The sequence below is a fragment of the Eleutherodactylus coqui genome, chromosome 6 (assembly GCF_035609145.1).
Source record: "Eleutherodactylus coqui strain aEleCoq1 chromosome 6, aEleCoq1.hap1, whole genome shotgun sequence".
Taxonomy (NCBI): domain Eukaryota; kingdom Metazoa; phylum Chordata; class Amphibia; order Anura; family Eleutherodactylidae; genus Eleutherodactylus; species Eleutherodactylus coqui.
Window position 1 is genome coordinate 47,246,403 of NC_089842.1, and position 288,358 is coordinate 47,534,760.

The 288,358-nt window shown below is 45.9% G+C and overlaps 7 protein-coding genes and 3 non-coding genes across 12 annotated transcripts in view; 6 read left to right on the forward strand and 4 right to left on the reverse strand.

The window, feature by feature from the left end:
• The first annotated feature begins 38,708 nt into the window (after positions 1–38,708).
• Positions 38,709–83,613, forward strand: RIMKLA (ribosomal modification protein rimK like family member A). The gene is made up of 5 exons (XM_066609331.1): positions 38,709–38,871; positions 70,074–70,304; positions 73,323–73,409; positions 79,359–79,562; positions 83,165–83,613. The coding sequence occupies exons 1-5, from the start codon at positions 38,709–38,711 to the stop codon at positions 83,611–83,613; spliced, it is 1,134 nt and encodes a 377-aa protein (XP_066465428.1).
• Positions 83,614–98,529: 14,916 nt separating this feature from the next.
• On the reverse strand, positions 98,530–111,679 carry ZMYND12 (zinc finger MYND-type containing 12). The gene is made up of 8 exons (XM_066606732.1): positions 111,363–111,679; positions 108,349–108,490; positions 106,800–106,971; positions 105,084–105,253; positions 103,314–103,436; positions 101,683–101,791; positions 100,799–100,944; positions 98,530–99,803 (listed from the first exon to the last, which is right to left on the reverse strand). Exons 1-8 carry the CDS (start codon positions 111,470–111,472, stop codon positions 99,663–99,665), a joined length of 1,113 nt encoding a protein of 370 aa, XP_066462829.1. The 5' UTR covers positions 111,473–111,679; the 3' UTR covers positions 98,530–99,662.
• Positions 111,680–111,827: 148 nt separating this feature from the next.
• PPCS (phosphopantothenoylcysteine synthetase) lies at positions 111,828–120,906 on the forward strand. Its single transcript, XM_066606733.1, has 3 exons — positions 111,828–112,402; positions 115,014–115,117; positions 117,430–120,906. Exons 1-3 carry the CDS (start codon positions 111,883–111,885, stop codon positions 117,757–117,759), a joined length of 954 nt encoding a protein of 317 aa, XP_066462830.1. The 5' UTR covers positions 111,828–111,882; the 3' UTR covers positions 117,760–120,906.
• A 726-nt stretch (positions 120,907–121,632) lies between these two features.
• Positions 121,633–141,566, reverse strand: UTP3 (UTP3 small subunit processome component). Its single transcript, XM_066606731.1, has 16 exons — positions 141,440–141,566; positions 139,868–139,949; positions 138,191–138,247; positions 137,511–137,567; positions 135,419–135,551; positions 134,129–134,203; positions 133,910–134,034; positions 131,992–132,138; positions 131,513–131,584; positions 129,507–129,547; positions 127,921–128,017; positions 127,693–127,833; positions 125,917–126,041; positions 125,783–125,840; positions 123,967–124,074; positions 121,633–121,905 (listed from the first exon to the last, which is right to left on the reverse strand). The coding sequence occupies exons 1-16, from the start codon at positions 141,454–141,456 to the stop codon at positions 121,813–121,815; spliced, it is 1,428 nt and encodes a 475-aa protein (XP_066462828.1). The 5' UTR covers positions 141,457–141,566; the 3' UTR covers positions 121,633–121,812.
• Positions 137,193–137,322, reverse strand: LOC136572120 (small nucleolar RNA SNORA15). Its single transcript, XR_010785775.1, has one exon. It is a non-coding gene; the product is annotated as a small nucleolar RNA SNORA15 (small nucleolar RNA).
• A 248-nt stretch (positions 141,567–141,814) lies between the features above and the next one.
• On the forward strand, positions 141,815–203,432 carry CCDC30 (coiled-coil domain containing 30). 3 transcript variants are annotated; one of them, XM_066606734.1, is made up of 26 exons: positions 141,815–141,970; positions 143,503–143,736; positions 152,005–152,187; positions 152,764–152,884; positions 154,746–154,930; positions 156,587–156,676; positions 160,167–160,250; positions 162,826–162,979; positions 165,786–165,857; positions 168,118–168,233; positions 168,445–168,524; positions 171,637–171,829; positions 173,797–173,916; positions 179,567–179,695; positions 180,839–180,975; positions 187,959–188,190; positions 188,591–188,767; positions 189,927–190,136; positions 191,059–191,216; positions 193,466–193,631; positions 195,395–195,516; positions 195,755–195,896; positions 196,758–196,894; positions 198,412–198,526; positions 200,742–200,803; positions 202,929–203,432. In XM_066606734.1, the coding sequence occupies exons 2-26, from the start codon at positions 143,728–143,730 to the stop codon at positions 203,140–203,142; spliced, it is 3,408 nt and encodes a 1,135-aa protein (XP_066462831.1). In that variant the 5' UTR covers positions 141,815–141,970; positions 143,503–143,727; the 3' UTR covers positions 203,143–203,432. The 3 variants fall into 3 exon arrangements, with proteins under 3 accessions (XP_066462831.1, XP_066462832.1, XP_066462833.1); XM_066606735.1 differs by having other exon boundaries at positions 143,634–143,736; XM_066606736.1 differs by lacking the exon at positions 160,167–160,250.
• Positions 147,622–147,694, forward strand: TRNAF-GAA (transfer RNA phenylalanine (anticodon GAA)). Its single transcript has one exon. It is a non-coding gene; the product is annotated as a tRNA-Phe (tRNA).
• A 9,591-nt stretch (positions 203,433–213,023) lies between the features above and the next one.
• Positions 213,024–213,105, reverse strand: TRNAL-UAG (transfer RNA leucine (anticodon UAG)). The gene has a single exon. It is a non-coding gene; the product is annotated as a tRNA-Leu (tRNA).
• Positions 213,106–224,362: 11,257 nt separating this feature from the next.
• Positions 224,363–264,362, forward strand: PPIH (peptidylprolyl isomerase H). Its single transcript, XM_066606737.1, has 10 exons — positions 224,363–224,486; positions 227,074–227,138; positions 230,740–230,763; positions 232,289–232,333; positions 233,608–233,650; positions 239,385–239,477; positions 248,479–248,566; positions 251,115–251,155; positions 262,903–262,977; positions 264,072–264,362. The coding sequence occupies exons 1-9, from the start codon at positions 224,421–224,423 to the stop codon at positions 262,969–262,971; spliced, it is 534 nt and encodes a 177-aa protein (XP_066462834.1). The 5' UTR covers positions 224,363–224,420; the 3' UTR covers positions 262,972–262,977; positions 264,072–264,362.
• A 19,166-nt stretch (positions 264,363–283,528) lies between these two features.
• The window catches only part of YBX1 (Y-box binding protein 1), a 6,323-nt gene continuing 1,493 nt past the window's right edge, over positions 283,529–288,358 (forward strand). The window contains exons 1-6 of the mRNA XM_066606738.1: positions 283,529–283,812; positions 284,411–284,474; positions 285,398–285,431; positions 287,099–287,188; positions 287,645–287,950; positions 288,046–288,125. Of these exons, the coding sequence (XP_066462835.1) occupies positions 283,710–283,812; positions 284,411–284,474; positions 285,398–285,431; positions 287,099–287,188; positions 287,645–287,950; positions 288,046–288,125 (677 nt within the window). The 5' untranslated portion in view covers positions 283,529–283,709. The remainder of the gene's footprint in view (positions 283,813–284,410; positions 284,475–285,397; positions 285,432–287,098; positions 287,189–287,644; positions 287,951–288,045; positions 288,126–288,358) is intronic.

Below are 288,358 nucleotides of genomic sequence, written 5' to 3' on the forward strand. Positions count from 1 at the left end.
GCAGCGAAGGTAGTCACCCGTAAAAGGGTATTCTAGCAATGTACATATTTGTCAGTTTTCCCAAGCTCTAGTATGGCAATGCAGCAGTGACTGGAACTGGAGCAAAAGGCATCCTGCGTTCTCGGTATCAGAGGGCGTTGCAGCCGATGGGTGAAGACTGAAAAAAGTCGTCACATCACCAGAATACTAACCTTACAGCAGTACTCACACAGTATATGGCCCAGCGATGGACTGCTCTAGTGCACTGCAGCCCCCCCGCTCTCGCTGCGGCCATGCACGACAGCGAATGGGCAGGTGGGGGCGTCACCAGCTCGCTCGCTCGCGCAAAAGGGATCGGGCTGTTTAACAAGCGCCGTGCATGAATGATGAAGGGCATGTGACCGCTGAAGAAGCCTCAGGAACCAGATGCCATGCTGGACTGGAGGGGCTATTTAATGGATTAGTACAGTTTAGGATTTTTAGGGGGTTCTTTTTTTATTTTTTTTTAGTTTGTAATTTTTTGAAGACTTAAAAAAAAAAAAACCTTCAAGAACAAACCCCTCACATTTCAATCAATCAATATGATAATTGGTTAGAGTTAACACTAGATTAAATAATTTGGGGTCTCGTTTATTAGGCCCAATCACAGCACAGCTTTGAATCTATAGTATAAGACAAGCTGTGCTGCGATTGGTTGCTATGGGCAACGAAGACAGATTGGATTATGATGGATGAGGCCCAGAATTCTTTGGGTTTTTCTTTTGTTTAGTGTGAATTGAAATCCATCATTCCTCATCATTTTATCACAATGAGCGAACGCGGGCGGTGGGAACACAACGAGCCTGTATGGCGGGAGGCCTCACCGTGTGCGCGACGTCACAGATGTGTAGCTCCGTTCATGTAAACCCATCTGGACAGGAAGTAAGCCAGCTGAAAGAAGAAAGACAAAATGTCAGTGTGAACGAATTATGGTTTTTTTGCACATTTATCGGCGTATTTTACAGTACCTTCTGCACTGAAATGACTGTGGAATCGCGAAAATAGAGTGAATTCGCAGGACGCACGGGCATTTACACATGAAATCAATGGCGGATTATGTGGGGGGTCACAGTACGCAGGGAGCATGCACAGTACGCTGCATATTTACACGACCATACGTCCGTATGAATGCGCCCTTACAGCATGGCGGTTCAAGCACTCCCAGACGGAGTTTTACCTTTGCCAATACAACATGGAGAACCCCGACCAGTTACAGAAATCATAAAAAGCAATGTAAAGAAATGTGAAAAACAAGCGTACGCGCATGTCACTTATGAATGTCCGCGGAATTTCCGTGATGGCTCTCTGAACGGGATAAAGCAGCAAACTGGACTAGATTCACAAAAATCTCATCCGCACGCTGCAGCCAAGCCGTGCTGAAATGGACATGCCATCTCTTCTCTCTACCTCAGCCGTATAAGAAATAGCAACCAATCACAGCGCAGCTTTCATGTTACCTCAGTAGTATAAGAAATAGAAACCAATCACAGCACAGCTTTCATGTTACCTCAGTAGTATAAGAAATAGCAACCAATCACAGCGCAGCTTTCATGTTACCTCAGTAGTATAAGAAATAGAAACCAATCACAGCACAGCTTTCATGTTACCTCAGCAGTATAGGAAATAGAAACCAATCACAGCGCAGCTTTCATGTTACCTCAGCCGTATAAGAAATAGCAACCAATCACAGCGCAGCTTTCATGTTACCTCAGCCGTATAAGAAATAGCAACCAATCACAGCACAGCTTTCGTGTTACCTCAGTAGTATAAGAAATAGAAACCAATCACAGCGCAGCTTTCATGTTACCTCAGCCGTATAAGAAATAGCAACTAGTGATGAGCGAGCATTGCCCTTAGCGAGTACCTGCTCGCCCAAGAGAAAAGGTTCGGCTGTCGGCGGCGAGGGAGAGCAGGGAGGAACGGAGGGGAGATCTCCCCCCCCCCCCCCCCCTCCACTCTCCCTGCTCACTGTGGCAACTCACCTGTCACCCCCGCAGGCAGCCGAACCTTTTCTCTCGAGCAGGCAGGTACTCGCTAAGGGCAATGCTCGCTTATCACTAATAGCAACCAATAACAGCGCAACTTTCATGTTACCTCAGGCGTATAAAAAAATAGCAGCCAATCACAGCGCAGCTTTCATTTTACATCAGTTGTGTAAGAAATAGTAGCCAATCACAGCGCACCTTTCATTTTACCTCCGTTGTGTAAGAAATAGCAGCCAATCACAGCGCAGCTTTCATGTTACCTCAGCAGTATAAGAAATAGTAACCAATCACAGCACAGCTTTTATTTTACCTCAGCGGTATACAAAAATAGCAGCCGATCACAGCACAGCTTACATTTTACCTCAGCAGCATAAGAAATGGCAACCAATCACAGCCCAGCTTTCATTCTACCTCATCAGTATAAGAAATAGCAACCAATCACAGCGCAGCTTCCATTTTGCCTCAGCAGTATAAGAAATTAAAGCTGCGCTGCGATTGTTTGCTATGGGCAACAAAAACCAGATTTTCGTTGAGACGGCTTTCATAAGAGGGTGGTCCTTAGTTAAGGTGATAGATTATAACTCTACGGTTTGGGTGGGGACCAATAGCAGAATTATTTTATGTCCGTTTCGCCAGTTCTCTCTAAATAAAGCTTAATGGCTGTATAATGTAAAACACGTACACTTGGCAGGGCTGAGCGCGTACGTTTATGGGGAATTTGTAAGAAAAGCAGTCACCTAAAAACAAGCGGCGCCAACAACCAGCCGAGGACTCGCTCACACCAGCGCTATAGGGGCTTCCGGTTTTCTTTGCTCAGGCTGCCGGAAAACAGCAACCTGGTCAAACAACAATAGGATGAAACCAAATGGACTCCATTGACTCTAATGGGGTCCTTAAGATTCTGACCGGCTATCTGTCCTTTTACCAGATTTCGCAGGCCGCTATTTTGTGCGGCGCTATTTTATCCTGTATTTTCCAGCAGAAATCAGCGACAGAGGATCTGATGACCCTCTGGGCGGGTACGGACGAGCGCTAAGCGCCATTCACACTGGCGTTACAAGCCCCCGTCCATCAAGGCCTCCACAACCTGATGACAGGACCGGCACAATATGTCCCCCTGATGGAAACCCAACAAATTGACACACGACAACATGGCTTCCATTACACACTAATGTAAACCGAGCCGACAAGCGCCAGCCCAATACTTTGATACTTGGATCACCTTGCCATCATGGCTGCCATTTTTTTATTAGGGATCCCCCCGACTTATAAGGAGCCCATCAGGTTTCCATTTTCTTGTAAACAGTCTTATAAAGAAGTACACGGTGGGCCGCGGAAAAGTACGCCGGCAACAAACTCTTATGAAAATGGTGTAAAAGAAAATTTTTTGTTGTCCATAGCAACCAATCACCACGTGGCTTTCACTTTACCGCAGTGGTATAAGAAATGAAAGCTGCGCTGCGATTGGTTGCTATGGGCAACAGACACCTTTCTTTAAGACAGTTGTCATAAGAGTGTGTTGCCGGGCTACTTTCTCCGTAGAACTCAACCACAAGAAGTAACATTTAGAAGGTGACGAATCACCGTAATATTCTGACTCAACTACGATAATCTGATTACACAATGGAGGTGCTAAAATTATCATCCGGGGGGTTTTCCAGATTAGAGTCTGCCTCCCCGAACGCCCACTGCTGGCAAGGAGAATGAATCATTCTGACGCTTTTCTTTCATACCTGGGTAATTTTATTTTCATTTTTTTCTCAATTCATGTTGCTTTTGGAAACGCCACCATGCTTGATTCACCCCCATCTGTCAACCATCCGCAGGCGGCGAAAAAGACTTAGGCCTCCTTCCCACGAACGGATTTCCGCCGCGTAATTCGTGGCGGAAATCCGTTGCGTTGCCCGCAGCTATTAGGTTCTATTGAACCTAATAGCTCAGTGCTCACGGCGCGGAAGTCCACCGCGGAATTCCGCACCGTGATTTCACCCGTCCTCACCCGCGGCATGCTCTATTTGCCACGCGGCCGGCTTCCATTGCAGTCAATGGAGATAGCGTGAAAACGCTTCCCCGCCCACCGCTGCCGCAATGGACGTGTCGCATGACGCGGCAGAGGTGGGCGGGGAAGCATCATGCGGGAGCGCGAACGCCAGATCCGCAGATAAGTATAGGGTCTCCTGGGGGGGGCGCTGTGACGGGCTCTGCCGCAGAATTTCGCGGCGGAGCCCTTCACGCTCATGTGCAGCCGGCCTTAGGGTGCGTTCAAACAAGAGAAGGCAAATGATATAATGGTTCGGTCTAAACGTGAATCAACGAACGAACAGTCGACAGCCGTTCATTTTTCGTTCGTCGCTCATTTTATGCAGGCATAGAAATCGCTGCCTCGTTCGCTTATCGTTCGGTCTAAACCGCGCTCGTTTGGGCTCCCTTATTCACCTATACAGCGAATGTGAAAGACAGAACGATTCCGGTCATGCGTCTGCGACGTCTTGCGGGTCTCTAAACTAACATTATAAGGCCGGTGGCACATGACCGCATTAGAATCCGCAATAGTCACCTGTGCGGATGATCCCATCCATTCAAAGAATCGAACATCCGCATGTCAGCAAACAGCGATTTCGCGAGTGGAAATAAAAATCGCAGCGTGTTCTATTTTTGTACGGATTCCGCATGGACCGCTTCTATTAGGCCATGGGCGGATCGCATTCCGCAGCGGGAGCCCTGTGGAAACCATTTGCGGGGATGTACACTTCACCTCCCAGCCTTTTCCCCAGCTCCGATTGATTTTAACGTTCAAGTACGCAATGCATCCGCAATTGAATTGCGGATGCATTGCGGATCGTCCGCTGCCATTGACTTCTATTGAGCCCACCCGCACAGTATCCGCACTGAAATGGAGCATGCTGCATTTTTTTTCCGCAGCGGGAGGTCCGCAATTCAAATCTGCATGCTTAAATACAGTTGTGGATGCCAATACTTCCCTATCAGCACTTTGACTTACGCATCTCGTGCGCAGATTCACAATTCAAATCTGCCTGTGGACATGAGCCCTTAAAGGCAATTCAAGTTGCCCGACCCGCGGCCCATCCGCAATTCACATTGCAGGTAGGTTGCGGTTACCCGCATCATCCGTCTGGCGACGGCGTGGGAAAAGGAAACAAAAAGCTTTGCTGAGCATGACCGACAGCGAGCGTCCGCAGTCATCCGCAATGCACAAGAAATAAAGTAAGTAGGGTTGCCGTCCGCGGTCAAAGACAGATTCCACTGCGGGCTCCTGCATGCAGAATCCGACCCGATCGTGTGCTGCCGGCCTTAGCAAATCACAGAAAGAAGACAAATTCTGATGCAAAGGGCATGTACGTACCACTGCAATATGGCACCCACAGTGAGATAGTGCCGCCATAGCCCCAGACTACGGTGCCGCAGGCCGTCCATATACCCTGTGTGCACTATATTAGGCGATCGGCACCTGAAGAAATATGGCAAAACGTTCTTACAGATTCAGTATGAATGCAAAGAAAAACTAACCCCAGAAGTGGCATCCATGTTTCATCAGCTGTGATCCCCAGCCCCCCCAGGCGCAGACCACATCCAGCTCAGTGCAGTTATATAAATAGGCGCCTGCATTATTAATCAGCACATCTCGGCCGCTCGTACCTGGGACCTTTAAAATAAGCTGACACCAAGATTCTTGAAAATATTGACTTTCCCCGTGACTCACCATCTCGGCTCTCTGCGATGAGTCACGGCCTGTTTTCACAGTAGCAAGGAAGAGGCAATTGTCAGGCCGACAAGCCGGAGAATCCCAGGTAAGTGCGCGCCGGCCACTTAACCAGTTTTACAGGTGCCGGCTTTATATAGTGTATGACCATATATACCGCCAGATCATGATACATATAACCGCTCTCTCTGTAAATAACAGTCAGCTGTAATCACCGGAAGGAATCAGCATTCCGATTCCTCTCATTCGGGGAAATTGCAAAGTACAATCACTCAGCAATCTGCAGTACTTCCAATGATATGAACGGTGGGGCAGAGCGTGTGAGCGACTTCTGTACCATTCATGTAGGGACCTTTGAGACTCCTGTTCTCAGGACCAGTGGGGGTCCCAGTGATCAGACGCCAACAATCATATAGTTGCTCACTACCCAGTTGATAGGGCATAACTTTATAACTTGGCCCAATCATTTTAAAGGGGTTGTCCAATTGTAATCTATTGATGGCTTATTCTCAGGATATATCATCAACAGTAGATTGGCTAGAGTCTGCTCACCACCAAGATGTTCGCTGTGCACCAGTATTTGTATACTGAGTCGATTTCAACAGCAGGCAGACAGCTCCGTTCCCACTGCAGTGGCCACTCTTGGTACTGCAGGCAGTGAAAAAGATAACAAGCATGGCCACTGCAGTGGGAATGGAGCTGTCTGCTTCCTGCAGAGATCAGATGATGTGCCAAATGGCAAACACCTGCCAATCTACTTAGGCTAGACCAACAATAGTTTACAACTGGACAACCTCTTTAACCCAACTCCTAGTAGCTCTACCCATCTGCTGACTGATGAAACGGCACATCTCCTTATTGTTTATTAGGCACAACCATTACAAAAAGTATGGAGATGTGCCTGGTAAACAATAAGCAGATGTGGTAGTTGATCAGCAAGGGTGCTGGCATCACTGATCTTATATTCCTCACCTATCCTGAAATGGAAGGACCATCAATATCGTAGTTCTTGAAAACCCCTTGTATTATGACGATCTCACATTCCGAAAAATCCAATGCGTCGTTGCTACAGAAAAGCACATTATGAGGGGCGATGCTAAGCCGTCTGCTTGGCATTACATGGCTTCACATTTGGACAAGACATCTGACATATGGGAACCCCCGGTCAGGACACATGCTCCTGCTACATAAATAGGAGCATTCAGGCTGTTTGGAAGCCGGGAGGGAGTTGCCTGACTGACAGCATGCAGAAAGCAGAAGGGAAGCCCTGTGTCCACACACTGCTTCTGCATTCCTCGCCAACCCTTGTGTCGCAATAAACACTTCTACAGAACAAGCCCATCACAATAAAAAGCTCCAGGACATCGTAAAAGTTGCATCCAGGATTTGTAGAAGGGAGCGGTAGCTCAATACCGAAGATGACCGGGTGGCCGACCTCCAATAGACCGTTTCCTTACAACTTTTCAGGAATCCTTGACGATGACTTCCAAACCTCCAATGCATCACCACAATACATATATAGCTTGGCATGAACAGAATGCAAGATTTACAGTGAAAACTGACTGTGCAAAAGACCATACAGCAGGAGGGAGAAAAGAAGAAACTACAATGCTCAAAAAAACTAAAGGAAAAGTTTGTTTTTTTAGCATAATCCTCCCATGCTGGGGAATGTTGCAGGCAGCATAACGTTCACTATGTCATCTCCTTCACGCCTGTCGCATGCGCTGAGTGCAAACCTAATCTCATCTACGAGGAAACAGGGGGCGCCGATGGCAGAGGTGTCAGTTTCGGTGTTCTCTGGTGAAGGCTGCACGGTGCTGGGCTGTGACCACGGGTCCCACTATAGGTCGTCAGACCCACGTGCCATCCCATGGAGTCGGTTTGATAGTTCGGAAATGCAGATCGGTAGCGCAACGGAGGTTATTTTGTTGGGCTCTGGCAGCGCTCCTCCTGGTGCTGATGAGGGGTTGATGCCCTTCTTTGGTCCTGTCCAGATCACCTTGTCTAACAGCCCACGTCCAGGTATCTGCTGTGGGCTCTTGAGACTGTGCTGGGAGATGCAACATTTCTTCTTGGGATGTTATGTAAGGATGTGCCATCCTGGAGGAGCAGGACTATCTGTGCCACCTGATTGGGCTGCAGGTACGCCTCATGTACCAGTAGTGAGAAGGACACCCGCAAAACAGAAAACTGGAGAAGAATCAGTCAGGAAGGAGAGAGGAACTGTCTGAGGGCCACCACCTTCAAAACTGTTGCCTTTTTGGGGTGTCTTGTTGTTGCCTCTCCAACGCACCTGTTGTCACTTCTAGTTGCACCAAAGCAGGTGAAGTTGATTCAGAATCTCTTATGCTAAGGGCGCTATGACACGAACTGGCAGCCGCTAGCGCCTATGTTTTCCCGACAATTGCTGGGTTGCACCTGTAAGCACAATTGCCGCCCCGGCAATTGTCGGGAATGGTGTAGTAGCACACTAGGGCTCATTCACACAGGGGTAGCTCCAGACTACAGGCATATTACAGACCTCATTGATCTGCATTGGGGTATTCAGATAAGCATGCTTTTCAGTACCCCTTTCGAGAAGGGGGGGAGAAGTATCTGTAATTGCACCTCTTAAAAACTAGTTGAAAGGCTGGAATGAGCTGCAGCCCTGCAATTGAATCAGAGTCACCAGTGGAGGGCAGTTCTCTAAGTTAGCTGGAGTCAGATCCTCACCAACCACTGAAGGAAGCTCCGAGGCCGGACCCTCACTGACCCCTCATAAGATGATAATCTCTTTTTAAGGGACAGTTTCCCCTTAACGAACTATTGAAATTAGACATCAATGATAATTGCATGATCGTAGAACATGTACGCACCCTTGCTTTATTGATTTCTCTCGCTCGGTCCTCCCCTGATACTATGTGCTGCGGCATAAGAGCACAAATTCGCCTAAGGGGTCATTCACACCGGTGTGCAGTTTTGCTCCATAAGATACCATCGTTTTCACGCTTTTTTTTGCTGCGCATGTGCGGGTTTTTTTTTATGTCCGTATTGCATTTTGTATGCAATCCGTTTTTCACGTGCGCCAAAAAAAAAAAAATGCAAAGAAAACCAAGTGGTCAGTTTTGAAACAAAACATAGAAAACAGGGTGCGCAAAAGAAAAAACAAAAACAACGCAGTGACCACGGGTGTTAATGCAAGTTCGCTTAGTCTTTGTTATGTGCGGTAGATTTTAATCGCGATTGTTGTCCATGAATACGAACCAAAACAGCGCAGACTTGAGACCCCGGGGGTCGGACCACCACTAAACGTACTTTTATAACTAGGCGCTAGGACGACCACAGACTGCGCGATTGGGGGTCATTCGTGGACGTACGGAGGGCACGGATCCAAGAACAGCTGGCCAATCCAGTCTCCGCTCAGAGAGGCGCGCCCAAATGTGGGGTCAAGTTCCCCTGCGGTCGGCGATCTCCGAGGATGCGGAAGGACTACTTGTTCCCCGTCTTCTGCACTACAGATATGACCGCTCTTTGTCCTGCGCCTGACGAATCCGAGCGGACACCGCAAACCTGCTGTCAGTCACCGTGAGACACTCTCATATCAGCCGGCGCGGCGAGACGCTCCGCACATCTATTTTTTAAAGCACTTATTCCCTTTAGTTTCTACCTGAACAGTTTTTCTCAAGCCGAGCGGAGTGATGGCTGAAAGGCGGAGGAGACAGAAAGGTGGTGAACCAGCAAAAATTACGCTGCGCAATTCAATAAACCGCGTACAGAGCTCAGGCAACCAGGAGAGACACTTCCCTCATGGTCAGACGTTAAGGTTGCAGGAGGGTGGAGAATCGTGAGCTGAAACCCCCCTGCGGGTACAGGAGAGGCTCCTCCTCCTATCTGACGGCCCGCTGTTACGTGAATTAGGCCTTATTCACACGGCCGTCTGAAGCATTCCATTTTCATGTACTCATTCAAACGATTTTATAGAGGGATCGCCGTGCTTTCTTTTATGCCACCATGAAGGCAAGCGTATTCGCAGCACGGGCGTTGCGTATTTGTGCGTTTACTGCGTATTTTGCTGTGTGAACTTTTTTCTTTTCCTGCACAAATATGCAGGAAAATAGAGCGTGCTTTCTTGCGCGACCAAATTTCACACGCAAAATATGTGCACGAACCCACTGAAGTCACGAGGTCCTATTTTCTGCGTACCCAAATTTTCAGATCTTTTGTGAGCGCTCGAAGGCCGGATTCATACGGGCACGCGCCATACACAGAGAATACAGTTATTCACATTTCTGTATTTTACGTGCTTTTTTCGGTTGCGCAAAAAAACCCCAAGAGAACATACTCTATTTTTCTGCGCATGAACGGAGACGTCAATAGGGGGGTGCGCAAATTTGCTCAAGACACCCAATGAGGTGCATGAAACACTGCGTAACTGCATTTATTTGTCGCACGCAAATAAATATGCCCTGCGGGCAGAAAAGGTACGGTGAGATACGCCGACGTGCGCGCAAATAGCTCACGTTCATTGTGCAAATACGTTGCGTTAAGGAGCGTGTGAAGCGGCGCATGATTGGCCACCATATGGATCCGCTGGGTTTCCCCCATAGTAAGGCTGCCATTAGAGGCATGAGCTTGCCGACAAGACCAGCAATGGTGCGGCTATAGGCGGCAGTGGCTGGGTGGAGTCTTAGGCGTACGCGGTTTTAGTTATGTGGGAACGCGGCTTTAAACGCTGATTCCAGGACAACGCCGGACCGTTTATACCAGAAACCGCGATCAGTCACATGGCGGATACCAACGCTTCTCACCACACCGACTTATACGGATCCGCCACATTCCACCAAACAGTAAAAAAAAAAATTTGTGACAGATTTTATGACAGGGGCTCCTGATGGCGCCTCCGACACGGATGTGAATAGAATGCGAGATCATCGCACTGTTGGAAGAACCCCAATTAAAAAAGGGCGGTCCAAAACAGAACTGCTGCAAAAGTACGTTACCGCTATTTTTTCATTGCCATCATGGTGCAGAACAACATAAAAACACAAAAAACGGAGTGCAGATAGAAACCAACAGCAGCTGAAGGAATCCAGTTCCATCCGGATTCCAGAATTGTACCAGAATAAAAAGCGCACAGCACGCCGCGCCATTTTGTTCTGCTAGGTATGATTGCAACCACGATAGAAGGAAAGTGCGCACAGAGCCGTACGGTCCGGCATCCGTCAGTAGTTACTGCTGCGAGTCAGTGCAAGGCATCTGTCAGCGCTGGTAATACAGGGGGACAGCAGCAGGGACATCCGTCTCCTCTACCGGCGTCTGAAGGACTCATCTGTCACGGACGGACGCCGCGCCAGAAACTCAGGCGGACATCGCACATTTTATACACACAACGTGCAGAAAGGGAGAAATGGATAGAAAGACAGAAAGCGTTGGCAGTACGAGCCCTGCGGACGAGATCTTAACACGTCACCCGCACATGGCTGGAAATCCGTACAGAATCCGCGGTAGAAATGATACGCGGTGCGAAAGCTGAAATTCGTAGTATGTCAATTGTTTCATAGCTAATTAACCTCTTTCGATGAACAGGGTGAATGCCATGTAGAAGGCCGCCTTCAAACGGGCAGATTTGCGCATACAAAATTTGTGCACGCGACACGCAGTGTAAAGAATCTACTGATTTCATCAGGTTCGTTCCAATTCCTTCTTTCGTGTGCGCATTTTGGTCACGCGAAAAAACAAACATGCTCTATTTTTTGCGCATGTGCGTGGAAAACAATCATGGCTCATTCCGCAAATCCGCAGCGCTCAGTAACGTGCAAATACGGATATAAGTATGAAGAAGTGTACAACAAAATTCAAAAGTGTGCAGGTATAGAAAAAGCAGCTAGAGATGAGCAAGCATACTCGCTAAGGGCAACTGCTCGAGCGAGTATTGTCCTTAGCGAGTACCTGCCCGCTCGAGAGAAAAGGTTCGGCTGCTGGTGCGGGGGAACCGGTGAGTTGCGGCAGTGAGCGGGGGGAGAGAGAGATCTCCCCTTCATTCCTCCCCGCTCTCCACCGCCGCTCCCTGCCCGCCGCCAGCGGCCGAACCTTTTCTCTCGAGCGGGCAGGTACTCGCTAAGGGCAATGCTCGCTCGAGCAGTTTCCCTTAGTGAGTATGCTCGCTCATCACTAAAAGCAGCAGATATCTCACCATTAGCTCCTGCAGCAGGCTCATCTGTGTATCTCTCCCTTCCTCTCTGCACACAGTGAATTCGTGCGTCCGGCTTCCATTGTAGTCAATAGATCCCAGCAGTCACGCTATACTTCCACTGTAGCAGAGCGGAAATATAGCGTGAATACGCTTCCCCTCCCACTGCGTCATATGACGCTGCCGGCGTGTCTTGCCGGACTCGCAAAGCGGATCCGGAGGCAAGTATGGAGTCTTTGGGGGGGCGCCGTGATGGACTCCACTGCGGTATTCCGCTGGCAGAGTCAGTCACGGCCGTGGGCATGAGACCCTAGAAGTTTTCAGCACAAAAAAAAACTAGTTAAAAAAAAAACTTTATTTTAGGCAAATACAGGAAATAGTAGTTCTTACAGGATGGCCAGTTTGCTAATTAGCAATAAGTTGTTTGAAAAGTTAGTGTCCATTTAATGACCGCGATGGGTCCAATCCAGGAAAACCTTTTACGGGATGCTGAGCCATGAATAGGCCCTTGTCTTGTAACGTTTAAAACTTGAAGTTTGGAAAAAAAGCTACAAAAACATCAAAAATAAAAGCGCCGTGTGCAGACCTTTCAATAAGGTTTTCAAAGACTTCAAACAACCGATTGCAAAAACAACAAAAAATCTTGATGTTAAAAGTGACAACTGAAAACGCGCCATGCTGTGTGTCAGGCCGGGCGCACACGGCACATCCGGACTCTGGCTGCGGAATCCGTCCCTGACCGCGGTGGTGTCCCTGCGTACCGGTCTTCTTCTTCAATGGCATCCGAGCAGACTTGCCTTCTTCCGGCTTTCCTCTACTGCTGATGGTTCGCACGACTCGCCGTCGGACATGCGCAGTACAGATTACATTTTTTTTTTTAAACTCCTGTTTTTCCCACAGACTCTGCGGCGCGTACGGAATGACAATTGCGGTCGGGCCGCAGGTCGGACAGCTTCCACTGACTTCGTGGAGCATGCTGTGATTTATCATTTGTGAGCAGAAATCTCAATCGATTTCCGCTCGCTGCTATGAAAAATCTCTTTATGGAGGGTTTATTGCTGCGGAACCCGGAGGCGGACCCCACAATGGATTCCGCAGCAAAAACCCGCCCATGTGCAGGCGGCCGAAATCAACCGAATGAGCCGGTCCGCCAGACCTGGAGACGCTTGCAGAGTTGGCTCTCCATTCTGGTTCACAGGAAGCGTCCCAAGGCCTGCGCCTTCCTCTATAATATCCATGTTCCCTGATACCGATTCCCCGAAAATAAGCCCTAGTTACACTACATTAAAAGATAAATCAATACATTAGCTAGCCGGCTCGGTCCAGGTCCCTCCCGATGCTCTCTAGAGGTTCAGCGCGGTTCCCGCAGTCCTTAGCCACCTCCAGGAAGCGATGGCTGTGATTGGTTCTTCTACCGCGGCTCAGCCAATCAATGCAGCACTGGATGAACCAATGCGATGGCTGTGCCGCGGCTCAGCCAATTCATAAATCCCGCCTCTACAACGAAATGGATGTGGATTGGTTCTTCTACTGCTGCTCAGCCAATAAACATCCATCACTTCCTGTAGGCGGCATTTATGAATCCCGTAACCAGGAAATAATGTTGTATGAGCGGCTGAGGACAGCGGGAACCGCGCCGAACCTATAGAGAGCAGCGAGAGGGACCTGGACTGAGCCTGCTAGGTAAGTATAATAAGACGCCCCCCGAAAATAAGACCTAGTGCCTCTTTTGGGGCAAAATTTAATATAAGACAAGGTCTTATTATCGGGTAAACATGGTAGGCCACACGGATAGCGATATAAAATGGGTGTAGCAACACAGGCCCCCCCGTGCTTGGCAGAGCGGTCACATAACTTCTGCCGAGCTCACAGTTTGAAGGAGGATGGCGGTCTTCACCCTTCAGATGCTGGAAATGTGCCGATGTCGGGATGAAGGCTCGGGCTGCAGTGAAGCACATCTGCCTCGGCGCCTGTCAGTAAGGGTTAGCCTCATGGCCAGCCGCGTTACAGATTCACTCCTATCTGCAGAGCTGCAGGCGACGTCTCGGCACGTTCACGGCTGCTTCATGTCTATGTGCAGTACTTGGAGGGACACCACGCTCTGTAGCTTCACGTTATTTATATGGCACCAACATATTCAGTGGCAACGTACGCAACGATGCTCAATCACATTAAATGGCATTTTATGGCATATACATGAATCCTACAGGTCACAGAAGTCCCACGGAGGGAGATCCAGCAGCCGGGACTCGGTGGGGTCAATGTAGGGGAAACCCTATGAACAGCCATGGTCTTTAAAACAGGCTCTTACATCACCGTTACTGCTGGCGATAGCGGGGTACAAGCGCTCGCACGTTGCCGTCAGCCACACTAAAATGATGACCTACCCTCAGGATGGTCATCAATAGATGATTAGTGGGGGTCCGCCGCTCAGGATCCCAGACAACCAGCTGATCCCCCCCAGCCAGGCTTTCTGTCATTGTGGACAGTGCTGGAAGCAGATAGCACTGTCAACATTGCAGTGGCTTGGTTTGGTATTGCAGGCACAACTCCCATTGAATTCAAAGAGGACTGTGCCAAACTGGGCTGCTGCAACAAAGACAGAGCCATCTGCTTCCAGCGCGCCCGCAATTGGCAGGAATGTCAAGCGGCGGATCCCCATCGATGACTTACCTCTACGACAGCAGCTCTCCCACCCACACAAGTGGTTTTCGCACACGGGAGGACGCAATGACCTGCATACTTGTTGAGCGCCAACAATACGCTATCTTGGTGCACATAATTTGCGGCACGCCGCGTTATTGATTGCGAGCGCATTTCCCTCGTTGTGTGCGAGAGGCACATTTGAAAGTCATGTAAAGATTAGTACTTCATATTGTGCGTGCAAAGCCCGTGTGCGTAATACGCCCGTGTGAGAGCGCTAAACGTCCCAGACGACGGCTGTAAATGGCGGTTACCAAATAGGAAGTCCAATACTACACAATACAGCAATGAAAGAAAACAAAATCTGTGCGTCTGCGCTTATAAGCGAATCCGCAATAGTAAAGACAAGCAGAATTGCGCAGTTTTCAAATACACTGGCAATCACACGGCGTTCAGCTGCATGATATTGGGAAACCGCGACAATCTACGCGCCCGTGCGTTATGGCTGCATCGCGGACACATTTTAGCCCCAATGTGTGGATGCGGCTACTGTGAGGGGTCTGACTTTACAAGAGCCCAAGTAGTGCAATACATGAGTGTAGCGACATCTGGATACGGAGTACGCACCCCTTCATTGCAATGGGTGATGTGCAGTAAAAAGCACCGCAACGCACAAAAATTTGCACTAAAATTTCCGCCCGGAATGTCGCCGCGGCAAATCCGTCTGCGGCCACTAATCCTGGGATTAGTAAGCCATGTGGATGAGATTTCTCAGAAATCTCGTCCACATGGGACGGCAAATCCGTCGCGGCATAGCGCAGCATGTCCCTTCCTTTTTTTTTTCCCGCTGTGGCTGCACTCTCCTCTATAGGAGCGCCGGCCGCAACAAAACCAGCGGCAAAGTGCTGCAGGTTTTGAAGCAGCGCTTTACTGGCGGAAATCTGACATATTGCGCAGCGGCTAACCTGTTCCGCCGGTAATACACTGTGTGTGAACCCAGCCGTAAGGACTCATTAATAGAGAATGCATTTATGGCGCGCAATACGAGCGAATAGGACACACCTTTTTCCATGGGTTCAATACAGCTGCGCATTTTTTATGTTTTTTTTTAAAACAATGGGTTCTATTTTCTACGTTTTGCAGCCCTAAATAAAACTCTCAATTAACCAGAATTAGCGCCGTCTCCCTCGCAGCCCGTCTTTAGCTTCGCCGTATAAACACTTTTCATTCACGTCCGCCCACCACATCGGCGAGGCGAATTCTCAATACTCGTCATCTCTGTCAGAAACTTTTTCATCCATCAGAAACTGAAAGTCGTCGTCCTCCTCGTGTCGGGAGGGAGTTTTTTTGTGTAAAATAGAAGTGACACTTCCTGTAAACCCGACTCCTGTATGTGACGATCCTGTACGTGACGCCACGGATCACACCTCTTACTCTGAATCATGGCCAATGGCAGAGATAACGCACCACTCAGATGGGACGAACCTGTAATAACCCATACAGGTGCGGTAAGAGGGGAAGGCCTCACAGGTGTATGTTTCTGTACGTATGACATACGTAAAACACTTAGTACATATGAAACACGCATGTACACGCATATTTGCAGCGTATGTTAAACCTCATATGTTATATTGGTACAGAATATGCGACAAAATAAATCACGCTGCCTTTTTTTTTTTTTCGATGCACGTAATAAAAACCGCAGGTGGGAGTGGCCTAAGAGAAATCAACGAGCCTTTAGCACCACATATTACATGCATGAAACATACGTGCGTGATTTGCAGGCGACAATCGCTTGTGTGAGTGAGCTCTCAATGACGGGATAACATCGGTGAACCTGCCATCAGCGTCCGCGGCAAAAAGCACGCATCGAAAGGCATGTGCGTTCTATTTTTTGTTCACACTCAAGGAAATTAATTGCATATTCCGCAAGCGGAAAAAATAAATAAATCGCAGCATGCTCTATATGGCTACGGACGGCCTTCATTAAAGTCAACGCAGGCCATCCGATCCGCAACCCATAAGCAATGAACATTGTGAACAGGCCAGGGGTACCCCGCATCATTGCTTACGATGGGACGGGAAGTTCAAGTATTCAAAAACAAAAACATTGTACTGCGCATGACCAACGGCGAGCAACTGCCAATTATCTCTGGGATGACCTGCCGGGCATCTGTGCCCAATAGATCGTTCCGTGTAAAAGGGCCCTGACCTCTAATTTGGCCAAGGATAGATTTATAAGGCTACTTTCACGCCGCAGGTTTTCCACAACAGATTATTTTATGGGGATTTGCTTCAAAATCCACAATGGAATTGTACAACAAACAGGTTTACACGATCTAGAGGCTCATTTACAGCAGATGTGGAGGATACCATACAGAACCCATATGCCTCCATTCCCACCCGTATCACATCTTGTATCCAAGCTAGAGGCAGAACAGGGTACTAGAGCCTCCATGCCCGCATGTATCACATCTTGTATCCAAGCTAGAGGCAGAACAGGGTACTAGAGCCTTCATGTCCGCCCGTATCACATCTTGTATCCAAGCTAGAGGTGGTACAACAGGGTACTAGAGCCTTGATGCCTGCCTGTATCACATCTTGTATCCAAGCTGGAGGTGGTACAACAGGGTACTAGAGCCTTGATGCCTGCCTGTATCACATCTTGTATCCAAGCTAGAGGCAGAACAACAGGGTACTAGAGCCTTCATGTCCGCCCGTATCACATCTTGTATCCAAGCTAGAGGCGGTACAACAGGGTACTGGAGCCTCCATGCCCACCCGTATCACATCTTGTATCCAAGCTAGAGGCGGTACAACAGGGTATTAGGGCCTCCATGTCCATCCGTATCACATCTTGTATCCAAGCTAGAGGCGATACAACAGGGTACTAGAGCCTCCATGTCCACCTGTATCACATCTTGTATCCAAGCTAGAGGCGATACAACAGGGTACTAGAGCCTCCATGTCCACCTGTATCACATCTTGTATCCAAGCTAGAGGTAGTACAACAGGGTACTAGAGCCTCCATGCCTGCCTGTATCACATCTTGTATCTAAGCTAGAGGCGGTACAGCAGGGTACTAGAGCCTCCCTACAAGGGGTCAGTTCTCCACAACATATTCTCCTTTTGCTCTGACATTGTGATCATCTTCTTATATAGACCCCACAATCACACAGAGAACGTTTCCTTCGCCTCTGACAGCTGCCTGCTACAATGCTGGTTTAGGAGCGACGCAGTCATTCACGGCCATAACCGGCATATTGCCTTTACAGGAGGACCGAGTGGTGCCAACGTACAAGATCATTGGCCAGCAGTGTAACAGTCTGTTAGTGGGGTCACCCTGGTATCGGAGAGCTGCAGCGCCGTGTGATCTAAGCGCTACTTAAAGGGGGATTCCAGTGATTCAGAGTGAAAGTCGTACACTTCATCAGGCGATAACATGACACTTAGTAATATAATAACGGCACAGATACGGCTTTACCGGCGGGCTCCCCCTCAGTCCTCCATTGGTGTCCAGTGGTCACGATCTGTACGCCGCACAGTTCTACAGTCAGGCATATGAAGTCCCTTCCAGTTCTGTAGCAGCGACACAGTTTGTACACTCATCAGTAGCTGCAGCGCGGCATTGTGGGAGATGTAGTCTTTGCACTCTCTAATGTAGAAATCTGCAGATGACTGGCAGGCAGCGATGGCGCAGGTGGGCAAAAACAACGAAAATTGTCAATAAATGGAAACGTTAAGAGAAATTTTGAAAATTCTGCTCGTTCCCCGGAATCCCCCTTTAAGGCTATATTTAACCTATTTCTGAAAAGTGAATCCACTCCTTAAATCCGCCGGTCACCCCCCCCCCCCCCATGTAAGATGCCGAACTGCCCAACACTACCGATGGATCAGATCCCTGCCGTTAATAGATATGGATGCCCATTTTTTGTGGAAACAGATAGATATTGGAAGCCCTGGCACCGCACTCTAATGACAGACGTTTAACCCCCACGGCATACAAGCTTACGTCCTGGCAGGCTGGTAGTTAACACAGGGATCAGTGAGAATGGCCTAGGATCGCTATTGTGAGCAGTAATACACTGCAATAAAAAGGACTGCAGTGCATTATTATAGCAATCAGAACTTTTCTGGTTCCCTACAGGGACATAAAAAAAACAAAACGAAAAACTGTAAAAACCTTTTTTTTTGCACACTTTTTATTTTAAAAAAAACCAAAAAATCTCACATATTTGGCATCATCGTATTCATAACGGCTCGCACAGTAAACTGAATACACCATTTGTCCTGCATAGCAAAGGCAGTAAGTAAAAAGAGAAGAAATAAATACTTATTTTGTTCATTTTAACTCAAAAATTTTTTTAAAAAAGTGAGCAAAAAAGCCGTATTTACCCCAAGATGGTATCAATAAAAACTACAGCTCGCCAAGCAAAAAGCGAGGGGGGGTTAAATGTGTATCTGTCTTTGTAGCCCATAGTAACCAATCACAGCGCAGCTTTCATTTTCCCTCAGCAGTATAAGACACAAAAGCTTTGCTGTGATTGGTTGCTATGGGCAACACAGACAGATTCCACTTTCGGCAGCTCTCATTAGACAGCGGTGCCGGGATACTTCCCAGGGTGCAGCCTGTATAAGTTTTTTGTATGTTTCGCTCTTGTACCTCATCCAATAACGGACAAACACTACATGGAAAGTGCAATGATGGCACCGTCATCCGGTACTACATTTCTCTGCGGATGGATACTCTTTCTCGATAGCCGTACGCCGGCCGTATAGTACAATTTCCCATCCCCGTAGTCACATGACCAGCGTTCCTCCACTAATCACTGGTCCTCTTACAAGGCCCGATTGTCGGGTGATTGAGCATTTGCTGGTATGCTCAGACCCCAGAATCAGTACAAGGACCTTCACCACGGGCGGACCCTTCCGCAGGATGTGGTACAATTTGCCATCCTGTGGAAAATTCCAGACTAGGACACTTGTCCTTTCTCATCATAATCGACCGGGAGATAAAATGGGGAAATTTATTGTAAAATTAGATTGGGTCCTCCCAAAACAATTTTTAGCCAAAATCGCCGATTGTCGATAAACGTGTGCGCGCATCTCTTTGTCAATGCATGTGGCTCAGTTAGCACGGTCACCTCGCAGTGCTGGGATCCTTGATTCAAACCCCATCCAGGACAAACCCAATCCAGATGTTGCCCTTGGACAGAAATGAACCCACAGTTCCAGCAGTGCTAACACCTGAGCCACCACACTTGTCCTCTCACCTTCCAGAACAAGAAAAAAAGAAAAACATGAAAACAGCAAGAATAAACACAGACAACATAAAAACCCCATCCAGATGTTGCACTTGGTCAGATTTGAACCTAGAACATCACCACTGTAAGGCAGCAGTGCTAATAACTGAGCCACCACACTTGTCCTTTCTGTTCCTTACAATGCTGGAGTTCTAGATTACTGTTCTTCTCTTGAGCAGAAAGGGCCGCTGTGGTGGCCCCTTGTTGTCAGCACTGCCGCCTTGCAGTGCTGGAGTCCTGGACTCAGTTTTGTCCAACAGTAACATCTGGATGGTGCTTTTGTCCTTTTTTTCTTCTTCTTTCTTTCTTGTTCTTTTGCTTTTCTTGAAGGTGATAGAACTAGTGTGGTGGCTCGGGTGTTAGCACTGCTACCTTGCAGTGCTGGAGTTCCATGTTCAATTCTGTACAAGAGCAACATCTGGAGGGAGTTTTCATGTTCTTTTAGTTTTTTATTCTTGTTCGGCCTTTCTTAAAGAGGAGAGAACAAGTGTGGTGGCTCAGGTGTTAGCACTGCTGCCTTGCAGTGCTGGAGTTCCAGTTTCAAATCTGACCAAGGACAATATTAGGATGGGGGTTTTCAAAATCCATGCAGATGTAATGTCAACCTAGGCTGCCGACAGTGCTAACCACTGAGCCACGTTCATTGAGAAACCACCAAAACCATGTGTGGGTGGATAAATTAGTGCGCCAGAATTTTGCTAGCATTGATTTTAAGCAGTCCGCACTCTTTTTTTTTTTTTAACAGGTTGGGCATTCCTGACCATCGATTTTAATAGGCTCATTCACAAGCACGTATTTTGCAGGCGTAATTGCGTTGCGCCAAAAATAAAAAAATACACACATGTCCCATTTTCCGGCGCAACTGTGCAGGAAAAGGATAAAACTTGAACTCATTCAACTAATTCACCATTCCAACGGAGGAGAGCATCGGTGCGGGTTGTTTTTGTGCGTGCCATTACACACAACTTGTATGCGCAAAAAAAAACCTCCTGATGTGCAAAAAGGTAGCACAAATGCGCAGGTAAATACGCGTACGCTTGTGCGCCGCACGGCCGACATGCAAGTTCTGATGCAGAATTAAAAATGGTTTCATTCTGCCAGCAAATTCAGATCAAAATCGGCATTTAGCCGCCTGGATTTCCGTGAAGGTAACTTCCGTACGAACGGTTTGCGTACTTGTGAAAGGTCCCCAAGATGGAGGAGGCATAACAGAATTAACGAGGGTCTCAAGAATTATAGAAAAGTCCGCCCCACCCCTCACCCTGAAATCCAAGGACCGCGGCTGCTATTGTAGCGCAAATGACTAGCGTTGGGCTGCGGCATCGGTCACAGCTTGTGGGACAAAAGTGTCGCCGTTTCCCAAAAAAATGGAACCCCATTTCTACTCCAGGACAACTTTAAGAAACGACAGATCTGGTCACCTCCTTATAGTCGTCTGTACGGCAGAAGTCACTCTCAGCCCAGCAGCAAGTTTACAGGAGCTGCTAGTTAAAGGGGCGTGCCGAGTTATAAAGGTACCCACAGGATAGGGGTTTATGATCGCTGGGGGTCCATCCGGTAGAGGCCCCCACCGATCCCGAGGACAGATGTCCGGTCGATCCTCAAATGAACAGATTAGAGGTCGCGCAGGCGCCGCTGCTCCGGTCACTTCAATGACAGCGACAGTCATTACAGAGTTCAAGTTCTTCGGCAATCTCCAGCGCCATCATTGAAGTGACTGGAGCAGCGGCGCCTGCGGGACCTCCACTCCGTTCACTCGGGGACCGACCAGATCCCCATTTTCGGGATTAGTGAGGGGACTGATCATAGAGTTCTCTCCTCTCCTGTGGACGTGGGATAACTTTTTAACTTAGCACAACTCTTTAAAGGGGATTTAAGGGACACTTACAAAAAAAAAAAAACTAAAATAAGTATAATGGGGTAAAGCAATGAAAAAATTATTACTCGCCTATCCTGGGGGCCCCAGAAAACGTGCGAGCGGTCATGTGCCGCACACTTGATCGCTCAGCTCCAGCCTGTGATTGGCTGTGCAGTCACGCGCACAATGAACGGCATATGACCGCCCTCTGCTTCCTCCCGGTGGCAGGCATCGAGGCTGCAGCGGCAGATGGGAAGCCGCTGGGAGAGGAGAGGATTCACATTTTTTTAGCATTTTAAGCCTGCGCATTTTTTTTTACGTTTTATCGGAAAATCCCTTTAAGGCCGGGTTCACACGGGGCAGAAATTCCACATGCATTTTTAAAACTGCGACTAAGCAGCGAAGTGGACGAGATTTGCAAAAATCTTGGTCACACGCTGCGCCAAGCCAGGTGGAAACTGAGAAGCGTTGCGGAATTTACGCGATATGTCAATTTTGGCGCCGTTTCTGCTGCGGGCCGCCTTCTAAGGGGCGTGAGGTTTGAAGAAGCCTTTCAGCCTGTATTCCGCTGTGGGAACCTTGTGGAATTTCTGTGCGCCTCCCGCTGCTGACATTCCGCGAGATTTCCGTCCCGTGTGACGCCAGCTGAAGTCTTCCTTCACGCGGTGCTTGCTGGAGAGATATATATCTGTGTAACGAGCTTTTATCCTAAAACATTAATGAAGGCCATTAACGCGGTGTGAACGGATTCCAAGCGATGACGTAAAGCGGCTCTAAATCTTCACGCGATCGATCCCTTCCGGGCTGCGGAGACGCTCCATCCGCACATGAAAGGGTTAACCTGTATATTAGCGAGTGCTTGACACGGCAGGAATCCGAAACTTATGGCAATCATCTCCCTAAAAGCACTCTCTGCGAAGATCAAACGGCGGCGAAAGTCATTTCCATAGCAGCAGGCGCATATCAGGCAGATAGTGCCAATCCTGCCTCGGGCGGCTTCCTGGATGCCAACTCCAGCCGCACAGCCCTACGTGATATCAGACCCTTCGCAGAAAGGGCGCAGGGGTCCTGAGAGCGTGCCCGGCAGTAGAGGAAGTGCGCCAATTCCAGAACCCGAGGGGGGAGTATAGAATACGCCCCAGAAAACAGCTTAGTCTGAACCAGAGGAGACTACATTGGCGACAAGAACCAGTCAGTGTACGTAAATGGCGGCGGGCCGGCTACGCCTCCTCTGTTAATTCGAGGCCCTTTATAGTCGTCATACGAGCGCGACGCTGCTTATAATCACCGGAATCAATAAAGCCGGACTGATGGGTCACCGTATTCTGCAACGACTCACGCTTGTTAGAAGGGTCTCCCAGCAACAAGCCGATCACAGATTCTGTTGGAGCCACCAGTGATCAGCTGTATTCCTACAGCTCCTCCGCAGGGAGGACGAAGCATTACACAGTGTCCATTGAAATCACTAGGCTGTGAGTACAATACACAAGTCCCGGGTCCTCCAGACTCCTCGTTGCTGCTCTCTCACTGGCCACAGTTACCTTTACACGGGCCAATAGTCACCCGAATAATAGCTCAAGTTAATGATTTCAGATGACCGTCGGCCTGTGTACACTCGCCCACTCCGCCTCCATTTACTTGAACGACTATCGCTCCTGCGTAAAGCTGGTATGGCCCAACAGTCATACTAGGTAAAGCCATAGGCGAGGGTCATAAAGGGGTTGTTCAGGGTTAAAAAACCATAGCTGCTTCCTTGCACACACAGCGCCACCCTTATACGTGGGTTATGTGTGGTATTGCAGCTCAGCTGTATTGAAGTGAGTGAGAACTGAGATGTAATACCAGACACAACCCACAGACAAGGGGACAAGAAAGTAGCCCTGTTTTTCTAACCCTGGACAACCCCTTTAAATAGCGGAATGCCATCCCCTAACTCCGTCCCTATAAAGAAGCCGTTCAACTGAATGTTCCCAGCAACATAGAAGAACAAGATTTACCGGAGAACACAAAACGGGCTGAAAAAAACATACCGTGTAATGTATTAGGAAACGTTTAAAAGAGTCTAAGTGGGGTGAAACAGAAAATAAAAGATAAAAAAAAAAAATCATCAATTTTTTTGGGAGGGGGGGGGGTGTTTTTCTAGCACTAGCAGCCTATCTTTACTCTGTGGATGATTACTGACTACAGATGAGCGAACCTACTCGTTTCGAGTAATTACTCGATCGAGCACCGCGATTTTCGAGTACTTCAGTACTCGGGTGCAAAGATTCGGGGGGCGCCGGGGGGCGGCGTGACGGAGCGGGGGATAGCAGCGGGGAACAGGGGGGAGCCCTCTCTCCTTCTCCCCCCCCCCACTCCCCGCTGAAACCCCCCACTCACCCACGGGGCCCCCCGAATCTTTTCGCCCAAGTACGGAAGTACTCGAAAATCGCGGCGCTCGGGCGAAAAAGGGGCGTGGCCGAGTGGCCAACTCTTTTTTTTTCTTTTAGATGGAATGGCCAAAAAAAAAGAAAAAACACACAAAAAAAAAAAATTGGAAAATTTCTAATAACTAAAAAAACCTTATTAATATTAATTTGCTTTTTTCCCCCTTTTTAGCCCCATAGGGAGGGGTTACATTGACCAATAAGAAGTTCTAATGAGCTTATGACATGGCAGAAGTTTTCTAGAATTAATTGCGTTTATTCGATCAATTTGCCATTTTACTGACGCACCATACAGATTTTAACCATTGAACCTATTGGAAGCGCTCAGGTACCGCAGATAGGAGGCGCTGTAAGCCAAGCCGTACCGCAGATAGGAGGCGCTGTAAGCCAAGCCGTACCGCAGATAGGAGGCGCTGTAAGCCAAGCCGTACCGCAGATAGGAGGCGCTGTAAGCCAAGCCGTACCGCAGATAGGAGGCGCTGTAAGCCAAGCCGTACCGCAGATAGGAGGCGCTGTAAGCCAAGCCGTACCGCAGATAGGAGGCGCTGTAAGCCAAGCCGTACCGCAGATAGGAGGCGCTGTAAGCCAAGCCGTACCGCAGATAGGAGGCGCTGTAAGCCAAGCCGTACCGCAGATAGGAGGCGCTGTAAGCCAAGCCGTACCGCAACCAGAATCACAAGAATAAGAGTGCAACATCAGTCCATGCATCCCGGGCCGATATCGTAGTCGCGCGTTCGAACTGCAGCCTGACGGCGCCACAGAATATCTATAAACCAATTGGCTATAAAAAGGAATCCATAACCCCAAGCAGATCTGAGCGGGTGAGAACTGAGATCACATGACCACCAGAGGGGGAGGGGATTGGGAGATTCAGAGAGAAAGAAATAACTAAGCCAGGTAACACCGGCTGACATGTGTATATATCAGGTTTCCCTTAAAATAAGACATAGCTTGATTTTTCAGGCTTTTTGAGTATGCTTGAAATATAAGCCCTGCTCCAAAATTAAGACCTAGTTACAGTTAATAAGAAAAAGCTATTTAAATAGTGTCCAGGCAGTTATGTGTGTAAAAAAGTTAAATTTCTGGAGCAAAAATTAATACAAGACACTGTCTTATTTTTGTGGAAACAGGGGTATATACACACACACATATATATATATACACACACACATATACACATACATACATACATACATACAGGGATATAGCTACATATTGAATGGATTAAAAAACAAAAACTGGCCTGTCCCTTTAAATGTGTATAAAAAGTTCTTAAACTCTTTTTGTTTTTGAAAAGCAAGCCAACATTTTCCATTCACTGACAGCAGGCGGAGCTAGAAAAAGGTGAATGATTGAAAGTATAATAAAATACTGCAGACATTCAAGTTGCCACATGAGACGCCCCCTGTAGGCCAGAGCCGAGACGCACAACACAGAGCAACACCGGCGCCTCTATAGGATCATCAATACAAAAAGTTATATAGTCTGTCTAGATGTAACGTGTAGATGTACCCGCGGATGAGGAGAGAAACCGCCCACTGCGCTACGCCGTTTCCATAACTCCCGCCCACTTTCGAGGACCTCATATAGCCGTGCCAAGGGGCAGATTTCAGGACAGGCGCAGGTTTCAGAGGGACGGAACTGAAAACACCCCTTTAAGCTTAAAGGGAACCTACGGCGCTGTTGCTGTAGGCGGCTGGGATGTCATTTTTATACTCGCCCGCTCGTGAAGATCGCGCAGCGCACGCAGATATTACTTTTCCCGGAGTCCGACGAACGCGCTCTGCCATGGACCTGGATGATTTTTTCCGCGTCCCGTTCTCCTATCGCTGTGGGGGTCCCGTCTTCCCCCGTAGTGACGCCAGCATGAAGGGAGCGCGGCCGAGCACGTACGGTCAGCCTCCAGTCATTTCAGTGGTTCTAATGGAAATACCCGAGTGGTACAACTGGAAGACGGGCAAATAGAAAACATCACCACCTCATTCACACGGGCGGACGCAATTTCAGTCTGTGAAGTACGCAGCATTTTTACAGTGTGTGTATATATATATATATATTTATGCAGATTTGGTGCATTTGCTCTTTTTTGCTGCATGCAAATAAAAAAAAAAATACAAAAAGCCCCAATTGACGCCATTATTTATTCACCCGCCATCTCCTGCCAACGTGCTTAAAATCGCAGTAAATACGTTTCCAACTGCGCATTTGCTGCATTTTTACGTGATCCCACAGGCAATTTCAGTAAGTGACGCGGACCGAAATAGGACGGTTTTTCGTGTGCGTAAAAAAGAAGCGCAGGTCCGAGCCCCCCAACGCCGGTCTATGAGGCCGGTGCTGTCCGAAGTCTGATCGTAAAAATACGTGTGCAATACGGACCGAACATACGCCCGTGTGAAGGAGCCCTGAGGGGGCGCTCAGCGGATCTGCTGGCGCCTTCAGGATTTGTTGTGGCAGATCCGCAGCGGATTTCACTCAAACTTATATTCAACTGAAGGGGTGAAATCCGCGGGAAATCTGCGACAAAATCCGCATCAAATGGGACAAATTCGGGTGCAGATTTTTCCTCTCCAAGTTTGAAGGACCCCGAGACAGGATTAGTGATACCGGGTCACTGGGGTCCGACTACTGAGACCCCCAGAACGTACGGTAGGTCTATGGAGGTAGCTGAACACAGCTCTAAGCCATTTCCTCTAGTCGCATGGAAGTGAATGGACTGGTGGTCACACATGTACTCCCCCGCTCCATTAACTTGGGGGACACCGCTCCCATGATCCCACCGGCGGACCCCCAGTGATCAGACATTTTTCACCCATCCTGGGGGGGAGGGGGCATTGATAAAGGATTTTGGTGGATATATATTTTCCACCACTGTGTATATTACTTGCCCTGCTCTCCAGTGACAGATTGTGTTACAGTCCAGGGCTGAATTCACAACTCTGCAGGCTTCAGAGCTGAAATCTCCCAGCATTCCTCACTGTTTCGGTTGCCTTTTGTAACACTGTAGGATAATTTGCTGTAGGACAAGCTAAACGTTCCACAGGCACAGAGGCGCCCGCCGAGGGCTCGTTCACCGGCATTTAGGCTTCCCGGCGCTCTGTTCCGTTTTTGGAGCAAAGAGACAAAATGAAAAGGTTAATTTCATTTGTTTTTGGTTTTTTTTAACCCCTAAGGGACACGGCCTATTTTGGGCATGAGGACTTTTCAAAAGCCATAAGCGTGATTTTGCTGTCTGAAGCTTTCCATAGCGTTGCTATAGAAAGCACCGGCCCTGTGTCTACGTACAGAGAATCATTGTGATTCTCCACTCGCGGCCGCCAATTCACAGCATGCTGCGAATTGCCACGATTCTCCGCAGTTGGCCTATCTGTCAGATAGGCTGACCGGCAGAGATTTGTCAGCCGGCTTCTGCTCCCGGGCAGCGGCGATTCACCGCAGGACTTCGCAACGCCCGTGGACAGGGGGCCTAACAGTTTTTCCTTGCTGACACGGCCGTATGTGGGCTTGCTTTTTGCGAGGCAAACTGTAGTTTTTATTACCATTTTTCGGTGCATATAACGTTTTGTAAAATTTTTAGTGATTTTTTTTTTTTTTTTTTTTTGAAGGGCAGAAAAAAAAAACAAAAACAGCAATTCTGCCATCTTTTGGGTTTGTTTTTTTTCGCAGCGTTAGGCCCCCTGCACACGGGCGGAAATTCCGCTGCAGGATTTCCCGCAGAATTTCTGCCCGTGAAAGCTGCCATAGGATTGCGTTAGAAAACACCATCCTAGGCAGACGGCTGCGATTTGTCTGCGCGAAGTCACGCGCTGAAAACAAACCGCGGCATGCTCTATTTGCGAGCCTCGCACAGAAATGTCGCTCACCGTGCGCCGGCTCCGGTCTGCGCATCGCGGGCTGCCCGGCGGCCAACACATGAAAGATCCAGAGCCATGGGAGCAAGTTAGTGCCGCGCTGCTCTCTGCAGGGGCGCGGGTCGGGTCCCGCTGTGAGAATTCTGCAGGCGGCCTTAATAATACAGCATGAATGCCCTGATCGTTTTTTCCTGCGGGTTGGGGCGGTTATGGCGATACAAAAACTATATTTTTTTAGGTTTTCCCACTTTTACACAATAAAACCCCTTCTTTTTAAAAAATAAAATTTCCATTGCTGCATTTAACCCTTTCCAATCCACTGTCTGACCTCTAAAGACATTATGATTTAAGGCTGTACAGCTCCGATGTTGGAAGACGTCTATCGGGGTTCTCTTACTGTATATTGCCAGCCTCTCTGCTGTCGGAGCCTATCCAACGTGTCACCTCATGCAGTACTGGCTTTAGCCAGCAGATAGCGCCATTGTATAACAGCAGAAAAAGAGTAAGCCCCCTAGGAAAACCATATACAAATTGGATTGGAAAGGGTTAAAGTCGCATAACTTATTATTCTCCGCGGACGGCGCTCTGGGGGGGCTGCAGCTTTTATTGATACCATTTTTGGGGTTCACGCGGCTTCTTTGAACGCTGTAATTGCGTTTGTTTAGGAGGTGAAATTAAGCATTTTGACTCCGTTTTTTTTTACAGTTTCTGCTGTGCAGGATAAAAAGTGCGTTTGATTCATCGTACGGGTCGTTACGGATACGGCCATACCAAATACCTGCGGCTTTTATTTATTTTTTACACAATAAGGGGAAAGTGCGCAAGAGATTTTTTTTAAACTATTTTACATTTTTCTAACATTTTTTATGTCCCTGTAGGGGACTTGAACTGGGAAAGCTCTGATCACTATGATGATACACTGCAGTACTTCTATACAGTAGCAGATGACAGGCCTTGGCAACCCATCGGCCCTCCAGCATACGGGGGGGACGCTCCCTCTGTGAACCCTTCATCATCTGCGTTCTACCTCTACCCCAGCCTGTAAGGGATGACAGCGGAGCCCGGTGTTCTCACGGATCCCCGCTGTTGCAGCAGGAGGCTGACTCTCAGTGACAGCTGGCTCTCGCAGCGGCATGGCACAGGCTTTTGAGCCCGTGCAATCCTTAGGATGTAAGTTTACGTCCCGTTACACTAAGCACCTTGCACACGGGACGTAAACTTCCATCCTGCGGTGTTAAGGAGTTCACAAGCCCCTGACATCAATGCGGGGAAAGAAAAACTGTTTCATTCTGTCTCTCCACTCCATAACGAAAGAGAAAGACGAAGTGTGACCGCTGGTGTGAGCAAGCCTGAAGCTGTCAGGGTCGTGTCTGACGACATCAATCACCGAGCGCAGCTCCGGAGGATAATACAGCAAGTAATTCAGGATCAGTACTGAAAATATAAAACATATTAAAGGGGTCGTCCGGGACTTCACCATATGACCTATCCTCAGGATACGGCATCAGTAGTTGAATGACCGGGTTTGCCGCTCTGGATCCTGGCCAATCAGCTGATACTGGGCGAGCTGACAGCGCTGTCCGTACTGCAGTGGACCAGTCTGGTACTGCAGGCGCTGTTGGACTCAATGGAAACAGCACCTGTGCTACCAACCCAGGTGGCTGCATTACTGGCAGCGCTATCCGCCTCCGCACGCTGCGACAGCCCGATATCAGCTGTGCGGTGGGAACTGTTGGCGACACATCCTGCAGGAACGTGTATTGGAGAACTTCGCGCTCGTTCACATCAGCGTTGGTTTGGGGGCTCCATTTTCCCGCTCCGGCAGCAGAAAAAAAAAAAGGCGTCCCCTGGGGTCCTGTTTTATACAATAGACGTTCCAAATGGAGACGCCGCTGTGAAGGAGCCCTTAGCGAATTGGTTGCGTTCACACGTCAGCAAGTTCATGCAAACTTTGTCGCAGATCTGCCACAGATTTCACCCCATTCATTTTACTTCATCCGCAGCAGATCAGCGAGGTGTGAACGCACCGTGACGGGAATCGGTGCCGCTCCGCGCCAGCCTGCCACTGAGGGGGTCAAACCTGCTGCAGAACCGCATCAAAATCCGGGCGGATTTACACTACAATCTGCCGCACCAAATTCCGCTACATGTGAACGCACCGCAAAACTACTTCCCCTCCGTGTTTTTCCCTGCACCGTCGTCTCAGGACTCCATCACACAGCGCCATTGATACATAACACCGCCATTCGCCATGTGCGCTCTTTCCTAAACACAGCGGCAACAACCCTTGTCATACGGACACCAAAGCGGCGCCCCACGACTGCGAACAGTTCAGTTCGGGAATTCCCGCACTTGTGACGCAACCCCAAAACGGAATCCCGCGGCGTTGCGATAGCCTTAAAAGACGAAGGGGCCACCAGGATGGTCGAACGCGTTGCCAACCGAGTTCCACGTGACATGGCAGGGAAAAAAAACACCGTCAACCGTGATTTTTGCCCGCGGTGGTTTGGCGGATGCAACCAGTGATCCTTTCGCCTCACGTGACCCTTTTGCAGCCATGAAAGGGTTAATAAATAACCGCTTTGATTTCGCGGCCCCCCCAGTACCCCACAAACGGTCGACGACTTCTAATGACGAGGGTGACCACAGACCACGACATCTGATGCGCCAACGGGCTCGTAAACCGCCAATAAGACGCTGGCGACCCGATGCGCCCCGCAGACGGCGGTCACCAAAAATCGCACATGACCGCGAATCCCAGAATCCGAAGAAACCATAACGGTACGACTAATGTGCCGGCGGCAGCCCCAATGTCACCCGGGGACAGAAGGGTTAACAGGTGGCGGTCCTTGTGCCCGGCTGTGCAGGGGAGGCGGTGGGCCGTGACCAGGGGCCTGCCAGCACCGGACAGGGTGACACAGGGGCCCCCGGGCCACCAGCTGCAGGATCTCCCCATACACAGGCCCCCGCTGGACGAGCCAGTCCTCGGCCCCAGCGAGGCGCTATTTCCCCCCCAGAGCAGTGAGCACTACCGCCCCCTGAGCTGCTGTCTGCGAGGCTTCCTGCTGACACCCGGGCCCCGGACTCATCCCCCCGGCCTCCAGCCGCCCAGCCTCGGGCTGCCCGCCCCGGTTCTATAGTCACAGAAGCGGCTTCTGACCTGATCTGCTGCTCCGTGCGGTCCCGACGTGTCGGCCAGGAGAGGAACAAATGCAGGGGAGCGGAGAAACTACAACTCCCGGCCTGCCTTGCGAGAAGGTGACGGACGGGAGGGAAAAAAAATTCAAGCGTTCACAGCTTTATTGATGAGAACAATAACAGACGATTTTTTTTTTTTTTTTTTTTGACAGTGGAGATGCTGTGCAGGGATGGCGGCGGGGCTGCTGCTTCCACAAGAGTTTCCGTTCGTGTCCGGAGAATTAGATTGTTTTAATTGTTTATTTTTATTGGTTACAATAAAGCAAAGCAAATAAGATTAAAATACAGTACAGATGTGAGTGATTTCAAGAAAACACAACGACACGGTGCGCTCACACAAGCGTATTCGCGGAATGAACGATGCTTTTTTTTAATTTTTTTTGACAGCACCTATTTTACTGTGATTTTTACACCCGCAATGCATGGCAATTTGTGTGCGGCGAGCAAAGACGCGCTAATTGAAATGGCTAATCAGCTTAATTAGTTTCATATGTGTTCTATTTCCTGAGCAATTCCGCAGCGTATCACACATTGCCGAGCTTATTGCGCGCATTTGTGCATTCCCATTGACCGCATGGGCGCAAAAAATTATGTGAGACTTGGGTGTTGCGAGATGCACGAATATAAACTCCATTCCTTTGAATGGAGTCATACACACGGGCGATTTTTCCCCACATCGCACTGTAATGCAGGAAACAAATGGCGACTTGCCCTATTTTTGCGTGTTTTCGCATTACATCGCCCATGGTTTTCAATGGGCCCGGCCCCAGCAGCGCACCACAAGCCCGCTGCACACGATATGTGGGTGAAAGCGACGGATGAGAGAAACTCTGCGATCCTCCAGCACAGCGGTCAGCCGCAGCAATGGATCGCTTCCTTCGCCGAAGTGACGCAAGACGGTTCCCGAAACAAAAACACCTCACATCCGCAGGGAAATCGCATGCCGGCGAGCATGAAAGCGGGATGAGATGCACGACCGGATATTGTGCTCATCCACGTGAAATTAGCCTTAGGCCTTATTCACTCAACTATATATATGCACTTCTTTAAGCGGCTTCCAAAAATCGCGACCACGTGAAGCGTTCACTCCCAACATAGTCATTCAGATGAGACGGTTTTGGCTGCGTAAAAAAAATAAAATAAAAAAATCGTGCCAGCGAAAACAGCAACCGTCCAGACAAAGCCGTAACACACAAACTTCTCCACACCTACAGACTCACTGGACTTCAAACAAAGGCCATCATTCACACGTGTCCTCCCACCAACTGGCCAAGGGGAATGAACAGGGCGAGGCGCGCGAACCTGCCCACCAACGGACAAAGGGGGAATGAACAGGGCGAGGCGCGCGAACCTGCCCACCAACGGACAAAGGGGGAATGAACAGGGCGAGGCGCGCGAACCTGCCCACCAACGGACAAAGGGGGAATGAACAGGGCGAGGCGCGCGAACCTGCCCACCAACGGACAAAGGGGGAATGAACAGGGCGAGGCGCGCGAACCTGCCCACCAACGGACAAAGGGGGAATGAACAGGGCGAGGCGAGCGAACCTGCCCACCAACAGACAAAGGGGAACGAACAGGGCAAGGTGCGCGAACCTGCCCACCAACGGACAAAGGGGGAATGAACAGGGCGAGGCGCCCGAACCTGCCCACCAACGGACGTGTGGCCCAGACATAGGACAAAGTTCAGACACGGAACATCAGACAAAAAACAAAGAAAACTACAGGCATGCAGCCCAGACACAACATGAACAAAGATCTGCACAGCAGCGCCCCACACCCAGGACTAGCTTGGACATGTATAATGACCATCACCTGCTAGTAAGAGGAGCTGGTATTTATGTGCACTGACCGGTGGTGATTGGCTCTCTGGAGAAATCTATGCAATCAGCCAGCCAAATCAACCACACCTGCAGTAGTGTGCGCCTGGCAGTCCATAGAACTACAAGTTCCAGGAGCACAACATGACAATGCCATAAATACACCCTCAGAACGAAGGACATAAATACATAAATACAGCCTTAGGGTGCATTCAGACGACCGTATATCGGCTCGGTTTTCACGCCGAGCCGATATACGTCGTCCTCATCTGCAGGGGGGGGGGGGAGGATGGAAGAGCCAGGAGCAGGAACTGAGCTCCCATCCCCTCTCTGCCTCCTCTCCACCCCTCTCCGCCCCTCTGCACTATTTGCAATGAAAGGAGGCGGGGGCAGGGGCTAAGGTTCTATAATTAGCCCCGTCCCTGTCCTGCCTCTCCTCATTGCAAATAGTGCAGAGGGGCAGAGAGGGGGCGGGAGCTCAGAGCACTGCTCCTGGCTCTTCCATCCTCCCCCCCCTGCAGAGAGAGACGACGTATATCGGCTCGGCGTGAAAACCCAGCCGATATACGTTCGTCTGAATCCAGCCTTTGGGTGCATTCACACGAGTGCATATACGGCGTGTTTTTGCGCCCAATCGTATATATGTGACCATCTGAGGCGTTGGTTTCCAATGTATTCGTTTGCACGGGCGATTTTACGGTGAGTAAAAACAGCAAACCGCAGAAAACAGAACATACGCGACCGAAATACGCGCCAACACATATTCAATGGCCGAAAGATAGTTTGAAAAGTAGGAACAAACGATAATACGCTTTCTAGCTCTGGTCATGATCGACGAAAAACGTTCTTTCCGGCGATTATACGCTGCGGACGTCCGAACGTAAATACGCCTACGCTCATGTGAATGCACCCTTAGGGTGGATTCAGACAAATGTATATCGGCTTGGTTTTCATGCCGAGCCGATGTACAGTGTCCTCATCGGCGGGGGGGGAGGATGGAAGAGCCAGGAGCAGGAACTGAGCTCCCGCCCCCTCTCTGCCTCCTCTCCACCTCCTCTCCGCCCCTCTGCACTATTTGCAATGAAAGGAGGAGGGATGGGGTGGGGCTAAGGTCCAATAATTAGCCCCGCCCCGTCCCACCTCTCCCCATTGCAAATAGTGCAGAGGGGCGGAGAGGAGGCAGAGAGGGGGCGGGAGCTCAGAGCACTGCTCCTGGCTCTTCCATCCTCCCCCCCCCCCCTGCAGAGAGAGACTATGTATATCGGCTCGGCCTGAAAACCCAGCTGATAAACGTTCGTCTGAATCCAGCCTTAGCTCAACTCTGGTATAGCGTTAAATAATCCAGTTGCCATATATTTTACTCAAATACCAGCTCTACAGAGATAGTGATTACAGTGCAGTTACTTCCAGTGATCACCGATTGTTGTCTTTGTTTGTAGTAGCCCCCACACTACCATAGTAAAGTATTGACTCCCTGTGATCATGTTGCTGGAGGCCAGTGAGCTGACAGAGGTGGTCTTCATTCTGTCAAACATCTTAGATGCCGCGGTTACTATTGAACGCAGCATTAAAGGAGTTAATCGGAAATCAACTTTATTGTTTTCCGATAAGTGCCTGAGGCTTTTGGCAACGGCCTCAGCAGCGACAATGCTGTGCACGTAGTTCTGCATTCTTCTTCTGAAGTGACATAAGGTGGGGGAGCACCAGAAGTCTCTTGAACAGCTACCATAAAATATACTGTGATCGTTAAGGGGTTAATCCTTTGGAAGAAAACAATGAAGGTTCCAACGGAATGACTGCAAGGAGAGCTCTTGAAAACCATGAAGAACTGAGATGAACAGTCCAATGGGCGGTCCTATCAGTGGTTGATAGCTATGTGTGATTCCCTGTACATACAGGGGTAGCTGTCAATCACTGATAGGACCGCCCATTGGACTGTTCAGCTCAGATGAGCAGAGATATAAATGAATAAAATGCAGGTTATACTGAATCTTTCCCCATAAAATTATATACCGTGTTTTCCCGAAAATAAGACCCTGTCTTATATTAACTTTTGCCCTAAAAGAGGCACAGGGTCTTATTTTCCAGGGATGTCTTATACTTGCCTAGCTAGCACCGTTCGGCACTCTTGCTTTGGTCCGCAGCAGCCTACAGAACATCACTTCCTGATAATGGAGTTCGAAAACTCGCCTCCAGGGAGTGCTGGCTCTCATTGGTTCTCGAGTGCCGCAGCTCAGCCAATTGAATGGCTGTGATTGGTTTATCGAGCATTGCATTGATTGTCTCAGCCGTGGTGCTCGATAACCAATCAGAGCCATCGCTTCCTGGTGGTGGGGTTACGAACTCCGTTACCAGGAAGCGATGTTCTGTCAGTTGCTGAGGACTGAAGCAAGAGTGCCGGAGCCGAGCGGGAGGGACCTGGATAGACCTGCTAGGTAAGTATTGCTTTTTTTAATGTTGTGTGACTAGGGCTTATTTTTGGGGTAGAGAATATTTTCAGAGAAGGTCCTACTTTCAGGGAAATACGGTATCAGTCTGCTCAGCTCCTGCTGCTTTGTAACATGCAGTTTAGACACTCTGTTGCAGCTGATGGATTCCCATTAAGGGTAAGTTCAGATGACTGAATCCAAGTCATTAAGATCAGGTGAGGATTTCAATTGAGATCCACGTCAAAACTTTGCGCGCTTCATTATATATTCTGATGCAGATTTGCATTACAGCTCCGGAGGATCAGTTAATCTGCGGCTGGGAACCCAACACAGATTCTGCGTCAAGATGTTAAAATTCCCCCCATTTTCCTGTGGCGCAGTGGCGTTTCTGCACACAGAAAATTCCATGCAGTATAAACTATAGTGCAGATAGGGGATTACTTTATGATCACTGGGGATCCGAGCGCTGGGACCCCCCCAAATTCCGAGAACAGGGTCCTCGAATGAATGGAACGGAGATCATGCAGGCGCGCCGCTGCTCCAGTCACTTCAATGACAGCACTGGACATTACAGAATTCAAGTGCTTCCGCAATATACGGCGCTGTCACTGAAGTGAATGGAGGAGCTGAGCTGTCACTGAAGTGAATGGAGGAGCTGAGCTGTCACTGAAGTGAATGGAGGAGCTGAGCTGTCACTGAAGTGAATGGAGAAGCTGAGCTGTCACTGAAGTGAATGGAGAAGCTGAGCTGTCACTGAAGTGAATGGAGGAGCTGAGCTGTCACTGAAGTGAATGGAGGAGCTGAGCTGTCACTGAAGTGAATGGAGGAGCTGAGCTGTCACTGAAGTGAATGGAGAAGCTGAGCTGTCACTGAAGTGAATGGAGGAGCAGTACGCCTGCACAACCTCTGCTCCATTCCCTCAGGGACCAATGAGACCCCTGTTCTCCGCATCAGTGAGGGTCCCAAAAGTCAAGGATAAGGCATAACTTTCTAACTTGGCACAGCCCCTTTAAATGGATAGGACTCGACACAGAATCTGCCTGAAATTGATACAGATTTTGCGTAAAAACCACAATACGTGAACAAGGACTGAAAGCTCAACAAGGGCGATGAGACCAACCCAAGGATTATACATAAAGTATGGTCATTCAAGCAACCTAGGTGCAATTCTCCGGCCAATCAACTGCTGAAGATCCAGGGGCCCCATCAATAGAAGAATAAGTGCAAACATAAGTAGTAACCAAATACACAGGAACCAATTCTACAAAGTGCAAGCCAGCAGATCACCGAGGCACAGCGCACTGCGGGCGCAGCATCCTGTCCTGATTTACCCTTAAAGGGCATCTTCAGATAAAATCTGAGGGTTTCATCTGAGATCCACATCAGAAATGCGCACATTTAATTATCAAACCTGGGTGGGCCATCAGTATCTGATTAGTGGGGTCCAATGCTCGGGGCGATCTGCTTTTGGAAAGGGCCAACGCTGCCTACATCTGAGCATGGACCTTACATCCCCTGACTTCTAAGCATAAACTGGTTTGCACTCAGGGGCGTAACTATAGAGGGTGCGGGGGATGCGGTTGCACCCGGGCCCAGGAGCCTTAGGGGGCCCATAAGGCCTCTCTTCTCCATATAGAGAGCCCAGCACTATGAGTAAAGCCTTATAGTTGGGGGCCCTGTTACAAGTTTTGCATTGGGGCCCAGAAGCTTCAAGTTAGGTCTCTGTGCAGCATGGTTTAGGTATGGGTACGGGTACAGATACAGATAGAGGGGGGCCCCAGCTCACGTTTTGCATCAGGGCCCCTGAGCCTTTAGTTACGCCCCTGCTCAGAACGCCATATTATTTAGGGCTTCGACAGACAAAAGTTTGCGCTATGGTCGCCGCAACAGAGCGTATGTGTGCGTGAACAGGGTCCGGAAATGGCAATCATTTTAATCTGCTGTAGACTTCTATAGCAGCTTTCTATGTAAAACGCCAAAAAAGGGCAGGTCCTATGTTTTCTGGAACGCACGCGAGAAAAACGCTCATGAGAATGAACCCATTGAAGTCAATGGGTTCTGTTTGTCACGTTTTCTGGGCGGGGTTTTCACACGCTCAATACGCAGTGAATAGAACACTGATTTCAATGGGTTCGCTTACATTTCAGGATTATGTGAGCACAAAAAAAAATGCTGCATGTTCTACTTTTATACACCTTGCGCACTAAGGGTCCCCATAGAAGTCTATGGAGGGGGTGCGCAAATGTGGGAAATACACTACACAATTCTGCAGAAACTCGTTCGCCTCAATAGCCATTTAGATAGGGGTGTGGTTGTGCCCTGCACGCAAAAAAAAAACATGCCCATGGGGTGCAAAAAGTATTGAAAATACGCCAATACACGCACACAAAAAAATCGTTCCTTCCACAAAAACGCATCACTGAGTTGCGCACCATCGAGTGAAGGCGCCCTGAGACAAGATTTATGTTTTTAGCCTCTGGATGTAGCCAACAATATTGCCATTCACTGACATCAAGCAGAGATGGCGACACATCCGAAACTATCCTATTTTTTTCTATCTCAAACCCCAAGCACTGTAGATGCAATTCTCTAGCAAATCAACACCAAGGGCCCCAAAGTGTCTTCGTCCAAGGGCCCCTCTGCAGTCACTAGAGAGTGCGAGCCAGCAGATCCGGCAGGACGCGGCGCATTGCGGGCGCAGCAGCCTGCCCTACTACCTGCCGGCAAGTAAGGGGTCACTTCTGCTACCCAGCGAGTAGTCCCTCGCATCCGAGCGCTCTGATTCGTCAGCCCTGCAGTCTCAAGACTGAATCCCGCCACCTGATTGGCCGGCGCCTTCCCCTGGCTGCTCATAGGTCATAGCATCCTCCTGCTCGTCGGGGCTGTAAGCTCTCCTTGTACCGGGATTCCTCGGGAGAGCTGCAGGTAATGGAGGCTGCGCTGCCCGGCCATCCATGAAGTGCAAATAAGCAGACTGACACATAATAAGAGCAAGCAAATAAAAGCCACCAATGTGCCAGGAGGGCTGACAGCAATGGGATCTGCCATGGATTTATGCAGGGTCCGCCCATATTGATTGCATCAAGGGGTTTGCCCACTGCATGGTGAAGTGTGGCAGAGGCTTACACTGCCCCCCTTCTATAGGTGTATATATGGTGCATGGCTGCTGTATACAGTGCCTGCACTTAGCTGCTTGCACACAGGCCTCGCTGCTGCTGCTGGAGGAAGGCAGTGCTGACCTTGCTAGATCCTGGGCACACATTCTTGCTTTTGTCTTTGGCTGCCTTCACCATGTGCTCTCAGCTGTGGCTCCTGACTGACAGGAATATCCTGGAGGACTATCCTCAGATGCACATCCTGGAAGCCATGAAGCAGCGCTGCACGGAACAGGAGCTGGACTTCACTTTGGTCTTAATGGATCAGATTGCCCTTACTGTCATTGATGGCAAGCTGGGTAAGAGCTCTGGAGTTTTATCTAGTGGGAGGGTGGGGGGCATCGCATACAGGAGACCAAGTCTCCCTGGAAGTCAGCTGACTACAACTTGAATGCATCTTCTGAAACTCATTGCCTTTTAATTATAGAGGACTTCTGCTTTCTAAGTTTTTTCCATTAGCTTGCTTGCACTGGTGATTGTCCCTCACCGCCAGTCCTTCAGGCCAGGCACTTGACTTGGAGTGTATCGTTTTTCATCTACAGAGATATTGTTACTTGTTGTTTCCAGTTTATTGAAATGCTACACTAATAGTCATAAGGGAGTAAAGGATGCTTGCACACCGGCGTTAGGGTCAGTTCGGGGTTTACGGCTCTCTGCTCCGGTTTTGGAGGAGAAAAGGGCTGCTTTAAGAACTGCGGCGGGGGGATCCGTTTTCCTGCTCCATTTTGGAACACGAAGGGGGATCCCCTGAATGAATGATAGGACCGAACAGCCCCCAATGATTATCGTGGGGTCTGTTCGGTGTCCGCTCAGCTGCCCGGCATTTTACCGGATGCGGTGCAGTTTCTTCCGGTATGTCGTGCCGGATCGGCGATAGAGGAGGTTGCAGCGCAAATGTGAACTCGGCCAAACTGATATGAAATGGAAAAAACGGATCCGTTTTGTTTCCCCATTGATTTCCATGGAGTTTTTTCCTCTGGAAATAGAGCAGAGAGACAGAAGCCCTGAACTGCCCCTGAGGCTTCCTACACACGGGCAGGTGCGATATCAGGCAATGAAACTTGACTCAACATCGCGCTCATGAACGTGTGAGGTACCCGCGGATGCGAGGCGTTTTTCTGACAGCCGCGTTGGAAAATCAGCAATTGTTTGTAATGGGAAACCTGACATCGCACTCACATGCATATCGCACGCTGTCCAGTGTGTTTTACGGTCCCATTGAAAAGAATGGGCGATGATTACGAGGAACGCGAAAAGTTAGAACATGCCACTAAAAATTCGCTCATGTATATGACTCCATTCAAAAGAACGGAGATAATATTCGTGCGAGATCCGTACATCTCGCAATGCACAAATCTTGCACGATTTTCACGCAGATGTGAAAGCAGCCCAACTTTTGCTGGCGGGGTAAGTGGCCAAGTGCTGGTTGCAGGGAGTAAGAGGAGGTCCAACAAATTACTCTGCCTTGCCCTGGAATTGGGTCTGCTGCCCCCGCAAAGAAAGTCTAGAGAAAATGCCAAACAAATTCATGTAGGTTATTTTTTGCTTTTTTCTGTTCTTGCCCCCTGCCCCGACATATATAAGTGTATAGATGCTATACAGGCCACGCTTATGGTTCTAGAGCCTGCGTGTAAGGGCTTCAACGGATGAACGTGGTTCGTGAAACTCACGCCCGCAAAATGTGATGAAGTGAACAAGCAAGAGGAGTTGGGAAAGGGGGAAGATTACTCACCCAATCACGCTCCCCTTTCCTTTTCCGCACGCTGGGCTGCAAACCAATCACAAGCATAGCAGCAACAGCGTGAGCTTGTTGCCGGACTTGTGGACTGCCTGCTGTTACTGTGGGAACTTGCAACTCAGTTACCTCCAGCGGCCTCCATTCAGTCTCCTTCTCACTGTGGGGGGAGTTAGTAACCCTGCAGTGAAGAGGTCAGGGGACACAGGACTTCTGATCCTAGGATCAGTGGGGGTCTCTGCAGTCAGACCCCCACCAATCAGCAAGTTATTTCCTATCCCGACCATTTTTTTCCATGTGGCAGCAATAGCTTTTCTCTGTATAGCTGGAGACTCGGAGCTACCTGGAACCTTAAAGAGTCACTGCACTTTTAAAAAACTTCTGACATGTCAAAAGTTCTGATCACTGGGGTCCGGGTGCCGAGACCCCATTGATCACTGAAATGAAGGAGCTGCAGCGCTCACCTAAGTTCTGTGCGCTTTTGGCTGTTACCATTCTTTGTTGGCTCTGCTCAGCGGTGAAGTCGAATGCGTAGTGGTCTATAGATATCCATGCGTCCATCTTCAGCTGCCAAGAAGATCCAGCAGGGAATGATGACAGCCAAAAGCACACAATACTCGAGTGAGCGCTGCAGCCCCTTCGCTTTAGCAATCAGTTGGGGTCTCAGCACCCGGACCCCCACTGGTCAAAACTTTTCATGTCACTCTAATTTGTCAAAAAGTTTTTTAAAAGTGCAGTACCTCTTTAAAAACTTTCCGTTCTTTTTTTAAAACATGCCAGGTTCTTTTTTTTAAACCCCTTTAATTTGGGGTTTTTTGTGATTCAAGGACATTTTAATGGCGTGAAATGGGGGTCTTGCTTCTATAGAGGGGTGGAGTCTATCTGTAAAAATTTGGGACTGTCAGTGATTTTTGGCTAAGCTGTCCAGAAAAAATTAAAGAGTTGACAACTCTGTTAGGCAAATCCTTATCTGTATTTGCCCAATCCATACTAATACTATAAATTCTCTAGGGGGTTCTCTAAGGGAGCACGACAAGATAGATTTATTTGGTGATGTGCAGACGCACCTCCGCGCCAGCACCGTGTGGCGAGGCGGAGAGGAAGGGGGTGCACATCATAAGCTATTCCTACACAAATGGGCAGACATGTCAGGGCACCCCGTCGTTCCCACACGTATGCGATTAATAAGTGCGGCAGAGTGGAGGGTAAGGTGGGGCACATCATAAGCTAGGCCTCCCCAAACAGGCAGACACATGTGGGCAGACATCGATGCCGGACGTATGCGATTATTAAGCTAGCAGGGATACCCGTGTTGCCCAGGATTATAACTTGAACCAAAGACACATTAACATGGATGGAGATTTTAAAGAAAATCTGTGTTGCCCATAGCAACCCATCACAGCGCAGCTTTCATATTACCTCAGCAGTATTTACATTTCAATATACAGCAAAACACAAATAAGTAAAAAAAATACAAATTCCATGCGGACGCAGTTGCAGGTAACAAGCCCGCAGAGATTAAAGGGAATACATAGGGAGTTTAGGGTTTGTTCCCACTAGTGTTAACCCCCGTTTATGTTTCTCTGTTCCGTTTTTGAAACAAAGAAACCTAAATTCCTAATGGGGGTTAATACTGGTGGGAACAGGGCCTCTTTCACGCGGTGAGCTAGGGGCGCAAAAATCATGCGCTTAATAAACACGCGGCTGTTAGAACCAATGGTTTGCAATGGAACGTTCAGATGAAGGAATCTGAGCGTTCCCATAGGAAACTGCTGGGTCTAATAGCTGCGTCTTTTTTCAGTGCGTGATTTTTGCGCGCCTAGCTGTGTGAATGAGCCCAAAGGCTAACTTGACACTGGTGGGTGCGATATGGGGCCGTGAATATCGCATCCATATTGCGCTCCCCACCATGTGAAAACAGCCATGACTGCGGGGATAAAGGGAATCCCCTGCTGTGGCTGTCTCACAACGCACAAATCCCACGTGATTTTCATGCGAGTGTGAAGGCAGCCTTATTTGATGCAGTAGATGTAACATGTTATTTATAAATATTATTTATTATATATTTTATTTATTATATTGTAGCAGATTGGTCAGTTTTACTATAAACTTGCTGGGGTACGGCTGGCTGCACACGGATTCCGGCTGCAGGATCCCACAGTGTCCGGCTGGGGACCCCACGTACCTGTCAGTTGTCTTCGTGTGCAGGCGGTCTCCTGTGTAGCCGTCGCGTCGGCGTACATGCGCAGTACAAATATACCAACGCTGTGGCTAGGCGATGAGACGGATCGCGACTATTCTGTAATGCTCATTGCGGAAGGGCCGCGGGGCAGACGGCTTCCATTGACTTCAATGGAAGCTGTCCTTGCGGAGTCCCCACAGAATCGCAGCATGGTGCGATGTCTTCTCCACAAGCGAAAAATTGCTATCGATTTCCGCTCATGCAGATGAAATTGCGTTTTGCCATTGCATGCTATGGGCGGTATTTGTTGTGGAACCTGGTGGCGGACGCCCGCTCCGGACTCCACAATGCAAATCCGCCCGTGTGCAGCCGGCCTAAAAGGAAAGCTTCTGTTAAAGCAAGATCTATTGCGTCTCGCAATGCACAAAACTCGCACAATTGTGTCGTCTGTGCGAATGCGCCCTAAGTCGGACTATCAGTCCAAGCGAGAAATCGCTGGTGTGAATTAGCCCATTTAAATGAATCTCGGAATCAGACAGAACTCGCACAGGAAAATCGCCCACGTAAGTACATGCTGAAGTATTCTCACTCTCATCAACGGGCAAGGTAACATTATAAGGCTGCCTTCACAGTGGCGATACAAATCGCGCAATTTTCACATGATGCGAGAGTGAGTGGAAACGCAGAATTCTGACACCAATGATTTTCAATGGTTTCCTTCACATTTGCAATTTTCACTCATGCGCAAGAGAAAAAAAATTGCGGCATGCTCTATCTTTCTACGATTTTTAATCTCCCATGTTTCCCTATGGATCCTCCTTTTTATTGCATCGCAAAGCACAAACTCGCGATTTTCGCGCGATGCGGTTTTAACATTAGAAAGTCGTATCGGCAAATGAACAAAGGGCTTAAAAAAAAAAAATCACACTCAAAAATCGCAAGCGACAGCGATGTTTTTGCGAGAAAAAGCAGCACTGACACTCAAAAAATCGCAGTAACAAAGACACGATTTTTTTGCGGCAATATCGCCCTCTCCCATGAGACTAGCCTAACTCAGCCCCCTCCCTATACCTGCAGTATGACCTTTGCACACATTACAGAGCATGCCCACAACACATTCCCATTGAGGTCGATAGGTCCTTTTCAGTCATAGGGGTGGCGTCGCACCAGCCTCTCCCTGTTTGTATATAAGGAGAAGTTTAAAGAGGCGGTGCTGCCACCATGACACGGGGGTCCATTTGGAATGAATCTTCAAAGTATGTCTCTCCTGGACACAACCGGAGTAGGTGAGTGTAGGACAGCTTGTAAGTTTGTGCCCGGGGATGGGGTTGTCCAGAGATGGCACAACTCAGACAACCCCTTTAAGAAACACTCTGCACTAAGCTCCTCCCTGATCCTGAGTATTGTGCCCTCGGTCGGCAAATGACAATGCCTTGTAGGCAAAAAAAGTACAGTAAAGTACGCTGATGTGGGCGCTAAAAAGCATAGTTCCTCCTGCAAAAAACCCTACACTCATGCACGTGCAAATGCGCATACGCCGGCGTGAAGCCAGCCTAAAACTGAGCAATTCATAATATCAAGTGCAGTGTCACGAGAAAACAGGCTGGGAGAACCCCGCGCTCTTGGCATTCCAGAACCTCAGGTTTTCCTTCTAGAACCCTTCACCTCGCACAATGCAGCCCAATCCGCCGCTGTGGGATTCCACACCAAAATCTGAATTTTGATGCAAAATTGCAGGCAGGTTTTAAACCATTTTCAAGTCTGCATCATCATTCGCAGGCAGCCTGTGGACTTTGGTGCAGAATTTGCCGCGGCTTGCGGTGCGTCATGTGGCCTATTCCGTCCCGCATGAAAGGAGGTCCGTTAATATACTGATGTTTGTATTCAGATAGAGGCACAATTGATAGTTATTTCAAAATATCTGCAGAACGGTGTTATTATATTACCATCATCATCATTATTGTTACATTTCAGTGCATTTAGAGTTTTAGAGGGTTTTGTAAGGCCAATGTGGCTTTATAGTCAGCCGCTTTTAGATTACCTTTATTATGCCAAATTAGCTTAATAGGGAGAAGGTCACCTCATTAATGGTGCCCTGCCCATACCACAAACACACACTCCTTGCTACTAGCTACAACCCCGAGTCACTTTTCCAGGTCTATCTGCAGGATCGGGCGAGAAGGAAAAATGGTTGAAGCAATCCAAAAGTGATACCTGAAGGTAGGAAGGCAGGGGGATTTAATGACCCCATGAGAGGTGCTGCCGACTTGGTCGGATGCCTCACCCTGATTAGGTGGGTGTGGAATATTACCTGAGACACCTCAACAGCATCAGCACTGCATTCGGTGCCTGTTTTACTACCTACTGCAACATTGGGCCATGCAGCAACTGCAGATCTTGCTGTCTGTATCTCAGCACTGCTGATGAAGAGGCTCTCTGGCTCAAAACGCGTATTCTACATAATAAAAAGTATTGATCTGCACTGACTTGCCTAAAGTGCATTCATTGCAACGCTTGCCATGCACCAGGCTCTTCTTTCACAGTTATCTGCAAGATAGGTCATCAATAGTAGATCTGCAGGAGTCTGCCCCCCCCCCCATCATCTTCCTGCTGACCAGCTGCTTGCCTGGCCATTACACTCAATACATTGAGTTGATTTCAGCAGGAAGCAGACAGCTCCATTCCCACTGCCTTGGCCAGGCTTGATTCCTATTGAAGTAAATGACCTGCAATACCAAGCCTGACCACTGCAGTGTGAACGGAGCTGTCTGCCTCCTGCAGAAATTAGCTCAGTGTATTCAGTGCACCAGCCAGGCGAATAGCTAATCAATGGGGATCCCGTGCGGCGGACCTCTACTCTCAATCTACTATTGATGGCTTGTATTAACCCTTTGCAATCCAATATTGGATTCAGGATTTCCTAGGGGGGGGTTCTCTTTCTGCCATTATACAATGGTGCCATCTGCTGGCTAGAGCCAGTACTGCGGTATGGGACATGCTGGAGAGGCCGCTGACAACAGAGCGGCCAGTAATATACAGTAAGAATACCCTGCCGGACGTCTTCCGACATTGGAGCTGTACAGCCTTCAATCAGAATGTCTTCAGACGTCAGACAGTGGATTGGAAAGGGTTAATAATAGGCCATCAATAGTTTACAACCGCTATCACTGAAGGCCATCAATGGGAAATCAAAGAAAATACAATGAATTTAAAAGGGTATATCCACCTTCAAACATCATTTTGCATCATCATACAAAGTTCAGTAACTTTGGAAATACACTATATTACTTGTCTTATCCGGGTCGTGAGCTACAGCCGGAGCTGCATTCACAATTCTGCTTGTCGGCATTGCAAACAGGTGAAAAGAGGCTTGTCAGACGCACCTTTAAAATGGTTTTCCAGGACTTTCACACAGCCGAGAAAATATTGCACGAATATGAACCCTATTCTTTTAAATGGAGTCGTATACTCTTGATGCTCCTCTCCGTCCTCGTGTATAGGGAGCCGGCCGTCAGTCTTGGTGACGCAGGTCCGGAGAGCTCTGTGCGGCCCGTCTCTTTGACTCGAGAGCTCCGTTCCAACTCAACTGAAACACATTTTTTTTTTCGATTGTAGTTTTATTGAATACATTGAAAGGAAAAGAGAACAATGTAGAAGAGAAGTAACAAAAGCCGATGCGTTATGTGTGTCTGTATCAGGAAGAGCGTATATAATGAAGCACAAGTTCTATCGGACTATTCATGCCATCGAAAACATAACCTTCGTTCATAGCACAGCAGCAGCCCAGGATAAAAAATACATGGTGCGAGTGGGCACCCCTGTCGTGCGGTCCTGCTGTCCTGCGGTCCTGCTGTTCTGCGGTCCTGCTGTCCTGCTGTCCTGCGGTCCTGCTGTCCTGCGGTCCTGCTGTCCTGCGGTCCTGCTGTCCGTGCTTCGCGCAGCGTTGTTTTGGAAAGAAGCAGCTGTTTCACCTGCAAAACCACTGGCCCAATTATAATGGCACCGCACATTTGTGGGTGAAACGGCTGCTCTCCTGCAAATGATACGCCACTGAACAATCAATTTAAAAACTGCAACAGCCGTACGACCATGTTTTTTTTTTTACCATGTTGGGACTGTGTCAGTGCCGTACCGCGTCGCCCTACCCAGAATTATAGGCTATCATTGCTTCATCACTTGTGACTGGCAAGGGTTCAAAGGCGGTCAACCGAATTAAGGTGCTTCATTGCATACACTGGCACAGTGCCGTTCATACAGATGTGGTTGTGCTGGGTATTGCAGCTCAGTCCCATTCAATCTGCATTAGCAGGCACAAAGGCTTCAAACAAGCGTATGCGAAAAAACGCTCACCGAAGCACAACATATTTGCGCATTGAAAAGTTCATTCGCACACAAGTCTGTGTAAATTACTTTTGCACACACAGGGACAGTTTTTACGCTACCATGACACCCCTCTTCCGTGGATTAAAGAGCCTAATGAGGTCCAGATGTGGGGTTTTTTTACGGTTTAGGACAGTTTTTACACATCCCCTTGCGTATTTGTGCACCTTCCATAGACTTCTATGGGGCCTTTGCTGTGCAAAACTCCGAAAGATAGAGCATGCCCTATTTTTATCCGCAAAACGGGTACAAATCCATTGAAATCGATTCTCTGCGCATACGGTTGCGTGAATAAGCCCCGAATTAGCAAACGAGCAAAAATGAACAATAATCTCCAGTGTAAATCGCTTGCTTTCCGTTCATTATTCATTTTATGCAGGCATGAAAATCATCGTTAGCTCGTTCACTAATCGCCCGGTTTAAATACAGATCGCTCAGCCATTCTCATTCACTTATACAGTGAATGAGAATGACTGGCCGATTTCTCGTTTGAACTAGCCAACAATGTATCTGCTGTATAAACAGGCCGCATGAGCGAATGAGCGAACTATGACATCATCCGCTGGATTTAACGATAATCGGCTTTTCTAAACGGACCCTTAGCCAATGTGTATTCGCAAACAATAAAGGGGTGAGGCTGGTTCTATGAAGCTGACATCCCTTTCAGAGAAAATCTGGCACATAATTACTGGAATATATTAATTTAATTAATGTTAATTGCCAATTAACTAATATTCGTCATCGACACCGATGCGTCACGCCTGTTGAACTATATTGGTTTATTCACATTTCTTTTTTTATAGGACCTGCTCTATTTTTGTCCGCATTTGTGCACCATGGGTCCCTATGGAAGTCTATGGGAGGTGCGCAGAACACTGTGCAATTCCGTAAAAAAAAAAGACCTGTTCATGGTGCACATACATTATACTGAGGCGTGCACAAAAGCGCACATGCCCACCTGAAAAAGCCCTGAATGAGTGTTTTTAGCGCTTGTGTCGGCATATTTCACCATAATCTTTACGCCTGCAGGGCATGTTTATTTGCGTACGGCAGACAAACACGCCCCGATTTAAGTGGCTATTTAGTCTAGAGTGTTAAGGCAACAGAAATGCAGTCCTAAGCTCTTGCTCACAACCTGAAGGTTGTGAGTTCAATCCCCACTTGGTTCAGGTAGCTGGCTCACGGTTGACTCATCCTTCCGAGGTCGGTAAAATAAGTACCCAGCTTGATGGGGGGGGGGGTAATAAATAAATTACCTGAAAGCGCTGCGGAATATGTTGGCGCTATACAAATAACAAGATGTATTTATTTTCAATTAGGTCTTTTTCCGCAGCGTATTACGCATCTCCTTGAATGAGGGTTTCCATAGACTGCTTAGAGGGGTTATCCAGGTTGTAGACATTAATCGCTGGCGGTCCGCCGATCATGTCAGTGGGACTGTAATGCTCAGAATGGCTGCTACAGTAGGGACAGCATCCGAGCGGACCCCACTGACCCCGAGGATAGGCCATACATTTCTAAAACTTGGATAACCCCTTTCAAGATGATTTGCAGCTTAAATTCAATTTCTGAAAGGTTAATTCAACTGAGACGGCCAAGAAGGCTGCAATTCCTGTTGTCACTTTTGCAAAAAATGATCACCTCGAGAAAATAGAAAAATGACAATATAATTCATAGTCGTTCAATGTCATTCTATAGTTCTGCAGAATGAAATTAGTAGCTTTGCAGACGCTCCCCTCCAAGACTGTGTGTGATGAGGCGCTTGTGTAGAGATATGCAGCGGCTGCAGTCCTGGCCTATGGTTAGATGGCACAATCTGGGGAATTCTCCCCCCCCCCCCCCCCCCCCCCCGATCATAAGAAAAAAGTGATATATATTGCACTAATAGGCAGTCTGCTTGTGTAAAAAGCAGCAAGATAGCAGTGTACCCACACCAGAACAGTACTATGTGAATAAATACTGTACCAGAAGCAAGCTGAGTACATAAATACAGCACCAAGTCCAAACTCATATCATAAATATAGCAGCAGAACCAAGCTCATAACTAGAGATGAGCGAACGTGTTCGGCTCCGCCCCTTTTCGCCCGAGCACCGAACTTTGCGAGCAATTCCGTGCTCGGGCGAAAAAAGTTCGGGGGTCGCCGTGGCAGCGCGGGGGGGTGCGGCGGGGAGTGGGGGGGAGAGGGAGAGAGAGAGGGCTCCCCCCTGTTCCCCGCTGCTGCCGCCCGCGCCGCCGCGCCTCTCCCCGCCCCCCGGCGCCGGCCGAATCTTTACGCGCGGACACTGAAGTCCTCGGTAAAGCCGGTGTCTGGGTGCGTAAGTGTTCGTTTAGAACACGTTCGCTCATCTCTACTCATAACATAACTATAGCAGCACTCAGTAAATAAATACAGCATGAAGACAGCTCATGACATAACTACAGCAGCAGAACCAAGCTCATAACATAACTACAGCAGCAGAACCAAGCTCATAACAAAACTACAGCAGCAGAACCAAGCTCATAACTACAACAGCAGACCCCTTTTAGGATGTTCTGGACAACCCCTTTTAGGATGTTCTGGACAACCCCTTTTAGGATGTTCTGGACAACCCCTTTTAGTATGTTCTACACAACCCCTTTTAGTATGTTCTACACAACCCCTTTTAGTATGTTCTACACAACCCCTTTTAGTATGTTCTACACAACCCCTTTTAGTATGTTCTACACAACCCCTTTTAGTATGTTCTGCACAACCCCTTTTAGGATGTTCTGGACAACCCCTTTTAGGATGTTCTGCACAACCCCTTTTAGTATATTCTGGACAACCCCTTTTAGGATGTTCTGGACAACCCCTTTTAGTATGTTCTGCACCCTTTTAGGATGTTCTGCACAACCCCTTTTAGGATGTTCTGGACAACCCCTTTTAGTATGTTCTGCACAACCCCTTTTAGTATGTTCTGCACAACCCCTTTTAGTATGTTCTGCACAACCCCTTTTAGTATGTTCTGGACAACCCCTTTTAGTATGTTCTGCACCCTTTTAGGATGTTCTGCACCCTTTTAGGATGTTCTGGACAACCCCTTTTAGGATGTTCTGGACAACCCCTTTTAGGATGTTCTGGACAACCCCTTTTAGGATGTTCTGCACAACCCCTTTTAGGATGTTCTGCACAACCCCTTTTAGGATGTTCTGCACAACCCCTTTTAGGATGTTCTGCACAAGCCCTTTTAGGATGTTCTGCACAAGCCCTTTTAGGATGTTCTGCACAAGCCCTTTTAGGATGTTCTGCACAAGCCCTTTTAGGATGTTCTGCACAAGCCCTTTTAGGATGTTCTGCACAAGCCCTTTTAGGATGTTCTGCACAAGCCCTTTTAGGATGTTCTGCACAAGCCCTTTTAGGATGTTCTGCACAACCCCTTTTAGTATGTTCTACACAACCCCTTTTAGTATGTTCTACACAACCCCTTTTAGTATGTTCTACACAACCCCTTTTAGTATGTTCTGCACAACCCCTTTTAGTATGTTCTGCACAACCCCTTTTAGGATGTTCTGCACAACCCCTTTTAGGATGTTCTGCACAACCCCTTTTAGGATGTTCTGCACAACCCCTTTTAGGATGTTCTGCACAACCCCTTTTAGGATGTTCTGCACAACCCCTTTTAGTATATTCTGGACAACCCCTTTTAGGATGTTCTGGACAACCCCTTTAAGTATGTTCTGCACCCTTTTAGGATGTTCTGGACAACCCCTTTTAGGATGTTCTGCACAACCCCTTTTAGTATATTCTGGACAACCCCTTTTAGGATGTTCTGGACAACCCCTTTAAGTATGTTCTGCACCCTTTTAGGATGTTCTGCACAACCCCTTTTAGGATGTTCTGCACAACCCCTTTTAGTATATTCTGGACAACCCCTTTTAGGATGTTCTGGACAACCCCTTTAAGTATGTTCTGCACCCTTTTAGGATGTTCTGGACAACCCCTTTTAGGATGTTCTGGACAACCCCTTTTAGGATGTTCTGGACAACCCCTTTTAGGAAGTTCTGGACAACCCCTTTTAGGAAGTTCTGGACAACCCCTTTTAGTATGTTCTGCACCCTTTTAGGATGTTCTGGACAACCCCTTTTAGGATGTTCTGCACAACCCCTTTTAGGATGTTCTGGACAACCCCTTTTAGGATGTTCTGGACAACCCCTTTTAGGATGTTCTGCACAACCCCTTTTAGGATGTTCTGCACAACCCCTTTTAGGATGTTCTGCACAACCCCTTTTAGGATGTTCTGCACAACCCCTTTTAGGATGTTCTGCACAAGCCCTTTTAGGATGTTCTGCACAACCCCTTTTAGGATGTTCTGCACAAGCCCTTTTAGGATGTTCTGCACAAGCCCTTTTAGGATGTTCTGCACAAGCCCTTTTAGGATGTTCTGCACAAGCCCTTTTAGGATGTTCTGCACAAGCCCTTTTAGGATGTTCTGGACAAGCCCTTTTAGGATGTTCTGGACAAGCCCTTTTAGGATGTTCTGGACAAGCCCTTTTAGGATGTTCTGGACAAGCCCTTTTAGGATGTTCTGGACAAGCCCTTTTAGGATGTTCTGGACAAGCCCTTTTAGGATGTTCTGGACAAGCCCTTTTAGGATGTTCTGGACAAGCCCTTTTAGGATGTTCTGGACAAGCCCTTTTAGGATGTTCTGGACAAGCCCTTTTAGGATGTTCTGGACAAGCCCTTTTAGGATGTTCTGGACAAGCCCTTTTAGGATGTTCTGGACAAGCCCTTTTAGGATGTTCTGGACAAGCCCTTTTAGGATGTTCTGGACAAGCCCTTTTAGGATGTTCTGGACAAGCCCTTTTAGGATGTTCTGGACAAGCCCTTTTAGGATGTTCTGGACAAGCCCTTTTAGGATGTTCTGGACAAGCCCTTTTAGGATGTTCTGGACAACCCCTTTTAGGATGTTCTGCACAACCCCTTTTAGGATGTTCTGCACAACCCCTTTTAGGATGTTCTGCACAACCCCTTTTAGGATGTTCTGCACAACCCCTTTTAGGATGTTCTGCACAACCCCTTTTAGGATGTTCTGCACAACCCCTTTTAGGATGTTCTGCACAACCCCTTTTAGGATGTTCTGCACAACCCCTTTTAGGATGTTCTGCACAACCCCTTTTAGGATGTTCTGCACAACCCCTTTTAGGATGTTCTGGACAAGCCCTTTTAGGATGTTCTGGACAAGCCCTTTTAGGATGTTCTGGACAAGCCCTTTTAGGATGTTCTGCACAACCCCTTTTAGGATGTTCTGCACAACCCCTTTTAGGATGTTCTGCACAACCCCTTTTAGGATGTTCTGCACAACCCCTTTTAGGATGTTCTGCACAACCCCTTTTAGGATGTTCTGCACAACCCCTTTTAGTACCAAGGTTTTTGGTTTGATCTTTTCATTGTCCAATTCCAAGAGCCATAACTTTTCAGTTGCTGTACAAGGACTTGTATTTTTTTGTAGGACTATATGTGTTTTGCCGGGGACTCAAACAGCTGCACCGTGTGAACAGTGAGGAGTTCTAAAAGTACGATAAGTATTTTATTATACATTGCCCGAGTCACCATGATCACATTTCACATTGAGACCTCCAGAACTAATGGAGCTCGTTGCTGCAACAATCCATTCTGGTTAATAGAGAAGAGGCCCTGAGTGATGACCCTCTGATAAAGCATATGGACAGGGGTTGCCAACCCCTTTTAGTAAGCGTATTCTCTAGAGTACAAGTTAGATGCTTAGCCAGCACCCTGTGCAGAATTATTTTGTCAACCCCTTATCAAAAGCAAAAAAATTATGTATACTATATACAGTATTGCCTGTCTGTACTTCTGTTGTGCAGAACAGTTCAGTGAATAACTACGGTACGAAAACTAACTCATGGAGTTCATAAATACGGCACCAGAACCAAGCTCAGTATATAAATACACCACAGAAGCCAAGCTTAGTACATAAATGCAGCACTGAAACCAAGCCGAGTGCATAAATACAGCACCAGAACCAAGCTCGGAACATAAATAAAGAAACAGAACCAAGCTTATAACAAGTAGCTGAACTAAATGATTGCGTAGATGGGGTGCTAATAGGCTGACATCAGAGGGTATGAAACAGAACAAGGTAGAGGATGATTCATGTAGTTCTACAAGAGGCTCCTTCAAAGCGGAATATCTTATGGCTGGGCAGACCTGAGGAGGGGGCCATCAACCCAGCCTACATCCACCTAGTGCCCCCCTTCCCCTGAGCTGGTTGTCGCCACCCTGTGGTCACATGTAACTAAGGCCAGCTATAATCATATAGAGCCTTGAGAATAGCCATAAGAGGAGCAGAGGTAGGAGTCGTTCCTTAAACACCTCAGTTTTGCATTGATTTTCTGCAAAACATGTCGGAAAATGTAATTTGACTGCACTGTGCAAATAAATCCGTGCTTTTATTACGCTACTCACTCCATAATAAATGCTGAAATCAGGATAGAGACTCCAACCAGCTGGTACTTAGCGGAAACCATCTACATACTTGCTTAGAAATGTACTGAAGCAATTAACATAGTGAATTAAAGATGTTCAATGTGAGATGTTTCAGAATACATTTATTCTTCTGGCAGTGCTGCGGAGCTGCAGCACCAGGCGGCCTGGCTGGGTCTTATATTTCCCTGATTGGTATTACACTTGCTTGACATTGAGCTAGTGATATATCTCGTGGCGTTCAAAGAGCAAATAAAATGTTTTTGATGCTAATATATATCACAAATCGGACAGCAAAAGCATCAACCAAACAGAGCTCTATAATATTGTATAATGAGCATATCTAATAAGTCCAAAAATATCAGGAACCGAGAAGGAGTTGTTGGAATCGAATGAAACTTCCTCTGTGTGATTGTAACGCTGATATAAGGGAGTGATTACAATATCAGAGCGAAAGGGTCATTTATTGTGGAGAACTGAATACTTGAAGAGAGGCTCTAGTACCCTGTTGTATCGTCTCTAGCATGAATACAAGATGTGATACGGGCAGGCATGGAGGCTCTAGTACCCTGTTGTACCGCCTCTAGCTTGGATACAAGATGTGATACATGTGGGCATGGAGGCTCTAGTACCCTGTTGTATCGTCTCTAGCTTGGATACAAGATGTGATATGGGCAGGCATGGAGGTTCTAGTACCCTGTTGTACTGCCTCTAGCTTGAATACAAGATGTGATACAGGCAGGCATGGAGGCTCTAGTACCCTATTGTACCGCCTCCAGCTTGGATACAAGATGTGATACGGGCAGGCATGCAGGCTCTAGTACCCTATTGTACCGCCTCCAGCTTGGATACAAGATGTGATACAGGCAGGCATGGAGGCTCTAGTACCCTGTTGTACCGCCTCTAGCTTGGATACAAGATGTGATACAGGCAGGCATGGAGGCTCTAGTACCCTGTTGTACCGCCTCTAGCTTGGATGCAGGATGTGATACGGTGGGCATCGAGGCTCTATTACCCTGTTGTACCACCTCTAGCTTGGACACAAGATGTGGTACTGGTCGGCATGGAGGCTCTAGTACCCTGTTGTACCGCCTCTAGCTTGGATACAAGATGTGATACAGGTGGGCATGGAGGCTCTAGTACTCTGTTGTACCGCCTCTAGCTTGGATACAAGATGTGGTACTGGTCGGCATGGAGGCTCTAGTACCCTGTTGTACCGCCTCTAGCTTGGATACAAGATGTGATACAGGCGGGCATAGAGGCTCTAGTACCCTGTTGTACCGCCTCTAGCTTGGATACAAGATGTGATACAGGCGGGCATAGAGGCTCTAGTACCCTGTTGTACCACCTCTAGCTTGAATACAAGATGTGATACAGGCAACAATGTGGTTGCAGGACATCCTGACCATATCACTAATCTGTCATTATCCCTCATACCACAACTAGGGGTGACTGACTGTCATCTGTGATAGCCCCCCAGACCATCACACCAGCAGGGTGCAGTGTGCTGCTCCACAGCAAAGTCAGGATTGAGGTGCTCACCTCTAGGAACACAGCAGTCATCTGTCCCCAAACTGAACCTGGATTTGTCGCTGAAGACAACCCGACTCCACTCCGTAGCTGTCCAATTGCGTTCTTCATGACACCACTGCCAACAAAGGCAATGGTGGCTGGGTGTCAAAGGTAGTATACATAATGGGCACTATCATACCAAATGTCGTTCAGCCAAGTGCCTGGGAATAGTTCGGACAGACACATGGGTATAATCATGGCGCCACCTGTTTCTGGATGGCAGACAATGAAACAGTTGGAGCTGCTTGTGCTTGTAGGATGGTCAGAACCTCCTCTTTACTGGTGGTCTGTCGGGGGAGTCCTGAGCCTGGTCACCTTGTGTGCCCTCACGCATACACTGGTCCCAACACTTCCTAACAGTCTGGTCGGAACGGCTGGTAGGGGACAATTCATCGATACAACCATCCAGCTTCTCCCATCCCAATAATGCGCCCCTCTCAGGCTCTGGTAATGAGGTGACATCTCTTCTCTGTGTCGTAGAGGCGTCTAGTGGTCAACAAGCTCTACAGAAGTGGAAGAAGAGGTCACTGCACACAAGGAGTCTCTAAGAGCCTTTTATAGGGCAAGGGTTGAACCACTTCTAGGTTCTCAGGTGACAAGACCATTCATCTAATCACCACAATTATTCTAAGGCCTAGTGCCTACGGCCGTGACGGGCTTCGCAAGTAGAATTCCATAGCGGAGCCCGTCACGCCCCCCCCCCCCCAGAGACATCATACTTACCTCCGGATCCGCCGCCCGACGTCCCACATGACGCTTTGGCGCGCATGCGCAATAGACCATGGCTGGCGGTAGGTGAGGAAGCGTTTTCACGCTATCTTACGCTGTGCTACAGTGGAAGATAGCATGACGGACAGCTTCCTTTGACTGCAATGGAAGCCGTCCGCGCATACGCCTGCGGCAAATAGAACATGCCGCGGGTGAGGACGTGTGATTTCACGGTGTGGAATTCCGCGGTGGAATTCTGCACCGTGAGCATTGCGCGTAATACGCGGCAGAAATGCGCCCGTGGGAATTGGCCCTAATCATTGTGGTTGTAACTGCATGCCAAGTTTTGCAGCAAAAGGACAACTTCCAGAGGCAAAGTACTCCTACAAAGTATATATAAATAGAGAAAAAGTGAAAGAAAAAAAACATACAATTTTACAAGTTCTAGGACTCACAGGAGCGTATTATGCATTATTATGTTATACGCATAATACGCTGTGCATAAATCCCATAGACTTGTGTGGGGGACATGAAACACGTGTATTTTCTGCGCAGCGGAAAAAAATAGTACATGTCCCGTTTTGGGGCGATTTACACGCATAAGTCAACCATTCAAGTCTGTGGGGTGCGTAAATTCCACGGATCAATCCATAGTATAAATGCTGAGTATTCCGTGCGATGTTTTTTCAATACGCTCGTGTGGGTGAGACCTTAGGCCTCTCACACAGGCGCTTTTTACTGCGAATAACACGGCATTTTGAACACCGCGTTAATCACGGTAGAACGCTCCCATTGAAATCAATGGGACCTTACAGACATGCGCTCGATTGCGGCGATGGACGGCGCTTTCCAGCGTCGCAATTTTCCAGCAGAGTCTGTTCTATGTTTTGCATTTAGTGCGCCTCATCAAAGCTGTATATGTAAAGAAGAGGGACTAAACGAGCGCTGTTTAAACGGAACGATGAGCGAATGAGCCAACAATGGTCTTTATTCCTGTAGAAACTGAACAACGAATGAGAAGCAAACGATTCTTGTTCGTCATTCAGTTTAAACCCAACAATTAGTGTTCACTTTTACTTATTTGAACATTTTTGGGTTTTTTAATGCTAATCGTTCAGTCTAAACGCAGCACAACTCTCCCTCCTATTAGCAGCTCTGCCAGTGCGTCTAATGAGGATTTTTCTGATTTTTTTTCTATTGACCGCTAACAGAATTGTGAATGCAGCTCTGGAGTATAATTCAGGCTGTAACTCAGGATCAGTACAGGTAATATAATATATATATATATATATATATATATATATATATATATATATATATATATAAATAATAGTTTTATGCAAAGTTTTAGACCCAATGCACACGGACGTATTTGCATTGCGGAATCCGGAGGCGGCATCCGTCTCCAGATTCTGCAGCGAATACTGCCCATAGATGTACCATGCAAAAGCGCTTTTGCATGTCCATGAGCGGAAATCAATAGCGATTGTCCACTCGGAAGGAAAAATCACAGCATGTCCTATTTTAGTGCGATTCCCACGCAGACGGCTTCCATTGAAGTCAATGGAAACCATCCGATCCACGGCCTGTCCGCAGCTGTCACTGCATCATCATCTAGAAACTACATGGCGTCATCTGTACTGCACGTGTGCCAGCCGGACCACCCAGCACATCCGCATTACAGATGAAGACACTGTGGACAGGTGTGCAGTGGGTCCGCAGGGGGCATCGGTTCGGATTCTGCTGCGGAACCCGACCCGGCCGTGTGCAGGCGGCCTTAGTCAGGTGTGGAAAATTGCAGAGTAGGAATGCTTTCAAAAATATTGTGACCGCCTTTGCCTTCTAAACAGCATCAATTCTGGGTACACTTGCACACCGTTTTTGAATGAACTCAGCAGGGAAGTTGTTCCAAACATCTTGGAGAACTAACTAGAGATCTTCTGTGGATGTCGGCTCGCTCAGATACTTCTGTGTGTCCCTTTAATCCCAGACAGACTGGACGATGTTTTTGTGCATAGTTTAGTCGCTTGGCCTTGTTTCTGTGTCAAAAAGGCCATTTCCAGACCGGCTTCTCCGAACAGTTGACGGGTGTACCCAGGTCTAACTTGTTTCTGCCAGTTTTGAGCTGATGGCACTGCTGCTTATCTTCTGATTGGAATAAGCATGGAGTGTCTTTCATCTGCTGCACTAGGTTTCCTTGGCCGACCGCTGTGTCTTCAGTTTTCAACATTCACTGTTTCTTTGCGCTTCTTCAAAAAAGCTTGAACAGCACACCTTGAAACCCAAGTCTGCTTTAAAATTTTTAGCCAGGGAAGACCTTGCTGATGCAGTATAACTACCTTGTATCTTGTTGCTGTGCTCAGTCTTGCCATTGTGTATGACCTGCGACTGTCTTCCACAACCTCACCTTTGTAGCAGAGCTTGGCTGCTCCTCACCCAGTTTTAAGCCTCCTAAACAGCTGTTTCTGCCTTAGGTAATGACTGTGTTTTAACCTACATATAAAAATGATGATCATAAACACCTGTTTGGTTTAATGGGTTGATCATGCATATCACTGCAAGTATACAAACTCCCTGATTTTGTGCAAGTGTATCTAGAAGAATTGATGCTGTTGTGAAGGTAAATTAAGGTCACACCAAGTATTGCTTTGATTTAGGCTGGCTGCTCACAGGCGAGTCGGATCCTGCATGTGGAATCTGACTCCGTGCCTAGCCAGCATCTGCGCGTACCTGCTTTTCTTGTTCTCTTCTGTACTGCGGATGGTGCGCACGGCGAGCTGTCGGACATGCGCGGTCCAGATTTGTTTTCTTAAAACCTCTGCTTTTCCCGCATCATCGCTTAGCGATGAAGCAGAATCCGCGACTGTTCCCCAAAACCATTGTGGAAGAGCCACAGATTGAATGGCTTCCATTGACTTCAATGGAAATCGTACAGGCAGAATCCACGCAAAAATAGAACATGCTGCAATGTTTCCTCCGCGAGCAGAAAATCGCAATTGATTTTCGCTAATGTGGAGGTAAAAGCGTTTTTCAATAGCATGTTTATGGGTAGTTTTTGCTGCCGAATCCAAAGGCGGACGCAATGCAGATTTGCCCGTGTGCAGCCGGCCTATGATGTCTCTTTTGTTCATTTACTTTGCATTTTGTTAATTGACAAAAAATAAACTATTAACACTTCTACCGTGTTTCCCCAAAAATAAGACAGTGACTTATATTAATTTTTGTTCAAAAAGGTTTAACTTTTTTACATGTATAGCTGCCTGGATACTATTTAAATTGACCTTTTTAATTAGCAGGGCTTAATTTTGGAGTAGGGCTTATATTTCAAGCATCCTCAAAAAGCCTGAAAAAATGATTTTGCATCCTCAAAAATTCTGGAAAATTATGCTATTTCTTATTTTCAGGGAAACAGGGTATTTGTTGAAAATATTCTTCCTTTAATATCAAGTAGAAAAAGGAGTTTTATTAATACAAATACTTGCAAAATATACTATTTTAAAAACATTTAAACGTCCCCCAAAAACGGGATTATTATACATACTAGAGCCATGCACATAGTAAAAAACGACCCTAAGGGTGCGGGCAGACGAGCGCATAAACGGCGCGTTTTTGCGACCAAACGTATATACGTGACCATCTGAGGCAATGGTTTCGAATGTATTCGTTCACATGGGCGATTTTACGGCGCGTAAAAACGGCAATTCGAAAAAAACCGGAACATATGTGACCGAAATACGCGCCAACGCATATTCGATCGCCGAAAAGACCGTTTGCAAAGTAGGAACAGACGAAAATACGCTTTCTAGCTCTGGTCGTGATCGGTGAAAAACGATCGCTCGGGCGATTATACGTTGCGCTCGTGCGAACATAAATACGCCTACGCTCGTCTGCCTGCACCCTAAAGAGCAGCCCCTGATTCAGAAGACAGCCTGTTGTAATTTGTCACACAACAAAGATTCCAAAAAAGTCAACCAAATTAAGGCTGGGCTCACATGAGCAAGTTGGATTCCGCGTGCGGGAGGCCTGCAGCGGATTCTGACTATGAGCCCGGCCGGTGACCCTGCGTAAATCACCTAATTGTACTGCAGATGACCGCGGAGGCACGCAGGCAGTTATGCGCAGTACAGTTTTCGGTATTTCTTGTTTGTTTTTCCAGCCCCATTGCTGAGCGATGACGTGGGTACCCGCAGCCCATTCGTAATGTTAATTGCATAGGGCTGTGGGTCGGACACCTACATTGACTTCAGTGAAGGCCATCCACACGGATTTCAAAGCAAAATACAGCATGCTGCGATTTTTCTCTGAAAAAGGAAAATTTAAAAATGTATGCCTTTCACTGCCCGCGTTTTACCTGCGCGGATGCCGATCACGGAATCCAAAATTCTAATCCGCTCGTGTGAGCCTTGCCTAAGGCTCTATTTTACCGTGGAATGCTCCGTTAATGTCAATGGAAGCATCCGACCCGCAGCCCATACGCAATTAACATTGGGCTGCGGGTACCTTCGTCATCGCTGAGCGACGGCATGGGAAATATGAACAAAAAAATCTGTACTGCACATGACCGCCTGCAAACCTCTGCAGTACAGCTAAGTGAGGTACACAGGGTCACTGGCCGGGCTTACGGCTGGAATCCACTGTGGGCCTACCATATGCGGAATCCGACCCACTTGTGTGAGGCCGGCTATAACAGTAACAGTTAAGGCCCTTTTAAACAAAATGATGATTGCTCAAAATTCGCTGAAAAGCCATTTTTTGAGCGAGAAGTGTGTGTAAATGTGTGCCCATCATACACTTAGGCCACCTGCACACTGGCGGAAATCCCGCGGCAGGATTTCCCCCACTGAAAGCCTGCATAGGAGTGCATTACAATACGCACTCCTATGCAGACGGCCGTGGTTTGGCCGCGCGAAATCTCGTGCGGCAAACAAGCCGCGGCGTGTCCTATTTCTGTGCGGGGCTTGCAGAGCCTCGCACAGAAACGTCACTCACTCGGCCGCCGGCTCCGGTCTGCGCATGCGCCGGCTTCCCGGCAGCCGGCACATGAAAGAGCCGGGGCCGCCGGGCGCAGGTGAGTACGCGCTCGTCCCTGCAGGCGCTCGGGTCGGATCGCGCGGCGAGAATCCTCGCCGCCGGATCCGACCCGCTCGTCTGCAGGCGGCCTTACTGTGCACTTTTCGTCCATGGCTGAGTTTATCTGGGCTTAAAATCCATCGTCCCTGATAAGACGGACCGCTCGCTGAGTTCTCCGTGGGCAGCGCTGAGTTCTAAGCGGGCAGCGCTGATAACATTCTTTCAGCAGCTGTCCCGCTGGAGAATAATAGCGATGTATTTAGAGAACAGACCGCCCGCTGTTCTCTGAATACATGCAAATGAAGCTAGTTAGCTACTAATGGGATGATTATCTCTTTAGTGGCTAATGCAAAGTGATCGCTCAAAACTGTCACTTTCTGACGAATTTTCATCTGTGTGTAAATGGACCTTTAGACCCTATAACCTGCCAATAATGTGCAATATTCAAGATAAGACTAATCATGCAGAAAGGGTTAAATAAACACCAACCATTTTCATACACTGCAGGTTGGACAAATAAATGGTAATTACCACAGTGAACAGCTCTGAGACCAGCGGTCTGATAGCCGAGGCATGAAGAGGATTCCTGCAGAAGTACTGTTAATGACCCACAGGCATACGAATCAAGTAGGCTGCACCATAATGCCCTGATGCCCAGCGCATTTCACCACCATACAGCGGCTTCCTCAAGAGCTAATGATCATGGTTCTACTATGTATATTAATTCCAGTTTTGGGGGATTTATAACCCTTTCCAATCCACTGACTGACGTCTAAAGACATTATGATTTAAGGCTGTATAGCTCTGATGTTGGAAGACGTCCGTCGGGGTTCCCTTACTGTATATTGCCAGCCTCTCTGCTGTCGGAGCCTATCCAACGTGTCACCTCATGCAGTACTGGCTTTAGCCAGCAGATAGCGCCGTTTTATAACGGCAGAAAAAGAGTAAGCCCCCTAGGAAAATCTGGATACAAATTGGATTGGAAAGGGTTAAATGTAATTTAAATAATATGTTTTACAAGTATTTGTATTAATAAATCCTTTTTCCCCTAGATATCATTTATTCATGTGATTTAGTTGCTGGTTGTTATTGTGTTTGGAACGTCTCAAATAACTCCAGATCAATGAAATGTAAAACATTAAATCCGGTGGAATCCAGAAGACGGGTGTCAAGATACTCTCTCGATAGTATAGGGTGCCCTCCCGGGTTCAGACCAGAGATATCGCCACTCTGTTGGAGATGTGGGGGAGCTCAGGGCACTTTACTACATATATTCTGGGAATGCCCAATGCTAGGCGCCTGGGCTTTGGTTTGGCGCATGAGGTCTAAATTCACGCTCTGCCTAAGTCCGGGCTCACACAAGTGAAAGTGTAATGCGTATTACACAAAGTAAGTTGCAGGTAATTAAATCAATATGCGAGCGCAAAAAAGAATAAAACATGTTCTATTTTTCCACGTATTATTATTCTCTATGGGTGGCGTATATATGCACCGCTGCAAAGCGACAGCGGGGGAAATTTAAGCAAAGGAAAACTGTGCATGACAGCATGTGTGAGATACGCCATCATACACGGCGATAGGCCAGCTCCACAGCAGTAAACCCTGTATGATTCACACAGGGTTTTATGCATACGGCCGTGTGAGCCCAGCCTAAGTCTGCTGCACTTTTCCTGCTACATCTCAGTGACATCCCACTATCTACTTACAAACGTAACATCTGGCTAACATGTCTCTCGCTTGTATTCCCAAATTGGGGAGACCATCTCCGCCCTTGACAGTCTTGATGTGGTGGTTCCACATAATACAGGAGATCATGTCGATGGAGGACCTTACAGCGGCTGTTAAAGGAACTCATGATGACTTTGTAAAACCATAGTTTCATTGGCTGGAATGCCAGAACTCCCTGGGATACCGGTCTCTATCCTTTACTTAGATTGCAATCCTTTGTTCTAAGTGAATCCTTCAGAGATTCCTTCTCATTCTACCCGGCTTATGTTTTTCCTCTGTCTCATGGCCGCTTGTCAATCCTCCCCCCCCCCCCCCTTTTTTTTGTGCGTTTTCGCCTTTCTCCTTCCCCATTCTTCCATGTGGCAATTGATGTTACATAGGTTCCTTTTATGACACCAAGTATTATTTCTGAACCTGTACTGTTATTTTGGCAAGTGCCATGTCTTTACTGTATCGGATAGCTTTTCAGTCTTCGTACCGTGTCCTTGGTCTGTTTGCCTTAAACTACAAAAAAGGAAAATAAAATAATTTAAAACATTTGCTTTGCCAATTATTTTTTTTTTTTTTTGCTGACAAGCAAATTTCATATTCCGGGGCCTCATGTTCCTCATAACACAATGGAGTCTGAAGTACTGATCCCTATGTCTATATGTAGAAGATACGGCACCGTAGGAGGAAATTCACCTGTCAGCGAAATCTTCCCAGCCTTGCTTCGCCTCTCTTAGCATCTCCCGCTCTCCGTCTTGCTCTGCAGATCCGCACTATGCAATATCATTAGCATACTTACTTAGTCACTGATATGACACACTCTTCTCTATTAGCCTTGTGAAGCTTGACTCCATTCTCTGGAAGAGCAGCGGACCTCTTGAGTTCAGTAGAGGCATCATTTTGCAACTGATAACAATTAAAGGGGTTTTCTGGGCATTTAACCCTTTGCAGTATTATTGATATATCCTTTGGTTCTTGGGGCCCCCAGAAATCAGCTGATCCGAGCCCCGCACTCCCTGTAGCAAGGCCAGACATCCATATTGGGATTGGAGCCTGAAATGTTAAAGGAGGCTTCGCTCTCATTGAAATCAATGGGAGCTATACCTTCTAATGTACTTCTGATAAGCGGATGGAGCTGTCAACATCTGATCCACTGCAGTGCGTGCGGAGGACTGAGATCAGCTGATTGCCGGTGGTCCCTAATGGCGGACCCCTGCCAATTAACTATTAATGACCTATCGTGAAGATAGTCACAATTACTCACAATTAAAAAGTATCTTCATTAAGCAAAAGCCCAAATCTGTGAAGCGGATAGGCTGCTCTCTAGGGACCTTTCACACGGGACGGAATTACGCCGCAGGACATAGTAAAATCCGCAGCTACGGAATTCCATACAAAGTCCGAAGGTCTAACTGCAGAATTTGATGAGGAATTGCAGGCAGGTTTTCAATTCCGCACCAAAATCTGCAGCTAGCCTGAGAATTTTGGTAAGGAATATCCCACGGCTTACGGTGCATCGTGCAGCCTATATCGTCCCATGTGAAAGGTGGCTTGGGGTTCTTTCACACGGGCGTCGTTTTCACGCAGCATAGCCGCAACAAAAAAATTGCAGCTAACTGCACAAAAAATAGCTTGATTTCTCGTAATTAGGTCGCGGGCTTAATTAGCAGTGGGATTGCCTATTCACACGATCGGGAGCTGCGTGTTGTATGTTATCCAACTCCCACAGAAGTCTATGGAAACTCCTGCACAGCACGCACCAGAGATAGGTCAGGTCCTATCTTTTCACGCAGCACGAACCTTAGACGCGGGCACTGTAGTCACGCATGTCCAATCTTTTTAAGGTGTCGGTTTTTCGCGCGTCTAAAATGACATCATCTGAACGTTTTCATAGGAAACCCTGGGTTCTAATAGACGCAGTTTTTTGGCGCGCCTATTCTGCGCGAAACCGATGCCCGTGTGATAGAGCCCTTAGACAGCGAGTATGTATGTCCTCGTATCCTTCCTGCAGCTTCCGAAGCAGCTGAGGTAAATCAGTTTCACAAGTCACCTCCAATTTCGCTCTTGCCCTGAGCTTGTGTGTTGAATATTTTGCCGCCCTGCTTATGTATGCTCTGGAAGTGTTAGACATACTCCGAGCTTTCTGTCTGTTCCAGCAAGACTCATTTGCCTGCAAGTGAAAAGCTGCCATCTTTCTTCTGATCTAGTAGACATGTTGGAAGTTTATGTGTCACATTCGCTCAGCTTCAGTTGCAGAACATCCGTGCTGCACCAATGCTGGGATATACGGTACATACATAATCTCAAGAGTCAGCGGGGTCTACAGAATCCAGACAGTCAGTGGCGTCTCTGCCTCTAATATACTTTATACATCTAATTATAGACGGTTACAATCAATATTATTCAACCTTTTATTAAAAATTAGGTTTCTTTGCAAAATTTATAAACTTTCAGCTGGCTGCAAAAAAGAAAACAAACAACAATTTAATTAGCCCAACACAACTAATAGAAAAGGTGGTGTCTCCGAATTCAACACAAGATGCTACTTTTAGGTCTCATGCCCATGGAATGTTGGACTCCGCCAGCGGAATATCGCAGCAGAGTCCGACATGGCGCCCCCCAAGGACCCCATACTCACCTCCCTGGATCCGCCGCGTGAGTCCCATCGAGCGTGCTGGTGCACATGCGCAGTGCAGCGCATGACGCATTAGCAATGGGCGGTGACTAGAGATGAGCGAGCGTACTCGGTTCGGGTATTTTTGCACTCGAGCACCGCTTTTTCCGAGTAACTGACTACTCGGACGAAAAGATTCGGGGGGCGCCGGGGGTGAGCGGGGGGCGGCGTGGTGGAGCGGGGGGTAGCAGTGGGGAACGGGGGAGCTCTCTCTCTCTCTCCCACCCTCCCCTAATAGCTGTGGGATAACACCACAGATTTACGCCGCGTGACGCGCGCCAGAAATCCGTCCGTGGGTATTAGCCGTTAAAGAGGTTGTACCAGAATATCAAGTTATTGCCTATCCACAGAATAGGGGCTAACTTGCTGATCTGTGAAGGTTCCCCACCAATCTCGAGTATGGGACTCCTATGTCCCGTGTTCTGGTAACTGTGGGGATCGCTTCTTGCTCCGCAGTGACGGCACTCTGAAGAGGGTTGACGGAAATACCCCGGCGGGTGCAGCTCAGGTATCTCGCTAGTCCCATTGAAAGTGGATGGAGAGCTGGTGCGCTTGTGCAACCAACACTCTATTTAGTGATGAGGATGGGGGACATAGGAGCCCCATTCTTGAGATCAGTGGTGGGGCTCCCTGATAGGCAAGTTATCTCCTAAATTCTGGTACTACCGTAGTCTCAGTACGCAGCAGTCAATTATGATGCCCTCCCCCCCTTTGTCAATCTCCATTAGTGGTGTAATCTCGCTGCATGCATAGCACACTGTTCCAAAGTTTTAGACCATGCCCGTTTTACACTCAGCCATGCCCTTTGTATCCCCTCACAGTATTAGTTCTCGCTAGTGACCCCTTCATAGTAATAGTATATCTCTAAATAAGTTACTAGGTCTGTATAGTAATATTGATGACAGTGCAGTTACCTCCAGTGATCGCAAGTGATGTCATGCCTGAATAGTCTCATTCTTTTCCCCTTTTGTTCTCTGTCCGCACCCAGACCGTCACAATGACTCCTCCCGGCTACAACTTGTCTCTGCAAAATTTGACACTCAGATATCTTTGGCTCCTTACTTTTCCATCACCCTCCCTACATTTTCCACACTTCTACACAATCGATAGTGACCCAGATAGTAATTAGGCCCCATGCAATAAGTGCTGCTTTTAGTGCTCTCCCTACAGTAAAAGTGCCCACCTTTCTGCCCTTATCAGTCATAATACTGTCTTCTCTGCCCCATATTTAAAGATGCCCCTTTTCTACCCTCAGAAGTAATAATGCCCAATTTCTTCCCTCATAATAATGCCGCTTTTTCTGTCCCCATAAATTAATAATGCTGCCTTTTCTGCCCCGTTAATTAATCTGCCCCAGGTGATAATTTCATTTTTTTTTCCGCCGTAGGTAATAATGTTGCCTTTTCTGTCCTTGTAGTATTGTAATTATGCAACCGTTTCTAGCCAAGTCATTATTAATGCTTCTTTTTCAGCTCCCCTTTATTAATTATGATACCTTTTCTGGCCCCATTAGTACATTATGGCACTATTAGTAGTGCCTTCTTTTTTGCCCCCTTAACAGATAAAGCTTCCACTTCAGCCCCCTTTTCTGCTGGTTTAAAAAAAAACAGAAACACTTGTATACTCAACTGTTGCAGAGCGCCCCCTAGCCGCTCCAAATTGCTCTTTATTCCCCTCCTTTCTTCTGGGTATGTGGTACATGCTGAGACATGTGACCAGCACTAGCCCGTCCCTGGCCTGGCCTCAGACTCTGAGGCTAGAGATTGGCCAGCTCCTGTCACGGGTCACGTACTCACTCTGACCCCGGAAGACGCAGAAGAAAGGAGGAGAATAAAGAATAGTCCAGAGCGGTTTAGGACTGCTATGCAGGAGGTAATCATACAGGTGTTTTTGTTTGTAAACTGCCACAAAATTTGGCAAATTGGTTCTCTGCTGAATTGGTGAAAACCAGTGTTTTTGGGCCCCCTCAGCCCACTGAAGAGCAGGCAATTATTTTTATTTTATAGATTATGGGTAGAATAAACCCTTGTATGTATATACTGTATATAATGTGTTGAGGACTTTCTACACTGTTTGTAGTCCTTGCAGTAGATGCTGTTGGACGTTTGACACACTGCCCTAGTTTGACATTTGCCTTTTATTGAAGGTGATAAGAGTAGATGAGTCAGCACATTACAGTATTTGCAGCGTGCATTATGTCTGCAGGATATTCCTCTTCCAAGTTACTTAAACATTTGCTGTTATGCACATTTTATAAGACATTAGTTATTAATGCAAATTCAGCACATTAAAGTATTTAGCTAAAATTGATCTATAATTGTAACTTGTCTCTACACTCATTTGTCATGTCAGTTTAGTTGGCATTCAGAATATGTTGCATGCAGCGGATTCTTGATGGCTGCGCACATACATTGACAATGAGTGGTAAAAGAATCAGAGCGATATGTAAGGCGCTATCACAGGGTGCAGTTGTATCCTAGATCAGGGTAGGCTCCAGGTTTACATGGGCCCTTTGGCAACATAGCCACTGTGGGCTCTCAATAATTTATAGGCACCACTCAGCCCCTTTAGTGTTCCCTGATATTTATATGCCCATTGTACCCCCTGAGTAATTATTTAGGTCTCACTGTGCCCTTTGAGTAATTATTAAAACCCTATTGTGCCCTCAGTCATATATAGGTCCCACTGTGCCTCCAGAGTCACTGACAGCCTCCACTGTGCCTCCAGAGTCACTGACAGCCTCCACTGTGCCTCCAGAGTCACTGACAGCCTCCACTGTGCCTCCAGAGTCACTGACAGCCTCCACTGTGCCTCCAGAGTCACTGACAGCCTCCACTGTGCCTCCAGAGTCACTGACAGCCTCCACTGTGCCTCCAGAGTCACTGACAGCCTCCACTGTGCCTCCAGAGTCACTGACAGCCTCCACTGTGCCTCCAGAGTCACTGACAGCCTCCACTGTGCCTCCAGAGTCACTGACAGCCTCCACTGTGCCTCCAGAGTCACTGACAGCCTCCACTGTGCCTCCAGAGTCACTGACAGCCTCCACTGTGCCTCCAGAGTCACTGACAGCCTCCACTGTGCCTCCAGAGTCACTGACAGCCTCCACTGTGCCTCCAGAGTCACTGACAGCCTCCACTGTGCCTCCAGAGTCACTGACAGCCTCCACTGTGCCTCCAGAGTCACTGACAGCCTCCACTGTGCCTCCAGAGTCACTTATAGACCACAATGTGCCCGAGACATCTATAGGTCTCACTGTGCTTCCTGAGTCTCCATTCAGACCTGACCAGCGCTCCATTCAGTCTCCTCCTCACTATGCGGGGTGTACTGAGGAGGATAGGAGATGCGGGACCCCTCATCCCCAAAATTGATAGGCGTCTCAGCAGTTAGCTTCCAACCAATCAGCAAGATATCCCCTTTTAATATTTTTTAATATTTGTATTTGACACTTGAGGGGTTTGTCCAAGGAAAATCGCTTTTAAAATTTAGAGCCACATCATTTAAAGCAATAAAACAAATGGTACCTACCCTCCTCAGCTCCACCGATTAAGCGCTGTAGCGCTCTGATTCACCCAGTCTCTGATGACAGTGGAAATCAGGTGACTGCCGTCTGCCAATGAGAGGGCTGCAGCATCACCACTAATTTTCCTGGTATCACTGCTTACCTCCTGGGCACCATGATGCCAGGAGTTCAGAAACTATTAACAGAGACCATGTGAATCGCAGGGCTGCAGCGCTGGATCACGGGGGCTGAGGAGGGTAAGTACTCATTTTTTGTATTATTTTAAGTACCATTTTAAAAGTGAATTTCTAACCGGACAACCCCAGATGTGTTCTATGTCTTACGGAATTGCGCATCCCATTGTGCACCCCCATAAACTTCCAAGGAGACTTTTGGTGCGCAAATGCACACAAAATAAGCTCGTGTGAAGAAGACCTAAGATTGTAGTTCCTTTCTGTTTTAGCAGCAAAGAGAATAGTCTGTTTTGTGCCATTCTCAGCCATGTGGCAAAAACTGTAGCACAACCGCACCGGGCGAAAGCACCCTAACTAGAGATGAGCGAGTATACTCGCTAAGGCACATTACTCGAGCGAGTAGTGCCTTAGCCGAGTATCTCCCCGCTCGTCTCTAAAGATTCGGGGGCCGGCGGGGGAGAGCGGGGAGGAACGGAGGGGAGATCTCTCTCCCTCTCCCCCTCTCCCCCCCCCCCCCCCCCCGCTTCCCCCACTCCCCGCCGCAACTCACCTGTCACCCGCGCCGGCCCCCGAATCTTTAGAGACTAGCGGGGAGATACTCGGCTAAGGCACTACTCGCTCGAGTAATGTGCCTTAGCGAGTATACTCACTCATCTCTAACCCTAACCTATCTGCCCCATGGAAAATCAATTCAATACAACTAATAAATGAATCAAATGAGTGATGCACTTAAGGGCGCTTTCAGATGAGTGTATTTCAAGTCAGTGTTTATTCCGTGTTTTGCAGACCGTAATAAGAAGCTAATGAAAATCTATAGCGATACTTTTGTATGTTTTGGATTAAAAATACACCCTTTATAGTCTATTGAAAGTCGATTTTATTGTGCAATTGTGTATAGGGAGAGGGCTGTCAATCTGCAGGCAGGGAGCTACCGCTGCGGCCCACCCCGTGACTCAGAGCTCAACTTTAAGTCAAACTTCAAAGTGCCACAACATTTCAGACTAAAGCATCCACAAGGGCAGTAGGCTTCCCGGTCTGGGATTCCTGCTGTTCGTGGATTGGGCAGCAGGAACCTGATGACCGTATCCCTTTAAGCTGGATTTCCATGCTGCAGTAACAGCATGTGTTTGAAAACCTCGCCCACTTGCGGCAGCCAATTGACAGATGATCTCGAGGCATAGAAACCCAAGCAAATAAACTGTACCTCTTGTTTAACCCTTGCATAGTGTTGAATACATGATATACTGTCGACTTCTTTTCATTCTGCGTGTTTGTGGGATTTAATCTTTCATCAAATTTTGTTCCAGGCTTGCAAATTAACCAGAAGATTGTGACTGCTTACCCTCAGGTGATACTGGTTCGGGTCCCGACTCCGACAGTGCAATCCGATAGTGATATAACTGTTTTGCGCCACCTTGAAAAACTTGGCTGCCGACTTGTCAATCGCCCACAAGCCATCTTAAATTGCATTAACAAGTTCTGGACGTTTCAGGAATTAGCCGGACATGGAATTCCTTTGCCAGATACTTTCTCCTATGGTAAGTCCCAGAAACTGTATGTACAATAGGGCAGATTTACTGGTGTACGGTATGCCGTCATCAATAAGGGTTGTGCGCACCAAACCCCAAACAGAGGTCATACTATCGAGCATACTTCATGAAGATTGGATGCACCAAAAACTAAATGACCGGTACTGGTATAAGTCTTCATAACATCAGTAGACAAGAATAATAGGAAAAAGGAGCCACACGTATCATTGCACAAAAAATATGGCAGAATTATTTTTTTTTTTTAGTGGAGTTTGCATGTGTTGTCCAATGCAAGTTGTGCTGGAGCCTACAATTTTATGCGCAATTTGCACTCGGCCCAGTGAATGCTGCCTTACTACTATAATTAAAGAGCCGTACCGCCTATGTGTATTGCCATATTGGCTCTGTGCCAGTGTGCGTAAGCCCTTACCTAAAGGGGTTGTCTCGCGGCAGCAAGTGGGGGTATACACTTCTGTATGGCCATATTAATGCACTTTGTAATGTACATCGTGCATTAAATATGAGACATACAGAAGTTATTCACTTACCTGCTCCGTTGCTGGCGTCCCCGTCTCCATGGCTCCGTCTAATTTCGGGGTCTTCTTGCTTTTTTAGACGCGCTTGCGCAGAAGGGTCTTCTCCCTTCTGGACGGTCCGGGCACGAGCGGCGTTCTGGCTCCGCCCCCTTCTATGCATCATCTCGTAGCTCCGCCCCATCACATGTGCCGATTCCAGCCAATCAGGAGACTGGAATCGGCAATGGAACGCACAGAGCCCATGGTGCACCATGGGAGAAGACCCGCGGTGCACCATGGGAGAAAACCACAGTGCATCCCTGGGAAAGGACCGGCGGCCATCTTGGGAGAAGAATTTTATAAGTTCATCTTTCATCACATCGGTGAGTAGCAAGCGGTTTAAAAACCGCTTTAAAATGCTATTTTATGCCAGGGGGGTGACAGGGGGAATGGGCTAATGTAAAATTTTGATGTTTGCCGCGAGACAACCCCTTTAAGGCTTACTTATTTGGGGAAAAGCTGTTTCCACAAAATCATGTCTTTTTCAATTGACGATTACTTCCAACAAACTTTGTTTACATGAATAGTACAACCGAATATAAGAAACCTTGTGATATATCTTATTAGAGAAAACTTCCTTTTTCTCCACTTTTGAGACATACCTTCTCCTCCTTCCTCCCCTGTGAACTGCAGTTATCATTCACTGAATTTCCTGCAAAATCCATTTTAAGAGACAAGACGGATTTTCAGTTCACTGAGGGATCAGATTACATGTTGCACATCTATGGAAAGGAGAGGGAGGAGGAGGAATGAGCTGCTGGAAGTGTACAGAGACAGAATGAAACACACTGATATGGTACAGAAGGAGCAAGTGTTTTATTTCATTCCAGTGCTGGACTCACGGCTACGCTGCTTAGTACTGTTGTATAATGTCCTCCATGCCCTCCTCCTTCTATGGGCATACTATAGATAGATAGAGAAGAGATTCTGCCCCCTATGTGTGCAGTGTATGGGAGACATCATGGCAGCAATCTTTATTAACCAGGTCAGAAAAGGCTGACAGATGGAACCTGTAAAGTGTGGGAATGGTGCAAATGCCGTATACAATCATATAGTGACTGGATAGAAGTCATATAGTGACTTTTCAGAACTCTGTGGGGAACTTTTTAAGAATCACATGTGCATTTAGTTTAATGCCATAAATCCAACATTGATGGATGTTTTTCCAATTACAATATCAAAGTTAGATTCTTTGCAATCAAAAATTATATATATACCCTGCCATGTGCCCCTCCCTTGTAGGGTAATCTTAGTGGTAATAACCTGCAATATTGTATTGCAGTCTACCACAATTGCACAGAGCATGCAAAAGCTTGGACATTCAGGGGGTTTCTATCTTAAAAAACAGTGATCAGTGGAAGCCTGCTGTTTAGCATCCTTCTTTCGCAATCCATTGATCTGAATGGGCACTGTGTAATGCTTAGTTTTCCCTGTGGTGGCGCTGCAGGGAGATTGAATACTTTCTACACCTGCATAGGGATACTTTGGTATCTGCTTATTGACAAGCGGGACCATTCTCACAAGTAAAGACTTTGCAACGCACTTTAATTAGATCAAAGTATTTCCGATTGTCTTCATACAGGGGTGGACAAAAATATGGAAACACCTATGAAATGTATGGGATTTTAATAATTAGCACTGAGCTGCACTTTTGACCCCTGCTTGGCTGAAAGCTTTCCCGCCAAATTTGTGTTTACTTCACCTCTTGCCCTGCTCTGGGTGGTTTTGGGAGCCAGGTGGTAACAGCAGCTGAATGGCTCAAACCCCTGACCAATGGAACCTTATTGCTCGGGAAGATGTTCACTTCTGTCATATTGCCTCCAATTAAATTCGGTCTCTACATGTCTTATTGAGATATGATTTATAACCCCATGTAATTTAAGCCATGCATTTTGTATGGTGTTTCCATATATTTGCCCACCCCTGTAGATGCTGTTTGAGATGAAGGACGATCAATGCATGCTAGGTTCATACAGCACTGGGTAATTAAGTTATAAATCCCAGCATGCACTAGTTCTATTCGTGCGACTTGGTGCTAACATTTTTCTTACAAGACTTCCAGCGTCAGTCGGAGGACGCTGATTTCTTTTTATTCCAGGCTAGGAAAGTATTTTACTATGAGCATATTCCTGCAGAAATATAAAATTACCTTTAAAACAGGGCTGTGCGCCGAAAAAAGTCCAAAGTGTTCTCCATAGTAAAGGTGTGGCTAGCAGATCAGCTACCGGAGCCGGCAAACCGGATAGATCCAGCAATACCATAATCAATGCCAAGGACCGGATCACAAATTGTGTGGCCAGCATTACACTTGATGTGAACAGTACTTGTGTATAAATAATAAATTCCAACTAGCAGTAATGGGTTTGGATGCTTCGCTCTATCCACTTGAATTTGGGCCAATGTGCAGATTATTGGGGGCTTCGTCTTCTTACGTTTTTTCCTTTCATGGCAGGTGGACACGATGAATTTGCAAAAATGATAGATGCAGCAGAACCTCTTGGGTATCCTGTCGTCGTGAAAAATACTCGAGGGCATCAAGGTACTTTTTTATATGCAGTGTATAGTGAAATGGCTTTAACCCAAAATCCGTTAATCCAGAATAAGTTTGCAGCCCAGAACTGCCTTATAAAGCTTCATGCAAATAGCTAAATTAGACCTCAAAGGAAAAAAAAACACTATATATTGTACTGATGGGCAGTCTGTCTGTATTCTGCTTTTGCAGAAAGCAGTAAGATAGCAGCATACCCACACATTTAGTCAATTAATACAGTACTAAAGCCAAGCTCATACAATATATACAGCACCAGAACCAAGCAAATAACATAAATCCAGAACCAAGCTGATAACATAAATCCAGCACCAGAACCAAGCTGATAACATAAATCCAGCACCAGAACCAAGCTGATAACATAAATCCAGCACCAGAACCAAGCTGATAACATAAATCCAGCACCAGAACCAAGCTGATAACATAAATACAGCACCAGAACCAAGCTAAAAACATATATATAGCACCAGAACCAAGGTAATAACATACATACAGCACAAACTAACCTCAGTATATAAGTACAATACAAGAACCAGACACAAAACATAAATACAGTTGCAAAACTAAGCAGTCATATTGCAGGGGTGCCGATTGGCTGAAATCAGCATCTCAGAACTTCATAGGGTAGGAAACAGAGTCAAGAGGAGGATGATTCATGTACCACCACAAAATGCTGCCACGTGGAGGAAGAACATTATCTGGCTGGGCGGACCTAAGGGGGCAATTGCCCGCAGCCAACATTTGCCTGGTGCTCCCTTACAAGTTGGGGGTCGGCGCCCTGTGTGACCTAATGGGTCCCACATAGCTATGGCCGGCCATGGTCATTCCCCCTTTCTCCTTAGCAGACAACCCTTTATTATTGATTATTGTACTTGGTTTCATGAAGGGGCACTGTGGGCAAAACATTGCCCGTTATTTTGGGGTTTTATGCTTGGGGTGAGAAAAGGATGATATAGTCGTCACTCTGCGCCCAGCTCCCTGGCTATGTGATTGCTTCACTGCAGTGTTAATGCCTTGAAAGATCTTGAAGAATATAAATATTTCATTGGAACTGCCAGAGGCGGCCTTGCATTTTCTATTGAAATGAACCGCAGCTGGATAATAAAGATATAAGTGGTTAAAAGAAACTTGATGAACGGCCCCCTGAGGTGTCCCCTGGAGTGCGTGACTGTAGCCAGAATCTCCTGGGCCCCTGTGCAAAGGCTGTACCTGGGCTCCAACCCAATAGCTGGGATCTAGGGACCAGAGGCTATTAAGGTTGTGTGTTATTTACACACCAACATATCTGAACGCACGGAGTACACAGACTTTTATGTACAAGGCACGGCTGCAGACCGCTCTGTTAAATTACATATGCAGACACAGTGACGAGCTCTCACTACCATTACTTTACATCCGGTTACACATTGCAGCAGGTTGCAAAGTCAGCTGCTCAAAATTGACTCAAAGTGGAGAAGATTGTGGCCCATCTCCATTGTAATGCTGGCTTTAGGGTACGGTCACACCGGGCGGAAACACTGCCGAATGTCCATTGCGGCAAATTCCGCAGCATTTCCACATAAAACCACAGAATCAGCTGCGTATGTGCAGGTAATTTTAGTAGCTACATCACTCCCCCTCATCTCAGAATACATGGCGCTGTCATAGCGCACACCGGTACAAGCCCCTCGGCAGCCTGTAGTGAGCATCGAGCAGCTCGTCAGGTGATGCCACTTCCACATGGATAAAAGCCCACTACACTAATCCACCAAAAGTAACTGGACACCTGAGCAAGAATCAAAAGTAGCATTTATTTCCATATGTTAATACTTAGTGGGGCTCCTTCGGCCCTAATGACATTGGATACCCTCTGTGGACTTTTGTGGTGTCCCAACAGCAACCAAGACACGAGGCCCACGCTGAGGAGATGGCAGGGGTAGCGATGTCACTGGTCATGGTGGTTCTACCAGAATTCTCCCTGGATGGATGCACGGAACCTCGGCCAAGGCAACACTAGGTCTCTTTCAGGCAACACTTGGACAGCGGTTACCCGTATGAGTGTTGTGAACTTGAAGTTGTCACGCGTGACGCCACCATTCCGTTCACACTTGCAAATTCTCGGTGGTTAAATAAGAGAGTCCACACACAGTTAACATTGAATACCTCAATCACTGGGAACGGGCAGTGCCTGGAAATCTTTACAGTGCAGGCAGGACAGAATGTGAGTTCAGGGAGGAGACACAGGATGACACCGGTCCTACACGCCAAGTTATCTGTAAGATACCACTCCTGAAAGGGAAGACTCTGGAGGAGGATGGGGGTAGGATCGCTCCACAGACACTCACTCAGTACTTGTAGACAGCTCTGCACAGCGGACTCCTCACGTAACTCATTCTTCAGAGGCGGTTCCTTGCATGGAAGGACTCAGGATACCTCTCCTCCTCTTCCATCACTTCACCACATGAGGGTTGAAGGTACCCCCATGTGGCTGGCACTCTCACTCCTTTCTCAACCATTGAAGATAACAGAAGACCACACCTAGCTCTCAAGAACTTATACTTATAGGGTACAGACATCACATGACTAGGCAGGTATTGATACATTTCCAGACATAATCCAGCCACTTTCAGACATTTACCTCTCACATGCTGCAGCTGTGCAATACACATAACTAGAGACAAGACAATTTGCACAGAGCATCCACACTAAAGACATGACATGTGTGGCAATTATAGAGGGGCCAGATATATAAACTTCGGACCACTACACTTTCTGCTAATGTCTGATACACTTTAGCTGGTATTTCTCTCCATTAATCCTTCAAACGTCTATCGAGTTCTCTCAAAGATGATGGCTGCTGTTCATATTTCTTGACCTGACGTTCAAGTTTGTCCCAAAGATGTTCATTAGGGTTCCGGTTGGGACTCTGTGCAGCCAGTCCAATCATGGGACATCCATTTCCTTAAACCAACATAAAACAGAGTTGGGCTTGTAACCAGGTCTTGTTTGTAGTATTGCTGACCATTCCCAGAGTATTGCCACATTGCTGGCAGAACATTATTGTCTAGGGTGTCAGGGTCCACCTCCATGTTCATGATTCTTACCACTACAACCAACAAACTGAGACCATGCCACGTAAAACATCCCCAGACCATAATGGAGCCTCCACCGTACTTAACTGTTGGAGCAACACACTCAGGCAGAAGGCGTTCCCCAGGCTCCTCCTCACCCATGTATGTCCATCTGATGTGAAGATGGAGTATCGAGATTCATTACTCTATAGAACGTTCTTCCATTGTTCAATGGTCCAATGACTATGCTCCTTGCATCATTGTAGATGGGCCAATGCATTTTATTTGAGAAAACTCACTAGACATTTGCAGGATGAATGGAGGGAAATAACAGCTGAAGTGTATCAGATGTCATTAAAAAGTATGCTATGGAGAGTATCTAATGTCATTAGGGTCAAAGGTGCCCCACTAAGTATTAATATATGGAAATACTACTTAGATGTCACCTATGAACGACTACCTGCTTTATGTGAATTGAGGTGGGTGGGGCGAAACTATCCCCAATCCTCTCCACTTCCATTCACTAGCGATGATGGTTCCTGTGTAAAAGCATAGCAACAATTATCTCTAGGACGGTCTACTGGGCATTTGCGCCAGACAGATCATTCCTTAGAAGAGCGCCTTAAGTTGGATGGCCATGTTTATGTCCTTCCCAAGCCAATTGACCTTCACAACCCCAAAGCCCTGGCTGACTGCGATGATTACTCATACGGCATTAGGGGTGTGGGTAGAATATTTGCTCCAGATTAAAGGAATCCTAGATTTCCTTAGAAGATAATACATGCCGCCTTGATGACTAGAGGCTTATCGAGTCTAAGAAAACCAAAAGGCCAACTGTTAATTATACGCAATATTTAGTCCTGTTCTGTAGGATATACCATATAAATGAGTCATCCGCCTGTCAATTGGCTGTTTTGGCATGCATGAGTCACCACATATTGAGTAACATATAAGATAAGATCTTATTCAACTTTTTCTGCTGTAAAAGACAGGAAATCACTTACAGAAGCCAAGAATCCATCTGATATAGAAAACTCGCAATTCTTTAAAATATAGCAAGAATCCATTTGGGTCCCTATTTTTTGGCCATAAAGTCCCTGAATAGATTGAAGGCCCTTTTACACGGGACGGCCTATCAGGCACAGATGCCCAGCAGGTCGACCATTTACACAGTAACAAGCATTGCTGGTGAATGTAGGTGGAGCGGGCCGGGGATCATTCCTGCTGGCCTCCATTCACCGTGAACAGGCAGTCGTTCATGGATGATGCGCTACCTGTTCACACGACCGATCCGTCGTTCAGTTTTATGCATGCAGAAACTGAACGACAAGTGAGAAGCAAATTAATTCTCAACCATCGTTCAGTCTGGCCGTGCATTTATACTGAATGATTTGTAGGCCCTTGTAAAAGGGCTCTTATGCTGAGGCTGATCCTATCAGCCATTAACCTTTACACAGGAAATCATCAGGAGTGACGGTGAGCTGCAAAGGCAAAAGAAGAGGAAATCTACGGTGCAAGATCCAAGGGAACAATCACTGTCAAAATAGCCAGAGTAATGGCTTTCCAGCATGCAACACATGAGGGCTCCTTCACACGGGCGAATTTGCATACAGAAAATAGAATCTGCTCTATGTGTACACCAATGGTCTTCCATAGAAGTCTATGGGAGATGCGCAAATGCGTGCACAACATGCTGTGCAATTCCGTGAAAAAAGAACACATCTGGTGTGTTCGTCTACTGAATGCAAATGAACACGCCCTGCTTGCGCCAAAAAATACAGTAAAATGCGCCAATATGCGTGCAAAAAAGTTCATTTGATCAAATACTTCGCACTGACCTGTGCCATAAAACACATACGCCCGTGTGAATTCAAACAGGAATCCATCAGGCTGGTTTCATACGGCCGAGAAACGCGCAAGAGATTTGTGCATTGCGAGAATAGTCATATACATGAGCGGTGCGGGAAAAAATAGCTGCATGTCCTATCTCTTCATGTTTCTCGGAACGCATCGTTCATTGTTTTCAATGGGACAAGAAAGCACATCACACGGCGTGTGATGTGCACAAGAATGCGATGCGAGGATTCCTATTAACAAGAATGCCAATCTTCTGGCTGAAAGCCGTGTCGGAGGGTCCCTACTTTACTGACGTGATGGGAGGCGTCTTTGACAGAAAATGCCTGGCATTGCCATGAAAACGCACATCGGCAAGTGCAATCTATAGCTGCATTCCTCGGCCCGAGAACACACTCGCCCATGTGTAGTTGCCTAATGCAGATACCCCGGACTGTAACGAGGGGGTGCCCTCTATATCTAGAGGAAAGGAGGTTTCATCACCAACATAGAAGGGGGTTCTTTACTGTAAGAGCAGTGAGACTGTGGAACTCTGCCTGATGGAAAACTCACTAAAAGAGTACAAGAGGGGGCTGGACACCTTTCTTGAGTGTAACAATATTACATGTTATATCACTGATTACTTCAGAAATTATTTTGATTGGCAGATTGGAGTCAGGAAGGAAATTTTTTTTTACTTAAATAGGGAAAATTGGCTTCTACCTCATACTTTTTCTTTTTTGCCTTCCTCTGGATCAACATTGGGGGGTAACAGGCTGAAATGGATGGACATATGTCTGTTTCCGGCCAAACATACCATGTTACTATGATAGATGTGAATGAGACCTAATTCTCCATTGATTTCAATAGGAACTGAAGTGCTTCAGTTTGTCTCTGTTTCGTTTGATTTCCGTTTTTTAAAGAAGTAGCGCAGAATACTACACTACTGTTTCTGTGAAAATAATAATAAAACATTACATTATAGTTAATTGGGGATGAAACTAAACGAGAAGGTTTCCCGCAGCCCATTCTAACATCCGTTTTGTTGGTTTCCCAGGAAAGGCTGTATTTCTTGCACGGGATAAGCATCATCTGTTGGACATATCTCATCTAGTGCGGCACGACGCTCCCTACCTGTTCCAGAAGTACGTGAAAGAGTCTCACGGAAAAGATATCCGCGTGGTGATTGTGGGCGGTCGTGTCGTAGGATCCATGTTACGATGTTCCACTGATGGCAGAATGCAAAGTAATTGCTGCTTGGGTAAGTGTTTGTATCCTCTGTGGAGTATAAGGAACCTTTCACACGGGACGGAATGTTCTGCAACAGCGTTGCGGAATATGCCAGCCCTGATTCCCGCACCATAATCCGCACTGCTATCTGTGGATTTTGACGCGGAATTGCCGATAGGATTCTGCTATTTTCAATTCTGCGTTATAGCACTACGGATTTTGGTGCTGAATGTTGCACAGGAGGACCTATTCCTCAACGCTGAATATTCCGTCCCGTGTGAAAGATCGCTAAAGGCTCGCACACTGCCGAAATGTTGCGGTTCTTCTCCAGTGGAATTGGCTGACATTTTATAGCACAAGCCATGAGGATGGGATTGCAAAAAATGTTATCCGCACGCTGCAGAAGGTATCTGCAGGGGTAATTGACCTGCGCTCCGGAGTTTAAATGCGAAGCATTTCAATGTATGCTGCAGTTTTACATTATAGATGTTACCCTTTTAAATGAGGGGGTGATAAGCGCTGCAAATCTGCACCAAAATCCATACTATTTGGTGTGTGAACATACCTTAATCGTGAGGCATGAGGAATGGCTTGGCTTAATTGCGGCAAAGCTGCTTTTTTTCATTTCTCCGTACTCGTAAACGTAAAAAAAAATTCAAAGTGGAGGGAAATGTAAAAAACACAATTACATAAACTTTAGGTGGTCTTGTTATTGCAGAGTGCACACTGTAGGAAAAAAATGATTAATTTCTTTTCCTGTACTACTTAAAAAAAAAAAAAATATATATATATATATATATATATATATATATATATATATATATATATATATATATGTATATTATACATATACTAGCTGATATACCCGGCTTCGCCCGAGTTAATTTGGTACTGGTGTTTATCTGGTGTTCACACGGAAAATCTTATGAAGTCGTGGTTACTTTAGAGATACTGAGGAAAAAGATATGTTCACCATTTTGCATAGTTCTCTGCGTTACCCAGGAAGCACCACGGGGAGGTAACCATGCAACGTTTCCTTTATACAAAATGACATCAGGAAGTGAGAGAATTAGATTACGTATGTAAAATTTGGACGCTAATTCTTTTGCGCTTAGAATTGAATAATCGAGCTTGGACCCATGAACTTTTCCTATTTATGACATAATCAATGCTCATGCCAAATTTCACGTTTCTATGACACCGGAAAGTGAGAAAAATACATTCCGTACGTAAAATTTGGACGCTAATTCTTTTGCGCATAGAATTGAATAATCGAGTTGGGACCCATTAGCTTTTCCTATTTATGACATAATCAATGTTCGTGCCAAATTTCCCGTTTCTATGACACCGGAAAGTGAGAAAAATACATCCCGTACGTAAAATTTGGACGCTAATTATTTTGCACATAGAATTGAATAATCGAGTTGGGACCCATTAGCTTTTCCTATTTATGACATAATCAATGCTCGTGCCAAATTTCACGTTTCTATGACACCGGAAAGTGAGAAAAATACATCCCGTACGTAAAATTTCGACGCCAATTCTTTTGCGCATAGAATTGAACAATCGAGTTGGGACCTATTAACTTTTCCTATTTATGTCATAATAAATGCCCGTGCCAAATTTCACGTTTCTATGACACCAGAAAGTGAGAGATTTAGATTATGTACGTAAAATTTCGACGCCAATTCTTTTGCGCTAGAATTGAATAATCGAGTTGGGACCCAATTACTTTTCCTATTTTGGAGATAATCTATGCTTGTGCCAAATTTCATGTTTCTGCAATATCGGGAAGTTGGAGAACTTTTGGCGAGTCAGTCAGTCAGTGAGTCAGTCAGTGAGTCAGTCAGTCAGTGAGTCAGTCAGTCAGTGAGTCAGTGAGGGCTTTCAGCTTTATATATATAGATAGCTTCTTCCATCATGCTCTGACCATCATAAATCTTTACTGCTTTGTCGCGAGGGCTTCTTTTTTGCAGGGTAACCTGCAGTTTCTATTGGTACCATTTTGGAGTACATACGAGTTTTTGATCGCTTTTTATTCAAGTTTTTCTTGGAAACGGGGATACCAAAAAAAGCGCAATTCTAGCACATTGTATTTTTTTCTGACAACACTCACCGTGCGGGATAAATAATGTTATTTTTATAGATTGCGCTTTTGTAATTTTTATTATAAATGCAAGAATTTTTTTCTTTTAGGCTGGCTTCACATGAGCGTGTGTGATTTGCATGCACCTAAGTGCTGCGTTTTTGCAGAATGAACTATATTTTTTTTTTGCGTGCATCGGCATCTTTAACTGTAGTTTTGGCGCCCCCTACTCATGTTAATTTGTGCACGGCAAACAAAGACGCACCGATTGAAATGACTAATTTGTGTTATTAGTTCCAGATTTCTTCTTTTGCCTGCAAAATGTTGCAGTTTTTCACACATCTCCTTGTCTTTTGTAATGTGCATATGCACCCCTCCACCCACCCGTTGATTTCTATGGGGACCTTTGGTGTGCAAATATGCAGAAAAATAGAAAAATGTTCTCATTTTTTTTTGTGCAACCGAATCTGCTGGCATTGTATTAAGATATGGCACAGGCACGTCTTAATAGATAGATATAAATGACGGCCTTGGGAGCCTTTAGAAAGCCCTCAGCTGCCATGACTCCTGGATGGCACCTTGCAATCTTATCGCGGGGAATGGGGTGGGGCGTTTGAGTCTTCTGATTGGAGCATTTAAATGCTGCTGTCAGAATTTAAAGGGCTAATAGCCTTGATCGGTGTGATCGCAGCTGTTGCGACTGTCTGTCAAAGGCAGCCGACAGCAGCTGTGTGTGGAGCAAGCTTAGCTCCTGAACCCATGCCATACAAACCCATCAATCAAGGGCATCCTGGGGCGTTAAGGGGTTTAAGAAGGTCAACTATAATTTTGCAAAGGGGTATGCCATCAGGGAGACAAGTAGCAGCATGCTGTGCATGCAGTGGAAATTTTTTTTTATGGAAGCGTCACCAACAAGTACTGGCTATACCCCCATGGCTTATATGTCATGTTTATTACAAATAAGGGAGATGGAGCAATACCCCTGCACCGCCACCTATTGGAAGGCAGCATGTCTGCAAGTCAATGTTAGACTCTTTATACAAGCCTTGTAACAATGACTGGGAATTGAAAGCCAAGCCGGAATCCATAGGCCGCCTGCAGACGGCCGGGTCGGATCCCCTGCGAGAAATCTGCATAGGATTGCGTTTTGTAATGCAATCCTATGCAGGCGGGCACGGGTGAAAATTCAGCAGAATTTCCGCCCATGTGCAGGGGTCCATACACAGACAGCTGTTTCGGGGTGTTTGCCCCTCATCAGTGTTCCGTCACCCTTATTTGCATATAACCCAGAGGAGCATGAATGGCCTTATAAGTCCCCTCACTTACCTTCTAGGTGCTCTCCCTAAGGAGAATAGATGCTTATTACATTCACTCTAAATCATAAACTGCAATACATCTACAGCGAAGGCACTCATAGGCACTCAGCCCCGAAAGACAGGGCAGATGTTCAGAAGCTGCGTTCACGTGGGCGCCGGGCCTGATGCCGTGACACCATCCTGCGGGCGCGCTGCAATCATGCTCTAACCAACCCTCTTTTTCTCTTGCAGGTGGCGTGGGCAGCACCTTCCCTCTTAGTGAACAAGGCAAACTGTTAGCTATGCAAGTGTCAAACATCCTGGGGATGGACATATGCGGCATCGACCTTCTCTTGAAGGATAACGGATCGTTTGTGGTTTGTGAGGCTAATGCAAATGTTGGGTTTACTGAATTTGATCAGGCGTGTAAATTAGATCTCGCTGGTATTATTGCAGATTACGCAATATCTCTTCTTCCCAGTAGGCTATCAAAAGAGATGTCTGCGCTATCTGCAGCATCCAGCCCTCCCGAAATCAATGAGACAAGCGCGCTTGTGTCTGCCTGCACCCTCACGACCACTGATGGATCACGCTGTAATAATAGTGTTTCTGATGTAAAGGAGATCAGGGATTCTATCAATGCACCAAAGCCATGTCCCCCGATACAGACAGATAGTCTCTGTAACGATGTCGCAGAGTAAACTACCTCTTCATTACCGGTGTAAATGAATGCACTTATCAATCACAGTGGCCAACGTGGCTCAACAGGGGCTTGCAAATAAATCACGAAAAACAATTTGTTCTGAGCCGCTATACTGCTGAAAAATGTAATAATTCTGCTGCTTCCTTGTGTCTCATCAGTAACAATGTGACTCCTGGGATCTAATTTATTATTTGCACCTTTAGAATACAAAGTGTCTGAGTATGGGGCAATATGTGGGAAAAAATAATTCTGGGTACCACGAGAGAAAATATTCCGTCCTCATGGGGTTAAATAATAGGGGTCAATGAGCAATCATATCTGTTCTTATCATGTCTATCCTTTTGTTTTTATACATTTAGTCTGGTTTTCATCCTTCGGTGCTCTGGAGAGTTAATATATCAATGACATGGTAGCCATCATCATAGGATAGAGAATATGTGCCATGGAGACAGCCTTTATAACTTGTATGGAGTCCTGCAACAGCCACGGGTGGAGGTGGGTAGTGGCTCTGGGACAACAAAATTTGGGGACCTTCCACCTGGCCTTTATCTTAATCACTTATGGGAAAGGTGGGAGGATATACATGTAAACCTCTCCACTGAAGTCTATGGGAGTTAGGCCACCTTCAAGCGACATCACCGCGAGAAAATTGCAGTGATATCACATCGGTGGTCCGTGCAATATCGCTGTGTTTTCTCACAGCAATACCACGATTTTGTGGTGCTACAAAGTGGCAAGTGGGGCCACACAGTCGTGAGATTGAAATATAAGCCCTACCCCGAAAATAACCCCTAGCTGCAGGAAAAAAATTTAAAAAAAGAATACATCACCTAAGAAGCGCTGTCCGGCTCCGCTGCATCTTCTTCCCGGTGCCCGGCACTGGTCTTCATCATCTCCTCTGGCTGGGGATTTAAAAATCACCGCGTCCTGGAAGCGCTGCCTCTAATATTCTGAGTGCTGTGATGCTTAGCCAATCAGAGCCAACGTTCGATGAACCAATCACAGCCATTGATTGGCTCTGATTGGCTAAGCCAATCAGAGGCAGCACTTCAAGGAGGCGGGGATTTTTCAATTCCTGGCCAGAAGAGATAATGAAAAACAGTGTCGGGGATCGGGAAGAACATGCAGCTGGGCTGTCAGCGCTTCTAAGGTGATGTATTCTTTATTTTTTACTTTCCCTGCAGCTACGGCCTAGTTTAGAGCTTCGAGGTAGGATTTCCTACTGTCAAAGTTGCATTGCACCGCACGAAAATAGCGTGCAACAAAGAGGAAGGCTCCATAGGGAAACATGGGCTACAAAAGCTCGCGAGTCGCGTGCATATCGTGAAACCTGTGAGGTTTTTGACTTGCAATGTCGCATGCTACAAAACATCACAAATGTGAAGGAACCCATAGGAAGGCCTGGGCTACACATACATGCGATTTATAGCATTGTCACATCGCGAGAAAATCACACGACTTTGTCGCCCTGTGAAGGAGGCCTTATGGAGACGGCAAAGCCACCAATTCCATTAGACGTCAATGGTGCATGCCACACAGATGCGTGGCCGCCTTTTTACCTTTTCTTAGCGGCATAGGATTGCTGAAAACCTTAAAGGGAATCTGTCATCTATTATGAGCTCCATAAACTAAAGTTATGGGAGATGAAAGGCTGAATCAGGGAATGTGACTTTTCTACCTACCCTCTTTGTTGTTCCCTGGTTGTCCTCTTGCAGAGCTTGCAGCTGCATGCATCCGGCAGACTACATAGGCACACAACAGTGCTAGTCCTCCCATTCTCTGCATGCTGTATGTGACAATGTGCCTAACTAAACAGATATGTTGTTGGAGGAGATTAACTTTTTGATCATACAATATGCAAGTCAAATACAAAATACCTACTACCTGTCATATGCATATTACCGGTCCGTAGTATTATAATAGTCAGTGCCAATGTGGTAACGTTATTCTGCATACTTTATCAAAGTGAATGGGCCTAAAAAGTAACAACTGCAGTATAGTGCATCAGGGGGAGACAATGAGCACTGGAAAAAGCCCTGGTTGCTGGAAAACTAGATCATGAAATATGTGCGTCCCCTCATGATGTACACAAGGAGTGTTCAGATCAGTATTAGTTACATCCAGTATTTTGTAGTTTTTGCATTGGTGAAACATGAAATACTAAAAAATAATATTGATGCACCATGAAGTACCACGTAAAATAGACTCTACGGCCGCGGTCTCCAAACTGTGAAACCAATCTTCATCTGTTGTGAAACTACAATCACGGGACATTCTGTAGTTTTGCAACAGTTGGACAGTCATTGGCTGGAGATCATATTTAGAATTGGTGGCATAAGCATTCATCAGTCCACCATCCAGTGCTTATGCAATAGCCCCAAAATGGGTGGCTGGAGCACACCATTTTTGAAGATGGTGATAACATAGGAGGGATTTTAAAAAATTAAATAATGGGCAACTATGGCCCAAAGTGACCAGATGCTTACCAACACAGCTTGTAGAGATTGAAGCAGTAACCAAGTCCCTACAGAAGCAAAAACAATTGATGACAGAAAAAGCACCCCTGGTCCATCTAGTCTGTCCTATTAAAATTTCTTTTTTATTTCTCTCTTAGGATAGTTCTATGCTTATCCTAGTCCGTTTGAATTAATTTATAGTTGATCTTTCAACCACACATGCTGGAAGCTTGTTCCAAATATCTACTACTCCTTCAGAAAAATTATATTTCCTGACTTAGCTTCTGATTTTTTTCCCCAACTAATCTGATTGTGTTCCCTTGTTCTAGTATTTAGCTTTCTAAATACACGTCTCTCCTGAACCTTATTTATACATTTAACATAACTAAAGGATTCCATCATGTCCCCCCTCTCCCTTCTCTTGTCCTGTAACATATATAGAGGTTTCCATCATGTCTCCCTCTCCCTCCTGTACCATATATAAAGTTTTCCATCAAGTCCCCCCTCTCCTTTCTCCCCTCCTGTAACATGTGTATATATATAAAGGTTTCCATCATGTCCCCCCTCTCCCTTCCCTTCTCGTGTAACATATATAAAGGTTTCCATCACGCCCCCTCTCCCTTTTCTCCTCCTGTAACATATATAAAGCTTTCCATCATGTCCCCCCTCCCCTTTCTCTCCTCCTGTAACATATATAAAGGTTTCCATCATGTCCCCCCCCTCCCCTTTCTCTCCTCCTGTAACATATATAAAGGCCTCCATCATGCCCCCCTCTCCCTCCTGTAACATATATAAAGCTTTCCATCATGTCCCCCCTCCCCTTTCTCTCCTCCTGTAACATATATAAAGGTTTCCATCATGTCCCCCCCTCCCCTTTCTCTCCTCCTGTAACATATATAAAGGCCTCCATCATGCCCCCCTCTCCCTCCTGTAACATATATAAAGGTTTCCATCATGTCCCTTCTCCTGTAACATATATAAAGGTTTCCATCACGCCCCCTCTCCCTTTTCTCCTCCTGTAACATATATAAAGCTTTCCATCATGTCCCCCCCCTCCCCTTTCTCTCCTCCTGTAACATATATAAAGGTTTCCATCATGTCCCCCCCTCCCCTTTCTCTCCTCCTGTAACATATATAAAGGTTTCAATCATGTCCCCTCTCCCTTCTCTCCTCCTGTAACATATATAAAGGCCTCCATCATGCCCCCCTCTCCCTCCTGTAACATATATAAAAGTTTCCATCATATCCCCCCTCTCCTTTCTCTCTTCCTGTAACATATATAAAGGTTTCCATCATGTCCTCCCTCTCCCTTCTCTCCCTCCTGTAACATATATAAAGGTTTCCATCATGTCCCTTCTCCTGTAACATATGTAAAGCTTTCCATCATGTCCCCCTCTCCCTTCTCTCCTCCTGTAACATATCTGAAGGATTACATCATGTCCTCCTTTCCTTTCTCTCCTCCTGTAACATATATGAAGGTTTCCATCATGTCCCCTTCTCCTTTCTCTCCTCCTGTAACATATATAAAGGTTTCCATCATGTCCCCTCTCCCTTCTCTCCTCTTGTAACATACATAAAGGTTTCCATCATGTCCTGCCTCTCTTCTTCTTTCCTCCTGTAACATATACAAAGGTTTCCATCATGTCCCCCCTCTCCCTTCTCTCCTCCTGTAACATATATAAAGGTTTCCATCTTGTCCTCCCTCTTTCATCTCTCCTCCTGTAACATATATAAAGGTTTCCATCATGTCCCTTCTCCTGTAACATATGTAAAGCTTTCCATCATGTCCCCCTCTCCCTTCTCTCCTCCTGTAACATATATAAAGCTTTCCATCATGTCCCCCCCCCCTCCCCTTTCTCTCCTCCTGTAACATATATAAAGGTTTCCATCATGTCCCCCCCTCCCCTTTCTCTCCTCCTGTAACATATATAAAGGTTTCAATCATGTCCCCTCTCCCTTCTCTCCTCCTGTAACATATATAAAGGCCTCCATCATGCCCCCCTCTCCCTCCTGTAACATATATAAAAGTTTCCATCATATCCCCCCTCTCCTTTCTCTCTTCCTGTAACATATATAAAGGTTTCCATCATGTCCTCCCTCTCCCTTCTCTCCCTCCTGTAACATATATAAAGGTTTCCATCATGTCCCTTCTCCTGTAACATATGTAAAGCTTTCCATCATGTCCCCCTCTCCCTTCTCTCCTCCTGTAACATATCTGAAGGATTACATCATGTCCTCCTTTCCTTTCTCTCCTCCTGTAACATATATGAAGGTTTCCATCATGTCCCCCTCTCCTTTCTCTCCTCCTGTAACATATATAAAGGTTTCCATCATGTCCCCTCTCCCTTCTCTCCTCTTGTAACATACATAAAGGTTTCCATCATGTCCTGCCTCTCTTCTTCTTTCCTCCTGTAACATATACAAAGGTTTCCATCATGTCCCCCCTCTCCCTTCTCTCCTCCTGTAACATATATAAAGGTTTCCATCTTGTCCTCCCTCTTTCATCTCTCCTCCTGTAACATATATAAGGTTTCCATCATGTCCCTTCTCCTGTAACATATGTAAAGCTTTCCATCATGTCCCCCTCTCCCTTCTCTCCTCCTGTAACATATATAAAGGTTTCCATCATGTCTCTCCCCTCCCTTCTCTCCTCCTGTAACATATATAAAGGTTTCCATCATGTCCCCCCTCTCCCTTCTCTCCTCCAGTAACATATATAAAGGTCTCCATCATGTCCTCCTCTCCCTTCTCTCCTCCTGTAACATATATAGAGGTTTCCATCATGTCCCCCTCTCCTTTCTCTCCTCCTGTAACATATATAAAGGTTTCCATCATGTCCCCCTCTCCCTTCACTCCTCCAGTAACATAGCTAAAGGATTCCATCATGTCCTTCCTTTCCCTTCTCTCCTCTGTAACATATATAAAGGTTTCCATAATCCCTTCTCCTGTAACATAAATAAAGATTTCCATCATATCCCCCCTCTCCTTTCTCTCCTCCTGTAACATATATAAAGGTTTCCATCATGTCCCCCTCTCTTCTTCTTTCCTCCTGTAACATATACAAAGGTTTCCATCATGTCCCCCCTCTCCCTTCTCTCCTCCTGTAACATATATAAAGGTTTCCATCATGTCTCTCCCCTCCCTTCTCTCCTCCTGTAACATATATAAAGGTTTCCATCATGTCCCCCTCTCCCTTCTCTCCTCCAGTAACATATATAAAGGTCTCCATCATGTCCTCCTCTCCCTTCTCTCCTCCTGTAACATATATAGAGGTTTCCATCATGTCCCCCTCTCCTTTCTCTCCTCCTGTAACATATATAAAGGTTTCCATCATGTCCCCCTCTCCCTTCACTCCTCCTGTAACATAGCTAAAGGATTCCATCATGTCCTTCCTCTCCCTTCACTCCTCTGTAACATATATAAAGGTTTCCATAATCCCTTCTCCTGTAACATAAATAAAGATTTCCATCATATCCCCCTTCTCCTTTCTCTCCTCCTGTAACATATATAAAGGTTTCCATCATGTCCTCCCTCTCCCTTCTCTCCTCATGTAACATATCCAAAGAATTCCATAATGTCCTCCCTCTCGTCTCTCTCCTCCTGTAACATATATAAGGTTTCTATCAAGTCCCCCTCTCCCTTCTCTCCTGTAACATATATAAAGGTTTCCATAATGTACCTTCTCCTGTAACATATATAAAGGTTTCTATCATATCCCCCCTCTCATTTCTCTCCTCCTGTAACATATATAAAGGTTTCCATCATGTCCCCCTCTCCCTTTTCTCCTCCTGTAACATTTCTAAAGGATTCCATCATGTCCTCCTTTCCTTTCTCTCCTCCTGTAACATATATAAAGGTTTCCATCATGTCCCCATCTCCCTTCTCTCGTCCCGTATCATATATAAAGGTTTCCATCTTGTCCTCCCTCTTCCATCTCTCCTTCTGTGACTTATATAAAGGTTTCCATCTCTCCACCAGTAACATATATAAAGGTTTCCATCATGTCCGCCTCTCCCTTCTCTCCTCATGTAACATATCTAAAGAATTCCATCATGTCCTCTCTCTACTCTCTCTCCTCCTGTAACATATATAAAGGTTTCCATCATGTCTCCCTCTCCCTCCTGTAAAATATATAAAGGTTTCCATCATGTGTCCTCTCTCTTCTTTCCTGCTATAACATATATAAAGATTTCCATCATGTCTCCCCCTCCCTTCTCTCCTCCTGTAATATATATAAAGCTTCCATCTTGTCCTCCCTCTTTCATCTCTCCTTCTGTGACTTATATAAAGGTTTCCATCTTTCCACCTTTAACATATATAAAGGTTTCCATCATGTTCCCCTCTCCTTACTCTCCTCATGTAACATATCTAAAGAATTGCATCATGTCCTCCCTCTACTCTCTCTCCTCCTGTAACATATATAAAGGTTTCCATCATGTCTCCCTCTCCCTCCTGTAACATATATAAAGGTTTCCATCATGTCCCCCCTCCCTTCTCTCCTCTTGTAACTTGTATAAAGGTTTCCATCTTGTCCTCCCTCTTCCATCTCTCCTCTTGTAACATATATAAAGCTTTCCATCATGTTCCCCTCTCCCTTCTGTAACATATACAAAGGTTTCCATAATGTCCCTTCTCATGTAACATATATAAAGGTTTCCATCATATCTCCCCTCTCCTTTCTCTCCTCCTGTAATATATATAAAGGCTTCCAACATGTCCTTATTTCCTCCTGTAACATATCTAAAAGATTCCATCATGTCCTCCCTCTCCCTTCTCTCCTCCTGTAACATATATAAGGTTTCTATCATGTCCCCCTCTCCCTTCTGTCCTCCTGTAACATATATAAAGGTTCCCATCATGTTCCCCTCTCCCTTTTCTCCTCATGTAACATATCTAAAGAATTCCATCATGTCCTCCCTCTACTCTCTCTGTCCTCCTGTAACATATAGAAAGGTTTCCATCATGTATCCCCTCTCCCTTCCCTTCTCCTGTAACATATATAAAGGTTTCCATCATGTCCCCCCTCTCCCTTTTCTCCTCCTGTAACATATATAAAGGTTTCCATCATGTCCTCCCTCTCCCTTCTCTCCCTCCTGTAACATATATAAAGGTTTCCATCATGTCCCTTCTCCTGTAACATATGTAAAGCTTTCCATAATGTCCCTTCTCCTGTAACATATATAAAGGTTTCCATCATATCCGCCCTCTCCTTTCTCTCCACTTGTAACATATCTAAAGGTTTCCATCATGTCCCCCTCGCCCTTCTCTCCTCCTGTGACATATATAATGGCCTCCATCATGTCCCTCTCTCCCTTCTCTCCTCCTGTAACACATATAAAGGTTTCCATCATGTCCTCCCCCTTTCTCTCCTCCTGTAACATATATAAGGTTTCTATCAAGTTCCACTATCCTTTCTCTCCTTCTCTAACCTATCTAAAGGATTCCATCATGTCCCTCCTCCCCTTCCCTCCTCCTGTAACATATATAAAGGTTTCCATCATGTCCCCCTCTCCCATCTCTCCTCCTGTAACATATATAAAGGTTTCCATCATGTCCTCCTCTCCCTTCTCTCCTCCTGTAACATATATAAAGGTTTCCATCATGTCCTCCTCTCCCTTCTCTCCTCCTGTAACATATATAAAGGTTTCCATCATGTCCCCCTCTTCCTTCTTTCCTCCTGGCAATAGAAATTAAGTTATGTGGCTCTGTCATTCAACTAAACGGTGGCAGCAGTGTTAAGTGCCAACCCTGCAGAGATGACATATTACAGTTAATATTACAGTCTTAAATAGACAGTGTGATTCCATATGAAAATATTTTTCACTAAATTTCCCTTGTAAGCAGAAAAGGCATTTAGTTAAGCCTTATCTGGGAAACCATATCATCCACCCTCCAGAACGTTTAATTTTGACCCTAAATTGTCTGAACTTGCTGTGAAATGAGGGGCGTTGAGCAAAACGTGACTGTGCCAGAGCTAAAATAGATTTTTTCTTCAACTTAAATGAGCTTTCCATATACCCCAATAGGTTAATAGAGGAGTGATCCCGTGTTCAGCATCGTCATCTCTTGGCCAGAGTATAGAGCAGCTATAAAGAGTATCACTTGCTCTGGAGGACCTGAACTGTCCTGCTACACACCAACAACCCACTGATGTGAATGGACACTGTGTAATGCTTAATTTCCCCTGTGGTGGTGCTGCAGGGAAATTGAACACTTAGGGTGAAGTCACACGAATGTATATCGGCTCGGTTTTCACGCCGAGCCGATATACGTTGTCCTAGTGTGCAGAGGGGGAAAGATGGAAGAGCCAAGTGCAGGAACTGAGCTCCCGCCCCCCTCTCTGCCTCCTCTCCGCCCCTCTGCACTATTTGCAATGGGGAGAGGTTGGATGGGGGCAGGGCTAATTTGCGGTAACTTAGCCCCGCCCCTGTCCCGACTCTTCCCATTACAAATAGTGCAGAGGGGCGGAGAGGAGGCGGAGAGGGGCCGGGAGCTCAGTTCCTGCTCCGGGCTCTTCCATCCTCCCCCCCCCTGCACACGAGGACAACGTATATCGGCTCGGCGTAAAAACCGAGCCGATATACGTTCGTGTGACTTCACCCTTACTGCCAGGTTTTCCTACAGATTATAGCTAATTGCTAGAGTCACTTTGTAATTAACTTATTATCAAGGCATCCTTCTAATGTCTAGGGATTGTCCAAAGGTGGAGAACCCCATTTAATGGAGGAACCAGGCAAACATATGGATTTAAATACCTGCAATTAACCTATCTGCAAACATTTGTGTAGAGGATGATACGTCTGGTCCAACTACACCAGTTTGTCCCTGTTGCTGATCCTCAAGTACCCTCTATGAGATAGAGGCAAATCATGTAGACTTAAAAAACAGTAACCTAGACCATGTCCAACACCCGCCACTCAGAATGTACGACATCCTGTGTTTAAAGCAGCCCTCTGGTTTAGGAACAAGATTCCGTCCTAGGACCAGATGGGTGGAGGTGGTATCTTACCTTGAACTTCTCCTCTGTCCCTGCATTATACCAGTTCCAGTTCCCTTTTCAGGTGGACATGATGGCCAGCGCCATCTTTAGACTACCTAGTAGCCCACAGTCCTTTGGTAGTGTTAGACTACCAATACACTATACAGTAACTGCTGTGTGATTTGCCAGCACTGCTCACGTGATCAGGGCTGTCCAATAACCGAGCAATGCTTAATCTAATTAGAAAATAGCTGCAGCCATCTTGACCAACTACAAATGAGATCGAAACTGGTGCAACAAGAGACGGAGAAGATCAAGTGCAGGTGACATACCAACTCCACCCTCCAGTCCGAAAACAGAATTTTGTTCTGAAACCAGAGGGCCACTTTAAGTATAACGTATCCCTTTAAAAGATTGGTGCAGGAGAGAAAAAGGAGATATTAGGTAACAGCAGCTCCTTCCCCTGTGCTGGAGTAGGAACGCTCTTTGTACATGAGGGTCCTGCATGTTCGCTCACCTGGGGTAGGCTAGAATGCTCTAAGCATCTACCTATCTCCAAGTTAGGCACACTTGGCAACACTACTGTTGGGATTAATGGGGGGAGTTGGGGTGCGAGCATGCAACGGTTTACATTCATTTCAATGGACAGATACTATGTAGGGTAAAATGGGAACCCGAACCACGTGAGCCATGTAATTGCAAAACGCAGTTTCGCTGAAATTGGTCCCAATGAAATCATTTATAACAACAGGAAAATTATTCACTCTATATCAAAAGCAGAAGTGACCCAATCTCTATTTTAAGTAGATGTCACAAGTATGTGTTGGACTAATCTGAGAACAATCTGGCTTTATTTTTTTTGCTTGCACTAAAAACTTAAGTGCGTGTTATTATAGATCATGAATTCTTTACATTTAATGGCTGCTCTGTCACATTCCTGGTGATGGAACCTGCATGTGATCAGTGTAATATATATATATATATATATATATATATATATATATATATATATATATATATATATATATATACAGTGCAGGAGAGACTAGTACCTTGAATGTACCGTGTATTATGAGGCCTTCATCATTTACAAGTGATTGGATTGACTTCTCATAATTGGTGCAAAGCTTTGCAGCCTGCCCGGATGATCAGAAGACGGAACTGGTCTTATTTAATTTGACAAAAATTGCATCAAATTTGTTAAAATGATGCACCTCACAATGTACCACCGCACAGTATTTGGCACAACCATCACAAGTGCGTAGCTTTGCCCCAGTTATGTATATTTCTGAAACTAGCGACGACGCATGTGCAGCCGGCCTTACCGGCCAACCCGAAATATTCTAATTTTTTTGGCCAGCTAGTAAAGGTATTAATTACTTCTGCTAGTGTAATACTTTTTTCTTTGCTTTACTGGAATAGTTATGGCCATATAGATTATTTGGGCTAACATGGTACCACGCTATCTTTGCAGTACATTGTATTTAGTGGATAGAAATTAATAAAATGATGTGTTTACTTAAAAGAAATATTACAACTCATAGAACCCCTTAAATATTGCTAAAAACATGCACTTTTTAGTTTTATTGAACTTGGCCTGTATTAGGTGGATTCTGGCAGTGCCAAGTTACCTGGCCCTCACATTTCCAGTGTATTGCGGAGTTGTAGACCCCCCACATCTGAAAGCAGGAGTGAATTACTTTCTGCTGCACTGATTTAGACATTCAGTTGATTAGGTGAATGCTTTGCATGAAGTGACATCAGCATTCTGGAGCAGTGATGTCACAGGCTCCAGCTAGGTGTCTCATTCTGCCCAGTGCAGAACTGGTGCTGGATACACCCTTTTGAAAATGTGCCACGTGCCAAACAAATCATTAACTTTTACCGATACTGAACTCCTAATAGAAAGCATTCATGCTTATGGCATAAGACAGTATATGGTTATTAATCAATGACATCCTGCACTTGCTGGTTACTCATTTTGGATTCTTTAAAAGACTTTCTATGTTTAGGTAGGATACATTTACAATATTTTATACACTAGAAGGGGTTCTAACGTCAGATAACTTTGATCTCTTGTGTTATTATATATGATCACATGGGGTTTAGTCGTTCAGTTGCTGTCAAAGTGACTCTTAGTTTTGGGGCCAAAACTTTCCCCCAGAACAGAAGGGGGAGGGGATGGGGGTATATTATATGCAGTTATTCTTCTCTGTCATCCTTCTAATGCACTAGGCTCCATTTCGGCCATCCAAGTGGGCTGCAGCACTTTTCTAACTACCCAATGCATACTGTGCACTGCTCTGTGATTGGCATTGCTGATCATGTGAGCAGCCCTGGCCAACCAGACAGCAGAGGTATAGTGCATTGGTAGTCTAACACTACCATTGTACTGTGGGGGTTTGGGTAGTCTGAAGGTTGTGTTGGCCATCCTAAATGGCCGAAAATGGGACCCAGTACTGATATATTGGAGGGATGGCAGAGAACAACTACAGGCAATGTACATCCTCTCCCACGCTGGTCCCAGGATAGAATTTTGTCATAAAACCAGATAGTCGCTCTAAGACAGGTGGAGTTCCCAGGTCAACAGAAATTACCGGGGCAATTTCATCATGAGTGGAATTATCAGGGTAATTAGAGGGCATTGTTGTGTGTATACCACAGATACAGACTGTTGAGGAAAGGTTCTTGGCTTAGACTCATAGTCAAGAAAAAGTGGAGAGGGATGGCTTCAGATTATCTTGGCTTAACCCCAGTACCCCATATAAGCCTTCACAACCTTCCCCTAACAACATATGGGTAGCATGGTAGCTCAGTAGTTGGCACGGTTGCCTTTTAGGCCCAAATCCAACCAAGGACAACATCTGCATGGAGTTTATATGTTCTCCTCATGCTTGCATGGGTTTCCTCCGGGTGCTCCGATTTCCTTCCACACTCCATAAACATGCTAATGGGTGAATTTCAGAATTGTTAGCCCCAATGGGGACAAAACCCACAATATCAAGTGATGTAAAGTGTTACATAATATGTATGCACTATATAAATAGGTGATAAGGGAATGAGACTGTCCCAACGGTCACAATATCCATCTCTATAAAAGTCACATAAGAAGGGGGAAAGTTACATGGTGGCATATACCCGCATCAGGATGGCGCCCTCCCCCTCCACCCCCATTTTTTTACATAACCTCAACTCTATGGATTTCCCTTGAGAATGATATTCATGTTCTCCAAGGTTATAAGACCCATTTATAATGATCGGCTTAGTAGGACTACATTCATATACTTACATTTAGATAATAGGATGCCTCCCAATTTCTAACACAAGGAAGATGTAAAGTTACATACTATAGACGGCCATATTGCTTTGAGCTGGATTTAGCATGAACCTGATGCATGATCTACCTAGTTTACAAAAAAAACCCCAAAATGTTATTATCACTCTGATCTATAGATGTCTATTCAATCCACAAGGGATATACGGGCCTACCACAGCAATCACCATGGAAGCCCACTGAGCAATATGGCGCACTGTTCAACTACAGCCATTGTCAGTTTTTGACTTTTGTCATCACAAATTGTGAGTGCAATATTTAAAAAAAGACACAAAAAACAAAAAAACTTAACTGGACTTTTCGGGATTGCCAAGACTGTGAAATAGTTACACACAATTGAGAAGTAAGGTGCTGTGCAGAATTAGGAAAAAACTTGGCTGCTTTGTTCCAAAAACAGCGCCACACCTAAGTGTGGGTTGTGTTTGGTATTGCAGCTCAACTTCACTGAAGCGTAGACATGAGTAGCTTTGTTTTTGAAAGAAAGTAGACCTGTTTTCAAATTTTAGGCAACTCAGTCGTCTTCTGTCAACTTATGAAAACAATCTATTTAGCGACTTCCTCGTTCTATCCGAATATGGGACATCTTGAACAGCAACTTTGCCTTGTTGTACAGTGATACATCCCCTACTGCTGTACCTCTGCATTCAGAAATCTTAGAGGCCTAGTTGACTACTCCTATGGCGGCCATATTGGTTCTTGTCTTCAGACAATTAGTAACCATGTGGTATTCGAATTTCCATAAGGGCTTGAAAGTTATTCTGATACTCTTACGGCTAGTTATAGAGATCTACAGGAGTAAGGAATGTATCACTGCACAACACGGCACATTTTCTGTTTGAGGAACTATGCTTATTGTCATAGGAGACGTTGGGGCTTGTTCACATCAGCGCTGGGGGTTTCTGATTTCATGCTCTGTTCGGGGGCCAGAAATAAGGCAACCCCTTGCCGAATGGGGCCATTGTATGACGGAACCAGATAGTGCTGAACGGACTCTGTTGACTATAATGGGGTCCATTTGGTTTCTGGTATATTGCTGGACATGACAGAATGAAATAGCAATGCAGGCCGCACTATTTTGCCCTTTTTTTGCAAAAATTGGCAATGGAGGTTCTGAACAGAACTTTCAATGCTGATGTGAACGAGCCCCTACAATGGCAGACAAATAGGTTGCCATCTAGTAAAAGCTGAACAGAGTTTTAACAAGAACCCGGTGTTTAATCGTGACTTTTTATTGCTAGGGGAAATGCCTTTTAAAGAGAGATTCCCAAAATTGACTTTTATCACCAACCGCTGAGTCCCCTACCGATCCCAAGAACGGAAGTCCATGCCCCCCTCTTCTCCTCACTGCACCTCAACAGCAAGGAGGAAACTGAATGGAGTGTCAGTCAAGCATGCACAATGCCGCTCTAGTCATCTTCGATGGGACTACCGGAGACAGTCAAGCGCTTGTGCCCGGCTGCTTTGGTCAACCCCATTTAAATGAATGGAGCAGCACTGCGCATGCTCGACTGCCACCCTATTTAATACTTCTCACTGATGGGAGGTACAGTGAGCCTGCAATGTGGAAGGTAGGGGGACATGGGAGCCCATTCTTGAGATCTGTGCGCATCTCAGCGGTGACACCCCCACTCATCATACTTTTATCACCTACCCTGTGGATAGGTGATAAAATTTGATTTGGGGAATATCCCTTTAAGGGGATATTCTGGAACTTGGATAAATGATATCACGTCCATTGGTTCTGTTACTGCATGCACATATATATGGTTGTGGCATTGGAGCCCATGGGCGATGTATAGTGGTAGTGCCCATGGGTTACATCTATTATGACACTGGCTGCGAAGTTTAGGCAGAGGGCAGAATCCCCAAATACATTACACTGAAGTCTGAGTCTGGTCCCAGAACACCCCTTTTAAGGCATACCACACCTGATACTTAACCTTGTAAGTACACGGTCTGTAATAAGAGGCATGAGCAATCCAAAGTGTACAAATAGATATATAAATAACTGTAGGTAGCTGTAATAATGTACATTGTATGTGTGGTCACTGCTTGTAGCTCACAGCGCTTGTCTTCAGCGATGTTCACAACTGTACATACATGTAAAACTCAACCATGTATAAAAAAGAAGGCAAAAAAGAAATGTGAAGTATTACTATTTATTATAAGCCTGTTATTGTATCATAGGTTCTTTTTTCGGTGGGGAGGGGAGAACCAGGTGACTCCCCCCCCAGACCCAAAATTCACAATGGCAATGTAACACCAAATGACTGTTTTGCGCTAAAAATGATGGCGAAATTGATTTTCCTAATAAACTTGCTGGTACAAGACACGGTGATGGACTCATGTCTCTCTGTAACTGGTGATAGAAGTCAATGTTCTTAAATTTAATCCAGGCCATCAGTTGGGGAGAAAATCACTAAAGGTCAAGTCAGTGGATATACAAGGTCTGCTGACCTGTCTGGTTTAGCAAATACTTACATTCCCCATTAAATCACAATTCTGAAACAAAATTCTCTAACGCTATATAGTACCGTTCTTCTGTAATTATCTGTGGACTAACTAAGGATTTATCCTCCAAGGTTATTCTTCTAATGCAAATTAAAGGGGCTTTCCAGACAGCGCTGGCTGTCAGTGCCGGGGGACAACGGGGTCGGAGCGGAAGCCACTGCTCTGACCCCTGTGTAGTGGTCAGTGCTTGTAATTGCAGGCACAGCTCTCATTGAAATCAGTGGAACCCCAACCTGCAATTACAATTGATTTTAATGAGAGCTGTGTCTGCAATTATGAGCTCTGGCCACTACATAGGAGTGGGAGCAGGGGCTCCGACTCCTGTGGAAGATCTGAGGAAGAACCCTGCGTAGGTTCGAAAGCTCGCTATAACATCATGTATTTTTGTTAGCCATTAAAAGGTATCATATCTACAAGATTACTTGGTTTCTCTTACTGAGAACAATCACACATGGCTTTTAAGGTCCCATTGAAAACAATGGGCGAGGCGATCCGAGGGAACGCCCAAAGATAGACGGTATTTAATTTCCGTGCGAGTTTTGTGTGCATCACACAAAACTTACACAAGAATACCGCTTGTGTGAATAAGTCCTTACTGAGAGCAATCACATTTTGGCACATAAGAGTCCAGTAGCGGCTCTGATTTTCTGTTTTTATGCAGTGCTTATGATGTTGAAGAAGATTTTTCATTGTCATCTCTAATGGTGAAACATGGCAACACATCTACAGATCCTCCTGACTCCAAGAGAAATTACATGACTTTGTTATTAAGTATCTTGCTGGTAAGCAACTTGTTTGGTATTTAATTTTCCTTCAATGTTCTCTATTAAGACTGCGATGCTGTCTGACTGATCATCTCTTGCCAGCTGTTCGGTCATCGGAAGCAGTTTTTTCCCCCATTCACTGGCCTGCAAAAAAACAAAACCATATATTATGATGCAGCTTTCTGGCCGGGTGCCTCATATATTTTTTAAGTGTACCTGAGTTTTTAACAAATTTTCAACCAGGTTCCCCTTACCCCTGATTTGCTGCTGTCTGCACCCTGTTTCATGTCTGTAAGTTCTGATTTTCAGCACTTCCCCATTTTTCTGTTCTGCAGTTTGCAATCCACTTTCAGGAAGGGTGTGTGTAGAAAGCTTAGCATTCTGCCAGTAGTTCACTGTCCTTACTTCCTTGCCCTTAACTTGCCATGCTGCATTGCACTGTCCCTGGTTCAATCAGCAGGTATGCAGAATATGAATGCCTGTCCCTCTGCTTTCCCAGGAGGATTCAGGCATTCAGAGACATTCTGTCCAAATATTTAGTAAACCCTATAATGTGTGTGTACAGACACCCACCCACATGCTGTATCAGCAGGAGTGGCGGAGACTATAGAAATCAGAGTGTCTGCAGATCTGTCAGCCTGCAAGTGCACAAGAGCTTCCTGTGAAGATAGCCCCTCCCCATGTTGCTATGGAAATGTCCATGTGTCCTTATTACTACAGAAGATCTGTACCTAATGACAGAGAGTGGATTGCAGAAAAGCTGGAATGGTGACCCCTAGTGGCAGCCACCTCAAACATGATTTACAGTGGTAAAGCAAAAACATTTTTAATGCAAGTATATTACAGAAATGATGAGACTAACATAAGCCAGTATAGGAGCATAGGTTGTCTGCAGAGTTAGTGCCTCTTTAAGGCTTCTACCATATTAACAGTATTTGCCCGTAAATACACGCCAGCGCTGAGAAGGGCAGTGCTTGGACCCATATTTATACACACATCAAATCTGACATCCTAAATGACTTCTCAGCAAGTAGGATGAGAATTTGGATGTAGAAAACTATCTCACAAATTGCCTCTAGTTAACAATAACTTTTGCCAGTGAGTCCTATGAATTTGCAAAGATCCTTTGAAACACCCACCTTATTAAAATCCCTGCTGAGGAAGAACAGCATAGTCAGAGCATGCAGGATCTTCGCCATCTTGTTCGGTTCCTTCTTTGGCGCCTGTTCGCGTATGTCATATATAGCACTGAGTATCTGGAGTGCTTCAGCTTCTTGGTTTTCATCTATAGAAAGAAAGGAATAAAGAAATCAGGTTGTGTGATAACTGGCCCTTTCTTGAAAGGAGCATCCCTGTATGTAACCATCAGAGAGCAAATATGCTCTCTGATTGATAGCGGGTGATCTCAGATTAGACCCGGGATGGCAGCATAAAATCATGTGACACGTTTTCGGTTCAGTTTCAATGTGAATTCACATTACAATAGAAAATAGTGTAATCCGAATGACTTCCAATGAGTCTTAGTCATCGGTGCTAGACTAGCCGGGACCAGGATTTCAATAATTGGCAAGCTTGTGGGGTTTTTCCTATGCAACTCTGTTGAGAGTATACCGAGAATGGTGTGTCGACTAAAAACATCCAGTGAAAAGGGATCCTGTAAACGTTAACAACAAGCTGACAAAAGGGGTCAGAGGAGGATATCAAGAATCATTTTGATTAAAGGGCGCTGCACAGTCATGCTAACTGCAGCTAAATACAATGCTGGTGCTGCGGCTAAAGTGTCAGAATACACAACTCGACCAGTTCTAGCGCCATTCTGTGTAGGAGAAACAGGAAGGCAAGACTCCAGAGGACAAAAGAGCACAAATTGGATTGGAGAAGAACATCAACTGGTCAGATAAATCCAGATTTCTGTTGCACCATGCTGATGAGAGGGTTTGGTGCATGAATCGGTGAACCCTTCCTGTCAGGAGCCAACAGCTCAGGCTGTGGCAGTGGAGTAATGGTCCTTAAAAAGACATACCTAAATATTCCTGATCAGCATCATCAAACCAAACAGTGACGCTTCTCAAAGATGCTTGTATTTGAACTTCCACCAGTCTGCTGAGATGAGTATGCCATATGTCAGTGACCTGAAAAACAAATAACCCAACACATATAAGACACCGCTTGGTATACAGTGCGAGGTTATGTATAATATACGTATGTTCCTGTCCAGTACTGTGGCCAAACATGGAGGTAAAGTATGCGGACCAGCAAAGTCTGACTATATACTATAGTCCAGACTATCGGAATGTCCGTTCTTGAGTTGTCTTCTTGTACTTTAAAGTAACCCTCCGGTTTTCAGACAAGATTCTGTCATGGAACAAGACGGGAAAGTGCGTATATTACCTGCAGTTCTTCTCTGCCGTTGCTCTGATCCACTGGTTCTAGGCCTTGGTTTCAGCCGTCCAATATGACCATGGCAATTTTCCTACTACGTAGTGCATACTGTGCACTGCTCTCTAATTTGCAGATACTGATCACATGATCATCGGTGGCCAATCAGAGAGTAGAGTGTATGGTAGTCTAACACTACCATTGCATTGTGAGGATTAGGTAGTCTAAAGATTGTATCAGCCATCTTGGACAGCTAAAAAGGGTGCTGATCCAGCGGCTAAAAGCAAAGGCAGATAAGAACAATTACAGGTAGTGTACCCCTCTCAGGCTTTAGTCCTGGAACAGAATATTGTCCTGAAATAGCTTTAAAGAGGATTTCCATGACTGAACTATTGATAACTTAAAGGTCAGCTGATCACCAAGGAGCGACGCTAGTGTATGAAGCAAATATTTTGCTGGAAACACACAGCTCTGTATGCACTGCAGTGGCCAGGATGGTATTGCAGGCACTGTGCCCATTTAGGTAAATGGGAACTGTGATTGCAATACGATCTTGGTGTGTATGGAGCTGTGTGGATGGCAATCCAGGTCTATATGCCTTAATAGGCTGATGTCATAGAGGAAGGTCCTCTGCCCGTAACTAGCCTCCATGTGCCAGAAGAGAGAAGCACTGTGTATGCGTGCCTCCTGCTCTGGCAGACTTCGCTTATCTATGCATTACATAGGCTGCCATTCATTTGACATGTATGCCTGGATGCAGCTTCCATGGGCAACAATAGTTGATTGCTGGAAATCAGAGCAGCCAGATTGTCCCACTTCTAGTTGTCTTGCTACAGGAAGCAGACAGCTCTGTACATCGCACAGTGGCCCAAGGTTGGTACTGCAGGCTGAGAAATCCTATTGAAGTGAATGCAACTCTGCTTGCAGTACCAACCCAGGCCACTGTGCAATGTACGGAGCAATTTAAGCAATAAATTAAGGCTATGCAGACTTCATTTTAAATAGCATTTGTCTTTGTGTAAGAACTCCTTTAATTTTATCAATTTTTTGGAGAAAGCTGGATGACAACCAACATGGTAGCCAATAAACCATCTACAGATGATATTACTCAGCTTTCCCACACCCCTGAACGACAAATCTGTCTAGTTACAGAGTGATATCTTTCTCTGCTGTTGCATATCCGATCAGATTTTCCATTCAGGGTTTTGTTTATGTACAAACAAGCGCCTGAAAACGATCTTTAGTATTAATTGTTAAGGCAACAAAGTGACATACCTCAGAATACAGAGAATCAGCAATATCCATTCTATTCTGCCGGAAAAATATATTGGCCATATGGAAGAATCCTCCAGAAGTGCTGATCTGACTTGGTCCTGAGACCGTACTTGCGAAATAAACCTGGAAGAAGTAAGGCAATCTCCAGTTACTTAGCCCCCAACAGTTTAGGAGGAGCTCGGTTCATTTTGCAGGGAAAGGACATTACAGTTTTGGATGACCAGAGCTCGTTCTACTACAAATGGTTGCAGCTCCGGTGCTATTAGTGTGACCACCATACTTTTGGGGTCATTTTAACCCTTTCCAATCCACTGTCTGACCTCTGAAGACATTATGATTTAAGGCTGTACAGCTCCGATGTTGAAAGACGTCCGTCAGGGTTCTCTTACTGTATATTGCCAGCCTCTCTGCAGTTGGAGCCTATCCAACGTGTCACCTCAGGATACAAATTGGATTGGAAAGGGTTAAAGTCAGGATTCTCTGCTTTGAAATGATACCCAAAAGCATGTCATTAGCTCTTACAGAACTGGAACTACAGCCATTTGAAGTTGAACCGGGAATACTGACTTAAGGCCGCCTGCAGACGAGCGGGTCGGATCCGGCAGCGAGAAATCTCGCCGCGCGATCCGACCCCAGAGCCTGCAGGGACGAGCGCGTACTCACCCGCGCCTGGCGGCCCCGTCTCTTTGATGTGCCGGCTGCCGCGCAGCCGGCGCATGCGCAGACCGGAGCCGGCGGCCAGGTGAGTGCGTGCCCCGCAGAAAATTAGAACATGCCGCGGTTTGTTTGCCGCGCGAGATTTCGCGCGGCCAAACCGCGGCCGTCTGCATAGGAGTGCGTATTGTAATGCACTCCTATGCAGACTTTCAGCAGGGGAAATCCCGCGGGAAATCCCGCGGCGGGATTTCCGCTCGTCTGCAGGCGGCCTAAAGGTTGTCACTTTCAGTGTATGTGTGGAGCAGAGGGGGAGGGGAAACCAACAGCAGCAGAAGAGAAGTTCTGTTTTGGCAAGAGAAGCATATTTTGGCAAGAGAAGAGGTGAAAGAATGAGGATGGTTATAATCTAAACTTGTCCCCTGTCCCTGGGGCGGTCCCACTATTTTCCTTGTTAGGCTCTGTCAATGGAGCCAAACAGCACATATAGGCAGAGATCTGAATGTGGCTTTATTTACCCCTTTATAAAGCACTTGTGCAGCCACATCTCCATAGTACCAGTTCATGGAAAAATACATCAGAGAACTTGAAAAAGTTTATAGAAGGGCAACCAACGTAACCAACAGTACGGAAGATTTGGTTTATTTACCTGTCTGAAGAGTGATATATTTTTGGAAATATGGAAGTAGCCCCTATCAAAACCAGTGGAATGATGTATTCTTTGTACAGCGCCCACAGAAAATCTGGGTATTCCAGGCTTTTACTAATAATGACCAGCCCTCAGGATAGCTCAACAATAACTGATCAGCAGGAATCTGCTGCCTGGGATCACTGCCGATCAGCTGATCCTTTGGCCCGCAATCAGTGCAGCGGGACTGAACGTCCGCATCAGAGCTTGAAACGTAATGGACAGCTTCACTATGATTGAAATCAATGGGAGTGATGCCTTATATTACACTTTCGGCTCTGACCACCAATGCGACTGCACTGACAGCGGGCCATAGGACCAGCTGATCAGCCGGGATCCCGATATGATGGACCCCCACTGATCAACTCTTGTTAAACTCAATAGTAAATGCCCAGAATACCCCTTTATTATAAAAATTCTTTACTTACATCATTAGACAGATGTCGGAGTGACTCCTCAAATTCGCCTTTTGCTGAGTAGAGCAGTCCTAAGTTGCGGTGTAGTTTGGATCTGATGGAATTGCTGCAGTCTGTACTCTTCAGCACTGTCCAGTAGGCATGGGACAGATATTCTTCTGCCTGTGTCAGATGACCAAGACCTAATCAACCGGAGACACAAATGCAGAATAATCAACATATGGAATATACCATACAAGAATATGGAAGGACAGCTCTATCTTCCAAAAGTCAGAGGTGTAGCTCCTGGTATAGTACTGCTGTCCTCTTGGGTGGCAGAAGGGTCTGAAGGTCCCTGAAACTAACCCGACCCAAACGTGACTGTAACCTCTTGCCACTGCTGAAAGTAAAGGAACCCCAAGAAAAAAAGTAACTTTTGACATAAAAAGAGGTGTTTGATATGTTCTCCCAAACGAAGAGATAGCCATGTACAGACAGGTGTTTTGGGGTTTTTGCCCCTCATCAGTGTACACTAGGTTGTGGGGTGAGGGGTCTATGATGTAGGTCCAGAGGGGTACAGTTTCTCCTTGTAGAGACTGCCTAGTAAACATGAGGAGACTTAGAAGGTATTCTGTAGAAGGAGACACTCTATCCCTCCTGACCCATGCCATAGGCCTCTCATCTAGCCAGCCGAAACAGCTGTCTGTACATGGGTATCTCTTCCTTCAGGAGAAGACTCTGGTTTTGGCTTATATTCCTAGTCACGTTACAAGGCCTGTTAGAAGGTCGGACATTGACTTGCAGGAACTCTACTTTCTAACAGTTGGTGCTGTAAAGGCATTGTACCATCTCCCATTTTCATACTAAATTTCCCAGAGGAGCATGCATGGCCTTCTAAGGGTCCTCCACCCTACGAGGCGCTCTCCACATGGAGAAAATGCGCACTTAGATGGTATGTGACCATTTTACACAGAAGTAGACAGAAGTCGGATGGGGGCCAAAGCAAAGCATGCATCCCGAACAAATTGGAAAACCAAATGGTTGGTACTGTTGAGGAAAGTGATTGGCTGCAGCGCTGAGATGGCATATGACCATTTTACACAGAAGAGGCCGGAAGAGTCCAGAGCGGCAGGGAACCAATAGTGTGAGTAGAAGTGTGTTATATAAGAGCAACCAGACTTTTAGGATACTTTTTCCTCCACTGGAAACCCCTTTAGCTGTGAACTGTAAAAGCGATACAAGACTTTTGACTCACATATATGAGGTAGCAGCGGTCGCCATGTGCAAGGCCCCACCATTCATCTTCAATGGCAATTCCGAGATAGTTGAGCGGCAAACACTTGGGTATTTCTGTCAGCCCTATTGAAATTAATGGAGTGCTGAAGGCTCATGATTGGCCAATGCTCCATTCAATGTGATGTCACTGCGGGTGGGGGAAGCATGCAACAGATGAGGGGGACACAGGACCCCCATTCTCAGGATTGGTGGGGGTTTCAGTGGTGATCAAGAAGTTATGCTCTCCTGTGGATAGGATGTGGCTTCTTCTACAACCATGTAATGCTAACTCTGGACCAGGGCTCCCCAACATCACAGGCCATTTCTAGTACTGCTGTCCTCTTATGGGGGATGCTTAACCCCTGCAAGCACCAGAATCCAGATACCTGTATACTGCAACCTCTAAATCCCCAAGAGCTATGTCACAGTTTACAACCAAAGCTGCAAGTAATCACAGCACCGGCTACCACTTACCAATGTTGGCTTCAGCGAGGATGAGGTAGACCTGTACTAACTCCACAGACCTCAGTCCATACACATCCACACTGAAAGACAGGGAATGGGTGGCGGCAGGGATGGCGTCCACGTGGCGTCCTTCATACAGGAGTCTCTGAGCTTCCTTAGTAGTCAGTTCAATTAAATGTTTCTGTAGAGGTAAAACTACCTTGTCATTCGCTGCGTCACTGTCACATTGTATCACTCCCCTAATGAGAAGGCATCATCAATTCTTGCACAGTGATATTCCTCAACTCTGATAATCCAGAAAGTCTGATAATCCGGTATTTGTTTCCATCCCAGCACTGCAATATAATATGGCATTTAAAGGGAATCTGGCAGTTCGATCGTGCTGTCCAAACTGCGGGCATCGTGTTATAGAGCAGGAGGAGCTGAACAGATATATATATATATAGTTTTATGGGGAGAGATTCAGTATAACCTGTATTTTATTAATTTAACCCTCTGCACATCCTGAGCTGAACAGTCCAAATGGCGGTCCTATCAGTGATTGACAGCCACCCCTGTATGTACAGTCATACACAGATAGCAGTCCCCTAGTAGGGGACTTGAACCTGTGATGATCTGATCGCACTGATAATACACTGAAGTACTTCTGTACTGCAGTGCATTATCCCTAATCATAGCGATCACAGGCCATGGCAACCCGTCGGTTACATGGTGGAGGGTAGGTGATATCACAGAAGGAGCGCCCTCCCTCTGTGAACTCTTTATATTCCGTAATCAACATTAATCGTGACATGTAAAAGGTTAACAGTAGGGATCGGTGCCCTCAACGATCCCCGTTGTTCTAGCAGGAGGCCAGCTGTCAGCCACTGTGGATGGCACAAGTTTAGCTTCTTATCCATATAGCATAAATGTACACCCATTCACTTCTCAGCCAGGGTGTACATTTATACCCTATGGTGGAAAGGCTTTACAGGGCTTCTACAGACTTGTACTAGATAGGTCATCAATAGTTGATCGGCAAGGGTTCGCTACTCTACATATTAGCCGATCCTGGAGCATGTTGTTAGTGTGAACAGTGCTGGAAGAAGAATGTGTTGTCCATGCTGCAGTGGCCTGGTCTGGTAATGCAGGTACAGCTCCCATTGAATTTAATGGGAGCTGTGTGTGTACATTACCAAACCGGGATGCTGCAATATTGACAGCTCTATCCGCTTCCAGCTCTGTCCGCACTAACAATATGCCCCAAGATCAGACAGTGGGTGTGAGGATTAGCTGACTGGCAGGGATCTCGAGAAGTGAACCGCCACTGATCCTGAGGATAGGTCATCAATAATAAAACTCCCAGACAATCCTTTTAAGTTTAAAGCTAGCTATACAAATCTGTATTCAGCAAGCTCCCCCAAGTGGCGACTGCAGGTAGCCAGAATGCTGGCTATACAAATGGAGAAAAAGGAATAGGCTTATGAGTTCAATATAAAGTAAAATGGAGCTCCAAGCCCTATAAAATGAACACCGATGATCTGCATGAAGAATCTGGACATATGGGGGGCTTCTGTACCTTCCTCTGTAATAACTGGTCCACGGCATGAGCTCTTTCTGCCGCAGAATTCAAGAAAGGGGCTGGAGTTCGGACCGGGATCAGCAGTTGGCATATCTTCTCGTGAATACTCGTCCAGTCTGTTCGCTGGTGCCCCACGTCACTGGTGAAAAGAGCAATATCAATTTATGTATTATTTATCAACTAGTCTTATTGTACAATGAAGTAACGGTGGCGAAAGTACATGGTAGGATGTCCCAAGGCACCTATGAGAATAAGGCTCAAGGAGTTCCATACTGCTGTCAATATACACTAAAACCACTCACAGGAGAAGTGAAGAACATTAATTCATTTCAATGAGAACTTGGCCTGCAATACCAATTCTGGCCACTGCAGTGGGAACGGAGCTGTATGCTTCATGCCGAAACCAGCTCAGTGCACAAATGCACAGCTGATTAGCAGAGGCCCTGGGCAGCGGACCCCCGCTGCTCTTCTATAGATGGCCAATCCTGTAGATAGGTTATCAATAGTTTACAACTTGACAACCCCTTTAATGTGTAACATCATATATAATGTCTTCCTATGGGAAGCATGCAATTTTATACATACACAATATTTCAATAGCTAAAACATATCCACTTGTGATTTCACATATACAATGCTCTACATAGAAAATTCTGATAGTCTATGGGAGGGAATACAACAATATTCATTTCTTTAACTCTGTCAGACAAACTTTTTGAACACTGGAACAGATTTCATTGTTCTAAGGCTGCAAACATAAAAGGGTTGTTTGCCCATTTTTTCACTGATGACCTACCCTATGGATAGGTCATCAGCAGTTGATGGACGGGGGTCTTCAGCTCGAGATCCCTGTCCATCAGCTGATCGTCTGACCCGCATGTCTAGTGCAGATGGTGAGACGTGGTCATCAGCGGACAGGGGAGGGTGTGCCGGCACCGGCTTCACTCCCATTGCAATCACTGGTAGAGCAGCGCAGCTATGGCAGTTCCTGCTTCTCTGCTGGTCATGACTGGATGATAAAATGGTCATCAGTGAAAAAATGAGCAGAGAACCCATTAGCTTGAGCAACCGGTGTCAGGCAGCTGCTGCCAAGGTAAATAGGATCATGAAGAGGTCTAGGGGCACATGATGAGTACATTGTTCTTCCTCTTCACAATGAAAAAAGGTTTGGTACTGTGTTGCTAATAGTGGAAAATGTGATTGTTCTCAGCAAGAGAAACCAAGTAATCTTGTAGATATGATACCTTTTAATGGCTAACAAAAATACATGATGTTATAGTGAGCTTTCGACCCTACGTAGGGTTCAATGAAATCGATTCGAGGAGGCCTGCATATTTATACACACATACGAATGTGATTAATACTACAACGGAAATACAAACATCTTGAAAAAGTCACTGATAAGGGAGTGAAGGTTTTATGGTCCCTGAATTAGTGTTAGGGGGTCACCAGGCCTGTGTGTTATCTGTGCTATAGATGTCTCATACTTCCCAGTCACGCATAAAGCCTCATGAAGAATTTAACCCTCTATTGAAAGTGTCAAAAGTTGTTAGAAATTTATATTCCCAAATTCTCCTATGGCTTTGTGACTTCAAATTGCCTTTCAGTATAATAACTTTCATATCTTCTATGTTGTGTCCATGACTAGAAAAGTGTTTGGCCACTGGAAATTCTGTCTTTCTCTGTTTAATCGTGTGGCGATGAGATCTCATCCTGGCTCTCAGTTTTTGAACCTGTTACCCCAATATAACGCCCCCCAACAGGACATTTACTGCACATGATCAGATATACAACATTAGACGTGGAACATGTGAATGTCCCCGGGATCTTATAGTCCTGCTGTGTTTTGGTGATCTGTATCCTATGCGTAGTCAGTATATGTGAGCAGGTCTTACAGCTCCTTACATTACAGGGATAAGTTCCTTTTTGTGTGTCAGATGCCTTGTGAACTCCCCCAACACTAATTCAGGGACTATAAAACCTCCACTCCCTTAGGGTGACTTAACACTGGCGAGAAAATCGCACGATTTCTCTGCGCTGCGAGAAATCCCAAAATTATGAAGCCAATGGCTCCCAATGGCTCCCTTCACATGTGTGATGTCTTATCGCTTGCGATGCAGCGTTAAAACCAAATTGCAGCATCTCCATTCTTTTTGCAATTTTGCCCATTGCTTCCATTTATTGAATGACAGCTGAGCGCTGCCTCTGATTGGTTCACAGCGCTCAGACAATCAGAGGCAGCGCTTTCAGGAGGCGGGGATTTTTCATTCCCCGGCCAGAAGAGAAGCTGAACAAGAGAGCTGGGGACCGGGAAGAAGATGCGCCGAAGATGACAGCGCTACTAAGGTGATGGATCATTATTTGTTTTTCTACAGTTATGGATTATTTTGGGGGTAGGGCTTATATTTAACCCCCACCCCTCACACTCACTCCCCCCCCCCCCCCAAATATCCTCGTCACGGAGAGAGTACCCTGCCACTGGAGAGTCCTCGACTAGGACTGGCGTCATGCACATACGCCGTCGACACAAGCTCCGTGACGGTGGAACGTATGAGAACTCATAAGAACGGATCTATTGACATTAATGGGTTCTAGTCTCTGCCTTTTACACGCATATATTTTACACGGGTAACAATATACGCAAATGGTGGGATAAAGCCCTAATACGCACAACTGCGTACTGGAACACGCTGCATATTTATCCACGTGACCGCATATCGTGCGAAGAAATGTGAATGAAGCCATTGAAATGAATGGGATCTATTCACTGCGTGCAGCGCAAAACCGGGCGTGTGAATGACCGCTCATTACCCTTGGCGCCCTCTAGTGGTCAACAGCTGTAAATTCATCTGCGTTTGAAGCTGATTGCCTGCGCCCCCCAGTGGCTGTCTGCTGGTTCGACAGCGATTTAGAGTAAAGTTGCATTTTGCCCCGGAACTGCCCGTCTCCCAGTGTACCCATGACTCCATATTTAGTCGATGAGCGGCCATATCCACCCCTGCACTACTCACCAGTAATACGTCACCTTGCAGCCGCTGCACTGCACATACGCCGGGCTGCCGCACAGCTCGCACTGCCGCTTCACCCCTTTGGGGTTAGACAGCGGGTTCACGTTGGCCATGAGACTCTAGCTGCAGCACCAAGACGTCGGTTGCTAAGGGCGCTGAGTTGGTTGCCATGTGACGTCATCAGCCAGCTTCCTTGTGACTGAAACATGGCCGTGATTGTTCGGCTGCTTGAAGCAAAGCATGCCGGGACTTGTAGTTCTAGTAGTCAATCCTTCATATCTCCTACATGATTATGACATTCGGTTATTGTGATGATTGTATACAAAAGAGAACCTCAGTGGCAACATGTTGACATAAAAATGGCATTGTGACATTTTTGCCAGCTTTTAGCAGTGAAACGCTCCCAAGACCTACGAAATGCCCCATTCAAAGATGGCGGCCCAGCTACTTCCGTCGCAGCCGGAAATAGTACAAAATCTAAAAAGGCCGAGTGACAGCTGAAGTTTCTTATACGGCGCGCGCTATGGCTGAGCCCAATCCAGCAGACCAGATCCGGCAGGATTTTGCTCCCCCGCAAGTACCGGTGGAAGATGCCGCTCGGGCAATGGAAGCCTTTGCCCTGGGCCACCACTCGGAAGCGCGCAGGGTGGTGCTGATCACCTCTGGGGGCACCAAGGTCCCGCTGGAATCCCGCACTGTTCGCTTCCTGGATAATTTCAGCAGTGGCCGCAGGGGGGCAGCATCCGCCGAATACTTCCTGCAGGCCGGCTACGCGGTGATCTTCCTGCACAGACACCGCTCCCTCTACCCGTACAGCCGGCGCTATGCTGCCACCAACTGGCTGGATGTCCTGCGGCTGCAGCTTCCCGGGGATGGCGCTCCCAGGGTAGAGGCCGAGCAGAGCCGCCTGCCGGGCATCGTGCAGGTCTTACAGGACTACAGCCGTATGAAGGAGTCCGGCCGGCTGCTGTCCATAGAGTTCAATACCCTGTCCGACTACCTGCACCTGCTGCTGGCCGCGGCCCAGGCGCTCAGCCGGCTAGGTGTGTGGCGCCACAGGAGATCTGGGAATGGGTTTCTGCTGTAGACGCCCCCGGGACCCCTTTTGTTTTAATTTTTCCACCCCTACTTAAAAAAAAAAAATAAATAAAAACAAAACTTTTCTGTTGCCGTAACTACAACTGCTTTTTTGCATGACGAGTTGTAGCTCTCTGCGGCACCGTGTAATGTATTGGAAAAGTTTTACAAAGTGTGGCGCAAAACGGGAAGTTTGATTGCACCATTTTTGGAGGGTTTTTAAAAAATTTTTCACGGTTACCGCAGTGCAGTTAAAACGACGTCGTTAGTCTTTGGGTCGAAGCGAGCACGGCGATGCCACATCCTGTAAAAAATACCTTTTTTAAAACCTTTGTTTCTTTGCCACTTTTTGATCTCCGTTACCTTATTCTTTCATCGATGGGTTGGTTTTTTTTTTAACTTTTAAAGCAGTTTTTTTGTTTTTTTCGCAATGATTAAAAAGCCTTAACTTTTTAACTTGTTTTGTAATCCCCATGAAAGCCTTGAACCGGCAGTCGTTTAATCACTTGTACAGTATACTGCAGTACTTGAGTATTGCAGTATGTTGTATTTTAACAGGCATTCTATTAATAAACGCCACAGGTGCATTGTAATAAGCAGACATTCATGGCAGATGGGGATGCCTCGACACGAAGTCCAGACCCCACGGTTTAATCACAGGGAGACGGTTTAGGACTAGAGATGAGCGAGTGTACTCGGCCACGCCCCTTTTTCGCCCAAGCGCCGCGATTTTCAAGTACTTCCGTACTCGGGCAAAAAGATTCGGGGGGTGCCATGGGTGAGTGGGGGGTTGCAGCGGGGAGTGGGGGGGGGAGAGAGAGAGGGCTCCCCCCTGTTCCCCGCTGCTACCCCCCACTCCGCCACGCCTCCCCCTGGCGCCCCCCGAATCTTTGTACTCGAAAATCGCGGTGCTCGATCGAGTAATTACTCGAAACAAGTACGTTCGCTCATCTCTATTTAGGACATGTCAGTCCCGATCGGGACATCTAGATGCCACTAGAATTACCAGTGACTTAAAGCCTTAACGCTCCGTGACTTGTAGTTACGTCTGGAGGTTTGGGGTTTGATGAGATCATGGGGTGCCGTTCAGTCGCCATGGCTGCCAGGGCCTTGTTAAGGACTGAAGACTGCCATTGCAGATGGCCTGTCTGATCACTGTGAAATTTAATGCTATGCTATAACCTCATACTGCAGGAGCGATCAAACCATCACAGGTTCAAGTCCTCTAGGGGAGTAAAAATAAAAAATCAGTTAAAAAAAACAAACGTATTAATTATTAAAAATAAAAGGTAATAAAAGTAAAAAAAACAACCCTTTTCCATATTTATAGTGAAAAAATCTAAATAAATCCCCCTTAATATATTTGGTATCGCTGCATCTATCAAAGTAATGCATTACTGTACTGTACCCACACGATGAATGTCATCAGAATAAAAAAAAAATCAAAATTGCGCTTTTTGGTCGCCCCGTCTCCAAAAGGAAAAATAGTAATAAAAAGCAGAAACGACCGGACGTCCCACAGAGCGCGCGCCCTCGTACAGCCATGTTGACGGAAAAATACGTTTTATGGCGGCAGAGATTCCAAAAGAGATTTTGTTTTTAAAATTTGGTTTTGTATCATGGCGCCCCACACAGGTTACTGTGTCACCTTTGCTGCAGGGTGTCCTACATAGAAACAAGACCCGCTCCGCTTACATTATATAGCACCACTGAAAAATGCAAATCCTGTTAAAAACAAGCCCCCAGAAGTCTATGTTGATGGATAAATAAGAGTGTTTTTATTTTTAAGGGGGGCGGAAAAAACGAAAATGGGGGGGGAAGTGCCGCGTCCTTAAGGGGTTTAAGGGTTAACGGCTGCAATCGAAGTTTGTGGCTGTTGCGGGTATTTGCTTTCAAAGACAGCCGACGCTCGCCCTGTAAGGGGTTTGCTCGGCACAGTGCCGCCCGCCATGTGCCTTCATGTATGGCGCACAGTAGGAAGGGGTTAACGGGTGTGATAACGCTATTGGTGGCTGCGAAAATAAAAACCAGGAAACCTGGCGCAAATTCCTCCTAGTGTAAACTTGATGTTGGGGTGATTCTCTGCTTCTAGGGTTCCCCGATGAGTAATAGAATATATTGACTGCCCCCTTGTGGTGTAAGAATACGGCTTTGTTCAGATGGTGGAACTTTCTCCGGCGAATTCCAAAAACTGTCAAAATCCGTGTCTTCTGGCGTCGTTTTTGGCGTGGATTTACATGCAGATTAGGCCTGCCAGTGGACAAAATCCGTATGCGGAATTGTGACTCAGAAAGAAGCGCGTCACTTCTTGATGTGGAAACGTGATTTTCTGCGTTGGAATTCCGCATGCACGTTTTGCCCCTTGACAGGGCCGGATCTGAGCTGCGAACCGGGGGAAGGAGGTGCGGATTTTGATGCAGTTTTTTGGGACAGAATTCCCAACGTAAACTCCGCAACGAGTTCCGCCCTCTGGGCGTTCACTTCTAGTATCTTGCTGCAGTTTTGTGGTTGGGGCGTCTGTTAGTCATCACATGGATGCATCGCGCCGTCTAATGCCGCCCGTTTCCTCTCCCTCAGGGTCCAGTGCGATGTTCTACCTGGCTGCAGCAGTATCCGACTTCTACATCCCAGCATCAGAGATCCCGGAGCACAAGATCCAGTCATCTAGCGGCCCGTTGCAGGTACTCAAGATGGGTCATCAGTAGTTGATCGGAGGCGTTCTGTTGTTTGGGTTCACCGCTGATCACCGATTGCGCGGACAGCGCTGGGAGCAGGCTGTTGTTGGAATTGCAATGGCCCTATTTGGTACTGCAGGCACAGCTCACACTAAATCTGCATGACCAACCAGGCTGCTGTAATGTTGGCGGCACGATCCTCACTGACAGGGGCCCGACGATCAGCTGATTGGTGGTAATCCCCCCCCCCCCCCCCCCCCCCCCCACATTCACCCTGTCCTCAGGATAGGTCATCAGTAGTAAATGTTCCAAACACTCCCTTTAATCTCCTAAGGACACTGCCTGTTTTGGCCATAGGGATGCACCGATTTTCTTGGGGGATTTTCATCTCCACTTTTTAAAGCCATAACCAATTATTTTTCCGTCGGCGTGGCCGTAGAAGGGCTTGTTTTTTGCGTGGCGAGCTGCAGTTTTTACTAGTACCAGTTTTTTAGGTACAGATGAGGTATAGTAAAACTTATATCATGTCACTTCTTCTTAGTATCTGCCCCTTGACAGGATGGAGTTCCGTGGTAAAAAGCTATGGATTTTGACGCAGAAGTTGTGCAGAAAACCTAGCACTGAATTGTATTGTATGAACATACCCTAAACGGTGGGGGAGGGAGGTGGTATTGGGTGATGGGACAAGACAACGACCCGAAGCACAAAAATAAATCTAACGAACGGTTGAAAAAGATGATTTGTGTTTTAGGATGGCTAAGTGAGAGTACTGATCTGAACGCCATCAAGATGCTGAAGACTTTTCGTCGCATTGTGATATAATTAAGCTCGCTCCTACGTTCCTGGTTATTGATGTTTTTGATAAATAGGGACTTGGATGAATAGAACACGCATTTACAGGACTTGTCAAAACTTTCCTAAATTCTTATGTAAGGAAATAGTCGTGGCCAAAAGTTTTGAAGTTGTCACAAACTTTGGGTTTTCACAAAGTTTTTACAGTGCTACTTCTCATTAAGTAGATTACTAAAAAAAAATTAACTTAATCACAAACCCCCATTTCTACTGTTGCTGTCAAGAAGGCTTCAGGGAGCCCAGGAAAGTCCAGCAAGTGGCAGGACCGTCTCCTAGAGATTCAGTTGCGGAAACGGTTCAAACCAGTGCTGATCTTGCTCAGGAAGGGCGACAAGCAGGTATCAATGTTCATCGTTCAAAAAAAATCGTAAAACGAGTGAAGGCGAACGATAATTGTTCCATTTAAACGCGAGCCGACAAACAAGAATCATTTAAATTGCGCGGTTTTCGTTCATCGTTCAGTTTTAGCAGGATTAAAAATAATTGTTGGTATCGTTCACTTTTCGTTGCGTTTAAACACTCCCTGCTCAGGCTACCTTCATACGGGTGAGCGTAATATGCAGCTGTGAATCCCGCCCCCATATTGCGCTTCCTACCATGTGAATTCCCCAGGGATGCAAAATGTTCTCATGTGAAAACTACCTGGCATCACTTTGGGGATGAAGGGAAATCCCGCGCCGCAGCTGTAATTGCAGCGGCGGGAGGATCACGGAGGTTCTCTCATTGCTTGAAAACAATGTGCGCTGCGATGCAAGATGACGCAGAAAGATAGAACATGTAGCGATTTGTTTCTGCATCGCGGTGCCATACAGGAAAACATCGCTCATGTACATGAACCCATTCAAAAGAATGGGGTTTGTATTTGTGCGTCTCAATGCATAAATCTTGTACGATTAAACCCCCCCCCCCCCCCCCCCCCCTTGTGTGAAGGCAGTTTAAGTGTTTCACATAGGAAAGTGGATTACCAAATGATAAGTGAACGATTCTCAACGATCTGCCCGGCTGAACGAGTTAGCGGTGATGTCACTTACTCGTCCAAATGTGAATCAGCCCGTCTGAAAGGGGCATTAGTCTGCAGGGGATGTGCATTTGTTGGTGCCCTATCCGTTAGATTGAAGACATGAATACGCTGAACCCTCAAGCTGATCGTCCAGCTTGCTGTCATTGGGGGTCAGGGGAAGAATTGTAGTAAGAGGTATCGCTTACATTGATTTCAATGGGGGTGAAGCCATCTATTATACTTCCAACCCCGAACACTGATGATGTCATCCGGTCTGCTGCATTGACCTTGGGCCAGATCAATTGAGGGGCAGGGAGATCCAAAGCAGCATCAGCAGACCCCTGCCGATCAGCTAATCATGACTTACCAATGACTCACCAATAGTAGAAGCCCAGAATGTCCCCTTTAACCCCAATTTGGACTTTAGTTTCAGATTCCAAAAACTGCAGCTTTGTTTGTATTTCAGATCACAATGAAGATGGTTCCCAAGATGCTGTCCCCGTTGGTGAAGGACTGGGCCCCCAAAGCCTTTGTCATTTCTTTTAAACTAGAAACCGATAAAGAAATCCTAATCGAGAGAGCACGGAAAGCGTTGGCGACCTACCGGCATCAGGTAGTGGTGGCAAATATCCTGGACACGCTGAGGGGGCATGTGGTGGTCGTGACCGGCACAGAAGAGACCAAGCTCTCCATATCTGATGAAGAAGAACGCTCAGGGGTGGAGATTGAAGAAAAGATCATCAAGGATCTGACTTTACGCCACACACAGTTTATGGAAGGGACTGCAGCCAATTAGCCGCCATCCTAGAGCTGAAACTCAATACATAGTACAGATGTAGTAGACACTAACTTGATCGGGCGTCTGCTGCAATCTCTATACTATTTGCATAGCACAGCCGTTGCCATTCACTTTGAATGGAGGGAGTGTTACGCTATTGAGACAAAGCTGATGAATGCTTCATCTATATAAATTAGGGTCCTGCTATAGTGAACCTTTCTCTTGAGGTGTATCATATGTGGGAATTGGACTTTTGGTGTCTGTCTGGCCTTATGGCACCAATGATGCTCTGCCTATGTGTAGTTTTCGGGTTATTTTCAGACTTCTACACATCTGACATACTGTAAATGTTTTTACACTGTGACCACGACCACCTAGCATTTCCATGGATGAGGTAGGGAGGGAGGTCTGTTGTTGCTGCCAGAGGAAAGGTTTGGGATCTTTTTCCTTCTTCAAAGTGGCAGGTAAACAGACCTGCTAATGATGCACTGTAGTATTATTTCTGTGGTGCCCTACAAACTAGGCTGATAAAGCCGTATTGGAGTAGAGTCCATATTAGTTAACCGTTGTACATACAATGACCAGTCCTGACACTAACCAATCAAATAACGTTTAGATGGAATTCTAGGTTGCGTTGGCTCTTATGGATAAGTGAATTGGCTATGGAATCGGCTGTCCCATAAGCCCTAGGTACTAGTCCCATTTGCAAAATTGGTTGATGGGAATAAAGAGAAATATTCTTGTTTATATGCAATGACTGAAAACCTGTAGATAGCAAGTATAGTATGTCTCGGGGATAGTACGCTACAAAGTATCCAGGAGCGGAGAGGGTCTGTAAACTGCACATCTGCAGCGCAATGTAGGCTTTAGCAAATACACTGTCCTACCAAAAGTATTTGGATATCCCTAGCAGTAGAATGGATTGTGTGTCCTAACCCATGCTATATAAGATGTAGACCCGTGGAGCTGTCAGCCATAGTTTGTGACGAGAACTGCACACTATTGGATATGTGTGTTAAGTAGCTGCACATAAGCCGTCCATTACAAAGTGCAGTACGTTGGCGTATCGCAAGGGGACAGCTGAGCCATGAATAAACTAGTGATAAATCGCGCTTCTCCATCTTGACATCAGATGGAGGTACCTGGTGTGGAGGATGCTGGGGAACACCTTTTGCTTGAGTGTGTTGGTACGGGGGCGGTTCCGTTATGGTCTGGAGATGTTACGTGGCATTGTCCCCGTCTGTGTGTTGTAGTGACAAGAACCATGAACATGGAGGTGTACCCTGACATTCTAGACAATGTGGTAATACTCTGGGAATGGTCGGCAATATTTCCACCAGATAACATGCCTTGTCACAGATCCAACGCTGTTTTATATTGGTTTGAGTTTATGGATGTTCCAAGATTGAACTGGCTGCAGAGAGTCAATTTTGAGAGAACTTGCCAGACATTTGCAGGATGAATTAAGGGAAATACCAGCTGAAGTATCAGACATTAGTAGAGAGTATCCAATGCCAAAGGATGTCTCATTAAAGGGGTTCTGTCAGCAAAAAAAAAAAAAATCTATACTCGCCTGTCCCCCTTCCCGGTGCGCATGCGCACTCGCCGTCGACTCCGGCGGTTAGACGCGGCCGGCATAAGAGTGACGCGTCACGTGCCGACCACTGACCCGGGCGGAAGTACTTGACGCCCGGCAGTGGTTGAGGCAGTTGCGGAGCTGAAACTTTGCCAGCTTCTGCACTGCCTTATACAGTCTGCAGGACGGACATGGGAAGACGAGGCGGTGTCTGGTGAATGACCCGGTGAGTATAGAATTTCTTTTTTTGCTGACCGAACCCCTTTAAGTAGTAAATAAATACTATTTCTGACTCTTGCTCAGGTGTCCAATGACTTTAGGTAGGATAGTGTACATTGTAGCAGGCATTAAGCTGCAGCAAACCTTTGGTCAGTATAGGTATTCATCATGTGAGAATATTTTCCTTCACATATAGCAAGAAGTAGTCTGAAAAACGTTGAGATAAGGAAACGCAAAGGAGATTAGGCGGTGTTCACACGTCTGGCTGGGCTGCTGTTGCAGAAAAACTGGTAAACCGGCTGGAGCCCATTATAGTTGGTGGATTCTGACAAGTGCGGCAAGCTTCTGTCCTCTTGACAAATCTAATATACGATTTATCTTAATTCTTCTGGACCATAATGGAACAGAAATGTGAAGGGAGGCTTATAAGGTGTGCTGCGCTCCTATGGACCCGGAACCGGGCGCGCTCCTTGTACGTTTACTGAATTTACCACCTTGCTAGATATAAAGTGTAGCCAGCAAGGCACCTTAAATCAACCAGAGAGGCATAGCTGCCAGCGAACTGTACCAACCACTGGGACCCCCAGCAATCACCAGAACAGAATTACATATTTCCCTTTTAGAGACTGGAACTACAGCGTACATACTCAGTCACCATTCCATTTATTTCAACGGACGAGCCAAAAAAAAAAAAAGGTGCTCTTCCCTCTTTGGCGCTCCCATTCATTTCCATGAAAGCAGCAGATATGTTTGAGCACTTAAACTGTATTTCTGGCACTCCTGTTGCAATAAATGGAGTGCTGCTGCTCCATTCACTTTGGGTATACAGAATCCTCATTCTGGAGGGGGTTGCAGTGGTCAGACCTCCACCAATCAACTAGTTATTCCCTATTCTGCACATAGTGAATAACAATCTTACCAGAAGACCCCTTTAACTAGAAGTAATGGCAGCCCCCAGCAAACCATCTGCAGTATTTTAGGAGCCTGCTGCAGATGTCTATATTGTATCGTGCTGCTATACTCCAGAATGCTCCGTGAATATTCCCTCACCCCGATCGGTTTGCGCTCTCTGGATAGAAACATTCAGAAGCTGAAGATCCGTCCGACCTTCTTCCAGCTGTAGTTTATTAAACTGTATTAGCGCTGATACCCAACTATTTGCTACATGTAACTGCTAGGCTCAGTCTATCCAGTATTGTACTAATTGTATGCTGGAGCTTGTATCGCCATGGCTTCATTTCTTTGTCTGTAACCTCATGCTGTATAACCAGGCTCCGCATTGAATGTAATGTCATTTCAATAAGTCTTTTGCTTCAGATTGTAAATGTCACAATTTCATGAGATCTTTTTAAAGAAAACTTTTTTTGGCATCTATGTGGTTATTAGAGTCCAGGGGTGTGTTGGGATAAGTGTGGTGCGAATTTGGACAAAGTGTATCATATGACCTTGATCACAGGGTGTAGTTTTGATTTGGTCCACTCTTTTAGACCTCCATCTCAGTCAGCCAGGGTAGCAGATATAGCATTAAACACAGAAAGGCCAAGGTGAATCGAAAGTTCCATTAAAGGGGTTGTCCCGAGTTCTAAAGTTATCCCTACTGACCGGATAGCAGATAACTTTATGGTCATGAGGAGTCTGATCTTAAGAAAGGGGGGATTGCCGCATGTACGGCACGGAGGTCACAAAAGCATGTTATTGCTCCATTCATTTTAATGGGAGTGCTACAAACTGCTAAGTACGAATGCTCAGCCATCACGGATGCTGTAGTTAAAATGAATGGAGCCGTAGCATGCATACAGAACCACTGCTTCATTCATGCAAGGACCCTTGGTACCCGTTCTTGAGATTGGTGGGGGTCCCAGCCGTGGGATTCCCACTGATCATAGTTATTAACTATTCTATGTATGGGGGGATACCTTTATAACCTGGTACAATGCCCCTTCCCCTTTAAATGGCGACTGCTTGTACTTATGTACTAGCCAGAGTAGTAACTAGCAAAAAAAGTCTGTGGAGGGGAAATCTAGTGATAAGTGCACAATACAAGCCATAGAATGGCCACAAATATTGTTCTAACTCATGTACATACCCATGGCAAGTTATTCTGCAAGGTCACCTGAAAAGTCAGGTACCCTTTAATGAAATTGAATGTTTAATATGAATTAACATTAATTGACTGTACATGTGACAGTATTGCAATAATAGTCTTTGAAAATATAAAACCCATCTACACCGTTACAAATACGAGTGTTACTGTACAAGATTTCATCTCAACGATGTTACAACTTGAGCTTGATGCTCTTCTTGACTCCAGCACGGATACCAGAGATCTCCCCGGAGTATCGGACTTCTTCCTTCCGCACCTCGCGTACCTGTTAACGGCATAAACAGATGTCAGAATAGAATGGAAACCCAGTACCGCTGCCAGAAGTGGAGGTCAGGTATGAGAAAGCAGCAGGGGCCTCTCATAGGAACTACATCAATAGCTAACTTTCGTAACGGCATGGCTGGATCTTGGGGGTCTTACCACCCTACAAGTTAGCACAAGCTTCTTCTATATCATTAAACACCCAGCAGTCACAATGCAGTTTATATAGGCATTGCAGTAAAGAAATCTGTACAGCTTGTATATAGCTTTACTTGCTGCAATCGTCCCGGATAGGTTAGCAGTTTGAACACACTGCCCACATACCCTGAATAAGGACAACTATATAAAAAGTAAGCTAGAAGCCGCATTGTTGCTGAATAGAGATGAGCGAACGTACTCGGATAAGCACTACTCGTCCGAGTAATGTGCCTTATCCGAGTACCGCTGTACTCGTGCTGAAAGATTCGGGACGCTCCGCTGCTGACAGGTGAGTCGCAGCGGGGCAGAGCGGGCGGGAGAGAAGGAGAGAAAGATCTCCCCTCCGTTCCTCCCCGCTCTCCCCTGCAGCTCCCCGCTCCGCAGCGCGTCCTGAATCTTTCAGCACGAGTACAGCGGTACTCGGATAAGGCACATTACTCGGACGAGTAGTGCTTATCCGAGTACGTTCGCTCATCTCTATTGCTGAAACATCCAAAATACTTCTGCAAAGGGGAATCTAATAGCTCAAAACTGGCACAGAGGGCATTGCAAAAGCAATCAATTTTCAACCTAAACACATTTGTGCAAGTATTAGGGCAATAAGACACAAACGCCATGTACTGCATTAAAATAGACGTTAAAAAGCATGTTTCCACCAGAGATTTCTAGAACCCTTTTACACGTAATGATTATCGTTCAGATTCTTGCAGAATCATGTAAGTGTGACCGATAATCGTTCAGTGTAAGCGCGGCCAGCGACTGAAGGACGAACGTCAACTCGTTCACTCATCCTTCAGTTTGCGCAGGCATTACAATCAAGGGATGATTATCCTGTGTAAACAGGCAGTTGTTTATCTGGCCATCTACTGTGAATGTAGATAGAGAGCCGGAGGCGATCTCTAGCCGCACCTATTTACTGAGCGATCATTAATCTTGGAGCGATAATCGCTGGGTCGACTTGGGCGCTTAAATGCTCGACAATCGTCCGTGTACAAGGACTCTTACAGATATCAATTGGATATTTCATAAGAGTCTGTGGAGACCTGACAGCTGGGACCTTTACCAATCTGAAGAACAGAGGAGGCTAGCCCCTGCTACAGAGAAGAAGCCACTGGTGGAAAGTCACTTACTACTAAAGTGAATTGGATATAGTGACGCAGCGGATGAAGCAAACTGCTATTAGAAAAGCATAACTTTTGTTTTCTGTTAAAGTTCAGGAAAAGAGAACTGGAATGTCAGCGCAACTCTCCAGCCAAAATTCATGAAACAACAGGATAAAGTATCCCATTTCTCCTTTAATTTAGTGTTTCGTGTGAACAGTGATAGGTGTTCGGGGTGAACCCTTCATCGGTCATGCTGGGAGTACATTACTACTAGGGGTGGAAAGGTATGTGCCCAACAGGCTGATGACACAAGGAGCATGGAGACCCGAGATTGTGACACCGGGAAGGAGAAGCAATTCCGCTATTTTTTTTTTTCTATAGACTCAGGGAGATCTAGTTTGACTGACATAAATGTATCAGGGTGGACTAATAGTCGTCTATCACCTTGGCCGTTATTGACAGTTTAGCTTCACTAGCAAAAATGATATGAAAATACCTTCCAAATATGAGAACTGCTCTGCAACAGACTCTATAGAGTAAGACGGTGATGAGATCTGCATTGGAGGTTCAGATAAATACAGCAGCATGGAGCACTACCCAACTAGACGACCACCATGACTCAACCCTATGAACTCATTGAAAGCCAACTGTGTCCATCGAGAGCCACCGATGTCTACTGTGCAATGGCTCTGGCACTCTAAATCAGGGCTGTGCTGTGAAAGCTCGCAAACACTGCTGGTTCTGATGGGTGCAGCATTACGTACCTGGCCCTTTCTGCGGATCTTGGCGCGTCTGTATTTCTCTCGGTGTTTAACTCTTGGGTTGCGGTCAATCTTCTTTCTTTTCGGTGTAAGCCCTTTATTCTTAGCAATCTGCAATGTGAACAAAGTCCAAAGTTAAGACTTTCTTCCTCGTTTGTTACTAAAGTCTTCATGTAACATTATATGACCATTTTAGAAATGTTCCTGACTGCATCACATAAATATAAGTAATGTGATCGCTAAGGGTGCATGGAGCGAGCTTGGAAGTCCACTCCATATTGGCTATCGGCTGTTTTTGATAGCAACCTGCAACTGCTGCCATCGGAGTTAGCTCTGATTGCGGCAGTTAACTAATTAGATATCACAGTTAATGCTGTGTGTTTAACCCCTTCCCGCCCCATGACGTAAGGGTACGTCAGGGGAGGCGGGTACTTCCCGCAAAATGACGTACCCTTACGTCATAGGGATAGCGCAAGATCATAGCAGATCTCGCACTATCCCGCAGCGGGAGCCAGCTGTCACTAGTAGCCGGCGTCCTGCTGCAAAAGGGTTTTTATTGTGGAAAAGTGGAAAAACCTAAAAAAAAAAATAGGTATCGTTGTAATCGTACCAACCCGCAGAAAAAAATGTGTTGTATCATTTATGCTGCATAATTAACGCTTTAAAAAAAAAAATTTAAAAAAATCTATGGCAGAATTGATGCGTTCTTTCCCTACGATCATAAAAAAAATAATAATAAAAGTTTAACAATGTAGTTTATGTACCCAAAAATGGTACCAAAAACGAAAAAAAAATCTACAGTTCGCCACGCAAAAAACAAGCCCTTATACGGCCGCATCGACGGAAAAATAAAAAAAAGTTATGGCTTTTGAAAAATGGAGATGGAAAAATACCAAAAAAAACACAAAAAACGCTTGGTCCTCAACGCCAAAATAGGCCGTGTCATTAAGGGGTTAAACAATCAGCTGGAGGCGGACCATCAGGCACTCCATTGGCTTCCCAGGATACGATCATGAGATGCCAATAGGCTAGCAAGATAGCCCAGAGCCTAGTGAAGGCTCCCAGAGTTGCAATGCATGGACGATTTTAAAGTGCCATCTGTGACAGAGCTTAGTAGGCAACACTGAAATTAATTGTATACTGCAATACTGAATATAGTTGAAGCAATCAAGTATTCTCAAGTTCCCTATGGGGACTGTACAAAAAAAGGGAAAAAAAAAAAAATCTTAAAGGCCACAAGGTTAAAAAAAAAAAAAAAAAAAAGTTAAATCCCTCTGCCCCTCCCCCTTCCTTATTTTACCATAAAAATGTAAACAATAAAAATAACACATCATTTTGCTGTTTGTGGAAGGCTGGGTTCACACAGGGCAGATTCCGCCCAGTGTGAACCCAGCCTAACATTCCAAACTATTAAAATATTGCACTATTTATGCTGCATGGGAAGCAGTGTAAAAAAATAAAAGTACAGGATGCCAGAATTGTGGGTTTAGTTACCCAAGATCCCCAAAAGGAATACAAAGTGATGGAAAAGACGTATGTACCCCAAAATGGTACTAATAAAAGCTACAGGACTCTGACAGCCCAATTCATGCAAAAAACAAAAACTATAAGGTTACGGGTCTCAGAATAAAGCATCAGAAAGGAACAAAAAGGAACTCTCGTCTTTAAGGGTTTAAGTAGAGGAAAGGCTAAAAACTGCTGCGTGCAAGAACATTTCCCAGAAGAGTTCCATTACTGGAAACCTAAGCTGGTGGTGGCCACATATTCTTTAGTAATTTAGGGCAGCCCTTTCCTCTAGTTGACAGAACCTCCAACTTACCTGGTATGTGATGGCCCTCTTGGCGTTGGGATCCATTTCTTCATCTGGAGCCTCCATACTAGACAAACAAAACATTTCACAGTATTAAGGAGGAATCAAGAACTTTCCAGAGGCACATCAATAAGACTACGTACCTCGCCGGCTCCTCCAGGGGCTTCCTCTTTTGCAATAATCTTTTCTCCATCATTCTGTAGTAATTCAGAGCATCTTCTTCATCCATATCGCTGTCATCATCAGGCGTGACTTTAGATACAGGGCGCTGCATTACATACAGGAAAACATGTGATCAAAGTCACCGGGTACAGTGTAGAAGAACATGGCAGAAGGCTGATGCATCCAACATGGTGTCCTAATATCAAGGTCCATCAACCGGATCACACACTTATATTTAAGGGATTGCCAGCTTTGCCTTATAGATCCACATAAAGGTAATAGAGGAGGGGCTTACTGATTGTGAACCCCCTGTCCATTAAACAGCACAAAAAGTGGCTAACAGAAGTGGCTCTCAGTATGGAGGACCACTTGTGTCTATAGACTATACAGACCTTACATAGTATGTTAGACTAAAGGCAGACAATGTCCATCTAGTTCAGCCTGTTTCCACCCCACTTTGTTGATGCAGAGGAAGGCAAAAAAAAACCAAAGAGGCAGAAGCCAATTTAGCCCATTTTTGGGGGGGAAAAAAAAATTCTTCCCAACTCCATCATGGCAGTCAGAGTAATCCCTGGATCAACACCCACTAAGTTTCAAAAGACACCATGTAATGTGTTTATCCTGCACTACCGCCTGTGGTGGGGATCCCCAACTAATTGTGGGGTCCTGCCAGCATCAAGCATCTGCCTAAAGAAACGAGGGTTTATGGGAAAAAGTTTTCCTATGACAGCCTTTATGGCACATCTACTAAGCACAAGGAACCTCAGTGATGCAAAGACTCACTCTCTAGTAATCTATAGAGATACGAAGACAAGCGTGCATATGTCACATGGCCATTTTATCTTTTTTGGGCCCCTAGAAGAACATAGCACCCTCCTTTTGAAGTCAGAGTGGTCAGACCCTCACAGATCCAAACATTTTAAACGGGTTGTACCACAATCCACTTTTATTACCTATTCAATGGATATATGATAAAGTGTGATCGGTGGGGGCCTCACCACAAAGACCACCAGTGATCCTAAGATTGGGGGTCCTGTGTCTCCCTCTCCTCCTCACTGCACCAAAAGTGGATTGTGGTGGTAGAACCCCTTCAACTTTTCTGTCCTTGCATCTGAGAGTATCAGGATGTGATATGCCTATTAAACATTTTTTTCATTGGCTAGGATAATGTTGAATATTCAGCTAAGTCTTACGGTTCATGCACATGACAATATTAGGGATTCATTTTGTGGGGGATGAATCCTGCTTTATTTTCTCTTATTTAATTTTTTTGCCCCTTTAAATGTTTTTTTTTTTTTAAAGAACAGGGCAGCACCGTAAGAGAGTCATATATTAAGGCCCTTTTACACGCAACATTTATCGCTCAAAATTTATTCAAACAAGCGAAAGCGAGCGATAATCGTTCAGTGTGAAAGCAAAACTATCGCTCACTTGTCGTTAGCGGTTGTTCAAGCTGACCTTCCTACTTAAATAACCTCGTTAGCACTTGCCAGCTCGCTGGCTTCTTGTGCTGTGTGAAAGTTCCCCGCACAGCGCTTCCCATAGGAAGTGCTGAGTAGGGAGGGAAAAGCGGACAAAAAGCCAGCGAGCGGCCGGCAGGACTTTGTTTGAAAGCACTGCACAAGCGCTGCCGACCTCAGCGGTGACGTCAGCACCCGTTTAAATGACCCAGGTAAAAGGGCCAGAAGTCCAGAGCTTTTGGACTAATAAGGTTTTTGGAAGACATGAGCCATTATATGAACGTAGACTTCATTTACCTTCTTAGCAGCCTTTTTAGAGGGCTTTGGCTGGCCGATGTGAAGTTTTCCTTCGGCAAGGCTTTTCTGAAAATCTTCAGATAGTAGCAGACGAACTTCTGGAGATAATTTCTCATCCACAACAGCCAAATCATTTATCAGCTAAAACAATGAAAATAAGTCTTTAGCCCTGAGGACGGTCAGATATACAGCGAACAGAGTGGTAATACAGAGAGTAGCACAACTTACAGTCCTGTACGTGACCAGCCTCTCTATCACAGGGTGGCCGGAGATCGGGATTCTTTTTGCCTTCAGCAGCAAGTAGTAGCTGATGTTTGTGCAATAACTAGAAAATACAGAATAGAGAAGAGTAGTACCAACAATGAGCTCTAATTTCTTTAGTGCCAAGATATTCCGCAGCAGGTGCATCAATTTTATATATACTTAAGTTTAAAAAAATACAAAATTTCTTTTTTTTCTATTATTCTTCAGAGCATTTGCTACAAAGTTAAATATTATTCTTAAATATATTTTGATGATAAATGAAAGTCATGTTTAAAAAAAACACTACATATGAAATCATTTCTTTAAAAAAAAAAATTTAATAAAGCGAGAAATATTTGGGAATGTATGAAATTTTTAATCCTGGCACAGCTTTTTTTAAGCGTCAGGCCGGGCTCACATGGGCGGATTTGAATTGCGGATTCCGCGGTCAGCGTCCGTGCAGCAGATATGCAGTAATACGCGAGCATTAAAAGCCATGAACTCTCGTCGGTTCCCTCAGACATGCAGGTAGGAATAGGGGATTCTGCAAGTGGAAGAAAAATCGCAGCATGCGCCGATTCTGACCAGACGGCCTCTATTACAGTTAATGGATCCGAGTGTTCTGTCACCCATATGCAATTAACATTGCGTATGTGTGGCAGAAACGCACGCTACTTCAAAGGAAAATAAATAGAAAAGCCAGAATGCCAGCGGGAGAGGAGATGGAGATCATTCTTGTGCGCAGATGATACGCTGTGCATAGGCGTAAATCCGGTTGCATACACGGTCTTCCGTAACTATTCGCAATTACTTTATGTGAATGATCGCAGGTCTTCCGCTGAGGAAATCCGCATGCAGGATCTGACCTGTTCAAGTGAGCCCGACCTTAGTCAGCTACAGGAGCAAAAGGGCAAAGGGAACATGAACAATCCAAAACCGGACATTGCATACAGTATTAGACCACTAAACAATTTGAACAATAAAAGTCACAAGAGCTTACAATCTATGAGCAAATGGGGTGATACAAGACATACAACTGGTCCTTTTATTCAAAGGTCCAGCCATCTTTTATATAAATAGGGTACTATAGATAAAACTGTATGAGCCTGTCACCAGAGGTATCTGTGTACGTAGAAGAGGAGTAAAAAGAGAAGAATTAAATTAGGGACCATGGTAGGCCTCCATAAAAAGATGCATTATTAGGGCACGCTTAAAACTGTGGGTTTTTGGGAATAACGTGGTTGTCTGGGGTAGCGCATCCCAGAGAATTGGTGCAGCTCGGGAAAAATCTTGGATTAAAGAGGAACTTAGTCTAAAATAAAACCGACTACTGTATGCAGGAATGGGGAGGGGAGCGTTTAGTGAGGGGAAGACCAACCAGTACCGAGCTGCAATATCAAGCAGAGAAAGGATCAGAGCAACAATGAGCATCTTTGATGCTTCACCAATAGGAAAAGGGAGGATATTGGAAATGTGTCTGAGGTGCAGACGAGATGAGCGAGCGACTGTAGGGGAATGAAGGAAAGAACACACAATGTGCAGCACAGACAGAATTTCCTTATGATACTTACTTTAAATACAGCTGGTATTTAGTCTGTAGGTAGGCGCTGCCCTGTGAAACACAACAAGCGAGTCTTCACTAATTTACCATTTCATTAGTGGTGGTGCAGTAGCCGAAACCCACCCCCGTCCCCCGCCTATACCACAAATAGGGCAATTCTAGTGCCAAACATCAAAAGAGAATTAATGTGGAGCGTTCTGTAATATTCACTAATTTTAATGGAGAAAGATGATGCATTTATCTCTATAAGATGAGGAGTCCCAGCTGCCAGACATAACAGGAACAGTTTGGGCAAAATTAAAACACTTCTATCCAGAGATGAGCGAACTTACTCGGTTCGGGTGTTTTTGCACTCAAGCACCGCTTTTTCTGAGTAACTGACTACTCTGATGAAAAGATTCGGGGGGCGCCGGGGGGTGGCGTGGTGGAGCGGGAGGTAGCAGTGGGGAACAGGGGGAGCTCTCTCTGTCTCCCCCCACTCCCCTCTGCAAGCCCCCGCTCACCCCCGGCGCCCCCTGAATCTTTTCGTCCGAGTAGTCAGTTACTCGGAAAAAGCGGTGCTCGAGTGCAAAAACACCCGAACCGAGTAGATTCGCTCATCTCTACTTATATCCAGAGCAGGTCTAGTTGGGGCGGCAGATACAAGGATTCAAAGCACACCATTGAGAATCCCCGTGTCACTACCCGGGCCTTCGGGTCTACCAGTAGGTATAACAATGTATCAGTTTTACCTTTTAACGACATTTCTCATTGACAAAATTTTATTTTAGAATAACTCCTTTAACCCCTTCAGGACCACAGATTTTTTTGTTTGTTTTTTTTGTCTCTGCCTTCCAAGAGCCATAAAACTTTACTTTTCTATTGATATGGCCATATGGGGGCTTATTTTTTTGCGGGACAACTTGTGTTTTTTAGTGGTGCCATTTAATATACAATATAAAATGTATGAAAAAAATCTGTTCTTAAACAAAAAATTGCTTTCCATCGCCATATTCTGAGACCCGCAACTTTTTTATTCGCACGTTGATTAAGCTGTGTTAGGGCTCTCCTTGTGAGGTGAGCTGTAGTTTTTATTAGTACCATTTTGTGAAACGTATCTTTTTTTAAATCACATTTTATTCAAATTTGTTGGAAGCCGAGACACCAAAAAGTTTTAAAAAAAAAAACCTAGCATTTTGTCTTTTTTTCCCCCACAGTCTTCACCATGTCGGATAATTGTGCTATTTTAATAGTTCTAACGTTTACGTACTTGGTGATACAAAATATATGGATTTTTTTTTCATTATTTAGATTTGTTTAATAGGAAAAATTGGAAAAGGTTGTTTTTTTTTTTTACTTTTAACTTTACTTTACTTTAGAAGAAACTGAAAAAAAAAAAAAAAACAACAAGCTTTAGTATTGCCCTATATTGTTATTTTTAGTGTTGCCCATGAAGCTCTGCCACAAGCAAAGCTTTACAGCATTTGTGCATGGCAGTCCTGGAATACTTCAGAAGGCTCTCGGCTGCCATGTGGACCTAACAGCACATCCGGATCACGTCGTAGGGGGTGACGCTGGAGCAAGGGAAAGGGACTCCCACCCTCCAGCTGACTGGACGCACGATCAGATTTGACTGCGGCATCTAAACTGTTAGCTGCCGAAATCAACACTAACTCAGCAGCTGTCAGAAATAGATGGAAGCCATGAGGTATGGAGAAGACTCTGTTCCCGAGCCCGCTCCTTACATCTTTAGCGACTGCGTAATGTAAATTTACAATAGGCAGTCATGAATGTGTTAAACATGAGGAAGTTATCAAGTATATTACATAAAATATAATCCGCTGTGCAAGCAAACATGAAACAGAGTAAACAGAAGATTGAGAATGGCGCTCCACGAGTGCTTTATGTGAACAGTCTGTAATATGCTCCTAGTAGTGTACATGATAGAAAACATGGCCGCAGCGCCCCTCCTGCCAAGTGAATGGGGCTGAGCCTCAACTCATGGCTAATGGATTGCCTTGCAGTAACATTCTTTACCTTTCCTTCAGGGATAATTCCATCTTTCACCATTTGCAGTAAAGGATCCAACTCATTTTTCACTTCAGCCAACTATTAAAACACACAAAAAGATGATCATCAATAGACTACGAAGCCAAAATTATAGAACGTACTGATTCTCCAAACTCGTTAGTAGGGATATAACATTCTCTAACCTGCGGCTCTCCAACCTCAGGCATGCTGGGAGTCGTACTTTTACAAAAGCTGAAGAGCCACACGTTGGAGACTACTTCTTAAGAGCAACGCAAAATAGCTCTTCGCCATAAGAAAGGCCCCGTACAGGGAAGCCATCTATAGGTGGAACCACAGAGACCGCTTTCTTCCTTCTAGAGGAGAGCTACTTTGGGGCCAGGATTGAAATCAAACATCAAAAGTGCATTTATGTCGAAAACCTATCCATATGTAAAGGCTGCACAGAACTGAAAACTTTATTCATTCCCTCGGGACGTCCCAATTACCTTTCGTTTAAGATCTTGTATCAGTTCCATTAGTTCTGGAGATTCCTTCTTCAACAATTTCCTCTTCTCCTTATCAGACATTTGCTCCAGGTCTTTAACAATCTTCTGCTCAGTGGGCGTCTCTTCACTCGGCTTTTCTGCGAATGCCTACATATAAAGAGCCGGTCAGGAACTATTTACATCAGATGTATATACTGCAGTGTTCCCTGCTGTATACCACTGTACACACGGCCAACTTGTATTCTGTTCCTTAGTATATGGAATGGCACAGCATCAGTTTGGTGTATGGGCTGACAAGGTTTTATGCCAAAGGTGTGTGTAGGGGCTCACCCACCCAACAACAGGCACTACAAGTGCAGTGTGAATAGACCCTAAATTATAACACAGATTATACACTTTACTCGGACGTGAGAGGATGAGGTTACCAGCGGGTTGCACATCATCTTTGGTAGATAACAATCAGCTGCGTGTATAAAATTGTTTTTGTTAATTTCAAATAAATTTTAAAAAATTACTAGAGATGAGCGAATCTACTCGTTTCGAGTAATTACTCAATCGAGCACCACGATTTTCGAGTACTTCCGTACTCGGGTGAAGAGATTCGGGGGGCGGGCGTGGTGGAGCGGGGGGTAGCAGTGGGGAACAGGGGGGAGCCCTCTCTCTCTCCCTCTCCCCCCCCCCCCCACTCCCCGCTGCAACCCCCCGCTCACCCACGGCGCCCCCCGAATCTTTTCGCCCGAGTACGGAAGTACTCGAAAATCGTGGCGCTCGGGCGAAAAAGGGGCGTGGCCGAGTAGGTTCGCTCATCTCTAAAAATTACGTGTTTATTATTTTTAGAATGTACCTATATGGGTTGGAGCTCCGGTTTTCTTATACAGAGCTCCACATTCCCTACTTTGATTCAAACATCCACAGGAGTTCCATGATAAAGCTCTAGTTTCTGGGGAAAGGGACCTTTTGCTACGCATGAGCATCATAAAACTAAGTTACGCTGCCCAAAGGATAGATTCTGAGCAGTCCAAGGATGTGCTTTGTACACTTACCTGGCTCCCTGTTTTCACGCTGTCACCTATAGGAACTCTGTGCACACACATATACTGCTCTCTAAGGGCACGCATGAACAGCTTGCAGACATGAGTCGCCACGCTGTTACCTATGGTTTTGGCGTGTAAACAGGTAGCCAGGTAAGTACATCTCCTGGACCCCTCATGACCCGTCCTATGAGCACCATAACTTAGTTTATGGCACTTCTAGGCAATGACAGGCTTCCTTCAAACATTATATTATCCAGACCGCTAACTTTTCTCCTTAGGGAGAGCACCTAGAAGGTGAGTGAGTGAGGAGACTTGTAAGGCCATTCATGCTACTCTGGGTAATATGCAAATAAGGGAGACGGAACAATACCTCTGCAGTGCCACCTATTGGAAGGCAGCATTCCTTCAAATCAATTTTAGACTCTATACAAGCCTTGTAACAAGGCTTGCATAAAAAGCCTAACATTGATTTGAAGGAATGCTGGTGCTGCAAAGGTATTGTTCCATCTCCTTTATTTGCATTATCTAGACCGAAATGGAAATATGATAAACTGAAAAATTCGAAAAGGAGGGAAAAAAAAAAAAAAAAACATATCTGAAAGACCCAAAGGCCATTTTCATGATGGCTTCGAGCAAAGCTGGGAACCAATTGGTAACCTGCAAAAGGTTTAGGAGGCACAAAATAAAAAACAGGCCTGAATCACAAGGCACAGAACAGACACCCACCCAAGCAGCTACGTTAAGGTCTTCTGTGCTCGATACTATTTTTTGAAGCCCTAGTTTGCTGGTGGTCAGTAGATCACATACAACTGACAAGGTATGTTGTGCACTAGAACCATCTGCCTGCCTATGGCTTAGGAAGGACAAGAACTAGATCAGCTTACCTGAATGAAATCCAACCCATAGTCTTCTTCATTGAGGGTCTTTGCTAAACGCCTCTGGATGTTCTGCGCTTCCTCCTCCTCCTCCGCATCCTCGGCTTCCTGCTCTTCTTTAGTTTTTTTTACTTCTATATTACAAGGAAAATTAAATTGACACATTAAATATATTCTTCTACATTTTGTAGTTAGTAAATCCAACGTGAGCTCAAGAGACCAACTTACTTTTTTGGTGTTCTTTGTAGTCTGTGTCATAATAGAGCTTCTTCCTCTGTCCCCACGCCAATTCATCTGGAAAACCTGAGTACAAGATTGTATTACTTCATTATATGGGCATCATCACTACGAAGCAACAATATCAGTAAATTCACTTTACAGCACAAAATGCTGTAGCCTGCACCAAAAATAAAAGAAATACTAACTCCCCTCTATGAGATATCCCTTTTAACCCCCTTAATGGTGCGGCCATCAAGAAATCATAACTCTCATTTTTCCATCCATGTAGCTGTCTGAGGGCTTTTTTTTTTGTGGAACAAGTTGTATCATATAATATACTAAAAAAACTTTTTAAAAAGTTATAAGTGAAGTAAAAAAATGCAATTCGGCCACTATATTTTTTAAACTAATAAAAACAATTTTTTCACTTAATTTTACAAATAATTTGTTTATTTATATACCGTAATACTTCAGTACTTTTACTGGTATAGTGGGAAGACACGCCCAAAAGTACATCGTCCCCAGCAGCCATGATACCCGATAGCACCTTGCAATCCCATTGGGGGATGAAGAGGGCAAGTACAAGAATGAGGAGGAGATTTAAATGCCACTGGCAGAATTGTCAGTGGCATTTAAAGGGTTAACAGCTGGGATCGGTGTGAATACTGATAGCGGCTATTGTGGTTGAGTGTCAGCCGTCAAAGGCAGCTGACACCGGACATGTACAGAGCGGGCCTCCAGTGCCATATTATTGACCCTATGCATCTAGACGCACAAAAAAGTCCTGGGGCCTGAATGGAAGGGGTGTTCCTATTGCAGTAAATGATTGTATATCACTGCGAGGATAACCACCAATCTCTAAAACTGTAAAGAATGCAGCACAAGTAAAGCACAGTAGCCCATAGTCAGGCTGATAGAGACCTGATCACTCTTTGTTTTTGGGCCTAGAGCTCCCAGAAATGGAACCCCAAGAGGTGGCACAGCCCAACGATCTAACAGATCACTAAAGCTAGATCCACACGGGCGAGCACGACATCGTGCTAAGAAACTCAGCCCAATATCGTGCTTGCCAACGTGTGTTTTTCACGCCAATGTGAGGCATTTTTCATTCCAAAACCATGCATCGCTTCTGTTAAATTACAATCCTCAGGCATGTGTTTCACGTGTGTCAGAGGATCGCAAATGTTTGACGTAGATTTCAACGCATAAAACTTGAGCGGTTTTCTCGCCCTTGTGAATAAGCCCTTAAGGTGATGGATAAACCCACTGAAGATAAAGATTTAGCACTGCTTGGCTCACCATCTTTGTCACGATCTTCTAGGTCACTGCCCATGGAAACACGATCATCCTCCCCTTCATCATCAACATCATCTCCTTCTCCCACGTCTTCATCATCATCATCATCCTTGATATCAAGAGGCATAACCTCATCCTGCAGCAAATAAAAAATGCACCTCAGAACTTTAAGGATAATGGTACAAACTGAAAATTAAATTAAAGGGGTTGTCCCGCGCCGAAACGGGTTTTGTTTTTTTTTCAGACCCCCCCCCCCCCCCCCGTTCGGTGCGAGACAACCCCGATGCAGGGGTTAAAAAAGAACACCGGACAGCGCTTACCTGAATCCCCGCGCTCCGGTGACTTCTTACTTACCCGGTGAAGATGGCCGCCGGCATCTTCTCCCTCCGTGGACCGCAGGGCTTCTGTGCGGTCCATTGCCGATTCCAGCCTCCTGATTGGCTGGAATCGGCACGTGACGGGGCGGAGCTACACGGAGCCCCATTGAGAAAAGCAGAAGACCCGGACTGCGCAAGCGCGTCTAATTTGGCCATTAGACGGCGAAAATTAGACGGCAACCATGGAGACGAGGACGCCAGCAACGGAGCAGGTAAGTGAAAAACTTTTGATAACTTCTGTATGGCTCATAATTAATGCACAATGTACATTACAAAGTGCATTAATATGGCCATACAGAAGTGTATAGACCCACTTGCTGCAGCGGGACAACCCCTTTAAGTTGGCTGTTTGTGGAGGGGTGGAGCAGCTCTTGATCTGAAGCACAACCATGAATTATATGGCTGCCCATAGATCTCTATAAGCTCAGGCTAATGCGACCTTTCTTCTTAAGCATTTACAATTCTGCACACAGAGGCAGTAACGGCTGATTGATTGGGTTTAGCAGATATTTTGGATTATTGTATGATTACAAAAATATATACAACAGATACAATTAGAGAGTCTTTGGAAAAGAACTATAAGGGTATGTCTACATTACGCACCATTTACGCATCCAAAACCGGTGCGGACTTTGGACTCAAAACTAGCTGCGCATCCGCAGCCGGTTTCAGGAGATACAGCGCTCCCTCCTCTCACCTAAGAAGTCTTTGCACTCTTGGCGCTTCCTTCACCGGACACCTGGCGGCCTCTAGTGAAAGCAGCGCTGCTGGTCACTTCTGCAACACCCGACAAGGCACCCGGCGCTCACTAGAAGCAGTCACGTGTCCGCTGAAGGTAGCAAAGAGAGCGCAAAGACTTCGGAGGCGAGAGCGAGCGCCGTATCTTCTGAAATCAGCTCTGGATTTTGAACCCGTTCTGGATGTGGAAACACTATGGCATTTGCCAAGGATATTCCACAGCATTTCCGCTACATGTAGACATACCCTAAAGAGGATATCTCAGCTCTAGTACATACTTGCATTCCCCATACAATAATACATTACACCGTGTATAAGAGCTTGATATTGTGCTGTTCGTCTGTCATCCCTATGGAAATGTATGAGCAACAACTGGATCTTACCGTTCCTATTGTCACAGGGTGGACTGACATGGTTCATCCCACACCTCCAATTGACATTGGAAATAGTAACATCCAATAGTCAATTTATTCATACCTTTCCACAAGGCATAACAGAAAAACGGCACAACGCAGAGTTCTAAGAAAAGATTCTCCAGAATTATTTTATGGGAATGCGAGATCTTCTGAAAGGGAATGCTCTAACTTAGCTTTTTTTTTTTTTTCTCAGGAGAGTACACAAAAGGAAAAAAGGTGGATCAATACTAACTACTATACTATCCCAGGTGTTCACAATTGTGCCAAGACGCTGCCAAGAAAAGAAACGCCAGATAGCAAAGCACGCATGTGATTTACTTTAGCATGGTGTCTGACCGCAAAATCTACCAGAAGGTAATGCAGAATTCATCCATGCAGCTAACTTTGCTTTTTAACACAAGTCACATAATTGGTCATTTGCTCACTTTTCTGTTTCCAGACCTGTAAAATTCCACAAGTTCTGCGCTAGAAGCAAGTGCTGGATTATAAACTTTCTGGAATAATAATCATCTTTATTTGTACAGCGCCAACTAACTGCACTGCATTTGCAAGCCCTTCACATACCTCACTGTCATACTGTTCTTCATCGCTGTCAAACGTCACGCCTTTCGCCATCAAACTCTGAATAGCAAAAAAAAAATGTGGTCAAACGAGAAAGCTAAAATATGATAGGAAACATATAGAGCAATCCAGCAGAATAGAAGATGTGATAAAGAAGTTGCATGGTGCTGATCTATAGGTAGCATTGTCATGCGGAGCACTGGAATGGATTTAGAAAAGGACCCAATAGTGCTCCTATTATACTTACCCCTCTGCCATGCCAGGATCTTGTTCTGTAGCCCCGGCGTTTGTGGTGATAGATGATGTCACAGAAAACCAAGTGAGTACTGCAGTCGATCAGAGGCTGCAGTGTGAAGTTCCCGAACTCCTGTCAGGATGTGATCGCCGAAGCCAGGGGAACAAGTGGTGACGCTGTAGCCTCTCAATGGCTGCAATGGTCACCTGATTTCCTGTGACATCATAAGTCACAACAACCACTGGGACCACAGCGGGGCTGCAGCACTGGATCCTGGCAGCGGAGGGGTAAGTACATTTTATGTTTCAAAAGTATTTATTGAAAGAAAATTTAGACTGTTGGCCACAATCCTGCCGCGGGTAAGTACATTTTAAATTAATTATTTAATAGAGGGAGCGCCATTGACAAGAAGGTGGATGTCTGATTACCAACCCCGTTAAGGGTTTACCTGAATCTTTTCCTCGTGGAATTGATCGATTTCATCATTATAGTAGTCTGAGGTTAACTGTAAGAAGACAAGAATACGAGTAAACGTCATAGAAAATATTTATTAGCTTGCAAACAACTTATTTACGGGGTTGTAAGAGAGAGAAAAAAACTGTGGCTGCTTTCTTCCAAAAAAAAAAATAAAAACAGAGCACCCGTCTTGTATAACAGCTGTGACTAGTATCCCTCTTCACCTGAATGGACTGAGCTGTATTAGCAGACGCAGCTGATGGAAGCAATATTACGGCACTGCCAATAATTGAGTTACACTAATGGCCCTTTCACACAGGAGGCTAGTCGGCTAAACATGACTGCACGAGCGCTGACGTCACCGCTAAGTCGTTAGAACTCGTGCGGAGCGTTTAGTACAACATTTCTGGGTTTTTGCTCAGCGCTTCACCTTCTATGCAAAGCGCTAAGCGTTTACATGGAATGAGAAGCCAGTGATAGTTTTTATGCTGACTGAAGCGATAGCGATTTGCAAAAGAAGAGTGGGGTTTTTTGCATTTACAGTGAATGATTATTGCTCAAATTCGTTCGTTTGAATGAGTTTTGAGTGATAATCGTTACGTGTAAATGGGCCATTAGTTTCAATGGATAACACAATATTACACTGCAGGGACAAACAGAAGGAGATAAGATCAGACAGTGTAGAAGGGCCAGAGCAGCTCTGACAGGGAAGTATAGGGCAATGCTCTTCATTGTAAAGTTTTAGTTTGCATTGCAGTCATTCATGTAAGTTAGGAAAAGCCATTAAAACAGACCGTCAGCTGAGATGACACCTATAATCTAAAGTAATGAATGAACAAAGGACGCAGAGTTGAAATGTGTAATTGTTATATACTTACACCCCCCACCACCACCACCCCAATACCCCCGCTGAGCACCGGCAAACAGGTAGTTTACTACATGCTGCTTTTGAGTGGAGTAGGCTGCTCCCTTAGGCCGGCTGTCCACGGGCGTTGCGATATATCACCACGGGGGAGCACTAATGTCAACGCGATTTTCCGCGATGAGCCTATCATTATGATAGGTTAATCGCAGAAAATCACGGCATGCCGCAATTTTTAGTCGCAAGTGGAAAATCGACACGATTTTCCGCTCAGATACATTGGGCTGTGCTTTCCATAGTTATCCTATGGAAAGCGTTCATTGCGTTATCGCCGTGGGTAACGCAGTGAAATATCGCCGTGGACAGAAGGCGTTATGTGTATGAGCTCAGTAGTCCCTCCATGCTGAGAACAGGTTTGCAGGCGCACAGCGAGGGAACAAGACAAGAGCGCAAATATACAAATTACACATTTCAACTCAGGGTCTACTCTTCATTCATTACTTTAAATTGGGGGGGGGGGGATTTGTCCAAGGTGGCAGGTTCCCTTTAGAACGAGTTGCTCCCCTTCTGTCCATATGCTCTGCTAAGGCAAATGGAGGTCACAGAGAATGATCTCCAGCTCAGGATCACCCCTTTTAGCCATCCGCAGCTCTTCCTGGCAATGACAGCCCATTGGCAAGGGTCCTGAAGAAACTGACTGATGGGTCCTGATAAAGAAAAGGGGTTACCCAGATGGTATGAGTCCTTTAAAGAAATTCAATTGTTCCGAATTCATAGGAAAATATACAGTAAGTTTCAGCCAATCACCTCTGTAGTTGATGGGATATCTGCTTTGGACAGGGATTTGTCATATACTTCAGTGCCTTTCTGCTTCTTAGGCCTCACAATCCTGTAAGAAACAAGTTATAACATTCTTATAGTCAGAAGGACCAAGAACACGTATTGCATAAAGACAAGCGAAAAGGAAGACTTATCTGGTGCCGCGGCTTCAGCAGGCCATGCGCCGAGGACAACCCCTTTTATGGCCACAATTTAAAAAGTTGTCACAAAGTTTAAATGGCCACTGAGCTCTGAACAAACTCCGGAGGGTCCTTTCACGTAAGGCGACTATCTAGTGCTTAAGCGGCCGACAGTCATCCCAGAGATTATTGCTAACTGAGCGCACTGCAGATTTCTTCTGCGCCGCCCGCCCCTATATTCGGAGTAAACAGACGCCCATTCATAGATGAACGACTCCCTGCTTACACGGGCCGATGGTCCTCAGGTTTCTGTGCTTGCGTAAACTGACCAGTGCCGATTTTTTCCAGTGTCTGCCCTGGTTCAGAGGAGCGCTGTTTTAGCGCAGTATAGGCGCCTGAAAAGATTGCGGCTATACTGCACTAAAGATCGTGCGAACGGGTGATTCCCAGCTCACAACTCCCGCGGTGAGATCGCCCGTTCACACGATCCGAGGTGTCTTCCAGCTCCCAGAGGAGTCTATGGACAGCGCACACAAAGATAGGTTGGGTCCGATCATTAGTTCTATTAGACGCAATCTTTTCACGCGCCTCTAATGCGCTAAGACAGCGCTCGTGCGGACGAGGTCTGGAGGAGTCATACTGAGGCTTGTTCACACGGACACGCGTGTGCTCCGCATTACATGTATTTTTAAACATGCATAATGTGGACAGAGAAGAATCCATTCATTTCAAGGGGTTCATCAACATGCGGATTTCTTATGCTGTTTTTAGTCGCATTAAAAAATACGTAACACGTCGCATTTTGGTGCATATTAGGCCATAGAATTGAGCGGGCCGGCGCACACACACCGGAAAGCTGCGTATTCGCATATGAAAACTTTGGGCCTTCCTACTTTTTTTTGTGTGCATAAACACGCTACGAATTTCTGCAAGAAACACCCTACAGGTGGGTGGAAATACGCTGCGTTTTACCGCTATGAACCGGCATATCGCCGCGTATGGCAGCGATTTTGCGTGCGCATGACGACTTACCACGCACGTTTACATTTTTAATTTCCCACTACGTCGCTTAGCAACTTTGCATATAAACATCTCCCATACATACAGCGTTTCGCACGCACCCATGGTGACCAAGGGGCTCCAGCGCGGGAAACACAGAACATTCTGCGCTTTTTTTTAGCTCAAAAAAAACCCCGCTGGTGTAAAAGGGTCAATGAAAATCAATGTACTTTCACCGACTCCATTCGTCATGCACGTAATACGCTATAAGTTGCGCTCGTGTGAGCCCGCGCTGTAACGCACCGCGTATTTCCTGCACACAATGCGCAGCGCATACACCGCATGTAAACATACACCGGGGTGCACAATAAACATGGCTCCCCGGGGCCCCTACACCAGGCTGCAGCTAATAATACTTCACCTCCGAGGCTTCCCCATGCTGTCTCCTTATTCAGACTCCGCTCTCATGTGTGTACGACTTCCGGTCCGCACCAAAATATCGTCGCTCCAGAAACAAAGACAACAACGTTAGTTCCGTTAAAGAAAAATTGAACGTTTAAAAAAAAAAAAAAAAAAAAAAATTGTGTCAGGAATATTGATGGTTGATAAGGTGGTAAGTGAGGCGAGCGAGGAGAGCCGTACGGGCAGATAATGGCGGGAAGTCAGTCAGAAACAACACAGCTGAGCCGGGATATTACTGCACGGTGCCCGGGCTCCGCATACAGGAGGGCGGATGTTAGATTTTTTTTTTTGTTTTGTTCCGGGCGGAAGGCTTTTTGTGGTGCACCCCGTCGCCTGGAAGCGGTAACCATGACGACCGCCCCCCTACGGAGCAGGAGGAGGGAGAATCCCCTCCATGGGCCGGCTCTCCGGGGATTTGTCTGCTGGGACCTGTTGCTCTGAGGGTCCTGGAGGGGCTGCACGAGGGGTCGCATGATGTGATGAGTTGCAGGTACTTGAGGGGGCTCTGAGGGTCGGTCCTGCCGGCTGGAGGGGGAGCCAGGCTTTTCAGGTTTTCTAGGTGGGATTCTGACAAGGGAGCCTGGGGTTGCCAGACCAGGGGGGCGCTGCCGGACAACGAGGGGGCGAGGGAGTGCTGCCGGACCATCAGGGGGCGAGGAGCGCTGCCGGACCATCAGGTGCGAAAGAGCGCTGTCGGACAACCAGGGGGGCGAGGGAGTGCTGCCGGACCATCAGGGGGCGAGGAGCGCAGCCGGACCACCTGCGCATAATGGGGGCGCTGCCGGACCAATGGGGGCGCTGCCTGACCATCGGGGCACAAGGGAGCGCTGCCGGACCACTGGGGGGCGCTGCCAGACCATCGGGGGGGCGCTGCTGGCCCGTAAAGGTGGGACGCTGATAGGAGAACATAACAAAGTCCAACATCCCATATAGGATGTAGCATTGTGGTTGTCAGCAGGTGTAACCACAGCGTGAGGTGCTGATGCCCGCGCCGCCACGCCAGTTGAGGTCACTGACGACCCGCACCTTCGGAGGTATTGACATCCCATGCCTATGTGTCTTTTAAAGGCGCTGACGATCCTTCCTATTTTGCGTCATTCGCAACCCGCCCTTTTCGGGGCACTGATATCCCCTATCTCTGTTTTATTTGGGGTCACTGATGACCTGTGCCTTTGGGGCATTGACCTCCCCTTTCTCTGTGTCTCTGGGGACACTGATCTCCCCTACCTCTGTTCTTTTTGGGGTTGCTGATGTCCCATGCCTCTGTGCCTTTTGTGGGTGATTACACATGCCTTTTGGGGACACTGACGACCTGTGTCTTTAGGGTCACTGATATCCCCTAACTCTGTGCCTCTTGGGGTCACTGACGATCTGTTCCTTTGGGGGCATTGGTGTCTCCTTTCTCTGTGTCTTTGGGGGTGCTGTTGTCGCCTATCTCTGTGCCTCTTGAAGGCGATGACAACTCTTGCCTCCTGGGGGTGCTGACAACCTGAGCCTCCTTGTCTTTGGGGGGAAGGGGTCGCTGACAACCCTTTGGATATGCTGTCGTCCTGTGTATCTGTGCCTTTGGGGTGCTGACAGCCCCTGTCTTTGGAGGCGTTGATGTCCCATGCCTCAGTGACTTTTGGGGGCGATGACAACTTGTGCTTTTGGGGGCTCTGATATCCCATGCCTCTGGGGGGAAAGGAAGCTGACAACACATGCCTTTGGGGGTGCTGTGGGTCCATGTGACTTTTTGTGTGCTACATCCCATGCCGATGGTGAGGCTGTTGTTCCATTCCTTCGTGCCGGTGGGTGGAGAGGTTGTCAGCACCCAGTGTCGGAGGCACTGACGTCCCGTACCTTTAGCACCCTGACAGCCCATACTCCGGGGGCTTTTGTATACAGGGCCTTTGAGTCGGCAAGTCACACTTTTGTTCTGACTCCTCTGTTTTTCCACTTTCGGACTCTTTCACAAACAGTCATGTATAATAATTAGTACATTTAATGTAATCAAGCTAATAGAATTTTATATCCATTTAGGGTGAATCTAGTCGGATTGGAGGTGCAGCAGAACGCGGCGCCCGCTGACTCCTGTCCGAGCCCTCCAGATGCCCGCCTGCCCCTCGTTGTGCTGCTGCCTCCCTCCTGCATTTCCATCTTCTCATCCCCAGACATGGACTACAATGAGATCTGCCCTCCCTCTCCGTTCACTTCTTATGGACGACCCTTGTGAGGAGGCCATGACAGCCGGGAGCTAACACTGCCATGGATAAGGTAACGCCGGCCGTCTGCTGTGTCAGCGTTAATAATTCATTCTTTTTGTCTCCAATGAGTCAATCATCATGGCGTTCTCTGCGCAGAATTAGTTGTCAGTAAATTAGTAAATACGCTTACGTATCGCTTCATTAATGAGAGCCGCAGAGGTCCCGCCCTCTGCGCTGTGGCTGGCCGGATCCATCAGCAGACCAGAAGTCACTGTCTCCAGTCATTCCTATGAGGCTAAGTTTGCGGCTTCCATAGGAATGAATGAAGAAAGTTACTTCGGGCGCGCTGCGATCCGGCAGTCGCAGTGGAGGTCATCGGGGGATCGGAGCCGATATCTAATCAATGAAGCGATTTGTAAGGATTTTATCTACCCCAGTAATGCTGGTTACTCTTTGGGAAAACCCTTTAAACCTGTCACAAGCTTGAACCACAGCCAGTATGGAGTCCGGACATGCACATGGTAAAATTAAGTCGTACTATATAAAACTGTGGCTTTTCGGCGAAAGCATAGTTTAAAAAGTAGTTGGGAACTGGGAGAAAAGTTTTTAGCGCAGCTCTCCACCAGATTCTCTCTGCCCTTCTTGGCCTTGATTGATGGGTCTCGTCCTATTCGTGCATAGGGGAAGACCTGTCAATCCAACCAGGCAGGGTGGGGAGAAGCTAGTGGGCTTATTTAATTAGTTATATCTTTGGATGTCCGTGTGCTGAAAAATCATAGCGGACTTCAAAAATCTGCTGTAGGACCATTACTGTATATTGCTCATTGGCCCTGCTGTAGAATGACATCATCGGACTATGACATCACACCTTCCTCTTCGGTGGTGAGGTCATTGTACGTCAGCCAGACATGAGCTCAGTCTCCACTTGTGTGTCATGAAGCTTTCTGTTGTAAATCATTTCTTTCTTGGGGTTGAGAAATAGTTACTTGAAGGTTCATTTAAGGCCTCACAGTGCCACTTCTGTCCATGGCTGTCTGTAATATTGCAGCTCAACCACATTGAAGTAAATAGGGCGGCGCTGCAATACCAGACACAGCCAATGCACAAGAGGGGCGCTGTTCTGGGAATAAATAAATAAAAAGCAGACTTTTTAAAAATTCTGCTTTATTCCATGTTGGGAACCTTCTCATTATGGCGCTGTTGTATCTGAAGTATATTATTTCTAGACCCGATGACCATTCCAATCCATCCTGCCCTGTTGAGACGAAGGATTATTGAAACGGTTTGTCGGGGAGCAAGATATATTTGGAGATAATTTGAGAGTTGTGCAGTCTGCATTTCTATTCAAATCCTCTATCCTAACAAAAGTAATTGGTCACCTGTCAAGAATGAAAAGCAGCATTTATTTCTATATGTTAATGCTTAAGGCTGAGTTCCCATGGGACAGAAATCTCATGGCCTGGCCGCATCGAAAAGCCGCAAGATTTCCGCGGGAGAGCTGCAGCTTCAAAACCCGTGGCGTTTCACTGCGGGTTTTGGTGTGGTTCGGCCGCTGGCATTCCATTGCAGCTTTCTCTCCCTATAAAGAGGAGTGTGGCCACAACGGAAAAAAACAAGAATTGACAAGCTGCGCCTGTCTATTCCACGCCGCATCGCCAGTTCTGCCCGACTTTTGACAGATTGGCCGCCCCCGTGTGGATGAGATTTTTGCAAAATCTCATCCACATGGCTGGTTAATCCCGGGATTAGGAGCTGTGGGCAGATTTGCCGCACGGAAATTCCGCACAGAATTTCTCTTGGATACTCTGTGTGGCATACTTTCTACTGACATCTGCTACACTTCAGTTGGTATTTCCCTCCATTCATCCTGCAAACGTCTTGAGAATATTCTTAAAGAGGTTACATTGGTCTGTCTACAATGGTGCAGGGAGCGTCGCAGTTGGACAATTGAGCATTGGAAGAATGTCTACGGTGTGACGAATCACGTGACTCCATCTTTATATCAGATGGATGGATGTGGATGTGGAGGATGATGGGGAACACTTTTTGCCCGAGTGTGTTGTGCCAACAGTTTAGGTCCCAGTGTGGTCTGGGAATGTGTTTCGTGGCATGGTCTCGGTCCATTGGTTGTAGAACCATGAACACGGAGGTGGACCCTGACATCCTAGACAATAATGTGCTGCTGACGATGTGGCAATCCTCTGGGAATGGTCGGCCATACTGCCAACAAGACACCAACCTTGTCACAGATCCAACGCTGTCTTATGTTGGTTTGAGGATTTGGATGTCCCACGATTGGACCGGCCTGCACAAAGTCCTGACCTGAACCTACTGAACATCTTTGGGACGAACTGGAACGTCGGGCCAGGAAATATGAACAGTGTCCGTCTTCTTTGAGAGAACCTAACAGATGTTTGCAGGATGAATGAAGGGAAATACCAGCTGAAGTGTATCAGACATTAGTGGAAAGTATGCCAGAGAGAACATCTAATCTCATTAGGGCCAAAGGAGCCCCACTAAGCATTAACATATGAAAACAAATCCTACTTCTGATTGTTGCTCAGGTGTCCAATTACTTTTGGTAGGACAGTGTAGCATCTCCTCTCTGTCGCGCTGTTTCTGGTCTCTGCGGCGTCATTCAACTTTTCCTTTCATACGGAGGCACGAAAGTTCATCAGTTTACAATAAAATTGGGGCATTACCACAACTTGTGGGGAACATCGGTGGTCTCGTGGCCAAAAAGTTTGGTAGTTGGATTTTTACCAGTTCTATAAGTTCATCACAAACTATCATATAAGGAGATATTGAAGTTGTCCGAGATTGGCAGCGAGTTTTATAGTACAGGTCACGGTACCTCCACCGGGGATGGATATACTAGTGACTATTATTTTCTTTCGCCAGTTTTCAAAAGTGCCGGGTAAAGGGGGCGGGGTTATTGTACGGGGCGGAGTCTTCCACAATCGAGAGATTTGCTATAATTTATGCCAGAAACTGGTGTAAATGTAACTGGTATCTACTTGTGCTCATAGCAGACATATACTGGGTGCACCAAGAGGCAAAGATGCACCAAACTTATTAGGAGGTGTCTGCCAGTCTTAATATGATCCCCACAGGAGCAGAACGCGTATTAAGAGGCGCACGCCAACTATGCGCTGGAGTCGATTTCTGGTTGTATTTATGTCTCTTTTTAGGGTAAATTATACTTTAAGAATTACTGTACTTTTAAAAAACTTTTCGCATGTGAGAGCAACATGTCGAAGGTTTTGATCAGTGGGGGTTGCGGGTGCTGAGACCCCCCCGCTGATCGCTCAGTGTTCACCCGAGCGCTGTGCCCCTTCGGTTGTCTTGTGGGCTCCTCTCAGCAGCTGAAGACGGACACATAGACGTCTATAGACATCTTCACGTCCGTCATCAGCTGCTGAGAGGAGCCAGCGGGCAACAAAGGCAGGCGAAGGGGTCCACAGCTCAGGTGAGCGCTGCAGCCCCCTCATTTCAGTGATCAATGGGGGTCTCAGCACCCGGACCCCACTGATCAAAACTTCTGACATTTCAAAAGTTTTTAAAAAGTGCAATTAGGGCGCATTCACACGATTGTAATACGCTTGCGTGAGTGAGCTCTTTTCAAATCTGTCAGAGGCCCCTCCCCCTCATAAGCCACGCCTACGTTTTAACACTGGCACAAGCGTATTAGATTTCTAAAAAGTTGCAGATTATTTACACAAAATGTACTTCTTTTTCCACGGTGTTTGCTGTGAAAAATCCCCCCATCTAACTGAATCTACATCATCGCCAGATCTGCAAATTTTTTGACATCCAGTTCCCCCTCAGCAGCAGTGTGTGATCCTGGGAGGAGTGGAGGGTGTGCCGACTCATGTCGGACACCACACATGTGCACAGTCATGCATCTGCAGCAGGGCATTGTTGTGTACATGACCCTCCCACCTACCCCCACCCAGCCGAAATAGCTCAGTTGGGAGAGCGTTAGACTGAAGATCTAAAGGTCCCTGGTTCGATCCCGGGTTTCGGCAGTTGTTTTTTTTCTCTCTCTAGCAATTGATACGCTTTTCTTTCTTTCTTTTAACCCCTTGTAGCTCTGCTGTGCATAAATTAATAAAAGAAATGTTGGCTGTCAGATCGGGGAGACACAAATTATTCTTTAAATGTTTTAATTGTGCCAAAGTAGTAAAAAGTTGAAATTTGGTATCACCGTAATTGTATCGACCAGTGGAACGTAGCTAACATGTTACAGGAACCGCACTGTAAACATCAAAAAATATATAAATGTTGGTATTTCAGATTTGCCATTCTCATAAAACAGCTCGATAAATTCTGAACCGCAGAATGGAGGTCCGATGGTATTTATGTCGGTGAATGGCGCAAGATTTAACATGGAAAAAAAATGGTGATCTTTTTTAATTTCACTCCCAATAAAGAGTTAATAAATAAGTCATAAATACTCAAAGTCTTATCTTTATGAAATACAACTCATCCCACAAAGAAATATACTTCAGTTTATTATTTTAATACAGGAGACTCTGATGAAGCGGGGCTGACCGGTATCTGAAGAACCCCTCTAAGCCACATGTTCTACCCTGTTTCCCTGAAAATAAGACCTGCCCCGAAAATAAGACCTAGCATGATTTTTAAATAGTGTCCAGGCAGCTATACATGTAAAAAAGAAATATTTTGGAGCAAAAATTAATATAAGACCCTGTCTTATTTTCAGGGAAACACGGTATATATTTAAAGGGGGTTTTCCGGGACAAGGTTATTGATGACTGATCCTCAGGATAGTTCATCAATATAATGCAAATCATTGCGGTTCTGGAGCCCAATCAATTCACTGCCTGAAAAAGCCTTGGCGCTCACATGAGCAGCATTGACTCTTCAAATGAATGGGACTGAACCGCTATACCAGGTACAGCCACTATACACTGTTCGGCGCTGCGCCTGGTATGGACTGAAGCAGTTGCAGCTTGCACTGTAGCCACTTCAGACAGCTAAATGGTGAGGGGTCTGAAGTGGTGAACCCCCTCTGATCAACTATTGATGACCTAAGTCCTGGGAAATCCCTTTGACCCTAATGAGGTCACTGTACTCTCAAATGCATTTATCTGATACTGAGTGATTACATGACTGTGGGACGCTAAATGTGGCAAAAATAACATTTTCTAGCATGCATTGACAGTCGCTAGCTGCCATGGCATGCTGGGACTTGTAGTTCTACAATAACTGAACACTACTAGTGCATGGAATGTAGTTCATATGGGAGCTGCATGGACCTCCCTTGTGTTCTGGGTCATCTTCTCATTATTCCAGTCTCAGGGGGCACCGTGTGACCACAGCAAATGTTATTTCCTAAATTGGGAATGCATCCTCTCCCTTCTCCGGGCTTGCTGTAATGGAAATCTAGCAGCTTTATAAACAGGTCTATTCCCAGCCCGGCCGGCAGCGTTACGTCACCTTCTGCAGGGTACGACGGAGCGGATATAGCGGCGTTTTCTGAATTTACATAATGAATGCTTAGTCACTTTCTAATGAAAAACTCTATAATTTCCCAATATGCTTTTTTCTGTTCTTCATCGTTCCTCAAGATCTCTGCTTGCAGTCAGTGAATGGAAAGTGTGTCTTTATAGCTTATGCGTTTGCCACATTACGGCTCTGTGGAAAGGCTGTATATTTAGTGCCATTGTATCCCATCCTGGAAGATCTGAAAACTTCTTGCCAATTGGAGCGAGTGCGCCTCTAGCTGAGTGTCAGGTAGCTGCCGGCAGGCGTCTGTATGGCATATAGCCGGCTCTACCGGAGAACAGACAGCCTTGCTCGGTTGCTTGTAGTTTTGTCCTTTTATAGCCGCCCAGTGGATCCCATGTTGTTCTCATCACAGCAGTGCGAGGTATTACACCATGTGACCACATCGTACTGGGGTACACTCTCCAGCACCCCTAACTCCTCTATGTGCCTCGAAAAGACTTAACCAAATTAAGGCTGCTTTCACACTTGTGTTAGGGGTCAGTTCAGGGTTTCCGTATCTATGCTTTGCTTTTGGTCCAAAAACAGAGCAGAGAGACACAACCCTGAACTGACCCGAACGCAGGTGTGAAAGCAGCGTAACCATATCCTCTGCACAAAGCATATTACATATCCTAAACATCCTTCCTCTCCTTGGCATTGGCCTCCTACTGTGCATTGTCTGCATGCTGCTGTGAACCCATGTGTCTATCTGCGCATATACCTCCAAATCTGTAAGTGTGGCCGCACCTTTGTATCTGTAAGTATGGTCGGCCGTCTTCTGTGATTTTTTTTTTTTTTCCCTTCTACTGTGTTGGAATCAAAAGGACACTAATGAAATAAATGGCCATATTGATATTATTGGAGCCGGAAACCCATCTCAATTAAATGTTAATGAAGTCTGAATTTCCTCCCGTTGTGCATCGGGTGGAGCACACATTTCATATTCTCATTAGGATGTATTCAGAAAGCCTAGTGATGGCACAGCGGGGTCCCCACCACTACTGCATGTAAAGCTACCTATTCAAATGATAATCGTTCAGTGTAAACATGACCACCGACGGGTGACAGGCGATAAGTCGCTAGTCGATTCATTTCAGCTTACCAAAACAATAGTCGCTGGGTGATCAGAAGTGTAAAGTCGGAGTTGTTCTTATTTGAATTGTGAATGAATTTGCATGGAGATGAGAGCCGCTGTTTGGTGATTTTGCCCTCTAGTGATATTTTGGTTTGATACGCTCTAGGACCATCTTGTTGGTGACCACTGCCGACCATGGTATACCATTCTTCTCTAGCACCACAGTTCGAAGGCATGAGTTTTCTTTCCATCCGCCTTCTTGAGCGTCCAATTTTCGCATTCGTATATGAAGATCGGAAACACAATTGCGGCACGTCATGACGCGGCCCGAACGTGATGACGCGCATACGTACACAGCGACGGCACAGCGGACTCTGGCCCGCCCCACCTCCCTCCGATTGGGTAAAACATGTAAGCATACACACCCTCTCTCGACCACCACGGCGAGATTTTAGCAATCGGAGCAGGCTATTATCGATCGGATAATGCGCTTATTTCCCTTAAACTGCGATGTTATTCGTAGACTGTTTTATTTAAAGAGTGGGTCCACATACAGGCTCTTAGTAGCATGTGGGCCCGATGTTTATGGGCGTGGCCATTATAGGGTTGGACAGTGCAACTTGGTCAACCCCTCAGGGGGCGGTCCTGAGGACTATAAAGGCAGGTCAGATGCGGGCAGCTCTTCATTCCCTGGCCTACCATCTGGGCTACGGGTGCTACTCTTTTGTTATTTTACATCACCTAGGCTATTCATTATGCAATAGGGAATCCTCTCGAAAGCACGCTTAGAGTTCTGACTATGATACTGGGCGCTCTCCATAAGCTTACATTGAGCATCTGGACACGCATATAAGAGAACTATAGGAGGATTGGCTCCTTTTTCCCTGAAACAGTATCCCTATCAGCCAGATCTCTGCTGTCTGCATATCATACAAACAGACAGTAAAGCATTGGGGAATTAGGACATCGACTTAGAGTCAGTGTATCAATCAGAGCCTCTGGTCAATGCCTACCCCTGTCTCCCTAGCAAAGAAAAAGAAAAATTGAATAGCACATCCTTCCTTCTTTTAGGACACGCATTATCTTGACCAAGTTCGACCTATGTAGACTCTTAAAAATTTACTCCTAAGTACTAATCAGACCTTCGGTCTGAATTAGTGGGGGGATACCCTTCAGACACGAACAATACACTACCATCTTTGTTAAGTGGTGGGGACTATCTATCTTATGTCTGTCCTAAATTAGTTGTTGTGCCACTTACCAGTCGGTGCGACACCAATCACTCCTTTCAATTTGTGTTTTATGTTGTGCCCTTGTGTAGTTTTTAACAAGTATTAATAAAATTGATTATTTTATTTTAAGTCTTTACTGTAATAGGGGTATATAAAGAAGTAACATCGGCTGTAACCCACATGAACCCACCCTGCCACGACACGTCAGCTAATGCCCAAGTACATGCTTGATATCCTGTATGTATCCCAGTAATGAGGGAATCAAGGGTTGGAGCAGACTGTCAACCCATGAACTAATGGGTTCATTCAGTGACCCTATACTGGCTACAATCGGCCGGAAGGGAGGGAGGAACCATCCTTATGTAACTTGGGGAATAAGTGAAAAGTGGGTATGACAGGGTGCTGCACCATAAGACCCAAACCAGTGTTTTATCATCTCGGAATGTTTTTTTTTTTCCATTACCTTTATAAAATCACTGTATATATTGTTATATATTGGATGCTTTGCTCATTTTAGGTGCAGGTCCAATCGGAGGACATAGTCGATAAATTAAAGGAGAAGGGATTTAATCCTGGGACTTCTACAGAAGAGTACTTGTGTTTCCTGTGGGATCTGTATCAGACAGCAGAGAGCAAGTTACAGACATCCACTAACAGCCTGGAGGAGCTGAAACTACAACAGGCCGAAGAGATGAAGGAGGTGAGAGGCGGCCATGTAACCTATTCACCGCAACCCGCAGGGATGTGATTGTATGAAAATCGGTGACGTCACTGAGATCCTTAATGGGGTTGTGCCACAGGAAAACTTTCAGATTGGTGAGCGTCCAACTGCTGGGAGCCCCATAGATCCCGAGAACAGGACTCTGGCGGATCCTGAAGTGAGGCAGCGGTGGTCAAACACGTGTGGGACCACTGGAGATAGCTGAGTTCAAACACTCAACTATCTCCATTGAAGTGAATAGAGTGGTAGTACGCATGTGTAACCACCGCCGCCCTCACTTTAGAATGCGCCAGAGCCCATTTTTCAAGATCAGTGGAGGTCCCAGCCATTGGATCTCTACCAATCTGAAAGTTATGCTCTATTCAAAGGGTTATGGAAAGGAGCTGGAGGGGCAACAAATGGAAGGCCACTTCTGTCCTGGGTGGTAAAACAGTAGAAATGCCATACTGTTTGCTGTGGATCCTTGTCTTTTCCATGTAGGCCGCTGTACAAGATGATGTTGCTGAATAGCAGTAAGAAGTCTATTTAAATGATGTATTTGCACTATTTCCACAGGTGGAGAACTATGTGGCTCACATCCGGAATCTCACGGAGGAGAGGGAGGCGCTCACAACAGATTTCGAAAAGGAAAATATACAGCTCAGGGTTGAACTAGAGAAGCTGCAGATCCAGCAAGGTAAGACTGGGTTCAGTCAGTTATTACTGTCATATTTCCAGATATTTGGTTAAATCTCTCATGTATCCACAGTGTTACTAGGCATGCTTTTGCAATAAATTAAAAGGGTTGTCCAGTTGTAAACTACTGATGGCCTAACCTCAGGATAGGTCATCAATAGTTTGCTGTCAGGGAGTCTCCTGCCAGGGACACCCACCAATCAGCCCTTCCCTAGGCTAGTGCACCGAGCTGACTTCTGCCGGAAACAGACAGCTCTGTTCCCACTTCTAGGCCACCTTTGGTATTATAGGGCAAGTTCCCATTCAAATTAATCAAAACATGATCTGCAGTACCACGCCTGGCCACTGCAGTGGAAACGGAGCTGTCTCCTTCTTACAGAAATCAGCTCAGTGCACAAGCACTCCAGCCCAGAGAACAGTTCATTGATGGTGGTGACAGGGGAATCTTCTACTGGTGACCTATTCTGAGGATAGGCAATTAATAGGTTACAACTGGACAACCCGGTAATGGAAACCCTATGTGGAGGACTTTACTTTGCCAGTTTTCAGGCTGTTTGTGGACTGTAATGTGGATTTCCTACAACAGTGTGCTAATCCACCAGGACAAAAGGACACGGCTCTGGGAGAAAGCTACACTGACGGACTGCTATGGAGAGAGGAGATTAGATGAGGGTAGGAAGAGCAGAGAAGGGTGTATACACTCATGGCAGATGGGTGGCCCCAAGAGTTGGCTCATCGACTACCGAATGGCTGCCTATGGTTGCGGTTTACTGCCACATCTTATAGTAGGAAGACTACAGACTGCTGCTGTACCAAGTGCAGATCAAGAAGAGAGGAAGATTCATGAGGACACATATTATATAACCGCATATTCATACTCTTACATCCTGTGTGTAATAAAAATAATTTAGGATAAATGGTGACAATTGGGGTAGTTTAAAAAAAACCTATAATGCGGATTTACTAATACTGTGTAATAGTTAGACCAGACAGTCTTTAAGTTCCCCAGATGTGTCACAGCGACTCTGCTGGATGATAAATCTGCTACATTTTTAGACCGTTTAGTCTAACATTATACCACCAATTAGTTGGCGTCGTTTACACCAAAAGTTTGGCACATTTAGGCCACTCCTATTTTTCACAAAGCCACGCCCCTAATCGAGACATGACCAAAAAGGTCCTAAAGTGTCTAAAATGCATCTTAAATGTGCCAACTATGTCGGACAGTCTTTTGGCGCAGTTTGTAAATCCGCTCCCTTATTTTTAGTTTCTCATTTACAGTTTGGATGTTTTCCTCTTATAATGAACGCTGGATTTGTCTTTTAGCCGCTTCCCCTTCTACAGAGATGACCTACTGATGCGTCAGAGTTGGACACGTTTAGACTCAGCGTTGGGGCTTCCTTTAATTCTATTGCGTTGGACTCCTCACACAGCAGACACTGCTGGTCCCGATAGACCCATTGACTCATTATGGGATCTGTAGGGCTCAGTCAAGGGGTCTTTGTTTTCACAGAAACATTGCGTAGGGTGCAGCACCAATTTTTTTCAGCAGATGTAGATGTGAACAGAGCCTTTAGGGGTTGTGCCGAGTTAGAAAGTTATCCATACAGGGGCCTCAAGGTTCCCGAATGAATGGAGCGGTAGTTGTAGAAGTGGACTACAGCTCCTTGGAATGGACGGAGATTTCCGAAATCAAGCGCTTAGCAATCTCTAGCGCGCCCATTAAGATGAATAAAGCACCTTTAGTTTATATAGAAATCTTTTTCCTGACCACAAAAGTTGAGAAGTCTCCTAAATTGTGTTGTATTCCTGATGTTCGGTCTTATGATGATTGCCTTTCCTAGTGTTTTATGTCATCTTAGACTCCCAGCTGAAAGAAGTTGAAGAAATGTTGGACCAAGAAGGATTAAACGAGATTGCCCACAGCAGTCCCAGCGAGCAGATCGCCTACCTCCTGGTGGAAAGGGCCACGCTACTGGAGAAACTTGAGCTTCTGGAGCAAAAGATGGACTCTCGCTCAGAGCACATGAGCGATCAAAACCGACAGGTGCCCCCAGTTACTTCCGGAGATAGAAGTGGCTTACTGTACAGCTTAAAGGGGTTTTCCTACGACTTAAAATTGACTCACAACCTCTCTGTCCCTTTTGATTGTTGTTGATCATGACATGTGACTGCTGCAGCCAGTAGTAGGAAAATCCCTTTAAATTATCTGGCTTCTGATAGTTTGCAAGTCCTCTTAGCCCAAAATATAGCCAAATGCAGAAGGAAACAGTAGGATTTACTGCTGACTGCTTCTGACTTGTGGAAAGCTGGTTGGTTTGCTTTATTTGGGCAGCCTGACCCAACATCAGCTGTTGTATGGGTGAACTAATATGGATATTACCACTTACAATGAAATGTAACCTTACTTAAGGTAACTTTGAAAACAGCGAATTCAGGCGATAGTCGTCCTGTGTACACACGGCCACCGACAAGGCGCTGAGCGAGAAATTGGTTACTTTTCGGAGTCGTTTGGTTCTTCGCTCACTTATATACCTAGTGACTATCGGCCCGTGTAAACAGGCAGGTCTCTGTGCAGTGAACGGAGGCGGAAGGCCAGAAGAGATCTCCAATGCACACCGCCTTCATTCTCTGAAGACCATCACTCCTGTGTAAAAGCACAGGAGCGACAGTCTGTAGTATGGCTGTGGGGCACCCAACAGTCATTTCATGTCCCTTTAGCATGCCCCTTGCCATCAGCAGGACTCCACAAGCCAGACTTCATAATAGTGCATTATACATATAATATACATTAACGGGGCAAAGCCAGTAATTACAATAGAACCGACTCAACAGCCCTATTTTATGCGTCTGCCACTAAACCAGTTTCCTAATGTGACAGAGGTCATTTAAAGGGAACCTGTCATCAACTATAAGCACCATAAACTAAGTTGGAGTCTGAAGAGTTGTGCTTGCTGTACGCTGACTTTGCCAGTGGATGCCAAAGGAACCGGTTGACTATGAAAAGAGGCTCCCAGACTCCACGTCACCAAAACTATAAGCACCGTAACTTAGTTTATGGTGTTAACAGTTGATGACCGGTTCCCGTTAAAGGGATTATCTTACAATTGACTTTTACCCTGTATCCAGAGAACAAGTGACGAAAGCCTGATGGGTGGAGCACCAATTGGTCCTGAGAATGGGGTCTAATGTCCCCCTATCCCGCCTCAGTGCTTCCCTTGCACTTGCATGGAGCAGCAACTGCGCATGTATACTGCCTCTCTATTCACCTTTATGAGCCGTAAATAGCCAAGCGCTTGTAGTTGGCTGTCTTCAGTCATCCTATGGAAATGAATGGAGTAGCAGCACACATGCTTAGCCGCTGCTCCATTCAAATTTGTTATTACAGGGGGGGGGGTGCAATGAGGAGAAGAGGGGTAACCCCTGTTCTCAGAATCAGTGGGGGTTTCAGCTATCAGACTTTTATCGCCTATCCTCTGGATAGTTAGTAAAGGTCATATGTGCATTAACCTCTGTAAATGACAATGTTCTGGCTGCCTGCAGACACCACTAGGGGGAGCTCAAGAGATTACTGCGTATTATTTGGTACCCTCACCCATCAGAATTTTATCACTTATCCTGTGGATAGCTGATAAAAGTCGATTTTGGTACAACTCCTTTAAATCTATGTTACACTTTATTTACACTGATTTACTGGTTTCAGGATGAATTGGAACAAATTCATCGCACATTAGAAGAGGAGCTTTACCAGCAGCGCGAAACCATGAGACGCACCAAGGAAACGATGAACAAGGTAATTAGCCCACATCACGCTTCACTAAACTGGTGACTTTCCCAGTAAACCTGCTCTGGTGGAGGAAGCGGTCAATAGATGATAAGGCAGGACTCACAGGCTCAGTCCACACTAAATGTCTCTTAGGTTGTATTTACACGAGCGAGTGCGATATTAATCCGAGAATCTCTGACCGATAGCGTACTCTTAAACCCACGATTTTCGTTGCAGTTACGTGAAAGTCGCATGTACCACGATATGATTCTCACGCACATGAAAATTGCATGTAGTTTCAATAGGAAAAATGTAAAATTCACACTGGTATGTACCTCGCCTGCAGGAAATAACGGACGCGTTTTCCGCAGAATCGTAAAAAAATACAATATGCTGCAATTTGGTATTGATAAAAAACAAATCGCGCATGTAAACACACCCAGTGCAAATAACAGGTTGTATTTCTGTGCAGGCTTGGTGCAGCTCGCAACGCACAAAACCCCCGCCAGAATATCGTCCGTGCAAATACGGCCTTACTCTGATGAGTAAATGCTATTAACCCCTTAAGGGCTCGGTCAGACGGGCGGTTTTTACATGCGTTTATTCACGCGTAAAAAAGATCACACTGTGTGCGTAAAAAAAACCCGCGTGACCGCGTCTATTGCCACCCATACGTTCCATCTTTTGTAGGTGCGAATTTTATGCGCATTTAAAAATCAAACATGTGACCGCTGCCATTGGTTCTATATAGATGCGGATCGCAAACGCAAGTAACATGCGCACATAAAAACGCCCGTCTGACTGAGCCCTAAAGACGCAGCCCTTTTTTCCCCCATTTTCGGTTTTTCCATCGTCCTAGATGTCTGAGGGTTGTTTTTTTTTCCAGGACAGTTGTATTTTTCAATGGTGTTATATAATGTACTGAAAAACTTTGAAAATCCGCCATCTTTGAGTGCGTCTTTTTTCTACTGCGTACACACTGCAACAAAAAGGACATGCTAACGTTATCTATGGGTCCTTACGATTACTACTATACCAAACTTGTGTAGTTTTTTTTGTTGTTTTTTTTTTTTTGCACTACTTTAACCCGTTCCCGCTGCAGGGCGTAAGTTTACGTCCTGGCAGCCTGGTACTTCCTGCAACAGGACGTAAACTTACGTCCTGGAGATAGCGAGGGATCACATATGATCCTGCGCTATCCCGCAGTGGGAGCCGGCTGTCAGTCACAGCCGGCGCCCCGCTGCAACAGCGGGGGGCATCGGAGATGCGCCCCCCGCTGTTAACCCCTTCCCTGCCGCGATCTAAGTAGATCGCGGCAGGGAAAGAGTTCACAGAGGGAGCGGACCCCCTCTGTGTCTCCGGCTGGAACTCGCGATGTCATCGCGAGAGCCCGGCCGGTCACCATGGCAACAGGACGCCAGTCACTGGCATCCTGTATTGCCTATGCCTATGAGCGCTGTAAAAGGGATAAGGCATGGCAGAGCAGTAGCTCTGCCATGTCTTATGACAGCGATCATCAGGGCAGTGGTTAAAGTCCCTCAGAGGGACACAAACAGTGTAAAAAAAAACAAAGATTAAAAAAATGAATTTAAAAAAATGTAAAAAAAAGAGTAAAAAAGACATTTTTTTATGCTTTTTCTCAGATTAGCATAAAAAAAGGTAAAAAAAAAATAAAACCCCACATATTTGGTATTGTCGCGTCCGTAACGACGCGTACAATAAGTTGCACATGCTTTTGACTGTGCACGGAAAAAAACGCTAAAAAAAACGTGAAAAAACTGAGGCAAAATGCTAATTTTTAGCATTTTGCCTCACTAAAAACACAATAAAAGTGATCAAAAAAGCCGTATGTACCCCAAAATGACACCAGTAAAAACTACAGCTCGTCACGCAAAAAATAAGCCCTCATAGAGCTCCGTACATTGAAGAATAAAAAAGTTACAGGACTTTGAATGCAGCAATTTAGAATAGAAAAAAGATTTCCAAAAAAAAGGGTTTTTATTGCAGAAAAGTGGGAAAACCTAAAAAAAAGTAAGAATTTTGGTATCGTAACCGTACCGACCCGCAGAAAAAATGGAATGTCACATTTATGCTGCATGATTAACGCTGTAAAAAAAAAAATTAAAAAATCTATGGCAGAATTGAAGCGTTTTCTCTCCCTGATTACATAAAAAAAAAAAAAGTTTTACAATATAGTCAATGTACCCAAAAGTGGCACCGATAAAAACTACAGTTCGCCACGCAAAAAACAAGCCCTCATACGGCCGCGTCGACGGAAAAATAAAAAAGTTATGACTTTTGATAAACGGAGAAGAAAATCCGCCAAAAATTGTTGCGTCCTTAAGCCCAAAATAGGCCATGTCATGAAGGGGTTAATTTTTTTTCAAAGATATATTTATTTAGTTTTTTTATTTTCTGCCGCCATCTTCTGACAGCCATATCTTTTTTTTTCTGTCGACATAGTTGTACAGTGGCTCATTTTGTGCAGGCCGTCCTGTAGTCTCTATTGGTACCATTTTGGAACACATACAACTTTTTGATTGCTTTTTATTACATTTTTTCTTGGAGACAGGTGCCCAAAAAAGGCGCAATTCTTGTGCTTGTTTTTTTTCTGACGACGCTCATCGTACGGGGTAAATTATGCATTGCTTTGCTAGATCAGACTTTTACAGATGCAGCGATAGCAAATATGTATTTTTGTTTTATTATTTAGATTGTTTTATTATAAATTTGGCAGCAGGGGTTTTTCCTAACTTTTTAGTACTTTTTAGTACTTTTTAAAAAATAATAATTAGTACAACTTTTTTAAAACTTTTTTTTTTTTTTTTTAATTCCTTAGAGGGGACAAAAACCTGCAATCCTTTTATTGCTCCTGCAGTATGATGTAATGCCATAGCATTACATCAAATCACAATCTGACAGGCATGGCTTGGTAATTTGCAATGATAGCCCTGGGTCCCCCGCCTGCCATGACACCCGCACGGCATCCTGTGATCTTATCAATATTACAATTAGGGATGAGCAAGTATACTCGCTAAGGCACTACTCGTTCGAGTAATGTGCTTTAGACGAGTATCTCCCCGCTCGTCCCTGAAGATTCGGGGGCCACCGCAGAGCGGGGAGCGGCGGGGGGGAACGGAGGGGAGATCTCTCTCTCTCTCCCGCCCCCTCTCCCCTGCTCCCCGCCGCAACTCACCGGCGGCTCCCGAATCTTCAGGGACGAGCAGGGAGATACTCGTCTAAAGCACATTACTCGGACGAGTAGTGCCTTAGTGAGTATACTCGCTCATCCCTAATTAAAATATATTACGAATATGAGCATCGATAATCTGACAGGTGACCCAGAGCATTCACAACGCTTTTAAACATTTCACAAACACTGCAGCGGCGTTATTAACGAAGTGCAGTTAACCTTTGATTTTTAACTCCCTTGTATCTTCTGTATAGAAGTGACTGAGATTCTATAAACTATTACCGTATGTATTAAATTATTATTTCCACATATTGTCTTCTAAAGGAGCCCCTGTCCTCAGTTCAGAAGCCGTGGAAGAAGTTGTTTGGGACCCGTAAAAGTGCAGACCGAGTGTCTGCAGAGAGTTTAGTATGTTGCTGCTCTGTTCTTTTTATATATTTTGTTAGCATTACTAATCCACCAGTAAATCCACTAACACAGCAATGTACTAACCTTATCACTACCATGTCTTAGAATATCTCTTCTTTTTGGAGCCATTATGAGTCACCTGTAAAGTGTGAATTTGTGTACAGTCGTGGCCCAAAGTTTTAAGACACAAATTTTGTTTTTTACAACATTTGCTACTTCAGTGTTTTTAGATCTTCTAGGGTGGTTTCACATCTGCCGGGGTTCCGCTTTCCTTCTCCGTTCAGGAAGCAGGAAAGGGGAATCCCCACAGCTGAACGGTTCTTAACAGCACTGGACGGACCCCATTGACTATAATGGGATCATTCCGCTTTCCATCCAGCTGCCCAGCAGAAGTACACAAACAGTCGTTTGTATGCTAACAACTAGCTGTAGCAACTATTTGGGTTACAGTTGTCCTCCAGTGGGTGCTGGTGTATCTTGTCTCCACCGGAACTAAGGGTGAAGACAAGGGGTTGGGCTGAGTCACTGACAGGGTAGGACAGCAGTGGATTGTCTGTTTCCCGCAGCATGTCTTGTGCCGACTCCGGTTGTGTTACCCGATACTGCTGATTAACCCCCCCCCCCCCCCCCCTCTCCCTCCTAGCTCTGAGCAGATCAGGTCCCATTGAGAAAGGACTAATTGTGGACTTTTGATTTTTTTGATTAAATATTTTCAGAACCGTTGCAGAAATCCGCAGCTTGTGGATTTCTGCTGTGGTTTTTAGAGGCAGAATCGTGATCGAAAAATCTGTGTTGGTTCCGTAGTTTGAACATTCCCTAAAGGTATAAGTTGTAATGATCAACTATTGGCCTGTTTTTGTTTTTTTTCTCACCGATTTCACGGCTGGAGTGCACAGATTCACACAGATCTCCGTAATTGGTTTTCAAATTAATGCCGTACCGTGACTAGTGTAGGACTTCAGTGTTTACCTACCAATTTGCCTGGGAGTTGCAGTAATGCCATAACATTATTGTGAGGCCCCGGTAACTTGCTAGGTTGATCACCAGTTGGCTACAACCAGTTACTGCAAGAAGTCCTGACTCTGCAGTTTGTTTGTACTAGTTCCATAAACAACGAAAAGTATCATTAAACACATTAACACATGAAGGGCAAGACGGGAAGATGCACATTGTGAGGGCATAAAGCACTTTATTCTGATGAATTATGCATGCACTAAGCCTTTGATCTGATGGGTGGATTCAGGTAAGAGTGCTCTACGGCCAGAGATGTGGAGAACAGTGTACCAAATGCCCTTGAACAGCCGGTCCGCGTATCGCTATAAGAAGAGCTTTCAGATGAAACATCCAGCCTTCCACGTCCCGTCGGCTTAAAGCCATTTTCCCATCTTGTAAGGTGATGGCGTATGACTAGGATATGTCATCCCTTTATGATGGACGGAAGTCCAACCTCTTGGCCACTCATTTGATGTATCCATCTACATCTTCACACTAAATCACTTCAAGAGAATTGCTCAGTACCATCTTCATGGCCTCATCACTTATATAAATGTATCAAATCTGACCAAAAATGACCAATTTTGAACACAATTTTACAACCATCCACTGTTTAAGTCTATAAAAACTATGTAAATTCTTTTTCGTTTCTCTTCTTGCACTACTTTTCTCTTTTATGCTGTTTCGCTCGTCTCCATTCATTCTGAATTCTCCTGATTTACCTGAGAGCAGTGCATTGTGGGAGCTCTGGAGACAGTTACTATTTGAAGTTAGCTGTGAGGTCACATGTGTAACAACAGAGTAGAGACGAGCTGTTGACTGTTTCCAACGACAACCAGCAGAATTTTTAATGACTTTTGAAGCCTCTGCCTCCATCATTAGGGTATTGTTAGTCTTCAACCATCCAATATGTTATGCTGAAAAGTTATGACCGTTATCAATGTAGAAATTTCTTGAAAGGCATTTCCCAGCGCTTTGGGGATTTTTTCTATTGGTGACCTATCCTCCGGATAGGGCATTAACACATCAGGGGTACAGCACTTGGAATTCCCACTGATGAGCTATTTCCTGGCACTGCTGTCAATGTGGATAGAGTTGGAAGCAGATAGCACTGTACTTATTGCAGTGGCCCGTTTTGGTGGTGCAGGCACAGCTCTCATTGAATTCAGTGGGGGCTATGCTTGCTGTACCAAACTGGGCCACTGCAATAAGTACAGCGCTATCCGCCTCCGGTTCGGTCCGTACTGACAGCGGTGCTGGGAATCAGCTGATTGGTGGAGATCCCAAGTAGCACACCCCTGCTGATTATTGGTAACCTAACCTGAGAATAGGTCAAAAATAGAAAACAAATATCCCAGACAACGTCTGTAAAGCTTGATTTATCGACTATTATAATAGCCCGTATAATTGCCATTCCAGGATAGCACTATGGCTTGTCATTGCTGCTAACATGGAAGGTTATTGTGATGAGCAGCTCCAGCACTGTATTCTTGGCATCTCATCAGATAGACTTGTCCATCCAGAGCTAACGAGAAAGCAAAATTACAAAGACCTAATAATGTTTTTTTTTTCTATCTTTCAGACTTTTGATGAAGAGCTCGATAAAGAGAGGAAACTGAGGGCGAGCGCGGAGAGAGATTTGACGGAAGCCTCCCAGAGGTTGAAAATGGCTCATGACGAGATCCGTAAACTTACGGATGATTTACTTATTAAGAAAAAGGAACTTAATGAGCTAGGTAAGGCTCGTTCAGCCGTTCAGTTCTCTGTACCAGTGAATGAGACTGACTGAAGGATCGGTGTTTAAACCGAACGATTAGCGAACCAGCCAGCCATGATTTTTATGCCTTCATGAAATTAACAATAAGCGAACAAATTCTCATTCATCGTTCAATCGTTGGCCGTGTTTACACTGAAGGATTATCGTTCATTTTCACTCGTTTAAATGATTTTTTTTTTTAATAATATTCGTTCCATGTAAAAGGGTCTTTAGTTATCATGGACTTCAGATTGCCTTACATGTAGCCATTTAGGTTTTTGTTAGGCAGCCAAAAACATTTCCATAAAGCGTTTGTCCCATCATCAAACTACTAATGACCACTTGTCATTAGTATGTGGGTGCTTCTCATGCTCCGCCCCATGGTGACGTCATCGAAGGTCCTACAACATATAAAAAACAAAGAGCCTGACCGACAGAAAAACAACACAGTTAGGGCTCTTGAAAAGGGGAGGACAAAAAAAACTAAATGAGAATACAACTAAACCGTTATCTCAGACACAACTCAGCGTTCCTGACAGGAGACACTGACCTGTCCCCACCACTGAGATCCGGTGGGCTGAAGGACCTACGGTGATGTCACTGCTGTGAGAGGAGCCATTGTGCAGTTTGGTAAAAGAGATCTGGTGGGCTGAAGGACCTGAGGTGATGTCATTGTTGTGAGAGGAGCCATTGTGCAGTTTGGTAGAAAGTACTGTATACTGGATAAACCGACAGCAGCTACTACCAGGACCTGTGATGATGTCACCATCATGTGATCACCTGTGTGGGTGAAGTCAGAAATCACATGACATGGGGTAATCACTGTATCCAATAGTCTGGTGATGTGTGGAATAGCAGAGCTGTTTGTGTATGTGAGAATCAGGATGTAGCAAAGCTGTGTGCCATGTGCTGTGTGTGAGACTTGTGGGGTCAGGATGGATGTAAATGAATGTACAATGTAGTCGAGCTATGTATGTAATGTGCTGTGTGTGATGTGTTGAGTCAGCATGCATGTAATAGAGCTGTATGTGTAATGTGCTGTGTGTGTAATGTCTGGGAATCAAGATGAATGTAGTAGAGCTGTGTGAGTGATGTGTGGGGTTCATAATGGATGTACCATGTAGCAGAGCTGTGTGCGTAATGTGCTGTGCTTGTAATGTGTGGGAATCAGCATGGATGTAGTAGAGCTGTGTGATGTGTGGGATCAGGATGGATGTAGCAGAGCTCTGTGTGTGTAATCAGGATGGATGTAGTAGAGCTGTGTGTGATGTGTGGGGATCATAATGGATGTACCATGCAGCACAGCTATGTGGCACATTGCGCTGCCAGAAACACTGGTACTGTAATTTCCTAATAATTACTAGTTAAATATATTAAAGGAAGTCTGACACCTCCAGCCTCTAGCTTTAACCAATCCTAACATATGATGTGGGATAAACAGACAAGTGCTAACCATACCTTTTCATTTTTCTATAATGAGTCCAATGTGGTAAAATCTATATTTTTGCACCTTATGCTAATTCGTTTCAAACCATCCAATGAGCAGTTCACTTGCAGAACTAGTCCGGGCTCTTTCACCTTCCATCAGTGCTAACCACACCCCAGATCAGGAGACTACGTGTCCAGAGATTGTGCCTGCACTGCACTGTCCTATGTATTAGGCTGCCTGCACACGAATAGATTTACATTGCAGAATCCACAGTCGGTGTCCTCACCGCAGCAAATACCGTCCATAGCATGCTATGGGAAATCGATTCTGGGAAGCTGTCTAACCCACGGTCTGTTCACAATTGACATTGCAGACAGGTCGTAGATTCTGCATTATTGCCTAGCGACGATGCGGGAAAACTAAACTTTTAAAAAAAAAATCTGTACTGCGCCTGTCCGACGGCGAGACACCGGGTCCGTCCGCTGTACAGATGAAAAGAGGAAAAGACAGTGCAGATGCCGGCTTGCACAGGGTTGGATTCCGCTGTGGGCTCCAGCTTGCCTGCGTGCTCCGTTTGTATGCAAGCGGCCTTAAGTCGACTGCACACGGGCGCACCGGATTCTGCATCCACAGTGAAATCCGACTCTGACCCCGGCCGGCGACCCTGCATACTTTCTCTTTTTGTATTATGGATGACTGCGGACGCTCGCCGACAATCATGCGCAGTACGGATTATTTTTAAAAAATATTTGTTCTTTCCGTGCCGTTGCTAGGCGATGACGCGGGTTCCCGCAGCCTATTCGCCATGTCAGTTGTGGATGGGCTGCGGGTTGGACGGCTTCCATTGACTACAATAGAAACTGACTGAGTGGATTCCACACAAACATAGAACATGCTGCGATTTTAACCCTTTGCAATCCACTTTTAGATTCAGGGTTTCCTAGGGGGATTTCTCTTTCTGCCATTATACAATGGTGCCATCTGCTGGCTAGAGCCAGTACTGCGGTATGGGACATGCCGGAGAGGCCCCTGACAACAGAGCGGCCAGTAATATACAGCAAGAATACCCTGCCGGACGTCTTCCGACACCAGAGCTGTACAGGCTTCAATCAGAATGTCTTCAGACGTCAGACAGTGGATTGGAAAGGGTTAAATCCGCTTGCGGAAATCACTATCCATTCATCTGAGCAGATATGCGAACGTTCTATTTTTTAAATACCGCGGATTGTCCGTGCAGGTGACGATTGCAGATCCCGCAATTGAACTCCGGTTGTGTGCAGATTTTTGTTGTTTTTCAGTCTTTTTGTGCTCAAGTCAGCATTTATTTTGACTTAATGTTTGTTTTTTACTTGTGCAGAACTTATTATGCAAAAGAAACAAGAAGCTGCTGACGGCCTGCAGCAAGAGCTTACAGACCGCAGAGACAATGGTGAGATGGGAAGCTTCAGCGGTAACCTATGTTACGGGGTCTGAACTGTGCTGCCCGATTACCATGAACACCATGGGGCGGATATATGATGCAATAAGTGGTGTAAATACATCACATATTTGACTTTTCAAAATTGACATCACTTCCACCGGTTTTGAAATGCTGATCCTAGTAAATTTACCGTTCTGAGTCTTGGGGTGTTTTAATGCCACAGATGTCTCAGTTCTGGTAACCCGCTGCCTATATGTTAGCATTTGGCTGTAAAATCACAATCCGGTTCGTTCGTCACCCCTAAGATCTTATTCACACATCGAGTTTTAGTTCCAAATTCTGTCCGAGTTTGTGACGGAGCAAAGTCAGACAGAACTTAGATCCATTAAAATCAATGGAGCTTTTTAGACCAGACCTTTTTTTTTTTTTTTTAAAGGACCAATGGTCCGTGTAAGAAAAAATTAAAATAAAAAAAACCACAGCATGTCCTACTCTGGCCGCCTGATTCGCGGATGAAAGTTGGACATGCAGTATCCGTTCTCCCATAAATTTAACAGCACATGGCAACGTGTCCAGATGCTGCCAGGTGTGAGTTGAGTTGCTCCCTAGAATCTTGGACACAACTTGTACTCAGCCGTCTTAATGGAGCCTTAATGGAACAAGGCAGCGATACTTGCAGTGTGGAGATATATATATATATATATATATATATATATATATATATATATATATGAAAGCCCTGACTGACTGACTGACTCGTCACTAATTCTCCAACTTCCCGATGTCGTAGAAACATGAAATTTGGCACAGGCATTGATTATGTCATAAATTGGAAATGTTAATGGGTCCCAACTCGATTATTCAATTCTAAGCACAAAAGAATTAGCGTCCAAATTTTACGTACGTAATCTAATTCTCTCACTTCCTGATGTCATTTTATATAAAGGAAACGTTGCATACTTACCTCCACGTGGTGTTTTTTGGGTAATGCAAAGAACCATGCAAAATGGTGAACATATTTTTTTTCTCGGTATCTCTAAAGTAACCACGACTTCATAAGATTTTCCATGCGAACACCAGATAAACACCAGTACCAAATTAACTCGCGCGAAGCCGGGTATATCAGCTAGTACTATTATAATTGCTTGTCCATATTCCTATTATATAAAGATTTGACTTGTTAGGACAATTCCTTTCCATTTCCCCTGTATGGATGATGTATAGCAGTGTCTCCACTCAGGACCACCCTCTAAGAGTCATACTGGAGAGACATTGACCACTCACATTTGTCCTACAGGGATACTTTTAAAGAAAATGGTCTCTAACTGTTTAAAGGCATTGTCCAGTTGTAAACTATTGATGGCCTTTGTGCAGTAGATTGGTGGGGGTCTGCTGCCAGGCATCTCTAGCAATCAGCTGTTTGCCAGGCTGGTGTGTTCATACGTTGCTCTGATTTCTGCAGTGAACTGACTGCGCTGTTCTCACTGCAGTGGCCAGGCTTGATATTGCAGACCAGGTATCCATTGAAGTGAATGGAACTTTTTCTGTAATACCAACTTTGGCCACTGCAGTGGGAATGGAGCTGTCTACTTCCTGCAGAAATCAGCTCGGTGCATGAACGTGAACTGGCTCAATAAACAGCTGATCAGCAGGGTTTCCCGGCAGCAGCCCCCCCACTGATTGGACAACTCCTTTAGGCCAGATCCACGGCAATCAGCTGATCAGCATGAAACAACTGGTTTAATTACATACTCCCAAGTTTTCAATTAGAATCATTTTACAAATGCTCCTATGTGTAAATATTACTGTTAAATATCGGTTAGGGCGCCCCCTGCTGTTATTTTTTTATTTCCTTTCAGAACGTTCCCCTATTGTTTCCAGAGCTGGTGAAAAGAAGCCTCTTCTAGTGCACTAATTGTTATTGGCGAGCAGTACAATAGCAAGAATCCCTACACTGCCTATGTAGGAGAGCTACTGAGCCACCCTCAGCATTGGACACACTAGGTGGACATTCTGTGAAAGAATCAATAGAACAGCAGGGGGCGCCATAATATGTATTTAACAGCAATATCAACACACAGAAATTTTTTTTAAATGATTCCAATTAAAAACCTATGTCTGCTCTAAGAATAATGTCATACTTATTTGTGGGACCTTCAACTTAATATATTTGTAACTGCCAAGTTGCTTTTCGATGCCATTTATGACCGACTACAGCTGCAGAGAAACTTTCTATCAGCTGAAGTCATTTATTTCTTTCTTTTCAAAGATTCCCTTGAACTGCAAAAAGCCAAAGAACATAACATTCGATTAGATCAAGAGATTCTCGCCTTACGCCAACGAGTCAGATCACTGGATTCTGAAAGGAGAAAGCACATGGAGCAGGTTTGTTTTTACAGCGTATTTTTAAGCACTGGTATGAATCGGTTAATAAAATGTAATATAGGTCACACACCCCCCCCCCCAAGATCTTACTCACCCCGATTCCATTTAAATAAAATCTGAGCAGAGAAGCAAAAAAAGGAGTCATTCACTTTGTATGGAATCGTAAATGTTTGTTGCTCGTTTTTCATTAGTTTTTTCCCTTTTTTTTCAGTGTGAAAAAAGCAACAGTGACTCGACGAGCTCCACGACCGCATCTCTGAACCTGCAAGACAATCCCGAGCTGCATAAAAAGTAACTGGAACTGAAAACCATGACATTGAAGTGCATGCATATCATATATCAGAGGCTAATATAGGGCTGCGGAAATTGGGCCCAGTTGGAGTTGCCCCAGTCCCCCATTAGGTGAATGGAATTTGAGATAGGTGCTCCTTCTCCACAGATCTTCATTAGTAATAAGAGCGAGGGGGCGGACCATGGGGGTCATACCAACTTTCTCTCCTATGAAGAATTGTAAGAGAATTTGGGACCCCCATCCTCAAATGCATGTTTACAGGAAAAGGAGTCCGCACATGGGAGAGGGACTAATGTAATTTTGGAAGTGCCCCAATCTATCCTATCGATCTATCTTGTTTCCCCAAAAGTAGATCCTACCCCAAAAATAAGCACTAGCTATGCAACATAAAAAAAATCCAAAACAATGCATACCTAGCAGGCACCGACCGGGTCCCTCCCGTTGGTCTCCATCGCTCTTGCCTTAGTCCTCAGCAGCCGACAGAACATCACTTCCTAATAACGATCAGCCAAAACTAGAGAGTTGAGCAGCAGACGGGTGCAAGTAATATCTTCTTTATTAAGTCCACATAGTGACAACGTTTCGGCTGTAATACAAAGGCTTTCTAGTTTTGACTGATCGGTTTGTGGATCCAGGGTCAGGATCTGTTACAGAGCGTGCAGAAGTATTGAAGCCTTCCACCTGGGTTGACACATTGTGTGCTGCAGCCTATCTCTTCTTTTCATGCACACTTCCTGGTAACCAAGTTCGTAAACCCCGCCTCCAGGAAACAATGGCTCTGATTCCCTCAGTCGTAGCGCTCGAGAACCAATCAATGCAGCGCTCGATGAACCAATCGCAGCCATTCGATGCGATGATGTGATTTGTTCCATCAAGTGCCGCAGTGATTGGCTGAACTGCGGTGCTTGAGAACCAATCAGAGCCATTGCTTCCTGGAGGCAGGATTTATGAACTGCGTTACCAGGAAGCGATGTTCTGTTGGCTGCTGAGGTCTGAAGCAAGAGCTCCAGAGACCAGCGGGAGGGACCCCAAAAATAAGACCCTTTGCCTCTTTTAGGGCGAAAATTAACATAAAACAGAGGAAATACAGGGAAACATGGTATCAATCTATCTATCATCTACAGCTGGGGATTAGTCACTCACTTGGGATCGCCATCTTCACGCATAAGACAGTTGGCATACAAATGTAAATCACTTTCGCACTGAAGTTTCTTTTCACGTCTGGCTCCTTTTATTGAACACGGTGCATACATGGAAGGATTTGATAATTCAATATAAATAAGTAGAATACTGAATATTAGGTATCACATTTGTAAACGGTAAAACACAGAAACTAATGCAGGTGTCAGCAGTGAGGCAATAGGGTCAGTACAGACATTACAGAGGAGTATACTGCAGATCTTGAAGTTCGCACCCTGGAGGAGCCAAGGGGTTAAAGGGGTTGTCCCGCGGCAGCAAGTGGGTCTATACACTTCTGTATGGCCATATTAATGCACTTTGTAATATACATCGTGCATTAATTATGAGCCATACAGAAGTTATAAAAAGTTTTTTACTTACCTGCTCCGTTGCTGGCGTCCTCGTCTCCATGGTGCCGACTAATTTTCGCCCTCCGATGGCCAAATTAGCCGCGCTTGCGCAGTCCTGGTCTTCTGCTCTCTTCAATGGAGCCGCTCGTGCAGAATGCAGGCTCCGTGTAGCTCCGCCCCGTCACGTGCCGATTCCAGCCAATCAGGAGGCTGGAATCGGCAATGGACCGCACAGAAGAGCTGCGGTCCACGGAGGAAGAGGATTCCGGCGGCCATCTTCACAGGTAAGTAGAGAAGTCACCGGAGCGCGGGGATTAAGGTAAGCGCTCCGGTAAGCTTTCTGTACGTCCCTGCATCGGGGTTGTCTCGCGCCGAACGGGGGGGGGGGGTTTGAAAAAAAAAAAAACCTGTTTCGGCGCGGGACAACCCCTTTAAGTTGGAATTAAGTTCCGCCAGTTTCAAAGATGTGATACCACTAGAGATGAGCGAGCACGCTCGGTAAGGTCAGTTACTCAAGCGAGCATCGCTCTTCTCGAGTAATTGCCTTCTCGTCCGAGCATGCTCAGGGGGGCGGCGGGGGAGAAAGAGAGAGATCTCTCTCATTAGGGTCAAAGGAGCCCCAGTAAGCATCAAGGCGTGGGAATTAATACTATTTTTATTTCTTGGTCAGGTGTCCACTACTTTTGGTGGGATAGTTTGTTGCTACATAGTACATATGTACAAGCTCATAGAATAGGAATCTTCTGTTAAAAAGGAGGAACTCTTAGGCCTCATGTCCACGGGGAAAATCAGGCCCGCTACGGATTCTCCATGGAGAATCCGTAGCTGGTCCCTCCTACCCCGCGGACATGAGCGCTGAAAATCAGAATAAACTTACCCGCAGCAAACCGTGCAGATCTTCTCTTCTTCACGGCCGGATCTTCTTTCTTCGGCCGGCGGCGTGCCGGGCACATCCGCCGGGCCGAAGAAAGAAGATCCGGCCGTGAAGAAGAGAAGATCTGCACGGTCTGCTGCGGGTAAGTTTATTCTGATTTTAGGTCTCCCGTGGATCCGGACGGCTTCCATAGGCTTCAATAGAAGCCTGCGGGATCCGTCCCCGCGGGAAGCCCGCACAAAAATGGAGCATGTTCATTTTTTTTCATGCTCCATTTTTTTTTTTTTTTTATTCACTTTTATTGACCATCCGCGGGTATTTATCTACCCGCGGATGGTCAATGCATCCCTATGGGGGCGGGAGAAGAGTTAAAATCCGCTGCGGATTTTAATTCTTCTTTTCCCCGTGGACATGAGGCCTTATAGTATGTTCTACCTTGACTGGACTTCATATTTTACCATCCCTATCCAAACAAAGTGTCAGGACTTGGAGTATGAGTTGTTTTATAGTATCAGGACTGATGTAAATTGACAGAAGGTTTAAAGATCTACCCACTGATGTCATTATTAGTGAGGGTGACAGAGCGGAGTCATGGGAGTCTCCAGCAGAAATGTCTGACTGTAGTCATGTCACTTGAGCCGGCAGATCATCGGTTGTAAGTGCACTTACTCCATGTTTCTGGACCATTACATGTCTTTTCTCGGTTAGGTGTAAACTTGAAGTTGAAGAAAAGGAATATGAGAATAAGCTGCTGCAGCACAAGCTGCAGAAACTACAGAACGAGTACGATGACATTGTAGAGCGCAATGAGGAGCTGGAGTCCATCTTGGGAGAGTCTCAGAATCGCACTAAGGAACAAGTGGATTATTTAGAGTGTGAAATAGCTGGACTTCAGAGGACGGTGAGTATGACCCTGAAAACATTTCTCATAAGTCGGCCCTGTGCCCGTTCCTCTGTTATTCCTCCTGGAAACTTATGAATGCATTGACAACTGGGTGTTACTATTCCTCTTGTCAAAGAGATGTATTCGTGTAGTCTGGCACTGTTAATAGTGATTGCTTAGTGTCGGGGACACTGTCCAGGGTGAAGGCCCATTTAGACATAACGATAAACGCTCAAAAGATGTCGCTCAAGTGACTTTTGAGCGATCATTGTTGTGTCATTTACAGCGCAAGATGATCGCTTAAGATGAGCGATCACCTTGTACTGCCGGCGGAGGATGGAGAAGACAAGTGGGGTGTCCCCGCTTGTCTTCTGCATCCAGCTGTTCCCCTGCTCCAAGCACCCGGCTGTTATACAGCCGAGCGCTCAGAGCGGAGGATGCAGAAGACAAGCGGGGTGTCCCCGTGTTTTGCCAACTGAAAGGCAACAAGTTCGGATACGGTATGATCTATAGCTTGAATATTTGCATCGCAAATTAATGGATAGAGTTGATTGTCCAAGAAGGTCACAATTCGAATTGACCATTAACCAGATCAGACAAACAAGACTGATTCTTAAAACAATGACAGCACCAAGCTCCAAGTATACGTAAGGCTCTAGATCAGTCTTAAGACAATGATGATACATTTGCATGATTAATTAGACAATAGATCACAAGACTCTATAGACAATGGTGGTAGAATTACAAGACAATGGTGACACTATGTGCAGATATTAACATGGTCTCCAGCAAGTCTATGAGACTCAGATATACAATCCTTATAATGTATACATTGAACGTTCATGGCTGTATGGATACAAGATGGAGGATAAAGGAACACAAATAGCCATTTATATAGGCTTGCATTACAATAACATACAAAATGGAGGTCTACAGATAGCCAATTATATTTGCACCACACCCCGCTTCTGCATACAGCTGTTTCCCCGCTCCGAGCGCCAGCTGTTATACAGCCGAGCGCTCAGAGCGGAGGATGCAGAAGACAAGCGGGGTAGCCCCGTTTGTCTTCTGCATCCAGATGTTTTCTGCACGGAGCGCCCGGCTGTTATACAGCCGAGTGCTTCGTGCTGATATGGAGAACAGAGCTGGACCGCTCTGTTCTTCATACCCCGCCCGTTATAAGGGAGCGGGATACAGCTGAAACAATAGTATCAGCTGTATCCCGCTGTGAATCCCTGATAAGGCTCTACCCCTTCGGCTGTCATCGTTACTTGTCAGCTCATCTCGGCAGCTGATGATGGATGCATAGAATGTCATAGACCTCTATATAAAGCTGACAAGCAATGATGACAGGCACAGGACTCAAGTGAGCGCTGCAGCCCCTTCATTTCAGCGGTGGGTCTTAGCTCCCGGATCCCACTGATCAAAACTTTAAACATGTCGCTCTGACATTTCAAAAGTTTTCTTAAAAGTGCAGTTAAGCTTGAAGCATTTATTTGCTTAGCACCTCCTTGCTCATTACCCTGTAGTAGATTTCTGCAATACAGCATGTAATAAATTATATACAGGCCATTAGCAATGAACCGTATCCTTGAATGAACACAGTATTGGCACAAAGCGTGACCACATCCACCAGATGGCGCTGTGCGCTGCCTTTCATACTTGCCAGTAGGAATGTGATGGAGAAGAAGTGCTTATTGTTGCCTGATTGTAGGGGACCTGTGAATGGAATGCAGTTGCCTGGAGACCACAAACACTAAAGTGCCATGAAACTTGTGACATTGTTTACTGCAGCGACAGAAACGTTTCCTCTTACGGGAACGCTTCATTTCTTCAGGCTGGTCACCTGTTAAAGGTTAACTTGTTACTTCTCACAGTAAATTGATGCTAAATATGTAACTTTATTCTATAATCAATGGTAAGTTTCAAGATGTTTAGCGCTAAATGTTCGCTATTGTAACCACCATGTTGTTTTGGTTCAATAGATTATGAATATGGAAACTGAGCTGACAGAGATGGCGGAGCAGCGGGATATAAGGGAAGAGATGCTCGCTTCAGCACAGAAGGAGAGCGCCGACACGAAAAAGATGGCAGATTTACAGCAGGTCAGAGATTACATACAGCACCAAACACATTAATATTACTGATTTATATAGCCCGTTCGGCTGTGCTGTATGTAGATTGTCATCGCTTCCATCAATCCCCATTGGGGCTCACAATCGAAGTTCCAAACTTACCTACAAGTATGGTTTTAGAGTGTGGGCGGAAACCGGAGTGCGCAGAGGAAGCACACACAAACATGGGGACAACATACAATACAGATGTCCATGGTCAGGCACATTATTGTCTTTAAAGGGGCTGTACCAAGAACAACGTTTATCATCTATTCGCAGGATAGGTGATAAAAGTTTGATCAGTGGCAGTCTCACCACTGACAGCACCACCGATCCCAAGACTGGATGTCTCATGTCTCCTTCTTCTGTCACTGTGAGCTCATTGAACCTCCACAGTGAGGAGGAGATTGAATGGAGCTGTGCTGCAGATGGGTTCAGCAAGCCTTCACTGACAGAATGGGGGAATACAGATCGTCAGTTCTTGGGATCAGTGGTGATCTCACTGGTAAGATCCCACCAGATCCAACTTATAACCTATTCTGTGATAAACGTTGTTCTTGCTACAAACCCTTTAATTACCACGGTCAAAGGGGACTTCCATCTTTACATCTGTATGATATAAAATCGGTGGTCCTCCCTTAGGTGATACCCTCCCCAATGTTCCTAGAGTACAGGCACCTGTTGGGCATTCAGCTGAGATTTCTGTTATCTAGCAGAAAGACTTGCAGTTTTAAATGAAGCCGTCAGTCCTGCTAAACGGGCTGATGGTTAGACTCGAACGTTCATAAGATCGATTGGTTGCCCGTTTATAACCATACCACTAATCATTTGGCCATGTAAAACCATGTGTTGAGTGCCGATCGGCATGCTATATTGTTGATCGGCACCTGTTAAAGCAGGCAGGAATTGGCCCCTTATAGAAGGGCTGTAAAGCAGTATTCCAGTGATTGGAAGAGAAATTTGTATTAGGCGATAACATGTAATTCTGTAATATAATGTTATAACTTGTTGTATAAAGCTGCACAAATACGGCTTTACCGGCGGTCTCCCCCACGCTTAGTTCTCCATTGGTGTCCAGCGGTTACAACCTGTATGCTCCATTGTTTTACTGGTCAGGCATGCTTGGGGCTTTCAATGACACACTTTGTACAGTTGTGAATTTGGAATTGTCAGTGGGGCATTGTGGGAGATGTAGTTTTTGTACTACTTAGCGGCCAATTTAAATAATAATGTGGAAATCCGACTGCGTGCAAAGTAGTGCGGGCGCAGGTCAGCAGAAAAGATACTGAAGTTTAGATGGACATTTGGAATAATGGCAACAAGTGGAAATGTTGGGGAAATTTTGAAAATTTTCTCTGGAATATCCCTTTAAAATTGATAAAGCGTATAAAGACATCAGACCTGCCTCACTTATTCCTCGCAGCACATTGTGGTGTCCTCTTCCCTTCTCTGTCCTTGTATACACGTGTACAGTGAAATGTCTTTAACCAGGAATTTAATTACCCAGAAAATCTTGCCCTTATTTCTGGCACACAGCCACTATATAACGCGGGGTTACTCAAAGAGAACTTGTCATCAGTTTGGCGCCGACACCGAGAAAACAATGAGAAGTGCACTTTTATCAGACTTATTTAAATATTTCCCGCACTGCATACCAATTCCTGATGGGCAGGCCAGATGGTCTCTGCAGGGCAAAGTACGTCCCCTAAAGCTGCTAGTGTGCCATGGATGACGTAGGAGACGTCCTTCACATGGCCATGAGAATCTCGCGCCTGCACAGCTCCATCTAGCCCTTTTGTCCACAGATTCACTGGGAAATTTTTAAATCTTTTTTTAAAAGTATGGTTTTTCCAAATTTTTTAAGAAAATAAGTTTGAAAAAGTGGATCTCTTCATTCTTTTATCACTGTAGGCGGGTTTATAGCCACTAGCCGTGTAATCTCTCCCATAGAGATATCTAAAGCAACCCTCCTGGACAAACAATGATGGCCATACCAGCTTCTTTGATTCCTTGATGCACACTAAACCTTAAGCCCCCTTCAGACATAACGATTATCGCTCAAAATTCGCTCAAAAGCCATCTTTTGAGCAATAATCATTGCGTGTAAATGTGCCCATCTTTCAGTTTTCTGCCGAACGATGGATTCCAGTTCGGCATGAAATCCGTCGTTCAGCAGAACAGCTGATAAGCAAGACCGTACGCTGTGTTCTGCCCGGAGAGTGCTGATATTGCTCAGCTGTAGTCAGCGCGGCAGAACAAAGGGGATGTATTCAGCGAACAGCGGGTGGTCTGTTCCCTCAATACAGCTCCCAGCGGCTCACACGCTAATAATTGGTACTAATGGGCATTAGTACCAAGTAGTAGTTTTATGCAAAATGATCGCTCAAAAGCCATCTTTTAAACAATCATCTTTGTGTTTAAATGGGCCTTTAGTATTATGCATCATTAATCTAGGACATCCTCAACACACCACCAGTAGAGAGGATCGTCTGTTCATCCGACAAGCACAAGCAGCTCCAACTATTTCATTGTCCCCCATCCAGAGACAGGTGCCTCCATCGTTACACTCCTGTGTCTGTCCAAACCATTTGCATGCGCTTGGCTGGAGGATGTTTGGTCTCATGACGCTTATTACGTCTACTGTCTTTGATACTCACCATTGAAACCAGACTTGTACACAGTGGAACCAGTTTCTCTTCAGCAACTAATCCAGATTTAGTTTGGACATTGTCAACGGACGTGTTTCTGTCTAGGGGTGAGCACCTCAATCCTGCCTTTGCTGTGGAGCGGCACACTGCCCCCTGCTGGTGTGGTGGTCTGTGAGGCCATCACATACGACAGTCTGTCACCCCTAGTAGTGGTAGGAGGGACAATGACAGCTTAGCAATATGTTCAGGACATCCTGCAGCCACATGTGTTCCTCTCATGGCGGCTTCCAGCAGGATAATGCTCAGCCGCACACACAAGGCGGTCACAGGAAGCCCCCCACAACATTGTCACACTTCTGTGGCCGCCCGATCACCAGATTTATCCCCAATACAACATGTACGGGACCATCTGGACCGGAGGTCTTTTCTTTAAAAGTCGTTGGGCCTGGTTTTTTGGAATGGATGTCAGGTTGGTAGTGGGGCCATCCATTCCACTTCCTCCACTCCAGTGTGTGGGCGAGGTCATTCAGCACAGGTGCTGAGGCTGAGCCCGAATAGGTGTGGATATAAATAGCAGTGTGCACTGACCCAGGGGGGGAATAAGATGGCTGCTGGACCCAGGCAACCTGTGATACCTGCTAGAGGTAAAAGCCCTGCTGTGTGGTGCACCTGCTGAGTGTGACCTGATCAGGCAGGGACGGCCTGATATCCCATGGCTGGACTGTTGTTTTCTTGCCTGAAGCTAAGGCTGAATTTGTGTTGGTTTTTCTGGACTGAAGTAAATGCAGGTCACGCCTGCACTTGGACTTTATCCACTTGTTTCCATCTTTGACTGCCGCCAACCCGCACTCTACCGAGCTGTCCTCCCACAGCCTCCATGCCCGCTTGTATCACATTTTGTATCCAAATAGAGGTGGCCCAACAGGGTGCTAGAGCCTCCATGCCCGCCTGTATCACATCTTGTATCCAAGCTACAGGCGGTACAACAGGGTGCTAGAGCCTCCATGCCTGCCAGTATCACATCTTGTATCTAAGCTAGAGGCGGTACAACAGGGTACTAGAGCCTCCATGCCTGCCTGTATCACATCTTGTATCCAAGCTAGAGGCGGTACAACAGGGTACTAGAGCCTCCTTGCATCCTGTATTACATCTTGCATCCACACTAGAGGCGGTACAACAGGGTACTAGAGCCTCCATGCCCCCCATATCACATCTTGTATCTAAGCTAGAGGCGGTACAACAGGGTACTAGAGCCTCCATGCCTGCCAGTATCACATCTTGTATCTAAGCTAGAGGAGGTACATCAGGGTACTAGAGCCTCCATACAAGGGGTCAGTTTTCCACAATTAATACTCCTTTTTCTCTTATATTGTGATCACTTCTACCAATGTTCCAATCACACAGTGAGTTTCCTCCGCCACTGACAGCTGCTCGGGGAGGGATGGGTTTTGACAAGGAGTACATATTCTTACTGACGTTCAGCTCTGTGTCTTGTTCTGGCCGCCCTTTCTGACACTGGATATTATGTGTGATGAAGCCTACAGCAGACGTGGGAAGTTTATGGAGTACTTAACAAATCCCCACAGCTTTATTGTCTTATTAACCCCGTTGTGGGTGTCCATTTTTACCACCCAAGTTGATCTAACTTTCAGCGATGAAGAATGCGGTAGAACGAAGTAACTTTCATCGCCACACCTAATGATTAGTAGTTTGCTGTATGTATGTAGTTACATTGGAGGACGTCCGGGCAGGATCAGACATGATTGCACTTATCTCCTCGCATGCCTATGTTCTCCACAGACCGCTGCTAACATTACTGTCCTCGTGTGTTTGTACAATATGCATGGCCGCTGACTGACGTGTGTTGTCGGTGGTCTGTACAACTTAGCAGGTGATCAATGCTGGTAAGTCCGGATAATGGTGAAGGTTACCGCTTTTCTTCAATGCACTGCGCAAATTTTCCATCGGAGGGTTTATCATAATTGTTATTTTGCGTGAAGTGCATATTAAAAAATAGAATAAAATGTTTCTCCTAGCATGTCGGATATGTCCTCTATTGTGACTGTGACGGCAGGTCTGACGTTAGAGAGTCATTCCTGTATGGCTTCTTTCACACTGTATTTTCTAGTGTCTGTTTGGCATATGGGAAAGCACCCAGCGTATAGGTCAAACGTATCCTTAGGCCCGCATTCCCTTAGTGGAGGCCAAAGAGGTGTCCTTCTAGCGTCAGTCGAGCTAGTAGACTGGGCCACTGCCTGCATCTGACCAACCCTGGCATATGATGGGGCGCACTGAGCCTGGGAGGGTCTAGTCAGGGGTGGGATCGATCAAGTCCTTGTTCTTTGAAATCACTTTGTATGTGTGTTTTTTTTAAAGCCACAAATACAATTGACTATGACAGTGACACGCAGCCGCCTTTGTCGCACAAGTGGCATGATTATGTCATCACACTCTTATGTGACCCACTCTTATGGCGCCCTCCTTCGTCTACTTCAAGTAATGCCCTTTATGCCACCAAACAGTAATAATTTCCCTTCCCCCCCCCCCCCCCCCCACAAGGTAACTGTACCCTGTACCGTCCCTCTATCTGCCCCCACAGAGTAATTGTTCCCCCCATATAGTAATTATGCCCCTTCTCCGCTCCCCCAAGTAATTGTATGTCGCCCCTGTGCTCTTCTCAACACCAAGTAATTTGGCTTCCTCAGTGGGTCTCCCAAAGTTGTATTGAGGGACGGACACCTTGGTGACCCTAGGCCTCTCTTGGGGACTGAAGCACATGCCACATGGCCCATTTTGCCCTTGGTTCTTACCCGCCATAAACCCTAGATACTGAGGCTTGTGTTCAAAGTATCAAACATTCTTCTACATTTGTATTCCCCCGCCCTCCTGTGTGTTTGTGATTGAAATTGGGTTAAATGAAACCAAAGTAAATTGGAGACATTAGTCAGGAGCGAGTCTGCTTCTGACATAGTTTTATAATCACCCTTTATTAGGAGCTGGAGGCTCTGAAAACAAGGCTGAAGGAGGTGAGCAAAGACTTAAAGAGCAAGGAACAAGAAAATCACAATTTGCGAGTGAAAAATGAGCAGCTGGAGAGAGAGAAACATCTTCAAGACAACAAGGTGAGTGTGAAGGTCTTGGACCCGACATGAGGAATCTGTTTTCCCACCGTAAACCTTTACGTCCTATTGATTGGGGGTCTGACTATTGAGACCCTCACTGATTTCCAGAATGAGGGTCCAGTGCATCCAGTCTGTAGAGAAGTGACTACACAAGCTTGAAACTCTGTTATTCTCTATAAGAGACACGCAAACAGACATATGGAAGTTCTTGGCTCTTTCCTTATGTCCAATAGTGTATAATGGAGTGTTCCAATGCACGTCCAGCCACCTCTCACAGGGTCCCCATTTGTAATCACTTATTTAATGGGATTATTCAGGAGTAAAAAAAATCTTATTGGGCAGGGAATTGTGTAAAATAGAAAAAAAAAGTAAGCCATACTATCCTCTTAAAGGGAACCTATCACCACCATGTCACTCCTAAAATGGACTTCACTGGCTGTAAGGGAATGGAAAAATCAATCACTTCTAATACCCTCTCTTTTCCTAATAAGCCCATGTACCTTCACAATGAAGTTCCCAAGTTATCCCAGCTGTATGCAAATTAGCTCCTCCATCTGAGTCATCTGGCTGAGAAGAGTCATGCTGCTAACCAATCCCAGTTTCTCTCAATAGACAGGATTTCCTGTGTATTGGGGAGTGCAAGGAGCTGTCTATCAAGAAAAAGAGGACATGGTTAGTTCGGCAGCTCATGAATCATCGTGACTCTTCTTGGCCAGATGACTCTTCTCTGCTGATTTGCTTACGGCACGGTATAACTGTGAAACCCAACTGCAGAGGTTCTTAGGGTTATTCATAAAAGAGTGTGCATTGGAAGCACTTGATTTTTCATCCCCTGCCAGCCATTGAAGTTGGTACAGATGAGATGCTCTGGTCCCTGTCCCACCGATCCTAGAAGATGCTGTAGCCGTCACCTGTTGTTCATTGTATGCGTGACCATTCAACCAATCACTGGCTTCAGTGATGTTAACGTCATGAAGGCATGTGACCGCTGAAGCCTGTGATTGGCTGACTTGTCACATGTACGATCAATGGCAAAAGGCTATTGCAGCATGTTCTGGGATCGGAGTGGCAGGGGCCAGTGTGGCTGTACTTGCCTCGTTATTTTACTATGCTGTATGTAATAATACTAACCATTTCTCGTAGGTGTCAGAGATACAGGCTCAATGTAAAAAGTTGCAGATGCAAATAAGTGAGCAGAAATCCTCGGGTGATGTGAAACAGACGTACCAGCAGTTACAGGACAAGATAAAGACTCTGGAAAGAGAGAGAGAAACTACGAGGTGATTATTTATACATGTTCCCTGGCTAATATTCTACGGCTACATTCGGCTCCTGGTTGGCTATCACTCTTATCAAATATCTCACGTGAAATTCTAGAAGATAGTTGTGACAAAAGTACTATGAACAACTCGGGACTATGGTGGGTGGATTGCGACTCGTAATACTCTGTGGGTGATGGGAACGCAGCCAAGTGTCCTCTATAAAAACGGTGTTATTAACCCCTTATGGAAAGGGCCTATTTTGCACCTAAGAGTGTCATTTATAGGGGGAGGGGATTTCGATTTCCACTTTTCAAAATCTATAATTTTTAAAAAAAAATTTCCATCAACATAGCTGTATGAGGGCTTGCTCATCGCATGTTTTTTGGGGTGTGTGGGATGGGCGGGCAGGTGCCATTTTTCACTATGTAAATTACTTACCTTTTTTTTCTGTGGGTAGGGACGATTACATTGACACCAAAAGTAGATTTTTATTTTTTTTAGGTTTCTCCACTTTTGCACAATAGAAAAAAAAACTTTTCTGGATTGATTTTTTTGTTTGTTTTCAAAGGCCTAGAACTTAATGAATTTTCTATGAATGGAGTTGTTTGAGGGCTTCTTTTTTACATGACCAGCTTTAGTTTTTATTTGTACCATTTTGGGGTACATGTATCAGGTTTTTTTTTTATCACTTTTATTGCATTTTTTTAAACTATTTTTATTTATTTAGGGCTTTTTTTTTTCTTGCATTTTTTGTGTCACTGTAGGGAACTTGAACCTGAGATCTCATGATCACTTGGATTTCTGTACTGCCATGTATTATCTGTATGCCGTAGCAAGCCATCTGCCCTTTGCTATTACATGGCAGAGAGCCAAAGACTTCACAGAGGGTGCCCCCTCCATTAATCTTGTACATGCTACTATCAATGCTGATCAAGGCATGCAAGGGGTTTATCAGCGGGGATCAGTGCTTCAGCGAACCTCACCTTTGCAGCAGGACCCCACTGTTAGCCAAAGCTTGCTCCCATTGTGGATGGTGTGGGCCAAGCTTCTGAGTCCATGCCATCTACATGACATTAATACATGTCGTTTCATTGCTACCCCTTACGTCCCATGACATATATGTACTTTTAGATATTAGATTTGCTTGCCATAAACATTAAATGAAAATCACAATCTGAGGACTGTCATTTTGTTTATGGGGGCTACCAACTCTCCCCTGATTGCAGATGTTGGGAGAAGGAAGGATTGAACATATTAGATTTCAACATGCCCAATCCTTTGTTCCTGTGGGAAATAAACCACTGCTGCGTGTTTTATAGTCGAGTCAGCTGATCCGCTATCTATAGTGTTTGGCTAGCCTTATACCCTGGGTGTGTGCCTTTAAAAAATTCTTTATTTATAAATTTCACACATATAAGTGAGACAAAGGAATAAAGTGAAATCTTAATTTGGAACATACAAACGGTAATAAAAAAGTACAATCAGGAAACAAAGGCCCAGGAACCCACGTCATAAGCAGACTTTACAATTTAAGGGGGGCCAAGACATCCCAAATAAGTCCCAGGGACGCAATATCATGAACATTATAAGAACAACCAACTGATGAGAACGAAGAAGGAAAATAAAGATAATCAGCCAAGAAAGAGAAGAGAAGAAAGAAGGGAGGGGGGATGGGTTAGCATCTAATTAACCCAAATCAGCCAAAATCAGTTTGTATTCATCAGAGTCCTGAAACATGGCCCAAAGAGTCACGAGTAGCTCGCAGTGATGTGGTGAGCTCCTCCATCCGCCTAATCTCGTTAACCAAATGCAACCACTGAGAGGGTGTGTGTTCAGATCAGGATTTCCAGAGAACTGGGATACATGATCTAGCAGCATTAGTAAAGTGTTTCAGAATGTATTTCAATGAGAGCTGCGCATGTAATTGCGAGCGCTGGCCACTACACAAGAGTCGGAGCAGTGCTTCTGCTCCGACCTCTGTGTATCCTGACAACTGCTTCTTGAATAACCCCTTTTAGAAAGAAAAGCGAGTCATCTGCATAAGCTGCGATTTTTGAGTTCCGTATCTGCAACCCATAGGAATCGGATATTTGAGTGGTCCTTTTTGTGCTCGAGGAAAGATTCTAAGGTGAGGAAGAAGATCAGTGGGGATAGAGGGCAACTCTGTGGGTGCTATTGCGAGTCTTAAAGGGGGATGAGAGAACCCCATTGGCCCTTGTTGATGTTGTAGGAGCGCTGTATAGTGCAGCGATCCAAGAGCACATCATAGGAGCCCAATATGACCCAGAACAGAAAAAGAAAAGGCCAGTCAATCCTATTGAAAGCCTTCTCTGCATCTGCTGATAACAGGCACAGGGGGGTATTTTTTATTTGGGCATAGTGGACACTATTAAGAACCTTGATGGTATTGTCACGGGCCATTACAAGAAGGTATATATCCCACTTGGTCAACATATATTAAGTCAGGAAGGAGGGGAGCAAACCACGAAGCTAGAACTTTGGTGAAGATTTAGGACTAGAGATGAGCGAGTATACTCGGTAAAGGCAAATGCTCGAGCGAGCATTGCCTTTACCGAGTACCTGCCCGCTCGAGATGAAATGTGCGAGTGCCGGCGGCGGGCAGGGAGCTGCGGGGGAGAGCGGAGCGAAACGGAGGGGAGATCTCTCTCTCCCTCTCTCCCCCCCGCTCCCTCCTGCTGACAGCCGCTACTCACTGCTCCCCCGCATCGGCACCCGAACATTTCATCTCGAGTGGGCAGGTACTCGATAAAGGCAATGCTCGCTCGAGCATTTGCCTTTACCGAGTATACTCGCTCATCTCTATTTAGGACGATAACTGGGACAGAGGTTAGGGTCTTTGTGTATAACCGAGATATGAGCTTTCAGCATATCCGGAGGAAGAGAGTTAAATGCTTGAACCATAGGGTCAAGAAGTAACTCCACATATCTTTTTGTAATATTGGACCATGAAGCCATCGTGCCCTGAAACTTTGCCTGATTGCATGGCGCTAAGAGTGCAGGCAACGTCTTCCCTTGAGATAGGAAGCTCCAAAGAGGAGATTGGGGATTGGTGTAGAGGAGGCATTTCAGACTGAACTAAATAAGAGTCGATAAGATGAGATAAAGTGGGAGCAGGGGTATGAGACTGGGAGAGGGGGGATTATAAAGGCTAGAGTAATATTTGCCAAATTTTTCAGCTATTTCAGTTAGGTTTTGGTGATAGGAATTAAATTGTGGTCCTGATGGTCTCTTATGGAGTGAGCTAAGGTCCTACGGCAGCTGTTGCCAGGTTCATACAAAATGTCTCCTTCCCAGGCTAAAGATCCTTTTAGCTTTCAGGCCAAGTTTATCACATAAATGTTGACAGGCTAAATGTAATTGTATTTGTATAGCAAGGGCTTGTGATTGCTTATATGCCTCCTCCAGCGACTCACTTTGAGCTAGGAGAGTGGCGATTTCCTGTGTTCGCTCCTGTTTCTTGAGTGCCCCATGTTTCACCATGAGACCTTGAATAACACATTTATGAGCTGCCCATACTGTGAGTGGAGAGGCATTTTCCAGAGTATTCTCCTGAAAATAATTGGCGATTTCTGATTTAATATCGGCAGAAATAGATAAATCTTGGAGAAGTGATTTATTTAGTCACCAGTACTAAGTTCTAGGGAGCAACAGAGGAGAGGTCAAGGAGACATTAAGCATGGGTTGATCTGAGGATATAATCGAGACGATGAAGGAAGAGCAGATGAGTGGAACATAGGCATGGCATATGAAAAAGTAATCCGTTCTCAGGAAATGTCATGTGAGGGTGAGTAAAATGTGTAGTCTCTCATTGTAGGGTTGGCCGTCCTCCAAACATCTACTAGTTGGTGAGAATGAAGAAGATTTTTAAATTATTTCAGAAAGGAGAAACTGAGATGGGAGGCACCCGTGGAGACCTCTACTAAGGGATCTAGGACTAGATTAAAATCTCCTCCAAGGACTAAAGTACCCTCTGAGAAGCTTTCAGGTTGTGGGAGGATACCTAATATGGAAGCTACTTGGTTTGAGTTTGGTAGGGGTATGTTTGCAAATGTGAACATCTTACCTGCAAATTGACCTTTAACAAAAAGAAAACAACCCACCGGATCTGTGAGAGACGATTCCAGTTCCATGGAATGTCCTTTGAAATTAAGATACTGACCCCTTTAGACTTCGATCAAGGGTAGCAACTGTGATAGGAATCGGGAAATCCTGGTGACTGGAGGTGGGGCACAGTGTCGCTGCGAAAGTGGGTCTCCTGCATATAGACTACAGTACTCATTTGTACCACAGAAGGTTGAGGAGGGTTGACAGTTTCCCTGGAATATTAAGGCCTTTGGCATTGATGGAGGCAAAGGAAAGGGTGTCCATCATGGACAAACTGAATAGAGAGAGGGAAAAAATGGGGTGGAGGAATGGAGCAAGAAAACTGAATTAGAGATGATCCAGAATAAGGAGAATCAGAAGGACCTGGACAAAATAAAGCAAAGGTCAATATAGAAGGTCAAGCAAGAGAGGAAAGACAAAAGAGTATACTGGCTACTCCAGTGTACTAACAAGTAGAACCAAAAAAAGGGTGAAAACACTCACTAAAAGGGTTAAGCGTTAAATCCTCCACAACCCTAATCTAAAGTTGGGAGGATGTAGAAGAACAGGCGTCGTTATATGAAATGAGGTGTGTGAGGAGATTTATCAGTTCATGCATGCTCCTCTGGGACATATGCAAATGAGAAGATGGAACAATACCTCTCCAGCGCCACCTATTAGAAGGCAGCATTCCTGCAAGTCAATGTCAAACATTTTAGACAAGCCTTATAACCATGACCGTGAATTGAAAGCCAAGCCAAAATAACCATACAAAGACAACTGTTCTGGGTGTTTTGCCCTTCATCAGTGTGCAGGTTTCTAGCTTTGCTAGTGAGAGGCCTATAGAAGTGCGTCAGGAAGGGATCAACTGAAACAATGGTAAAGGCAAAAAAAGAAGGGAAAACAATCCCTAAAACGCAAAGAAAATATAACAATAGAACATAGTCAGTTAGAGGCCATCGTGACCCCAGATTGCAGTCGAAGCGACATGGGATGAGGGGCAACCTTTCAGCCATTCATGGAGATGTTATCTAAAGCAGGATGAGAGCTCCCAGGAGGGCCCATTAAACATTCTCCCACAAAGCATGATGAATTAGCATGTTTCTTAGGCCGTTGATGTTTGAGAGGAACTGCATGAGAAACCTTCACCAGTCTGGTTGGAAAACATCATGTAGACCCAGAAAACATCTCAAATTTTCGATCTGGTCAAGAAAATGGAATGTAAAAGAAGGAGACATTTTTGCTAATTTGAAGGTGGAAAGGATGACCCCATCTGTAAGTGGCACCGACCGTAGACGGCTCTTGGTGAAGTAGTTTGAGGAGATGCCTTGTGGCCAATGTGCGTCTGAAACATCCAGGAGTAGTGAAATACACATATAAGTAGGGAATGTGACCTTTAAGCCAGGCCTGCCTAAGGATCTCCTCGTTTTCCTTGAAGAAATGCACCCTGCATAGCACATCCCTAGGGTTCTCAGAGTCTGATCTCCTTGGGCCTGCAACTCTATGGACCCAGTCTATGGCAATATCTGTAGAGTGTGGACGGGAGGGAACCTTGTTGAATATTGACATAATCGTGGTACAGGGTTCTCCTGGAGGGACAGATTCTGGGATACCTCTTAACTTGATATTATTCCTCCTGCTTCTGTTCTCCTGATCGTCAACTTGCAGGAGCAGAGATCTGTTAAAGGAGCGTTGTTTCAACAGGGATGCCTCAATTTTTTGTTCTTTGAAGACAGACGCTCAGAGACAGTACTATTTCTAATTAAACGGCAGAGAAAGCTTTTACCCTAGATTTTCAGGTTTCAAAGTCCTTCTTGGTAGAAAGGTTATTCAATAAGGTTCTCAAATCTCTGGATCTAGGGCAAAAGGAGCTGCAGCTCGAGGCAAGGAAGAGGACTGAGAGGCTAAGCGGGATCTACTTGCTATAAGCTAAGTGCTAAAATTATGCTGTGCATTGGGTACAGTTTATGGGCTGCCCGGGCTTAATGATCTCTGACCCTCTCCTTGTGGGATAGGTAATGCTGGCCAGCCTGCAGACATAGCAGGGAGAGGGGGGTCAATATTCCTACCTTGTCGTGAGGGCGGTAAAGAGCAGGTTTCTGGTGTCCAGCTGAGAGATGAAGAAGTTGTAGCAGGAAAGTCCTACGACACCTTGGGGAAGCCACTGCTCTGACCTTTGGGAGGGTTCTACACCTGAGGTGAGTGAAAGTCAAGCAGAACAGACATGGAGGCAATGGAGTGGCAGTCAGTAGGCGCTACATGGGAGGATGCTGGCTTGGCAGCGAAAAGCTTCTCAGGAGGAGGATTCCTCAGACTCTTCCGGGGTCAGGGTGAACTTTTGTACCAAGGAGAGGTTGGCCGAGGGTTACTGTAAGTGAGGAGAGTCACAAATCTCCCAGCCTATTGTAGGAGGAGTTCCAAGGATCTTGGCAAAGCTTCTATCACACAGTGGCCCACCACTATCTTGTGGACCTGCGCTGGGGAAGAGAAAGTATCGGACAAATACAAGTAATATTACTAAATACTGCCTGATGTGTGAGCTTCTTGCGCCTGAATTGTTTTGCCATCATGCGCTGATGATCCAAAGAGCGTATAAGTTGATGGGTTTGCTGGATGGACGGGACTGGGTCTCAGAACAGAGAAAGAGGCATCTTCATGGTGCTATGAGCAAGCCTTGACAACACCCCCCCCCCCCCCCCCCCAACACCGGTTTATGCCTTTTTAGACTTTCCAAAGTCCACAGAATTGGATGATTTGAGATTAAATAAATTGGTGACTAATTAGACCCCATGCAGGACTAAGGGAAATAACATACATAGCTATCTCTAGGAGGCTATATATACATAACGGAAGTGTTTGCTTTATTTCTATTGTAATAATGTGTTTGTGTCTCACAGCTCCGCACTGTTTGAGCACAAGAAGAAGTGTGAAATTCTCCAAAGACAGTTCCAGGAAGAGATGGAGGAAATTAGGAGCCTGCGGGAAGAGAACCTGCAGCTCAGACAGGAGGTGACAACCGCAAGACAAGAGCTACAGGCCAGACGAGAGGAGAACGCACGACTTAAGCAGGAAGTTTCCAGATTGCAGGATCAAGTGTCCAAACCACCGACTGTGGGAAATGGAGTTGAGGTAAAATAATCACCAGTCTTTGGAGTTGATTTGGCTGTTAGGTCTATGATAGTGACAAGACAGACCCTTTTTAATGACATCGCTACTGAACCAATAGGTACAGATGTGGTCAACGCACAGCATGCCAAAATACTGATTAGAGGTCCGTGCCCAAGTATGTTCAGAATACTGCTAGATAACAATAGATATGCCAAACAGGGGACAAAACCGGGTCTGATGTGGGAACCGGGGTTATCACGGACATTGAGGGGAAAAACTGGTGGTGCCTATGAAGCACTTCCAGTCCCATTTATTAAAGAGAGCAGGATGGTCGGTAAGAGGGGCAACCAACAGAAGAATTGAGGTCTCCATACCAGATGTCTCCTTTTAATGCTCTCTTTCTTGTTCTTTGTGTTTTCAGGCTTTAACAGGGGATTCACTGATCCAGCAACAATATGAAGAAATCCGACAACTGCGCCAAGACCTTCACAGAGTACAAAATTTATGTAGCTCGGCTGAGAAAGAACTGAGATATGAACGAGACAAGAACTTAGATATCAAGAAGCAACATATCCTTCTGCAGAAGGAAAACACCAAGGTAGAAATTTTATGCAAAACCGGGTCAGACTTATGTTGGATGATGCTCAGCCAATCAGATACAGCCTTCAGCCATTCATTGAATGACAGCTAAGTGCTTCCTCTGACTGGTCACCGCACTCAGCCAATCACAGGCAGCTCTTAGCCATTCATAGAATTCTATCAGCTCAGCTAATCAGATACAACCTTTTAGCAGACGGGGATTTTAAATCCCCCGTCTGCTGAAACAGAGTCAGAGCAGTGCAGGGAGGCTGGATGTGCCTGAGCCCCGGCAGCTGAGGAGAGGTGAGTATATATATTTTTTTATTTTTAACACATTATAGGGATGATTTTTCAGGGTAGGGCTTATATTTAAAGCCCTTCCCCGAAAATCCCTGCAGGGCTTGCCGGCAGCCAATTGCTTTCAAGGGGACTGCAGAAGCGCCAGGCCCATTGAAAGCAATGGGAGAACATTGCGATCCTCTGCCACAGCTGTGGCAGGGGATTCTTTTCTACCCGCAGGGATTCTTTACTCCCCGCAGAGATGAAGAAATCCGCTGTGACAGCTGTGGCAGGGGATTCTTTACTCCCCGCAGAGATGAAGAAATCCGCTGTGGCAGGGGATTCTTTACTACCCGTGGAAGTCCCCTTGTCATTAAACATTGACAGTGCTATCAGAGTGTTCAGTGACAAGGGGACTCCCCGCTGGGTAATATTGACACTCACCATGGACCTATGGTGCACGCACGTCCTATGTTTTGCAAGTATGTGCGTTTGCACGCCTATAAAACACAGACATGTGAACACAGCATAGGGAACCAATGGTTCTAATAGGCACGCGTTTTTGTGCGCACAATTGTACGCACATAAACACGCTCGTGTGAATCCACCCTAAAACCACCATATAGTGACCGAATGGCAGCTCCATATATAAAGTAGTCTAAATAAAACTTGTATAAATGATGGTGGTGTTCGACTCATAACTCGAGTGCCAGGTAGTTGTATTCTGCAAATGGCCTTTTAGGGAGCCAGTCAGGGGGAACCTAAAGAAGTGCCGCCCATCTTCCATCCTTGTGATTTTTAAGACAAAAACCGCTGATACTGTATGTGCATAGTTATTACTGAGATGTATATCGGTTACGAATGACATAACCTATAAATGTACTTCTACTATCCCCTAGCTTACTGCAGAGCTGAATCAGGTTAAACAGAAGCTTGCCTCCATGACTGCAACATGCACAGGTCTTGAGGTGGACCTTGAGCAGCGACAGCATGTGATGAAAGAGATGGAGCTGGAGTTACTTAAGAGGAGCCAAACTGCTAAAGCATTGAGCTGCTGGCAGGAAAAGTTGGAGCATGAGAAATACCGAGCCATGGAGGCGGAGAAAATGGTAAGACTGAGAACTGTACCAGATGTTATTAGCACTTTGAGAAAAACTTTAACGGGGCACTAACTGTTTAGACCATGTCTGCTCATCTAATAGCCTGTGTGTGTCTCATCAATCTTGTAATATAGTTTAATTAAAACTATTGTTGTTTTACCACTGTATATCAAGGCTGAAGTGGCTGCCACTAGGGCTCCCCCTCCCAGCTCCTCTGTAATCCACTGGCTGTTGGGTATTAAGCTTCTGTAGTTAATGGGACATGGGGATAGAGTTATCTCCACAGGCTGTTTCTCGGCACTCACAGGTTGGCAAATCTGCAGTCTCTGTGTCTGCAAGCCCCACATTCTCTGCTTCTCCTGCTGTTACAGCACATGTGTGCACATTACTTTGGGTTTACTGATCATTTGGCCAGAATGTCTCTGAATGCCCATCTCCCACAATCGTCCTGGGACAGCAGAGGGGCAGGCATCCAAATACTGCCTCCCTGCTGTTTGGATCAGAGACAGAGCAATGCAGCATGGGAAGTGAGGGAAAGAAAGTACAGGACAGTAAACTTCTGGCAGACTGTTAGAGTTTTGATACACTTTGCCTGAAAGTGAATTGTAAACAGCAGGGCAGCAATAAAATGAGGAAGATCACCTGAAAAGCAGAACTTTAAAAGCATGAGGCAGAGTTCAAACAGGAGCAAATTAGAAGGTAAGGAGAATCAGGTATATTTTAGTAAACCTGTAAAAAACACAGGTATGATTTAAATCCACTGAGGAGGATCTGTATGTCTGGAAACCTCTGTACATAGTTAATGTGAAATGTGTCATCTGTATATGTTCACAGTATGTCACCTAGTATTTGAAGAGAAATTGACATTTCCTTGGCTAGTTGCCATTTTTCTTTCTTTTTTGAACCTTCACATTGTGTTTGATATTCATAGGTGTTGGAACTAGAGCACCAACTGCGGGCCGCTCAGCACCAGGTATTACTGCTAGAGACTCAGAATGCAGAACGGCGCCAACTAGAGGACGAACTGAAAAAAACGAGAGAGAATGAAGCAAAATTAAAGGTGCAATTACAAGACAAACAATTGAAAAGGTAACACATTTCCCATGTACCTCCATACTTGTAGGCGTGATGTCTGATGCGGTTTCCTCCAGTTTGTGTATAATAAGATATCCTCTTCCTGGCATTGCATCACAAAAGTCTATGTATGTATTAGGTGACAACAGCAGAGCTCCATTATCCTGTATGATCGGCTGTTGTCACTCAGATATATCTCAGGATCCCCTCTATCAGTTATACATGGGCAGGATGGAGGCTCAGTGGTTATCACTGTTGCTTTGCAGTTCTAGGGTCATGGATACAAATCCCACCAAGGACAACATCTACATGGAGTTTGTATGTTCTCCCTGTGTTTGCATGTGTTTCCTCAGGTTGGTTTGCCTTTCTTCCAATACTCCAAAAGCATACTAATACTTAAATTGTAAGCCTCAATGGGGGCATCAAGTGATTATACATATATAGTGCATTCTTATTCCACAGCACTATACAAGTGTGCTACCAAAAGTAAGAAGACACTTGAGCAAGAATCAAAAGTAGTACTTATTTCCATATGTAAATATTTGGCAGGACCTCCTTTGACCCCACTGACATTAGGTACTCTCTGTGGCATACTCTCTACTAACATCTGATACACTTTAATTGGCATTTACCTCTATTTATCCTGCCAACATCTGGCAAGATCTCTCAAAGAAGATGCATTGGCCCGTCTACAGTGGTGCAAGGAGCATCGTCATCGCACGCCTGTTGCCTGAGTGTGTTATGCCAACAGTTAAGTACAGAGGAGGCTCCTTTATGGTCTGGGGAGATTATACATGGCATGGTTTCGGTCCATTGGTTGTATTGGCAAAAACCAAGAACACGGAGGTGGACCCTGACAATCTAGACCAGGGTTTCCCAAACGGTGCTCTGCTGAGCCTTTGGCGCTGCGCTAGCGATTGTCAGGGGTCCAACGGAGGGCCTAGGTCCCCACTATACTCACTACTGTAGTTGTATCCCGACAAGCTGTGCTAAGGAAAGCAAAGTCCAGGACCTGGGGTCGGCATAGCAAGACGGATCACATAAATGGGCTCCGGTCATGTGATCTACGTTGCTATGCTGACCGCTGATCCTGGACGTTCATTTGCTCAGAACACCCTATCTGGACACCACTACAGTGGGGGCAGAGAGGGGCCAGCTTTACACTGGCAAGAGCGTTATCGGGCTGTGAAAACAATAGGCGACATCGCAAAAAGATAGGACATGCTTTTCACACAGCATCGCAGGTGTGCAAACATCACAAATCAGAATGAAACCATTGAAATTCATTGGTTTCATAATCATGCGTTTTCACTCACTCTTGCATCGTGAGAAAATCGCTCAATTTTTTTCGCGATTCGAGAGTGAAAATACATAAGCCTCGCTCCTTAACCCTCATTTGACCACACCCTCTGCCCCGATTTGGGCTCCACGATAAGCTTTGGCTTTAAACAGGGCTCCATGGCTGAAATAGTTTGGGGACCAGTGTTCTAGAGCAGTGTTCCCCAACTCCAGTCCTCAGGGACCGCCAACAGGTCATGTTTTCAGGATTTCACAGGTGATGTAATTATTGTCGGTGCCTCAGACATTGCCACAGGTGTTCTTACTATAGGATATCCTGAAAACATGACCTGTTGGTGGTCCCTGAGGACTGGAGTTGGGGACCCCTGTTCTAGACAATAATGTGGTGCTGACAATGTGGTAATACTCTGTGAATGGTCGGCCATACTTCCAACAAGACAACGCGCCTCGTCACACATCCAATGCTGTTTTATGCTGGTGTGAGGATATTAATGTTTCACGATCGAACTGGCTGCACCAAGTCCCATCCTGAACATCGGTGGGATGAACTGGAATGTCTGGTCAGAAAATATGAACAGCATTCATCTCTTTTGAGAGAACTTAGCAGAAGATTGCAGGATGAATGGAGGGAAATACCAGCTGTAGTGTGTCAGATGTCAGTAGAAAGTATGCCACCGAGAGGCCCTACTAAGTAGTAACATATGGAAATAAATACTACTTTTGATTCTTGCTCAGGTGTCCAATTGTTTTTTGGTAGGATGGGGTACCTTCCTCCCCACCTCTTGGAGCACCCATTTATTGAAATGAATGGGAGTTATGGAAACCTCCAAGTCTTCACTCACAGCAGCTATATCTGCTTGGAAACCATTGATGAGTTTAGTGTGGGGACATGCTTGGTAATAGTAGGGATCCCATCTACTGGATAACAGATTAGATTATTATGTATTGTGCTTGTTTCTGTCTAGGAAAATTTTTGATCAAAATTTTGAAGAATTACAGCTAGAAATTAAAGCCCTTCATGACAAAGAGATTTCCCTCACCCAGAATAATTGCGCTCTTCAACTCAAACTCAATCAGCTGCAGTCCATACGACAACATATGGATGACGAGAAAATCTCCACTGCTGCGGAGGTCAGTAGAAAAGCTATGCTTTATCACATCCTATAACCGTTAACTAATGCTAATCAACTAAAGACCCCATTTACGCACAACCATGATCGCTCAAAATTCGCTCACAAGCCATCTGTAAATCTGTGCCCATTATACACTTATGGTGCACTTTTCGTCCATCTCGGAGTTCAGCTTGGCTTAAAATCCATAGTTCCTGATAAGAGGGACCACACGCTGAGTTCTCCATGGGCAGCGCTGATAACATCCTTTCAGCAGCTGTCCTGCTGGAGAACAATAGCGATGCATTTAGAGAACAGACCGCCCGCTGTTCTCTAAATACATGCAAATGAAGATAGCTGGCTAATAATGGGCTGATTAGTACCTATGCAAAATGATCGATCAAAACTGTCAGTTTCTGACGAATTTTGAGCGGTCATCTGTGTGTGTAAATGCACCTTTTACTAATCAGCACTGTGTGGAATAGTCATATACTCCATTGTCTCTATACGTGATCAACACGAAAAAGATAAAAGACTGATACAACAATAGAATAGGAGAAAAGTGTTTGTCATTTACGTCAGGCAGTGCTGATCTCAAGGGAGGTGAACATTTGTCAGATACCTCTTGTACCACTCATCTCAGGGAAGGTAAAGTAAAAAAGAATCAACACTCCTATGTCTTCAGTAATATGTGTAAGGTTTATTCACCTATGGCTCTAAGGGCTCATGTCCACATGCGGCCCGCAGCCGAGGACCCTGCTTACCCATCTGGGTCTTCGTTATTCTGACCTGCGTATGTGTGCAAAAGTGCCGACCAGCACCCAAGCACACATTCGCAGTAGAGGTTTGGTTTTTTTTTCAAACTCCTGCTTTCCCACCGAATCCACAGCCCGTCCGCAATGTCAATTGCAAACAGGCTGCAGATCAGACAGCTTCTATTGACTTCAATGGAAGCCGGCCGCGTGGGAACCGCAGCAAATTGGAGCATGCTGCGATTTATTATCTGCAAGTGGAAGCTGCAATTGGTTTCCGCTCGTGGACATGAAGGAGCTTTTTACCATAACATGCTGTGGAGGCTTATTGCTGCGGAATCCAGAGCTGAACGCCTGCTCCGGATTCTGCAGCTAACATCCATCTGTGGACATTGGGCCTAAATAAAGCAAGGTTTCAACTCCTCATTTCAAGCATGAAAATGGCTCAAATATGGAAATGAAACCCTGGGGACCCCAAGGAGAAACAGAAGTGGTCTATAACTGCTTGTCTCTTGCCCAGCCTACAAAGCACTCAATGAGCGCTATGTAGTGAATATAAGAAAAAGGCAGTGTCATTCCCTCTATTGAATCTGGTGATTACATGATCGCTGGCAAGCCATGGCATGAGTTAATGGGGTTTAGCAGATTGGGTTCAGCTTTGCCAGTAACTATTGTTCTTTAGGAGGACGTTTTTCCCGATAGCTGAGGCTCCTATGGATGCCCCGCTTCTACTGGAAATTGTGAAATAAAAAAAAATTAGTGCCATAAAATCACTAAAAAGTGTCCGGTCCTTTTTATTCTGGTGATTAAGGAGTTAAGGGAAATGTAACTGTCTGAGAATAGCCTCAGGTCAGTCTCATAGGCTCCATTATATAGACACCACACAGTCAGAGATTCATGCATTGGGGGGACATGTAAAAAAAGTACTTTCTATCTCAGGACTGTATATGGCATCTGTTATTAACACGTCCTGGAAAAACATTGGAAGCAAAACTTCTGACTATTTGTGTCTCCTGCTGTGATTTCCTTGTAGCGCACACACTTGGAGAACACTAATCAGAGGCTTCTGGAGGAGCTGTCACAAGTCCAAGAGCAGAAGGAGCAGTTACACAAGGAATACGATAAACTCTCCAAACATCTGGATGAGTATATCAGGTAAGATCAGGTGAAGAGCCGCCAAGCCAGGCTGATGCCCGCCGGAGACCAAGAAACGAGCCGCTTGTGTCGGGTAAAGCCTTACAAAGTAACAGCACTCTATCAAACAAGTGTAGAAACTCCGAAGCCATACCGCATTCATAGAGTTACTAGAAGGAGGGCTATGTGATTGGGAGCTTGTATTCACATGAAAGCTATTTTTGTGTTTTTGGGATATTTTCTTTTTCTGTTCAACCAGGAAATATAATGAAAGACAGCTCCGCTATAAGGCCAAACTCAGCCAAGCCAAGGAGGTTCACCTAAGTGAAGTAAACCACCGAGACCTGCGCATTAAGCAGCTGGAGATGGAGCTTGCCTTCAGCCGGAGCCAGGCAGAAAAGGTAAAAAGGAGGCTGCCGTCATCCTGAATGTGTTACGGTGTATTATACATAGTGCACTCTAAGGGTTCCTTTACACAGGCCAATAGTCACCTTAGTGATAGTCGGTCAGAGGAGTGATTTATGGGTGACTGTCATCCCATGTAAACACAGGACCCAACCAGGCAAGTGAGCAAGAATCACTCACGTGTTAGTCGCTAACACCCTAAAAATCAAGCGACTGTCTGCCCATGTAACAGGCAGTTAGTCACCTATGAACATCTGCCTGTTTACACTACGGAGTGCCCGACTTCATTCAGTCAGCGATCATCACTTGCGCACCCACCAGTCATAAGTACCATAAGGGTGCCTGTACACAGGACAACTATCAGCCAAAAGTCACTCAAACCAGCGATTTTCTGCAATAGTTGTCCATTGAAAACACGGAACCCAACAATTACTGAACAAGAAATGAATCGTTAGTGGGTAGTCCCTACCTCTCAGCTCACTGCGACTAGTTAGCGACATCTCGCTCAGTGTAAACAGGCAGTTAGTCATCTTTGAACTACTGCCTATTCACAGTGAATGGAGACGGGCGGCCGGAAGAGATCGGTTCTGCCTCCATTCACCGTGTGAATGCAGGGGGTGATAAGTCTTTGGATAACTGGTGGCCTTTATGCACCCCCCAGTCGTCCCATGTGAATCCACCCTAGGCATGATGAGGGCTGCACAGTAAAGTAGTATTGGTTTTGTTTCGGATGACTGTCTTATGTAACTTGGACAGCCTGGGGGCATCTTAACTACCGTACAGCACACATTTTTGGAGGGTGCACCAATGCTGCTCTGATGCTTATCTGTTAAATTGTTGTCCTTTTCTTCCATTAGGAGCAGCAGTGGATCAGTAGGATCACAGCGGACAGCGAGCATCTGCATGAGGAGAAGAGGCATTTGCTGCAGAAGATCACAGAGTATGAAGCTTCGGACAGAAATCACAAATGGAAAATGCTGTCAGTGCAGAACAGGTACAGATCAATGTGATGCAAGGACAGATGTGCCACCAGCACTGATGGCCGGTGAGGCGCCTGCCCCTCTGCATGACCGGGGCATTGAGGGACAATCGTTACCTTCCGTATGGAGGAGCTAGAGATATTTCCACATGCTGGGAAATCTTTGTGCTCATGCTACTCTGTGCTTACACAGTCATGGAGGAGGCAAACGGCACATAGAACAAGCCAGCATTGTATGTGCAGCGCTCATACATTACAGGAAGCTCCTACAGTCAATCCCATTCCTGTATTTTATGTAGATGTACTCATTTTAAAAATGGAGAACTATAAATTTTAAAAAATCTCTTTTTTTTATACTTTTTGTACAAATTACTCCTAATGAAAAAAAAAAAATCAGTAAAAAAAGGTATTACTACTTGTCGGTGATGTTACGGACACTTTGCGGCAATGTTAGTTGCCTGCGATGTTACTGTCCGTTGTCAGTATTGTTACGAACATTCAGCCTTTGTGACTGACAATCCTCAGTAAGGTTTCTGCCTCTATGAGATGTATATACCTTACCAACATACTGCGCAGCAGAAATGAGAGATTCCAGCTCCACATGGGCGTCGCATCATGAAGTAAGGGCTCGCTCACATCAGCATTGGATTTTCCATCTCTGGAGAGCGCGTTATTTACCCCGCACGGTGAATGTCGTCAGAAAAAAAACATAAACGCCAGAATTGCACTTTTTTGTGCAGCCCGTCTCCAGGAAAAAAATGTAATAAGAAGTGATCGAAAAGTCTTTTGTACTCCAAAATGGTGCTAATAGAAACTACAGGACGTCCTGCAAAAAACAAGCCCTCCCACAACCAGATCTAGAAGATGGCGGCAGAAAATAATTTTTAAAAGTTGGGGAAAAATTGAAAGTAGTACAGCAAAAAATAAACTATATTAATTTGGTACTGTAGTAACTGTAATGACCCAGAAGATAAAGTTATCATGTCATTGTTGTTGCAGTGTGTACTCCTCTCAAAAATCTTGGGATTTTCATTTTTTTTTTTTTTTTTTCATTTCACTTCACTTTTTTTTAAACGTTTTTTAGTACATTATATAGTACCATTGAAAAATACAACTCGGCCCGCAAAAAACAAGCCCCCTGAGATGGATAAATAAAACTTAGGATTTTTTAAAAGGGTAGAGTCCGTGTCCTTGAGGCGTTAAAGAAAAGGACCGCTGCACAATACCTGTCTATTTACTAGATGCCTCTATATAATAAAGTATATTCTGTATAACAAAAGAAATTGGTATACCGACATATACCGGTCGGATTTAGACCAATTCAATAGTCCGTTGGCTTCCTTCGCCCCTCGGGGTGAACGGTGACCTGTGGATACGTTTTAGCGTGTACATACATACAGCACATACATCATACATACGCAGCAAGGGCAGTGTGAATGCACCCTTCCATCTGGTGGTCTTCGGGGATCACAGGGAATTCAGTTACTTGCTGTAATGAATATTCATAGATGAAGGATATTTCTTTATTACAGGGCAGATATTCTAGATGGAGAAAACCGCCAACTCCAGGAGAGTCTGCTGCAGCTTTATAACCAAGTGGCATCACTGGAAAGAGTGTTAAAGAAACTGCAAGCTCTCAATCTCACTGTAAGTATTAAAACCACAGAAATAGCTCATTAACGTCTAAATCATAACTATGCTCAAACGTGTAGTGAACCCCAATAGCCCACCTCCTTCTTTAGTGGGGGCCGCATGCTAGAGACCTGTTTTGCTGTCTTGTGCCCTTTGATTATTCGCTTGTCTGGGTCATGAAGGTTACACCCTGCAGAGCCATCACTATTGTTGGGCACAGATCACATCATTGGGGGGTAATGGGCTGAACTGGATGGACATATGTCTTTTTTCGACCTTACATACTATGTTATTGGAGAGCACGGTGTTTCCTTCGTGCCAAAATGACATCTTAAATGGCTCTATAATGTAATAACGTCAGCAGGTAGCCCCTTATATTTCAGCCTATTAGACGTCTGGGTATGTGTGATGTGGAGAGACATGAGATATTTGGATTTATGGCAGATGTTTGGATTTACACATATGGATTCTTAGGTTATAGCATTATATTTGGACATGTTAGAATGCCTCTCTGCAGAGTGAAGCTAGTATAGACATCCATTGTCATGTAGTGTGTGTAAGGGAAGCCATAATCAGTACTTTCTGTAGTCCTCTCATTTCGGTAACGCCTTTACTACGGTTCCACATAAAGAACTTGGAGATAAGTTATTAAAAAATTGGACATAAGCATTTGCCAGTGCAGTGGATTCGCAGTTGGAAAAGATAGATATCAGTGTTGTTGGTAACAGTGTGTTCTGAACATCAATGGGTTACAAGTGGTGACAAGCGTCTGTCCTGGGCCCTCTTCTTGTTAATATGTCGGTAAGTGACATGGGAGAAGGTATGATAGGTAAGGTCTGTCTGCTCACTGATGACACAAAAGCGTGCAGTAGGGTTGATACTCCTGGTGGAGTCTTCAACATGGAGAAGGATTTCGTCTTATTGAATAAATGGTCAAAACATCTGAAACGGCAGTTTGTTTCCAAATGTAAAATAATGCACTTTGGGGAAAGCAATCCTCAAACTGAGTATCATATTAGCTGCTCAGTATTATCCAGGACTTCAGAAGAGAAGGATTTAGGGGTTCTAGTTTCGAACAGCCTTAAAATGAGTCCACAGTGCAGTCAGGCAGCGAAGAAAGCAAGTAGGATGCTCGGCTGCATAGAGAGAGGAATAACCAGATAATAGAAATCTATTCTACCAAATAGAAAGAGGGAGATTGTGATCTCAGTGTACAGAGTTCTGGTGAGACCACATCAGGAATACCGTGTTCAGTTCTGGAGACCCCATCTACAGAAAGACATTGATAGAATAGAACAAGTCCAAAGACGGGCTACAAAAATGGTGGAATGTCTCAAGAACAAAACTTATCAGGAAAGATGTAAAGAATTTACTTTGTAGAGGAGAAAAAGGAAAGGGGGATATGATGGAAACCTTTATATGTTACAGAAGGAAAGAAGGAAGAAAGAGACATAATGGAAACCTTTATGTATGTGACAGAAGGCAAGAAGTGAGGGGGACATGATGGGAACCTTTATATATGTTACAGGAGAAGAGAAGAGAGAGGGGGGATATGATGGAAGCCTTTAGATATGTTACAGGAGGAGAGAAGGACATGATGGAAGCCTTTAGATATGTTACAGAAGGAGAGAAGGGAGAGGGGGACATGATGGAAACCTTTATATAGGTTACAGTAGGAGAGAAGGGAGAAGGGGACATGATGGAAACCATTATATATGTTACAGGAGGAGAGAAGGGACATTATGGAAACCTTTATATAGGAAATAGGAGAGAAGGAGGAGATCATGAACGATCAAAGCCTTTTTTAATATGTATAAGGTTCAAGTGGCAAGTTCATTTATTAGGAAGCTAAATACTAGAGGCACAATCTGAGATTAGTTGGAGGAAAAATCAGAAACAACATGGACATATTTTATTACTGAAAGAGTAGTAGATGTTTGGAACAAATTTTCAGCAATCTTCGTTGGAAAATCAACAATAAATAAACTCAAGCTGCCTGGATAAGTGTAGATCTATCCTAAGAGAAAAATAAACAGTAATGTAAGGATAGACTAGATGGACCATGTGGGATTTGTCTGCTGTCAATTTTCCATGTTTCTTTATACTATATACTGGAAGTGAAGGAAGGCGTGCCATTTTCAAATCTTTTTTTCTCTATTTGCTACCAAGCCTCTCTGAGCATCATGATATATAACTTTCCCTTTAAACTTTTTACTTTCTTATATCTTAGGATATTACAAAGGTATTGTCACCTGAGTTTCTGCTAAGAACAGATGCAATATTACATCATAGGTAAGAAATAACACATCTATCTATCTATCTCATATCTATCTATCTATCCATCCATCCATCTCTCTAGAGCCCAGTTAGGGTTTTTATTTAGAAAAAAAAAAGTACAGTCTGACGCATCATTCACAATTAGAGATGAGCGAACGTACTCGTAATGAGTACTTACACACCCGAGTACCGCCATTTTCGAGTACTTCAGTACTCGGGCGTAAAGATTCGGGGGGCGGGGAGAGGCGCGGCGGTGCGGGGGGTAGCAGCGGGGAACAGGGGGGAGCCCTCTCTCTCTCCCTCTCCCCCCCACTCCCCACTGCTACCCCCCGTGCCGCCACGGCGCCCCCCGAATCTTTACGCGCGAGTACCGCTGTACTCAAAAATGGCGGTGCTCGGGTGCGTAAGTACTCGTAACGAGTACGTTCGCTCATCTCTATTCACAATCTAAGGGTAAAAGCCCATTTACACAGGGGACAAATGTCAGGCAAACAATGCCCGACACTCGTCCCTGCACATACTCGCTCTCGCGCTGCTGCACAGGAACAAGTATAGCTGGCTTTCTGACAGCGTGGCCAGCAGGGGGTCGTGACGGCAGGAGGAGATTTATCTCCTCGCTCTACCCTGCCCCTCTCCATTCACTCATCGTAGCGGCTGTTCAATACTGAACAGCTGCTATTTTCACTGATCGCTCATCGTTTAGCTCATCATCCATCGCTTATGCAGCATAAATGGGGGAGAGCGAGGAGAGAAATCTCCTGCATCCACCCCGCTGTGAGCCAACGATACTCGCTCCTGTGCAGCAGCATGGAAGCAAGTATGTGCAGGGATGAGTGTCGGACATCGTTTGCGTTAACATCGGATGTAGAGGAGTTTTCTATCGTAGATTTTGCTACACAGTGACTTTCCATTCTTGACACAAATTTGCATCCTATTCTACCCATTGCATTACTACTTATGGACGGGAGAACTCATATGTACCCCTGAAGAGGAGGGGCAGAGCCTAACCCTGCATTGTTGAGATCAGTGTAGTGTAAGGGCCCTTTGACATAGGACAACTTTCAGGTGCAGAAGTGCCCGACAGCAGCCCCAGGAAAATCGCTCAGTGGTATTGTAATATGCTGGACTAGACCAGAGAGCATTTACGATGGTCCTTCAAGTTACAATGGCCTCAGGATACAATATGCTCAGCACACATTGTACGTTGAATCTGGTTTCATGTCACAATGTTCTGAGAAAGACCAATGTCACAGATAGTCCGGATCTGCGGCGCATGCACTTTTCTTGAAAATCCAGCCAATCAACATGGGCATTCACTGGTAAAACACGTCACTGATTGGCTGCCTCTCTACAGTGCAGTATGGTACTACATGTAATGTACCGCTTTTTACCTGAACCAGGATGAGCGACTCTGTTGGACGCCAGGTGATGGCGGCACACAGTGTGATCTGTAAACCCTGAAGAAGCTCCTGTACTCACATATAAAGTGATTTACAGCTCTTTCTGACTATCGTGTAAGGACCTGCTCTATCTGTATTAAGGTGCCTTTATACGGTACGATTATCGTTCAGATTTCCGTTATCCAGCAAAACTCTGAACAATCATCGGGCAGTGTAAATGCATGCCCGACTGAACGACGACCCAGAAGTCTTCCACTTCTCATTCGTCATCCAGTTTCTGCATGCAGAAAACTGAACGACAGATCGGCCTGTGCAAACAGGTGGCTGTTCACTTATGAACGACTGCCTGCTAACTGTGAATGGAGGCGGGAGGACGGGAACGATCCTCAGCCCCGTTCCGCCTTGATTCACTACCGTGCCTCCATTAGTCAGCGATGCTTGTTCCTGTGTCACAGGAACGATTATTGCTAGGACGAGCTGTGGGGCAACAGATGTTCATGTGTAAAAACACCGTAATTATCTGCTTCATTTTCTTTAATCTGTATTTTGTATTGCTTTTTTGATGGCTTTTAGGAGGCTTTGGAAGCAATCACCAGTTTTCCATAGAGTTATTGTTACAATATTTTCACCATACAATGATCATTCCCAAACCGCTGTATAGCAGCTAATCTATCCATCCATATGACCCCACATCACTCTGCCATTAGAGTTGTCTGATGATTAAAAACTTTTCTTTTCAGCTCCTCGGAAAATGAACCAGCAAGTTCACCTGTGATGTCAAAAGTAATTGCCACTGCAAAGCGTGAACAATCCCCAGAAATCCCTGTTAACCTGTCTTTATTAAACTCGGACACATTGGAAGTTGGATATCTCAATGTTGCTTCCCCTGCTGCAGTCCCCCTCACGTCCATCGATAAGCCTGTGTCTCCAGAGCCGTGCATTGACAATACGTGAACAGAGGCGACTATCGGGTTGGGTCTTAGTGATTCATGAACAATGTTACTTACCAATGAGTATCATTAATGAGAGTGCTGATCCACTCACCATAGTGATGACAGTTAGCAGTTTGCACCTTTGGGAAGTAACTGTGATGGAGTTAGGTGCCTTCCCTTTAAGCGTATTAATCCTCATGCTGCTACTTGCACAATGACGTTGCACAGACACCAATAACAGCAGCGACCTTATGAGGCTGCAGATGTTTGTATTTTTATACTAGTTTATTAAAACCTTTTTTAAACTCCCTAGATGATCTTTGGTTTCTTCTTTGCGGCTGAATGAATACCGAAAATATGGAATGTGCTCGGCTTTTTGCCCAGTCTTCTATTACTGAATGTGTCAAAATGTCAATATCATGCCATTTATGCACACATGGACCACTGAGGCCAGTGATTGGCTGTAGAGGTCTTGTGAATGGTGAATGCTATTGACCGCTGCATGAGCTTTCGGGACTGGGTAGGGAGGGGGGAGGGGGGGATCTAAGCAATGAGTTTATTTTGTACCATTTTGTAAATTACAGTAATCCCCTTTTAAAAATGGGATATTCTATACTGGGACGATTGGCTAATAAAAGCCTCTTCAGAAGATGCTCCGTCTTCAAACTATTATTCAGTTACTTCAATGCTTGGGTTGTTTAATGCATTGGGAAAAGCCTGTCATCATTCATCAAGAATAAAGATGCCTTCAGGCTTCGTCATAAATTCCAAGGAGACGATTCTCTATTCTTCCTGCTTGGCAAGAAAAAATCCTGGCAACAGAGGGTCTTAACCCCTTAGTGATGCCGCCTATTTTGGCCATAAGGGCACAATGAAATTTTGGGGATATCCACTTTTCAACTTTTCAAAACCCATAATCTTTTTTTTTTTTATTCTTCCGTCGACCTGGACATATGAGGGATTGCTTGTTTGTTTGTTTTTTTGGGTGACAAGATTTACTTTTTATTAGTAACATTTTTTGAGTACATACGATGTATTGTATAACTTAAAGGGGTTGTCCCGCGAAAGCAAGTGGGGGTATACACTTCTGTATGGCCATATTAATGCACTTTGTAATGTACATTGTGCATTAATTATGAGCCATACAGAAGTTATTCACTTACCTGTTCCGTTGCTAGCGTCCTCGTCTCCATGGTGCCGTCTAATCTTCAGCGTCTAATCGCCCGATTAGACGCGCTTGCGCAGTCCTGTCTTCTGTCTTCTGAATGGGGCCGCTCGTGCCAGAGAGCGGCTCCTCGTAGCTCCGCCCCGTCACGTGTGCCGATTCCAGCCAATCAGGAGGCTGGAATCGGCAATGGACCGCACAGAAGACCTGCGGTCCACCGAGGGTGAAGATCCCGGCGGCCATCTTCACAAGGTAAGTAAGAAGTCACCGGAGCGCGGGGATTCAGGTAAGTACTACCCGTTTTGTTTTTTTTTATCCCTGCATCGGGTTTGTCTCGCGCCGAACTGGGGGGCTATTGAAAAAAAAAAAAACCCGTTTCGGCGCGGGACATCCCCTTTAATTTTTTGGGATGGCAGGGAGAAAAAAAAACACATCAATTCTAACCTTATTTTTTTTACAACATTAATCATGCAGCATAAATGACACAAACATTTTCTGCAGCTTGATACGTCTATGCCAGTTCCAAAATTATATTTTAATTTAAGTTTTAAATTTAAAGATATATTTTTTAAAGTTTTTCCACTTTTGCAGAATAAAAACCTTCTATTTTTTTTTTTTTTTTTTTAAATATATATACGGTATATATATTTTTTTCTTCTCTGCATTCAAAGTTCCATAACCTTTTTAATTTTTTGGCAACAGAGCTCTGTGAGGGCTTGTTTTTTGCTTGATGAACTGTAGCTGTTATTGGTATCATTTTCAGGTACATGTGTTGTGTTTTGCAAGCCGAAATGAAAAAAATAAAACATTTTAGCTCTGTTTTTTTAAAATTTTGAAATGACGTTTGCCGTGTAGGATAAAAAGGGTTTTCAATTTATTGTACAGGTCATTATGAATGCGGCAATACTAGAGATGAGCGAGCGTACTCGGAAAAGCACTACTCGCTCGAGTAATTTGCTTTATCCGAGTATCGCTGTGCTCGTCCCTGAAGATTCGGGTGCCGCTGCAGCTGGCAGGTGAGTCGCAGCGGGGAGCAGGGGATAGAGGGAGAGAGAGATCTTACCTCCGTTCCTCCCCACTCTCCCCTGCAGCTCCCCGCTCCGTGCCGGCACCCGAATCTTCAGGGACGAGCACAGCGATACTCGGATAAAGCAAATTACTCGAGCGAGTAGTGCTTTTCCGAGTACGCTCGCTCATCTCTAGGCAATAGCAAACATGGGTTTTTTGACTTAAAAAAAAAAAAAATTTAAACAGAGGGGAAAGTGTGTAAAAACAAAAAACAGTTTTTTCCTTTAACCATTCTTTTACGATTTCTTTTAATATTTTTAGTTTTAGGTTTTTCTGTGTCGCTGCAAGGGACTTGAAGCTGTAATGTTATGATCGCACTGATAGTACATTGCAGTACTTCTGTACTGCAATGCATAATCGTTTCTCATAGCGTTCACAGACCATTGCAGACCCGGACACTATTTTCTGTCTTCCAGTTGCTATGGCAACTCATTGGCCCTCCGCGATTACATTTTGGCGACCCAATGACGTCAGAGGGAGCACCCTCCCTCTGTGAACCCTTTACATGCAGCAATCAACATTGATCTTGGCATGTAAGGGAATAAGAGCAGGGATCGGTTGCAATAAAATTGAATTTTAACAGCTATGCATAGGCGATAAAATTGTCACTTATCCTGTGGAAAGGTGATAAAAGTCAATCTTAGTACAACCTCTCAGGAGCTGCTGAGGCTGTTCTTTGGACTTTATTCTACTTATGCCCCTACAAAGAGAGACCCTTAGCCTATGGAATTGCAACCCAGAGGGGTTGCACAGCAGGTTGCAAACTGTCATTTCAAACCAGTCAAACTCAGATGGGGAAAACCTCTCAAAGAGGGCTCTCATTTTGGTGCTACTTATTGTTCAATCCCTGTTATTGCGCTGCTGGTAGGACATGGGGGGAGGGTTGATTTCTAATGTTAATCTGTTTTCCCTTAGTCCTGACAGGGGTAGAGGTAAATGATCCAGGGAGATTAGTCCTGAACTGAAACCCCAACAAGTTTGCAAAGTTGGCAGATGAGGGATGTCTGCTCCAGTATTAAGGCAAAAAGGAGTGCGGGGAAGGCTAGGCAGTTCCTGGTAGTGGGAGACTCAAATATTAGGGGGGACAGACCAGGCAATCTGCCACAAAGACCAGGATTGTCGAACGGTGTGCTGTCTTCATGGCGTTCGAGTTCAACACATCGCAGATCAGGTACACATTAGCACCAATGACAAAGTTAGAGGTAGGTGGAAGGTCCTTAAATCCGTTTTTCAGGCAACTAGGATGTAAGTTTTGGGCAAGGACCTCCAAGGTGTTGTTTTTTGTTTTTTTTTAATATCCCCTGTATCACGAGCCAAAAGAAAGGCAGTTAATGGAGGTAAAGAAGTGGCTCCAGAGTTGGTGAAGGAAGGAGGGGTTTGGGTTACTGGAGAACTGGGGTGACTTTGCTGTTGGCTATAGGTGCTACCGTAGGGATGAGCTGCATTTTAATGGGGAGGAGCAGCTGTGCTGGGGGGAAGATGGGTAGAAGGTTGAAGGATTGTTTAAACGAGGGACTGGGGGGAAGAGGGTGACCAGAGAGATACGGGGGGGAAGACAGTGTAGACAGTGCCCTGCGACTAAGTAATGGAAATGGGTGTGCAGTGGGGGGAGGCGTAAGTACAGTTAGAAATGACAGGATAGTTAATAGGGATACACGTAACATAAAAAAGGACCAAAACCTTCTAAACTGTATGGTAACTAATTCTAGAAGTCTGACCAATAAGGTTGACGAACTAGAAGTAATAATATCTGAGGAAAACTACAACACAGCAGGAGTAACGGAAACCTGGTTGGGTGAAAGCTGTGATTGGGCAGTGAACTTACAGGGTTACCGTCTGTTCAGAAGGAATCGTAAAAAAAAAGTAAGTCTCTAAGTAAAATCCTGCTTAAAGCCCACAAAATGGGAAGATATATGGAAGGGAGATGAACATGTGGAGTCTCTCTAGGTGAGGAAATACATGGAGGAAAAAATAAAATCCTTTTATAGGGGATTTCTAAAGACCACCAAATATAACAGAAGCCACTAAATATTATATTACTGAGGCAAATAGATGAAGCAGTAAATCACAATGAGGGTATTATTATGGGGGGATAGTGGGAAGCTGAAACCTGCGGATCTCATAATGGTAACAAGTTTCAATAACCAAAGAAAATTGCATTACCCAATTCAGAGGTGTAACTTGAAGTTCCTAGACCCCAATGCAAAACCTGTAATAGACTGCCTGTCAAAAAACGGGAGTTTTTTCAGGAGCGATCAAAGCATCGCTGGTTGTAGTCCTGTAGGAGGACTAAAGTGCACCCATACCTTCCAAAATGTGATTGTTCCCAGCAAGAGAAACCACGTAATCTTGTAGATATGAGACCTTTTAATGGCTAACAAAAATACATGATGTAATAGCGAGCTTGTGAACCAACGCAGGCTTAATGGATTGGATCTGAAGAGGCATGGATATTTATACACACTTATAACATACATACTTATGACAAGGCACAGATATGGATGTGATTGGTTCACACTTAAAAGGAATTCTGCAACAGCAAACAAACTTTTTTTGTCTAGGCACTGATAGCGGAGTGAAAGTTTTATGGTCCCTAAATAATTGTTGGGGGGGGGAAAGGTCGGCAGGCTAGAAATGCTACAAGAGGTACACTGACATTTTTAACTAAACACTGATAGGGAGTGAAAGTTTATGGTCCCTGAATTACTGTTGATCGGGGTCTTATCTGTGCAATAAATATCTCACACTTCCCATTCACGCATAAATCCTGGGGAACAATTTAACCCAGTAAGAGCGTGTCAAAGGTTTATATCAATTTATATTCCCAAATTCTTCTGTGGTTTTGTGACTTGAAACCACTCTTCAATATCAGAACTCTCATATACCCTATGTTATGCCCATGATTAGAGAAGTGCTTGGCCACAGGCAATTCTCTTTTTCTGTGTTTAATCGTGTGGCGATGAGATCTCATCCTGGCTTTGAGTTTCTGTCCTGTTTCTCCAACATAAAGACCCCCAACAGGACATTTACTGCACATGATCAGGTACACAACATTGGATGTGGAACATGTAAATGTCCCCGGGAACTTATAGTCCTGCTGTGTGTTGGGGATCCGTATCCTGTCCACAGTCAGTATATGTGAGCAGGTCTTACAGCTCCTTACATTACAGGGGTATGTTCCTTTTTGTGTGTCAGAGGGTAATGCACTCCTGATTATACAGTTCCTCAAGTTAGGAGGTTGCCTGTAACACAGAAGCGGAGGGTCCGGGAATATGGTGTTCAGACGGTCATCTTTGTGCAGGGTATGGTGAAGTTTCTTTGCGGTTTTCCTTAGTATCTCTAGTTGCGATTTGTTGGTCACGACTAGAGGTACACAGTTGTTTCTTTCCTTCTCCTTGTATTGGAGTAGTTGATTCCTGGGTATCCTGGTGGCTCTGGTGATTTGGTCATCAATTGAGGTGGGATGGTAGCCCTGATTTATAAATGTCCTTTTAAGATGGTACCTCTCTGTCTGTTGGGTTGGAACAGATCTGGTTATACCTAATGGCCTGGCTGTAGACAATGGACTTTTTGATGTGTTTAGGGTGGAAATTGTCCCATCTGAGGTATGTAGGCTGATCAATCAGTTTCCGGTACAGGGATGTCTGTGTTGAGTTGTTTAAAATCTTTATGGTGGTGTCCAAAAAGTTGATTTCTGTATGCAAGTAGCTTAATGTCAGGTTTATGGTGGGGTGGAATGCATTGAATCTTTCATGGAATTTTATTAATTCTTGTTTGGTGTGGGTCCAGATGATCATGATGCCATCAATGTAGCGGAAGTAGGCCAATGGTTTGCTGGGGCAGGAGGCCAGAAAGTCACTCTCCAGTTTGGCATGTTGCGGTGCCATTTTACTGTCAATGGCAGTCCCCGTGAGTTGCAGGAATATCTCTTTGCCAAAGGAGAAATAATTGTGTGTGAGAATGAATCTTGTGAGTTGTAGCACTGCATCAGAGGCGACCCCATTGGCCTCAAGGTGCGCCTGGTAGGTAGTCAGTCCATCCTCGTGTGGAATGTTGGAACACAAGGATTCCACATCCATAGTGGCCAGGATGGCGCCATTGGGGAGGGGACCTACGGTTGACAGTTTGTTCAGTAGGTCCGTGGTGTCTTGCAGGTAGCTGGTTGTGTTACTCACCAGTGGTTTGAGGATGCCTTCCACCCATCCTGAGATTCCTTCAGTGAAGGTACCCACACCTGAGATAATAGGCCTTCCTGGGTTGCCAGCTTTGTGTAGTTTTGGAAGCATGTAAAATATTCCAACCTTGGGGTTCTCCGGTATCAAGTCCAGAAGTTTTGTGGAGCCCACAGACAGGCTTCTGATGACCCTTCTCAATTCCCTCACATATTTCTGAGTCGGGTCTTGATTCAGTTTGGTGTAGTATCTGGTGTCCGTCAGCTGTGTGTCTGCTTCTTTCTTGTAGTCCGATGTATTCATGAGGACTATAGCACCACCCTTATCTGCAGGCTTAATGGTGATTTCCTTGTTGCGCTTAAAGGGGTGGTCTCGCGAAACCAAGTGGGGTTATACACTTCCGTATGGCCATATTAATGCACTTTGTAATGTACATTGTGCATTAAATATGAGCCATACAGAAGTTATTCCACTTACCTGCTCCGTTGCTAGCGTCCTCGTCTCCATGGTTCCGTCTAAATTCGCTGGCAGCTTGCTTTTTTAGACGCGCTTGCGCAGTCCGGTCTTTTCCATTCAGCACGAGCCGCTTCAGTGTGCTCCCCGCTACAGCTCTTCTGCGCATGCGCAGACGAGCTGTCACTGCTCGGGAGCGCGCTGAAGCGGCCATTCTGCACCATCCTCTGTTAGAGGAAGGTGCAGAAACTGGAGCTGCCCAGCGGAGAAGACCAGCCCAGCCCAGCCCAGCAGCCCCGAGAAGCCTCCCAGGTAAGTGATGGGTCGGGGGGGGCTGCCGCTGCGCCGGGGGGGCTGCCGCTGCGCCGGGGGGGCTGCCGCTGCGCCGGGGGGGGCTGTCGCTGCGCCGGGGGGGCTGTCGCTGCGCCGGGGGGGCTGTCGCTAGGCCGGGGGGGGCTGTCGCTAGGCCGGGGGGGCTGTCGCTAGGCCGGGGGAGCTAGCGCTAGGCCGGGGGGGCTGTCGCTAGGCCGGGGGGGCTGTCGCTAGGCCGGGGGGGCTGTCGCTAGGCCGGGGGAGCTAGCGCTAGGCCGGGGGGGCTGTCGCTGCGATGGGGGGGGCTGTCGCTGCGCCGGGGGAGCTAGCGCTGGGGAGCCGGGGGCTAGCGCCGGTTACCTGCTGTCTGGTCGGCGGCTGCGGGGCGTCTGGTCGGCGGCTGCGATGCGTCCGGTTGCCATGGAGACACAGCTGGCGGCGTCTCGGGAGCGCGCACGTCGGGCTGCAGCGAGCGACGGGGAAAGAGCCGGCGGCCATCTTGAGGAAACTTTTATAACTTGCTGAAACGCTGGAACGGTAAGTACGAACCAGCTAGAAATGTCATTTACAGGGGGGCTTAGTAATGTGTGTTTAATGGGGGGGACTGGGCAAAAAAAAAAATTAACTGCTTCCTCGAGACATCTCCTTTAAGTGCATGGATGGCCCTTCTTTCCTGCATATTGATATTAAATGTTTCACTTCCATGCTTGTCCAGTATAGTGGATTGCACCGCATGTCTAAAGGAGTCTATGTATTTGTCCAAAGTGGGATTCCGGCCAGGAGGGGGCGTCCAATCAGACTTCTTTTTGGCCCCAAGTTTCTCCTGTGCTTGTGTGCTTGAAAGTCCTGTGTCCTCTTTATCATGAAAGAATTCTTTCAGTCTTAGGCCTCCTTCCCACGAACGGATTTCCGCCGCGTAATTCGCGGCGAAAATCCGCTGCGTTGCCCGCAGCTATTAGGTTCTATTGAACCTAATAGCACAATGCTCACGATGCGTAATTCCACCGCGGAATTACGCACCGCGATTTCTCCCGTCCTCACCCGCAGCATGCTCTATTTTCTGCGGGTGAGGACGGGCTGTACGCACTGACGGCTTCCATTGCAGTCAATGGAAGCCGTCCATTCACGCTATCTCCCGCTGTCACCAGCGGGAGATAGCGTGAAAAAACGCTTTCCCGCCCACCGCCGCGCGTCATATGACGCCATATGACGCGCACGGCCGCGTCACGTGACACGGCCGGCCGCGTCACGTGACACGCTCGGTGACGCGGCGGTGGTGGGCGGTGACGGGCGGTGACGCGGCGGTGGTGGGCGGGGAAGCGATTTCACGCTATCTCCCGCAGGTAAGTATAGGGGCTCTGGGGGGCGCCGTGACGGGCTTCACTGCGTAATATTACGCGGCGGACCCCGTCACGCTCGTGGGAAGGAGGCCTTAGTCTTCTGAAATATTCCTCCATATCACTACAAAGTTCTGTTTTGTCAAGCGTTTTAGTGGGACAGAATGAAAGTCCCCTGGAGAGGACACTGAGCTCCACCTTACTGGGGTTGTGAGATGACAGATTGATAACACAGCTGATTTACCTTTGTGCGTGTCCCGTTGGGGGTCCTGTTCCATCCTGCCAGACTCGGGGTGCTCCTGATCCCTGTTGGGGTACAGGCCTGCTTTGAGTCGAAGTCTCTGGAGTTTCTTTTCCTTGTTCTGAATAAGGCAGCATCGTAGTGTTGTATAAAAGTGTTGCATTTCCAGGTTCCCGTCCTCTGTAAGTGTATTTCTTAAAGTTTGCATGTCCACAGGGGCCTTATTCTTGTTGCTGTAGAAGACATGGGTAAGGTGATTCCGCAGTCTTCCACTACCGCCTTCTATTCAGAAAATCGTTCCAGCGCTTGTTTATACCAAAGGATGTGCAGCAGACAAGCAATGGTTTTTAGATCCGTACAAAAGATCTAATTGGTGATAATATAACAATTTATTGCTGATCGTTCGGTCGCTGCATGAGTTTACATCTAACAATTAGCATGCAAACCACTAACGATCTAAGGATTATTCGTGCAATAATTGTCCTGTGTAAAAGGGCCTTAGGGCAAAACAGATTTACATCAGAAACCAATGCTTTATCTTTGCAAACCCCGTACTTGTCTCTGTTCTTGGAAGTTCTTCGTTTTGTATTCTGCTGTAAATGTGAGCTCAGGTTGGGTGACAGCAGTGTGACTATCAATTTGGGGACCAGAATACAGGTAACCACAAGCACAGAAGTTGTACCATGCTATACTGGCTTGTTTTACATCTTGTATAACAGGCAAAAAAAATCACATAGCTTCTGGATAAAAACAGCCAAGCTAAAAATCTGTACAATGAATGTGCACTTTGCTGCATACAAAGCTAGAGAAAAGTCAGGCTTGTTGGGGATGATACATAACACAGCATCTGCTACAATGTAATAAATCTTTGGCCTCTGGCTCTGTTATGACTGTCTCACTTCACTCTGATGTAAGTTTTACATTGTTTCTAAATTGATTCAATAGCAAAAACAATTCAGTTCATGAGAGACAGCGCCATCTACTGTTCAAATTATTTTGATGATGCTTATTTAATTTTTTCAATCTTAAATGTTTTCAATCTTAAATCATCTGATTTTTCTTAGATTCTGTAAACCAATTATTGAGGCATATTTTTGACTGCAAAGCAAAAAAGCTAAAAAAGTCCTTAAAAATAAATTAAAATGTAAAAATGAATGGCAGCGGTGGGATTCGAACCCACGCCTCCAGAGAGACTGGAGCCTAAATCCAGCGCCTTAGACCGCTCGGCCACGCTACCTTGTAATGAAAAAAAATGAAGTGCTTATGATGGGCACGTAGAATTTGATGCACAAACCCATATGTCGTTTTCTTTGAGGCATCTCTCTTGAGAATTTCCATAGAACCAGTTGTTGGTACATTGCTACTTTTCTTAGAACTGTCTCTTTAAAGGGGTTTTTCCAGAATAAAAAGTTTTGCCCTATCCACAGGGGATAAGTTGCTGATCGGCGGGGCTCTCACAGGATTTCCTGTCACTGTGGGGGTTGCTTCTTCCCCAACAGTCACATCATGAATGAAGCCCTGGCCCAGCATGCACAGTCAGTACTCCATTCGCTTTTAATGGGACTACTGAGATTCCTGAACGGCACCGCTTGGGTATTTCCATCACTCCCTTTGAAGTGAATGGAGCGCTGACTGTGCATGCTCGGCCAGCGCTCCTTTCATAGTGATGTCACTACTGGGGAAGAAGCAACTCTTACAGTGACAGGAGAACAAGACATGGTCCCATTTTCAAGATCAGCGGTAGTCTCACTGGTGAGGGCCCCACCTGGGGATAGGGAATAGCAGGTTATTCTGGGAAAACTGTGGACTTCCCGAATTCTGCACCCGTTACGTCCATGTGAGCCTGGCCTTACCCAGACAAAGTTGCAGAAAATGTATCAAACTTTCATGAAAATCTCTCCTCCTCTCCCACGTCCTACCATTGTTGGGGTCCCCTAGGGCTCGGTCCACGGCCCCCTCCTCTTTTCCGCAATCGGACAAACCACCCAGCTAAACACCTCTTACCGCGACATCTTAGCACCTTTCCTCCAGAACATGAAAGACAGTCTGTCCACTGTCTCTAACACCAAGTCCTCCCTTTTTCTCAGACTGAACCTCTCAAAAACTGACCTCCTCGTCTTTCCTCCTTCTGCCAGCCGATCTCCCCCCAAAATCTCCATATAAGTATCTGGCACCATCATAACCCCCAGACAGCGCGCCCGCTGCCTTGGGGATCACACTGGATTCTGACCTCTTTATTCCCCCCCACATCCAATCCATGTCCCGAACATGCCACCTGAATCTCAGGAATATCGCCCATTTCTCACTACGAACACACTAAAGACACTTGTCGTCGCCCTCATCCAGTCCCAACTCGACTACTGCAACATGCTGCTTATTGGCCTTCCCTGCACCAAACTCTCCCCTCTCCAATCTACACTAAACGCAGCAGCTAGACTCATCTTCCTATCAAGTCACTTCTCAGATGCCCCTGCACTATGCCAGTCACTGCACTGGCTGCCCATCCACTACAAGACTCAATTCAAACGTTTTACTCTCACCCACAAAGCTCTCTAGGTTATATAGAGTGTGCAATCAGGAAAACAGGGTGGAGTAAAAAGCAAGAAACAAGGGACGAGAACAAGCGTTAGCAGGGGAGCTTGTCAGAGGGCTGGATAGCTCCACAGGTAGCACCGCTGCCTGGAAGACAGGAGCTCTTGGGTTCAAGCACTGACACTCTGGTGTTTTATCCTATAGCTATATACCAATTGTATGACTATGTATAAGCACACACCAGATATAACCCTAATACATGGTGAGCTTGTTTCTGATCAATGTACATTGTTTTATTCATGAAGCTTATCTTGTGATCGCCAGGTATACACTGTGTCTAGCTGATAATCTCACAAACCCAGACTGAATTTAGATTTGGGGTTTGTTGCAATTTCACATATAGGTCAGAAAAATCATTGTGGGAAGAAAAAGGTAATAAAGCAGACTGTGTTTTTTAATAGATACATTTCACTTTATCTTGTTCGTTATGTGGACAGGTGAAGGGGAGAGTTCTGGATGGAACATAGGCGTACCATCATGGGTCGCAAAGGCGACTGGGCCCCTGCACTGAGAGGGCCCAGAGGCCGCCATCTGCCATGTACAAATGCACATTCAGTGCGTTAATGGCTGGACGCACAGCTGGCCACATGATTGGTGCCGTGCGGCCGACAATGCGAGCCAGAGAGGAAGCCAAAGCAGAGAAGAGAGGGAGGCAGACGCATGGCACGGCACAGAATAGAGCGGCGCAGGATGATAATGTGTACGGCAGCCACATCTGCGTGCCCTGCTGCCCTCCTCACACTATCTATCTATCTATCTATCTATCTATCTATCTGTCTCCTATCTATCTGTCTGCCTCATATCTATCTATCTATCTATCTATCTATCTGTCTCATATCTATCTGTCTATCTCATATCTATCTGTCTGTCTGTCTCATATCTATCTGTCTCATATCTATCTATCTTATATCTATCTATCTCATATCTATCTGTCTGCCTCATATTTATCTATCTCATATCTATCTCTCTGCCTCATACCTATCTATCTGTCTATCTCATATCTATCTCTCTGCCTCATACCTATCTATCTGTCTATCTCATATCTGTCTGTCTCATATCTATCTGTCTGTCTTATATCTAGCTATCTGTCTCATATCTATCTATCTATCTATCTATCTATCTATCTATCTATCTATCTATCTATCTATCTATCTATCTCATATCTAATTATCTATCTATTTCATAACTATCTACCTCATATCTATCTTATATATCTATTTTTAGTAAATAATGATGTCTGAGTTCGTAGATAATTCATTAACCCCTTAAGGCCATGGCCTATTTTGGCCTTAAGGACCAAGCCTTATTTTTCAAATCAGACATCTGTCACTGCTTTTACTTATCAATGTGATTCTGAGATTGTTTTTTCTTGACATATTGTACTTTATGTTAGTGGAAAAATTGCATCAATAAATTTTGTGTTTATTAAGGAAATACAATCCAACTTTACTGCAAATTTGGAAAAATTCACAATTTTCAAACTTTGAGTTAATCTCTTTGTAAGACAGATAGTCAAACACCACCAAATAGTTAATAATTAACATTTCCCATAGGCCCACATTATGCAATAATTTTTTTAATTAAAAAAAAAAAAATTTACTAGCTAATTTCAAAAGCTGAATTGTTTAGGGATCGATTCAGTTCACGTGTGGATTTTAAGAGGCTGGATATCAGAAAACCCCCATGAATCGCCCCATTTCAAAAACTGTACCCTTCAAAGTCTTCAAAATTTTTTGACTATTTGAACAACTACATCATTGCTGTTTTAATGTCTACATCCCGAGGACTTATGCATTCCAACCTGTCTTACCCAAATTTGATTAATTCTCTGAGATTAGACAAAGCTATTTAATTGTTCATTAATCGGGGCAATCAATCTGAAACTTTGAAAAGTATTAGTGATCCAATGACTGGTCTAGAAAAACTTATGCCATGACAACATAAAGTATGGTAGGATGCCACAACTCTTGAACTCGCTCACATTCAAATGTGATTATTCATTTTTAATTCAATAGAACAATAGTTTAAATTAATTCAATTAATCATTAATTATCTATTGTGCCTTCACTCTGGTAGGGGAGAGGGAGGTCCCATAACCCTTTTTTGACCATATTGGGTGGTAAGGGAGTTATATAGATGACCTCATTTGCAGTCAACCTTTGTGTCAGTCCTGGATTTTCCTACATTAGTGATGATAATTTAATATTTATCCTTGAACCTCATATTAATCCCAAAGCACTTATTGTTGATGTCTCAAGGCATTGGAGTAACAAAAGGATAGATTCTAGATTGTTTAGTTAGCCTATCGCTGGCAACACGTTGTTGTTTTCTACAAGTTGCCGCCCTCCTCATCCTGTCATCAACATACCTGTTGGTGAGATTGTGAGGGCAAAAAGAGCTTGTTCCCTTGCCCACGTTTATCAATTTTAATCCCAAATCATTTTTTCAAGGTTCAGGGCTCTTTCCCACGAGCGCATATCAGCTGGCCGATTCAAATGCATCGGATCACATGGGCGTATTTCTGAGACGTAGAAACGCCCGGCCAAGCCAATATAGCGCCGGGCGTTTTTACGTCGGACCCGAAAGATAGTCCTGGAACTACTTTTTGGGCTGGAATACGTCCAGCCGCTGCATGGGCTTCTATGGGAGCCTATGGCAGCGGCCGTAGGTGGGAGGGAGTTTAGCAGCATGGCTGCTAAACTCCCTCCCTCTTTTCTTCTCCACCCCACCCCCCTCCGTGCAGGCTCACCTCTCATTCCTCCCTGCTCGTTCTGTGCAATGGGGTGGGGCGGAGCTAAGCACCAGTCCACCCCGCCTTCTCCCATTAATGGATATGGACAATGGCGGGGTGTGGGCAGAGCTAAGCACCCACCCTCTCTCCCCCCCCCTTGTCTACAGCCATGAATGGCAGGAGGCGGGGCAGACCAGTGCTTAGCTCCACTCCTGCTTAGCTTCACCCCACTTAGAAATTTCTAAAATGTTCCATTATGTTTAATTGTACCATCGAAAAATACAACAGGTCTTACAAAAGATAAGCCCTCACGTAGTTATGTTACCAGAAAAATAAAAAAGTTAAGATTTTTTTCAAAGTGGGGTTAAAAAACGAAAATCAAGAAAAGATAAAGGGCTACTGCGGGAAGGGGTTAAAGGGCTCCTTCATATTTTTTCTGCATTCTAAGGCCTCATGTCCACGGGGAAAATCAGATCCGCTGCAGATTCTACATGTAGAATCTGCAGCGGGTCCCTCCTGCCCCGCGGACATGAGGGCTGAAAATAAGAATTTAAAAGTATTTACCATCCGGCGCGGGCGGAGAAGATCAGCTGTTCCTCACGGCCGGATCTTCATTTTCGGCCGGCGGATGAATCCCTGACGCCGGCGGCACGTCGCCGGCACGTCGCCGACGTGCCGCGCGCATGCGCCGGGCACATCCGCCGAGCCGAAGCAAGGAAGATGCGGCCGTGAGGAACAGCTGACCTTCCCCGCCCGCGCCGGATGGTAAATACTTTAAATTCCTATTTTAGGTCTCCCGCGGATCCGGACGGCTTCCATAGGCTTCAATAGAAGCCTGCGGGAGCCGTCCCCGCGGGAGACCCGCACGAAAATGGAGCATGGTCCGGATTTTTCCATGCTCCATTTTTTTTAAAATGCCTTTTATTGACGATCCGCGGGTATTTATCTACCCGCGGGTGGTCAATGCATCCCTATGGGATGCGGATCCGCATGCGGGAGATCCGCTGCGGATCTTAAATCATAATTTGCCCGTGGACATGAGCCCTTAGGCCTCATGTCCACGGGGAAAATCAGATCCGCTGCAGATTCTCCATGTAGAATCTGCAGCGGGTCCCTCCTGCCCCGCGGACATGAGGGCTGAAAATAAGAATTTAAAAGTATTTACCATCCGGCGCGGGCGGAGAAGATCAGCTGTTCCTCACGGCCGGATCTTCATTTTCGGCCGGCGGATGAATACCTGACGCCGGCGGCACGTCGCCGAAGTGCCGCGCGCATGCGCCGGGCACATCCGCCGAGCCGAAGCAAGGAAGATGCGGCCGTGAGGAACAGCTGACCTTCCCCGCCCGCGCCGGATGGTAAATACTTTAAATTCCTATTTTAGGTCTCCCGCGGATCCGGACGGCTTCCATAGGCTTCAATAGAAGCCCGCGGGAGCCGTCCCCGCGGGAGACCCGCACGAAAATGGAGCATGGTCCAGATTTTTCCATGCTCCATTTTTTTTAAAATGCCTTTTATTGACGATCCGCGGGTATTTATCTACCCGCGGGTGGTCAATGCATCCCTATGGGATGCGGATCCGCATGCGGGAGATCCGCTGCGGATCTTAAATCATAATTTGCCCGTGGACATGAGCCCTTAAAGACATATAAAACATGCCAAATGTTTTGTGTTTTAAACTTTTATTTAACTTTTTGCACATGTATTTTTTTTCTGGCATTTTCGAAGTCCTGTGGAGAAGCTGATGGGAAAAAAACACCACAGCTACAGCATACAAAAAGAGATGCCAAAAACCAAAATGCAGGGTATGTAGATTTTTGCATATTTTGTTGTACATATGGATACAGCATTTTTGTGATTGCAATATGCAAAGGGCATCTGAAAATATGGAGAATGTTGAGTATGAATCCAACCTATGCCTTAGGGGCTTATTCCAACGCAAATATATCGGTCTGTGTTTTCACGGCTGGACGATATACGCTACCATCTAAGCAGTCCCCCCTTCCCTCCCCCTCACCAGCTCTCTGCCTCTCTCTTCCACTCCTGCGTTTGTAATGGGAGGGGGCGGGAGTGGAGCTAAGCTCCATTCTGTCCCGCCCACTTCCATTGCTAGCTATGGACATGGGGCGGGGAGGGAGTGGGAGCTTAGCTCCACCCCATCCCGCCCACTCCTATTGCAAAACGCTCAGAGGGGAGGAGAGAAGCAGTGAGCCGGTGAGGGACAGCGTATATCGGCCGGGGCGTGAAAACACGGCCAATATACGCACGTCTGAATAAGCCCTTAAGGGTATTTTGGGTCTTCATGCTCAGAGTAAAATCTCACCTTTTGGAATGCTGCATTCTAAAAATGAATCTTCTTTTCTTGATCTGCTTTATGTTGCATCATTTTTAAACATCCTTTTATATTTTGAGATATTAGAATTATTATAAATTTGGCAGCAATTTTTTACATCTTTTGGAAAATTTCCAAAATACAATTTTTTGGGGCACCACTTGAGTTCTGAAGTGGCTTTAAAGGTTCTACTGTGTTTCCCCGAAAATAAGACCTACCCTGATTTTCAGGGAGGGGCTTGAAATATAAGCCCTCCTCTGAAAAAAAGCCCTAGCTACACTACATGGAAAAGAAAAAAAAGAAATACTCATCTAGCAGGCACCGTCCAGGTCCCTCCCGCTGGTCACCAGTACTCCTGCAGGCTTCCTGTGCAGTTGTCAGCACCGACAAATCATCTCTTGCTGGTAACGGGGCTTGAATACCCCGCCTCTAGCAAGAGATGGCTCTGATTGGCTGAGGCAGCGCTCGCGAACCAATCAGAGCAATCTCTTGCTGGAGATGGGGTATTCAAGCCCCACCACCAGCAAGAGATGATCTGTTGGTGTTGACAAGTGCATGAGAATCCTGCAGGAGAGGAGTGGGAGGGACCCATATGACGCCTGCTAGTTGAATATAAGACACCTCCTGAAAATAAGACCCCGTGCCACTTTTGGGGCAAAAATTAATATAAGACAGAGTCTTATTTTTGGGGAAAACACGGGATATATTAGAAACCAGCTGGAAATCACCCAATTTTAAAAAACAAACCCTTCAACCTATGCAAAACAGCATTTAGTAAGTTTGTTTGCCTTTAGGTGTTTTCACAGTTATTAAAGCAAAGCAGTTGTTTAAGGCCTCATGTACATGGGGACAGATCCGCAGTGGGTGTCCCGCACGTGTGATCCGCGCCCCATAGGGATGCATTGGACACCCACAGGTAATTAAATACCTGCGGATGTCATTTTGCCTTGAGGCGCGGATTGCGTGTGCGGGAAAACACCCACAGCATGCTCCATTGTAGTGCGGGTCTCCTGTGAGGACGGCTTCTGCAGGCTTCTATTGAAGCCTATGGAAGCCGCCTGGATCCGCGGCACACCCGCAGCTGAATTCCTGCTCTCTGGCTCAGGAGAGCAGGAGTTCAATTTAAAAAAAAAGAGTGCACGGCACATGTGCGTGGTACGCTGCCGGCGTGCCGAGCACATCTGCCGGGCCAAAGAAAGAAGATCCGGCCACGACGGAGGGGAGATCCGCAGCGTCCGGACAGGTAAGTAATGCTTATTTTTAGGCCTCATGTCCGCGGGAAAGGAGGGACCCGCTGCGGGATTCTGCATGAAGAATATTTCCCGTGGACATGAGGCCTAAAAATGTCACTCCGCAGGTCACAGAAGGGAAGTATCACCATACGATATTAGAGACCTACTTTCGTGACATCTACCACATTCTGCTATGATTTATATAGGGGATGCGGTTGCACCCGGGCCCAGGAGCCTTAGAGGGCCCATAAGGCCTCTCTTCTCCATATAGGGAACCCAGTACTATGAGTAAAGCATTATAGTTGGGGGCCCCATTCCAGGTTTTGCATCGGGGCCCGGGAGCTTCAAGTTACGCCTCTGCGGCTCAGAGATGTTGAAATATTAGAAACCTTGATCAGTGACCCAATTTTGGATACTACATCTCTCATGGCATTCCTCTAGGACAGTTTTTCCCAACCTTTTCAGCCTTGGGCACCCATTGTAGGCGGGAGGTGCTGAGAGCGCGACTACTTCGGAGGTGAGAGGGAGTGCGGTATTTCCTAAAATCATCTACAGAAGCACAACTGATTTTAAGTCAGAATCCACAATGATGGTGCGTATTTTGACTTTGTGTCTTTTGCGGAAATGCTGCAGAATTTTCTACTGTGAAAACCCACAGCATTTCTGCTAGGTATAAACATACCTAAAGCTCACATTGATCTGACTTGCTGCAAAATGTCTGCAGCGGACATTCTGTAGCACATCAGCAGCAAAACGTCTGCCTCCAAATCCGCATCATTTGGTGTGGGTTTTGTTGTATATTTTTGTGTGGACTTCACCTCCTCATTGAGAAGAGGTGGACTCGGCAGCGAAAATGGCGATAATATGTACACACGGCGGAATTAAATTCCGCACCGCATGTCAATTTCTGTGCAGATTTTTACCACAGTTCGTGAAATCGAGTTTCAAAACCGCGGCTCCTGTAAATGCTGCAGAATGTGCACAGAAATTGTGCCCTAGCCTAAAGGGGTTTTCCAGAGTGCCTGCTGGGATATGGTGGTGTCGAAACGGAAGCGCCCCCCCCCCCTGTGTAGTGGGCGGCACTAGTAATTGCAGGTGCAGCGCTCACTGAAATCAATAGGAGCTGCGCCTGCAATTATGAGCGTCGGCCACTACACAAGGGTCGGAGCAGCGCTTCCATTCCGACCCCAGCTGAATCTGCCTTGAAGACCCATTTAATGTGGGCTGAGTGATGCCCAGGCTAAGAGCCGCGGCACCCCAATGGGAATCGGGTATAGTCAGCTTTTTGAATCCACAAGTACTTTTTAATAAAAAAATATATATGATTGTGAAATTTAAAAAGTTTCCACATAGATGTAATTTCTGTTACCTAATTTTTGCGCACTTTGTGCCACTGGGGACGACATCTACTATACTGATGCTACTGGGTATGGCCATGCCCCACATGTGGTCATGAACGGCACACGGCAGGGATGAGAAGGTAAGAAGAAGCAGCAGCATTTCTACTACTCATGCGCCTATTCTTAGGCCCCATGTCCACGGGCGGGGCGAGGCGGGGCGGCTCGGGTCGGGTCCCCGCCGTTCGCGGCCAAGGACATTTTTTTTTACCTGACCCGATCTTCTGAGGACCTGTCCAGGTTTTCTCCCGTCTGTTCAAATCTTCTCTCTTCTGCACTGCGGATTGGCCGCCGCACCATGCGCATGTGCAGTACATTTTTATTTTTTAACCCTTTCCAATCCACTGTCTGACGTCTAAAGATATTCGGTTTGAAGGCTGTACAGCTCCGATATTGGAAAACGTCCGGCAGGGTATTCTTACTGTAGATTACTGGCCGCTCTAATGTCGGGGGCCTCTCCGGCATGTCCCATACCACAGTACTGGCTCTAGCCAGCAGATGGCACCATTGTATAATGGCAGAAAGAGAAAGCCCCCTAGGAAACCAAAATTGGATTGCAAAGGGTTAACTCCTGATTTCCTGCGGATCCGCGGCCCATCTGCAGTGTCAGCGGCAGTTGCGCCACGAATCGGACGTCTTCCATTGACTTCAATGTAAGCTGTCAGTGCGATATCCACACAGACATGGAGCATGCTGCGATTTGTTTTCCAGACCAGAAGGTCCGCAAATCAAATCCGCAATGCTTTAATTAATTTGCAGATGCCCATGCATTCCAACGGGCGGCTTGATTTGCGGATCTCTTGCGCGGGTTTTGGCAAATTAAATCCACCTGTGGACACGAGCCCTTAGGGCTTATTCACACAAACAGAATTGCGCTGCATATTATGCATACAGAATGCGCAGTGAATAGAACTCATTGGTTTTATTTTCATGCGTATTGCCCATTAAAATCGATGGGAGCCGGCTGGCGCGTTTTTTTGCTCACGCAAAAAATACGGTAAAATACACTTGTACGCAAAAACAATGCGCATTGCACAAAGGTGTGGAAAAATATGCTCCCACCCGTGTGGAGCCGTTCTCGCACTTCTGCTTCCTCACTGACGTGTAATAGAAGACATCACTCCCATTGAAAGTGGGACCTTCAATGCCGCCGTTAGCCTGCGAACAGCAGCTCTTGTACACATAGCGATGGCTGTTCGTTAGTTGTTCGCCGAGATATCGTTCATAGAGGGATCTGCACGCGAATTAGTGCGCAAGTCATTCAAATATGAACGACCGTGTCATTACGCCAGGCGTTTGATCAACCAGCGACTATTTTTCTATGGGAGTTGAACTAAAACAAGTAGCAACTACCGTAGCGAGCCAGTTATCGCTCAGCACCCTAATGGCGGCCATGTTTTCACAGAACGACTGCCGTTCCAATTTGTACTTTTGAGCCACTATTCTGCCGATAGTCGTTATCTGTAAGAACCACCCTGAGGTAGCCTCACGAGGCGTTTATGCAGACCTCAGCGCTGCGTTTTTGCGGAACGCACTACGCTTTTTTGCACTTGTATCGTGGTATTCTACCCTACTTTTTTCCGCCCGCAGGGCGTGTTCATTCGCCTGCGGCAAACAAGACCGCTTGATATAGCTAATTAGTTCCAGATGTCTTCCAGAATTACACACAGTACTACAGATCTCCTTGTGGACTGCGCACCCCACCCCCATTGACTTCTATGGGGACGTTTGGTGTGTAAATGAGCAGTAAAGTAGAGCAAGCTGCCTGATTTATATTTCGCGCAGTTGAAATGTGAGCGCAAAATACGTAAATGTGTATGAAGCCATTGAACTCAATGGGCTCTAGTCTCGGCGTATTGCGCACACAAATACGCTCATGTGGAGGAGCCCTAACTGGTCATATTGATGGTTGGGAGGTGATGTTATTAGAACAGCAGACTATGAAGCAGTGATTTGGAGGCTAATTATGGCTGTTTCCTCCTCACAACAAGCTCCTACTCATCACCTCACGAGGGAGAGGTCACTGCGTGCGCTGCTGGTAAAAACCCGCCTTTTTTCGCCCTCGCTGTGATTGGTCAGTCAGTCCCAGCGGCCGCTAGTCATCTCGTCACTGCTTGCTGTCCAACAAGTAGCCCCCTAGCGGAATTTGCAAGTATGACACAAGAAATACTCGCACACTTCGAGCGCCTCAGAAAACGACGCATGCGCAGAATCTCAGCGTCACCGCACCGGAAGTGAAGCGCTCTTTCGCTTTCCGTGCCCGAACCAGACATGGCGGTCCCGGCTTCTAATACCAACAATCCCATCGTGTTCTTCGATATCAGTATCGGGGGACAGGTAATACTCATAGCCCAGGGGAGACCCTGTATGTGCGCAGGAATAGTGGGTATGTGCGGTTGTACAGGGGGCTCCATGGTGACAGATGCGGCGTGCACCGCCGTCATGTTGGGTCTGCTGCACTTAGTGGGGATGTTATATGCGGGGATGATGGAAAACACTAAAAGGATGGGACCTTCATTCATTTTCTGTGGCCTATTATACTGTATGTGAGAGGAGAACTACAAGTACCAGGATGGGAGGGAGCACTAAAGTTTCGGGTTGCATAAAGTTTAATAGCGCTGCAGTTGTGGCGGTTTAACCCTTTCCAGAAGTCGTACGTAGGAAGCGCAGAACGGTTCCTCGTAGCGACCAATCAAATCCTGGCGCTTGTTGTTCACAGGCCATTTTTTTAATAGTAGCTGCTAATTGGTTGCTATGAGTAACTGCGCCGCCTTTGATTTGCGCTATTCGCATTGTACAGTACACCACCGCCGTCCGATTTGCGTGGCCCGCGTACGCTCTACTCTCATACAGACCAGCATGGGAGACGCTGTGGTTTTTTTTTTCCTTTTTGTTTGTTTTTTAAACCCGGACCACCGAGACGTGTAAAGTAAAACCCCAATGTGTGTATTACCACGTTGACTCTTAGGCCGGCTTCACACGGACATATTTGCGCTTTTGATACGCAGAGAATAGAACCTACCGATGTCAATGGATTCCCTCACATTTTGGCGCGCGCAAAAAGAAAGGATGTGTTCTATCTTTTTGCGTATTGGCACACCAAAGGTCCCCATAGAAGTCAATTGGGGGGGGGGGGGGAGGCGTGCGCAATATGCAAGGACGTGCGTGAAATACTCCGGAATTCTGCTGGAAAGAAAAAAAAAAAACACATCTGGAACTCTATAGAGGAATCAGCCGTTCCCATCGGTGTATATTTGTGTCCCGCACCAAAAGGAGATGCCCTGCGGGCAGAAAAAGTACGGTACGACACGTCAACATGAGCAAAAAAAGTCTTGTTCCCCACTGCAAAAAAGTTGCGCTGGTGTGGGGGTCCTGCCACTTTTGGATCCTCGCCGATCATTTGACCTCCGGCCCGCTGTCTGTACAGCCGAGCCTGCCGGCCGCATCGGTGGACGGAGACGGAAGTGGAATAGAGGGCTTCACTCTCATTGGTTCCTATTGAAGCAAAGCCTTCTATTACACATCCTGCTCCGGTCACCGATGCAGGCGGACGTCCGGCTGGGCTGTACTGACATCTGGGCTCGAGGATCAGCTGATCGGTGGGGATCCCAAGTGGCGGACCCCACGAATCAACTATTGATCAATACTAAATACTGGGAATCCCCCTGTAGTGGAGCGCTGATTTAATCATGCATTGCCGCCTCCTCTCTGGAGTGCTGATTGAGAAGGAAGGTGACCCTCATCCTCCCAATAGGGGGGGAGTCCTGGAAGTGGAACTTTGATTTCTATGGCATATACTTAGGATATACCATAAATGTCTCAGATGGGAATACCCTTGTGGCCCTTGGAAGTGGTTCAGTGTCGCCCTTATATCTGAAAAAATTGTGCTCCCCTGATCTATGACATGAATTATAGACGGTTGTCTCTAATTGACAGAAATGGTGCAATCATGTCCGTATTACCTAGTTTTACCTTTAAATGGGTATCCTTACAATTGACACTGATCACCTATCCACAGTAGTATTTATTTCCATATGTTATACTTAGTGGGGCTCCTTTGGCCCTAATGACATTGGATACTCTCCATGGTATACTTTCTACTAACATCTGATGCACTTTAGTTGGTATTTCCCTCCATTCATCCTGCAAATATCTGGTAAGTTCTCTCAAAGAAGACGGACATTATTCATATTTCCTGGCCCAACTTTCCAGTTCATCCCAGAGATGTTCAGGTCGGGACTCTGTGCAGCCGGTCCAATCATGGAACATCCATATCCTCAAATCAATGCAAGACAGCGTTGGATGTGTGACAAGGCCATTGTCCTGTTGGCAGTATGGCTGACCATTCCCAGGGTATTTCCACATTGTTGGCAGCACATTATTGTCTAGGATGTCCGGGTACAGCTCCGTGTTCATGGTTCATGTCACATAAAACATCCCCAGACCGTAATGGAGCCTCCACTGTATCTAACTGTTAGCACATTACACCCGGGCAAAAGGCATTTCCCAGGCGTCCTTTGCACCCAGGTACATCCTTCTGGTTTGTAGATGGAGTAATGTGATTCATCACTCCATGGAACATTCTTCCATGGCTCAACTCTCCAATGATGATGCTCTTCGCACCAGTGTTAACGGGGTGTTGCATCTTCTCTAAGAGAACTCACCAGATGTTTGCAGGATGAATGGAGGGAAATACCAGCTGATGTAGAAAGTATGTCAGTGTATCTGATGTCATTAGGGCCAAAGGAGCCCCACTAGGTATTAACACATGGAAATAAATACTACTTTTGCCTCTTGCTCAGGTGTCCGGTTACTTTTGGTAGGAGACAGTATATAGAGATGTGTTTGGGTTAAGTTCTTACACATTGAATAACATCAGTTTTTATCGTGTTGCCATATTCATAATTTTTCTGTCTATATCTAGGAAGTCGGTCGAATGAAGGTGGAGCTTTTTGCAGATGTTGTACCGAAATCAGCAGAAAATTTCAGGTAAGGCCTTCTGCATCGCTGAGCTAGGTGACCAGTTGATTTCTTCATCTCTACTTGTGGCTCATTTCTGCCCCATAAGGTTACCTTCATAACCCTTCTTGATGATGATCTTAGCGGCGGAACTATAGGGGGTGCAGAGGTAGCAGTTACTACCGGGCCCAAAGGCCGCACTGTTACATACGGGTCATTCCGTGTCAGTTCAACCAACGCTCCCGGTCGACCATCTCAGATTTCAATGAAACTTTGCACAAAGATAGACCCTGACCCTAAACTAAGATAGCCAGAATATTAGGCTTCAAAGTGCTTTGGTTCACGAGCTACAGGTCTTTATCTAGGGGGTTGTCATGTGATTACAGCGCACAACCTGAAAAAAGTGGCGATTTCAATCCATTGCCAAGCCAGTTCCAATGACTCTAGAGCAATGAAACTTCACACACTAGGAGAACTTTTGGTGCTGAATCCAGCTAAGCTCCTCAGACTGCCACTCTTATCATCATTCTGCCACCATTACATGTCAAAGTAGCTGAAAAATTCTATCGCGCAAAATAAAACTCATATTTTAAGCAGTAATAACTCATAATCAATGCAATCCAACTCAGCTATGACTTTATCAATGTGTACTCCATAGAAATGTTTCTCATTATTCACATTATGGACCCAAAAGGATGCATAGCTCTTAAGATACAATGAGTCCAAAATGGCAAAAAACATTTTTTTGCAAATTTTTCCCTTTTTCAAAGGCGAAAATCGGAATGTACTCCATTTTTATTTTTTTTCATTTTTGTTCTATTTGGAAGAGAATTTTTTGCTCTACAAGATTCGATGTTTTTCATTTTGTTCCCAGACCTTCTAGATGGGAAAATATCAATGCCTGTGAAGGTCCTATGCACTCGCGGAGGTCAAATAATAAAATAAGTGTAAGTTTTGCATGGATGTATAATTAGTTTAGAAATCATGAGAAGGTAAATTATTTTTGGAATGAGACAACTTTTTGTGCTCAAGAAACTTATGTGATCAAAAATTGCATGGCGAGTTCAGGTGAGCCACAAGCTTTGGCCTAAGATGGTCAGAATATCATTGAGTGTTGCATAATGATTGTGGTATATTACAGTGATCACTGGGCTTATTTAGCACTCTATCCAGATTGGATACTAAGATTATCTAAGGCTAGCATTTGTGTAATAAATAACTAGTTATTTATAGATAGAGATATTATTTATTACACAAATGCTAGCCTTAGATAATCTTAGTATCCAATCTGGATAGAGTGCTAAATAAGCCCAGTGATCACTGTAATATACCACAATCATTATGCAACACTCAATGATATTCTGACCATCTTAGGCCAAAGCTTGTGGCTCACCTGAACTCACCATGCAATTTTTGATCACATAAGTTTCTTGAGCACAAAAAGTTGTCTCATTCCAAAAATAATTTACCTTCTCATGATTTCTAAACTAATTATACATCCATGCAAAACTTACACTTATTTTATTATTTGACCTCCGCGAGTGCATAGGACCTTCACAGGCATCGATATTTTCCCATCTAGAAGGTCTGGGAACAAAATGAAAAACATTGAATCTTGAAGAGCAAAAAATTCTCTTCCAAACAGAACAAAAATGAAAAAAAATAAAAATGGAGTACATTCCGATTTTCGCCTTTGAAAAAGGGAAAAATTAGCAAAAAAGTGTTTTTTGCCATTTTTGACTCATTGCATCTTAAGAGCTATGCATCCTTTTGGGTCCATAATGGGAATAATGAGAAACATTTCTATGGAGTACACATTGATAAATTCATAGCTGAGTTGGATTGCATTGATTAGGAGTTATTACTGCTTAAAATATGAGTTTTATTTTGCGCGATAGAATTTTTCAGCTACTTTGACATGCAATGGTGGCAGAATGATGATAAGAGTGGCAGTCTGAGGAGCTTAGCTGGATTCAGCACCAAAAGTTCTCCTAGTGTGTGAAGTTTCATTGCTCTAGAGTCATTAGAACTGGCTTGGCAATGGATTGAAATCGCCACTTTTTTCAGGTTGCGCGCTGTAATCACATGACAACCCCCTAGATTAAGACCTGTAGCTCGTGAACCAAAGCACTTTGAAGCCTAATATTCTGGCTATCTTAGTTTAGGGTCAGGGTCTATCTTTGTGCAAAGTTTCATTGAAATCTGAGATGGTCGACCGGGAGCGTTGGTTGAACTGACACGGAATGACCCATACCAAGACACCAGTGTTATAAATGGCACATGGTGGATAGGGGGCCCTGTTACTGATTTTGCATCGGGGGGCTCAAGGGCTCCTCGTTACACCTCTGGATGTGGGGATGATGATCTCGCTAACTGTGCAATCACTCGGAATGGATTTAGTGCAGATTTTCCACAGCAATCCAAGTTGCATGTCAAAATCTATCATTGCTGCAGATCCACAGACGGCTTCACCCCTTCAATTGAGTAAATGAAATCTGCTGCACATCTAGCAAATGGTGCAAATCTGGACCAAAATCCGTGATGTGTGAAGGCACCCTAAGGCTTCAGTTACATGGGGTGTAAATTCTGTGGACAACTCGCGGAATGACCACAGCGGGACTGCATGGACATACCTTGAGATTTCTGCAGCAGAAATGCAGCTTCAAAACTCGCGCCGTTCGGCACGGGTTTTGAAGCGGCTTTGGCGCCTGCATTCTGCTGCGACCGTCTCCCCCCCCCCCCCCCCCCCGTCATAGAGAGGGGAGATGGTGATAAAATTTACATGCTGTGGCTTTGAATTCTGCGCGGAATGTCAGCTTCATTATGGCATGGCCGCAACGGCTTCTCCACAGCGTGTGGGCAATATTTTTTGCAAATCTCTTCCACTTTGCTGCTTTATCTCAGGATATAAATTGCTGGCGGAATTTTCGTGCAGAAAGTCCACATGGAAATTCCGTGGCAATTCCGCCCCATGGGAACCCAGCCTAAAAGTGTTACAGTCACTAACTTACTTTAGGAAGGTTGCTGATTGCTGGACTCGGTATTCACTTCTACCTTATGGGGTTTTCTACACTACAATAAAGCCCCCGCAGTGCTACATCAACAGAAAAGTAGAAATGTAGAACGTATGACTCTTGGAACGTGACAGTGGGAAAAATGCTTGGCTCAAAATAGGCTGGTCCTTTAAGGGGTAACAGTGGATTAGTTCTGAGTATCCTGCTGCTATAATACATCACACGGACCTCATGCACGCTACCGCTCTGTAGAGTCTGTAAGCACCACACACTAGTTGTCCAGCCCCGGTGGACCACTGTGTGCCTCCCGTCCCATATGGAGGTTTCTTCTCTGTCCGAATGGTGCTGAGGCATTCTCCTCTAGCATTATTACTTCTACGGGGTCAGAGGCACCATATGGCAGCACCCGTACTGCCCGCTCTCATGTAAAGCTGTTCCCTTGTATAGAGTTTATACTTTTTCTTCACATTATCAAGATAATCCAGTATTTTGTACCATATAATAACGCCTGACCTCTACAGCTCAATATTATCGATCCTCTTCATGAATTAGAAGGTGTATTTGAACTTTATTTATTGATACTGATCCATTAACACAAATTATTTCTTCTTGTTCAGGCAGTTCTGCACCGGAGAGTTCAGGTCTGTATGTACTATCTGTCAGTCGCTAATCATCATGTATCAGTAGAAGTGTGTAAAGGCCCATTTACATGTAACGTTTACCACTCAAAATTCCTTCAAATGACCGAAAATGAGCGATAATCGTTACGCAGGCATCGTGCACTTTTCGTCCGAACGATGATTTTAAGGTGAACCTAAAATCCATCTTTCAGCCACAGAGGGATAACGTATCTCTCAATAGACCGCACGCTGTGTTCTCAGCGGGAGCTGGGAGATTTCATTGTGACCTGTCGGCAGCCCCAACGAGCACAATGCAGCTGTGTGGGATTAATCACACGCTGGGCTCTGCAAACAGCTCATGGAGGCCCTTTTACATGCAAATGAAGATGATAATGTGTTAATGGCAATTGCTGGCCATTAACACTTTTCCAATCATTTGAAAGATTATCTTTATGTATAAATGGACCTTTAGACATGACTGAAGGCACCTGTAGACTTAAGGGAAAATGGCTGAGGACCAAACCAATCATTAGCTGACATTCATCTGACTCTCCCTTCCCATATGCGGCTTAAGGCCCTTTTACACGCAGATATAATCTTTTGAAAAATTGGATGTTTTAGCGATCTTTTTGCATAAAGTGTTAATGGCCAGTAATGTCCATTACACTTTATCAGCTTCATTTGTATGTAAATGGGCCTTCGCCACCTGTGATCCACCATACTTTACATAGTAAGGAGAGAGAAAGCAGGTCCACAGCAGCACAAATTGTATATCCCTCCAGGGGTTGGGCATAAATAATGCAGTAGCCAAAGTAACCGGTGATTGGATCCTTGTCACCAAAAAATATATGCAGTAGAAAGAAAACCTTCGGCAGCATCCAGGGTGCAGATTAATAGAACAGATTAAAGATCAAGCTTGACAAAGGCCAACATGGCCGATACGTTGCCTGTTCTTTTGTGATGGGGGAATAAAACTTTGGATATTAATCTGCACCCTGGATGCTGCCGAAGTTTTTCTTTCTACTGCATACTTTACATAGTAATGTGCTTATGTATTAAGTAGGGAGACCCAAAGGGGGATGAAGATGGTGGGTGGTTAGGTTATGGGTAGAAACCAGTTTTTCTTGGTATACTTGGGTAACATTCCTGGTTTAAACTGCATTGGTCTTTGTAATAGAGTTTAAAGAGGTTTTCTTGGACATTTAAATAAGGGCTTATGGGCTTAGAATAGTGTGAAATAAAGAAAAATGACCGCTTACTCCAGGGTGTCTTTTCAGCGCTGCAGCTCTGGTATCCCCTGCTCAGAACGCAGAAGAAGAGACGGACGGTTACGTGCCATTCATTGTGCGCAGGACCGCTCAGCCAGGCTACACGGCAGGTGCTGCAATGAGTACGGAGCTATCTGCACTGACGGCAGGCCTGATTACAGATGATCAGTGTGGGTTTCGAGCAGAGGACACCCATCGATCAACTATTGTTGATGGGTCATCAGTGTTTAAGTCCTGGAAAACCCATTTAATGTATAACCTTACTTGTTGTCTTGCAGAAAAGATGGTGTTCCCATAGGGTATAAAGGAAGCACTTTTCACAGGTATGTGCCAGTTTACTGACCAGGTTCCTCCATTCCAAAGTGACCGTCTAGTTTGCAAAAAAAGTACAATAAACACTTAAAGTATAATTAAAATACCTGGAGCCCTCCTTTTACTGGTTTTACCAAAATTGACCTTTATCGCCTATCCTCAAGATGGGCGATAAAGGTCTGATCAGTGAGTGGATGTGTGATGCTGCTCAGTTCATATTTAGTGAGACTTATGGAGATAGTGAAGCGCTTGTACTCCTACTATGGAAATGGCTGGAGTGCACCGAGGTTGTCCGACTGCCCCTCCATTCAGTCTCCATGCCACTGCGGATAGGAAACGCGAGCCTGCCGTTACGAGACGTGGGAGACACAGGACTCTCATTGTTGGGATCATGGGGATCTCAGTGGTGAGTCCCCCACTGATCAGATGGTCACCTTTCCGATGGATAGCTGATAAAAGTTGATTTTGGGAATACTGCGTTTGGCGCTTTGTTAAAGGAGTATCTGCCGGTGTATGAACTGACCCGTACCTTTAAAGCGTTTGATTTCATTTTACTTTTTCAAACATTTCATTCATCTGAAAGAGTTTCTCCGGTGGTTGAGGTGTAAATACTTGTAAGGAGTTTTGCCTTGCATTTATTTCCTTAAAGAGGCTGCATGTCTTCTTTTACCCAGAGCGCTCTGGGAGCGAGGATCTCCTGTACTAGAAATAAGAGTTGCATTATCTAACTTTTTATTTTAATACTTTTTTTATTAGATTTTTTTATTTTTTTAAACAAAATAAGTTCTTTAATAGTGTTTTAATATACAAATGAAGCAAGGGGTCTAGTCGAGACCCCCCCCCCCCAAAATCCGATTGGGGTATTTGACGAGTTATCAGCTGTGATCAACATCAATTCTCATAGCGGCTGTTGCTGGCAGGTGTCTGCCGTGTATGAAGTGGGATCTGCCCCCAATCCCGCTCATAGAAACTCAGTACCTGGAGGATGTACATGTACTCCCTTTGGGGTTAAGGGGTTAATGACGATTACTTGGTTATTCATCAGAAATCCGTATTATTTTCTTTGTGTCCCGGAGTCCCATATATTGTGCTTTCTTAGTTTTTATACCTTGAAGTCCAAGGAATCAATCATGTAGTAACAGGATCCTTTGACAAGGTAGCAAATCTCCGGTTACTGCTCTATAAAGACCATCGCTGTGTCTCGTGGCTGTGAGGCCGCTGATCTGTGATTTATCCTTTCTCTGGATTTTCACTTCTTGTATTCTCCATTTATTCATCCCTGCAGGGTAATAAAAGACTTCATGATCCAAGGAGGAGACTTCGTTAATGTGAGTTTTACACGTTATTTTGGCAGAATTACTTTTACACTGTAGTTTGTTTTGTTTTTTTAGAAGTGAAGACCAAAAAGAACACAATAAGTAAATGTGGCAGCTGTGATATTCTTAAGGGTCTGTTAGACGGCCCGATGATTAGGCAAAGGCATTCACTTGAACATCTGGCATTGTGAAACCGCACCCAATCAATTTATGAACAAGCTAATGCTCGTTTCTTTGGCCATTTGCTCCTTTTGCGCAGCTAAAAAAAAATCATTATCAGCTGCTTATCTATTTGTGTGCTGGCAACACTGATGAAACTGTATTAAAATTGACAAATCACCGGGCCCAGATGGAATACACCCAAGGGTTCTAAGGGAACTAAGTGACGTGATGAGGCAGGCCACTATTTCTTATATTTAGGGACACTATTGATACCGGGGTGGTTCCAATATACAAAAAAGGGGCCAGACGAGAGCCGGTAACTACAGGCCAGTAAGTCTCACTTCAATAATTGTAAAAATATTTGAGGGGTTTCTTAGGGACACTGTCCTAAATTACCTCAAGGAAAACAACGGAATAACTCCTCATCAGCATGGGTTCATGAGGGGGTCGATTATGTCAGACGAATCTGATCAGCTTCTACAATTAAGTAAGCTCTAGACTGGACCTGGGAGAGTCTATTGATCTCGTATATCTGGATTTCTCTAAAGCATGTGACACCGTGCCACATAATAGGCTGATATATAAAATGAGACAGCTCGGATTGGGTGAAAACGTGTGTAATTGGGTAAAGAATTGGCTCAGAGATAGAAAGCAGAGGTGGTAATAAATGGTTCGTACTCTGACTGGGCCACAGTCACAGGTGAGGCAAGCAGCAGCTACGTATCGACCCTATGCATGGGTCTTTCTCAAGCATAGGGTCGATACGTAGCTGCTGCTTACCTCACCTGTGAAGTTATGCACTGAATAAAGAAGCAATCTTTTAACGGATGCTGCCTGGATGACTTCTATTTCTTCATCTGCACTTTATGGTGGACCTTTGGAGTCAGGTCCCGGATCCAGGCTTTGCATAGAGACGCCTTGCCCCAGTGGTGTTTTTCAACTTGGAGTGCTGCTGTTACTCTCTTTTCCTATTTGTGGGCCACAGTCACTAGTGGGGTGCCACAGGGTTCAGTATTAGGCCCCATTCTGCTCAATATATTTATCAATGACCTGATAGAGGGACTGCACAGCAAAATATAGATATTTGCAGATGACACAAAATTATACAAGATAATCAATGCAACGGAGGACAATGTGCGGCTACAAACTGACCTAGATAAACTGGGGGCTTGGGGAGAAAAATGGCAAATGAAGTTCAATGTTGATAAATGTAAGGTTATGTACATGGACAGGAAAAAACGCATGTCACCAATATACACTAAATGGGGTACTGCTAGGGAAAAGTGAGATGGAAAAAGACCTTGGACTACTAGTGGATTGTAGACTAAACTGGAGCAATCAATGCCAGTCAGCTGCTGCAAAAGCTAATAAAGTCTTGGGGTGCATTAAAAGAGGTATAGGGGCGAGGGACGAGAACATTATCCTTCCACTATATAGGGCACTTGTCAGGCCTCACATGGAATACTGTGTACAGTTCTGGTCACCGATGCTCAGGAAAGATGTTATAGTGCTGGAGGGGGTTCAAAGAAGGGCGACTAAATTAATAAACGGAATGAAAGGACTGGAATACCCAGAGAGGCTATCCAAATTGGGATTATTCACCCTGGAAAAAAACAGCGACCAAATAACTCTGTATAAATACATGAGGGACAATACAGGGATCTCTCCCATGATCTGTTTATACCCAGGACTGCGACACTAACAAGAGGGCACCCTCTATGTCTAGAAGAAAGCAGGTCTCCTCATCAACACAGAAGAGGGGGTTCTTTACTGTAAGAGCAGTGAGACTGTGGAACTCTCTGCCTGAGGACGTGGTGATGGCAAAATCCAAAGAGGAGTTTAAGAGGGACTAGATGTGTTTCTAGAGCGCTATGATATTACAGGATATACACATTAGGTGACCAGCGGGTTGTTGATCCGGTCTTAGAGTTTGGTAGAAAATTTCAAACGTTAATCCAGGGATTATTCTGACTGCCATTATGGAGTCGGGAAGGTTTCCCTCCCCCCAAAATGGGGTAAATTGGCTTCTTCCTTATTGGGGTCTTTTGCCTTCCTCTGGATCAACAAGGGGCGGTGGAAATGGGCTGAACTGTATGAACATTGTCTTCCTTCAGCCTAACATACTATGTTACAATGTATGGGGGATAGATGATCATATATATGATTGTTTATCCCCTACACATTGTGAATTGGCCTGTCTGTAGATCAGGTAATTGTGCACCAATCTCTTTAATAGACAAAAAGAGGCACTGCGTGTGAATTGTATTTGTCTGTCCGTACACTACTGTGCAAAAGTGTTAGACGTGTGGAAAAAATGCAGTAGAGTAAGGATGCTTCTAGAAATAAAAGTGTTAATAGTTTATTTTTCTCAATTAACAAAGTGCAAAGTGAATAAAGAAAATCTAAACCAATATTTGTTATGACTGCACTTTGCCTTCAAAACAGCATCAGTTCTTCTGGATACACGCGCACAACGTTTTTGAGGGAATTTAGCAAGGGGGTTGTTGAAAACCTCTTGGAGAACTAACTACAGATCTTCTATGGCTATAGGCTCGCTCAGATACTTCTGTCTCCTCATGTAATCCCAGACAGACTGGATGATGATGTCATCAGGGCTCTGTGGGGGCCAAGTCATCACTTCCAGGAATCCTTGTTCTTCTTTTAGTTCATAAAGGGGTTGTACTAGAATTTTAATAGAATAGGGGATAACTTGCTGATCAGTGGGGGTCTTATTGCTGAGACCCCTGCCGATCTCGAGAACATGGGTCACATGTCCCGCTCTCCTGTCACTGCAGGGGTCACTTCTTACCCCCACAGTGACGTCCCTCTGAATGGAGTCCTATTGAAAGTGAATGGAGCGCTAGTGTGCTTACGCCACCAAAGCTTCAATCGGTCTTCTCGCTGCAAAGTGCAGTAATCACACATTGAGGAGGACGGGGGACATGGGACCTCCATTCTTGAGATTGGCAGGGATTTCAGCAGAAAGACCCTCCCCCGCCTCCCACTACTGAGCAGTGGTGAAATTCTGGTACAACCCCTTTAATGATGATAGATGTATGTTTGGGGTTGTTGTCCTGCTGCAAAATAAATTTGGAGCCAACAGACTCCTTCCTGATGGTATTACATGATGGTTAAGTATCTGTCTGTACTCAGCATTGAGGACACCATTAATTCCAACCAAATCCCCCACCCCATTTGCTGAAATGTAGCTCCAAACTTGCAAGGACCCTCCACCATCCTTCATTGGTGGCTGCAGACACTCATTATTGTACTGCTCTCCACCATGCTTCACTGTTACCTGCAGACACTCATTATTGTACCGCTCTCCACCATGCTTCACGGTTGCCTGCAGACACTCATTATTGTACCGCTCTCCACCATGCTTCACGGTTTCCTGCAGACACTCATTCTTGTACCGCTCTCCACCATGCTTCACGGTTACCTGCAGACACTCATTATTGTACCGCTCTCCACCATGCTTCACGGTTACCTGCAGACACTCATTATTGTACCGCTCTCCACCATGCTTCACGGTTACCTGCTGACACTCATTATTGTACCGCTCTCCACCATGCATCACGGTTGCCTGCAGACACTCATTATTGTACCGCTCTCCACCATGCGTCGCGGTTGCCTGCAAACGCTCATTATTGTACCGCTCTTCACCATGCTTCACGGTTGCCTGCAGACGCTCATTATTGTACCGCTCTCCACCATGCTTCACGGTTGCCTGCAGACGCTCATTATTGTACCGCTCTCCACCATGCTTCACGGTTGCCTGCAGACGCTCAATATGGTACCGCTCTCCACCATGCTTCACGGTTGCCTGCAGACGCTCATTATTGTACCGCTCTCCACCATGCTTCACGGTTGCCTGCAGACGCTCATTATTGTACCGCTCTCCACCATGCTTCACGGTTGCCTGCAGACGCTCATTATTGTACCGCTCTCCACCATGCTTCACGGTTGCCTGCAGACGCTCATTATTGTACCGCTCTCCACCATACTTCACGGTTGCCTGCAGACGCTCATTATTGTACCGCTCTCCACCATGCTTCACGGTTGCCTGCAGACGCTCATTATTGTACCGCTCTCCACCATGCTTCACGGTTGCCTGCAGACGCTCATTATTGTACCGCTCTCCACCATGCTTCACGGTTGCCTGCAGACGCTCATTATTGTACCGCTCTCCACCATGCTTCACGGTTGCCTGCAGACGCTCATTATTGTACCGCTCTCCACCATGCTTCACGGTTGCCTGCAGACGCTCATTATTGTACCGCTCTCCACCATGCTTCACGGTTGCCTGCAGACGCTCATTATTGTACCGCTCTCCACCATGCTTCACGGTTGCCTGCAGAAGCTCACTATTGTACCGCTCTCCACCATGCTTCACGGTTGCCTGCAGACACTCATTATTGTACCGCTCTCCACCATGCGTCACGGTTGCCTGCAGACACTCATTATTGTACCGCTCTCCACCATGCGTCACGGTTGCCTGCAGAGACTCATTATTGTACCGCTCTCCACCATGCGTCACGGTTGCCTGCAGACGCTCATTATTGTACCGCTCTCCACCATGCGTCACGGTTGCCTGCAGACGCTCATTATTGTACCGCTCTCCACCATGCGTCACGGTTGCCTGCAGACGCTCATTATTGTACCGCTCTCCACCATGCTTCACGGTTGCCTGCAGACGCTCATTATTGTACCGCTCTCCACCATGCTTCACGGTTGCCTGCAGACACTCATTATTGTACCGCTCTCCAGCGAACAAATTGCCTTCTGTAGTCTTAAATTTGGACTCCTCAGTCCAGAGCACCTGCTTTCATTTTTCTGCACCCCAGTTCTTATGTTTTTATGCACAGTTGAGTTGCTTGTTTGTATTTTGAAGCTATGGCATTTTGCCCGCAATCCTTCCATGAAGAGCACATCTGAAAACCCCAGTCTGCTCTGAAATCTTCCTCTGGGAGAGTCCCTGCTGATGCAGTATAACTACCTTGTGTCTTATTGCTGTGTTCTCTATTGCAGTGGTTTACGACCTGTGACATGAAGCTGTCTTCCATAACCTCACCTTTTTGCAGCTTGGTTTAGCTGTTCCTCTCCATGTTTTAAGCCTCCTACACAGCCGTTTCAGTTAATGACTATATTTCAACCTACATATGAAAAGGATGATCATCATCATCTATTTGGTATCCTTTTTTTATCCTACACCTGACTATAACCCTACAAAATCCCTGACTTTGTGCAAGCGTGCCTAGAAGAATTGACGCTGTTTTGAAGTTAAGGGGCAGTCGCAACAAATACTGATCTGATTTGATTTAAATTTCTCTTTAGTGCAGTCACTTAGTTTTTTGTTGTTGATTAAAAAAAATACAATGAACGCTTCTACTTTTTAAAGCATTCATTCATAAAACGTGGCAGAAAATTTGCGTTATCTGCAAAATATAATAATTTTTCCCATTTCGAGTGTGTGGTATGCTGGGTGAGAACCCTGTGTGGAAACGTCAATCGTTCCTATTTGTGGTAGTCTTCTTATAAAACCTCTTCTGTATATTCCAGTCATATGATGATTACTTTGCAGGGTGACGGCACAGGAGTGGCAAGTATTTACAGAGGACCATTTGCAGATGAGAACTTTAAGCTGAAGCACTCGGCACCCGGTCTGCTTTCCATGGTATGTACTGAATTCATATTCACAGGGAATGACTTTCTGCTCAAAGCAAATTTACAACTACAGGAAATGTTGTAAATTTGAAAAAACAAACTTTATTCACCTGTTAAAGGCCCTAGACACTTTTGAGTGGCAATATGTTTCACTTACATGCATGTATTTTGGGCTGACAATCATTTTTGCGATAGGGCTTAAAGGGGTTGTCCTGCGCCGAAACGTTTTTTTTTTTTTTTCAATAGCCCCCCCGTTCGGCGCGAGACAAACCAGATGCAGGGGTAAAAAAAACAAACCGTCCAGTACTTACCCGAATCCCCACGCTCCCGCGACTTCTTACTTACCTTAGTAAGATGGCCGCTGGGATCTTCACCCACGATGCACCGCAGGTCTTCTCCCATGGTGCACCGTGGGCTCTGTGCGCTCCATTGCCGATTCCAGCCTCCTGATTGGCTGGAATCGGCACACGTGACGGGGCGGAGCTACAAGGAGCAGCTCTCCGGCACGAGCGGCCCCATTCGGAAGGGAGAAGACCGGACTGCGCAAGCGCGTCTAATCGGGCGATTAGACGCTGAAATTAGACGGCACCATGGAGACGGGGACACTAGCAACGGAACAGGTAAGTGACTAACATCTGTATGGCTCATAATTAATGCACAATGTACATTACAAAGTGCATTAATATGGCCATACAGAAGTGTATAACCCCACTTGCTTTCGCGGGACAACCCCTTTAATTAAAAATGTTGCACGGTTTGACTTCTGCAGCTTCTACATATCACTATATATAGAAACTGCAGTCTAAATCTACTCTTGCAGTATAAGTGCCCGACAGTCATCTTGGTGGCTATCACTACTGTGCTTTCACATAAAGTTGGTCAGTGAATCGAGGTGGAGCGCATTGGAGATCTCTTCCGGCCTCTATTCACTGCAAACAGGCAGTCGTTAAAAGATTGATCAACGCCTGTTTACACAGGCCAATAGTCACTTGATTTTTAGGTGATCCTAAAACCAAGCGACTGCAATGACAACAATTTCTCGCTCAGTTCTCTGCTGGTGGCTTTGTGTACGCAGACCATTAAGGAGAATGGAACAATATTTCTGCAGCGCCACCTATTGGATTGCAGCATTACTTCAAATCAATGTGAGACCCTTTTATACAGGCCTTTATAACAATGATTGGGAATAGACATAGGCCAACTATCACCGAAAACTGCTGCTTCCAGTGATTATTTGGGCTCTAGTCGCCCATGTAAAGGTGCCTTCAGTCTCAATAGGCGATCTGTCAGTGAGGCTGGACTGATGGCTTAGTTTTCATACCTTGTCTCTCCTCTACTGCACTCCTAAGAGCAAAGTTATGACCACAACAAAGATAAATGTTGCAGACATAAATTAGCTGATAAGAACATGGAAGAGGGAGCAGAGGGAAAGTAAGCCAGCAGTCCAGCTTCACTGACTGATTTCCTATTGAGACTTAGACTGCAGTTTCTATGTAAAGTGATATGTAGAAGCTGCAGAAGACAAATGGTGCAAGATTTTAACTTCAACCCTATGACAAAAATGATTGTCGGTCCAATATACATGCATTAAAGTCAAAAATGCCCCTCTAAAGCTGTTAGTAGCTGGTGCAGTGCCGATGCTTCCGTGGCCTCTGCCCGAGGAAGTTACCTATCGATACGTGTGGGGCATCTATTCAGCATGACACTTAGGATGAGTGTTTTTCTTGATCAGCTGGTTATACATCTTTTCGGTATAAGTGTATCTTGACGCCACCAGAAGCTAAGGGTTTGACAGGAGGAACGACCCTGTCACAGCCCCAGCTCCTGATAGGGTCAATGGATGAAGGTCCTAGCAGTACAGTGTGCGTGGATTTCTGGCAGTGGTGCTGGCTTAGGCTGAGTGGTTACTATTGTTCCTAGGCTTACATTATTAGGTGTAAATGTAAGGCTAAGAAGAATAGTAACCCTCAACCTAAGCCAGCCCCGCTGCCAGAAATCAATGCAGACGCTGCAGCATCTGTGCTCTGTCCCGCACACCATTAAAGCCATGCTCGGGATCCATCCCGGGCGCCGGCGGCAGCAGTGGTCCCTCACGGCCGCTCCCGGGAAAGCAGAGTTATTGTGCTTGTCCCTCCCTGCTCCCGACGTACCGCTGCGATTGTAAAGTGCGGGGATGCATCTCAGCACGCGTAGCTTGGCGCTGTACTGCTGCTGTGGATGGACGTCCTCTGTCACTTTCTGGAAGGCTATCGCTGTGTCCTCCCTGCAGCCAAGCGGTATGTTAACGACACTACTTGGGGATGGGGGGAGCGACTTCAGCGGCTCCATATGCAAAGCTGTTTCACGGCACTCTGCGCTCCCTCTTGGCGAGTTCACTGTGCGCTTCCACACAGAGTGGGGTGCTGCCTTCTGCCATGCCGGAGGGGAAATGGCTTTCAGCTGCAGCGTGGCCCGGGAGGTGCAGGCCGAGCTGGATTGCAGATAAAACAGCCTTTTTACTCGGCTCCCAGGACCTGTAGACAACCCAGTTCTCCAGCCAATCAGCATCAGGGGGCGTCGCCCGCTGGCAAACTTGACTCCACCAGGACTTCCTGGTGGCGTCAAGATACACTAATACCCATCTTTTCTAGTAATTTTCTGTCTCTTCCTCTTATATTGCTCCGTGCATCACATTGCTTTTCCAGTTTGGGGCTTGTCAGATTGTGTTTGCTGTAGAGTTCCAGAGCCAAGTTACCAATATGATTTTGTTTGTTACTGTCCTATTTTGACCACATCTACTGTAGGTATTGTTGGTTATCTGGACTGTAGGGGTCTAGGCTAGTCATCTGATATATTGTATATGATTTAAACTTTTTTTTTTTTCTCCTCCCTTCCTTCCTTGTACATGTTTTGTGCTTTTATTTATTTTTTTTGCATTTTGTAGTGTTTTTTTCATCCTTTATCGTTCGCTGGGCACCATCTCCTTGAGGTTCTGCCTTCTGTTTTGGCTACAAGGCAATGAATAATAACCATGGCATGATGCGCCACCCTCGTTTGTTTTGTCACTTGTACCTGGCACAACGTGGTCACATGGAATCAATATCACAAGGATGGCATGACTCCAGCGGGATTACCAAATGTGACGTTTGTTCAGTGGCAAGCAGGGTGGGGATTGATTGCTTAGCCTGTGAGTGGATTTCTCCGGTATCACATCTGTGTTGGAACCTCCGACTGGTGGTTCCGTCACAGATCCGGCTCAAAATAATTTTTGCTCCGAACTAAAGCCGGGCAGCTAGGCAGAAAGCGGACGGAGCCCATTATAGTCAATGGGGTCTGTTTGGTGCTGTTCGGTTCCATGCAGTCACAGGGATTCTCCTTTCCTGCTCCCCGAACAAAGGAGGAAAGTGGAACCCCAAGCGCAGATGTGAAGCCCCCCCACATCTACATGCCTTTTTCTTTTTTTTTTTTTTTTAAACTACATGAGTGCAGTAGCTTCTTACAGACTGTAGGTGTCGCCGTTGTTTGTACAATGGCTAGATGTGACACAACCCTTCAATCAAGGTTCATTCATTTGTAAGGAATTGTAGTTTTGCAATAACTCGAAAGCCAGAGGTTAGAGATAGCTGTTAGAGATAGATGGACAATGTCTTCATTCGGCCTTACATACTATGTTACTATGTTACTATGTTTTATAAGAAAAATCGTTGGGGATAGAAAGTCCAAACCTGATCATATCTATAGCCTACATTGGTTATTCCCGGCGCTTGGTGAATAAAAAGGAAAGCATAAGGTACACAGCGTTGGCAAAGTCATTCATTTTTGTCCAGGTTCGTCATAATCAAAACTTCTGGCTATCTTATTAATTGCACTTTTTGTGCAATATTTTTATGTTTCCACCTGTATTTGGTACCACATTATTTAGTATCATGGAGGATGATGACATTATCCAAGTTATAGTACCCAGTAGTAGTCTGTAGCCATATAGGAGACCGTTTCAAGTGCTCAGTAATGAACAGTCACTCCTGTAAAAGCAAAGCGCAATTCTCATGTCTGTTAACCCGTTAAAGGACAGATCTTTCTAAAATTTTCCTTTTTTAGCCCCATTTTTCAAGAGCTATAACTTTTATTTCTCGTCTGTGTCATTGGGGGACACAGCAAAGAACTTGGGTATAGTTCCTGCAACTAGGAGACGGACATGAGTCTTTCTACCAGCTATACTCTTCCGGTAGACACTCAGCTAAATCCGTTTTAGCTTAGTGTCCATAGGAGGCAGACCTTCCTGCTGTATGTCTTCAAGATCCCTGAGTTTCTTGGACTTTTAGGGTTCAGAGGGTGACAGAATTCCTTTACTACCCTACTGAAGGAGCGAGACCAGGGTTGCCACTAAGTTCCCTGCTGCTTCCCTATTTCCCAAAGTCAAGGTGGCACATAAAAAAACAAAGTCTTGTGACTTCGCCAGTGAAGATCCTCTTGCTTGGATCCCTGTACTTCTCTCCCACCCCAAAGGAAGGTGAGATGTAGCAGAGGATGAGGCTGGAGTTGATGCTATGGCATGTGGCCCTTCTCCTCTTTGGAAGTTAAGTATAGGGGCCCCCCTATTCCTGTTCCTTCCCATTCTTATTCCTGGGCTCCTGCTCCAATGTGCCCAGATCCTTGGCAGCCCAATAGGGAGGGGTGTCTGTGCACAAGGTCATTTCCCTCGGGGTGGTTTACTTGGGCTGCACCGAATTATGGCAACTTCCAATCGCTTCTTTGTGCCCAGTAATCGCTTGGATTGCTTCCGGTCATCATGACCACATGTCGAACTTCGGTGTGTTGTCCTTTTCCGGTGTCCGCGCTACTCTGATCACTTTCCCTGCCTGCCTACTCCCTTGGCCACATGCTGTCTCCGTTGCCTAGCCGCTTCCGACCTGTCCTCGTTGAGTCACGAGGAAGAGGCGTTCCCTTCGCGGCCCTGTAGGGCATCGGCCCGCCGTTGATGAGTGCTCCAACTCAGCATTCCTACAATTGTCCATAATCGATCCCGCATCCAACTTCACACGCCTCTCATCCTGCTTACATTTTCTGCGGCTCCTTTGCTCCACTGGTAGGAGAAAACCCAGTCATAAGTCTGCACAGCTCCCGATCTTCGTCTCCCAAACCTGCGATCCTCAAGCATTGGTTGTGGATGCCCTTACGATCCCATGGAACCAGTTCTCATTCCTGTGTGCCCTTCCACCGATGCCTCTCATCCATGGCTCCTCAAGAAGGCCAAATGGAGGGCATCCCCATGATCTTCATAGTGACAAACTGGCCATGTTGTCCTTGATATGCCAATCTTGCGTCCCTACAGGTTGACATTCCCTGCCACTCAGTCAGGATCTGCTGAATCAGGGCCTAGGTCTTTATCCGCATTTGCATACGCTACGTGTAATGGCGCGGCTGTTGAATCTAGTCTTGAAAAGTGCAGAGATTCACGGACTTTCCTCTCACATCTACCATAGGGTGTGTAAGTTCTCCTTTAGGTGTTTTTTTTTTTTTTCCCCCCTGAATCCTGTCCATCCTTCAATTGGGCATGGATTTGGGATTGAGCCTCTGCTCATTAAGGGGTCAAGTCTCCGCACAGTCGATCCTTTTTCAATGCCGCATGGTCTCGAAGTCCACAGTGCCTACACGCCGCCCCTCATTACCATCTTCCATTAGCACCTTAGGACCTCAATCTGGTCTTAGACGCTTTACAATTGTCTCCCTTCGAGCCAATGTGTGACATTTCTCTCCATCTGGTAGCCATCACTTCCATCTGCCACGTCTCTGGGGTTGCTGCGCTATCGTGCAGGTCTCCTTTTCTAGTGCTTCCTCAGGATAAGGCAGTCCTTCTTCCGATTCCATCCTCTCTTCCCAAAGTGGTCTCATCCTTCCACCTCAACGAGGACATTGTTTTGTCCTCCTTCTGTCTGAAGTTTTCACACCCTTTGAAACTTTGTCTGCACAAGCTTGACTTCTGCGCACTGCGGTTCTTTCTTGCATGTGCAGAATCCTTCCGCTGTGTCGATTCTCATCAAGGTCTGGCCGTCTCCAAATCCACCATTGCCCAACAGATCAGGTCGGCAATTACGGAGGGCTACCATGCCATGGGCAGGACTCCGCCCATTTGGCTGACAGCTCACTTTTTATCAGAGCTTCATTGGAGGAGACAACGCCCACCCATTGTCCCCATTGTTTGAACAGTCTCTGTTTCTCTGTTGTGAGGTTTCCCCTTCACTTCTTCGTTAAGTTGTGTGCTTTAAAGTAATTATTCAGTATGCCTGTGGGAGTTTTCCTCCCCTACCGTTTGTGTATAAACAGATTTAGCTTGGGGGCTACAGGGATATAGCTGTTAGCAAAGGAAGAGTTGACTCCTTCTAAGTGTCTGCCTTCTCATGGAGCTATACCCAATGTCTTCACTGTGTCCCCCCCCCCCCCCAATGAACTACCGAGAATAGTATTTAAAGTGGGTTGTCCCGCGAAAGCAAGTGGGGGTATACACTTCTGTATGGCCATATTAATGCACTTTGTAATATACATCGTGCATTAATTATGAGCCATACAGAAGTTATTCACTTACCTGTTCCGTTGCTGGCGTCCCCGTCTCCATGGTGCCGTCTAATTTCAGCGTCTAATCGCCCGATTAGACGCGCTTGCGCAGTCCGGTCTTCTCCCTTCCGAATGGGGCCGCTCGTGCCGGAGAGCTGCTCCTTGTAGCTCCGCCCCGTCACGTGTGCCGATTCCAGCCAATCAGGAGGCTGGAATCGGCAATGGAGCGCACAGAGCCCACGGTGCACCATGGGAGAAGACCCGCGGTGCATCGTGGGTGAAGATCCCGGCGGCCATCTTACTAAGGTAAGTAAGAAGTCGCGGGAGCGTGGAGATTCGGGTAAGTACTGGCCTTTTTTTTTTTTTTTTTTACCCCTGTATCGGGTTTGTCTCGCGCCGAACGGGGGGGCTATTGAAAAAAAAAAACAAAAAAACGTTTCGGCGCGGGACAACCCCTTTAATGGTGAGTAACAAAAATATCCTGTTTTTTCTGTCAACATGGCCATATGAGGGGTTTTTTTGTCGGAGGAGCTGTATCTTTTAATAGTACTAATTAATGTACCATATAATGTATTAAAAATCTTTACTTCTCTCCCTATTGAGTGGAATACGAAAAAAAAGCACATTTGCGCCACTGATTTTGTGTGTTTAAGTGTTCTTGGGGCATCTGTTACCATATTTTAGTTACCATAAGTTTTTTTCTGTTTATTTCCCCGATGATGTGGCTATGTGAGGGCTTGTCTTTTTGTTTTTTTTTGTTTTTTTATGACATTAACCTTATAGGATAATTAAATATATTAATAGTTTGGACACAGCGATATCAATCATGTTTATTTTACTTTTTTTTGCATGAAAAATGGGAAAAGGTTTTTCTTTGTAAATATTCTTTATTTTATTTTACATATTTTTACTTTTTTTTAATAGTTCAGTTGCTTCCACTGTATACTGCAATTGTTAAGTATTGCTGTATATTCTGTTTTTAACGATAGTCTATCAAGCCCTACCACAAGCAGAGCTTAATAGACTGCAGTATATGGCAGCCCTGGGAGCCTTCACTAGGTTCCAGGTTGCCATGTAAACTCATCGGCACCTCTATGCGGGAGGTGGGTGCCCCGCGACCCCCTGCCCAGTTACATAGATGTGCAGTCAACTTTGAAAATGGCATGGAGAACAGTTGACGGGAGTAGTTGGAGCTAGCTCTGACCGCGCTGCAGTTTCATGCAGGTGTCCATATACCACCTGCGACCGCCTGCCGTATATTTAAACCCGGTGGTCCTTAAGGGGTTAAACGGGGTTCACTTGTGTGATACCAGCCTTACATTAGCAAATACTGCAGGATTTCTATAGGAGAACACAATGCAGTATCCTCTAAGATCCAATATCTGATGAAGTTGCACAACCAGCAGGTATAAGACGGAAGATCATTCAAAAAAATTCGTTCAAATGGGCAAAAGCGCACAATAATCGTTCGGTCTAAACGTGAGCCAACCACGAACGAGCCGGCAGTGACCTCGGTCAAACTATACCAGCTCGTCTAGAAGAACCCTCACTTGCAACATTGTATCCACCTCTGTATATTGCATCGTTTTCACGCAGCGCCTCTCCTCGCAGCGCTGTGACTTCTAATCATACCTTTGTGATTAAATGTCCATTTCCTTGCCCGCTATGCTAAAACAGGAGGATAGACAGACTAGTTGAAGCCTGAAGACAAAAGAGCGTTATTTTGGCGCACAGCGGGGGACTTTCTTTCGTCCCTGGGCCACCTGCTGGCTACAAGGAAAGCAATCAGACCCTGTTGTCAGGTATCCATATGCGCTGTGTGCTAATGCGGGTTTCACATGTACGTATCATTACACTGCGGGGCTTCCGCCGGCCTCTAGGAGATCAGGACAGATTTTCCGCTTGCTCTACCCATTACTGAATGATATTAGAGGAGCCCAAATCCTAAAGTCTTTCCGATGACTATTGTTACATTTCGTTCTTTTGTTACCAGTCATTTCAGTCTGGGAAGAAGCAGACCGGTGCGTTCAGCGATGGACAGACATTTCTGCATGCATGATCACCGCCTCTCGGATCCAGTTTACTTTACGCCCTTGTATAGCGCATACATGTTCCGCGGCGCCGTACATCAGTAATCTAAATTAACCCTTTAGGGGTATGGGAAGAAACCACACAATGATGGGGAGAACGGATGGACTTCATGCAGAGCGCTTCCAGAAACCTTTCCATACCTTCATGCGACTCGTATTATTAACCCTTTATCAGAGTGATTTTTGTCCCCCAATTCGAATTCAAATGAAAGGTGAAATCTGCTGCAAATCTGCGGTAAATCGGCTAAAATGCGAATTCGCCGTAATGCAGCTTTCCAAGCTCCTGACTTTGGGGTCAGTGCCCCTTTAACATCAGTTTGCCTTTGTTCTGTTTGCTTATGTCTCTGCTGTGAATATACTTGTAAACATGCCCTGTGTTTTCCTCTGCAGGCCAACAGCGGCCCCGGAACAAACGGCTGCCAATTTTTTATCACTTGCTCCAAATGTGATTGGCTGGACGGGAAACATGTGGTTTTTGGTGAGTATTGGGTTACACAATAGCCCAGGCCACACAAACACATTACATTCTTCCTAAGGTCTATAACAAAGGCTGGGGTTGTAAAGCGGCTCCTACAATACAGCTGTTGTAATCCCTTCACTGAGATGCGCCGTGGCTTCCTATGGGATTAAGACTATGGATTTATAAGACCCCCCTCTGTTATGTGCAGAAATGACCCTCAATCACCTGCTGGATGGAGATTAAATCTAGTATCCTTAACCGCAAACACTATGACCTTCATCCAGATTATCTCTCCATAAACATGTCCCCTCGCATCACCTGAGCACGCGTGGTTAACGTGCCCTGTGACCAATTATTTGGCTGCGGGCGGTTGATGAAAGCGTAGAAATAAATATGTACACCGAAGCCTGCCAAACCTGGCTAGATCGGGCAACGGCCGTCCAATGTCCTTAATCGCTGAACCCTAATGGGTTCCACTGTCGCTCTGCTAAGTATAAAGGCTTATTCACACATCTGCTTCAGCCCCAGTAAAGTTAATGGATCCGTGTGCAGCCAGCTGCAAACACAATCTGCACGCGGACAGTCCGTGGATCCATTAGCTTTAATGGTATATTATTTGATTTTTTTTTTTTTTACTTTTTTTTTTTTATTGTTTTTATCACCGACTTGTGTTTGTATGCAAAAAAAAAAAAAAAAAAATCAAAGCATGTCCTGTTCTGACACATTTCAGAAAAGCTGGCCACACATGTTAGATAGAAGTAGGTTGATGGTTGAAGAATCAATCTTCTGGTTTAGCAGACTCGGCTGTAAGGGCGCATTCAGACGACCGTATATCGGCCGGGTATTCACGCCGGCCGATATACGGTGTCTCTGTCTGCAGGGGGACGAGGCTGGAAGAGGCGGGAGCAGTGCTCTGAGCTCCCGCCCCCTCTCTACCTCCTCTCCGCCCCTCTGCACTATTTGCAATGAGAAGAGGTGGGCGGGGCTAATTCCAGGAACTTAGCCCCGCCTCTCTCATTGCAAATAGTGCAGAGGGGCAGAGAGGGGGTGGAGAGGAGGCAGAGAGGGGGCGGGAGCTCAGTGCACTGCTCCCGGCTCTTCCAGCCTCCTCCCCCTGCAGAGAGAGGCGCCGTATATCGGCTGCCGTGAATACCCGGCCGATATACGGTCGTCTGAATCCACCCTAACACAGTTTAGTCTATATTGCCCTTTAAAGTTGTTCAGGCTGGCCCTACGTGTTCACTGACACGGGGCGACGGACGGAAGGTCTTTCTGACAACATTCTTTTATATGTTTTTGATCGACTATCCTTCAGACAAGTCTTTGTTGAATTGTGATGTTGAGTTGTTACTGGGGACGTGAAACGACCCTTATGAGGATTTTACCTGCGCTTTACTTTTATGACAAGAAGGATCCCCATAGTAAATTTTGAATCGGCTCCATTATTTTCTATTGGAGCGACTTGTAGCTGCATTTCCGTCAGCAGGGGGCATCGCTAAGTGACATTCTCACATAGCAAGTAATAGCAAATGGCTACATACCTCAAAGTTGCCCATAAAAATAGTTTTCTTGGCAAATTCTGTTGTGATCTATCGTCAGGATAGTTCATCAATAGTTAATCGCCGGAGGCCTGCCACTCGGGATTCTTGGTGATCAGTTGATCCTCCGCCACTTGAAGAAAATCTTGAAAAAGATTTCTGTCATCTCTTGACTTCCGTAACTCTATCTTTCTGTCAGTAGGGTTGTGTGGAGACTCGTTTTTTACAGGACAACCTTTTGGTTTCTTTTTGTACCACTTTTTGAGTGCTTTTTTATTATTATTTTTTTCTGTCTGCCAACATTTACTGTGCAGAATAAAAAATTTTGATAGATCAGACTTGTACAGATGTTGCAGTACTAAACATGTTTTGTCTTTTTTTTATGAGTTTGGGGTAAGGTTGTTGTTGGTTTTTTTTGTTTAATTCTAATTTTAGTGCCGTATACTTGTTTTTTTTATTATTATAAAAGAAAAAAAAAAGTTTCCACCTTTTTTTTTTTTTTTTTTTTAACTTTTTTGTTGTATAAGTTTCCATAGCACACTTGAACATATCATTTGATCAGTTATACTATATACCGCAATACCATATATATGGTATTTCTGCTGGCATTTCATTAAGATAGGCTGCAGGTTTGTCCTTATAAGCAGAAGTACATGGCAACTCTTGGGGCCCTCAGACGACCCTTTGATGCCATGTCAACCAAACGGAACCTCGCATTCTCATCGCAGCGGGTCTGACGGAGACCCCTGAACTCTGATTAGGTCATTTAAATGCTGCTGTCAAAAGTGACAGCAGCATTTTGAAGGGTTAACATCCACAATCGGTCTCAAAGACTGCTGATAGCCACCCTATTGTGGCGGGCTAGGCTACCGATCCTGCTTGGAAGATGTATATGTATGTCCTCTAGGGTCAAGGGGCTATGCTTCCAGGATGATTTGTATTATGTTTATGCTGCAGGAGTGTTTAGTCGTGTTACCGATGCAAATTCTGCAGTAATCACGTTCATGTTCTGTTTTTGTTTCCTTCAGGTAAAATCATCGATGGACTTCTAGTAATGAGAAAAATTGAGGTAATTGCACGTTCCTTGTAGTGTTTGTTATAAAACGTTCCGTTGATGAATGAAGCAATCATTTACTACTTAGCGCTGGGTGTGCCAGAATGCAGGAAACGGCCAGAGATAAGGAATAGATGCTATGCCTATAATCTGTGTTACATGGGGACCCTGTGAAGATCAACGCTTACTACTGCTCTCCATAGTCGTCTTCACTGACCCATAACATGGAGTAAAGACTAATGCTGTCTGATGTAGACTAGAAGACAAAACAAAGCCATCTTTGTCACCGTGCATCCAGCTGTGCCGCCGTGTTTACTGAGGGAGGGAATTTGCCTATATTGCTTATAAGGCAAATTATATCAGCAGTCCGCATGAGTCAGGTTAGTGTGGAAAGTTAAAGTGGCCATGCATAAAAGTTTAATGTTGGCCAAACTAACCGCCGGCTCTGCGGAGCTGTGTGCATGTATGGGGGGGGGGGGGGGTCAGGTAGAATAGCTGTGGGTCATACACACGGTTGACTGACACCCATCTAAGGTGTTGGGTTACCTTTTAGACTTTGGGATGGTCTTTTTTTTTTTTTTTTTTAATTGAGCACTACGGTTCAGGTAACAGAGGCAGGAACGCCTGCAGGCCTAATCTGATACTAGCCATTCTTATTTTCAGGGTTAAGTCCAATTTTTTAGTTACTTTCTTTTTTATTGTACTAATGCACCTAAAATAAGAAAAATCAAGCAATCTGCCCATTTAAAAATCTATTATCTTGTGTCTACTGTTTCCATGCAGATGAATGTTTCTTTGGTAACAGACAACAATCTCTGAAGCAATTTATTCCTTCAGTCATATTCTCTTCTTTGCCGTCTCCTAATTCTTACTAACTTATATGTGGTAAGAAGTAGGAACAGATGGACGGCGGTATAAAAGCAGGATCAAACTACTCAAGACGTTGTGTGCAGTTTATTACCATGGAGATACATGTTCTGCATAGGAGCTGTAAATGTAGCAAAAAAAACTGTCAGCATAACCAACAAATAAATGAAATGCGCAGGTGAACATAAGTCATGGCTACAAGAAATGCTTTAGCAGAAATGCACACCTCAGCACTCATACACATGTAATATCTGAGTAAAATTGTATAGCTGTTTCATATACTAACTGCATAAAAATGCAAGGTTCTTAACGCATATTTTGATCAAAACAGGTGGACCCATCTGCCACGTCCAGGTGACAATTGCTTTAGGACGGGTTCCTAACTCTAACAGACACCTCTTTGTCGGCCTAAGCCTCTGATTCAGGGAAATTGGGATACCGGGCTATATAGTCTAAGTAAAAGACTTGAGAAAGAGGGATTTCTTGATTTCAGGAGACACCTCTTTTTGGTCTTAAGCATCCAGATGGCATTTATTTGGAGTCTTGGGCCCAAAGAGAGGTGTCTGTTAGTTTTACAAACCTGTCCAAAAGTAATGGTTGTCTGGACATGGCAGATGGGCCCACATGTTTTGATAAAAGTATACATTTTTTCCCCACTATGGTGGAAAGTGATAATCATGGACACCATTCTCTTAGGCTTGGGGAGGGGATTCTCAGCAGCTTGGGAATGCAAGGACAGTAAGCCCGAACCATGTTCAAATGGACAACACGACCACCGTCATATATGTAAACCACCAGTGTGGAACAAGAAGCGCAATGGTGATGAGGGAGGCTGGCGAAATCCAATACTGGGTGGAGGCACATGTTCCAGCCGTCCACATTCCGGGTGTGGGAAAATTGTATGGTGGACTTTTTTAGCAGGGAGCCAGTAGACCCTGGAGAGTGGGCACTACCCGAGGAAGTCTTCATGGACATATTCGCCAAATGAGGTGTGAAGGATGTGGATCTGATGGATACGTTGATATGGGCTTCAGCCTTAGCTCCTTAAAAGGTCATGTTTCCACTATTGGTTTTCTTTCCAAACTGGCTTCCAAAACTGCAGTGCGTACATTTCTTGAGGAATGGCAGATAGTGCCCTCCTGATAATCTCCCATCAGCGCCATGGGACCTGGATTTGGTCTTGGGCGCATTACAATTATTTCCTTTTGAGCCCATGTGTCACATTATCCCCTTCTGTTATCTTAGACGGTCGCCTTCCTGGTAGCCATCACTTCGATCCTCCTTGTTTCTGAACTCACCATATTACTTTGCAGATCTCCCTTTCTGGTGCTTTATCAGGACTGGGCGGTGCTCCACCACATTCCATCCTTTCTCCCCAAGGCGGCTTCGAATTTTCACCTTAATGAGGACATCCTTCTGCCCTCCTTCTGTGTGAAGCCTTCACACCCTCCAGAACGTCGTCTTCACAAGCTTGATGATGTACGCGCGCTACGGATCTATCTCGCTCGCACAGAATCCTTCTGCCGTCCTGATTCACTGTTCCTAATCCCTGACAGCCCTCGTCAAGGTCTGGTGACCTCCAAGTCTGCAATTGCCTGCTGGATTAGGTTGGCTCATCACGGAGCCCTACTGCACCAAGAGCAGTACTCCACCCTTTTGGGTCATGGCCCATTCCACTTGAGTGGTGGGTGTCCCATAAAGCTTCTGTACGTCAGGTTTGCAAGGCTGCGACCTGGTCTTCCCTTCATACATTCACAAAATTTTTATAGGGTACATACTTTTGCATCTTTTGCTCTTCGTCGCAGGATTCTACCGGCGGCAATACCTTAATCACATCAGTATTTCTGTTTTACCCCTAGGGACTGCTATTGAACGTCCCCTAGGTCCACGTTGTGTCGCCCAATGATGCAGCCGACAAAACAGGATTTTTTCATTATCATAAAATCCTTTTCTCATCTGTTTATTGGGGCACACTGCACCCACTGTTTGTTTTAGGGGAGCTGGTTGTTTCTCTGTTCTGAGCTTTCCTCTTTACTATTTCGTTTAGTTGAACTTTTCAGTGTTAAAGTGTGATTGTTCTCAGGGAGAGAAATCAAGTAATCTTGTAGATATATCTTTTAATGGCTGACAAAAATACATGATGTTACAGCGAGCTTTCGGATCTTCTATCGATCCTTCCTCAGGCTAGAATTAAGCTGGTTTGGATGGGGCAGATGTAATATACAAATGCAGAGAGCACACCCCTATTGATTGAAATACAAATGTTCACACACAGAAATTTGAGACTTTTGCACTCAAAACTTAAAGCAACAGACAAACTGAGCTGAGACATAAATACTTAATCAGTCCACTGAGCTCAGGAATGTGACAGCTTTATGATGAGTCTTATCTCGCCTTCAACCTGCACATGGAAGGAGATGCAGCACCACCTATTGGATGGCAACATTATTACAAGTCAAGTTCTGAATTTTTATGAAGTTTAAAAAAAAAATGATTGGGAAGAGGACATCCCTCTTGGCCTCCTTCAGAGCTTTCATATTGTTAAAAACGCATTGCACTAAAATTGCAAGTTCGTGCAATGCGATAAACAAAGAAGCTCCATAGGGGAATATGGGCTACAAAAAAAATCGCAAATCGCGGCAAGATAGAGCATGATGCGATTTATTTATTTTTTTCTTCTCGCAAGATAGAATCAGAGAAAACATCACTAATGTGAAGGAACCCATTGAAAAGCATGTGCTTCACATACATGCATTTTCTTGCGCTTTTGCATCGCGGCAAAATCGTGCGATTTTTGTCATCCGTGTGAAAGCGGTCTTATTCATCTCATCCTTTAAAACGCAGAGATGCACATTTCAGCCGTGCAGGGCCTTTGTCAAGCAGACATAAGGTAAATACAAGCTTGACAAAGGCCCTACGTAGCTGAAATGTGCATCTGTGCGTTTTTAAAGGATGAGATGAATACTGCGTTTTATTTTTTGGATACTTCCAGTGCCTTGGACTGTTCCCACGAAACCACCATTGATAAAATATGGAGAAGACCACACCAAGCAGCCCAGAAGAGCAGGTGGTGCGTGGGGAACTAGGAGCTGTAGACACACAACAGTAGGAGATTTTTTTAATGAAAACCTTATTGCACAATTGCTTCAGTTTTTTTTCATTTTAGATGACTTAAAACAATAGAAATTGTTGTAAAGCTGGACATTTGTTACTGTGTTACTTTAACAAGGGGGCTCTACGTCTAGAGGAAAGAAGGTTTCTATACAGACATAGAAGAGGGTTCTTTACTGTAAGAGCAGTGAGACTATGTAACTCTCCGCCTGAGGACGTGGTGTTGGAGAACTCGCTAAAAGAGTACAAGAGGGGTCTGGACGCCTTACTGATTACTTCAGAAGGATCGGTGATCTGGGGATTATTCAGATTGCCAGATTGGCGTCAGGAAGGAATTTTTTTTTCCCCTTAAACGAGCAAAATTGGCTTCTACCTGATTTGGAGTTTCTTGGCTTCCTCTGAATCAACATTGGGTGGTAATAGGCTGAACTGGATGGACATATCTCTAGTTGTCAGCTGTTGTCTCTCTCCATCCCTCCCACAAACATGCACATTGAAATCCAACATTGTGCAGTACTTTAAGGGGACTTATTCACCTGTTTAATGGATACAGCTGTGGCCTCTATTTCAGACTTATTAGGATATCTGTAATTTACCCCAGTATTAGAGACTGAAGTACACACGCTGCAGGGCAGTCCAAATTTTTGTTGTGTGTTTTTTTTATTTTTGGTGCAATACACAGCAAAACTGCAACACTTTACAAAAGAAGTGTGATTTGAATTCACCGTTAAAAAGAATGATATATAGACTAGCTGATATACCCGGCTTTGCCCGCGTTAATTTGATACAGGTGTTTACATGTTGTTCGCACGGAAATTTTTATGAAGTCAAGGTTACTTTAGAGTAACCAAGGAATAAAATATGTATGCACATAGAGGAGCGTTAGATTCTCCTCAGGCTGCATGTACTGATATCCCTCTGCAGAATGTGCCACCCTTCTCACTCTCCTCATTTAGGACCTAAAGAATGCTCGTGCCAAATTTCATGCTTGTACGACACCGGGAAGTTACATTACATAGGGGTGCACTTACTTTTGCAATTAGCATTGAATGATCGAATTGTGACCTCTTTACTTTCCCCATTTAGGACCTAAACAATGGTCGCACTAAATGTCATGTTTGTACGACAACGGGGAGTTACATTACATCGGGGTGCCAATACTTTTGCACTTAGCATTGAATAATCAAGTTTTGTCACCTTTGCTTTTCCTATTTAAGACTTAAAGAATGGACGTGCCAAATTTCGTGTTCGTACGACAGCGGGGAATTAGGGAGTCAGATAGGATATAGATATGCGTCAAATAAAGAAAAAACTGACCACCAAGAAATAGCAGAGCACAAGGCTTTCTGGGGATTGGCCAAAAGATAATCCGCATGCGCTCCTGAGATCCCGGCCATCAGATTTAGATGAAAGATGTTGGCAAGCGCCGGCCGCCTCTGCAGTGTTTTTACAAGAGGTGGTTGGTTTTCCTGGCAACAAGCCGTAAACAACCAGAAAACAGAGGAATCGATAGCTGCAAAATCTGGAGAACGGAGCACTTTGGAAGTAAACAACTTACGTTTGAGGGCATTGTTTTGCGATTTCGAACACGTTGAAATAGGATCCTCGAGATGGGAATACCTTTTTAACATAACAACTTAATAGAAAAGAGTCTGAAAGGAAGACGTCATCAGAAAATGACCTCTCAGAAAGCAATTTACTATATAAAAAAGGGATAAATGACGTCCCAGCGTTGTATTCTCCCAGCTGTATGGCATCCGAATACTATGAAACGGCCTTGGTGCGAACAAAGCTGTTCTCTCTTTGGACTAATATTTTGAATGACCTGATATCTGACACATTTCTCTTCACAAGTATAATTGGGGCCATTAAAAAAAAAAAAAAAACACCACTTTTTCAGGGATTTAATGTTTAGAGATGGATGGTTGCCCATAGTGACCAATTACCCTTTTACTACTACTGTTATGAATGGGAGCGCAGTTACAATGTGACACTAATTTTTTAGAGGTTCGCTTGTTGCAAAAGGACTTTATTCAGCGATAGTTTTGCTAAAGCCGTTTCATTGATTCCTTCAGATTTGGGGCATCGATAAGATGCATCTTAGCTGAAAGCTTAGGTAGTGAATACCAGCCGATGGTGGGTGAAATACAATAAACTACAGCCCCCTTGGACCAGAACTGACGCTTTCTGCTTCTGAGTCTAAGGCTGCTTTCACAAAAGCGTTTTTTAGGCTGGGGTCACATGGGTCGTATTCCTGGTGGCAATCTTGCAGTTTTGCGCTGCGGCAGTTAGCCGCGGGTTTTGGAGCGGCTTGGTCGCATGCTTTTCCATTGCAGCCAGCGCTCCCATAGAGAGGAGCGAGGCCACAACGGAAAAAAAAGACATGCTGCGGCTGGTAGAATCCGCACCGGCTTCTGCCAGTTTTGGCCATCCGGTGTGGACGAGATTTTTGACAAATCTCATCCACATGGCTGGCTAACTCCGGGAATAGCGGCCGCAGGCGGATCTGCCGCAGTGAAATTCAGCACAGAATTCCTGTGGCAAATTCGCCCCGTGTGAACCCAGCCTTGCAGTGTTTGGCGCGGCATTTGAAACACCCACTAAAAACGCTGTGAAATGCTTCCGTTGATTTCAATGGGGCTTCTCAGGCGAGCGTTTGAAAAGCACAATGCTAGAACCGCTGCACACAAATGCTATCTGCTCTATTTTAGTGCGTTTCAGCAATTTCTCCATTTTATAATTTTTTTTAACACACCACCTCAACCTTTGCCTTGATGGGGTGCATTAAAAACGCCGTCAAACACTTTTGAAATGTTGTAAAGTGCCACATTTAAACGAACGCCTGTGGGAGAGCAGGGGAGGTGCCACCGTGTGAACCCTCCTGGCACTTCTAACTGGTGGGGAAATCTAGAAGCCATTCTCACAAAGATGTTCGTAAAAACGCTACATTTTTAAATGCTGCATTTTACAGTGTTTTCAAACACGTTTGACAACGTTTTTAACGCACCCCATCATTGCAATGGGTAATGCGATGTGTTAAAAATCGCTGAAACGCACATAATTACAACAGACCGCATTCGAAAACCGCTTGTCTGAGAAGCCCCATTGAAATCAATGGTGGCTCAGTATAGTGTTTTTAGCGGACGTTTGTGTGATTGTTTTCAGAGCAAGAAACCAGGAATCTTGTAGATATGATAGCTTTTAATGACTAACAAAAATACATGATGTCACAGCGAGCTTTCGGGGATATCTGGCCCCCTTCGTCAGGCTATTGAATGAAACTAGTTTGGATGGCACATAATTATAACATACAGATGCAGAGGGGGACTGTTGCAGCCGTTCTGAGGCCTCCACCGGGCTTGCAGGCCAGACCAGGTTTTGGGTGTGTCCTTGCTTCTCCTGGAGCTGAGGGGCGTGATAGTTGCAGGAGTAACGTCAGTCAGCACCTGGTGCTGAGTAGCTTGGCTCCTATTTAAACTGTGCTAGCATTGACCCCTGTGCTGGTCAATGCTTCAGTTGCGGCTGGACAGCAATGGAGGAACACATCCTGGCTGGAGCTCCTCTACTTCAGCTAAGTCCTTTTCTGCTTTATTTGGTTATTTGTCTTCCCTTTCTTTGGTGCTAGGGCTCCCTCACAGGGACTTGTCAGTGGCCTAGGCACGCGTGCGGGCTCGCACTTTTCAGAGCGATCGGTCTGCCGAGTAGGCAGGGCCCCCTCCCGGGTTAGGGGACTATAGGGAGAGAATTCCCCTTAGTTTTATGTTTCCTTTGCACAGTTGTGCCTTTTGTTTGTATAATTGAGGTTGCACGGCCTGAGGACGCAACAGGGACACATTGATCTTAATTAAATCCGACACAGATTTAGCGACGATTTTGCGGCAAAGTCCGCGTGTGTAGCGTGCAGATTTTGCCGTATGCCTTGTATTTCCAGAACACAATGAGCATGGTGAGGATTTAAAAATCCTGCCTGAAGAAAATGAGGAAGAAACTAATTATTGGCTGTACAGACTTTATATGTGTTGAACTTTGTAGAGCTTTGATGCTTTTTTTTATTGCACAGAACACTATTCCACTAGTAATTAAACTTAACCCGTTCGTCAACTCTTGTGAGCCGCATGAACTAAACGCTTTGGCTCATAGCAGCTGAGACGCTGATCTTTGAGGATGGGGGCCTTACACTTACCTTCTGCATGCATCCGGCGGACTGCTTGGGGGCATGCATAGAGGAGTCGTCCTGCGCACACCATGTCCTCCGCCGGATGCACGCAGCAGCGCACACCATGCCCTCCGCTGGATGCACGCAGCAGCGCACATTGGCAGCTTACTTTATGTGGCTCACAGGAGCTGACAGGTGCCCTTAAGGAATTCTAGGGCACGGTGTCATCATTCTTGGATCTACCTTCCTCCTTAATGTTCTTCTGGCTTCAAGAGTGACAGCTAGTTCTCACAAGTGTCCTTCACCTCTATGTATGGTGATAAACAGTCTCCAGCTGCCGACTGCCGGCTTGTTGACTCGGGAAGCTGACATGCTGCCATTCTTTCATCATCTTGCATTTGTAGCAATTTGTATTCTCCCTTTAGAAGTCTTGCAGAAAGTTTCCACTGTGCCATTTTTAGGAGAGACACTTTAATAAAGATACAAAGAAACAAAATGAAAAGTCTGACCGTTCACAATGTGAGAAGCCTCTGTTTAATGTCTTCTGTGAGCTACGAGGAGGTGATGGGCTTGTAGCCTGAGGCTGCACTACTGACATGATTTCTGTCAGGTGCGGTGCTGTCACCAGATTCATTAAAGGGTTGGCCCACCAAAGCAAATTATTGTTTATCCTCGGGATATGGGATTTGACTGCTGAGACGACCACAGATCCCAAGAACGGGAGTCTGACGCATCCAAAAATATTCAGAGCAGTCATTGCACACTTATTTCAATAGGACCGCTAGAGACAGCACTGAATGAATGGAATGTTAGTACACAGGTCTTACCACCTCTCCGTTCATGCTTGCATGCCCCGGACCCCTTTTCTGCATCAGTGGGGGTCCCAGCAGTCAGACTCCAGGGGTCAGCAACTTATACCTAATCCTGTGGATAACTTGCTTTTGTGGAGCAGTCACTTGAATGCCTTATACAGTGCTGAAAGAGCGTGTCTAACCATCAGAAATAAGGAAGATGGAACAATACCTCTGCAGCGCCACCTACTGGATGGCAGCATTCCTGCAAATCATTGTCCGAGCCTTTATACAGGTCTTTATAACAATGATTGGGAGCATGCATGGTCTTATAAGTCTCCTCACACACCCCCTAGGTGCTCTCCTTAAGGAGAGAGGATACCCCTCGCTAACCATTGGAAGTGATTGCATATTGAGCCCGTTCTTTAGAAGGAACTGTAATACCTGAATATAGCTATACAGTGGATGGCTGAGAGATCTGAGAACCATCACGGGGACCGCTGTGTCTTCATTTTTGGGGTTGGTGGAGAGTCCTGGAGGTTGGACCACCACCATCAGAACACCATAACACACTAAGGCTGGGTTCCCACTGGGCAGATTCTGGAAATCTCGCCTTTTGGCCGCAGCGAGATTTCCGCCGGGAAAGTGCTGCTTTAAAACCCGCGGCAATTAGCCGCAGGTTTTGAAGCGGCCTGGCCCGCACTCTTTTCCCTTGCGGACAGCGCTCCCATAGAGGAGACCGCGGCCGCAGCGGGGAAAAAAATTGACATGCTGCGTCCGTTGAATCCATGCCACAGCGCCGGCTTCTTCCAGCTTTGCCGTAGCGGATTTGCCGGCCCGTGCGGATGAGATTTCTGAGAAATTTCGGCCACATGGCTGGCTAATCCTAGGAGTAGTGGCCGCAGGCGGCTGTGCCGCGGCTAAATTCCGGACGGAATGTCCATGTCAAATCCGCCCCGTGTGAACCTACCCTAAGAGTAAATATCTGTAACTCTTCTGTTAAGTATCATTTCAGGGTTTTTTGTGTTCGCATAAATTGCACATATAATAGTGACTGTTGAATTAAGGTTGTTAGTAAATTGATATTTAAAGGGGTATTCCTATCACAGCTCTTCATGACCAAGATGGGAAAACCCGGCCCTCTGTGTTGACCGCCTGTCGGATACAGCCAAGCGCTTCAGCACTGTCGCTCCCATTCACTTCAATGCAAGTTACTGGAATCCAAAATGCAGAACAATCCTTGCAGCTGTGGTTGTTAGTCGCTACCTGTCGGGATAAGAAAAGTGCATCCTAGGGTACGTTTACACGGGCGACCATTGCTCCTGTGCATTCACACAGCAGAGGTAGTCGCTCAGTGAAGGGAGGCGAAGCGCTGACGATCTCTTCTGGCCATAGATGACTGCCTGTTTACGCTGAGCGAGAAATTACTAATTAGTCACTTTGTTGCAGTGAACTGAGACCAAGCGACTTCTGATCGATTTCTCACTCGGTACCCTGGCAGGTCCCACTTATACACAGGACGATTATCGCAGGAAATCGCTCGTATGAGCAATTTTTTGGGCCAGTAGTCGGTCCGTGTAAAAGTACCCTTACCTGGTAAAGGCTTCTCGCCCATTCAGTCAAAAGCATCCTGTACACTGAGGGGCACAACCCCCAAAATGGCTATCTTACATGGTTATCTTGACACTGGCTTTGTCTTATAATCCCAGTCACAAAGCCTGTTAGGAGGTTGGATATTGATTTATAGGGCTGCATTCCAATAGGTGGCGCTGCAGAGGCAATGTAACCTCTCCTATTTGTACACCCAAGGCATTGCATGGCCTTTTAGGTCTCCTCCTACCTACTTGGTGGTCTACGGAAAAAAAATTCTACCCCCTACCGACCCACTTTTTCTGACCCCTGCAGATTTGTTGGGACGGGTGGACGTGGCTTCAGTAGCCCACACCCGGCTCATGTAACGCTTTCTGACTCTTTTCTGCTTCATCTACGATTACAGGAGATGCAGTTTTTAGTTTGTGAATTTCATAATCGTGGCAAAAACACACCAGAACTCTGAAAGTCTCTGCAGGAACATCTAAGGCAGGAGTGTGTAACAGCCGTATGCCAAAATCTTATCGTCAAGGTGCACCCCTTTAAAGAAAAAGTTTTGTGGGAAGGTCGTGACTACCTGCAGCTCAACTAATTTAGTCAAGATTTTAGGGCAAAGCTACTCTAGCTGGTAGCTGGCATAGATTTCCATTTCTGACACCTGGATTGACCACAGGTGCGCCAAATTGTTCAAGAGACATTGGCGCATCCTATACCAACGCATTGTTGTTAAAATCTGATAGATCACCCGGCTTTAGTAACTTTCCCCAACAAGTCTCATGTAAGTGTGGCAGAATCAGAAAACACTAGCGGGTTAGACTTGGCGTCCTTCTTGGCCAGCCGATTAATCAGCATGGCATGTGCCCATGTGATGCATCTGGTGCATGCTGCACTCGTACGGGGGCGCCAGTTGCTGCATATATTTACGGCGCGGTCACACCGCTTTCCTTTCCTGTGACTCTTCTGGCCTGCAGCGGGTGACGTTTCATCCAGTTGTGGATATTTACAAACCTCGTATCGCAGGTGTCACTTTTACAAGCCGCAATAATTTTTTATGGGATGACGGTAAAGTGTCTTTGTGCCGACAGACTGTAGACTGTGATTGGGGGAAGGAGTGCCGGCAGCGAATGAAAGAGCTAAAGACGACGGCCACAATTCTGGGCTTTTATAGCGATAGGCGGGGGTGTCTGAGTCCTCCGCTGCAGTAACATCAGTCCTGGATGTCACCTGCAACTTTCTTCTTTTCACAGAACGTACCAACTGGCCCCAACAATAAACCCAAACTCCCGGTGGTTATTGCCCAGTGTGGAGAAATGTAATTACAGGTGAGCTGCAAATGTGAATTCTGGCTGGTAATGAGCTGAAGCTTCTGAATATGACATCAGTATATACTATATACAGTGTATAGCTTCTTTTATACCCTTGTACGTCATCTTATAAAATGCTATCCATGCTGGATGCAACCATTTATGTTCTTTAGAGGCGTTTTCCCACTTCTAGCTGTTTAGCTGCAGGAAGCGGACAGCTCTGTACATTGTGCAGTGGCCTGATTTGGTATTGCAGGCTTGGTAGCATTTACTTCAGTAGAGCTAAACCTGTTGTACCAATTCGGACCACTGTGCAATGTACGGAGTCGGCTGCTTACTGCAGCTAGATGTAGGACAACCCCTTTAAACTACAGTGTTTCCCCAAAAATAAGACTGTCTTATATTAATTTTTTGCCCTAAAAAGGCAGTGCCTTTTTTTCAGGGGGTGTCTTAATATTTACCTAGCAGGCGGCGTTCGGGTCCGTCATGCTGGGCTGTGGCGCTCTCCGGCAGTCTTCTGTGTAGTCATCAGCGCTGAGTGAGCATTCTCTTCCTGGTAACAGGGCGTGAATACCCCGCTTCCAGCAAGAGATTGCTGTGATTGGCTGAGCCACGGTGCTCGTGATCCAATCGGACCCGGTTCTCGATGAACCAATCACAGCCATTCAATGATGTCATTCACTGAATGGCTGTGATTGGTTCATCGTGGACGTATATGTAAAATGCTGTGTGGATCTCACACATATCTCATGCATGCTGTCTTGCGCAGTGTGACTTGTTTGTTTTTTTTAATCCCCACTTTGTCTTAGAGCGGCGTTGCGTATGCAGTGCCGCCACTGCGCCATGTATTGCATATGGACAGCGTTGCATTTGTTAGCCATAGAGATCAATAAGCCTGTCTGAGCGTAATACGCATGTATTTACACACAATGTATATACGCTAATGTGAATGGATCAATGAAAATCAATGTACTTTCATTGACTCCATTCACTGCATATTACGCCGGCGTATATCACATACATAATACGCAGTGAAATCACGCTCATGGGATTGAGCCCTTAGGGAATTGATTGCAGTGATGAGCATGGATCATACACCCTGTCTTTTTCAGATGTCCTTCCCCATCCCCATGTTACGTGTCGCCGGAGGACCGAGAGGCTTGTGTTGTACCTACATATGTAATACAGCTGACTACAAGCGGGGGGTCTTCTATAAGGTCGGGTCCAGATGTGTTGGAGTTGCTGCCAATTTGCGGTTCTGAATGTGAAGAAAAGACATCTTGTCCGTGTTCCTGGAAAATAATGGACTTTATATGTTATGGCGGTGACCGCGATTATTACTTCCTTGGTTACATATGATATATTTTGTAAATCTTTTTCTAATTAAAGGGAAAAAAAAACAATGTTTTATTGTGTGGACCTGGATAAGCTTGAACCTACACTTGTGAAATGTCATTCTAAATGCAAAAAGTTATGAGACTGGAACTAATATCGTGTGGGCCGCCTTCTACTGGGGCGAAGCGACTTGATGTGGTATCCATTCCACAAGTGGACGGAAGATGTCTGGAGGGATGTTGAGCCTTGCTATCCAGATAGGCACCCACAGCTCAGTGGTGGTATTAGGTGCAGGATTTCGAGTGTGAATGGACCTCTCAACCACATCTTATAAACGGTCATGTTGGGCGAACATTCAGGCCACACCATTCGTAGGAACTCTGCAAAATGCTCCTCAATCCAATTCTGAGCAACCTGGGCCTGATGGCACGGTGCAGTATCCTGCTGGAATAATCCCATCAGTGTGAGGGGTACAGGAGGTCAATGAAGGGAGGCAAATGGTCACCAAGCAGTGAAACATAGTGAGCGCTGGTCAACGACATGTTTAGGTGGACCCAACCCATGCCATGGAAACCCCCCCACACACACAAACACCAGTAGGAAACCACCAACAGTGCCTTGCTGACAACAGGAGTCCATGGCTTCATGGGGTCTGCACCACACTCGAATCCAACCATCAACCTGAGACAATTGATAGTCATTCATCGGACCACGCCACGTCGCCAGTCATCTAGGGTCCAGTTAGTAACCTCACAAGTCCAGGTGAGGCGCTGTGTCCGGAGTTGTGGTGTTAGGAGGCATTGTGGTGGGACTTCTGCTCCCACATCCGATGGAAACTCACAGCTTATACAGGTGTGGACGTACCCAACCCCACTTCATCAGTTTACATATCACTATCCCATGACTTATGGCATGTGTATAACATAATATAGGTGTGTGATATAGGACACAATGTATACATTGCAGCTGTTCATGAACTTATTTGAGAAAGGAAAAAAAAAAGATAACGACTCGTACATATCGGTCAGTGACTAGTTGACACAGAAGAAGGAACTCCCAACAGAAGCAATTTATGACATACTGCATCTGCGCAGAGAGATAAGCTACCTCCATATGGCGCTGCTTATCTGTGTATTAAAAAAATTATATTTATCCGAAATAGTCAAGAAAAAACCCCAACAGCACATTGTTGTTAGAGATTATGTTGTTGGCGGTCAAACCTGGAACCAAAGTCACATCCAACCTGGAAAGCCACAAGACTTCAAGAGAGCCCAAACCGGTGAGATTTATTTGCTCCTACTCGGTGCCATGTGCCAAGCCTCTCTTCAAGAAGTAAGAGACGGCTCAGGCCAGTGATTGACTACTGTGGTCATGTGCGTCAATGTGAGGTCATGGCCGCAATGCTGGAGCAACGTGGGATTTAACAGGGAGCGGTACTTTTACACTGGTCAAGTCGCCTGAGTGATCGCTCAAAAGAGCAAATACAGGTGGCAGGCTATTCCGTGTAATGATGGAACCTGTCAGGGCAAGTGACTAGTAGTCGTTTGGTTTAATCGGACGGATGGAAGATGTCTCTGGCACGTTCCACCTCCATTCATCAAGTAGTCGCCGCTCCTGTGTGAACGCACAGAGCGGTGATCATTGGGAAGGCTGTTGGTTGTTTAACCCGTTGCAATCCAATTTTTGGATTCATGGTTTCCTAGGGAGCTTTCTCTTTCTGCCATTATACAATGGCGCCATCTGCTAGCTAGAGCCAGTACTGCGGTATGGGAAATGCTGGACAACAGCGCAGCCAGTAATCTACAGTAAGAATACCCTGCTGGACATCTGACATCGGAGCTGTAGAGCCTTCAATCAGAATGTCTTCAGACGTCAGACAGTGGACTGGAAAGGGTTAAGTGCCCCACAGTCGTCCTCTGTAAAAGTGCCTTCAGTAATGCTTATTTTTTTTATTGTACGTCATTTCTTCCCTAGGTCAGATTTTTTTTTTTATTTGCTGATCCCCGCCAACACCTATAAGGAGACTGCATGTAGACGGCTTCCTATAGGCTCCCTCCTGCAGGTGCTACTTGCATGTCTTCTGTGTTAGGGAATCGCTGCACACGGCCACCAGCGTGGCATACTGTACCATGCTGGTGGTTGTGTGCAATGATCGCCCATCAGAGGACACTGGGAGGACCAGAGCTCTACTTCTGCTCACATTTGGCTGCTGGCAGTGTAAACATTTGGGGCTACATAGCAGTAGACAGTTTAGCGGTTTATCATAGTATCACCTACGTCACATAATAACATTATAGTATAAATGTAGGAAACAAGTGGTAGGTGCAATCCCCTTTCTTAAAGAGGCACGAGACGGATTTTTAGGCTCAACATTTTTTTTAATTAAGACTAAATCCAGCATACAAAAGCCGCCAATAGGGAGACATGGGCGTCCGGAGCTTAATTAAAGCATGCAGATTTTTTTTGCGGACCTTCTGGTCCGGATAACAAATCGCAGCATGCTCCATTTTGGGGGTTTCCAAGTAAAATACTACTGATGACTTATCTCCCAGACAAGTCATCAATAGTTGATCGGCTGGGGTCTGTCGTTTTGTACCCCTGCTGATCGGGCGCTCGCTATTGGCATCGGGATACACAAGGGTCCAAGTGAAAGCTACTGCTCCAGCCCCTGTGTAGTGGCCAGAGCTTGTAACTGCAAGCTAGGGTCTCCGTAAAATCAATGGGAGCGGCGACTGCAGTTACACGCAGCGGCCACTACACAGGTCTGAGCAGCAGCTTCCATTCTAACCTGTGTGTATCCCAATGCTGACTGCAGCAGACCCCAGCCAATACTGACGATATGTCCTTAATCGTATTTTTTTGTGGAAAATCCCTTTAAAGAATAATTGCACTTTTTAAAAACTTTTCACGTATCAGAGCGGCGTGTCAAAAGCTTTGATCAGTCGGGATCTGGAGGCTGAGATCTAGGCCAAGCGCTCAAATGAAGGGGCTGCACTTCTCACCTGGCTGTCAGCGGCTGAAAACGGGGAGACAGACTCCTATAGACATCTAAGGGTCTACCTGCAGCTGCCAAGAGAAGCTGAAAAGCAATAAAGTCAGCTGAAGGGGGGCATAGGCTCTGATGAGCGGTGCAGCCCCTTCATCTGAGCGATCGGTGGTGGTCTCAGCATCCTCACTGAGCAAAACTTTTACATGTCGCTCTGACTCGCCAAGTTATAAAGTGCCGTAACTAATTACATCTCCCTACAAATAGCCCTTGTAGAGTACAAGCAGCGAGTCATCTCCTCTTACAGGTGTTCAGTATCTTCGCCCGACCACACATGTACTGTAGCTGAAACCTTAAATGAGACATCATGCAGGATACTTTAGCTCTCCGGCGCCATCTCCTTCTACTTGAGGGACAATACCGGTTTGGCAACTTCACACAGAGTCGTGGGGTAAGTTCAGAATGGGTGCTGTCTTTGCATGCAAGAGGCGGGGGTGATGATTCATGTTCTCCATCATCAGTGCCCATCCTTACCTGAGCAGCTCGCTCACTCCATCCTGGAAACAATATATTTGACGATGCCCCTTTATTAGCCTATTCTGTGCCTATCCAACACTGCGGTGTTTGAGGTTATCTGGCACTACATTGCCATGCTAATGGGGCTGTGGAGATAATAACATGGGCCAGAATTCCTTGCAGGCCCTGCACTGAAGTTGTATTGGGTATGTGTATTCTAAACAGTCAGGACAGAACGTTCACCCAACCACGCCTGAATGCAGGTATAATGGGGGTACAGGACTACTGTGGGCTAGTTATGCACCCCACCCTTCATTTGAGAATGTTTAACCAGCTCGCCATGGACCCGGATGGCCCTTGCATTTGTCTAGGTTTGCCACCTTGAGGACCCCACCTCTTTGAAGAATGTTGGATCCCATGACCAACGATCTGGAGAAGACCATATACAGCTGTGGTTGCAAATGTGCAAGACTCTCTGAAAGTCCATGGGAGTGTCAGAAACAGCCGAACAAGCAGTAGGAACCGTATTATCATAATACGTGGGGGTGCCAGAGGTGAAAGACCCCAGCGAACAGACACTTTAAAAGGTTTTCCAGGACTTGGGTGGTTCACTGCTCTGGATCCCCACGATCAACTGATCACCAGGCCCACTGTCATTGCAGATAGTTCTGTCCACATTGCAGCGGCCCAGCTTGGTAATGTATTGAATTCAATAGGAGCTGTGCCGTACGGACAGAGTCATCTGCTTCCAGCTCTGTCTGCAATGACAGCAGGCTTCGTGAACAGCTGATTGGTGGGAATCCCAAGCGATGGACCCCTGCTGATCATTACCTAGCAGGAGGATAAGTCATCAATCCTAGAAACCCCTTTTAAAGGGACCCTCCGGTTTTGGGACAAAATTCTGTCCAACACGAAAGAGGGGAGAGTATATTACCTTCATGTTATTGTTCTTCTCTGTGATTGTCCCTCTGATCCACCGATTCGGGATTACCTTTTCAGCCATCCAAGATGGCCACTGCAATTTTCTAGCTACCTAAAGCACACTGTATACTGCTGCCAGATTTGCCGGTAAATTGGTAGTCCTGGACTGAAGATTGTGTCGGCCGTCTTAGACAGCTGAAGAACCAGCGGATGAGGGGGAGATCAGCACAGAAAACCAACAGGAGATAAGTAACTGCTCTCTCAAGTCCCAGGACAAAATTTCATCCCAACACCTGAGAGTCGCTTTAACCCCTTCCCAACATGTACATCATATTGCGGACATATATGTAGTGTACTCAGGAGCTGAGCGTGCTTCATACACAGTTGCTGTTAGCTGCATACAACATGCTATGGAGTCTGCCTATGGTGGAACACGTAAACGGGGTCCGCTGGTTTGTTTTGCATATCGAGGTTTTTAAACTATGAAATGAACTTTTGTGATTTTGATTTTCTACAAAAAGAGCTGGATACACTTTCTGGTGAAGTAGATCTAAAGGTGCATTTAGACTGAAAGATGAAAAAAAAATCACTCAACAGTTTGAGTGACGGTTTTGAGCGATCATCTTTGCATAACTCTTAAGTAGCTAATTAGCTACTTAAAGAGTTAAGTTCCATTTAGACTGGATGAATGTCCTCAGTCAGTAAGTAATGGCCATTTTTCTGTGATTGGGATGAATGTCGGGCAAACGATGCCCGACACTCGTTCCCACACATACACGCTCCCGTGTTCCTGCACGGGAGCTTGTATCGCTAGCTCACAGCGGGGTGGCAGGAGCACATTTCAGTTCTCGCTTCCCCACACTCCTCTATATTCAGTTAGCATAGTGGCTGTTCAATACTGAACGACTGCTATTTACACTGCACTGTCGTAGTTAAACTCATCGCTCATCATTTATGCAGCATGAATGATGAGTGACGAATTTAAATATGACAGTGCAGTGTAAATAGCAGCTGTTTAGTATTGAACGCCCACTATGTTAACTGGATGAAGAGAGGTGGTGGGGCGGGGAAGCGAGAACTGAAATCTGCTCCTGCCGCCCCGCTGTGAGCCAGCGATACAAGCCCCTGTGCAGCAGTACGGGAGCGTGTATGTGTGGGAGTGTCGGGCATCATTTGCCAGACATTCGTCTAAATGGGGCTTCATGCAGGCTGAGCGGGACACTGCTGATAACTCTGAGAACAAAGCAGCTGCTTTGTATATGCAAACAGCTGCATTGTTCTCGAAACTGTCAGCTGGTGTCCCACTGAGAACTGCCAGCGGGATACCAGTTGAAAGAATGCTATCAGCGCCGCCCGCTGAGAAAATTATCATGCGGCACTGCTAAGGTTCATGGCTCATTTTTAGCTTTCTAGAAATAAGTGATGAACGAACAGCGCACAATGGCCACGCATTTAGACGGAACGATTATTGCTCAAAAGATGGCTTTTGAGCGATAATCGTTGTGTCTAAATGGGCCTTAATACTTATTCCGCCAAGGTGGTGTTTCCTTCCTTCTCTGGATGTGTGCATCAGGTCTGAAGAGCTGGGGAGCTGCATACTACAGATGACATCCAGAAGGCCCTTGTACAGGGGTGAAATGTTGCACTGAGTGAATAAATATACATTTGTTTTCCACGGGCTCTTTGTTTTGCTATGAGCCAGAGGCGCTCTGGTTACCCTTACCTGTCCATGCTTTATATCACTCATATAAAACACAAGGCCCACAGGCTGAATATGGCCCGCCGGCTGTGCTCCAACCTAACAGGGCTGTGACCGGTTTCCCCCCCCCCCCCCCCCCCCCCGGTGTGTGCGTGCAGTGCCCTGTACGCAGCGCAGATGCCGAGGGACGAGGTCAGCGGTCACAGGTTGCACTACCGGTGGACCAGGGCTGCAGGCCTGATGAGTGGAGTGCCTGTAGGGATGCTGGGCAGCCAGAGGCCAATAGAGAGGGAGGGGTCACTATTACTATTGGGGCCAATATAGGAGACACTATTAGAATTGGAACCACTTTGGGGCACACTATCCCTGCTGGAACCACTATGGGGGTTGCTATTACTACTGGGACTACTGGATGGATCATTGTTACTACTGGGGCCAATATAGGAGACACTATTAAAATTAGAACCACTATGGGGCACACTAACATAGTATGTAAGGCCGAATGAAGACATTGTCCATCTAGTCCAGCCTGTCTATCCTACTGTGTTGATCCAGGGGAAGGCAAAAAACCCCAAGGCCAGAAGTCAATTAGCCCTTTTGGGGAAAAAATTCCTTCCCGACTCCCTAATGGCAATCAGACTGTTCCCTGGATCAACCCCTAATAGTTCCTACCTGCCTATATACCAGGATTGACACTTAACCTAAAATTTATATCCTGTAATATCCTTCTTCAGAAAGACATCAAGTCCCCTTTTAAACTCCTCTATGGATTTTGCCATCACCACTTCCTCCGGTAGAGAGTTCCACAGTCTAACTGCTCTTACAGTAAAGAACCCCTTTCTGTGTTGGTGATGAAACCTACTTTCCTCTAATCGTAGCGGATGTCCTCTTGTTACCGTCGTGGTCCTGGGTGTAAACAGATCGCGGGAGAGATCCTTGTGTTGTCCCCTCATGTACTTATACATGGTTATTTGGTCGCCTCTTAACCTTCTTTTTTCTAGAGTAAATAGTCCCAATTTGGATAGCCTCTCTGGGTATTCCAGTCCCGTCATTCCATGTATTAGTTTAGTCGCTCTTCTTTGAACCCCTTCAAGCACTGTGACATCTTTCCTGAGCACCGGTGTCCAGAATTGTACGCAGTATTCCATGTGAGGTCTGACAAGTGCCTTATATAATGGAAGGATAATGTTCTCGTCCTTCGCCCCTATACCTCTTTTGATGCACCCCAAGACTTTATTTGCCTTTGCAGCGGCTGACTGGCATTGGTTACTCCAGTTTAGTCTATTATCCACTAATACCCCCAGATCCTTTTCCATATCACTTTTCCCTAGTGGTACCCCATTAAGTGAATATTTGTGACATCCGTTTCTCCTGCCCATGTGCATAGTCTTACATTTTTCAACATTGAACTTCATTTGCCATTTTTCTGCCCAAGCCCCCAGCTTACCCAGGTCCGTTTGTAGCCGCACATTGTCCTCCGTTGCATTAATTATATTGTATAATTTTGTGTCATCTGCAAATATTGATATTTTGCTGTGCAGCCCCTCTATCAGGTCATTGATAAATATGTTGAACAGAGTGGGGCCTAATACTGAACCCTGTGGCACCCCGCTAGCGACTGTGGTCCAATCAGAGTACGAACCATTTATTACCACCCTCTGCTTTCTATCGTTGAGCCAATTTTTTACCCACTTACACACGTTTTCGCCCAGTCCGAGCTGCCTCATTTTGTATATTAGCCTATTATGTGGCACGGTGTCACTATCACTACTTAAGCCACTATGGCGGTCAGTATCCCTACTGGGACCACTATGGGGGTTTCTATCACTACTGGGACCACTATGGGGGGTCAGTATTACTATACAGTTGGCTATTTGAAGGCAACCCCTTCTTTATATGGGCAGGTACTTTATTTAGACTTCATTGACATAAAATAGAACATTTTGAGCCAACACGGCACTTAATAAAGCAAAAGTGTGTGCAACTGGACAACGGTTGTGGAGACATATACTGAAACATCAACTTCTATTTGATGCAAGTACGGAATATGGCACTACTGCTATCCAAGGTACACGGACGGGGTCCCGTTTCTCGGCAACAAAGAAATATTGAATCCAACACTGAAAATTCATGTTTGCACAAATTATTTTTATCAATTGGCCATCCAACAGTAATATATGGCATTTCCATTCATATGCCGACCTTTCTCAGATAGGCAGATTGCTGATTGGTTAAAGAAGCACTCGGGTTCTTTCTATTTTGGGGAAATCCACCACGATATCAAAGACCTCAGTTGTGGAGAATCTTATTGTGTTGCTCGTCCCTCCAGGCTGTGTATTCTGCATCTTCTAGCCTCCAGGATACATGACCAGCAGTTGTCATAAATCTGCCCCGTTAACTGCAAAACTGTGCTGGTCATGTGACCTGGAGAAAAATGCAGAATATACAGCCAGCAGGGAAGACCTACAGAGCTGAGTCATTCACAGAAGAGACCAGTGATCTTATGATGGATTTCCCTAAAATAAAATAAAAGTCGGAGTATTTCTTTGAAAGACAAGAACCTGGCAGTGGGATTCTTCTATCTGACATCATTAGAGTTTACACAAACACCTACATAATTATTGCATCAACCCGAATATGCGCTGTCCTACTATTTCAGTTCTGGAACTAATATTTGGGTTCATGATGGAGGAACCCAACTGGACCTGCACCTACAAGTTACTACAGGGTTCGGGGGGGTGCCACCATATTTCTCGAATATTCTATAAATCGACACTGTTTGATACTCTGCTGCATAGAAGGTTGGTATATAAAATGGGAATGCTTGGGTGAGAATTGTGGAGGTGGGTCAGTGATAGGAAATAGAGATGAGCGAGCGTACTCGGTTCGGGTGTTTTTGCACTGGAGCACCGCTTTTTCCGAGTAACTGAGTACTCGGACGAAAAGATTCGGGGGCAGCGTGGTGGAGCGGGGGGTAGCAGTGGGGAACAGGGGGGAGCTCTCTCTCTCCCCCCACTCCCTTCTGCAACCCCCCCGCTCACCCCCGGCGCCCCCCGAATCTTTTCGTCCAAGTAGTCAGTTACTCGGAAAAAGCCGTGCTCGAGTGCAAAAACACCCGAACCGAGTACGTTCGCTCATCTCTAATAGGAAACAAAGGGCGGTTATTAACCCTGGGTGAAAATCCACCTGACATTTTCAAACTGGCGCCACTAGAGCGCTATTCATTTCCGCGCCCTCTTCTTTTCTGTATTCTCCTACTATAGTTCGCTCGTCGTTTGCACGGTGTCATTGTGTCATCAAAATCAGAGACTAGGGCTAATTTTTTAATAAAGTAAGTTTGAAAAAAAACGTGGGCTGAAAAGTGGCAAATGGCTCACACAGAAATAGGACATGCCGCGATTTGTTTTCACACAGTCAAACCGTGGCTGTCTGCATAGGATTGCATTATCTACTGCCATCCTATGACTGTGGGTATGGGCGGAAATTCTGTGGGAAATCTCACAGTGGAATTTCTGCCCATGTGCAGGAGGCCAAAATGGGAAACCACTGGGTAACACTGAAATGGAAAAGGACTTGGAGATTTTAATGAACTCTAAACTTAACTGGAGCAACCAGTGCCAGGCAGCTGCTGCCAAGGCAAATAGGATCATGGGGTGCATCAGAAGAGGTCTGGGGGCGCATGACGAGAACATTGTTCTTCCTCTTTACAAGTCACTGGTCAGACCACACATGGGATATGTACTCAAGAAGGACATATCAGAGCATGAGCCGGTACAAAGGGGGGCAACTAAAGTAATAAATGGAATAGCTGGACTACAATACCCAGAGAGGTTAGCAAAATTAGGGTTATTTAGTTTAGAAAAAAGATGGCTGAGGGGCGAACTAATTACAAAGTGTAAATATATGAGGGGACAATACAGAGATCTCTCCCCTTATCTGTTTATACGCAGGACTGTAACTGTAAGGCTGCCTGTCCACGGGTGATGCGGTATCTCCGCCGCGGGATACTGCCGCCCGGGAGCAGGAGTCGGCAGACGGATCTGCACTGTCAGCCTATCTGACAGATAGGCTGACAGCGGAGAATCGCGGCATGCTGCGATTTGCCGGCCGCGAGCTGAGAATCGCAGTGATTCTCCGCTCGTAGATGGGGGGGGGGGGGGCGCTCTCCATACCAACGTTCCGCGCGGCCGGATTATCGCTGCAGGGAACGCAATGAAAACCCAAGGCCGCCTTTCCACAGGAAGGTGTAATATTGCTAGCGATATTCTGCCGTGGGGGAGGAGTGGGGAGCATTGACAGGTCTCCACGGTCAGCCTATCTAATAGATAGGCTCACTGTGGAGAATAGCGGCAAATTGCAACATGCCGTGATTTGAATCCCGCGAGCGAAGAATCACTAGGATTACAAAATGCAATCCCATGCAGACGGCCGTGATTTGTCCATGTGAAATCACACGCGGAAAACAAATTGCGGGATGTCCTATTTCTGTGCGGGTCTCACAGAGCCCAGCACAGAAATGTCACTACCGGCGCGCCGGCCCCGCTCTGCGCATGAGCCGGATGGGCGGCAGCTGGCACATCAGAGAGCCGTGGAAGCAGGTGAGAGCCACACTGGTCCCTGCAGGGGCGCGGGTCGCATCCCGCTGCAAGAATTCTCGCAGGGGATCAAACCCGGCCGTCTGCAAGTGGCCTAAGATCAACATTGTAGGATAATAGGCTGAACTAGATGGATATGTTGTTTTTTACAGCCATAGGCCCCCTGCAGAATTTCCGCCCGTGCCCGCCTGCATAGCATTGCATTAGAAAACGCAATCCTAGGCAAATGACCGCAATTTGTGCGCATGAAATCACACGCGGAAAACAAATCGGGGCATGCTCTATTTCTATGCGGGTCTCGCAGAGGCCCGCACAGAAATGTCAGTGGTGACGGGCCGGCTCTTCTCTGCGCATGCACCGGCTGGCCGTCAGCCGGCACATAGCAGAGAATGAAGATGCCGGGAGCGGGTGAGCCGCAGACCTCTGCAGGGGCACGGGTCCGCATCCCACTGCAAGAATTCTCGAAGCGGGTTCCAACCCGGCCGTCTGCAGGTGGCCTTACATACTATGTTATCGTGCGTTCTTTAGATTGGCTGCCATATAATGCTACATTTCATTCCCATGAGACCGTCTCTTTAAGATTATTGACCTTGACTTTATGTTGTCCCAGCCTTCATTTACAAAAAAAATGGTGCGTTTCCCCTTTAAGGCAGGAGCGGCTCACTTTTCCTTTACAACTTGTTTCTGACAGCAGTTACATTTGCATTTGGGGAATATGTTGTGTAACCGCATTCACAGAGCGGAGCGGCAGCCATTCACATTCAGCGCAATCATTGTTCGATTAGTTATGTGCATAATAATAGGCGCCGTAATAAGGACCTAAGGCTTTACTTTTGTTCTCCATGATTCACCCACATTTCTGATGTGGATTCATTTACATCTGAACCAAACTGAATGAACAATCGCTTCACGTCATTTACAGTCATTTGTTGTCTGGAACACTGAGGGGAGGGGAGCCCAAAGGATTCTGGTACACCAGTGCCAGCGGATGCCACTAAGGCCGGGCAAACCCAACCTTGTGAGCCGGTGCAATGCCCATGCACTATCTTGGAGTGTATGCATGCGTAATACGTGCTAAGATAGAGCATGCTGCCATCTTTTTTTCTGCTAGAGTAAAACGCTGGTGACCCAATACAAATCAATGGGCTTTTGGCATCTTGTGTCGCATGCGGGGAAAATTGCGTGTGCAATGCGCAATGACAATACGTCCGTGTGAGAGCGGCCTAACACTCAGGCCTCATGTCCACAGGGAAAATTCAGGCCCGCTGCGGATTCTTCATGGAGAATCCGTAGCCGGTCCTTCCTTTCCTGCGGACTTGAGGCCAAAAAAGAAGATTTACTTACCTGTCCGGATGCTGCGGATCTGCCCTCCGTCATGGCCGGATCTTCTTTCTTCGGCCTGGCGGATGTGCTCGGCACGCCAGCAGCGCGCATGCGCCGCGCACTCTCTTTTTTTTTTTTTAATTCCTGCTCTCCCGTGCCAGAGAGCAGGAATTCAAGTGCGGGTGTGCCGCGGATCCGGACGGCTTCTATAGAAGCCTGCGGGAGCCGTCCCCGCGGGAGCCCTGCACTAAAATGGAGCATGCTGCGGGTGTTTTCCCGCACACGCAATCCGCTCTTCAAGGAAAAATGACATCTGCAGGTATTTAATTACCCGCGTGTGTCCAATGCATCCCTATGGGGCGCGGATCACGCATGCGGGTGACCCGCTGCGGATCTGTCCCCGTGGACATGAGGCCTCACAATTTACGATAACTTGCCAATTAGAGCTACACTAGCAGCGTCGTGTAATAGCTCTCTAACGTGTTCAGGTATTTAAAGCGGTAGTCCCATCTTGGGAATCCTTTTTCAATGTGTTCAAAATCACAAAACAATGCCCTCACCCATGAGAGTGTTTATTCCCAAAGTGCTCCGTTCTCCAGATGTTGCAGCTATTGATTCCTCTGCTTGTTTACTGCTCATTGTCAGAGGAACCGACCACCTCTTCAAATAGCAGGGCACGGTGGTAGCTGGTGGCGGGGCCGAGATCCCGGCGATCAGATGTAGATGAAGTTGTTTAGCGCCGGCCGCCTCTACTATTTTTTTCCATAGAAGAGGTGGTTGGACAAAGGACAGAGGAATCAATAGCTGCAAAATCTGGAGAACGGAGCATTTTGGATGAAGGCCTAGAAAATCTTTGGAATGGGGTCATACACATGAGTGATTTTTCCTGCATCGCGGCGTGGTAAAAAATTGCGGCATGTGCTATCTTTGGGCGTTCCCTTGCATCACTCATTGTTTTTAATGGGGCCAGAGCAGCATTGCATGGCTTGCGAGGAGCGTGTGAGTCTGATACGAGGTTTACCCACTCAAAACAATGGGAAACACTCTGCGATCCTCCGCCATGGCAGAGGATCACTACTTTCCTGAAGTGATGTAAGGCGGTTTTAACACAAAAACGGCCTGCATCCGCGGGGCATCGCATGTTGGCGAGCACGATATCGGGCTGAGTTTCCCGGCCCAACATCACACTCAGCTGTGTGAAATTAGCCTTGTGGTGAGTGCATTGCTTTGTGATTTCCAACACATTGGAATAGAATTCCCGAGAATGGGAATACCCCTTTTAGGCTGTGTGCTCATGGGCGTTGATTCCGCGGCGAGATTTTGCGCAGAATTTCCGCCATTGAATGCTGCCATAGGATTGCATTAGTTTATGCAAACCGATGCAAACAGATGCAATTTGACTGCATGAAAACCCGCGCGGTAATAAAATTGTGGCATCTCCTATTTCTTCGCAAGCCTCGCAGAGGCCCACAAAGAAACATCACTGCTGGCGCGCCGACTCTGCTCTGCGCATGTGCAGCTGTGCGCCAGGCGGCACATCGCAGGACAGAGAGAAGACACCGGAGGCGGTGAGCCGCGGGTCACTGCAAGGGCACAGGTCGCATCCCGCTGCGAGAATTCGACCAGGCCGTCTGCAATTACCCTTAACCCTTTCCAATCCAATCTGTATCCTGGTTTTCCTAGGGGGCTTACTCTTTTTCTGCCATTATACAACCACACTATCTGCTGGCTAAAGCCAGTACTGCATGAGGTGACACGTTGGATAGGCTTCGACAGCAGAGAAGCTGGCAATATACAGTAAGAGAACCCCGACGGACGTCTTCCAACATTGGAGCTGTACAGCCTTAAATCATAATGTCTTCAGACGTCAGACAGTGGATTGGTAAAGGGTTAACGATAGCCGATATTCTTAACCTTCAACTGTGGACACGATTTATTTGTTACACATCCATGGACGTGGGGTCTCACAGTCTCCTATATATTGCAGTTGACTTTTTTTTCGCAGTAATGAACTGGATGTTTACAATAACTTGTTTTTATTATTTTTTAAGGGTATAAATAATTTAAAAACATGCAGAAATAATCAACTTTAGGCCGCCTGCACACGGGCGGAAATCCCGCCGCGGGATTTCACGTGGGATTTCCGCCACTGAAAGTTTGCATAGGAGTGCATTACAATACGCACTCCTATGCAGACGGCTGCGGTTTGGCCGCGCAAAATCTCACGCGGCAAACAAACCGCGACATGTCCTATTTTTGTGCGGGGCACGCACTCACCCGGCCGCCGGCTCCGGTCTGCGCATGCGCCGGCTGCGCCGCAGCCGGCACATGAAAGAGCTGGGGCTGCCAGGCACGGGAGAGTACGCGCTCGTCCCTGCAGGCTCTCGGGTCGGGTCCCGTGGCGAGAATTCTCGCTGCCGGATCCGACCCGCTCGTGTGCAGGCGGCCTTAATGTATATATTTTAGTCATGTTACATTGTGAAGAGTGGGGAAGTATGCGATTCTCGGAAATCTAGAATCGGCAGGGGTCTCTGACACTCTACGGGGTCTCTGACACTCTACGGGGTCTCTGACACTCTGCAGGGTCTGTGACACTCTACCTCTCCGCTGCCCGCCACATCACGGAAATAATCAGGTGACTCTTTGTACATCTGTGTTTCATCCGCTGCTAGATTTGGTCTTGAGCTACAGAACATGTGTGTAAGGGTCCGACAGACCCCAGTGTTTTCAGTTCCCCATGTTACAACTGCTATGGATAGGGGGGAGATGTAAGCTTTTGAAGAGAATTGCTCTGCAGTTTTCCTTGGATGTGCTGATGATTAGGCCTTGGTAATGTTAGCTTGCAGGGCTGTAACTATAGAGGATGCAGGGGATGCAGTTGTACCCGGCCCAGGAGCCTTGGGGGCCCATAAGGCCTCTCTTCTACAGGGGCGATGTGCATTTGTGTCCGACTCAGCGCTGTGCATTTGTGAACGAGGTCTTTTTTGCGTTTCAGCGTATTTTACTGTACTTTTTGTGCTCACAGGGGATGGATTTTTGAGCACGGGACACAACTGTGCCCTTATATAAATGGCTATTTAGTCTAATGAGTTCCAGGTGTCTTCTTTTTCCTGAGGAATTGCGCAATATATACAGTGTTTCCCCGAAAATAAGACAGTGTCGTATATTAATTTTTGTTCAAAAAGGTTTAACTTTTTTTTACATGTATAGCTGCCTGGACACTATTTAAATTTACTTTTTTAATTAACTGTTAGCAGGGCTTAATTTTGGAGTAGAAAATCACAGAGGTGAGGAAAAAGAAAAAAACACATATTCACTGAAAAAGCCAAAAGTACCTGAAAGTCTGCAAAGCAGACACGGTCGCCATAGGCACAATCGCCACCGGCACAATCGCCGTAGGGCAGGCGCAATGGCCTTAAGCCCTGAAAATATGTAGTCAGCCAGACAATAATGTGTGGAGGAGCAGCTTGTTCCCGGCAGGCTAATATGCAGTCACCCACTCAACCCAGCCCAGTTTGGGGAGGAGTGACTGCATATACTAATAGCCAGTGTGGCCCACCTTGGAGATACAGGGCAACCCGCTGTCATATCAGCCAGGGTTGATATCCTGTATGGTGGGTCACCACCCATCTATGGCTGACATATATATATATATAGTATCCTATTGGGATTTTGAGGCGCAGACTTTGGTGCAGAATTTACTGCGGCTTGCGGTGCGGCCTATTCCGTTCCATGTGAAAGGTCTCTAATGCTCGTTTATTCTCGAAATTGCCAGGCTGCACCTGCAAGAACAGGGCAGCCTGGCCATTAGCGTGCGCGTGATCGGCCACCAACGATCAACGAAATTGACGCTCCTTCAAATGGCCATCCCACAGACTGCTGCATGATGCGTTCCTCCCCAATACAGTAACGTGTTTGTCGGCAGCGCCTCCTCCATTCATACAGGAAGATGAACTGCTGACTACCATTTTTTTCCTGCAGCATGAACGGCCCAATCAGCCGATGAACGAGTGTCTGGGGGCAAATTTATGTGGTCCGATGATCGAGCAAAAAAATGCCTGGGCCATATTATGGGCCTGTGTATAAGGGCCGTTAATGCTCGGGTAATAGTGCCAATTGCTGGGCTGCACTTGCAGATTAAGCCCAGCAGTTGAGAAAGCACACCATTACCGCTTCTATAATACCACTTGTCGGACTTCTTCACACGCGCTACAAATTCACGAAAGACGTTAGCTGCGCAAAAAAACTGCAGCTAGCGCTACAGAAAATTACGTGAATGGACTATTTCCCACTATCAAGTCCCAAACTTAATCAGCCGTGAAATTGCCTATTCACACATTGGGAGCTGCGTGTTTTAGAAAAAGAAGTGCTGCAGCTTCGGGAGGAGAGAAAGAGAGATGAAGCAAAACCACAGGGGAACCCCCTTCTCCGTGGGACTTCCCTTCATCTCAGCGGAGCTGGAGGGATATTCCCCATAGCAGGAAGAGATGGGTTCCCCTGAAGGGGAGAAGAAGTTCCCCAGCAGTGGAGAGAGAGGGGGGGACCCCTCTCTCCCTGCTGCTGGGGAATTCCTTCTTCTTGCCTGCAGGGGAACCCCTCTCTCCCTGCTGCTGGGGAATTCCTTTTTCTCCCGTGCAGAGGAACCCCTCTCTCCCTGCTGCTGGGGAATTCCTTTTTCTCCCCTGCAGAGGAACCCCTCTCTCCCTGCTGCTGGGGAATTCCTTCTTCTCCATTGCAGGGGAACCCCTCTATCCCTGCTGCTGTGGAATTCCTTCTTCCCTGCATCTGCGCTGGGGAATTAATCTTCCTTTGCCGGCCGCCTCGCATAGTCTCCCATAGGAGTCTATGGAGGCTTCTGTGATTTTCTGCAACAAGAGAGGTCATGACCTATTTTTTTCACGCAGCCGGGAATTAAAGTCACGATTTTTTTTTGTCGCGGCTACAAATCGTTCATCTGAAGGTTTCCATAGAAACCATTGGTTCTATTAGATGCACTTTTTTTGACACACGGTACTTTGCTGCAGAGAATCGTCCATATGAAGCAGCCTCAGGGCGCCTTCACACTTACGATCGCGACATCGCTGCGTTTTTGGGGCTTTCTAATGTTAAAAACGCGTCGCACAAAAATCGCACGTTTGTGCTTCGCCATTTTTGTGCGATGCGTTTTTAACATTAGAAAATTCTATTGGCATTTGCGTCAAACAAACGCAGCGATATCGCGATCGCAAGTGTGAAGGCGCCCTGAGGCCACTCCCACACGTGTTCAGTTAAACGCCGCTCGGAACCGCAGCATTTTACCGCGATTCAGCGTTTTTGAAGCATTTGACAGCGCTTTTTAAATCGCACCATTATTGTGACGGATTGCATTAAAAAAACGTGAAAACGCTGAAATATAGAAGAGACGGCGCTAGAAAATTGCAGCGTTACAGACACCGCGTTCGAGCGCAGATCTGATTATTGGGAGCGTTGCACCAGTGTTAGTGCGGCGCTCGGGACACCGCGCTACTCGCGGTAAAAAGCTATATGTGTGAGAGCGGCCTTAGGACCGCGTGGAACGGGCAGGAGCGCCTTTATGCTGGGTATTTACACAGTGGCCGTTGCGTGCGTGTTTTACTGCACTTTTTGCGTGCGCAAATTGCGCACATTTGCACGTGCAGAAAAACACGCGGCCACGCCCCCGTTCATTGGAATGGGAAATTAGTGAAATAAGTTCACTATGTGCTCTTTTTCTGCGCAAATGGACAATAGAGCGCTCTGCGCAAATTTGCTTATACAAACAAACCCATTGACATCGGCGGGTTCTGTTCTCAGCGTATTGCGCGTGCAATTTTATTTTGCGCGTATTACACTGCGCAAATATGTTTATGTGAATCCGGCCTTAGGTCGGTGTCACACGGGCGTATTTACACGGCGTTTGGCATGCGCAATACTCAGTGAATAACACTCATTGATTTCAATGGGCGCGCTCACGTAAACGTAGCTGACACGCGCATGTCATTCGCACGGGAAAAAAATACTGCTCCACTTTTCTGCGCACGCATCGAACTAATTGACTTAATGGCTCTTTTTAATGAATTGGAGCGTGCGCAAAAAGTACGGAAAAACATGCACAGTTGCGCACAAAAAAAACCCCGCAACACCCATTGCGTAAAAACACGCGGCACAAATTTGTGCGTAAATGCGCTCACACCCGCGTGACGCCAGCCTTATGGTGCATTCACACGGGCGATTTTCGCGTGCGAGTTCCGTCTGATTGCGATATGGATGGAACGTGTGCGTGGAAACATGACATTGATTTCAACGTGTGCGACTTTTCTCTCGCAGCGATGCTTTCACGTAAGGAATGGCGCATTATTTCTGAATGGGATCTTTTAAAAAGCGCACCGTCGTCGCCCGCCATGTCAGTGCGATGCGAGTTTTACCAGTGAAACTATTGGAAGCACTTGCGTTTTTTTTTCTCACGCTTGTGAAACTCGCACGTACGTAGATGCGAGGCGGGGGTGGGGTTTACATGCGAAACGCATCGTGCGCGCCCAGAATCGCACGTTTTAGAGTGGCATGTCAGTCACGGAGTTTCTCGGACCGATGTCAGGCTCGCCCGCGTAAATGCATGAGGGAGAAAATCAACATTTCTTTACGTTTTTCTGTGAGAACCGCACTGAATCGCCTAGAGAATTGCGCCGTTACGAACAAGGACCTGTTTCCATCGTCCGTAGACTGTCAGGCGATGACAATGCTTTGCGCTAGTCTGCGCTATACAACCCTATCATGTCTGTGGAGATAAAGGGTCTGAAATTAGCAGCAGTGTTTTTGCCCCACCTTAAAGGAGTTTATAGGGGTCATTGAGGGAAGGGGGGGGCAGTACAAACGGGGTAAATCTGTGCCCCCCTGTCTATGCGCTCAGCACGTCCTCCTCCCCTCCCCCTCACAGCACTGTGTGTTAGTATTCAGTACAGCGCTGGTGCCGTCTGAGGCCACGGTCGAGACTTAATCCCACCAATCCTTTTGATAGACATCTTCTTCAGCCAATAGCGGCCCTCCGCGAAAACCTCCGTCCAATCACGGCGCGCCTCCGCTTGACCGACGTTCCCTTCTGCCTATGAGCGCGAGCGCTGCCTAACTGACGAGCCCAACGGCCAATGGGCGCGCGCGGGGGGCGGGCAGTCTGCGATGATTAACCCGTCTGTAAACGTCATTTCAGGCAGTTCGATCGGTAGCGGGAGCGGAGAGCGGACAGCAGGGAGCTCGAAGGCAGCAGCCCCCCACCGCCGGCCTAAGTTACCATCAACACCCGGGGTCAAGGTATAACGGACGAGCCGCCGCCGGCCCGAGTCACCACCTCTGAAGGGAACCACAAACCATTATTATTAACACCATGAGCAGCGACGTCGAAACTCAACAGCAGCAGCAGCCAGCCGCCTTGGAAAGCAAGTCAGGCCCGGAACCGGCGGCCACTGTGGGGGAGAAGAAGGTCATCGGTAAGTGTGCGGTAACGGAGCGGGGTAGGTGTCGGTGGGGAGGGGAGGTTGTTTTTAATAGCCTGGCGGTGAAGGGGTTAACGTCGTTGGCGCAGTCGGTTGGCTTGCCACGCGTTGTGAATGCCCCCCCCACTCCTCCTCCTTTTTCAGGCGCCCGCCCGCCTCACGGCCGTGACGTCACCGCTTCCTGGGGCCTTCAAAATGTCCGCTGGCTGCTCGCGGCCTAGTCAGAAGCTTTTGTGTCCCGGCGCCGCCCGCATTGGTTTCTCCTCTCTAGTGTACAGCGTGAGGCGAACCATTCCATGCGGGGCCGGTTCTGTGTGTGTGGAATACTAGAGCGTGGAGGGGGGGCCTCGTAGTGGTTTGGCCCGGCTCCAGCCACGTGGTGGCTCACTGGTGCTTTCTAGTGAAGGCGCTGCCCTGACTTACAGGCCTGCAAGCATCATGGTGCTGAGGGAGCAGCCACAGGGACTGCCTCGTTTAACCCCTCCTCTACTGGTTGCTAACAGACTTTGTCCTCTGATAAACATCTGCCCTGTAATTACACAATCCATTTACTGATCACTTTTTTTTTTCCCTCCTTCTCTCCTCCTGGCAGCAACCAAGGTTTTGGGCACCGTCAAATGGTTTAACGTGCGTAATGGATATGGTTTCATTAACAGGTGAGTGTTGGGCGTTGTGTTTACATAGCTGATGATCTGTAAGCAGAGGGACACAATGTTACCACTTTATAACAAACTGTCCCTTCCATGCTCTGCCTTCACTGTGGGGGAGGGGCTGCTGGGAAGTGATGGCTGCCAGGGCTGATTCCCCTCAACTGCAGATGGTTACATGGGATGTGGCTTTTAGTTGTGCTCTACTAGGGGTCATAGGTGAAGGGTCCTTGTTAAACTAAAGGGGCACAATCTGAGATCAGTTGGGGATATAGATAGATGGACATATCACACATACCGAAGGAGTAGTAGATGCTTGGAAGAAACTTCCAGCAGGTGTGGCTGGCAAATCAATAATACATCTTAGTTCAGGCTGCCTGGGAGAAGCATAGGTTTGCCCTAAGAAATGAAAGGGCGAACTTAATGGGTCCTGGGTGGTGGTGTATTTTTTTTATTTTCCTTTTGTTGTGCCATCAGTTTTCTATGGCCGCCTGCACATGGCTGGTTTTTGCATTGTGGAAACCGGAGCGGGCGTCCGCCTCTGGATTCCACAGGAAATACCTTCCATAGTGGTCTTTCCTTCCCACAAGCAGAAATCGACTGCGGTTTATCACTCACCGGGTGGAAAACTGCAGCATGCTTTAGTTCTAAGCAGATTCCAAAGGGATAACTTGCATTGCAGTCAATGGAAGCCGTCCGACCTGCGGCCCTTCTGCAATCACTGCGGAAAGGCCGCAGGATCCGCGTCACCACCTAGTAGCATCCAGCACACCTGCAGTACAAAATAAAGAATCCAGACAGGTACAGAGTCAGGTTCCACTGCAGGATCCGACCGTTGTGTGCAGGCGGCCTATGTCATGTCATGGTTGCTGTGTCTTTAGTACTCTTATCAATAACTTTTTTTTTTTTTTTTTTTTCTTCCCCATCTATAGGAATGACACCAAGGAAGATGTGTTTGTACACCAGGTGAGCATTTCCAATAAGTGTAAGATTTATTGAGCTTTCACAAGTACTGTATAAGGTACACCGATGTGTACTCGCTGTGTGCGGACATTCCTCATACACCATCTTGTCATGTAATATGTGCCAAGATGGTGCGTGCCGTGATTTATTTTATTTTTTGCACACTTCTCAAGCGCTGTGAGGCCCAATTAAAAGTGAATGCAAGCCTGGTATTGCATATTACCTGTAATACACAGCAGGATACAACAAGAAGCAGAGATACTAATTTTCATCTCCTACAATAAAGCCTGCTTCCCAAGTAATCCTCTGATCTCAGAATCACAGTACACGGCACGCCGTAGTTTTATATCACCGTTATTAGTTCACCAGTTATCTTATGTTAACAAGCAGTGTTGTATGACCTCTACTAGAGGAAGCTGCCAGGCTTGTGCTGCTGGACCGCATGGTATTGATCATCTGCTGTCCATGTACCTCATGGCCGGCACACAAACATGTTAGTCAGTTGGGCTGTACACAGGTGTCTGTAGGGTGGGGGGATGCAATCTGTCCAACTTTGGTCCATACAAGCATCCATATCAGACATGCTATATCCAGTGCTCATGGGTATTAGCTGCACACAGATGTGTTTGTGGTGTCTGTGAGTTGCACCTGAGAATCTCAGGCCCAAACTCATCTGCCTGTGTGAATGCACCCTTATTTCTTAATGTTTATGCCTACCATGTCGGTGCATGGGCGAGCAGACTTTAAAGACCATGCATGTCTAACTTATAGGGGTTGTATGTATGGTGTAATGCCCAGCAAGTGCGTTGTCCACTGCCACTATGCATGGCACAGCTGCCCTCACTAGTACTTGGGTTAGGGTGGCTTTACATGGGACACTTCACCTTAATAGTTGTAATCTTCCACTGTGATTCACTTTGTTTTTGTGCCTGCTAATGCGCACACCTTCCTGCAAAGCTGCTAACTAGTTGTTGTCAGACAATGACTGTAATCTGGTGTAAACATTTAATCAACCACCTTCAGGTGAGCTGAAACAAAGCCACTGCTGAGGGATTCCTCTCATGGTGTTGGTTGGTGTTTACATGAAACATTCACTGTATCAAGTGACTGTCTGGATGATAGCTGTCCATATACAGCCATGCTGGCACTATTAATGGGCTGTTTACATGGAATGATTATCACTGGAATCTGAGTGATAATCATGCGGTGTAAATGCACAAACCGCCTCCTATTCATTTACGGGTTTTTATCATGGACTTTCAGTCAGCTTTAAAACAATGGCTTGTTTAGTGTAGACTCTTATTTGGAGTTGGGAATCACTTGAGGTATCCCATCCCCTCTGCACCTCCTTGGGCCAAGTTGAAATACCATGCCTCTATGGTGCAGAATATGCACTAATGTGTACAGATGATTATTCAGTATAATCGCCTTTTGGGACAAAGCTAAACTGATCACCCGAGCAGGCAGCTGTGGATTTTCCCCCTCTGTAGTGTATTGGGTGATTATACACCTTTTCTGTAGTAACCCCCCCTCCCCCCCCCCCCCCAGAGGCCTTCATGTCTGCTAGAGGTAGCGCAGGCTTCACTATCTGAGCACCAGCTTTATTGCCACTTGTCTTGTATATTAAACTTTCTGTCTATTTGCTTCAGTTATTTTTTTTTTTATTCCAGACTGCCATTAAGAAGAACAACCCAAGGAAGTATCTTCGCAGTGTGGGAGATGGAGAGACTGTAGAGTTCGATGTGGTGGAGGGAGAGAAGGTGAGGCCTAGATGGAATTGGCTAATTCTTGTTTGTAGTCTTTATTTCGTTCCTCTGTACAAGTCAGAGGGTGCATATAAAGAAACTCAATTACGTAAGTACTAGAGTAGCTTAAAATGAGGTCCATCTAGTACCTGGATTACCCTACATGACTGGCCTTCAAATAAAGGCTGTTGGACTACAGTAGTATGCCACACTAACCTGTCTCTGCAGCGGTGCAGGCAGTGATTGTATAACTTCTATGGTTAGATTCTAGTTGCTACAATGAATCCAGCCATCTTTGTTAACCCTGCATGCACTGGCACTTTTTAAGCCACCAGTACTTGTTTTCTCCAGCGCTGACTTTTTGACTTAAAAAAAAAAAAAAAGTTTTCCTTCAGTTTACAGAAGAATCTGAAGATCTGCATCTAGTTTAAGGCTGTAGATTTTGTCTTTTAACTGGCTTTTTCTCCATAGGGGGCAGAGGCAGCAAACGTAACAGGTCCTGGTGGTGTTCCAGTCCAAGGCAGCAAATATGCAGCAGATCGCAACCATTATAGGCGCTATCCACGTCGCAGAGGTCCTCCACGCAATTACCAGCAAAACTACCAAAACAGTGAAAGTGGAGAGAAGACCGAGGAAAGTGAGAATGCGGCAGAAGGAGAGGGTGCTAACCAACAACGTCCTTACAGGAGGCGTCGTTATCCTCCATACTACTTGAGGAGACCGTATGGGCGCAGACCACAGTACAATAATGCCCCAGTACAAGGAGAAGTAGTTGAGGTAAGTTCAGCTTTAAGTAGAAGGGCCCCCCCCCCCCCCCCCTTCTATGAAACCTCTTACAAACCTGTATTTAACACTATTACATTTTTGTTTAGGGAGAAGGCCAAGGTCAAGGTGATCAAGGCAGACCAGTGAGGCAGAACATGTACAGAGGCTTCAGACCACGATTCCGCAGGTATGTATAAATTGTGGGGCATATGAAATAATTGCTGCACTTCACTTTTTTTTGCCTTTCTGTGTAATGGCAAACACTTCCTAAATGACATTAAAGGTGTCTCACCATGGCTACTGAATTATCCTGTAGTTGGCTATTAACACTAATAGTCGGCCCTCTAGAACGCCACAGAAGTGGAAACTAAAGACTAGAATATTATCCCTTTTTCTAGACAATGTTTGTTAAAGGGGTTG

Excerpts from the sequence above, each read along its gene's own strand:
- RIMKLA (XM_066609331.1), top strand. The coding sequence starts at position 38,709 with ATGTGCTCTCAGCTGTGGCTCCTGACTGACAGGAATATCCTGGAGGAC. Across the intron at positions 73,410-79,358 it reads AAATACTCGAGGGCATCAAG|GAAAGGCTGTATTTCTTGCA; the intron begins GTACTTTTTTAT and ends TTGGTTTCCCAG. Across the intron at positions 79,563-83,164 it reads GCAAAGTAATTGCTGCTTGG|GTGGCGTGGGCAGCACCTTC; the intron begins GTAAGTGTTTGT and ends TTTCTCTTGCAG.
- ZMYND12 (XM_066606732.1), bottom strand. The coding sequence starts at position 111,472 with ATGGCCAACGTGAACCCGCTGTCTAACCCCAAAGGGGTGAAGCGGCAG. Across the intron at positions 108,491-111,362 it reads TGCAAGGTGACGTATTACTG|TGACGTGGGGCACCAGCGAA; the intron begins GTGAGTAGTGCA and ends TCTTTTCACCAG. Across the intron at positions 100,945-101,682 it reads TGCTGATCAGGAATATTTAG|ATGAAAACCAAGAAGCTGAA; the intron begins GTATGTCTTTTT and ends TTCTTTCTATAG.
- PPCS (XM_066606733.1), top strand. The coding sequence starts at position 111,883 with ATGGCTGAGCCCAATCCAGCAGACCAGATCCGGCAGGATTTTGCTCCC. Across the intron at positions 112,403-115,013 it reads CCAGGCGCTCAGCCGGCTAG|GGTCCAGTGCGATGTTCTAC; the intron begins GTGTGTGGCGCC and ends CCTCTCCCTCAG. Across the intron at positions 115,118-117,429 it reads CATCTAGCGGCCCGTTGCAG|ATCACAATGAAGATGGTTCC; the intron begins GTACTCAAGATG and ends TTTGTATTTCAG.
- UTP3 (XM_066606731.1), bottom strand. Across the intron at positions 131,585-131,991 it reads TACAAGATCTTAAACGAAAG|TTGGCTGAAGTGAAAAATGA; the intron begins GTAATTGGGACG and ends GTGTTTTAATAG. Across the intron at positions 127,834-127,920 it reads GGCTGGTCACGTACAGGACT|CTGATAAATGATTTGGCTGT; the intron begins GTAAGTTGTGCT and ends TCATTGTTTTAG.
- CCDC30 (XM_066606734.1), top strand. Across the intron at positions 168,525-171,636 it reads AATCCCGAGCTGCATAAAAA|GTGTAAACTTGAAGTTGAAG; the intron begins GTAACTGGAACT and ends TTTCTCGGTTAG. Across the intron at positions 193,632-195,394 it reads AAATCTCCACTGCTGCGGAG|CGCACACACTTGGAGAACAC; the intron begins GTCAGTAGAAAA and ends ATTTCCTTGTAG.
- PPIH (XM_066606737.1), top strand. The coding sequence starts at position 224,421 with ATGGCGGTCCCGGCTTCTAATACCAACAATCCCATCGTGTTCTTCGAT. Across the intron at positions 230,764-232,288 it reads TTCTGCACCGGAGAGTTCAG|AAAAGATGGTGTTCCCATAG; the intron begins GTCTGTATGTAC and ends GTTGTCTTGCAG. Across the intron at positions 232,334-233,607 it reads AAAGGAAGCACTTTTCACAG|GGTAATAAAAGACTTCATGA; the intron begins GTATGTGCCAGT and ends TCATCCCTGCAG.